This window comes from Podarcis tiliguerta, assembly GCF_965153285.1.
Source record: "Podarcis tiliguerta genome assembly, chromosome: 14".
Classification (NCBI taxonomy): Eukaryota; Metazoa; Chordata; class Lepidosauria; order Squamata; family Lacertidae; genus Podarcis; species Podarcis tiliguerta.
In genome coordinates, this window is record NC_139547.1 from 48,032,792 (window position 1) to 48,241,808 (window position 209,017).

Sequence of the window (209,017 nt, forward strand, 5' to 3'; positions counted from 1 at the left end):
GGCCTGCTTGACACTGCTGGACTACAACTCCCATCGTCCTTGTCCATTGGCCCTCCTGCTGCTGCTGGACTACAACTCCCATCACCCCCTAGCATTGGCTTCCCTGCTGCTCCTGCTGTACTACAAATCCCATCATTCCTGACAATTGGTCATGCCAGCTGAGGCTGATAGGATTTGGAGTCCAACAGCCTCTAGAGCTCAGTTCCTGGTCAAAGTCATCAATAAGGGACAAGGAGCAGAAATCTGAGCAGTGCCTTTGCTCCTTAGATAAGTTACATGGACCTAGGAAGAAACTCAGGTGATGAGTAAACCCCTCCTGAGACCCCCAGAGAGTGGCTGCCAGTCAGAGGAGACAACACTAGTCTGGATAGACCAATGGTTTGACTCAGGACAAGACAACTTCCAATACTCCATCACCAACCTAAAGGGTTTGGGGAGAGTTCAGCCCAGGCGACATAGCCGTTGGTGTCGGATTTCAGCCAGAAAAACAGATATTTGTTTGCCTGAATGTGTCTCCCACCGTTTCTCGCTGCGGGACCTTTGCCCAGTCACTTTCTCAGAGCCTGGTCCACCTCGCAGGATTGCCGCGAGGATAAAATAGAATCATAGAATCATAGAGTTGGAAGAGACCACAAGGGCCATCGAGTCCAACCCCCTGCCAAGCAGGAAACACCATCAGAGCACTCCTGACATATGGTTGTCAAGCCTCTGCTTAAAGACCTCCAAAGAAGGAGACTCCACCACACTCCTTGGCAGCAAATTCCACTGTCAAACAGCTCTTACTGTCAGGAAGTTCTTCCTAATGTTTAGGTGGAATCTTCTTTCTTGTAGTTTGGATCCATTGCTCCGTGTCCGCTTCTCTGGAGCAGCAGAAAACAACCTTTCTCCCTCCTCTATTTGACATCCTTTTATATATTTGAACATGGCTATCATATCACCCCTTAACCTCCTCTTCTCCAGGCTAAACATGCCCAGCTCCCTTAGCCGTTCCTCATAAGGCATCGTTTCCAGGCCTTTGACCCTTTTGGTTGCCCTCCTCTGCACACGTTCCAGTTTGTCAGTGTCCTTCTTGAACTGTGGTGCACAGAACTGGACACAGTACTCCAGGTGAGGTCTGACCAGAGCAGAATACAGTGGCACTATTACTTCCCTTTATCTAGATGGTATACTCCTAGATCCTAGAGTGGGGAGAGAGAAAGAATTGCATGCGCTGCGCTGCCCTGAGCTGATGGGAGAAAGAGGCAGGAGAGAAACACGATTAATAAATGAAGTTTCCTGGCAAGATCTCTTTCTGTTCCCGTTTCGCTGGCATCATGGAAAGCAAAGGAACCCCAGGTGGCGTGAGTCGCCAAGATTGATTCCAGAATTGCTCACAAGACTCCTTGTTGCTGGTGCCCTTAATAAGCGCATAGCCATGGCGTGGTGGGGGCAGTGACCCAGAAAAAACCCAAACAGTGAAATTAAAGGAGAGGTTGCTGGGTTTTTGCTGTGGATAAGGGATGGTGGTAAAGGTTTTCAAAACGATTGATAGGAAAGAAAGGACCTTTCCAGGGCATTTCAAGCCCATGGCTTGAACCTTGGGAACTGTAGTTTATCCTCCACAGCGCTATAAGTCCCAGCACCCGGAACATACCAAAGTTCCCAGGATTCTTAGGGGGAAGGCATTTGCTTTAAATGAATGGGGTGAATGCAACCAGAGAGAGAGATGGATCGGGTTCCCCCTCTTTTTAAAGGAGAATTCAGAGTCACCTGGCAGAGCCGATTGGCATCGGGTTCACAGCCGACGAAAGAAAGGGCAGATTTCACATTAAAAACACTCCGATGCCACTTTGAGAGTCATGGAGAATGCTGGGGCCTGTAGTTTGTTAAAGTGGCTGGGAACTGTAGTTTAGGGAGCTACAGTTTAGGGAAGTTTTTAATGTTTGATGTTTTATCGCATTTTTAATATTTTATTGGGAGCCGTCCAGAGTGGCTGGGGAAACCCAGCCGGATGGGTGGGGTATAAATAATAAATTATTATTGTTATGTACTGAGTTGAATAGGATTCAGAATGCAGCAGTCAGATTGGTCCTAGAACAATAGGACCCAGAATGCAGTAGTCTGATTGGTCCACAGGAGCCACCCAATCCAGCTCCAGGTGGAAGTGAATCCACAACCGGATTGGCCTACAGGAGAATCCCGGAATTAGCCAATCACGTGGGGCCCATTGTGTAAATAATGTATATAAAGCAGACATTCTGGGGGAACTTACATTCCTCCTCACCACTATGAGCTGAATAAAGAGCACGAAATCCACTCTCAACTCCGAGTATATTTCTATTATTATTTTATTCTGTGAGGACAGTTCCCTTTACAAATCTGTTCCCTGGGATTCTTTGGAAGAAACCATGGCTGTTAAAGTACAATGGTGCGAATGTGGGTAGAATCAAAATGTACTGAAATTGCAGCTGTAAGTTGCATTGATGGCCACCAGTTTATGGGATGCCTTTTAAAAAATGGAGGAAAGGCTAGAATATCGTGGAAAAGTTCTTTTCTTTCACTAATTCAACTTCAAAGGTGAAACTAATATATGACTCATGACATGCAAAGCGAGATATGTCAAGCCTTGATTTGTTCTACAGGTGAAACTCGAAAAATTAGAATATTGTGGAAAAGTTCCTTGATTTCAGGAATTCAACTTAAAAGGTGACACTCATATATGAGATAGACTCGTGACATGCAAAGCGAGATATGTCAAGCCTTGATTTGTTGTTTGTGATGATCACTGCACACAACTGACGAAAACCCCAAATTAACAATCTCAGAAAATTAGAATATTCAAGAAATCAGCCAAACAAGGATTGCAAATGGAGCAGGATTGGACCTTTGAGAAGTAGAAGCATATCTTGCTTTGCATGTCATGAGTCGATCCCATATATTAGTTTCACCTTTTAGGTTGAATTACTGAAATAAAGGAACTTTCCTACGATATTCTAATTTTTCGAGTTTCACCTGTATACATAATTCTGGCACTGCCTGAGAGGTTAGCGAGGCTTCGAGCAGGAGACTAGGGGCATCATGGCAGGGTGGGGATTTGAACCGCTGCGCCCCCTTTTTCCCGAAGCAACTGCAAATGTCTCACCGGAGCGAATGGATCTGTCACCCTGTCCCGGCTGCACTGGTAGCAGGTCAGCGACCTCAGCATGCTCTGGAGGAGAAGAAAGGTCATTCAGGTTTGCCAGGCGCCGCGTGCGAGTCTCCAGCTCCCAATCAGCCCACTTTGAACCACTCTCTGCCTGTGTACAGTACAAAGTCCAGGCCTGCCAGGAACCAGCTTAAATGAATTAGCCAGTCTTTTTCGAGTTTCCACCAGCCCAAGAACGAACAATCTTGCAAAGGTCAGTGTCAGAATTCTAATATCTGTCTCTCTCTCTCTCTGTTGGAACTCTTTCATACGTCCCATACGCTCCGACCATTTACAGAGCCTGTTTTTATTTCTCTATAAGATTTACAGGCATACAAATCGCAAACACACAAATCACATGCATTTCCAATACAGTACTCATATATGTTTGACTTCCCTTCTTCCTTTTTAAATTTATTTTTTTTAAGGCTGCATTTTCCACATTTTTAAGCCATTCTTTAATTTCTTTTGATCATGTTTAACTGCTTGGTTTACGTTAACCCTGCTAATTAACTTACTTGCATACAAGAATTTTTCAGATATTCCACAATTTCCCCCCTATGTTTAATAATTTCTTCTTCTTCTTGGTTTCTTATTACACCTGTTAAACAGACGCTGTTTTCTGCTAAATCACCATCTCACTTGCCCTGATTTTTGTCTTTACTGTCTTGTTTTTTAATCTTTATTTGTAACTTTTTTCGTGTTTACTGTGTTTCATTTGGCTCGAAATGCTTATAAAACCACTTGACAAATGTTTCTGAAATGTGAAGCTGTATATAAATTTGCTTTTTAAAAAAGCATGTGATGAAAAGATAACCGCCTCATCTTGTAAATCGGGACACGGTGCAGAGGAAGCTTACAACATTGTCAGTCAAGCCGCTGTTGCAAAAAAAAAAAAAAAAAAAAGCAGCTAATAAATTTAATAAATAAAATAATAATAATAATAATAATAATAATAATAATAATAATAATTAATAATAAAATCCTAATAATGTCTACTCGGAAGTAAGTCCTGTTGAACTCACTGGGACTTACTCCCAGGCTAGTGGGTTTAGGACTGGAATCTCCCCAACCCCTAATTTATTTTTACGTATACCCTTTTAAAAACCCTGTAACGTGTGCATGCCAAGACACGTGTTTACCGCTGCACCAAGGAGCGGGGCTTTTATTCTGTCAGGAATTGGAGGCGTCATGCGTGAAGCTGCCGAGACCCTCCCCTTGCACACGTGCACGGAGGCGGACCCGAAGCTGTTTCGATTCATTCCCAAAGAAGCCCATTTTCTGCCCGAGGATCCCGGTCCCGCGCGGATTGCTGGGTTTTGCAGTTCTCCTCGAACAGCTGCTGCCGGCGAAGCCTGGAGGGCGTTGGTGGAAGGCAACTACATTTCCCAGCGTGCTTTGCGAGACGCTTGGCGCGACCGGGCAACCAGGAAGCTCCCTCTTTTGCAAATGGCATCAGGGTGCTCAACCCAACCTCCCTCTCTCTCCAGCTCTATCCTTCGGGAATTCCTGTGCGAATTGTATAAAGGTGCAATCATTTCAGCTGCAGTCCTGAATGCATCTCTCGCTGTGTTCTTTGGATTGCTGTGAAGGGCTGAGTAATGTGGATTATAGCCAGGTATCTCTCAATATATGTATGCATATTTTGGAAAAAATGATTGTATTTTGATTTGCAAAAAGAGGCGTTTCCCAAAGGAGAGGCGGCTTGGGGGAGAGACAGACACCCCCCCCCCCGGCCCCGTGGATGCAGCCAGCAGGGCTTCAGCAGAAAGCAGCAGCACACGCTATTTCCTTTTGCAGGGCTCCCTCGCAAGAAGTTTGGCATTCAGTGGCTTTTAATGTCTTAGAGAAAGAAAGAAAGAAAACTAGAACTCTCCCAGGCAGAGATACCCAACAAGAGTCTGGCAGCAGGCATAAGAAGCTGCCTTAAAACTGAGTCAGAGCATTGGTCCATGTAGCTCAGGACTGCCAACACTGGCAGGCAGCAGCTCTCCAGAGTTTTCGAATATGGCTGGGGTTGAATCCGGAGCTCTTTTTGCATGCAGAGCAGCAGGCGATATACTCCTGTCCTGCTGACAATTTCAGCATTGGGTGAAAGCCATTTGGGGGAAGACACGGTGGGGCGCGGGTGGCGCTGTGGTCTAAACCACTGAGCCTAGGGCTTGCCGATCAGAAGGTCAGTGATTCGAATCCCTGTAATGGGGTGGGCACCTGTTGTTTGGTCCCAGCTCCTGCCAACCTAGCAGTTTGAAAGCACAAAGTGCAAGTAGATAAATAGGTACCACTCCGGTGGGAAGGTAAATGGCATTTCTGTGCGCTGCTCTGGTTCGCCAGAAGTGGCTTAGTCACGCTGGCCACATGACCCGGAAGCTGTCTGTGGACAAATGCCAGCTCCCTCGGCCTATAGTGCGAGATGAGCGTGCAACCCCAAAGTCGTCCGCGACTGGACCTTACTGATAGGGGTACCTTTACCTTTACCGAGGCTCCTCACGGGGTCTCTGCCATGGGAGCATATTCACCCAGTGCTTTTCAAGCTGCACTGGCTCCCGGTGGAGTACAGGGTCAGATTTAAGGTGCTGCTTTTGACCTTTAAAGCCCTTCACGGCCTAGGACTCTCATACCTACGAGACCGCCTCTCCTGGTATGCCCCACGGAGAGCCTCAAGGTCCATAAATAACAACACCCTAGTGGTCCCAGGCCCTAAGGAAGTTAGATTAGCTTCAACCAGAGCCAGGGCCTTTTCAGCACTGGCTCCGGCCTGGTGGAAGGCTCTGCCTCATGAGACCAGGGCCCTGCAGGATCTGATTTCTTTCCGCAGGGCCTGTAAGACAGAGTTGTTCCGCCTGGCCTTTGGCTTGGAGCCAATTTGATTCCCTCACTCCCTCTCTTTCTTTTTTCTTTTCCTTCTCCTCCTGCGATGAGGCTACATTTTAATATTTTAATGTTCCATTATTTTAATGTTGTATTTTACTTTTGTTTTTAAGTTGTAATCATTCATCTTGTTTTTATTATTGCTTGTAAGCCGCTCTGAGCCCGGCCTTGGCTGGGGAGGGCGGGGTATAAATAAAAAATTATTATTATTATTATTATTATTATTATTATTATTATTATTATTACCTTTTATGGCTGAGGTACAGTCTGTACCTGAGGTACAGTCATACCTCAGGTTACAGACGCTTCAGGTTGCATTTTTTCGTGTTGCGGACCACCAAAACCCGGAAGTACTGGAACGGGTTACCTCTGGGTTTTGGAGGTGGCGCATGCGCAGAAAAGCTAAATTGTGCTTTGCGCATGTGCAGAAGCGCCGAATCACAACCTGTGCATGTGCAGACGTGCAGCTGCGGGTTGCGGGCGCTGCGGGTTGTGAAAGTGCACCCTGCATGGATCACATTCACAACCTGAGCGTCCACTGCACTATAGGAATGGTGCGAATGTGGGTAGAATAAAAATGTACTGAATTTGCAGCTGTAAGTTGCATTGCTGGCCACCAGTTTTGGGGATGCCTTTTAAAAAATGGAGGAAAGGCAATCAGGCACCGAAGCTTCATTAAGCAGAACCTCAATGTTCAGAGGCAGCAGTATACCACAAAATATTAGCTGATAAAGAGGATTGCAATGCAGAGAAGATTTTTGGTTTCTTGGAGGTAGCTGGGGGATCTCTGTTGTGTTGGAAACAAATAGGTTTCTTGGTGGTCTTTTTGCATGCAGAGCCAATGATATCCCCTAGTCCTGCCGATCAGCCGCAATTTCAGCATTTCCCAGTCTGCAAAGGGTGCTGTGTCTCGTTGCAACATCCTGTAACTTTCCCCCTCCTGCTGCGCCCTTTGTGTTGCCTTCATCAGTTATCTTTTCAGGCAACTCTACACTCCGCCCCCACCCCAAGCCTTTCTGAGGCTATCTGGGAAAACATGTACCGTATTTCAAAGTTGGGGAGGAAAACCCACGTGGGTTAGACTCGCCTACTGCTGCCTGGTGCCGAAATTCTCATCTGGGAGAAAGCAGCGCCCCGTAAGTTTAACAAATTTGTGCTTTGCTGGCTTCAGAGCTGTGGGTGCTTCTTATTTACAGAGCATTCACCCCGATTTGCTTTCAGAGGGAGACGAATCTGGCAACCTTACAGTATTTTCCCCACAGTGCAGTTCTGTGCAAATTTATTTGGAAGCTAAATCTTGTTGTTTTCAGTGACGGTCGTCGCCTAGATAAACCTGTTCTCCTCCAGATGTTGTTCTGCTCCATAGAATCAGAGAATTGTACAGGTGGGAGCGACCCCCAAATGCCATCTAGTCTAACCCCCTGCAATGCAGGAATCTCAGCTAAAGCATCCATGGCAGATGGCCGTCCAAGCTCTGCTTAAAAACCTCCGAGGAGAGAGAGTCCATCACCTCCTGAGGGAATCCGTCCCGCTGTCAGACAGCTCTTCCTGTCAGAAAGTTCTTCCTGATGTTTCATCGGAATCTCCTTTCTTGGAACCGGAAGCCGTGGGTTCGAGTCCTGCCCGCCCCACCATCCCTTGCTCAAGCTGATAGGAGCTGGCATCCAATGACATCCGTAGGACCACAAATTACCCCTGAAAGTGTGTTGTTTAGGCCTGCAGTCTTAGAGTGCTTCCAATTGACCTTTCAATTGAGCGTTCACCCCCATTTGTTTACAAGGAAATTAATGGCATTACATCAGAGGAAGTGTTACTCACACTTTCCAGTTCATTTTCGCATAACCTAATGCAAAAAAATTCTGATCTTTTGGAGATGTGTTGTCCCAGACCTCCCAACCAATTATAAGTCTGCGTGTGATTGAATCCCACCTGAGAATAGCGAAGGACGTGCATTTTGTTCTCTGAAGTTTCTCTTAAGGATGGCACATTTGGTGAAATATGAAAGTATGAGTGAAATACAGTGGTGCCTCGCAAGACGAAAAGAATCCGTTCCGCAAGTCTTTTCGTCTTGCGGTTTTTTCATCTTGCGAAGCAAGCCCATTAGTGGATTAGCGCTATTAGTGCTATTAGCAGTTTAAGGGCTATTAACGGCTATTAAAGGCTTAAGGGATTAGCGGATTAGCTGCTAAAAGGCTATTAGCAGCTTAGCGCTTCAGAAAAAGGGGTTGGGGAGCGAAAAAAAATCGCAAGAATCGCAAGACATTTTCGTCTTGCGAAGCAAACCCATAGGGAAATTCGTCCTGTGAAGCACGTCTGAAAATGGAAAACCCTTTCGTCTAGCGGGTTTTCCGTCTTGCGAGGCATTCGTCTTGCGGGGCACCACTGTAACAACCAGCTTTTGGTTTGTGTTTGGAAAGGAGGTTTAGGCTTCTCTGACGGAACCTTCTGCCATTGTTTCTCCCCACCTCTATCTCTCCAGAACTGAAAGATTGCTATTTTTTCTAAGAATTAATGGAGGTTGTTCTGCTGGGGACTGGGTGCCTTTTGGGTTTCTCTCTGAGAACAAGGGCCTTGGGAGATAATTGTGAAAATTTGGCAATGGACTTTGGAGCAAAAAGAATCTGAAGTCTTACAGCATTCACAGGGAGCATGAGTTGTTGTTGTTTTTAGCTACACTGCGGACAAAGAACTGAAGAAAGAATGAATACCTATTGCTGACTTTTTCTTAAGCTAATGCTTGGCTTGGTGGAAGAAGGTGGACAGAGAAAAGTACCCCCCCCCCCAACACCATAGCACTAGAACTGAATGTTGGAAGGTTCAGGACAGGCAAAAGAATGGATTTCTACAAACAGTGCATAGTTAAACTGTGGAACTCACTGCCACATGAAGCAGTGATGGCCTGGGTGAAAATAAGGTTAGACAAATTCATGGAGGATGAGGCTGTCAATGGCAACTAGTTTATGATGCCCGGCTCTGCCTCCACGGTTTGAGAGCATGGAGGTCTTGCGCCCTTCTGGTTGGTCACTGTGCTGTTGAATTTTCATGAGACCGTAAGAAGAAGTTTGCAAATGGATGTGGAAAAGTGATTAAGAGTGGAAAACGAGAAGCTGAAATCGACCAGGTCACCCATCCCTGCTTGAACCTCAAGCACATTTCCCTCTGGGCATATTACAGTGGCAGATGTCCAGATTTCACTGGCAATGTGCTTTGGATTGTAAGCAAAGGGTTTATCTTTTAAAAAAGTTGTAGCTTGGGAAAAAGGAAGCTAGGAGCAGGGGCCCCAGAACCCTTTGCAGAAGACTCCATGGACTGCCACGCAACAGGGCTCTTGCATTCATCAGCACATAACACTACAGGTATTTTTGGATCAAATTATCACAAAATTGCAAGTATAACTGGCATGGAATATCATTCGTAATTGCCTTGTGGATATCTAAAGGAACTTGGTACCAAGGACGGAAGGAAGTTAATTTCTCCTCTGCTGCTTGCAGACCCTTAATAGTTTTATACCTAGGTAAGCATAATACATCTCAACATAACTGTTGGGTTAATATCAGCTGTTTAAAATTAGCTCCACCGCTCAAGAGATGGTCGGATAAAATATGCTAAAAATGATGGGGTGAAATAAAATATAACAGGTTGTTTTTTCCAGAACCGCGGCATAAGCACATCCTGTTGCCAATGGCCTGTCTAGGCCAGCATCCTGTTCACAGGGACCAAAAGGATGTTCCAGAGGTCCTCCAGGATCATAGAGGTGTTACTAGAAGGCCCCCCCCTTCTGCTTGGTTGTGAGTTGTCATTGAATACAACCTGGGATGGGCTGTGCAAGACAAAAATTGCCAGCGTCTTGCATGTTCTTACAAGAAGAGGAGCCTTGGGCAGGGAGGGATATACATAATTATAATAAATCAGGGCCTCCTCAGAAGTAGAGCATCTGCTTTGCATGCAGAAGACCCCTGGTTTAATCCACAACATCTCCAGGTGGGATTGGCAATGTCTTATATTCTGAAACCCTAGACAGCGACTGTCCACCTCTGTGGACAATGGAGAGTTAGGACTGACTCAATATAAGACCGCCGCTTGTGTTCCAGAATGCGGCAGCTAGACTGGTGACTGGGAGTGGCTGCCGAGACCACATAACACCAGTCTTGAAAGACCTACGTTGGCTCCCAGTACGTTTCTGAGTGCAATTCAAAGTGCTGGTGTTGACATGGACCTAAACGGCCTTGGTCCAGTATACCTGAAGGAACGTCTCCACCCCCATCATTCTGCCCAGGCACTGAGGTCCAGCTCCGAGGGCCTTCTGGCAGTTCCCTCACTGCGAGAAGCCAAGTTACAGGGAACCAGGCAGAGGGCCTTCTTGGTGGTGGCACCCACCCTGTGGAACGCCCTCCCACCAGATGTCAAAGAGAAGAACAACTACCGGACTTTTAGAATACATCTGAAGGCAGCCCTCTTTAGGGAAGCTTTTAATGTTTAACAGACTACTGTATTTTAATACTTTGTTGGAAGCCGCACAGAGTGGCTGGGGAGACCCAGCCAGATGGGTGGGGTATAAATAATAAATTATTATTATTATTCCTTACCCACAATATTGATATGTATGGGTAAGCCATGGTTAGCATCCCAGACATTCAGACCAACCATAGTTTGTGCCCCTTCTCTGCTTCCACCCCCCGTTTCCTGAGAACCCTAAGATGTTTTCCAAACAGCGGTTTCCAATGGTAGATCAGTGTCCCAAACCATGGTTTCGTTGGTACATCTGGAATGCAAAGTATAGTTCAGAGTCTCAAGTATGATTAGCACAAACCACGCGGTTTGTGTTTCATCTGAAGCAACCCTGTGTGGAAGCTCTTGCTGGGCGCTACACATACTTGACCCAACTAATTTCCTCTGTCCTTTGCAGGTTGATCTCTCGGCCATGTCTCTGCTCCTTGATTTCGTGGATGTGACCGACCCCAGCTTTGGGATAGCTGTCCTCTGCATCGCCTTTAACCCGCTTTTCTGGAATCTGGTATGTTTTGTCTATTTTGCCGATTCACTGACCGGGAGTTGTATTTTTAGGTTTTCTGCCTATCGGAGGCAGTCCCCATGGTTTGGCCTAGTTCTCCATCAGCGCCTTCCTCTCTTAGTGAACATTTTCAATGAGTGATGGGTTTTCTTTGTTTCCTCCTCCAGTGCTTGAATGCCCTTGACTCTTTGAACTCTTCCTTTGCTTTCTCCCGTTATGATTTTTTTATTATTATTACTGTTCCGAGGAGACTGCAATCAATTGCTTTTACTCTGCCATGATTGCACGGCGTGGGGATTGAAAAGCCAATCAATTGGAAAGCGGTGAGCTCAGGATAGTGCTGGCAAGCCACAGTTGATGAGCTCTGCAGAGGGAAACAGGAATGCACAAGTAAATCTTTGTCCAAGACCTGCAAATCTTAAGACTGCCTCTTTCCCAAGTCCCTCCCTTGACTTGGTCTTTGTCATGTACTCTGGCCACGATCCTCTGTCTAGCTCAGAGGCAGACACCCACCCCTCACAGGACCAGCAGACCCTTTTCTTTTTGGATGGCAGCCCTGCAGTCATCCCTCACTGTCTTTTATGCTGTAGGAGCCAGTGGTTGCAAACTTTGTCTGTTTAAAGGAACAGACAGCTGCTCATATGGGGTGGGGCTAAGAGGACCAGGCCATCCAGCCTTCAGCAGATCTCAGAAGAGTTCAGCATGCAGCTGAGGCAACAGATCTCCCAGAGGGAGTCCTAGCAAGCTCTCTCTGCTGGGAGCTCTCCAGGGTGCTGACAAGATACATTTTTTTGCTCCACTGTGCATGCTGCCACCCTGGTCAGGATCTGGCAGTTCCGACTACATATGACTGGACTGCCTGACTTCCCTTGACCCTGCTGTCTGGGCTGCCCTATAGGTGAGTGTCATGGTGCTGACACAGCTGTCCTGGAAGTAGGTGTGACATCCTTGCTCCATTTGCCTTTGTGTGTGTGTGTGTGTGTGTGTGTGTGTTTGAAGTCCACTCAGCAGCAGTGAGGGTGTAGAGCAGCCTTTCTCAACCTGTGGGTCCCCAGGTGTTGCTGAACTACAACTCCCATCACCCCCTAGCTAGCAAGGCCAGAGTTCAGGGATGATGGGAGTTGTAGTCCAACAACATCTGGGGACCCACAGATTGGGAACCACTGGTGTAGAGTCTTCACTGCAGCTGCCCCTAGGCTCTAGAATGACCTGGTGGTGGATGCCAGGAGTAACTCCGCCTTTTCACGCTACGAGACCCACCCTATTTTGGGCTTCTCTTGGTAGCCAATCTTGGAGAAGGACGGTGCTGGGTTTATTTATTTATTTTTCACTAGGTGCTAGATTTTTCCTTTGCTGCCTAGTTTTTGCTGTCTAGCAACCAAGAGAGCTACATCCCTTTCCCCCAAACTGAATAGGAAGGTAGGAAGGTGCCTTGTCTACTGATCCATGTGGCTCAGTGTTGCCTGCACTGACTTCCAGCAGTTCACCAGGGCTCCCAACCCTACATGGAAATGCCAGGGGGTGAACCTTCTTCGTGAAAAGCTCATGCACTACCACTGAGCTTGGGCCCTTCCCACCAGCCTTCTAGAAACTTCTATTTCTGCCAGTCCCAAAATTCGACGGATGTTTAACCTGGGCAGGAGCCTCTGCAGCTACCCCTGAAGTTTCACTTTGTGTAAGTGCTGGCGACCGCTCAAAGTGATAGCTACAGGGGCAGCCAGAAGCTCAAGGCAAGAAGGGGCATTAAAGTTCCAATTTAGCAGCAGCAAGATGACTAAGAGGAAATGAGCTTCGCTAATTTTCTGGAGCCCCTCTAGTCTCATTGGCGGGGCATTAAGAAGTACGAACAAACAACTAGAGCCTGAGCAGGATATGCCACCCACCATGCCGAGATATTAGATGAATTACCCGCAGCGGCTATCAGGAGAAGGCATTGACAACAGAGTTATCGGAACAAAGGGAGGGAGGGAGGGAGCAAGTGCTGAGGGAGGAATCGAAGCTGAGTAAACAGTTGGAGTCAGATGACTTCTGGGATAGGGCAATGTTTTGCTTTTTTCTTTTTACCTTTGGTCAGTCTTTATTGAGTTAAAATGAATACATCCATACAGTATTTGCCATTACATGCTTAGACAGCATAAGAAAGAAAGAAAAGAAAAACGCGAAATAAGGACAAGTGTATAAAAATCAAGGGAAAAAAAGAAGAGAAAAAACAGGAAGATCATTTTGGGATGTTCGTCTTCACCACCGAGATTCTACCCCATAGCAAGAGATGTAATTTATTCCAGGTTTCCATTTTTTTCTTAATCTCCTTCCACATTTTGACATAATTATCCTCATATAGGTTGATACTTTTTCTTGAAACCCAGACCCCTAGATATTTTAATTTATTCTTTATCTCTAAGCCCGTCATTTCTTGAAGTACTTTGTTCTCTTCTGTACTTTTTAGTTAGCATTTTAGTTTTTGAGTAGTTTACTTTTAGGCCTGCCGTTTTTCCATATACCGTATTTTCCGCCCTATAAGACGCATCAGACAACAAGATGCACCTAGTTTTTGGAGGAGGAAAACAAGAAAAAAAATATTCTGAATCTCAGAAGCCAGAACAGCAAGAGGGATTGCTGCGCAGTGAAAGCAGCAATCCCTCTTGCTGTTCTGGCTTCTGGGATAGCTGTGCAGCCTGCATTCGCTCCATAAGACGCACACACATTTCCCCTTACTTTTTAGGAGGGAAAAAGTGAGTCTTATAGAGCAAAAAATACAGTATTTTAATTAATTCCAATGCCACAGGAATACTTTGTTCCTGTGTTGTTATTATTAAGCCATCTGCGAATGCCCTGACTTTATAGGATCCCCCCCCCCCCCATTACAACTCCTCTGTCATGGATGCTTTATGGTCCTTGACCACTGGCTATGCTGGCAGGCAGGGTGACAGGAGCGAACCAGCAGCAGAAGGCATGAAGTAAGTGGAGTTCCCCCTTTATTAGAAAGAAGAAGAGAAAAAACCCAGGATCTGCGCAGGTGTGTCAGGCCTAATGAGCACAGCCACTCTTTTTTGGTAGCTCTTGCCTATATGGAGCAGTTGCTGAGACTGAAGGTTCCCACAGATGCCTAGGTCTTCTCCAAGGCTTTTCACCAGCAATTGGAGACTGCGCCTGTGTGACGCCTATCGCTGCCCATTTCAGCCCTCTCCTGGTTCTGGGAGACGAGGGTGGGGAGGGGACGGGGAGACACCCAGGCCTCTCCACCAGCCAGATTCATTTCTGCCTCTTGGCCTCCCTCCAACCGTTCACCTGCTTCAGCTTCCGCCTCTAATTCTGGACTGCTCTCTGCCACAGTCTCTCCCTGCTCACAAAGCCCTGTTCCCTCTTGAGCTTTCCACACTTCCTCTTCCTGATCTTCTCCCTCTTCCCACCCATCATTGCCCCACCACTACGCCCCGGGCTCTGAGCCTTCTTCCCTTCGTGGTTCCCCATCTGGTTCCTCTCACCACTCTTCGGTGTCCAATCAGTCCAGGACACAGGGTCTGATGGGAGCTGGGAGTCCAGCCATGTCTAGAGGGCCTCAGGTTCCTTCTCCCTGAGTGAGGAGGAGCTTGGTTGGGTAGGAGGGTTTGGAGAAGACATCTGTCTGGAGCTCTGGTGAGCGAGTGTCCACTGAAGAGCACAAGAAGAGCCTCCTAGATCTTGCCACTGGCCCATCCTGTTCTTAGATGCTTGTGGGGAACCTGGAAGCAGGATTTAAGGACAAGAACAACTCTCCCCTCCTGTGGCTTCCAGCAGCTGGTACTCAGAAGCATTACTGCCACTAAGCATGGAGGCAGAGCACAGCTGTCATGGCTAGCAGTGGCTTAGCGTGGGTTGTCAGCACCCGGGGCAAGGCAAGTAATTAGCGCCCCCTAACCCGGGGCAAGGCAAGTAATTTGTGCCCCCCGCTGCACTGTCCCTCCCCCAGATAGTCCCTCGCTCTCTCTCCGCACCGCACCGCACGCCTGGCACCCTCCCCTCCACAGTGGGCGGCGACCCGGCGGCTCGGATCGGATTCGCACAGCCAGCACTGCAGTGAGAGAGAGTGAGTGAGCCAGGTAGGGGCAGAGAGCTGCGAGTGCGAGCGTGCCCCCCCCAGATGTTGCGCCTGGTGCGGCCGCCCCCCCTGCACCCCCCACGTTACACCACTGATGGCTAGTAGCCATTTATAGCTTTCTGCTCCTCCAGTTGTCTTGTAAAGCTATCTAAGATGGTGGCCATCACTGCCTCCTTGGAAGAAATGGTTGTAATAATAATAGTAATAAATTTTTATTTATACCCCGCCCTTCCTGGTTCAAAAACCGGGCTCAGGGCTGCTAACAACAAATTAAAAACACTTAATTGTAAAAGCAGCATATAATACAGTATAAAAACATGAAAAACAATAAAATTCAAAATTCAGAAATCAATTTAGGGGGAAATAAGCATTAGATAATCCCCAGGGCTAGCTGGTTGAATTGGTCCTACTTGGGCCAGCGTGGAGGCCAGGGGAGAATTAGCTGTGGGGTCTCAGAGCGGGTGATCTTCATAAAAGGGAAGGGGAGGGGAAGGGAAATAAAAAATCAGGTTGAATTCAAATTAAAGGCCAGGCAAAATAGCTCTGTCTTACAGGCCCGACGGAAGGAGGTTAAATCCTGCAGGACCCTGGGCTCATGGGACAGAGCATTCCACCAGGTTGGAGCCATCACTGAGAAGGCCCTGGCCCTGGTGGAGGATAGTCTGACTTCCTTAGGCCCCCGGACCTCTAAACTATGGTTATTCATGGACCTTAAGGTCCTCTGCGGGGCAGACCAGGAGAGGCGGTCCCGTAAATACAAAGATGGTCCACTCCGGAGACTGGATGACGTTCCAGAGTGCCTGAAGTATCTTCATAACTTAACCCAGCGGCGTTGTTCTGTTCCTAACCTGACACCCCCCCCCCCCCATTTCATCCTTGCAGTTTTGGAAAGAAGAATTGAGTACGGAATGTGGAAAGATGTCACACGGAACATGTACCCATGCCTTCTTCCTTACCAGTTCCAGCTGGGCAAGGTGCATGTGGCTAGGAACGGGAACAGGAGAAGGAGGCTCACATTCTAGAAGGGCAGTGTGGTGTAGTGGTTAGAGTGTGTTGGACTAAGACCTGGGAGGCTAGGGTTCAAATCCCCACTTGGCCACACACACACACACACACACACACAGAAAACTCACTGGGTGCCTCTCAGCCTAACCTATCTCTCAGGGTTGTTGTGCAAATTAAATGAGGAGGGAGAAAACACAGCACCTTGTGGCCCTTTAGAAAAAAAATGGGATGTAAATGCAATTGAAATTCATTTACTCACTTCCTGATCAGAAATAGTCAGCTGTTATCAGTTGCCTGCAGGGAGTAAGGCCATTTTGGAAACTGTTCTTCAAAGCCATTTTGATGTTGATGTCTAACTGTCACTGCTCACCTTTTTCGGGGAGCGATTGTCCCCACACCAGACAGCGAGTTAAAAGGGAGGCTTGTTCATCCCATTCCTTCTGGCCTTTTGATTTCAGAAATAGAGGTGACCTTTCTCATACCCCCTTTTTTGAATAATGACATTTCCAGAGGGTGGTGGTGGTTTGAGGCTCCTGAATCTGCCTGGGAGAGAGAGAGAGAGAGATGCTGGCGGTTGAGATTTTCTCTCCCAGGCTGAAAGGCATTGATCATCGACGCTTTGTCAACCCTGCAGCTGTAAAGCGAGCAAGGTTCTAAGTAGGCTAACTCATAACTCCGACACCTGGGGATGCTGGACAAAAGCTTTGTCGGCTGCTAAATATAGTTTTCCAATGACTCGGCATGTCTGAGTTATACACAAAGGCGTGACAAACTGGGTCATTCAACTGGAGATATTTGATGCATCCGTGGATAGGATTCTGCCCCAGTCGCAGACATCAAAACTGTGAGTGGGGTGAGGCAATACACTCTTATTTTGTGGGGGCCATCTTCCCCCCTTCTTAAGCCCCCCTCAAGCAGGTGTCATTTTGCGGTGAAGGTCAACCGCAGCCGAGGAGAAGCGCTGCTGCGTCTGACAAATAAAAGGCAGAATGGAAAAACCATGTGTTACATCCTTGGTGAAAGCAGGGAGAAAGATGAATGGCATACTTAAGATTATTAGGAAAGGGATAATCCTTTTTTGGGGGGTGAAGGGGGGTTTCCAGGAGGCATCTAGTTGGTCCTCTTGAGAAGCAGGATACTGGACTAGGTGGACCTTTGGGTAAGGTAAAAAGGTAAAGGATGGTGGAAGTCCAGTCAAAGGCGACTATGGGGTTTCAACGCTCATCTTGCTTTCAGGCCGAGGGAGCCAGCGTTTGTCCACAGACAACTTTCTGGGTCATGTGGCCAGCAGGACTAAACCACTATTGGCGCAACGGGACACCATGATGGAAACCCGAGCGCGCGGAAATGCCGTTTACCTTCCTGCCACAGTGGTACCTATTTATCTACTTGCACTGGTGTGCTTTCGAACTGCGAGGTAGGAAGGAGCTGGGACCGAGCAACGGGAGCTCACTCCATTGCGGGGATTTGAACCGCCGACCTTCTGACTGGCAAGCCCAAGAGGCTCAGTGGTTTAGACTACAGCGCCACCCGCATCCCTTGGGTACCTGTCTCTTGGTCACTCTTTCTTGTTTGCTCGCCATGTCATTCTTGTCATCTGCCAGCAGGGGGCACTGGAGGAGCAACATACTTTCTCCTCCCATCAGCTTTGAACGAACCCAGTTGATATTATTCCCCTCCCACCCGCTTGGACGCCTCTTCTAATGACATTTTACGACCAAGCACTTGAGGTTTGTGGAGAGAGAGAGAGAGAGAGAGAACAGAAACATATTTATCTTTTACCTCTCAGTTTCCTTTTCTTATTTACCTTTGATGAAATAAATGACTGGGCACCACTTGGAGTGTATATTGTGTTCTGTGTTATTTTGTGTGTGAAAGTGGAAAGCAGGAATCCGCACTTTAGATAATGGCTTTGTCTGTTGGGACCAGATTCCTGGAACTCATTAGGCACTCCAGTTCCTGCTGGGTGTTTGCAAATGGCTTTGGAAAGGTTCCTGACAACCTCGCTCGCGCTCTCGTTAAAAGGCCCGAGCCATTACCTGAGGACGTGGGTGCATGCCAGGGCAGGTGGCTGAGCAGTGCTGAGATGACTCTTGGGGCAGCCTTATTCTTTGTGCACCCAGTAGATCACTGCAATGTAGGGGAGAGTATCTCCTGCAAATTCCAAAGAACTCAGAAGCTTGTTTTGTAGTACAGTCATACCTCGGGTTACAGATGCTTCAGGTTGTGCTTTTTTGGGTTACGGACCCGCCGAAACCCAGAAGTACTGGAATGGGTTACTTCCGGGTTTCGGGGACCGCGCATGCGCAGAAGCGCTATATCGTGCTTTGCGCATGCGTAGAAGCACCGAAGCGCAACCCGCACATGTGCGGACACGCTGCTGCGGGTTGCGAACGTGCATCCCGCACAGATCACGTTTGCAACCCGAGTGTCCATTGTACAGTAGTACCTTGGTTCTCAAACGCCTTGGTTCTCAAACTCTGAACACCTGGAAGTAAGTGTTCTGGTTTTTGAACAATTTTCGGAAGCCGAACGTCCGGTGCGGCTGTTGGCTATTGTTTCTGGGGCGCCTGCACCAATCAGAAGCTGCGCCTTGGTTTTTGAACACTTTGGAAGTCAAACAGACTTCTGGAACGGATTAAGTTTGGTGCTTTTGATTTTGGTATTTATTTTGCGTTTTTGTTTTTGAGGCTTTTTCGGTTCATTTGTTTTTGTGACTGTGTGGAACCCAGTTCAGCTACTGATTGATTGTGTGACTGTGGAAATGGATAAAAGCTCCCCATCCAAACAATGACTATCATCAGTGCAGGGAAGAAAAATAAATAAATTTTCATTTTTATCATCTACAATACTGTCTTATTTATTTTATAGTACAGTACATTGATTCTTTCTTTCATTTTATGGATCAATGGTCTCGTTAGATAGTAAAATTCATTTTAAATTGCTGTTTTAGGGGTTGTTTTTAAAAGTCTGGAACGGATTAATCCATTTTGCATTACTTTCTTTGGGGAAGCGCACCTTGGTTTTGGAACGCTTTGGTATTGGAACGGACTTCCGGAATGGATTAAGTCCGAGAACCAAGGTACCACTGTATTGCCAGGTCAAAAATTATGAAACCAATGTCACAATGTGGGCTTCAGTTTGTGTGGCCCCTCCCTAGGACCCAACTCCTTTGTCCCCTTCCTGCTTATTTCCTCTTCTGGCTACAGTGTTTAATGGGGTCTGGTAGAAGAAGAAGAAGAGTTTGGATTTGATATCCCGCTTTATCACTACCCGAAGGAGTCTCAAAGTGGCTAACATTCTCCTTTCCCTTCCTCCCCCACAACAAACACTCTGTGAGGTGAGTGAGGCTGAGAGACTTCAGAGAAGTGTGACTGGCCCAAGGTCACCCAGCAGCTGCATGTGGAGGAGCGGAGACGCGAACCCGGTTCACCAGATTACGAGTCCACTGCTCTTAACCACTACACCACACTGGCACCCCTGGTCTTCTGAGCCTTCTCAGATCCTTCCCTGGGGCATTTGACTCTGTCTTCCTGTCCTCCTCCCATTCCTCCTTCTGATCTGGCCACCCACTCCCTGACACCTCTGCAGGTCCACCTAGTCCACTACGATGCCTCCAGCAGTGGCCAACGAGAGGTCTCTGAGAAACTCCTAAGGACGGCAAGAGAGGATGCAGCCATAATAATAATAATAATAATAATAATAATAATAATTTTTATTTATACCCCGCCCTCCCCAGCCAAGACCGGCGGCTCAGGGCGGCTAACAACCGATATAAAAACAAATTGATTGAATTACAGCTTAAAAAACAAGATTAAAATGCAGCATTAAAACATTAAAATGCGGCCTCATTTCAGTGGAAACTCAAATAAAAAACGTCTCACATTGCCCAGCCCCCAGCCCCTGGTTTTCAAGGCATGCTGACTCTGAACATGAGAGTTGCAGCCAGATGTGATGGCTAGTAAAAGCAGACCAACTTTTCAGGATTTTACCTTTCCCCTTTTGCAACGGTCTCTGAGCTGGAGGTCACTGCCCAGCCTTGCAAATAAGCCAATGAAAACTACTAGCCTGCCTTTGTTTTCCACTAGCCTGCAAAGAGGCTAGAAAGTCTGTGTTTCTCTGTTGGCTGCGACCCCGTACTTCACAGCAGAATTTGAGTGATACTTGTAAACACAACAAATACCGTTTGTAGAGTTGTTGTTGTTGTTTAGTCGTTTAGTCGTGTCCGACTCTTCGTGACCCCCTGGACCAGAGAACGCCAGGCCCTCCTGTCTTCCACTGCCTCCCACAGTTTGGTCAAACTCATGCTGGTAGCTTCAAGAACACTGTCCCACCATCTCGTCCTCTGTCGTCCCCTTCTCCTTGTGCCCTCCATCTTTCCCAGCATCAGGGTCTTTTCCAGGGAGTCTTCTTGTCTCATGAGGTAGCCAAAGTATTTGAGTCTCAGCTTCAGGATCTGTCCTTCCAGTGAGCACTCAGGGCTGATTTCCTTCAGAATGGATAGGTTTGATCTTCTTGCAGTCCATGGGACTCTCAAGAGTCTCCTCCAGCACCATAATTCAAAAGCATAAATTCTCCGGCGATCAGCCTTCTTGTGGAGAATATTGTTTGTGGAGTAGACAGGAACAATATTAAAGAATATAAAACTGTGTGGGGAAAACAATGACAGTTTAAACAGTACAATGAGAATGATTGGAAGACTCGTTTTGTCAGAAGTCTTTTTTATTTAAGTGTTTAAGTGTTAATTAGGAAGATTAAGGGTTTTTTTATATACGGTACATAAATTTCCTTATTCTTTTTTCTGTATTTTCTTCTTTTCTTTTTTCTTAATTCTTTTTTCTTTCATTTTCTTTTTGTAGTATGGGATTGTAAATTCTTTGTATAAGTGTGTAATTTAAATTAAGAAAGATTATTATTTTTAAAAAGGGAAATACAGGCCAGTAATCTCTTTGCAGAATCATAGCATAGCACTGTAGAGTTGGAAGGGACCCTGAGGATCATCTAGTCCAACCCCCTGCAGTGCAGGAATATGCAGCTGGTCCATAACAGGGATCAAACCTGCAACCTTGGCGTTATCAGCACCATGGTCTAACCAACTGAGCTATCCAGGCTCATTGCAAATCACTTCTCTCTCTTTTTTTAACTATGCATCTTAGTGGAAGAGTGATACACAGCCCCAGTGTAGGCAGCCAGCCCAGAAGTCAAGCCGATGAACCAGCGGAAGGGAAATGAAGTGAGGTATCTCTCTTTTAGGGACGCGGGTGGCACTGTGGGTAAAAGCCTCAGCGCCTAGGGCTTGCCGATTGAAAGGTCGGCAGTTCAAATCCCCGCAGCGGGGTGCGCTCCTGTTGTTTGGTCCCAGCGCCTGCCAACCTAGCAGTTCGAAAGCACCCCTGGGTGCAAGTAGATAAATAGGGACCGCCTACTAGCGGAAAGGTAAACGTGACCCGGAAGTGTCTCCGGACAGCGCTGGCCCCCGGCCTCTTGAGTGAGATGGGCGCACAACCCTAGAGTCTGTCAAGACTGGCCCGTACGGGCAGGGGTACCTTTACCTTTTTATCTCTCTTTTGCCAGTCCCATTTATTTCATGCGATTTCATGGGATTCTAGGCACTCACCTGTATGGAATTCCTGGTCACCTATGGCGACCAGTCTGGTTGCTAAATGCCAGGGTGTCACTCTTATAGCAATACCATCTTTCAGGCAAAGCAAGCAACCCCCCTCTTCTGCAACAATATAAAATAATGCGTCCCTCTTTTGTTACGTGCAGGCTTGTGGCTGTCGTTACAGGGGAAGGCTGAACACGATTTGGTTTAAAAAAACCCCACCACCAGTCACATGGTTTCACTCCGTTCTGACGTACGTAGCTCAGTTTTGTTTTGTTGTTAATGCCATTGATTTTAGAGCGCTTGCCAAATTGGAGGGGCACCGGTGAGGGCAAGCACATTCTGGCAGATGGGCTTAGCCGTTTGCAGGCGAGGTGTGCTCCCTGCTGAGAGCGGTGTTCTGTTTGGTAAAACATTAACTCTAAAATGTGATTTCTGCTTACAGCATGGCACTTTTTTTATATATAAGCGATGGGAAGCAGGATCAAGGAGGTTGTGTCTGCAGGGGAATTCCAGCTGGAGAATGGAGGGAAGAATCTGGGATCCTTCTGTGTTTTAGCTGTAGCTGGAATGTCCCCATGCCCGACATCATGGATGATGTCAGGATCAGGAAAGGTGGGCGTGGTGAGCCCAAAACAGGTTGCAGGGTTGACTCAGGGCTGGATTTAGGTTTGATGAGGCCCTAAGCCAGCGGTTCTCAACCTGTGGGTCCCCAGATGTTGTTGGACTACAACTCCCATCGTCCCTGAGCTCTGGCCTTGCTAGCTAGGGGTGATGGGAGTTGTAGTTCAACAACATCTTGGGACCCACAGGTTGAGAAAGGCTGCCCTAAGCTACTGAAGGTAATGGGGCCCTTTCTATGTCCAGTTGTCCTTTGTCAACAACAAATGGTTGCTGTTTTTGTGTTGAATACATGCTGTATGGTAATTTATGTACCTAATACAGTGATGGCCAAACTTGGCCCTCCAGCTGTTTTGGGTCTACAACTCCCATCATCCCTAGCTAACAGGACCAGTGGTCAGGGGTGATGGGAATTGTAGTCCCCAAACAGCTGGCGGGCCAGGTTTGGCCATCACTGACCTAACAGGTATGTATCTATAGCCATTTGCACATGTTGCCATGCAACCAGTCCATGCAGAATGTAGACACCCTATATATAGAAAGGAGCAAACCAGTGATATTTTAGGGAGCAGGCTAGCAGGCGGGGCCCATGACTTAGATCATAGGAGCCTACACAACACAAAACACTGTTGCTATATGTAGGTTTTATTTTATTTGTTTTTTTAATCTTATATTTTGGAAATGTACATCCAGTTTTTTCTTTCTTCAAATTTTTTGGGGGCCCTCAAGAGAGTGGGGCCCTAAGAGGGAGCAAATTGAGCAGGGGCATTAACCCCAAGTGCGTATTTGTGGAAATCATATATGTCTGTAAGTATTCTCCACCTGGGAGTTCCTTCATGATTGAGAATGAAGGTTCTCTATAGTCTCAAATGAGCCAGACTTTTGCATATTCTCGTTGTGCTGAGCAGGCGCGTGCCTCAATATTTGTATATGAAATACAATCAATACAACCATGCTGCGTGCAAAATCAACATCGCCATCATTTGAGAGATATTTTTAAGCAAATCGCCACATACCCCCCAAAATGTGTGTGTGTTGATATTTAGCATCCCTTGAATATTTAAATTGGTGCTATTTCTCTAGAAAAAGAGGTGCCGGAACTCAGCACGGACGCCTCATTTGTTCTTTTATAACGGCAATGGCACCTACTGGAGAGGGGCCGGAACTGAGTTCCAGTGAGTTCCAGCTGGGGAAAAAACCCTGCTTTAAATACAGTGGTACCTTGGGTTACAGACACTTCAGGTTACAGACTCCACTAACCCAGAAATAGTACCTAGGTTAAGAACTTTGCTTCAGGATGAAAACAGAAATCACGCGGCAGCAGTGGGAGGCCCCATTAGCTAAAGTGGTGCTTCAGGTTAAGAACAGTTTCAGGTTAAGAATGGACCTCCGGAACGAATTACCGTATTTTTTGCTCTATAAGACTCACTTTTTCCCTCCTAAAAAGTAAGGAGAAATGTGTGTGCGTCTTATGGAGCGAATGTAGGCTGTGCAGCTATCCCAGAAGCCAGAACAGCAAGAGGGATTGCTGCTTTCACTGTGCAGCGATCCCTCTTGCTGTTCTGGCTTCTGAGATTCAGAATATTTTTTTTCTTGTTTTTCTCCTCCAAAAACTAGGTGCGTCTTGTGGTCTGGTGCGTCTTACAGAGCGAAAAATACGGTAAGTTCTTAACCCGAGGTACCACTGTACTTATTTGGGCTTGTTTAAATTGCAGATTAAGGCAGAAATGAATGGGTAGAAACACGCGAAACATGCATGGATTGGGAACAGGTAGATTTCAGTCTATCAGTGAACTAATTGACTGATTGGAAATATGCAGATTTCTCCAGCCCAGTTTCTCCCTCTCCTCTCTGTTCCATCTCTGCTTGCCTCCCTTTCTTCGGCCCACAGGTGGCTAGGTAAACAGGGACTTGTAGGTTTTCCTTTTTGCTGACGCGGTTCTGTATGCCATTAATGCAGGGTAGTTGGCGTGGGGTCTGCACGATTTGCATTGTGCTATAAATCATGATAATGCTTGGCTTCCCCCGTAATGAGAATCATTTAAAACCGACGTCAAACACTTTGATCTTCTCAAATTGGAAACGTCACATTTCAGGTGTATTAAAGCAGTGCCCTCTGTTACGGTGTTGTTGTTGTGGTGGTGGTGTTGTTGTTGCTGCTGCTGCTGCTCCTAATTGGGTGCAGCTGTGGGACACCGTGGCAGGAGCACAAAGGTTGCTAATGGGGGAACATTAGGTACCCTGCGAAGGGTGGATGAGCTGAACTCATTCCCTGGGGTGCTTGGCATTCCAGATGATGCTGGCTAATCACCGTGTTGCTGCCTCTGGCTGGTCATTTTAATGGCCTATAATGCTTTATTTTCGTCCTGTATTCAGGATTTCATTAAGGGTGCCTTAATCAACGTCTACCGCACTGGCTTCAGAGAGGTGAGCAGGGAAGCAAAACAACCTCAGCGTGGTTTTGATTTGCAACTGGCAGGCATTAACAGTGGGGGTGATCTAGATTTAGTATCCTAATCGGCCGTGCGGCTAATGAGTGGAGCAGAGCTAGAATCCAAGCGAGGCAATTATGGAGGGCGGAACCATGTTGTCTGGGGAGGGGTATGGTGGTTTGGGGGGGTACCACCACCATACTATGGATGGGGAAGAAATTTGGTTTGCACCTAACTTGCCACGGCTAAGGTGGCATGCAAACAGCTGCCCTGTGACATTCATGCTTCTTTGAGTTTTGGGAAGCTGTTCTGCAAAGATGTAAGGTAAAGGACCCCTGACCATTATGTCCGGTCATGACCAACCCTGGGGTTGCGGCACTCATCTCACTTTATTGGCAGAGGGAGCCGGTGTACAGCTTCTGGGTCATGTGGCCAGCATGACTAAGCCGCTTCTGGCAAACCAGAGCAGCGCACGGAAACGCCATTGACCTTCCCGCTGGAGCGGTACCTATTTATCTACTTGCACTTTGATGTGCTTTCGAACTGCTAGGTTGACAGGAGCAGGGACTGAGCAATGGGAGCTCACCCTGTTGCAGGGATTCGAACCGCCGACCTTCTGATCGGCAAGCCCTAGGCTCTGTGGTTTAACCCACAGCGCCACCCACATCCCTTACCTGCAAAGATGAGATGTGTACAAAATTCATATGGGAAAGGGTGCATAACGAGGCATGCGCATACCTGGATTTCAGGAGCCCAAATGCTGCTTCTGTGCAGCCTGCAGCAGGAGCAGTGATCGTTTCAGAGAATTGTTGCAGCTTGCCTTCATGTCCCCCACGCCAGTGCCCTGCTCACAGTTGTGAAGAATATTACAGTCCTAAGAATGGTCCGTTTCAGCATTAAGAAAAATAAATATATATATTTGGAGTGTCCCTGGATCAAGCGACTTTTCTTCTTTAAGTTCTCAAAGTTCTCGAGCTCTAGCTCAAGGTGGTCATCTGAACTAGCCAGATGTTTAACTGAGCATCAATCACCGTCAGTCCATCACTTGCAAAATAAGGTCTTGCCTGTGGGATGTAACATGTGCAGTCAAATACAACATTTCCTGTTTGCTTAGAGCAGACATGCAGGGGAGTGTTGGTCCAGCCAGTTGAACTTCCTCTTACACCTGGTCTGGAGCATCCTTCCTTTGCATGTGACCAGGTAGGTGGGCGTGACCCTTACAGACCTAACGAAAGGTCCAGTCACGCGGCCACCTTCCTCTTTTGATGCCCTTTCTTCTCTCAGCCAGCAGCATGTGGGATGAGTTCCCATATAGGATGAACTCAAACCCTCTTCTGTAACTCTAAGCTAAAGCCTGCCTTCAGGGATCCAGCTGTGAACTGAATGTGAGCAAACTTCTTATTACTTTCAAAAGAAGACTGTTGTGTCTTTATTCTTTTAGGAGGGAATCAAAGGGGTCTCACCAGGAATAATAGAACTTCAGAGATTCTAACTCAGGCATAGGCAAACCCGGCCCACCAGATGTTTTGAGACTATAGTTCCCATGATCCCTGACCACTGGTCCTGTTAGCTAGGGATGATGGGAGTTGTAGTCCCAAAACATTTGGAGGGCTGAGTTTGCCTATGCCTGTTCTAACGAATCTGCAACTAGCTTCCTGCTGTGTAAAGAGGGGAATGTACTCTGCTGCATGAATAAGCTCACTAGCGTGAGTTAGGAAGGATAATATTTAATCAATATGTCCTCTCCTGCTACCCACAACATTCTCACATTGCCCCAAAATGGCTACTGCAACCTTGGTTTAGGGAGCTGCTTAGTGCCTAATTTTTGTATATATCCGAGTTTCTAACCCTGAGAAAAGGAACAGTAGAGGGGGAAGCACATTGCCAGAGTTGGTACCGTTGTGTTATTGCTCATCGGATTATGCTTCCAGCCGCACGCATCCTGTCCCCCTTCCTCCCAAACTCTCAGAGGCCTCCTGATCGATTCAAAACTCTATAGCTATAGCTTCTCGGCTCCATTGGGAAGGTGTTTCCTGTGAGTTGTGTTCTTGCTGAACATTATTTAATTACTTCCTGCATTTGACGGTTTTGCATGTGTGCAGGTGACAGTTCCCGGGTGCTGCCTTGCCTTATGCGAGGGCAGGTCGCTGTTTGACAGGAGACAGAAACGAAATCTTCAGGAAGTCCTCCTGAAATAATAACACTCTCCAGGCCCTTCCATCTCCAGCTCATTGATTGATGAAGCCCCTTGGGCTCCTGTCTCACGTGCTTTTAGCATGGAACAGGTAAGAGAGATTTCACCTGACGCAATAGCTCCCTAAGACGCTGAAATGAGGAATGGATCCTCTGTCTGAAATTCAGCAATTAGCCAGCAACCCTCGAAGATTGGGCACCTTCACGTGGCAGAAGCCGCTCCGTCTAGTTAGAGCGCTCTCCTGGAACCTATTAGGCACAAACGTGCAGCTCCCACAGTCTTCGAAAAAGTCAATTTATACGATTGTGGGAGGTGTGGCAGGGAGATTGAATTGCTGATAAACAGGCCTGGGTGGGGGCAAGTTGCAATTCCCTGGGCGTGCAAAGAAAAAAAAACCATGGAGGTGGTTTTGGGTACAAATTCGGTCTCCACTATCTTTTTACTAAGGGCAAGTTTCTGTCCCTTATGACGGTATGCTTGAAAGTGCGTAGGCAATGACAGACGCCAGAACAGCAGTAAAACAAGGTTTGCAAGAGGTGCCGTTCCTTGCCCCCACCCCAAGGTGAGCAATGCTGGAATGAAGAAATAGGTGACTCTCAGTAGGGGGGCAAGGCAGGGACCTGGTGAGGTGCAGCCTGACCCAAAACTACAAATATGAGGCGAGGTGGGGATGCCTCACTCATCCCTATATGTGGTGAGCCGAAATTCCTCAGAAAGATGTTTCTTAAAACTTCCTGAAATTTCTCTCTCTTTTTTCCTCACAGCCCCCAGAATAGGAAGAATTTTCTCTGCCATGTTTTGTGCGTGAGAGACAGAGAGAGACAGTGATGGTTCCCCCCCCCCCAAGCAATCAGAGACTGTGTTGGCGTGCGACCGATCTCTGCCCTTTTCATTTCTCTGAGAGTTCTGGCAAACCAGGGCAAAGAAGAGCAGCAGGAAGGGGAGACTCCCTGGCTTCTTCAGAAACCTGCCTCTTCTCTGTCTCCTGGGCCCCCTCCTCTCCTGCCTCTGAGTCTGAACTGCTCTCTGCCACATACTCTTCTTGCTCACTAAACCCTGTTGCCTCTTCCAGCTTCTAACTTCTCCTCCCAGTCTTCTCACTGTCGTCTCACCACCACTTCCTGGGCTCTGAGCCTTCTTCCCTTGGGGGGGGGGAGTTTATGGACCTTAGTGCAACAGCAACTAGTATTCAGAAGCATTTTCTGCCCCCCAGCAGTGGAGGCGAAGCATTGTGGCTAGTGGCCAGTGACAGCCATCGCTGTCTAATCCTCTTTCAAAAGCTATCTAAGTTGGTGGCCATTACAGCCTCCTGCAGCGGTAAATTCCACAATTCAACTGTGCGCTCCGCAAAGAAGCGCTTTCTTTTATCTGACCCCATGCTTTTCGCAGAAAGGAAGGAAGGAGAAAAAGCAGGTTTTGAACCCAAGTTTCCTTATCTCTTCCTTGCATCCGTGGTCCTTGCAGGCACTGGCAGCCTGACCATTGCTAGATGCCCGTCCGTATTTAACCAGCTTATTATTTTACGATTGAGACTATCAGTGACCACAGAGAGCCCAGAGTTCACTTTGGGTCACTTTTCTCCCTTGTTGGCAGCTTGGCTGTTTTGTTCATATCGAAAGGAGCTTTGTTTTCGCTTTTGAAAATTCAACAATATGAGGCTTTGGCTTATCAGTCCATGAATGAATATAGCCTAAAAAGTTGTGCCGGGGGAAATCAATTAGACTGGATTGACTTCACTGTCCTCAGCCTGTTGTGGATCTGACCTAGGGAAACGAGGCACTCAGAAAGTAAACAGATATAGGTTTCATGAGGTCTAGGATGTTGTTTTGCTTTTGCACCTGTCCCTGAGATTATTTCTCAATGAGCCCACTCTTTAAATCCACACATGATGTAATGGCTTGATAAGGTTTCAATCTCTCTAATAGTCTTCAATGTGATTTGCTAAAAGGCCCGTCTCATTACCTAGCTTAAAGGCCCCCCTTTTTGGCACATGCTCCCATGCAGCAGAAGCTGGTAGTAAATGTTCCCCAGCGGTTTAGAAAGATTCAGGTCTCCCCCACCCCCCTTAAAGCAAAAGGTTGTTTGGGCCAATTCGTGGCGAATCGGCTTCTGTGGTCCAGCCCCTCAGTTTGTTGGGGACATGATTCAGCCGATTCCTGTGGCTTCTGAGATTTTGCTGGGTGTAAGCATGCTCTTTTTCAGACATAATTCCATATTCATAAGGACTAGAAACTTCCTTAAAAAAAATAGGGGGGAGTGAGAACTTCTAAGGACTGTGGCCCAGTGGCGTAGTGAGGGTTGCCAGTGCCCGGGGCAAGTCAAGTATTGTGCCTCCTAACCCATTGTTCCTGTTAGGGCCAGGTGACAGCAGAGATGGGGGAGGAAGGGTGTCCCCAGCAGGGAGACGAAAGCTGGAGAGGGGACAGTGACAGCAGCCGTTTATTTTATTTTATTATTGATTTCACAATTTTTTTACACCACTTGATGGTTTTTTTAAAAAACCAAACAAACCTCAAAGTGGTTTGTTTTTCTTTTGGGATTTTGCGCCCCTCAAATTTTGCATCTGGGGCAACAGCCCCTCTGCCCCCGCACGACACTATGGCACTGTTGTGGTCCCCTTCCTCTCCTGAGAGCCATGGTGTGTTTCCGCGAACGTGCAATATTTTGGCATCGCCTTTATTCCATGCCGCCAGAAGGAGACATCTCCGAAAAGACTGTAGGGTGGAAACAATTAACTCAGAAACAAGGCTCACGATCACGTATTCTCCCCGTTCAGAAGGAATGTGATTGCGGCATATAATCTTGGGTAATTGTTAGTAGCGAGTTGAGTACTGTTTAAGCAGCCTAATTAACGTCGCTTAATTGGCTCTTGGTTTGATGAAGATTGCTTGGTGTTCCCTCGCCGGCAGAGACACCTTGAACGTTCCTATACGATAGGACTACACGTAGGACATATTTTAAAGAGGCTCATTAGAGATTTCATGCAAATATCATCTTCTCTTAATTGCCAGCTTGTACAAATTAATTAGTACATGTTTTCCTTTTTTCTCCCTCCCCCCCTTTTGTTCTGTTCCCCGGTCTGCCCTCCTCCTGCTATTTTTACTAGCGATTAAAATTATATTCTCTCTCTCTTTCTCATTGACAATGAAACGTGGTTCTAAATGGTAGTACAATGAGCGCAATGGAGGAAAGGGTCTGTTGAGTTTTGGCGGTGGCTGGATTTGCGGCCAACTCTGTCCTTAACTCCTTGCGGATTCTATTTTGCAGGCGACAGTCATGGCAGCTTTCCCACTTTTCACAAGAAGGCATAATTGGGGGCCGTCTTCTCAATAAGTCAGGTTGTTGTTGTTGTTGTTTAGTCGTTTAGTCGTGTCCGACTCTTCGTGACCCCATGGACCAGAGCACACCAGGCACTCCTGTCTTCCACTGCCTCCTGCAGTTTGGTCAAACTCATGCTGGTAGCTTCGAGAACACTATCCAACCATCTCGTCCTCTGTCGTCCCCTTCTCCTTGTGCCCTCCATCTTTCCCAGCATCAGGGTCTTTTCCAGGGAGTCTTCTCTTCTCATGAGGTAGCCAAAGTATTGGAGCCTCAGCTTCAGGATCTGTCCTTCCAGTGAGCACTCAGGGCTGATTTCCTTCAGAATGGAGAGTTTTGATCTTCTTGCAGTCCATGGGACTCTCAAGAGTCTCCTCCAGCACCATAATTCAAAAGCATCCATTCTTCGGCGACCAGCCTTCTTTATGGTCCAGCTCTCACTTCCATACATCACTACTGGGAAAACCATAGCTTTAACTATACGGACCTTTGTTGGCAAGGTGATGGCTCTGCTTTTTACTTTTTACTATAAGTCAGGTTGCTTGTTCCATTTCCTTGGCTCTTAACTTCCATGTTTCATTTGAGTGTCAAGGCTTCAGGGAATTACAATCCCTCCCCCTGTGGCGGTCAAAAAGCAGATAACCAAAAAGAATTATTACCACGTTATTTATTCAGTATTCACATGGTGGTGTTGCCCCAAGTAAAGTCCCGCCCCCTCAGTCCCTCCTAATCTATGTCATTCCTGCAACCAGCTGGTTAGTGCTTTTCGGCTTCTGTGTTGTCCAGTGATACCCATTGTTGCAGCAGTTCTCAACCTGTGGGTCCCCAGAGGTTTGTTGAACTACAACTCCCATCACCCCTAGCTAGCAAGGCCAGAACTCAGGGATGATGGAAGTTGTAGTCCAACAACATCTGGGGACCCACAGGTTGAGAACCGCTGCATTGTTGTGTCACACCACAATCACTGGTGTGAATGAAATTTAGCGCAGCCTGCTGGTATATCGTTCGAAACCTCACAGCTCCGTGATGCAACGGGGACTGCAGAGTCTAAAGAACGTGTGCTGCAAACAAGAAAAGTCACTCAATATTCACCATGTCCAGATGCTCCCTTCATCTGACCTTGAGCTGTTGTGGAATTTATTGACTGATTGGTTTTAGACATTTGCATCCCGACTTCTTGTGGCAAACTTTGCTAAAAGCAGCCTCTGGGAAAGAAATGACAGACTCTGGGGTTGCGGCGCTCATCTCGCTTTATTGGCTGAAGGAGCCAGCATACAGCTTCCGGGTCATGTGGCCAGCGTGACTAAGCCGCTTCTGGCGAACCAGAGCAGCACACGGAAACGCTGTTTACCTTCCCGCCGGAGCGGTACCTATTTATCTACTTGCACTTTGACGTGCTTTCGAACTGCTAGGTTGGCAGGAGTTCATGCTTCTTAATTGTTCCTTTCTCGAAAGCATTGCACCCGGACTGCGGACTGCCTTTTAAAAATGCACAAATACCTTCTTTCTGACACTCGCACCTCTCAATGGATGCCTTGTTTGTCTCCGATTGCACCAGCCCTGAAGAACTCAGAAAAGTGCCCCATGCAAGCGAAACTTCAATGCATCCTCTTCCCTGCAAACGAATCATCTCTGCTTGGATGCACTTTTATCATTACTGCTTTCAGACTCAGAATCTTAGCAGAATCCATTTCCTCCACGTCAGAGCGTAGAGACGAGCAGCTTTCTAGGAAAGAGCAGGCTGGAAGGCTGTCAGGGACTGTTTGTTCGAGTTCTTCTGCCTTGGGATGCAGTTGGCTATACTTAATTTGGTTCTGCAAATGACACTTATTTGTGCAGACTTTTCATCTTCGCACTGTTTTCCCCTTGCAAACTTCAGACAAAAGCAGAGGGGTGTGAAGAAGACAAAGAAGACAGTGGTACCTTGGTTCTCAAACTTAATCCGTTCCAGAAGTCCATTCCAAAACCAAAGCGTTCCAAAAACCAAGGCGCGCTTTCCCAGAGAAAGTAATGCAAAACAGATGAACTCTCTTGGGCTTGCTGATCAGAAGGTCGGTGGTTCGAATCCCCACGACGGGGTGAGCTCCCGTTGCTTGGTCCCAGCTCTTGCCAACCTAGCAGTTCGAAAGCACGCCCCCCCCCCAGTAGATAAAGCACGCCCCCCCTAGCAGTTTGAAAGCACGTCCCCCCAAAAGTAGATAAATAGGTACCGCTCCAGTGGGAAGGTAAAAGGCGTTTCCGTGCGCTGCTCTGGTTTCGGTGTTCCATTGCGCCAGAAGCGGCTTAGTCATGCTGACCACATGACCTGGAAAAACTGTCTGCGGACAAATGCTAGGTCCCTCGGCCTATAAAGCAAGATGAGTGCCGCAACCCCAGAGTCGTCTGCAACTGGACCTAATTGTCAGGGGTCCTTTACCTTTTAAAACAGCAATTTAACATGCATTTTACTATCTAACCAGACAATCAATCAATCAATCAATCATTAGCTGAACTGGGTTCCACACAGTCACAAAAACAAAAACAAAAGGGCCACAAAAATGCAAAATAAATAGCCAAAACAGACAGACCTCAGCGTAACACTCAAAACGGAAGTCAAATCAGAATCATAACTCTCAAAATGGAGCATGTTCACTTTCTGAAAAAAGTTCACAAACCAGAACACTTCCAGGTTTGCAGTGTTTGGGTTTCAAGTTGTTTGAGTATGGGGGGCCACAAGGTGGCGCATTGGAAGATGGCCGACAATAACATCTCTCCGACCCACACGAGGTAATTAAGAGGCTGCTATGGGAAGTATGCAGCCTTCCCCCCCCCCCCAAGGAGATGGGGGGACAGCCTTGCCAGCGGTGTCCATAATGCACCCCCGGATTCGAAAGAAGGGGGTGCCGGTCACTTGGCACAAGCCCTCTCCGGCTCTTCCTGACGCTGTCTCCAACCAGCGCCCAGGTTCGCTTTAGCTTGAAAATATAATTGGAAACATATAATTGGAAAGAAGCTAAAGCACATACATCAAGCGAAGTTCGGGAGATAAGACTGCTGATTAATGGATCTCTGTGACCAGAGCGTCGGACGGGACAAATAAATAAAGTGATGAACCACCATTAAGAGATTGGTATGTTTGGAGCGAAACAGAAGGGGGGGTGGAGGAAAAAACTTTTATTTTCTTTGCCTTATGTGAGTATTAATAACCCTCCACCCCAGAAAGAAGATCGTTGCATGTTATTAATCACAAGCAGGAATTCAAGAACTGTGTGGAGTGAATTATTGATCAAAGAGAGGATTGGTAAACATCGGAGTACGGAGGAAAATTTTATGACGCAGTTTTAAATGGCGTCTCGCTAAAACAGGCTTGTCTAAGATAGACGGGGGGGAGGGACCAGGATCATCGGAATGTGAATGATGATTGAATTGTGATCTAAACCTGGCAGAGCCCTCTGTGATATACTTGGCAAGCCTGGGAAAATTAAAGGACAGGCCGAGGATAAATTCTTTACGGAAGTGTGGAATGGCGTCTGTCCCTATGTGATATGATTTTTGGAGAGTGTAAAACCCACACAGAGGATGTTTGTTTCCAACCCGCTTGTGAAGATTATCAGAGATCGCAAAGAAAGGAATACATGATAACAAGAAGAAGATGCAGAAAGTAATAAAGAGACTATCTGGACAGAACTGGATAGAACTGTCTAATTAAAGCAGCAATATAAGTGATGCTTGGACCCCCGTCCGGAGCTTAAAGTATGGGTACCCCCAACAAAATTTAAAAATCTGGCTGTATAATTTGGAACTAATGTGATTTGGAAATAATGTGATTTGATTGGCCTGTTAATAAAAAATATTTTTTTTAAAAAAAAAGTTGCTTGAGTATGAAGGTGTTTGAAAACCAGGTTACCGCTGTAAGCATAAAGAAACACACAGATTTGTGGTTCTGGATTAAGGCTGATGAACCCTTAATTCAGGGAAAACTAGAACTCGTAGACATCCAGAGAAGCTGAATGTTGGAAGTTGCTGGGTATCAGAAGTGGAGAGAGTGAGAGCAGGATCAGGGCCATGGTTCTCAAATCTTCCAGTGTCTGCATGCAAGGGGTGGACCTCTGGAGCCAGTGGCGTAGCGTGGGGGGTGCAGGGGGGCCGACCACACCGGGTGCAACATCTGGGGGGGCGGGGCGCTCGCACTCGCAGTGCTAAAATCAGTGCTAAAATCCACGGGTTAGGGGTGCAAATTACTTGCCTTGCCCCGGGTGCTGACAACCCACGCTACGCCACTGTCTGGAGCTCCTGTAGTTTGCATCCTGCAGAGCTCCAGAGTGCAGTTTGCTTTTCTAGTAACGATAAAGGGGAGTTGTGTTTAAGGAGCCTCCTTCCTCCTCCTAGGTTTTCCTGCTACTGAGACACAACACCCCATTCCCAGTCTCTCCTTCTGCTACGCCAAGTGCCTGTGCGATTTGTTGCAGCATAAGCAAAAGAAACACAGATATTTCCCTGCCTGGAGCTGCTTTCAGAGCTGCTTTGTGGCGGAGTGAAGAAGCCAAATGAAGGCTTAGGATGCGCTGTATGTGGGGCTGCCTTTGAAGGTGACCCGGAAACTACAAATAATCCAGAATGCGGCAGCTAGACTGGTGACTGGGGGCGGCCACCGAGACCACATAACGCTGAGACCTGAAAGACCTACATTAGCTCCCAGTATGTTTCCGAGCATAATTCAAAGTGTTGGTACTGACCTTGGAAGCCCTAAACGGCCTCGGCCCAGTAGACCTGAAGGAGCGTCTCTACCCCCATCGTTCATCCCGAACACTGAGGTCCAGCTCTGAGGCCCTTCTGGCAGTTCCCTCACTGTGAGAAGTGAAGCTGCAGGGAACCAGGCAGAGGGCCTTCTCAGTGGTGGTGCCCGCCCTGTGGAACGCCCTCCCATCAGATGTCAAAGAGATAAACAACTATCTGACTTTTAGAAGACATCTGAAGGCAGCCCTGTTTAAAGGTAAAGGTACCCCTGCCCGTACGGGCCAGTCGTGTCCGACTCTAGGGTTGTGTGCCCATCTCACTTAAGAGGCCGGGGGCCAGCGCTGTCCGGAGACACTTCCGGGTCACGTGGCCAGCGTGACGAAGCTGCTCTGGCGAGCCGGCACCAGCGCAGCACACGGAAACACCGTTTACCTTCCCGCTATAACGCGGTACCTATTTATCTACTTGCACTTAGGGGTGCTTTCGAACTGCTAGGTGGGCAGGAGCTGGGACCGAAAGACGGGAGCTCACCCCGCTGCGGGGATTTGAACCGCTGACCATACGATCAGCAAGTCCTAGGCACTGAGGTTTTACCCACAGCGCCACCCGCGTCCCAGCCCTGTTTAGGGAAGTTTTTAATGTTTGATGTTTTATCATGTTTTTAATATTCTGTTGGGAGCCACCCAGAGTGGCTGAGGATACCCAGCCAGATGGGCGGGGGTATAAATAAATTATTGTTATTATTTATTACAAATGCTTGCAGGGTGCACATGAGCAAATATGGTTGTGGAAGGTTTTTTGTTGTGATGATGCATGAAAGACGGTAGGGAACAGTGACCCTTGAGCATACGGCTCGTTCCTGGATTTCTTGAGGTGTGTTTGCCTGAGGAGTGATCCGGTTTTCATTCCAGATCTCTGCGCCTTCGCCTTCTGTGCTCTGAGTTGGCAGCATTCCCAACTGCGTCTTCCCTAATTCCTTCATCTGTTTTGTTGAGCACGGGGGCTGCATCCCAGCATACTCCTCCCTTTTGCCTTCAGTGATGCACCTGCTCATTCCGTGAGCCTTTCATTCCTTATTTCCTGCCTCCATTAGTCAACGGCATCCTTGAAGGCTGCTTGGGGCCTTTGGACATCATCAAGGCTCGTCCTGCTACCTTCCACTGCTGTCTGCTTGCCATAAGAACCCGGCTGCAATGCAGCTGCAATTCTTCAATAAAGAATGGGAATTTTAAAAATAATTTATCTAGGAGGCCACTGTAAGCAGATGAAAACATTAGCAGGATTTGAATAACACTTGTAGTTATTATGGACAACATGGAGAGATATAAAATATGGATTATGAAATAATTTGCAGTTGAGACGGTGGACAGTAGGACCCATGGAGGGGAAGGTGAAAAGTCCAGAGATTTGGAGAAATCTCTGAAAATATGGATATGTAATTTGTATTGTTATAATTATATATTTGTAAAATCAAATAAAAATTACTTTGGAAAAAATAGAGAAATTCCCTACCAAAACAGAGAACTCGGCTGCATCCCTGGAATCAGTGATGTACGCAGAAAGACAGCTGTTGTTGTTGTTGTCCTCTATATACCCTCCCACCCAACAGCTCAGGGATCGATGCTGTTTTGATGGGGTTGTTCTTCTTTGGCAGCTTCCAGATAATATTAGCACCTGTCTCTCCTTGTGTTGCCCTTCAAATTTCAAAGCCTTCCTCTTCCCTTTTTATGTCATACAGTGCTACCTCTGGCTACGAGCTCTGCTAACCCGGAAGTAGCTGCTCCTGGTTGCAAACTTTGGTTTTGTTTTTTTTAAATAATGTTTATTTCAATTTTCACAAATACAAAAAATTGAAAAAGACAAAATACAATAGAGTAAGAGAAAAAAAACAGAAATAAAAATTAAAAATACATAAAAAACCTCCCCCCCCACCCCACCAACAAGAAAAAAAACAAAAAGCAAAGACATTTAAAAGAAGAAAACACTTCCATTTTTCAAAATTCCTCCTCCCACCTCCCTTTTTGTATTCCAATTATTAATTAAGTCAGCAAATTCTTTCCATCTTTCATTGCTTACTCACTTATTTATCTTAATCCGTTTAAACCTTATCTTCCCATCAACATCTAGAATATTGTCAATACTCCAATCTAATAAGAAAGGGGGGGGAAACCCTTAAATCTTATACCCTTAAATCCTAATGTGTCAAGTCCTTATCATATTTCCACTAAAGTCAAATAAATTCATTCCACCATCTCCCAACATTCCTTAATTATGCCTGGTTGCGAACTTTGCCCCAGGATGTGAACGGAAATCGCACACCGGAGGCCCCATTAGCGAAAGCGCCCCTCAGGATAAGAACGGTTTCAGCTTAAGAATGGACCTCCGGAACGAACTAAGTTCGTAACCAGAGGTACCACTGTAGTAGGGATTTTTATATAAATGGATAGATACTGGTGGATAGCTCAGCTGTTTAAAGCATGGTGCTGATATCCCCAAGGTCAAAGGTTCAGTCCCCAAAAGGGACAGTTGCCTATTCCTGCATTGCAGAGGATTGGAGGAGATGATCCTCAGCTTCCCTTCCAGCGCTATGATTCTATGAGAACAAGATGCTGAACAAGATATGTTGTTGTTGTGGTTGTTTAGCCGTGTCCGACTCTTCGTGACCCCCTCGACCAGAGCACGCCAGGCACTCCTGTCTTCCACGGCCTCCCGCAGTTTGGTCAAACTCATGCTGGTAGCTTTGAGAACACTCTCCAACCATCTCGTCCTCTGTCATCCCCTTCTCCTTGTGCCCTCCATCTTTCCCAACATCAGGGTCTTTTCCAGGGAGTCTTCTCTTCTCCTGAGGTGGCCAAAGTCTTGGAGCCTCAGCTTCAAGATCTGTCCTTCCAGTCAGCACTCAGGGCAGATTTCCTTAAGAATGGATACGTTTGATCTTCTTGCAGTCCATGGGACTCTCAAGAGTCTCCTCCAGCACCATAATTCAAAAGCATCCATTCTTCGGCAATCAGCCTTCTTGATGGTCCAGCTCTCACTTCCATACATCACTACTGGAAAAACCATGGCTTTAACTATACGGACCTTTGTTGGCAAGGTGATGCCTCTGATTTTTAAGATGCTGTCTAGGTTTGTCATCGCTTTTCTCCCAAGAAGCAGGCGTCTCTTAATTTCATGACTGCTGTCACCATCTGCAGTGATCATGGAGCCCAAGAAAGTAAAATCTCTCACTCCCTCCATTTCTTCCCCTTCTATTTGCCAGGAGGTGATGGGACCAGTGGCTATGATCTTACTCTTTTTGATGTTGAGCTTCAGACCATATTTTGCACTCTCCTCTTTCACCCTCATTAAAAGGTTCTTTAATTCCTCGTCACTTTCTGCCATCGAGGTTGTGTCATCTGCATATCTGAGGTTGTTGATATTTCTTCCGGCAATCTTAATTCCGGCAAGATATATTGGACTCCAACTCCCACCAGCCCCTGCCTGCATGGCCAACAGACAGGAATGATGGGAGTTCAGGTCCAACGATATCTGGTGGACACCAGATTGGGGGTGGCTGGTCTAGATGTTACTTGGTGTCCTGTTGGCTTTCTTGGCTGATAGTTGGGTGTTTTCTGGAGTTGTTGCTTTTCATCGGATCCCTCCATCTCTTTAACTGCGGGGGCCCATATGAGAAATCCATGTGCCAGATCAGAGAATTCCTTTGTCGCTGGAGGGGTGCGTGTGTGAAAATCAATCTCATTTCAAGGAAGTTCATCATGCAAAAATCAATGCCTGTCAATCTTGTCATGTGGCCTGGGAACGTGTCCTTTGCGTCTCCTGTCGTTACAGTGGACGATGAACACCAGACTTAGATGTTCTGGGTCTTCAGTTCTAAAGACGCAGCAACGGATCTGCTAACGAGACCCAATTATATGCAGAAATGTGCATTGGGGTTCTCATTCATACACACAACAAGATACCCAAAATCTCAGCCAAGCTTTTGCCTGGCTGAAGGTCCCAGAAATGCAGTTCTGCTTTGCACATAATTGTTTTATTTTTTGTTTTATCTTTTAGAGCTGTGTTCTCTCGTGCCTACCAGTGGTGTACATTCCAGCCAGGCAAAAGTCTGGATGGTGATAGCCTGGCATAAGTAGCCTATGATCATGTAAGCGCATGGCTGTTGTTTAGTCGTTTAGTCGTGTCCAACTCTTCATGACACCATGGACCAGAGCACGCCAGGCACTCTTGCCTTCCACTGCTGCCCACAGTTTGGTCAAACTTATGTTAGTCACTTCGAGAACACTGTCCAACCATCTCTTCCTCTATCATCCCCTTCTCCTTGTGCCCTCCAGCTTGAGAAGATTTTCCTGGGTTAAAAAGTCGTCTTATACGCCAGAACATACGGTAATAGCAGATTTGAATTCCCCACACCCAAAAAACCCTATTTTTAAGACCCCTCGCTGAAGAAGTTTGTAAAAATTACGTTTCACTCCCTAAAATGACACGATATACGCCACACACAGAGTTGTGCCGAACAGCTATAAACAATTATACGATGTGCACAGGTTTGTCCAGAATCGACCTGGTCACAAGGGCCGTCATAGCTGCTGTTGTTTTCGCTCATGGCCTGGGGTCATTGCGATGGAGGCCACGTAAGGACCTAGACAGGTAGATTAGCGCAGAGCAGGAGAAATCAAAACCTCCCCTCGTTTGTATTTGGCGTTGGAGTGTACGTTTGCAGTAAGCCGGAGATAAAAATGGAACGGCATAAAATAGAACGGTGGCTGAGTTTGAAAGCCGAGATGGCATAAAATTAAAATGCAACGTGTTTCAAAGCCGGGACCGCTTGGCTGATGGAGAAATCGTATATCTATGTCCCCGGAACAAATACTAAATATGAATGAATGGCAAGGATATATGGTCTGCGGAGCACGGAAAAGCGATCTGGGCTATTTCCAGCTGATTAAATTGGAGAGGCTGAGCAGCTTTCCAATTAAAAAAAGGAAGAAAATGGAGCTGGGGTTGTGGAGAAGCCACCACACTCATTGCAGCCAGGATGTTAAATATTTGATATGATTTTTTGGGGTGGGGTGGGGGAGCCATTTTATTTTCTAAATGTCATCATTTAATGTTTATTTATTGCATTTATAATTCCCCTTTCGCTCCACGGAGTTCAAGGGGGTGAACGTGGTTCTTCACCCCTCATCCTCCTTGTATCCGCACAGCAACCCTGTGAGGTAGTTCAGGCCGAGAGGCAACGACGGGCCAGCAAGGTCACCCAGCGAGCTTCAGGTCGAGGGAGTGGAATTTGAACCCTGGTCTCTCCCGGGTCCTAGTCTGACACACTAACCCAGGCATAGGCAACCTTCGGCCCTCCAGATGTTTTGGACTACAATTCCCATCATCCCTGACCACTGGTCCTGTTAGCTAGGGATCATGGGAGTTGTAGGCCAAAACATCTGGAGGGCCGAAGGTTGCCTATGCCTGCTCTAACCATTAGGCCGCAGTTGCTCCTAGTATCTAAATAACAGCAATGGAATCATCCCGTGAATCTGTTTTGGGAAGTGGCATCTGCTTGTCTGCTGTGGGAAATTATTCTGGATTAGATGAGCCTTTGGTCTGGTTCAGCAGTAGGTTTCTTTCTCCTGTGCTGCTCCACATCCTCCTTTATGGCTTTGGCCTGACTGCAATGTGTCCATTTGCTAGGATGGTGCCTCTGACATAGAATCATAGAACTGTTGAGATGCAAGGGACCCCAAGGGCCATCTAGTCCAACCCCTTGCAGTGCAGGAATCATTCCTAAATAATCCCTGGCAGATGGCCATCCAACCTCTGCTTAAATACCTCCAAGGCTTGTGGCCCTTGGGTGAGGAGGCCCTCCAGATATGGGGCCTCAACAAGTGCCCGGAGGCCTTACCTGGTCAGAGTGAGGCACCTGGAATATGAGGATAAGGTGCTGAAGCCCAAGGCTTCGTTGATGCACAGGAAACTGAGGCAGTGCCAGAGAAACCTGCCAATGGGCAGGAAACCACAAGAAGAAAGCAGCTGGAGGGAATGATTCATTGTTTCAGTTGTCTCTATACTGATGCACAGAATATGGGAAACAAACAAGATGAATTTGAGTTCTTAATACAGGATGCCAAATATGATATAACAGGCATTACTGGAACCTGTGGTGAGATAGAATCATAGAGCTGCAGAGCTGGAAGGGACCCTGAGAGTCATCTAGTCCAATCCCCTGCGATGCGGCAATCTCAACTAAAGCATCCGTGGCAGATGGCTACCCAACCTTTGCTTAAAAATCTCCAAGGAAGGAGAGTCCACAACCTCCCAGGGGAGACCGTTCCACTGTTGACCAGCTCTTACTGTCAGAAAGTTTCCTGATGTTTAGTCAGAATCTCATTTCTTTTAATTTGAAGTCATTGGTTCGCATCCTACTCTCTGGAGCAGCAAAAAGCAAGCTCGCTCCATCATCTTCCATGTGACAGCGCTTCAGATATTTGAAGATGGCTACCCTATCGCCTCTCGGTCTTTTCCTCTCCAGGCCAAACATATCCCACTCCCTCAACCGTTTCTGAGCACACGTTTCCAAGCACAATTCAAAGTGTTGGTGCTGACCTTTAAAGCCCTAAACGGCCCCGGTCCAGTATATCTGAAGGAGCTTCTCCACCCACATCGTTTTATGGGTCCACCTCCGAGGGCCTTCTGGCGGTTCCCTAACTGCGAGAAGCCAAGTTACAGGGAACCAGGCAGAGGGCCTTCTCGGTAGTGGCGCCCTCCCTGTGGAATGCCCTCCCACCAGATGTCAAAGAGAAGAACAACTACCAGACTTTTAGAAGACATCTGAAGGCAGCCCTGTTTAGGGAAGCTTTTAATGTTTGATGTATTATAGTATTTTAATTTTTTTTAGAAGCTGCCCAGAGTGGCTGGGGAAGCCCAGCCAGATGGGCAGGGTATAAATAATAAAATTATTATTATTATTATTATTATTATTATTATTAGCAACCGTTCCTTGTAAGGCTTGGTTTCCAGACCATTTATTCTCTTGGTCACCCTCCTCTGTGCATGTTGTTGTTGTTGTTTAGTCGTTCAGTCGTGTCCGACTCTTCGTGACCCCATGGACCAGAGCACGCCAGGCACTCCTGTCTTCCACTGCCACCCGCAGTTTGGTCAGATTCATGTTTGTAGCTTCGAGAACACTGTCTAACCATCTCGTCCTCTGTCGTCCCCTTCTCCTTGTGCCCTCCATCTTTCCCAACATCAAGTGAGTCTTCTCTTCTCATGAGGTGGCCAAAGTATTGGAGCCTCAGCTTCAGGATCTGTCCTTCCAGTGAGCACTCAGGGCTGACTTCCTTAAGAATGGATGCGTTTGATCTTCTTGCAGTCCATGGGACTCTCAAGAGTCTCCTCCAGCATCATAATTCAAAAGCGTCAATTCTTCAGCGATCAGCCTTCTTTATGGTCCAGCTCTCACTTCCTCTGTGCATATCCTTCTTAATAGGGTGCATGCAACTCCCACCCCACCCAAAGGCAGCTCTAGAACTAGTGCCGGTGTTGTTTCTGCGCCCCTAGATTACAGCATCGGAACCAGCAAACAGGGTTTGCAGATTTGTACTTGGTTTTCTAACCTTGTCCCGTAGCATCGTTCGTTCCAAGCGACACTTTTGACAAGCAAAATGATTTCCCATCCGAGGCATCAATAACTGGCTGCGCATTCTTTTTCTGTTTTTGCCTGCCTGTCTGTCGGATGATGTGGCGCCATTTCTCCCCGTGAGTCAGCAGCCTGTTGTTGGTGCAAAAAAAGCATCAACTCACCTTACCCTCATCCCTTTACAGCCAACCCTTGCCCGGAGCTCCAGTTATAGCAGCGTTGGTGACGCACGCCTCCTGCGCCTCCTGCGCCCCCCGTCCCCCCTTTCCCTTTTAAATTGAATTTACAGCTACAAACTATTTACACCGGCAGAAAGGAGGAATGGTACATCTGCACTTGATCACTCTGCCATCGCAGAGCCGTCCGTTGCAATTGCGGAGCCGTACGTTTGCATGAGTAATCGAATCAGCTTGCAGGCTCTGGGTCTGTTGCCTCGCAAAGCCTGCAGCAAATCTAACTGGTGGCTGGTTTTGCCCTCTGGCAGAAAAGATAACCTGCCCTGATGCTTTATTCCTCCCAGGGCAGAATGCAGTAACGTTGTGGATATTTACATTTTTCTCCACCCCCCTTTTTATAGCCCGAGGGCCCACATTATCACACTTCAAGGACAGAGATGTCAGGATGCTCAGCACCCTAAACGGACTACAGTTCCCAGAATCCTTTGGGAGAAGCCATGATTGTTCAAAGTGGTTATTATCATGGTGCTTTCGATCTATACTGCAGATGGAGCTGTGTGGGTCACGCCGCCAACACAGCTGCTCCTGGTGCCATTTGCAGAATCAGCCCTCAGTGTACACCGCCCGCCCGCCCCCCCCAAAAAAAACCCATAGAGGAAAGAAGCTGAGCTTACTTGTCATTGCATAGAGTGATTCTGTCCCTGCAATAAAATTGTATAGATTTTCTCTTCTCCAAGAGAAACTCTTGTTTGTTTGTTAAATGTCTGCTCTGCCCTTCCTCCCAGAGGAGTCTAGGGCAGGAAACAACAAGGTGCAGCAATGCAATTAAAACGAAACATTAAAAAAAGAAAACATTACGAACCTCTAAAACTCCTTGGCCCAATATACTTGAAGGAGCGTCTCCACCCCCATCGTTCTGCCCGGACGCTGAGGTCCAGCACCAAGGGCCTTCTGGTGGTTCCCTCACTGCAAGAAGTGAGGTTACAGGGAACCAGGCAGAGGGCCTTCTTGGTAATGGCTCCTGCCCTGTGGAATGCCCTCCCACCAGATGTCAGGGAAATAAACAACTATCAGAAGGCAACCCTGTTTAGGGAAGTTTTTAATGTTTGTTGTTTTACTGTGCTTTTAATATTCTGTTGGGAGCCGCCCAGAGTGGCTGGGGAAACCCAGCCAGATGGGCGGGGTATAAATAATAAACAATAACTATTACAGTGGTACCTCAGGTTAAGAACTTAATTCGTTCTGGAGGTCCGTTCTTAACCTGAAACTGTTCTTAACCTGAGGTCCCACTTTAGGTAATGGGGCCGCCCACTGTCGCCGCCGCACGATTTCTGTTCTCATCCTGAAGCAAAGTTTTTAGCCCGAGGTACTATTTCTGGGTTAGCGGAGTCTGTAACCTGTAACCCGAGTTACCACTGTATTATTATTATTATTATTAATAATAATAATAATAATAATAGTTACTTAAATTGTTCCCCCTGAAACCTTAGTTTCTCTGCCCACAAACAAGAGTGGAGACCTTTGGGAGTTCATTTGCACCCAGCTCTGTTTCCAGGCGACAAAATTGGGAAGTTGACTATCTGGTCAGCTTGCGCCCTTAAGCATTCCTGTCTCTGATGCACCTTGTTTTTTGTTTGTCCAATCAGGTAGCGAGATGGGAGTACAGGACCCGGTCGCTCACGCGTCTCTTCCGTTCTCCGTACCTGGCCTGTTACTGCCTGGGAGCTGTCATCATGTCCCTTAATTTTCTGCGGAGCCACTGGTAAGGAGTGTTGCTTTGAGCTAAATCCGGCCGATATTGGCCGCTAGACACCGGAAGCCGTGGCCGCAAGGGGCGTTGGCCACATTCACACCATATATTTAAAGTGCTGTGGTAGCACTTTAAACAACCACGGCATCCCCCAAAGAATTCTGGGAGCTGTAGTTTTTTTAAGGGTGCTGAGAGTTGTTAGAAGACTCCCCATTCCCCTCAAAGAACTACATTTCCCAAGTGGACCAACATCAAGTGTACTTCTGTCAAGATGGCCATCTGTCATGGATGCTTTAGTTGAGCTACCTGAATTGCAAGGGGTTGGGCTGGATGACCCTCAGGGTCCCTTCCAACTCAACGATTCTATGATTCTATAAATTTATTTTTCCTCTTGGTTTTAATGTATCTATGTGGGGTTCTTTTGTTTGCTTGTTTCATTGTAAGTCACTTTGCGTTTCCCTGGGCAAAATAATTACCATATTTTTCGTCCCATAGGACGCTCCGTCCCATAGGATGCACCTAGTTTTTTTGGGGGGGGGGAAATAAAGGAATTCCCCCCCCTTTATTTCCCCCCCCAAAACCAGGTCGGGGAACAGCGGTATGGCAGCGCTCCGCCTCCCCGCTGTCCCCCGAGCTTGTGGGCTGGCGGTGGGGAGAAGCACACTTCTCCCCAGCGCCAGCCTCCAAACCAGGTCGAGGAACAGCGGGATGGCAGCGCTGTGCCTCTCCGCTGTCCCCCAAGCTTGTGGGGTTGGCCGATGTCTGCCCGGCGCGTGGGGCGCACTGCTTCAGGGCACCTCGTGCGCCGGGTGGCAGGCTGTTATCTTCAGCGTGGGGAGCCCTGCGGGAGCTCCTGCGGACTCCCCAGGCTTGCTGATAGCTTCCTGAAGCCTGGAGAGCGAGAGGGGTCAGTGCGCACCGATGCCTCTCACTCTCCAAGCTTCAGCGAAAGCCTGTATTTGCCCCATAGGACACACACACATTTCCCCTTCATTTTTGGAGGGGGAAAAGTGCGTCCTATAGGGCGAAAAATACGGTAATATAATGATAATAATAATAATAATGTCACCATTTAAATCACTTCAATATATTTTTAAACACTCATGGCTTCCCCCAAAGAATCCTGGGAGTTGCAGTTTGTTAAAGCTGCCGAGAATTGTTAGGAGACCCCCCTATTCCCGTCCCAGTGCTACAATTCCCAGAGTTCTCTGTGAAGAGAGATGGATAAAACCACTCTGAGAACTGTAACTGTGGGAGGGGAATTAGGGTCTCCTAACTGCTACGATTCCCAGCCTAAGGAATGCGCACGGCAAAGGGTTAACTCATTATTGTCAAAGATAACCCTTACAGCCACTTCTACAGCTCTAGACACCTATGCATATCAATTTAGCTATTTCCAGGTCCGCAGCTGCAACAACAGGGGACCACTCTCCCTCCACCCGTTTAGGTACTTTCCTCTGATGGACTGTGTGCCTGCAGCCGGAGACTCTGCCTGCGTGGCAGCTGCCTCTGCTCTGCCCTTTTCACTCCCCTCCTGGTTCTGGTGTCTATAGGCAGGGGGTTCCAAAGTTTGGTTGCTGCCACACTAAAAGGTCTATGTCTTACAAATTTTCCAAAGATAGGTATTTACAACACTGCCTGTTGTTGTTAAAGCATTTCACTACTGCCATTTTAATAATTAACTTTTTTCCAAAAAATAATCATTAGTGTTTCTTTTAGTATAGTTTCTGTAGTTAGGAGGGATCGTTGTAAATTTTTGCAATAAAGGAAAGAGAGGAGAAATATATCGTTTTGCAGCGATTGTTCTTGCTGCCTTTTTCTCCTGCGGGAAGCAAAACATATCTCTAGCGTGCTATTTGAGTGTTTACAGAATTCCCTGTTTGGAGAAGCATTGAGGATTATCTGTGCACTTAGCTGGCAGGTCAATTCAACTCCCCTCTCTGCGATATGACAAGATAACGCCTCCCACACCGCCCCAGCTCTCTCGTAATCCAGTATGAATGATGTACTGTACATTATGGTAATGTGTCCTCAGGTGTTCTCGGTGCAACAAAGGTAACTGAAGAGGCAGAAGCCGGCTTTCGAGCGGCTTTGCCGAAATCCGCAGTGATTTCAGGGAGCTTTTCTCTCTCCTTGTTTGGAACTGGTTCTGCGGGTGTCCGAGGTGGGATCAGTGCACAAGGGCAAGGCTGGATCCGACCAAGAGCTTAGGAACTGTGGGGTCCGGCCAACGCCCATCTTGGACCTTCTGCCACCCCCTGCCTGAAAAGCCACGCGCTCTGGCACCAAGGTTGGAGCAGAGGGATAGAGGAAAGTTCTTTTTCCTCTCCCATAGCACCTTCTTCGCGCGGTTAAACTGTGGAACTCAGTGCTGCAGGAAGCTGCCAACTTGGATGGCTTTAAAAGAGGACTGAGCAAATTCTTGGAGGGGAAGGCTAATAATAATAATAATAATGGGACGCGGGTGGCGCTGTGGGTTAAACCACAGAGCCTAGGACTTGCCGATCAGAAGGTCGGCGGTTCGAATCCCCGCGACGGGGTGAGCTCCCGTTGCTCAGTCCCTGCTCCTGCCACCCCAGCAGTCCGAAAGCACATCAACGTGCAAGTAGATAAATAGGTACCACTCCAGTGGTAAGGTAAACAGTGTTTCCATGCACTGCTCTGGTTCGCCAGAAGCGGCTTAGTCATTCTGGCCACATGACCCGGAAGCTGTACGCCGGCTCCCTCGGCCAATAAAGCGAGATGAGCGCCGCAATCCCAGAGTCGGTCACGACTGGACCTAATGGTCAGGGGTCCCTTTACCTTTACCTTAATAATAATAATAAATTTTATTTACCCTATTTTTCACTTTATAAGACACACTTTTCCGCTCCTAAAAAGGGAACTGTGTGTGTGTCTTAGGGAGCGAATGCAGGCTGCGCAGCTGTCCCTGAAGCCAGGAGAGCAAGAGGGATCAGTGTGCACTGATCCCTCTTGCTCTCCTGGCTTCAGCGAAAGCAACGCAAAGCCTCCTGAGCAAAGAGGGAAGAGCACTTTCTTATTTCTTGTTTTCCTCCCCTAAAAACTAGGTGCGTCTTATGGTCGGGTGCGTCTTATAGAGCGAAAAATACGGTATGCCCCACCCTCCCTGGCCAGAGTCAGGCTCAGGGCGGCTAACACCAATAAAATCAAATCACAGTAAAAGCATAATAGGGGGGAAAGAGATGGAGGGGAAAAAACCCAATTTAAAATACAGGTTAAAATGGAATTTAAAATGCAGCCTCATTTTAAAATAGCTGATAAATCAAGACCATAAGGGGAGGGAAACATAAGGGTCAGAATGAGTCCAAACCAAGGGCCAGGCGGAACAGCTCTGTCTTGCAGGCCCTGCGGAAAGATGTCAAGTCCAACAGGGCCCTAGTCTCTTGTGACAGAGCGTTCCACCAAGTCGGGGCCAGAGCTGAAAAGGCCCTGGCCTTAGTTGAGACCAATCTAACCTCCTTGAGGCTCGGGTCCACCAAAGTGTTGTTATTTGTGGCCCTTAAGGGCCTCCATGGGGCATACCAGGAGAGGCAGTCCCGTAGGTACGTGGGTCCTAGGCTGGGATGGAGGCAGCAAATCTTCATACAAGCTACAGCCCCCTCCATAAGGCAGACCTCAAACAACCCCCCGAAACCAATTCCTAGTATTTGTGGGTGAACGGGGTCAGGCCACAGAGCTCTTGCAAACTGCTGAGATAATTCCCAAAGCTCAATGGCCTCAGTTCATTACAGCGCAGACCACCAGCCGTTTTTATTGGCAACGCAGCATTTTCCTGGAACTCTTCTGCAATAGGATGCAATTGGATCATAATTGATTCCAAGGTAATGGTAGGTTAAGGGCCCACTCGGCTTATGTAACAGGCAGATAAGCATGTTTGAGTTCCTCCCAGCAGAGTGAGTTCCTGCTAGGTCAGTTTCGCTGGAGGAAATCTTGCTGCTGTTTGCTTTTTACTTTTTCTGGGACTCTCCATAAACCGTGCTATCAGCTTCCGGACATAAACAACACCTGGTAGTAAAAGGAGGACTACTCTGTGTGTACAGAGGCTCGTTGCTGGGCTGCCAGCTAACTCAGCTGGTGGCTTTCATAAACGGCTGAAGGCTTGCGAGCCAATATATCAATGGAAGCGTGTAATCAATGGAAGCGAGTGGGCAGAGAATTGGCATCCTGGTGCCAGTCTGATCTCACCTTCCAAGCAAGGGATCTGTGGACTCAGCACAGCGAACCTTCCTTCCTAATGAATCTTGGCCTACTCCATTGCTTTTAAGGCACGTATTTGCATACATGGGCATAGCGGGGGGGGGGGGGCAGTCAATAAAAATCCATTAAAAAATCCTTAGCAAACTGAGGTCCCCACTCAACCCCATGCTCATGTTTGCATACCCTCCAATGAAAGTGTTGTTGTTGTTGTTTAGTCGTTTAGTCGTGTCCGACTCTTCGTGACCCCATGGACCAGAGCACGCCAGGCACTTCTGTCCTCCACTGCCTCCGGCAGTTTGATCAAACTCATGCTGGTAGCTTCAAGAACACCATCCAACCATCTCATCCTCTGTCGTCCTCTGCTCCTTGTGCCCTCAATCTTTCCCAACATCAGGGTCTTTTCCAGGGAGTCTTCTCTTCTCATGAGGTGGCCAAAGTATTGGAGCCTCAGCTTCAGGATCTGTCCTTCCAGGGAGCACTCAGGGCTGATTTCCTTCAGAATGGAGAGGTTTGATCTTCTTGCAGTCCATGGGACTCTCAAGAGTCTCCTCCAGCACCATAATTCAAAAGCATCCATTCTTCGGCAATCAGCCTTCTTGATGGTCCAGCTCTCACTTCCATACATCACTACTGGGAAAACCATGGCTTTTACTATACGGACCTTTGTTGGCAAAACAAGAAAGTAGGGATAGCCTAATAATAATAATAATAACAATAATAATAATGTACTCTTTATACCCCAACCATCTGATTGGGTTGCCCCAGCCACTTTGGATGGCTTCTGACATATATAAAAACATAATAAAACATTAATAATAAAACAAACAAACAAATAAATAAATAAACCTTCCTTATACAGGGCTGCCTTCAGATGACTTGGGGGGTCAAATAAATCCATCCCTTCCAACATTTCCCCGATGGAAATAGGGACATCCTAAGGAAATGTGAGGACAAGGGTGGTGCTGTGGGTGAAACCACAGAGCCTAGGACTTGCCGATCAGAAGGTCGGCGGTTCGAATCCCCACGACGGGGTGAGCTCCCGTTGCTCGGTCCCTGCTCCTGCCAACCTAGCATTTCGAAAGCCCGTCAAAGTGCAAGTAGATAAATAGGTACCGCTCCGGCGGGAAGGTAAACAGCATTTCCGTGCGCTGCTCTGGTTCACCAGAAGCGACTTAGTCATGCTGGCCACATGACCCGGAAGCTGCACGCCAGCTCCCTCGGCCAATAAAGCGAGATGAGCGCCGCAACCCCAGAGTCGGCCACGACTGGACCTAACGGTCAGGGGTCCCTTTACCTTTAAGGAAAAGTGAGACATACCGGGATCAAATCAGAAACTGGCGGTTTCTGTAAATCCAGGATTCTTTGGAAAATAGGGACACTCAGAGGATCTCGTAATATGCTTATTTGCTTGCATAAGAGGCTGGATTTGTGTTGTTATGGGAATGCTGGCCTCATGGTAATCTATAATCTCCTGAGTAGGGCAGGGGGTCCTATTTGGTTTATTGTTCTGTGATTATCTGTAACATGAGAAAATACCGTACTTTTTGCACCATAGGACGCACCGGACAATAGGACGCACCTTGTTTTAGAGGGGGGAGAACAAGAAAAAAAAATCTCCCCCTCTCTGCCCAGCGCCCCTTCAGCGAAGCGGCAGGAGGTGCTGCACAGAGAGGGGGAGAATTTCCCCCCTCTTGTTTTCCCCCTCTAAAACAAGGTGCCGTTTAAGGTGCGTTCAGTCGCCTTCAGGCGGCTACCTTGGAAGCCTGGAGAGCGAGAGGGGTCGGTGCGCACCGACCGCTCTCGCTCTCCAGGCTTCAGGTTCCTTTCGACCTGCTCTTTGGGGCTGGTGGGGGAAGCCCACCACCAGCCCCAAAGAGCAGGTCGGGGAGCAGCGGAAAGCTTCTATGGCTTCTTTAGCCCCACACATGCTCTCCCAGCTGGAGAGGTGGCGCGCGGCTAAAGGGGCTCCTCCATAGCCGCTTGTCACCTCTCCAGCCGGGAGAGGGTCGCGGGGCTATGGCGTCTTCACTCCATAGGACGCACACACATTTCCCCTTCATTTTTGAAGGGGAAAAAGTGTGTCCTATAGAGCGAAAAATACGGTAACGTATGCAGGTACAGGAGCCCTAGATGGTTAAGTCCATTTGAATTTGACTATGGGGTGCAGCACTCATCTCACTTTTAAGGTCAAGGGAGCTGGCATTTGTCCACAGACAGCTTTCCTAGTCATGTGGCCAGTATGAATAAACCGCTTCTGGCACAACGGGACACTGTGCTGAGTTCCAGAGCGCACAGAAACTCCATTTACCTTCCCGCCGCAGCGATGCCTATTTATCTACTTGCACTGGTGTGCTTTCAAACTGCTAGGTTGGCAGGAGCTGGGACAGAGCAACGAGAGCTCACCCTGTCGCTGGGATTCGAACCACACACGTTCCGATCGGCAAGCCCAAGAGGCTCGGTGGTTTACACTACAGCGCCACCCATGTCCCAAATCATATATATATATTGTTAAAAGGGACGCAGGTGCTGCTGTGGTGTCAACCACTGAGCCTTGGAGTTGCCGATCAGAATGTCGGTGGTTCGAATCCCTGCAATGGGGTGAGCTCCTGTTGCTCGGTCCCTGCTCCTGCCAACCTAGCAGTTCAACAGCATGCCAAAAAGTGCAAGTAGATAAACAGGTACCCCTCCGGCGGGAAGGTAAACGGCGTTTCTGTGCACTGCTATGGTTTGCCAGAAGTGGCTTAGTCAGTAAAGCGAGATGAGCGCCGCAACCCCAAAGTTGTTCGCGACTGGACTTAACTGTCAAGGGCCCTTTACTTTACCTAAGAATATAGACTACTATACAACGGTAAAATTCTCATTCCCTGCTCTGCCCACTTCTCGTCTCTGAGCCCGACCACCAATTCTATGTGGACCCCGGAAGGTTGCCCGGGGGGGGGGGAGGAATGTGGCCATTGGACTGCAGATATGCCCCCATCCCGGCCACGGACAGTCAGACGAGATCTGGAAGGCACCAGGCTTGGCGAATCCCACTTTAGATAACAGGAGTGAGGGACGAATTCTTGAGCAACGTTTGATGAGCGCCAACTCTGGGCATGACACACGTTTGTGCTCTTTGTAGGAACATACGCAGAGGCGGAGGGAGGCCGAGGCAAAGGGCAGACAAAATGGAAGGTCTGCGTTGTAAGTGGCACCCGCTTGGCTAACGCAGGCCCTGTAATCCGAGCGTCTGGTTACGTCAGAAGAGCAAAGCTGCCTTTCTGTGTCATTCCTTTGATTCCTGCCCCCACCTTTTTATTTTATTTTCTGACTCACCAAATGCCTTTCCCAATAGATGCACATCTGCCCAATCGAATAAAGCCGGGCTGCGCATTAAATAAAATTGCTGCTTTACATTCATCTGCCCTTTCCAAAATCTTGCCCTTTTCGGTGAGCTGAGTGACGGCTACAGATCGGCTCGCACTTCCTTTGACATGAAAGCGTTTTCATATTTAGTGGGATGGGCCTGGTTATGTTCTTCCACTAGAGTAAGAATGAACAAGGCTGGTTGTGGTTGGGTTTCTAAAGAGATATTTTTTATTGATTTTCACAAGTTTTTCAAATTTACTTGTATTTCAGTATATGTCTTTTCTTGAATTTTGACTTCCCACCTTATTTCCCTGATGTTCTTATTCCTACCCGGTGTTTAGGGGTACTCCCATTTTCCTACTCATATTGAAATACTGCCCCTCGATGAGGCCAAACCTAGATTCACAAAATGTTTAGGGGTATGTGTCCCCCTGCGTCCCCCCCAGAAAAAAGCACTGCTCCTACTTTATACCTACTGCTTTATGAGAGCACTTTAATCCAGTGCTTTTTCTTTGGGGGATGCATACCCCTGAACATTTTGTGAATCTAACAGGAGAAGAAACTAAAAATGTTCAAAAAAGTATTTTTTTTCTCTAGCATGGTGGCAAGCTGCCCCGGTACCCTCATTCCCAACCCCCCAATGCCAAGTGACCCCAGCTAAACCTGAGACGCAACCCAACAACTTCGGGCCAAAAATGACCCAACACTGCCTTTTCCAATTGACGTTTTGCTGGAATCGCTGCTTACCGCATTAACCGGAAAGCTGAGACCCGCCAGGGTGGCGTAAACCCCCTCGAAAAGGTGTAAATTGGACCAAGAGGGAGAGTTCTCATTGACTGGAAGACTATTGTGTCTTGACTGCTTTCCACCTGCTTCCCGTCAGTAGGTGTCAGAGCCAAGCCTTTCATAGGTCCAATTCCTGGCGCTTTCCTTAAGAAAACCAGCCTCTCCTGCGGGCCTCGCTGCCAGACTGTTCTTTTCCATGGCTGATAATGACTCTGCTTTTCTAACAAGCCCAGCCTGGGTGTTACGTGTTATTTGGGTCAGTATGTAACTGTTATCACAACAAGCGCCCTTTTCTTGGCATCGATTTCTCCTCTGCCCGTATATTCCCTTTCTAAAATTATCTCTCCCCTCTCCTCGTTGCAGTTCGGGTCAACCCCGTCCAGCCCCTCACTGGCATCCACTTCGGCTTGGAGCTCCTGAACTTTAAGCCAGGCTCGAGAGGGAAGGTTCTGCAGGAGGGTGTGGGGTGTAGTGGTTAGAGCAAGGGCCGCCAGCATGGTGCCCTGTATGGTGGATCCCATCTGCCATTAGCCCCAGCCAATAGGGACAATGGTCAGTGATAATGGAGGCCGGGGTCCAAACAGCATCCGGCAGGGCGCCATGGTGACGGCCTCATCAGTTTGGCTCTTCCTGTGATTGGTTCCAATTCTGCCTGTACTTTCCAAGCACAATTTAAAGGGTTGGTGCTGACCTTTCAAGCCCTAAATGGCCTTGGCCCTGAATACCTGAAAGAGCGTCTCCACTCCCAGCGTTCTGCCCGGACACTGAGGTCCAGCTCCGAGGGCCTTCTGGTGGTTCCCTCTCTGCGAGAAGTGAGGTTACAGGGAACCAGGTAGAAGGCCTTCTCGGTGGTGGCACCCACCCTGTGGAACGCCCTCCCGTCAGATGTCAAGGAAATAAGCAACTATCTGACTTGTAGAAGACATCTGAAGGCAGCCTTGTACAGGGAAGTTTTAATGTTTGATATTTTATCACTTTAAAAAATAATAAAAAACTGTTGGGAGCCGCCCAGAGTGGCTGGGGAAACCTAGCCAGATGGACAGAGTATGAATATATTATTATTATTGTTATTATTATTACTACTACTACTACTACGACTACAGTCCCAGAGCTGTACCATGTTGCATGATAATATCCAGAAATCCCTTATGTTGGCTTGTGTTAACCGTAAAGCAAAGGCGGTTGGTTGATGGCTTCAGCTGAATTTTTAACAGATGTCACCAGCAAGATTGACTACGGATGCCAGACTGATTCCATCCGCCGAGAAAGTCGGTGTTTGTTGTTATAGCGCAGAGCTGCAAAGTTTATTTACCAGTTCTGAGGGGACGTGGGTGGGGGAGGCAGGAAGAGAAAGAGACCTGAGTTCGAGCGCTGTGCAAATAAAAACTATTATTCAGAAGCCACAAATCATTACTCCGGGAGAAAATGGCCCATTACCCTTTGCAAACAATTTCCCTCTTCTCCGTAGTCAAAACACCAGGTGGCCTCATACAAGATTCGGAAGGATGGGACCGCTTGTTTGCCTAAGTCGGTGTTTCTTACACTGGGGTCTCTGTCTGTTGTTGGACTGCAACTCCCATCGTCCATAGTTGGCAGGACCAGTGGTCAGGGATGATGGGAGTTGTAGTCCAACCACAGACGGAGGTGTGAGTTCAAGAAGCACTGGCCTAAGCATTGAAGCCTGAGCAAAGGGGGCGTGGGGGTGTGGGCTTGAAGGGGTGTCTCCAGCGGCTCATCTGTCAAGCCTTGAGCCCAGAGGGGAATGCCTTGGGTCTGCCCTCAGGCACCAGCTATCTACCCTATTTTTTGCTCCATAAGACACACTTTTTCCCTCCTAAAAGGTAAGGGGAAATGTGTGTGCGTCTTATGGAGCGAATGCAGGCGGGAGGCTCTGCTCAGAGCTCCCTTTAAAGAGCCGCGCGGAGCATGTGTGCAGCTCTTGGGGGCTTTTCTGCGAGGTGGGAGAAGGGACTGATGGGCTGCCCTGTGTCCCTTCCCCCACCTCCCAGAAAAGCTAGCAAGAGCCGCTGCCAGGCTCTGCTCAGCGCTCCCTTGCAAGGGCTCCCTTTCGTTCCTCATCCCGCTTTGCTGGGAAGCCAGCAGAACAAGAGGCGCTGCGCAGCTATCGCTCTGCTGGCTTCAGTGAGAGCTGCGCAGCTTGCTCTGCTGGCTTCTCAGTGAAGCGGGAGGAGGGATGGAAGGGTTTAAAGCAAGAAAAGCGAGAGCCGCTCTGTTCTCCCGCTGTGCTCCGGAGGCTTCGTGTTGCTTTCGCTGAAGCCAGGAGAGCAAGAGGGATCGGTATGCACCAATCCCTCTTGTTCTCCTGGCTTTACTTCACTGGAGAGGCGCTGCACAGCTTTCTCTCTGTGCGCAGCGCCCTTTCAGCGAAATGGCAGGAGAAATGGAAGGGGCTCCGTTTCTCCTCCCGCTTTGCTGGAGAGGTGCTGAGCAGAGAGGGAGAGAATATATTTTTTCTTGTTCTCCTCTAAAACTAGGTGCGTCTTATGGTCAGGTGCGTCTTATGATCAGGTGCGTCTTATGGGGCGAAAAATACAAATGCCTAATGGTAGAGCCGGTCCTCTTGCCCAGAGCCGAGTGAGACTGTAAGAAAAGACTGCTGCCTCAGACCAAAGGCCTGTCTGCTCCTCCACCCTGATCTCACATGGCCAACCAGAGGCATCTGAGAAACCCACATGCAGGATCTGACCTCAGCAGCCCCTCTCCCTGCTTGCGATTCCCAACAGTGTGGAAATCATAGAATCAAAGAGTTGGAAAAGACCACAAGGGCCATCGAGTCCAACCCCCTGCCAAGCAGGAAACACCACCAGAGCACTCCTGACATATGGTTGTCAAGCCTCTGCTTAAAGACCTCAAAGAAGGAGACTCCACCACACTCCTTGGCAGCAAATTCCACTGTCGAACAGCTCTTACTGTCAGGAAGTTCTTCCTAATGTTGAGGTGGAATCTTCTTTCTTGTAGTTTGGATCCATTGCTCCGTGTCCGCTTCTCTGGAGCAGCAGAAAACAAGCTTTCTCCCTCCTCTATGTGACATCCTTTTATATATTTGAACATGGCTATCATATCACCCCTTAACCTCCTCTTCTCCAGGCTAAACATGCCCAGCTCCCTTAGCCGTTCCTCATAAGGCATCGTTTCCAGGCCTTTGACCATTTTGGTTGCCCTCCTCTGGACACGTTCCAGTTTGTCAGTGTCCTTCTTGAACTGTGGTGCCCAGAACTGGACACAGTACTCCAGGTGAGGTCTGACCAGAGCAGAATACAGTGGCACTGTATACCTAGGGTTGCTGTCCTGGTCTGATCCCACTTCAGACCTGACGCTTGCACTGTTTTAGTTTAAAAATAAATACTGGAAGTTTTCCAGAAGGGACTTTCCGTTGTTTACCACCACCTTTCCCCAAATATCTAATTTTAGGCTCCAGCTGTGGGAAATGTGTTGATTCTGTGCCCGAAATATGTGAGCTATGTGAGCTATGCGATATTTTGGAAGTGTGTGTGTGGGGGGGAAGGACCAGATAACAGAGCAAACCTTTCTCAACTCCGGTCTGAGATGGATGTTTTTGATCGGGACTCAGTTGCCCAAGATCACAGGTGGGACCAAACTATCCTGCCACCCTCAGGGAGTTGTGGACAGTGAAACTTTCCACTCATACGGCAACCCAGGGCACTACCATATTTTTGTTTTCTGAGAAACAGGAAGAGCTCTGTTGGCCAAGGATGATGCGGGGCCAGGAAGGAACCCTATGACCTTCTCGCATATATTCCTGGTCTCCAGCTGCCATCGTCCCTAACCATTGGTCATGCTGGCTGCGGCTTATAGGAGTTGAAGTCCAACAGCATCTGGAGGTTTCTCATCTCTGCTGACAAGCTCAAAGCACCATGGAGTTTTCTTGGGATAATTTCAGGAATCTCTGTGGGGCTGACTCAACATTGTGCTCCAGCTGGCAAAAGAAAGTCAAATATTTGGCAAAGATATGAAGCACTAATATCACATGAAGCTAGAGCTGAAAATGCTTCCCATCTTGGTTTTTTAAAAAATAATATTTATTGGTTTTCTATTTAGTAATACAATATACATTCACATTATTATTATCTACTTTACCGCTCTGGCTCCTTAGAGCCTATCAACTTCCTTCCCTCTCGCTTCATGGCTTTCAAAATTAACCTTTGTATCATTGCGTTTTGTACATTTTCCAGTTCTAATTACACTCATATATAGAATTACACTCATAAATATAGAAGGCGAGAAAATTTCTCTTTACAAGATTTGGGACAACCTTGCTGGTGATGTTAATTGCTTACAATAATCTTTCAAATATCGTATAAATTTACATCAATCTTTTTGGGATACTTGATCGTGCTGGTTTTGAATTTTCCCTGTCAGCTTCGCCAGTTCTGCAAAGTCCATCATCTTCATTTGCCACTCTTCTTTCGTTGGTACTTCTTGTTGTTTCCATTTTGGGGCTAAAAGGGTTCTTCCCATATATAAACAGTCTTTTCTCTTCCCTTGGTACCTCAAAACCCACTATGCCCAATAAAAAGGCTTCTGGTTTTTTAACAAAGGTATTTTTGAACAATTTCTTTAACTCTTTACATATCATTTCCCAGAAAGCCTTTACCTCTTTGCAAGTGGAAGAAGATACCTTCCTTTTCTTTACATTTCCAGCATTCATTCGTTCTTATATAAAAAATGCTTCCCATCTTGTAATCAGTACAACCACCCTGTAAAGTAGAGCAATATTATTAGTGGTTTGGAATATTCCTTATTTGATGCATATTGCTAACGTTGTTTGCTCCTGTTTATGGGGCTAGTGTGACGTTTTTGTTTCTCCGTAAGTTGCATGTCACATGAAATATTCAAGTATTACATCATCTCACTCTCATTTTACCCCACTATGGTATTACGTTAATAATAATAATAATAATAATAATAATTTATTATTTATACCTCACCCATCTGACTGAGTTTCCCCAGCCACTCTGGGCGGCTCCCAATCAAGTGTTAAAAACAACACAGCATTAAATATTAAAAACTTCCCTAAACAGGGCTGCCTTCAGATGTCTTTTAAAAAGAAGATAGCTGCTTATTTCCTTCACATCTGAAGGGAGGGTATTCCACAGGGTGGGCGCCACTACCAAGAAGGAATATAGGTACATATATTTTTCCTTTAATATAAGCCGCTTGGAGACTTGTGGGCGACAAGCAACTAATAAGATAGATACAGTTGCAATCGAAGTTATTCAACCCCCATGGCAAATCAGGTTTCTTATCAAAATTTACAGACTTTCAGCTGCTTGCAATGAGCAACAAGAGCAATTGAAATAGCTCAACACAACGGACGCTTTAAGTGGTTCCCCCAAATTCAGCTGAAAATGCAACTTGGGGGGTATGTGACTAATTTCCATTGCAATTGTAAATATCCCCATTTTTGCAGAAAGGGAAAACTGAGGCTGAGAGAGACTTGCCCAAGGCAGTCTGAGGAGTTTGTGGCAGAGGCGAGAGTCAAATGGGGAATTTTGCACTTTGTGTGTTTATCTCCAGCTAGTATGCTGCAGTGACCATGCTGTCAGGTCTACGGACCCAGAAGGGGGGGCCCCAAACCGCAACCATACTATGCTATAAGACCCACTATCCTGTAATATTACATATGAGCCTGTACAAAAGCCTAGGATGGCGAAACAAGACTAATATTCCTGAAATCCTTGTCTTAGACTCTGTGAAAGGATTCTGTGGAACTGTAACAACCCTTCATGTGGATTATTGGACTCTATAAACAGACAGGTGGAATAGACACTTATACATGTATGGACCTTATGCATGAACTGACTAGAGAATGAACTGATCCACTGGGTCTTCTGTATTTTCCGTTGAACTTTATGAGACTTCCGTTGAAATCGACAATTTGATACAATGAATAGTAAGGTAAAGGTAAAGGTACCCCTGCCCGTACGGGCCAGTCGTGTCCGACTCTAGGGTTGTGTGCCCATCTCACTTAAGAGGCCGGGGGCCAGCACTGTCCGGAGACACTTCCGGGTCACGTGGCCAGCGTGACAAAGCTGCTCTGGCAAGCCGGCACCAGCGCAGCACACGGAAACACCGTTTACCTTCCCGCTATAAAGCAGTACCTATTTATCTACTTGCACTTAAGGGTGCTTTCGAACTGCTAGGTGGGCAGGAGTTGGGACCGAAAGACGGGAGCTCACCCCGCCGCGGGGATTCGAACTGCCAACCATGCGATCGGCAAGTCCTAGGCACTGAGGTTTTACCCACCGCGCCACCCGCGTCCCTGCACATGAATAGTATACCTTATTTATTTAAAGGTACAGCCGGTTACGTCTTGTGTGTTTATTCAATATGCCTTGGTAAGCAGACAGAGAGCAGAGAATGAGACTAGATAACAGGAACCGCTGGTCTTCCTCTCCCTTCCTTGCAGTTTCACAGAAGCCATGAAGAGCCAGCCCAAGCTGAAGGCCCTGGATTCCCTCTTGGCGCACTACACCAGTGTAGCCCTGATGTCTGTAGGCATCGTGTTTGTCACTTCCAGCTTCCTGGCCCTGGGATTCATTGGAACATTCTTGGGTAAGGCTAAAGGTCGCTTTGCTAGACTGCGTGTTTATGTATTTGTTGCTTGTTTGTTCCATATAAACGTTTCCATTCCAAACTGGGATGCAAGGCAGCACCTACGACATTTTTAATTTTTATATTTGAGCCTACGGCATTTTAAACCATCCGTTATCAAATACAGAACGATGAAAACAAACGAATTGGAAGCAATACAGTGGTACCTCAGGTTAAGTACTTAATTCGTTCCAGAGGTCCATTCTTAACCTGAAACTGTTCTTAACCTGAGGCACCACTTTAGCTAATGGGGCCTCTGCTGCCGCCGCGCCGCCAGAGCACGATTTCTGTTCTCATCCTGAAGCAAAGTTCTTAACCTGAAGCACTATTTCTGGGTTAGTGGAGTCTGCAACCTGAAGCGTCTGTAACCTGAACCGTATGTAACCCGAGGTACCACTGTAATTAAAATACATCCTGGTGCAAACATCAGCAGACATAAATCTGACACCGTTAAGTTAGAGATGCGTTAACAAAAGGCCAGCATTTAAGCTCAGTTGGTAAGAGTGTGAGACTCTTAGACTCAGGGCCGTGGCTTCAAGCCTCACGTTGGGCAAAAGATTCCTGCATTGCAAGGGGGTTGGACTAGGTGGTGCCTTCTAACTCTGCAATTCTATTCTTGTTCCCAAAAGCCTGTTGGATTATGAATGTCTTCACCTGTCAGTGGAAGGACAGCAAGGAGGGAGCCAAGCTGGCTTCTGTAGCAAGGGAGATCCAAAGTTGTCAGGGGGCAGCCACCGAGAAGGCCCTCTCCTGTGTCCCCATCAAACGTTCCTTTGAGGGTAGCAGGACCGTGAGAAAGCCTCCCCAGAAGATCTTGAAACCCAGACAGGTTCATGTGCGGGAATATGGTCTTTCAGAAAACCTGGACCTAAGCTGTGTAGGTACCTTTAGGTAGCACTTTCTCCAGTGACTAATCCCTTAATTTAGAGATCACTTCCAAACAGTGGAACTAGACTTTGACTGTGATCTAGCACTCCACAGGTAAAGGGTAAAGGGACCCCTGACCATCAGGTCCAGTCATGACCGACTCTGGGGTTGCGCGCTCATCTCACTCTATAGGCCGAGGGAGCTGGCGTTTGTCCGCAGATAGCTTCCGAGTCATGTGGCCAGCATGACTAAGCCACTTCTGGCGAACCAGAGCAGCGCACGGAAATGCCGTTTACCTTCCCGCCAGAGCGGTACCTATTTATCTACTTGCACTTTGATGTGCTTTCGAACTGCTAGGTTGGCAGGAGCAGGGACCGAGCAACGGGAGCTCACCCTGTCACGGGGATTTGAACTGCCGACCTTCTGATCGGCAAGTCCTAGGCTCTGTGGTTTAACCCACAGCGCCACCCACATCCTTACTCCACAGGTAAAATGACACAATTACAAGGGAAGTATATGGCTTGTTGTTTTGTTTCACATGGTGTTTGTGATGGTCATCTTATTAACTTGATTTGTAATCCACCTTCCAATGCAGGGATTCTCAGGGTGAAAAACAACAGCAAAAGGACTGGTGGGAGGGAGAGACAAAAAAAATAAACACAAGAGTATTGATAAATCCAAGCACAGTTAACAGCAAAGGAAGAAGTAATGGTAGAATGTCCCTTTGCACCTTGTAATAAACGAAAATCTGCCCTTATTCTCTTATGGGGGACACAAGAGCCCTTACAGAGTCCTTTGTAGGTTCTCTATTGTTCAGAGAAAAGAACAGAGGCCAACCAGAGAATGTTGAGAAGCAAAGCAGCTAGTAAGCCTGATCTTTATTGAACTGTTGCAACAAGGTGCTCCCCTTTCACGGAGGAAAGGAGGAGGACCCAGAACAAAGGTGTGTCCGCCCTTATGTAGACATTTTAAATTGGAGTCCAAGACCACCCCCAGACACATCATACCTACATCATAGAAAAGGCAGTCTACAGCAGAAATCTGAGTGTGTTGTTTACCTCCTGTCATTGTTTACCTCCTGTCTGGCAAGTTAACTGTTAATTCTTACTTGGCTGGATACCCTGGGGAGCCTAGCCAGTCTTTTGTAATGATAAATACTTAGTTCCTGAGCCAGGTCCCAGGCTCACCCTATTCATACACAGATATACCCTTAAGACAGGATTTGTGAAGGCTAAGTCAATGGGGAGGCTTTTCCATTTTCCTTTGACTCTGCAGAGAAAACATTTGGTCAGTTTGGGAGTCAAAATGGTTCGAGGGCTGTTTTCCTGTGCTGCTTCAGACATGTGGTTTATATATTTATGTACACGTTTGCTTGGTACATTTATGAACATTTATTATATATATATAAGACCTTAATTTTTTTATTTCAGTCTCAACAAGCTTAAATGTGAAAGTAGAGCAAACTGTGTGTCTCTCTCTTCTTATTTCCAAGTGTTCAGCGGTGCCAGTTTCAGACTACTTTGTGGACTCTGGGGGAATCTGTGGGCTTTGTTAGACATTAAGTTAGAGGGAATGATAGAACGCCCATTAACAACTATTACCGTGGTGGGTGATTTCAGTGCCAGAATGGGAGGTAGTAATATTGTTATGGCGGAAATAATTGGTTTGTTGAATGAGGACTTGGAGGAGATATCTCCCAGGCTATCAGAAGGTAAGACTACTTCAGCAGTGATTAAGCCAATAATCAGCAAAGTTAAGTGGGGACGTTGCAGAAAACCAAAACAAAGCCAACTTCATTTTTTGCATGTTGTTAGAGCAGAAATACAAGGATAGAATCATAGAATTGTAGAGTTGGAAGGGTCTGCAATCTTGTCCAACCCCCTGCAATGCAGGAATCTCAACTAAAGCATCCATGGCAGACAGCCATCCAAACTCTGCTTAAAAACCTTCAAGGAAGGTGTTATGTACTGAGTTGAATAGGATCCAAAAGGCAGCAGTCTGGTTGGTCCTAGAACAATAGGGTCCAGAATGCAGCAGTCTGATTGGTCCACAGGAGCCATCCAATCCAGCTCCAGGTGGAAGGGAATCCGCAACCTGATTGGCCTACAGGAGAATCCCAGAAGTAGCCAGTCACGTGGGGCCCATTGTGTAAATAATGTATATAAGGCAGACATTCTGGGGGAACTTCCATTCCTCCTCACCACTATGAGCATGAAATCCACTCTCGACTCCAAGTATATTTCAGAAGGAAAGTCCACAACCGGGGAGACCATTCCACTGTCGAACAACTCTTACCACCAGAAAGTTCTTCCTGACTTTTAGTCGGAATCTCCTTTTTTGTAACTTGAAGCCATTGGTTCAAGTCTTCCCCACCACCTCCTAACCATTTTGAGTGGTCCCCTCACCCCATCCCCCAGTAAAGCTCCTAATCTAATAGTGGGCTGGAGTGAGGGAGGAGGAGCGTAGGTGCATATGCAAATTAAAATAACATGGGATTGAGCACCCTTGCCTTCCACTGGCTGGCTGTTCCCTACACCTACAAAGGCCTCTATTCTGATCCTATTCATTCCTCTGGAGAAGTGATACCGCAAGCAAGGGGAGATCGAGACTTCCTTGTTCCCCCTTATCTGTGGGATGGCGAGGCAAAAGTCAGCACTTAGGAGGGAGATCTGGGTTTGGGTTCAGGACCATGGATAGTTCTCCTGCAACTGCGACCAAGAGAGGACCATTGTTGTCTTCTGGGTCCTCGATGGTGATGAGGTTTTGAGCTTCGTGTGTCTGCCTCGATCCTCCGAGAAGTCTGGACTAAATGTCAGAGCCGGCTGGCAGAGGTATCTCCTTGGGGTTCACAGGTGAGTAGGTGGGCTCTGATGCCCACACACTTTCACAGCAGGGAGAGCAGGGCATGAATCTCTCCTTGAGGAGGTATAGCAGCTCTCGGGGCTCATGTCATCCTGTCGTGCAGTGGTTGGAGTGCCAGTCTAGGACCTGGGAGACCAGGGTTCACATCCCCTACTCAGCCATGAAGTTCACCAGGTGACTTTGGAAGCCAGTCCTAACCTCTCAGCCTAGGGTTGTTGTGGGGATTCAATGAAGGTGAACCATGCATGTCACCTTGGAGAAAAGGTGTGATATAAATGAAATTAATATAAATCATCATCATCATACTAAGCACCACCACCATGGATTTGGGAGCCCATAATTGTCAGAAAACATGCATTTCCTCCCCCAAGCTGTGCTGCAGACCCTATGTCCTCAGCCCACCCCCGTCCTCTTACCAGTGGGCTTCATTTTGCATTGCACTCTCTCAATAGAAACAAAAAAAATCCTCATCTCCCTTGTTGCTGGGACAGGAGATGCCGCAATACGATCCTTGATCTGGTACAGTGGTATCTTGGTTTAAGAACAGCTTAGTTTATGAACAACTTGGATTAAGAACCCTGCAGACCCGGAAGTTGTGAACTTTGCCTTGGAAGCAGAACATGTTTCGCTTCCTGTCGAGTGTGTTCCATTTGTAAAGTGAGTCCCCCGCTGCTATGGGAAAGCACACCTTGGTTTAAGAACGCTTTGGTTTAAGAATGGACTTCTGGAATGGATTAAGTTTGTAAACCAAGGTGCCACTGTACTTTATTTGAAGCCACCGGGGCTAGAACCAGGCGACCTTTGGTTCTGTGCACAGCTGCCTAAAGTTGGGGTCAACCAGGGCTGCAAATTGGGACTCCTCCCTAGTAGGTAAAGCTGAGTTTGGGAGCCTGTGGCCCTCCAGATGTTGTTGGGCTTCAACTTCCATAAGCCCCGGCTATCATGGCCAGTGGTCAGGGCTGGTGGGATTTGAGTCTTAGGAGCCACAGGTACCCCATCCCTACAGCAAAGAGGTCTCCGCGATGGGACTGGCTCTGCCCATCTGAGCTGGCCATTGGCTCTCCTAAACAGGAAGTGGTGCTAACAGTTTCCTGTTCAAGAGGTGGGACTTTGCCTGGGAAATGATTCTCTTGGCTTTGCCTCTTGGCTTGCTTTCTAGCTCCTGCTTCTCTCTGTCGCTGCCTTTGAGGCATCCCTCCTTCTGCCCCACAACATGTGGGGTGGGGATTGGGGTCCCCCTCCTAGATACCATGCTGTGCTCCTTTGTAGCAGAGATCAACAAAGGCTTTCCTGCCACTCAGCATCCAAGAACCCCTCGGTTCCATCTGAAATCTTTCTCAGATAAATCGGTTCCATCTGAAATCTTTCTTCAGTCTTGGAAAGGAGGTCATAAGTTTTTTAACCCCCTTTGAAAAACATCCTTTCTTTCAAGCACGCAGATTTATGTAAGTCCGGTTGCATAAATTCCCATCTTTTCCATTAAGTCTCTGGCAGGTTTAACCCCTTTGCCCCCGTCCCCAGCTGAAATGGAGTGCTTTGCAGATCAGCTTTTGTATATTGTCAGCTTCTGTTTATCCTTTTGCCTTCCTTCCCACCCCACACCCTGAAACCCCCTGCTCATCTCTTCTACCACCAACATTCAGATTGTAAGCTTCCTGGGGCAGAGACCTGTCATTGTGGAATGGGGATTCCTTGCATTATTCCTTAAAGTGCCGCACGCCCTGACAGCTCTACATTAATGGAAACGGAGGCTTGGACCTTTTAAATGAACCCACCTGCAGGCAAGCATTTCAAATCGTGAAGATGCGTTTTCCATTTATTTTAATACACAACGGGGGGCCGTGACAAACAGGAGAGGAATCACCTTTCTTACCTCCTCCCCTCCCACCTTGCTGGGCGAAAAATTGGGGTCGGCGCCATCTTAAGTGAGCATAGCGGGGTCTCCAGCTTGCTTGCAGAAGGTCTGATTCATCGCAGCCGGGATGACTTAACTTGGGTGTCATTTCCGCTGAAACGCAACAACAGGTGAGTCAGGATGAGCTGAAGGTGTGACCTCACCTTCTCTCGGGGCTTTTTCTTGACGCCGAAGATGCTCATAAGCACAGCCTTGGCAGACAGGGAGAGGTGGGGAGAGGCATGTTCTCTGCCCGCAACAGCCGCATGGCACCCAGTTTGCAGGGCGTGTCAGTGGCGTAGCTGGATTTGGAAGTGGGAGGGAGTTATCCTGCTATGCCTCGTTCCCGGACAATTAAGCATGTGCGGAAGCAGCCCAGAGGAAGATGCTCAGGAACGTAGGAAAGCTGTCTTTTGTGAATTCGGAGCCTTGGTCCTTGTAGCTCAGTATTGCACTGACAGGCAGTAGATTTTCAGGGTTTTAGGCAAGGATCATGCGCACTCCTGCCCAGGGATTGAACCTGCGTCCTTCTTGCAAAGCACATACTCTACCACTGAGCTGCCTTTAAAATATATCAAAGCCCTTCTCCTGTTAGGCAAAGATCGGAAGACAACCCGGATGGTCGCCAGATTCTGTGTACAGATCTGTAGGCACAGACCATCTCCCGACTCAAACTAGTTCATTAAGAAAATCCCCAAACTCGGTTCCATGGCTCAGCTCCTCTGTGGTAGTTTATCTTAAAGCTTTAAGTGTCTACATGCTTATTGCCTTTATGAATTTTAAATTTATTGTTGTGCGTTGTTTTAATTGTTTGTTTTCCTTCTGGGACTGTACCCCCAAGTGTGTTTTATAAGCTGGTCTCCGACCATAATAAATGATCTATCTATATCAAAGCCCATAAACCAGCTCATGTCAAAAGCCTTTCAGAGGACATGGGGTTAATGAGGGGCACCAGAGTGGGCAGGGAGGGGACCTGAGTTCCACATGTGGGTCTGTGTCGGGGTGCAGGTCAGCACCAGGGTCCGTTGTCAGTGAAGTTAGCTCTTTCTTCAAGGAAACGGCATTCAAATCGGCAACACTTCCCAGTAGGTCTTGCCCAGTGTTTTGTTTTTTTCCTGGGGGGGATAAAGGGGTGCACATACCCCTAAACGTTTTGTGAATCTTAACGAGAGAAGAAACTAAAAATAAAAACAAAAATTAGTTTCTTCTCCAGCACGGTGAATTGTCAGTGTGTGAAGCAGTGTGGAATGTGTGGAGTTAATACAGGGGTAGGCAACCTAAGGTCCATGGGCTGGATGCGGCCCAATCGCCTTCTCAATCCGGCCTACGGACGGTTCGGGAATCAGCGTGTTTTTACATGAGTAGAATGTGTACTTTTATTTAAAATGCAACTCTGGGTTATTTGTGGGCCTGCCTGGTGATTTTAAATCTGTGCTTTTATTTAAAATGCATCTCTGGGTTATTTGTTGCTCATAGGAATTCGTTCATTCCCCCCCCCCCCATATAGTCCGGCCCCCCACAAGATCTGAGGGGCGGTGGACTGGCCCATGGCTGAAAAAGGTTGCTGACCCCTGAGCCAATACATGTTCTTTGTACTTTTGTCCACTTACTGTATTTTTTTTTCCTGATTCGAAATATAAAATGGTGATTTTCTTGAGACTACCCCTAAACTTTTTTTAGGGAAAAAAGCACTGGTCTTGCCCCTATAGAGCAGTTGCCAGGATTGACGGTCCCTGCCTTCCATGCTTTCTAAGGCTCCTCTTCACCCAGATGTTTCACCTGCGCACCTCTGGTCTCTGTTCTGCTCTCCTTATTCTGCATGTTCTTGGGGAGAAGGGAGCTTTTTGCAGCCACAGAGGGAGACCCCCCCAGGATTCCTCAGCTGCCTCTTGACCTGAGCAGTGAGTGTTTGATCTATGGAACTCGCTGCCACCGGAGGCAGCAACGGCCACCGACTTACATGGCCTTGATGAGAGGGCTGTTGATGGCAACCAGCCCCAGCAATTACCTTCTCCCCTTCGCAGTTGGAGGCAGCAATGCTTCTGAATACCAGTTGCCTGAAACCCCAGGAAGGAAGAATGAGCTTGTGCTCAGAGCCTGCTTGTGGGTTTCCGGGTTGGCCACTGTGAGAACAGGATGCTGGACTTGAAGGGCCACTGCCCTCACCTGGCAGGCTCTCCTTGCGTTCTTAAAATGTGTCCCTCTCATCTCCTCAAGAAAAGTGAACCAGAGCCCTACTCACACATTACTCACATGTAGGGTAACAAAAAAAAAAGGTAAGGTAAAGGACCCCTGGATGGTTAAGTCCAGTCAAAGGCAACTATGGGGTTGCAGCGCTCATCTCACTTTCAGGCTGAGGAACCTGGTGTTTGTCCACAGACAGCTTTCCGGGTTATGTGGCCAGCATGACTAAACTGCACAGAAACACTGTTTACCTTCCCTCTGGAGCGGTACCTATTTATCTACTTGCACTGGTGTGCTTTCGAACTGCTAGGTTGGCAGGAGCTGGGACAGAGCAACGGGAGCTCACTCCGTTGTGGGGATTCGAACCGCCGACCTTCCATGAGGTCACCTTTTTTGACTTATCCCAGACTGGTGACCCCCCCCCCCTTGCGCAGAGACCCCTGGTTGTGCATTGAGCTCCCTTTGGCGACAACCACACTGGAGGATGGAGGAAGGAGAGTTGACGACATGGAGCGAGTCTCAAGGGACAGCCTCCCTCCCAACGCAGAGAGGCCCTACTTAATGGATGGGCAGCACTCGAGTCTTTGGGATAGGACGGCAGCAGAGACTGCGCAAACACCTGGCTAGAATAATACATGCAATGATGGGGTTTCTGTGCCCGCCACATGTTTCTGGAAAGACGCTCCCATCCCCTCTGTCCATTGGCGATGATGGATGGGGCTGGTGGTAGTTCCCTCACCTGAAGGGCGCCATGTTGGCTACTGCTGTTTCCTAATGAGGCAATTAGAGCTGTCTCTTATATATCTTAGGATTAAAGCACTTAGCAACCGCTAGGCACCAAGGGCTCTTTAATGTAGGCTGAAAGGTTGGAGAGGCACATCGTGAATCACTCTTACTAAACCACTTCTCTGTGGCTTCCCAATTTCCTTCACAGTAGGGGTAGCTGAAGGCCTCAATTTTGCAACAGTTGGGGATCTTCATTTTGACCTCATGTGGGCCCATTTTCTTTCTTGAGTGCTGGCTAATTTTGTGTGCGTGCTTGAGCCAGTCAGTAGGGCAGCTCACCATCACTTTTCTCCTCATTGTTCCTCCACAATTGGGCCCATTGTGACCGGGGCTGGCACTCCCTGGAATCCTACTTTCCAACGCCTAGTTTTCGCCCAGATGCTTGCCCTATTTTCTGCAGTTCCTCTTGGTTAATGTGTTCTTGGAGGGGAGTAATGAGGTTTTCGTGGCAAAGGAGAGTGTGCTTATGAGTCGCAACCATCTCAGCTCTGTGTTAATAGTATTTATTCCCGCTGTAAACACATTTAAAAAACCACAACTGACAAAGATTTTGTGGCACTGTGACCGGAGCAAAACCATCGTGTTCTCTCCTTTTCCCTTGTTAAGTTATTAGTAAGAGAGATCGGGAATCAGCTAAGACTCAGCCGGCAGCTTAACAGAAAGGTGGAAGGTGCCTCAGATTTCCTGACTAAAAAAGTGGTACCAATCTTGTGTGGTCGTTTGCATTAGTACCAAAATGGAGAGACCATCACAACCCTTTAGAGACAAGTAACCTGTATTTCTGGGCCTGAAGAAGGCTTAAATCGGGGTGGGGGATTGCATGCCTGGAGACCAAATGTGGCCCTCCAGACCTTTCTATGTGGTCCTTGAAACCCTCCCCAGAGCATCTCCCTGACTGGCTCCGCTTCGTAGCTTGAGTGCCTTTTGTTGGATGACAAACTCTGATGAATGTGGTGTGTAGAAACTAGCCTTTTGTACAAACGAAACATTGGTTGCTGTGCTCAGTTTTGCCTCTGGCATGCGGCCCTCAAAAGGTTTCCCAGATGGGAATGTGGGAGCCAATTTGGTGTAGTGGTTAAGAGTGGTAGACTCGTAATCTGGTGAACCGGGTTCGCGTCTCTGCTCCTCCACATGCAGCTGCTGGGTGACCTTGGGCCAGTCACACTTCCTTGAAGTCTCTCAGCCCCACTCGCCTCACAGAGTGTTTGTTGTGGGGAAGGAAGGGAAAGGAGATTGTTAGCCGCTTTGAGACTCCTTCGGGTAGTGATAAAGCGGGATATCAAATCCAAACTCTTCTTCTTTGCTTGAGAAGGATTCCCACCCCTGACTTAATTGGTCTGTCAAAGACATTATTCTCTTATTCATTCTCCCTCTCTTGCTCTCTCTAAATGACTTGGATGGGATGAATGGAGGGGATGCTCATCAAATTTGCAGATGACACCAAACTGGGAAGGGGTATCTAATGCTGCAGAAGACAGCATTTAGATTCAAAATGACCTTAGCGGAATGGAGAACTGGGCGCAAGCTAACAAAATGAGTTTCAACAGGACAAATGCAAGGTTCCACACAGGAAGAACCAGATGCACAAATATAGGATAGGGGTCACCCTGCTTACTAGCAGTACATGTGAAAAGGATCTAGCGGTCTTGGTGGACCACAAGCTGAACATGAGTCAACAGTGTGATGCAGCAGCAAATCTAATACTCTCCTAGGCTGCATCAACAGAAGTATAGTGTCCAGATTAAGGGAAGTAATAAAAAGGTAAAGGACCCCTGACCGTTAAGTCCAGTTGCGAACGACTCTGGGGTTGCGGCGCTCATCTTGCTTCACTGGCCGAGGGAGTCAATGTTTGTCCGCAGACAGTTATTCTGGGTCATGTGGCCAGCATGACTAAGCCGCTTCTGGCAAAACCAGAGCAGTGCACGGAAACGCCGTTTACCTTCCCGCCAGAGCGGTACCTATTTATCTACTTGCTTTTGAACTGCTAGGTTGGCAGAAGCTGGGACTGAGCAATGGGAGCTCACCCCATCGCGGGGATTTGAACTACTGACCTTCCAATCGGCAAGCCCTAGGCTCAGTGGTTTAGACCACAGCGCCACTCTATTCTGCCTTGGTCAGATCACACCTGGAGTACTGTGTCCAATTCTGGGCACCAGAATATAAGAAGGTTGTTGACAAGCTGAAAGGTGTGCAGAGGAAACCGAGCCTTTTGAGGAATGGCTGATGGTATGTTTAGCCTGGTAAGGAGGAGACAAAGAGGAGATGTAATAGTCATCTTCAAATATCTCAAGGGCTGTCACATGGAAGAGGGAGCAAGCTTGTTTTCTCCTGCTCCGGAGGGTAGGACTCGAACCAATGGCTTTGAAATATACTCAGAGTCGCAAAGTGATTTCATGCTCTTTATTCAGCTCATAGTGGTGAGGAGGAATGAATGAAAGTCCCCTCACAGTATCTGCCTTATATACATTATTTACACAATGGGCTGCACATGATTGGCTAATTCCGGAATTCTACTGTAAGCCAATCAGGTTGTGGATTCACTTCTATCTGGAGCATGATTGGGTGGTTCCTGCCAACCAATCATGCTGCTGCATTGTTCTAGGACCAATCAGAGTGCAGCATTCTGAATCCTATTGTTCTAGGACCAATCAGACTGCTGCCTTTTGGATCCTATTGTTCTAGGACCAATCAGACTGCTGCAGTTTGGATCCTATTCAACTCAGTACATAACAGGCTTCAAATTACAAGAAAGGAGATTCTGACTAAACATCAGGAAGAACTTTTTGTTGGTAAGAGCTGTTTGACATGGGAACATTCTCCCTCAGGAGGTGGTAGACTCTCCTTCCTTAGAGGTTTTAAGCAGAGATTGTCAGGAGTGCGTGCAGGAGCCAGGCCCTGTGACCAGTAGGGCTTTGCAGGACTGGGGCCTTCCTAAGTTTGTTCTGGTGAGGCAAGGTGCGGCCGCACAGGTGAGGGCACTTGGTAACTCACTGCACCTGGTGGCAGGAGCCAGGAAGGGATATAAGGTCAGCATTTCCCTTCGGCTCTTTGCCACAGCAGCACGTTTCCTGCCTTGCTGCGTTTGGCTTCTTGCTTCCTGATCCTCGGACCTTGGCTCCTTGACTCCTTGCTTCTTGACCCTTTGACTTCGTGATTCCTTGCTTCTCGACCCTCGGACCCTTGACTTCATGACTCCCTGCTTCTTGACCCTTGGGCCCTTGATTTTGTGACTCCTTGCTTCTCGACCCTCGGACCCTTGACTTCATGACTCCCTGCTTCTCGACCCTTGGACCCTTGATTTCATGACTCCTTGCTTCTCGACCCTCGGACCCTTGACTTCATGACTCCCTGCTTCTCGACCCTTGGACCCTTGATTTCGTGACTCCTTGCTTCTTGACCCTCGGACCCTTGACTTCATGACTCCCTGCTTCTCGACCCTCGGACCCTTGATTTCATGACTCCTTGCTTCTCGACCCTCGGACCCTTGACTTCATGACTCCCTGCTTCTCGACCCTTGGACCCTTGATTTCGTGACTCCTTGCTTCTCGACCCTCGGACCCTTGACTTCATGACTCCCTGCTTCTTGACCCTTGGGCCCTTGATTTTGTGACTCCTTGCTTCTCGACCCTCGGACCCTTGACTTCATGACTCCCTGCTTCTCGACCCTTGGACCCTTGATTTCGTGACTCTTTGCTTCTTGACCCTCGGACCCTTGACTTCATGACTCCCTGCTTCTCGACCCTCGGACCCTTGACTTCATGACTCCCTGCTTCTCAACCCTTGGACCCTTGATTTCGTGACTCCTTGCTTCTCGACCCTCGGACCCTTGACTTCATGCCTCCCTGCTTCTCGACCCTTGGACCCTTGATTTTGTGACTCCTTGCTTCTCGACCCTTGGACCCTTGACTTCATGCCTCCCTGCTTCTCGACCCTTGGACCCTTGATTTCGTGACTCCTTGCTTCTCGACCCTCGGACCCCTGGCTTCTGGACCCTCATTCCTGCTCCCACCCCGCCATCTTGTCCCCGGTCCCGACGTCCTCAGCCGGGACCTCGATCGCCCGTAGACCGGACCGTGACAGAGGTTGGGTGGCCATCTGTCAGGGATGCTTTAGCTGAGATTCCTGAATTGCAGGGGGTTAGACTGGATTACCCTTGGGGTCCCTTCTATGATTTTATGATCCCCCCTTTAAATGAAGGCTTTTCCAGTAGATCAAAACCAGAAACCTTGGACCAAAGTTGGCACCTCATGTGGTGTAGCAACAAATGATCTGACAAGCCATTTCTCTCAATCCTTACTGGCTGCGTATCTCAAGAGAAGGCCTCAAGCATTCTCACAAAACGACCAAGCATATATTCACAGGAGGAGCCCAACAGCCCACTCCCGGTGTTGGCACACAGAGACATAAGGCCTCCAATAGCCATCTTGGCTACCAGCCATTGATATCACCATATCCTCCTTCGAATCTGCCTAATCGTCTTTCAAAGCCATCCAAATTGGTGACAGTCTCTGCCCCCAGTGGGAGTTCTGCAGTTGAATGCTGTGCCGTGGGAATAAGTCCTTTCTTTTTCCTGTCCCAAATCTTCCAGCAGTTTAGCTTCATTGGGTCCCCACAAGTTCTAGTGGGAGAGGGAGCACAATGGCTTGTCTTTCCACTTTCTTTTTCAAAACATACAGAAATGGGGCAACTTCTTCATGGGTCTTCAACATCTTCTCTAATGTGTGCGGAGAGGGTAACAACGTTCAGATTTTTGGGCATTGAATTACAAGAGGATCTGTCCTGGAGTGTCAACACAAGGGAGCTTGTGAAAAAGGCGCAGCAGAGACTGTACTTTTTGAGAATACTAAGGAAAAACCATCTTCCGCAGAAACTGCTGCTTGCCTTCTATCACTGTGCCATTGAGAGCGTGCTCACTTATGGCTTATGTGTGTGGTACGGAAGCTGTACTACCCAGGACAGGATGGGGTTGTGCAGGGTTGTTAAGGCAGCAGAGAGCATTGTTGGCTGCCCACTCTCCACCTTAGAGCAGATTTATGCCACAAGGTGCCATAGGAAGGCACTGGACATAGTAAAAGATCCATCGCATCCTGGTCACTGTCTCTTCAAGCTCTTGCCGTCGGGACGGAGATACAGAGCGATGAAGACAAGAACGAGCCGTCTTAAGAACAGCTTCTTCTCCAGAGCGATCTCGGCCCTGAATGGGAAGCCCGGACTTTGAAAGTCATCTAATCTCCTTTTCTGTATTATACTGTATTGTTTAATTAGTGTTTTTATGGAGCAGTCAAGTAATTTCGTTGTTCCCGAAGGGGGCAATGACAATAAAGATATTATTATTATTATTATTATTATTATTATTATTATTATTATTATTATTATTATTAATTTGGCTCCAAGAACTCGTGCAAAAACGCAGGCGTGGACTTCTCATCGTACGCAGGAGTTTGTTTCTCCCTCCTTCCCACAACCCCTCTCCCCAAACTCACATCTTGATGGACAACACGGACACACTCAAAAGCTTTTTCCCTTCCTTGTGACATATTTCCACTTAAGGCACTGTTGGTTTTGGTCCAGCACAGCTGCCTGCAATTTTTTGAGAGCACAAAGCTTAGCAACTGCTTTCTCCTTACCCGTACTTTCCTCTCCCCCCCCCACCCCCGCCCACCCCCAATAATACTTTGTTCCCTTTGTCCTGTTGTTTCCTCCTGCCTGACTTCAAAAGATGTGTACATTACCGGAATTATGTTCTGGAATTCTGCAGAGATAAGAGGCTGAGGATGTGCAACCCATGTCAGGAAGCAAAACCTCTCTGAAGCATCCGTACCCACCGAAGAAGCTGATATTACAGGGAGGAAAAGAGCAATTTTCTTGCAGGAAAACAGAATAATGATCCCTCTGTTGAGAGCATCAGATGTGTTGCCAGCCTGCTCTTCAGGCTCCAGCAATCAGCAGGTTTGGCGTCAGTAAATCTATAAGATTTGCATTGGGTTATTTCTCCCCACCTTGGGAATTGGATAAATATTCCCTCTCTCCCTCCCACCCATTCTTAAGGCTTAATGAATTGAAACTGAGGGAGTTTGGCTTCCCCCAAAGAACCCTAGGAACTGTAGTTTGCTTGTTTTTTTCAGATATATTTTATGAAATTGCCAGACATATACATTCCAATACATAATGTTGTTGTTTAGTCATTTAGTCGTGTCCGACTCTTCATGACCCCCTGGACCAGAGCACGCCAGGCACTCCTGTCTTCCGCTGCCTCCCACAGTTGGGTCAGACTCATGCTGGTAGCTTCGAGAACACTGTCCAACCATCTCGTGCCCTTCTCCTTGCGCCCTCCATCTTTCCCATCATCAGGGTCTCTTCCAGGGAGTCTTCTCTTGGAGCCTCAGCTTCAGGATCTGTCCTTCCAGTGAGCACTCAGGGCTGATTTCCTTCAGAATGGAGAGGTTTGATCTTCTTGCAGTCCATGGGACTCTCAAGAGTCTCCTCCAGCACCATAATTCAAAAGCATCAATTCTGTGGCGATCAGCCTTCTTTATGGTCCAGCTCTCACTTCCATACATCACTACTGGGAAAACCATAGCTTTAACTATACGGACCTTTGTTGGCAAGGTGATGTCTCTGCTTTTTAAGATGCTGTCTAGGTTTGTCATTGCTTTTCTCCCAAGAAGCAGGCGTCATTTAATTTCGTGACTGCTGTCACCATCTGCAGTGATCATGGAGCCCAAGAAAGTAAAATCTCTCACTGCCTCCATTTCTTCCCCTTCTATTTGCCAGGAGAAGAAATGGAGGCAGATATTTATTTTACTCTGTCGACTTCCCATCCCATTTTCCATGGAGCTTTTTTTTTTGTTTCTCCCCCTTGCAGCAGCCTGTCTTCTCTTTCTTATATTATAACAATAACCTCTGATTCCTTCTGTTGCTCACAGTTCAAATCCTGATTGTGAATTCCATCACACCGTAATATTTAAATAGTCTGGGACAAAGGCTTCCATTCTTCCATAAAGCAATCATCCTTAAGGTCTCGTATTTTTAGCTGTTAACTTTTGCCGATTCAGCATCAGTTTACTTACTCATCGTTCCTTGGCGGGGACTTCTTCATCCTTCAGTAACTGTAGTTTCTTACGGGTCCTGGGAATTGTAGTTCCCTGAGGGCTGAACTACCATTCCCAGGATTCTTTGGGGCTAGAGGTATCCCTGTTGAAGTGGTACAAACGTACAGTGGACCCTCTGGATACGAACTTAAGTCGTTCCGGGGGTCCGTTTGCACCCCAAAAATAATGTAAATAGAGGTGCACTTCTGCACACACACGCGGCGCGATTGAGTGCTTCTGCGCATGTGCAAGGCACGCAGAGCGCTTCTGGGCATGTGCGTGCTGCGAAACCTGGAAGAATACACTTCCTGGTTTGCCGTGGCCATAACATGAAGATTTCGTATCCAGAGGGATACATAAGTAGAGGTACTTTAAATCTATGGTACAGATATGACTGATAGATTATTATTTTTTAAGCTGCAGTCCATTTCGAGCAAAGCCTCAATCCTTTTCAAAGGCAGCCCACGTATTGCACATCACAGTAATTTGAGGGGATGTAGCTTGAGACATAGGTCACTGTGGCCAGATAGGATATCTACTCAGCATCTGCTCTTGGCATTCAGATCATTGCAGTTCAAGGGTCCTTGAAACCACCCACAGACCCTGTTCATCTGCCTGAACCTTCTGAGCGCTGTGCCTGGACATGGGTTTCTGTTATAGGCCCCTTGAATGTTTCCAAGAAAAGTGAGATGTCGAAAGGTTGTGCCCGGCTAACCGGGGGAGGGAAAGAATGCTGGAATCTTAATGAGTTTTCTCTCTCTCTCTCAACAAATCAAGGATTCTAAAGTGCACTGGATATCAAAAGTGCTTTCGAAAAGTAGAAATTATGGCCTTGGAGTGAGTCACGTAAAACACGACCCGGTTCGTTTTGCCCCCCTCTCGCTACGAAGTTGACACTTCTTTTCAAATCTGTGCTTAATTGACATTAGCAAAGTGTTTCCAGATAGCGGGCTAAAAGGCAGCCACCGAGAGAACAAAGCGCTGTAATTTGTTACTATTACTACCTGGGTCAAATTGTCAATTTCCCTGGCCTCATGCCGTGTAAGAAAGACATTTCAACTTCCAAGAATGAATGGCCTCCTGTCCGATTAAACACACACACACACAAACACAGGGTCGTTGCTATAGGCTGCTAAGTGGGCTAATGACATAGCAGGGGGGGAAAGTTTTACCCGCCAGAGACAATTGCTTTCTGTTGCCTGGCAGTCAGAGCCTCAGCCTGCTGAGTCATACTTTAGATGGGCTTGGCTGGTATTGTGTGTTTCCACTCGGAATGCTGAAAAAGCCACCCAAATGCTTGTTTCACGGTTTTGGGGCAGGTGGTTTTTGCTTGCCATTTTGGGGGGGTCAGTTTGTAGCAGGAAGGGATCTGCAGGTCTCGATCTGACCTGGGAAGCACAGAGTCCCTTGTGATCAAACGCCCGGAGCCCAGGCTGATGGTTTGGCTACCATCTCGTCCCATCAGCATCTCCCTCTAAGTTAGGAAATAATTGTTTCCTCTCCTGTGCCTTTATCGCCGCTGTGGATTAGTCTGCAAATTATGGGTCACCTAAGAGAATTTCTAAAATTTAATTTTGGAACACTCAGTTTGCAGTTTTCATATCCCCTTTAGTTCATTTTGCATCTCTTCCCAGAGTTACCAAAAGGGAGTGGTCAGGTTTGTAAGTTTCAGCTTCTCATTTTTCCCGGCTTCCATTTCATTTCTCTGCATTTGCACATCAGTTTGCAATAAATATAATAATAACGATAAAATACTTTTGGAAACCTATCAGGATTTTCTTGCGATATGCACCTTCTTGCAATATGCAAGCTCCCCCAATCAACACAGTTTTGCAAAGTCCGTTTTTACTAATATAACACATTTTAGTTTGTTATTTTTGCTGGTGTATGCACACTTTACCAAACTGTATGCATTAATATACGTATATATTAACTGACTGGAGAACAGCACTGCAAAATTCAAAGAACTGCAAATTCCAAAGGGTGGCTGTATTTCGGTTTACATTTCATTTCTGAAAGTGTGGGTAGGTTTGTCTTTAAATGCAAACTTAATTGAATACCTGTATACTTGAAAGAATGTCTCCATCCCCATCGTTCAGCCTGGACACTGAGGTCCAGCTCCGAGGGCCTTCTGGTGGTTCCCTCACTGTGAGCAGCGAGGTTACAGGGAACCAGGCAGAGAGCCTTCTTGGTGGTGGCACCCGCCCTGTGGAAAGCCCTCCCATCAGATGTCAAGGAGATAAAGAACTATCTGGCTTTTAGAAGACATCTGAAGGCAGCCCTGAATTGGGGAGTTTTTAATGTCTGATGTTTTATTTTGTTTTTAATATTTTGTTGGGAGCTGCCCAGAGTGGCTGGGGCAACCCAATCAGAAGGGTGGGATATAAATTTATTGTTGTTGTTGTTGTTTGTTACTCCCGCTTATTTCCAGCATTCAGGATGTGAGTGCATTGCTTATATGTCCAAAACTGGCTCATCCACAAACACAGGGAAGATATCAACAGACTGAGTGGCGACCCCAAAGTTTGCAGAAGAAGGGAAATTGGGGGGAACCTTTAAGGTGGGGGAAGCTCACATGTTCAGTGGCTGCAGAACCTTGGCTGACTGTGCTGTGTGTGTTGAAAACTGTAGGGAGGAATGTAATGAAATAACTAACTGTGATCCTGAACAGAAGCACTTTGTACTGCAACATCTTGTTGCAGGTTCCACTTTTCCTTACATTTTTATATTATTGTTCTCCACGTTCCTTTTATCATCACTCCCCCTTCACCTTTGGGGATCGGACGGGCGATAAATCTAAATCCCAACTAAGTACATAAACATCTCCCGGGCTCTCTCGCTCCTTTAGCAGCTACCCACATTCCCAGTAATTTTCCTTTCTGCCCTTATCTGCCTTCTCTTCCGAAACGGATGTCTCGCAACCCTATCTTGCTGGCAACGGGCTCTCTGTTATGTCCAAAGGTGGAGGGGAGGCAGAAGAAGACGATGAGAAGTTGCTTTGCAGGAGGTCGGTGGTGCATTTTGAGAAACGCAGTGCAGCCGGAGCCCCAGTCAGCTTAGCGGAAGCGAGAACCCGTTCCCGGAATTACATACCCTACAACATTTCTCTGAGGAAAATAGGGACATCTTATTCTACATCAGGAAACTTCTCTCACGTTAGATCTCACCAGACACCGACATCCTATACACATTGACGCCGGTCACCCTGAGCCAATGGCAACCTCTCCACTGAACCTACCTCACAGGATTGTTGTATAGAAAGAATGTGTGAGGGAAGAGACCACATACAACACCTTCAACAGAAAAATGTAATGAGTCCCTGTCGGGGAAAAGGCAGGAAATACCGTATTTTTCGCTCTATAGGACACACTTTCCCCCCTCCAAAATTAAGGGGAAATGTGTCTGCGTCCTGTAGAGCGAATGCAGGCTGCGCGGCTAAGCCCAAAGCCAGAACAGGGAGACGGAGTGCTGCACAGTGCTCCGTCTCGCTGTTCTAATCCCCTCTATTCAAGATTGGATCCAAAAGCTGACAAAATATGCTGAATTAGATGGTTTATCAGAAAAAATAAAGAATAAATCAAAACAGGAATTTGTTTCTAAATGGGAGGTTTTCAAAGAATATCTGAAAAATAAATATAGTAGTTTAAATTCTGTTGCAGCATTCGAGGAACTTCAGTAATAGTTGTAAGGTACATATAAGAAATTAGATTTAATGAGAATAAGTTTAATTATTAAAAAAATGTGTATCGGCAATAAGTAATATGAATTTGAAGTATGGAATAGACGGGAGGTTGGGTCTTTAGTGTTAAGACCAATAGATGTTTTATTGTTTGCTAAGAATATTATGTGTCTATGGTTATTTTTGTAATTTGTGTATAATTTGGTATTTGTGTTTTTTGTTTGTTTGTCTTTCTTGTTGTATAAATAAAAAACTTTAAATAATAATAATAATAATTTGGGGTTAGCTGCGCAAAGCCTCCACAGGGCAGCGGGGTGCCCTTACCCCGCTGCCCTGCGGAGGCCACAGAGGCTGTCCCCGCAGCCAGAACAGTTTACCCAGTTACCTGAGAGTAGGCTCCATTGATTACAGTGGGACTTACTTCTGAGTAGGCAGTGTAAGGCTCCATTTACAATAAAGGAATAAACGCTCCCCGCATTCCTTTAAAAATGACTGGCTGCTGAAGCGTTGCAATTAAATAAAGTGGACTGGTGACATTTTCCTTCAAAATTATAGGAAGTGGCTTCATATGCCAGCTTCACCATTTTCTTCACTCGGTGCAGGAATAAACAGGACTCAGGATAAACAGGACTCTGGTTTTGCACCTGCAAACACACGCACATCACTTTTAATTGAATGAATTTTATTATTACGGTCACAGACCAGTTCCGGCTCACTTACAGTATCAGGAAAATCATAAAACACAACAGGAATACATTGAATTGCAATTGGGTGTAACAGAAACAATTCAGATATAGCGGCAGTAAAAAATATATATTAAATCTTTATCACTAAAATATAACCTAAAATTGTCATTTTGGTAGTACAGCTTGTTCCCTAAGTTTCATGGCAGTCACACAGAATTTGGCCACCCTTAGCATGATCTCTAGATCCTTGTCCTCTACCAGGAGTTTTAGACATTGAAGTTCGAACCCATTTGGAGATTTTTTTATAACAGGAGTGATAAATAATGAGCGTATATCCCCATAGAAACGGCAGTGTAACAAGACATGAGAAACAGTTTCTACCTCCATCAAGTCGCAGGGGCAGACTCGTTCCCCCGTATGGTTTACCCTCGAATCTGCCCTACCATCACTTTTAATTGTTCTCTGGGACATGGAGGGGAGGGAAAAAGGAAACCGGGACCTTCCGGGATCAAATCGGAAACTGGGACGGCTACTGTAATTCCATGGTGTCCCTCTGAAAAGGAGGGAGAAAGGAGGGAGGAGGGAGAAAGGTTGTTTTCTGCTGCTCCAGAGAAGCGGACACGGAGCAATGGATCCAAACTACAAGAAAGAAGATTCCACCTAAACATTAGGAAGAACTTCCTGACAGTAAGAGCTGTTCGACAGTGGAATTTGCTGCCAAGGAGTGTGGTGGAGTCTCCTTCTTTGGAGGTCTTTAAGCAGAGGCTTGACAACCATATGTCAGGAGTGCTCTGATGGTGTTTCCTGCTTGGCAGGGGGTTGGACTCGATGGCCCTTGTGGCCTCTTCCAACTCTATGATTCTATGAAATTGGGACGGTTGAGCCGTGTGGAATTAAATCAGAAGTAGCAGGCTGTCTCCTTGTGCATTATGGATCTTGAAGGGAGCGTCTACTGAATCCTTTGTCCGGCACCTAAAGGAGACATGGGTACCATGTTGGCAAGCCCCGCCTTAATCCTCGTGTCTGTTTCTTTTCCAGGGGATTACTTCGGCATCCTCATGGAGGCAAAGGTGACGTCTTTTCCCTTCAGCGTGTTGGACAATCCCATGTATTGGGGCAGCACCATGATCTACCTGGGCTGGTCTGTCATGTGAGTCCATCATGTTTCTACTCTTTTCAAACTTATTTATTTATTACATTTGCAGTGGTACCTTGGTTTACATATTGAAGGGTAAACCAAGGGTAAACACCTCTAAAGCAGTGTCCCCCAACCTTGGGCCTCCAGCTGTTTTTGGACTACAACTCCCATCATCCCTCGCTAGCAAGACCAGTGGTCAAGGATGATGGGAATTGTAGTCCAAAAACAGGTCGAGGCCCAAGGTTGGGGAACACTGCTCTAAAGGATTCCAGGGGGTGTGGCCCTGTCTGAAGCCTGGGGAGGTGAGGGCCTAAGGCACACCCCCTATTGGAAGAACTCCCTAGGGAGTTCCTAGTTGATGTGCATCAGCAGGACTCCCCCTACTGGTGGTTAACCCTTCCCGGATTTCAAGCGGATGGGCTGAAGGCGGATATAGTCAGTTAGGACCAATGCCTAAGCCAATACCGCTCATCACCTGTAACCAATAAAGTTGTGGCCTTATTTAGCCCATTAACCTTAATAATTGTGTCATGTGTCTTTATTTCCACTGAGGTGGGGACGGGAACTCACCACGCAAATGTTGACCAACTTCGTAGAATGCACCTAGAGCCAAATGATCACAGTGCATGTGATCTCCAGAGCTGGAAAGGTGAAATGTCCACTTCCTGGTCTCCTCTAGAACCGTGTCCTTAGCAGGAAGGATGCAGCAGGGGATGGGGGGGTGGAATCGACAGCGCAGGCCCAGTGTATCCTCCAAGTCACTCGGATGACGCCAGAGGAGACTGCGGTAAATAGATCAGCAATTTCACTAAATAGGAAGGTCGACTGAAGGGGCTTGGGGAACTGTCGGTACAGTGTAGAGACAGGCTGCTCAGAATAACAAAAAAGCTTTTAAACCGGCCGATTCTGAGGAAAATGCAAAACACGTTCCTCAGCAGCGCATGGCCAGCATGCACCCCATTCTCCGAAGTTTGAGGGGGTTCATTGCATGCCCTGAGTTGGTTTCCTTGAAATGAAGGACTGCTCTCTATCAAGCTGGTGTGGCGTAGTGGTTAGAGCATCAGGCTAGGACCTGGGAGGTCAGGGTTCTAATCCCGTCCCCGCCACAAAGGAAAGGTGGGTTAGAAATGTAAAAATGAACAAAATGAAATATATAAAGTACATTAACTGTGCAAGTTGTAAGGGACGCGGGTGGCGCTGTGGGTTAAAGCCTCAGTGCCTAGGGCTTGCCGATCAAAAGGTCGGCAGTTTGAATCCCCGCAGCGGGGTGCGCTCCCGCTGTTCGGTCACAGCGCCTGCCAACCTAGCAGTTCGAAAGCACCCCTGGGTGCAAGCAGATAAATAGGGACCGCTTACTAGCGGGAAGGTAAACGGCGTTTCCGTGTGCGGCTCTGGCTCGCCAGAGCAACGATGTCACGCTGGCCACGTGACCCGGAAGTGTCTGCGGACAGCGCTGGCCCTTGGCCTCTTTGAGTGAGATGGGCGCACAACCCTAGAGTCTGTCAAGACTGGCCCGTACGGGCAGGGGTACCTTTACCTTTTAACTGTGCAAGTTGGCTGCGGTGAGTATTTTTGCTTGCAGGTGCCAAGAGTTTGGATGTTTTCCCATTTTTGAATCCTGAAGCAAAAGGCTTTTAGCTGCTGGGTCTCTGTTCTGGTGTTTGGCCTGTCCCTATTTTAGGATTATCTGTTGTTATTAGTATTACTACCACTACTTGAGCATACCTATTAAAGCAAAGAGCACTTTCCCCATTACATGAATGTTCTCTACCGATTTGTGTCCTGCGTTAATGTGTTCCCCGCGGATAATATTAACTACGAGAGTCTTTTGTTCGTTGTTCTCTGACTGCTACACACAGGGTGTCAAATGGATGTCCCCGTTTTCATGGTGGTAGAATGCATCATCCGTGGTCAGTCGGTAGTAACCACAGGGAACAGAACAGACAGTACTTGCTTTCATTCTCTCTAGGGCAAAAGTACCCACTCCATTTTGATGTGTTCATTTTTGAGCCCCAAACAAGCACAAAATAGTTTTGTGTATTCATCAAGCCTTTATTTCCCCCCACCTTTCAACCCAGAATCCTAGGGTGCTTTAAGAGCTGGGATGACCTTGCTGTTTATGAATTGGTGAACAGAACATATGAACCATGTGTCCATCTATCGTGGTATTGTCTGCACACTGAACTGGAATCTACTCTCCTACATTTCAATTCCCAACATTACCCAGGTGCTCTACCTGGGAATTGCAGCTCTTGGACCACGAGGGATGGTTTGCACCTGAGCAACGGAGCCAAGAGAGCAAAATGTATACCTGTATACCTGAAGGAGCATCTCCACCCCCATCATTCAGCCCGGACACTGAGGTCCAGCGCCGAGGGCCTTCTGGCAGTACCCTCACTGTGAGAAGTGAGGTTACAGGGAACCAGGCACAGGGCCTTCTCGGTGGTGGCACCCGCCCTATGGAACGCCCTCCCAGCAGATGTCAAGGCAATAAACAACTATTTTACTCTTAAAAGACAACTGTTTAGGGAGGTTTTTAATGTCTGACGCTGTATTGTTTTTAATATTCAGTTGGAAGCCACCCAGAGTGCCTGGGGAAACCCAGCCAGATGGGTGGGGTATAAATAATAAAATATTATTATATTATTATTATATAAAATGCAGGAGTGGTGAACTTGTTGCCTTTGGATGGACTACAAGTCCCATCATCCTCAGCCGCCGTGGCCAACAGTCAAGGATAACAGGAGCTGTAGTCTAGCAACATTCGGAGGGCCCTGGATTCAGCAGCCCTGCTTCATATATTTCATAACTCCTTCAACCCAGTCGCTTACTCTGCCTCTTCTCTGTGTCTGTTTTTAACAAGCCTCTTTCTCTGGTTTTGAAGCATCCCTTTCTACATGTTTAAATCAGGGAGTGTCCACAGAGAGGCCCAGCGATGAATGATTGCATGCACATCTGCGGGTGCCACTGAGACCGTAAGTCGACGAGGTGGTGTTGGCGGCAGATCCGGCTCGTGTGACGCACTGACTCTCTCGCACACATCTCTGGCGTTTTAATTGGCTGCTAAATGAGCCCTGCGACGAGCTGGCAATGCTAGTAAATGACCCTCCGTGAAATGAAAGCAAAGCTCATGGGGATGGAGATGATGAAGTCAGAGAGGGCTGGAGTAGTGGAAGAAGACAGATCCAAGAGGACCGGTTCCTGAAACCACCTTGAAAGCTTGTTGTTGTTTAGTCATTTAGTCGTGTCCGACTCTTCGTGACCCCCTGGACCAGAGCACGCCAGGCACTCCTGTCTTCCACTGCCTCCCGCAGTTTGGTCAAACTCATGTTGGTAGCTTCGAGAACACTGTCCAACCATCTCGTCCTCTGTCATCCCCTTCTCCTTGGGACCTCCATCTTTCCCAACATCAGGGTCTTTTTCAGGGAGTCTTCTCTTCTCATGAGGTTGCCAAAGTATTGGAGCCTCAGCTTCAGGATCTGTCCTTCCAGTGAGCACTCAGGGCTGATTTCCTTCAGAATTGATAGGTTTGATATTCTTGCAGTCCATGGGACTCTCAAGAGTCTCCTCCAGCACCATCATTCAAAAGCATCCATTCTTCGGCGACCAGCCTTCTTTATGGTCCAGCTCTCACTTCCATACATCACTACTGGGAAAACCATAGCTTTAACAACACGGACCTTTGTCGGCAAGGTGATGTCTCTGCTTTTTAAGATGCTGACTTAAGACGCTGCAGAAAAGCTGGACAAGTGCAAATCCCTCTCAGAAGAAATTGGCAACAAGGAAACCCAAAATTCTGTGATTGGCCTAAATTCTCCTCAGGAGGCTCCAAATGCTGCTCCCCTTTGCTCCGAAGGCCCTGTGTGGGCATCCATATGACTGGCACCATGGCCACATTCACAACGTACATTTAAAGCATTATGGCGCCACTTTTAAGTTTCCCACAAAGAATTCTGTAATTTGTTAGGGGTGCTGATAGTTGTTAGGTGCTCACAGAGCTAAAATTTTTGAGAGTGAGCTGTGAAGTACAGACCCTCCCAAGTGCCCCTATTTTCCAGGGACAGTCCTGGATTTACAGAAGCCATCCCAGTCTCTGATTTGATCCCAGAATGTCCCTCTGCCCCTATTTTCATCAGAGAAATGTTGGAGGGCATGGAGTTATCACCACCCCCGAGCCAAGGAGAAAGGTATCTATGCAACCTTTAGAAGACATCTGAACAGAGCCCTGGATAAGGAAGTGTTTGTTTTTTTTAATGCTTCATGTTTTATTGTGTTTTTATTTTTATTGTGTTTTTCTCGCTGTGAGAAGCCAAGGTACAGGGAACCAGGCAGAGGGCCTTCTTGCTAGTGGCACCTGTCCTGTGAAACACCCTCCCACCAGATGTCAAAGAGAAAAACAACTATCTGACTTTTAGAAGACATCTGAAGGCAGCCCTGTTTAGGGAAGCTTTTAATGTTTAATAGACTATTGTATTTTAATATTCTGTTGGAAGCCGTCCAGAGTGGGTGGGGTATAAGTAATATATTATTATTATTATTATTATCATCATCATCATTATTTATTAATTAATGTAGGAAGCCGCCCAGAGTGGCTGGGGCAGCCCAGTCAGATGTGTGGTGTACAGTATAAATAATAAAATAACAGTAATGACAACAACAACAACAATGGAATAGGAAATCCCTATTTTCATCAGAGAAATGTTGGAGGGTACATATTAAGCCACTCTGGGAGTTGTGACTCTGCCCAGTGTCTCTTCAACCTGCATCCTGCAGCGGAGACATTTCTGGGTGGGTTGGCAGGCACAGCCCCCTGTTTTCACAGAAGTCCCACAAGCAACTTACAGCTGTGGCATCAGGCCCAGAGCTGTAACGATCACGGGTGACTTGCCCTCTGCTTTTCAACGCAAGTGGGAATGCTGTGATTCTGTTAGGAATCAGGACAGGCAACTGCCGTGCCCCATCTTGGCCGCTGCTTGTCTCATCGCCGTCGCCATGACGCCCGAACACCAAGGCTGTTTCCTTCCACTCTGTGAGAACATCTTCTGTATGACTTCAATAGAGGGATGGATCCAGTTTCCCAGGCTTTAGCTCAGCATCCTCAGAACAATGTTTCAAACACTCAAGAGGTGTAATCCTTCTCTCTGCAGGATGTTGCAAACAGAACTCATTTGGCTGTTTTATTCCTCCCGCTATTACCTGCTTTTGCAAGTAAACAGTCGCAGCATGTAATAGGGGTGGCACTTTTTAAAACAGCCACAGGTTGTTTGCTGTTGTATTATTTATTTACTTGTTTGTTTGTTTGTTTATTACCCACCCCTTCACCCTAAGGTGAAGCCGTTTGAAACAACTTCCAATCACAAAAATATAAAGAAGGTGGGTGCAAAACAATACACACCCCAAGTACCAAAAGCCAGGGTAAAGCTTTCGCCAGAAGCTGTGCAGTGAAAGTGCCAGGCACACCTCTGTAGGGAGGGAGTTTCACAGTTTAGGGGCCACCATAGAGAAGGCCCTGTCCCCAAGTCTCTGGGTGGAGTAACTACCAAGAGTGCCCCTGTCAATCTCAGCCCGCGGTCTTTCGGATATTTGGGGCATGAGTCATTTATGGCTTTAAACACTGATGTGAGCCTGGAAATGAACCAGCAATCAGTGCAGTTGTTTTAAAATGGGTTATATGAGATCTAAATGGAACCCCAGCCAGTATTCTACTCTACAGTATTGGCACATTTGCAAAGCTAAGCAGGGTCCGGTATGGTTTCAAATTGGATGGGGAACCGCGTGTAGAGATTCCTGCATTGCAGAGGGTTCGACTAGATGATCCTTCGGGTACCTTCCAACTCTCCAATTTCTGTGATCTTATAAGTTGCTTCTCCACAAACCAACTGAGGCAAGTGAAGAGAAAGAACTAAGAGCAACCAGGAGATAAAAGATAAAGGACCCATTTGAGAAAATATGGAAAGCCTTAATTGATTATACAATTGTAAAAGGATAATGTCTGCTTCCTGCCCTTGATATAATCTAGACTAAATTACCTTTCGACTTCTCTTTTTATCTTGAAGCCCTGTAGGGAAGAATTTTATAAATAAAACCCCATAAAGAAAATACAAAGGAGAGAGAAAGTATTAAAATTATCACTATATATAGTACTGAGCTGCCTTAAGCCTGTTATGTCAATAATTCACCCTTTGCAAAGAAAAGGCATCTCTGAGGAAAACAGGATAAGCAACATTTTGAAAGAGCCAGAAATCCAATGCAGTAGAATACTCATTTAAAATTAAATCCTGCTTGTGCTACCTGCTATGTTTTTTCCACGCTTGATTTCAAAAGCCTTCCTGAATAAAACATGTTTTCAACCAGGGATGGGCCAAGTGCAGCTCTCTGGCCCTCGGGACACGCTGTGATTGTTTTTGCACAATGGAATGTGCCCTTACAGTCTGATAATGCCTCTTATTTCCTAGAGGGAGGAAGTTCCACAGTACAGGTGCCACAACTATGAAGGCTCTGCTTCGTGTGCTCACGGATGTAACTTTAGCGAAGGAAGGCCCAGTCCCCAACCTGAGGGAACAGGAAATGTGGAGCTCCAGAAAGATCTTGGTCTGCCAGTTACCTTAACTGTGCAAGGTGGCCTCTGTGCGAAAATAACTGGACCTTGTGAAAGGCAACTTCCTATGATCAATGGACTGGGAATCATAGAATCATAGAGTTGGAAGAGACCACAAGGGCCATCAAGTCCAACCCCCTGCCAAGCAGGAAACACCATCAGAGCATTCCTGACATATGGTTGTCAAGCCTCTGCTTAAAGACCTCCAAAGAAGGAGACTCCACCACACTCCTTGGCAGCAAATTCCACTGTTGAACAGCTCTTACTGTCAGGAAGTTCTTCCTAATGTTCAGGAAGAATGTTTAGACCCCCTTATCCCTGCGTCCACTGGATCTGGAAGCTGAAGGAGGATGAGGAATAGTTTTCAAGAAGAGGTCTGAATCAGGCTGCCTCCCACCCAGCGCAGCTCAACCTCCCCTAAGGCGAAAGGAACAGTCTGAGGCCTTTCAGTACCAACACTGACCCTAATGACCCCAAGCCAGGGTGACCCCCCCCTTTCCATTTCCTGAAACTCCACTTCAGAAGTGAGACTCTGGTGGTCATGAAGTCCCTGCTTGCTGTTAAAGCCACGTTGAGCTTTGGGCTGTTACCAGAACAACGCCTGTCTTCAACAGGAGCTGTCCAAAGTCCTGTAAGGCCTATTCCAACCTCCTGAAGCATCCAGCCGCCTCTTGTTTCCTGTGTCGCCCAGCCTGGCTGAAATAGGGCAGCATTAAAGCAGAAGGGAGGGACGCGGGTGGCGCTGTGGGTTAAACCGATCAGAAGGTCAGCGGTTCGAATCCCCGCGACGGGGTGAGCTCCCGTTGCTCGTTCCCTGCTCCTGCCAACTTAGCAGTTCAAGAGCACGTCAAAGTGCAAGGAGATAAATAGGTACCGCTCCAGCGGGAAGGTAAACGGCGTTTCCGTGCGCTGCTCTGGTTCGCCAGAAGCGGCTTAGTCATGCTGGCCACATGACCTGGAAGCTGTACGCCAGCTCCCTCAGCCAATAAAGCGAGATGAGCGGCACAACCCCAGAGTCGGCCACGACTGGACCTAATGGTCAGGGGTCCCTTTACCTTTAAAGCAGAAAGGGGGACCTGTTGGAGTCTTCAACCCCTTCCCACTGGCCCATCTTAGTCCTCCCAGGGGGAGGAGAGTGAGTCTATTTGTGCTCTTTTCCCTGTTTGCAGCGAATATTTTCCCTTGAAGAAAAAGAAACTGTGTTTACTGAGGAGGCCTGGAAATGAGATTGCAAAAAAGGGGAGAGAAACGTGATCAAGGACTAATCACTCGTATTTATGATGGTTCTCTCTGAAAATAGTTGCTTCTAGAATAGCCGAAGAAGTCAATCCAGCTATTCTTCCACTCAGCCCCTTATTGATCGTTTTCTTCTTGTGCGCCAGCAAAACAAGGTCAGCCGCTGGTTTGGGACCCTGAAGCAAATAAATGTTTTGAAGTAAGAACCCAACAGGCTCTCATTGCTCTCATCTCACTGCCTGCCCAGAGCATCACTCAGTGGCTCAGAGATGGGATGTAATGACTTCTGCTCAATGCAAGGGGCAGGTCAGGTTGATTACTGACTGGTCATGTCAGTTGTTGACTGCTGCAAGGAAGCCAGAAACTTGAGTCTGAGTGTCCGCAAAATGCCACCTCCTTTTCTCGAGGTCCCCTTTGCAGCCCCAAGAAAGCAGGTGGCGGCATTTTGGTTTATTTCAGAGGGAGGGGTGGAATTTAGAGGGTGGGGGGTTCAAAGCTCACTGGGAATCTTTGTGGCTCCTTGGAGTTGCTAGTCGCTGTTTTGCTGCCATCAGACTGCTGTTCCGGAACAATGTCATACCAAAATCCTGCTGGGGCATTCTCAGACTAGAGTCAGGGGAGATGTAGATGAGTTTAACTTACTCTGCCCTCAATATTCATTTCTTGACCCCCCCCCCCCAAAAAAATCTGGATGTATTTTTACCCCCTTTTTTGGCATATGAGCCTGTCCCCAACGCGGGTGGCACTGTGGGTTAAACCACAGAGCCTAGGACTTGCTGATCAGAAGGTCGGCGGTTCGAATCCCCGCAATGACAGGGTGAGCTCCCGTTGCTTGGTCCCTGCTCCTACCCACCTAGCAGTTCAAAAGCACACCAGTGCAAGTAGATCAATAGGTACCGCTCCGGCGGGAAGGTAAACGGCGTTTCTGTGTGCTGCTCTGGTTCGCTAGAAGCGGCTCAGTCATGCTGGCCACATGACCCGGAAGCTGAACGCCTGCTCCCTCGGCCAATAAAACAAGATGAGCGCCGCAACCCCAGAGTCGGTCACGACTGGACCTAATGGTCAGGGGCCCCTTTACCTTTACCTGTCCCCAAATTTGGGTCAAACTATGTCCTCAGCCCAAAGATTTGGTCCAACACTAGCAGTGCTTTTCTTCTTGGTCCACATAGAACATAGGTAGCAACCAGACCATTGACTCACCTAGCTGAGAATGGTCTACACCAGCAGCACTCTAGGGGGGTTTCTCTCCCAGACCTCCTTGGAGGTGCCAGGGAATGAACCTGGGACCTTCTGCTTGCAAAGCAGTTGTTCTGCCATTGAGCTACAGCCCTTGCAGTTGTCAGATGGCAGCTGCTCCCAGAAAGCTCCAAACGTTGGGGTCCACCTGGCCTGGTTTAACAGACCAGCAGAAACCAGATATTGTATGGGGTTGATTGGCAGCTGCCTGTTGTGACACTAACCCCTGGAGCACTTCCGCAACTCTTTTTATGTTGACTTTGTTGTTGTTTTTAAAGCGGCAAATGGAAGTTCAAATAAATATCCACGATCCACCAGATTTTAATCCCAGTTGTTCAGTGCACAGCTCAGTTTGCATTACTTGAGTTACCCAAGTATAGTTGCTGTCGAAACATGATCAAATAGTTCTTTATTCTAGTTAGGGGAATGGTTTGCTGTGCCCTTCCTTCTACGATGGTGCTTGCCGTCACAGATACACGCACCACCTATTTTAAAAAAAATGTTTCCCTTACATTTAACCTACTTCTGGGATGCAGCTGCCTTGCGTCGTGGTCTGTATGATACGCATTTCTGCTCTTCGGTATATCAAATCAAAACTCATGTGGGCCAATTGTTTACCTGGCAGTTTCTACATCTGTCACTTAACCTTATCATCAGACTCCAGCGTCTAAATGTCCTTCCTTTTCCCACATTGTTAGTGTGTCTCGCTCGCCTGCCATCCTCCTCTCAGCAGCAAAATTGCCAATCACCAAGCGCTACCTAGATACTGTTTTTTGGTCATTCTCATTCATTTGTCCTCTCCGCTGTGACCCATTTCTGAAGTGGCTAACTCAGCTCGATCTGAGGAGAAGAACTTGATCGGGGCTTTCATCAGAACAAAACAATCCTCTAAGTGGGCTTAGACACAAGCTCTACAGGCCCCGGATTGATCAAAGGATGACACACGTCACGTCGAGACGAATCCGTCGCTGGCTAATGAGGAACTGCTTTCTCCAAAACCCTGGCAGGGAAGTGACCAGCTTTCCTATGATGCTAACTTAACATCAAGTCAGGCTACGTGCCCGTTGAGCCAGGGGTTGCTAGCTCTTTTTGGAACTGGATTTCGGGAGTTAGTGCTGTGGGCGACACCTCCCCTAGTCACTTCTCCACCCCCCCTGCCCCCCAGCATCAGGCACACTGTCCACAAAGAGACAGGAAAAGGTCAGATTCACACTGTACATTTAAAGCTCTGCAATCCCTCTTCTTCTTCTTCTTCGAAATAATTTTTATTTGATTTTACAAGTGCAAAGTAATACAAAATAGATTATCCCTATTTAGAGATTTCTCTGAATCTCAAGATTTCCCCCATCCCTATTGTCCACCTTTTCAACTGCATAGTATTTCATAATCCATATTATAAATCTCCCCATCTCATCCATGTTATTTGCTACATTACAAGTGTTATTAAAAAAATTCTGCTAATGTTTTCATCTGCTTACAGTGGTCTCCTAAATAAATCCGCCCCACCCCTTCTTTATTAAAGTTTTTGTCTTCTTGGTTCCTGAGCTTTCCGGTCATTTTTTTTCCCATTTTGGCGTATTCCAGGCATAGGCAAACTCTGCCCTCCAGATGTTTTGGGACTACAACTCCCATCACCCCTGGCCACTGGTCCTGTTAGCTAGGGATGATGGGAGTTGTAGTACCAAAAACATCTAGAGGGCCGAGTTTGCCTACGCCTGGCGTATTCCAACAACCTGACTTTCAATTCCTCTCTGATTACTGTGGTACCACTTTAAACTAGTTAAGAAAGGTAAAAGGTGTGGGACGCAGAAGGTTAGAAGGCTCAGGGGCCAGGAAGTGGTGGTGGGAGAATGATGAGTGGTCAGGTGAGAGGGAGGTGTCAGAAGCTGAAGAGGTCACGGGGCTTAGTGAGCGGGGAGAGTCTGTGGCAGAGAGAAGTCCAGAATCAGAGGAAGAAGCTGAAGCAGGAGAGGAGGGAGGCCAAGAAGCAGAGTGGAGTCAGGCTGGGGAAGAGTCCTAGGTGTCTCCCTGTACTACTGCAACAAGCTTCCCATTCCCCTCTGGTCTCCCAGAACCAGTAGAGGCATGAAATGGGCAGAGGAGAAATTGATGATGTGCAGACACAGTCTCTGATTGGTAAAATCCCCTGGAGAGGAGGGGACTTAGATGATTACAGGGAGACGGCTATGGGGAGGCCTCAGCCCAGTATACCTCCATCATCCAGCCCGGACACTGAGGTCCAGCTCCGAGGGCCTTCTGGCAGTTCCCTCACTGCGAGAAGGGAACCAGGCAGAGGGTCTTCTCGGTGGTGGCACCCGCCCTGTGGAGCACCCTCCCTTCAGCTGTCAAGGAAATAAGCAACTATCTGACTTTTAGAAGACATCTGAAGACGGCCCTGTTTAGGGAAATTTTAATGTCTGATGTTTTACTGTATTTTTAATATTTTGTTGGAAGCCGCCCAGAATAGCTGGGGAAACCTAACCAGATGGGCAGCGTATAAATATTATTATTATTATTATTATTATTATTATTATTATTATTAATAATAATTTCAGCCTCAGCAACTGATCTGTGAGGCAATACCTACTGGGGATGAACTACTATGCTTATTAGGCCTGATACTCAACCCAGTCTGAGGGGGCCGTGTTTTTGCTATTAAAGAGTTAACTCCATCTTGCACAGTGTGAATTACTGCCAGCTCACTGCTGCCGGAGAACCACAAATGAATGGCACCCTAAGTCCCCGTCCCCCCCATGTGTCCTAGAGTGGGTTACAACATGATAAAGGTTACAAATATAAATAAATGCAAAGCATTCAGAATCAGAAGAATAGGGTGGACCGTGAAACACGTTTAATTATTACATGTCATTTTAATGATTTTTGGTACTATTTTTATGCTGTTGCATTGGACGTATAGTTACACACCTCCTTATTATATTCTAAGAGTTGGTGGTATTTACGTAAATACTTTTATAAATAAATATGGGGCACATTCAGCTGAGTCTTCCTGACAGCAACTGCACGTTGGCACTTTTGAGTCGCCCTTTTACCTCCTTCTTTCTAACCTCCTTGGCCTACATTTCTGAGCTAGGGGTCGGGAGTCGTTCCTCATCCGATTTTGCTGACTCCTTTCCGTGGGCTTATATAACCACCTTAAGCAGCCTCCCTAATCTCAGGAGTTAGCCTCATCATTCCAGCTCCCGAAAGCAAAATCACACTGTTTAACTTAGCAAAGAGAGAGGGAACCCAATTAGGTCAAGAGGCAGTTTTCGGCAAGGAGAGATTGGCCGTTTTTTTGCCAACGGACAGAGTGGGGAGAGTTTGCCACCCGATGGCAAATTTGAAACTTTGGGCCTCCTCCTTTGGAGGGCCAGCGCAACAGCTTCCCGGCCCCCTGACTCAACTGCCTCTTACATAAGGCCGTTCTAGAATATTGGCCGTAAGAAACCACTTACCCGTTTCTCACCTCTTTGTCTCCTTCCGCCTTTTCAAACTCAGGCATGCGAGCCCAGCTGGTCTCATCCTGACGGCAGTGGTGGCGCTGTGCTACACAATTGCTTTGCGGTACGAAGGGTGAGTCTCTTTGGTGCTTGCTGATCGGAATAACCAGAAGCAATTTCGTTTCAGAGAATTGTGTAGAGGGAAGAGATACTCTCATTCTCCCCCCTCTCCCAGTTAACTTACTGTGTGTGTGTGTGTGTGTGTGTGTGTGTGTGTGTGTGTGTGTGTGTTTTCTCCCCTTTGCAATATGAAACCGCTTTGCACTGAGTCAGACTAAGGATCCCACAAGCTCAAAAATGGATTGACCAATTTGCTTACAGCATCCATTCCCCAACTTTCCTCTGAGGAGCTGGAGGGAGCGTATGTAGCTCTCCCCTCCCCCTTTCACCCCCACAACAACCCAGTGAGGTAGCTTAGGCTGGGAGACAGTGACTTGGCCCAAGTCATGGCCAAGCTGGAATTTGAACCTAGTCTGACGCTCCTAAACCAGTGTTTCTCAAGCTTGGGTCTCCTCCAGCTGTTGCTGGACTACAATTCCCATCATCCCTGATCACTAGGGATGATTGGGGTTGCAGTCCAACAACAGCTGAAGACCCAAGTTGGAGAAACACTGCTCTAACCACTACACCACACTGCCTCTGCTCCCAACTGACCATGGAGTCTCTAGGCCGCAGCGGTTCTCAGCCTGTGGGTCCCCAGGTGTCGTTGGACTACAACTCCCATCATCCCTGACCACTGGTCATGCTGGCTAGGAAGGATGGGAGTTGTAGTCCAACAACATCTGGGGACCCACAGGTTGAGAAACACTGGGCTAGGGCCTAAGGCAGGAGTCTTTCTGACCACCTGCTAACCGAAGACCTGGGATCCAGTGGCTCTCCACGTGCTGTTGGACTGCATCTCCCATCAGCCCCAGCCAGAGTTGCCAGTAGCAAAGGGTGATGGGGGTTGTAGTTCAGCGCATTTGGAGGGATACCCCATACCTAGGTAAAACCAAAGGCTTTAAAGGAGAGGTAGCATTTGAGTTTGGGTTGGCCAGGGCAAGGAGAGATGTGAGACTCTGCCGCTGTCCTGAGAAGACCTTCCAGGCATTAGGGGCAGGAAGGGAGTCATTTAGAGAACATTATTATTATTATTATTATTATTATTATTATTACTACCCCACCCATCTGGCCAGGTCTCCCCAGCCACTCTGGGCGGCTCCCAACAGAATATTAAAAACATGATAAAACATCAAACATTAAAAACTTCCCTAAACAGGGCTGCCTTCAGATGTCTTCTAAAAGTCAGATAGTTGTCTATTTCCTTGACATCTGACAGGAGGGCATTCCACAGGGCGGGTGCCACTACCAAGAAGGACCTTTGCCTGGTTCCCTGTAACCTCACTTCTCACAGGGAGGGAACCACCAGAAGGCCTTCGGAGCCTCAATGTCCAGGCTGAACGATGGGAGGGAAACGCTCTTTCAGGTATACTGGGCCGAGGCCATTTAGGGCTTTAAAGGTCAATACCAACACTTTGAATTGTGTTCGGAAATGTACTGGGAGCCAATGTAGGTCTTTCAGGACTGGTGTTATATGGTCTCGGCGGCCACTCCCAGTCACCAGCCTAGCTGCCGCATTCTGCCAGATAGTCAGGCATGGGAGACCTGCGACCTCCTGATGTTAGACTAGAATTCCTTCTGAATCCCAGTTGCTGGAAGCTACAAGAGGGGAGGGACGCAGGTGGCGCTGTGGGTTAAACCACAGAGTCTAGGACTTACCGATCAGAAGGTCGGCGGTTCAAATCCCCGCGACGGGATGAGCTCCCGTTGCTCGGTCCCTGCTCCTGCACACCTAGCAGTTCGGAAGCACGTCAAAGTGCAAGTAGATAAATAGATACCGCTCCGGCGGGAAGGTAAACGGCGTTTCCGTGCGCTGCTCTGGTTTGCCAGAAGCGGCTTAGTCATGCTGGCCACATGACCCGGAAGCTGTACGCCGGCTCCCTCAGCCAATAAAGCGAGATGAGTGCCGCAACCCCAGAGTCGGTCAAGACTGGACCTAATGGTCAGGGGTCCCTTTACCTTTACAAGAGGGGAGAGTGCTGTTGTGCTCAAGTCCTGCGTTCAAATTTCCCACAGGCTTCCGATTGGCCACTGTGAGATCAGGATGCTGAAATGGACAGGCCATTGGCCCGATTCAGCAGGCATTTCTTACAGCTTTTGCTCTGAACCAGCAAAGAACTTTCGGCCAATACCCGACCCGATCAAACGGCTGGCCTCCCAAACCGGCAAGAAACATTTTGTACTCCTCCGGTTGCCATGCATGATTTTCCCTCTCTCAAACCCACACACTCGTTGAAAAAGCGTCTCCTGCTGCATTAATTATACGCTGGCAACTCCCGATATTTCCAGTTTGTTCATTCAAATGTGATCTGAGAAAGGAAGGGGGAGGTCTAACTGACGGAGAAACCCCTAGGTGGTGACTAGAAGTGGAGTTTGATTACCTTTTATTTAGGCGTGAGGAGGAGACAACATCCCATAACCCTGGCCTGGAGGAAGAGGAAATGTGTAGCACCCATTGTACCCTCTCCCACAACGTTCTTGTCAACCACATTCAATTTACCATGAAACTGTGGACTATGGAACTCACTGCCACAGGACACAGCGATGGCCACCAATTCAGATGGCTTTGAAAGAGGGCTGGACAATTTCACGAAAGCTACCAGTTGCTTGGGACGAGGGTGGCGCTGTGAGTCTAGGACTTGCCGATCAGAAGGTCGGCGGTTTGAATCCCCACGACGGGGTGAGCTCCCGTTGCTCGGTCCCTGCTCCTGCCAACCTAGCAGTTCGAAAGCACAAAGTGCAAGGAGATAAATAGGTACCGCTCCGGCGGGAAGGTAAACGGCATTTCCGTGCACTGCTCTGGTTTGCCAGAAGCGGCTTAGTCATGCTGGCCACATGACCCGGAAGCTGTACACCGGCTCCCACGGCCAATAAAGCGAGATGAGCGCTGCAACCCCAGAGTCGGTCACGACTGGACCTAATAGTTAGGGGTCCCTTTACCTTACCAGTTGCTTACTGGCCATGACGGCTGTGCCATGCCGCCACAGTTGGAGGCAGTTAATGCTTCTGAATACCAGTCGCTGGAAGCTGCAGGAGGGGATAACTCCCTTGTTTTCGAATTCTGCTTTCTGGTTTCCCGTGATGGGCATCCAGTTGGCCAATATGAGGACAGGACACCAGGCTATGTAGGCCATTGGCTTCATCCAGCAGGAACTCCTCCTACGTTCTTATTTAAGTTTAGAAACAGAAAGCTGTCTTGTACTAAGTCAGTCCATTGTGCCATATAACTCAATGTTGTCTGCACAGACTGGCAGCAGCTCTCCAGAGACTCAGGTCTTGCTGTGCCCTACCTGGAGATCCCTGGGCCTGAACCTGAGACCTTATTTGTGCAAAGGATGTGCTCTGCTATTGAACCGCATCCCTTCAACAGGAAGCTATAGGAGCCACTAACATTAAATCCGCTCCTATACACTTAGCTCCAGCTTGGGTTCCATCTGTTGGTCATGCTAAGCTGTGACACACAGAACTGACTTACTTAGCAATAGTCAGAGACCAGGCTTGTTGGGGAAAGGGGCAAAGGTCGGGGGCCGAGGGCATGCTACGGACTTGCCCGTTCTGCCACCCCAGCCATTTAACGGTATATTCAGCCTGCATGTATAGGCAAGGCTTTATGGTTCTGTTTTGGCAGTAGGGGCTCATATACATGGCTTCCCCTGGGAACTGCAGTTTACTTCTTACGAAGCTACAACTCCCAGCACCCTCCCCCCTGGTTTTCATCATTTCTTATTGCTTGTTAGCCGCCCTGAGCCCAGCCTTGGCTGGGGAGGGCGGGGTATAAATAAAAATTATTATTATTATTAACAGAAAAAGGAGGGGGTGAATACAAACTAAATAGAATTAATAACAATAGATCCCAGCACCCCTAAACTACAGTTCCCATGATTCTTTGGGGGAAACCATGTGCGCTTTACAGTGGCGTAGCGTGGGTTGTCAGCACCCGGGGCAAGGCAAGTAATTTGCGCCCCTAACCCGTGGATTTGCGCCCCCTAGCCCTAACCCCCAGATGTTGCGCCCGGTGCGGCCGGCCCCCCCTGCACCCCCCACGCTACGCCACTGGCGCTTTAAATGTTTCGGTTTGGCGCAGGAGAAGACGGGGGCAAAGGGGTTGTCTCATGTTAATCAGCTCCTTCTTCTCCTTCTTCTTGTCTCCCTGTCAAACTCGTATGCCGCTCCTGATTCCCTCTGCCAGGCCTTTCACAGAAGAAATCTATCGCCAGAAAGCAGCCAAGAGGAAATAGGCCACAGAAGCCTGAGAAGAATGTCTTGGTTTGGAAGCTGGAAGCTGGCCTGCCGCTGCCGCCACTAGCTAATGGGTGCAAGATAATTTGACGGGGTGTGAAACGTACAGCCTGACTTCTAATCATGCTTTCCACGGACTCTTCAGAAACCTCCTTTCGAGATGGAGTTGGGAGGGAGTGGTTGTGGAAGGAAAGCCCCCCCCCCCAATCCTTCACAAAGCCTCTCACCAGCCCCAGGCGGGGAGGGGGCTTTTGACGAAGACCCCTGCCCCACCCCTGCCTTTCAGCAGCTTCCATTAAGTGTGCCAAGTCTGAATGCCTTGATTATATACCGGAGAGCGTCGAGAAAAGTGGAGCAGGCAGGAGGCCTGATTATTTTATGTAACCACACATCCCCAAAAGATGATTAATGTACATTCCTCTTTGGGGGGCGGGGGGGAGAGAAGCCATAATTGCACAGGCCCGTTGAACGCACACGAGAGCTTTGCCCCTGCTGGCATAGAGGAGATGGCGTTAACCTTTTGGAAAGGGAAGCGGGGTTTGGAGCTGGTTCCCTGCGCGGGAACGCCCAGCGCCGCAATTTCTCACGCCTTCTTCTCATGTCCACGCAAAGGTTTAGAGGTCCTTCTTCTGCTACCCCTCTTCTCGCGGAGCTTTGCAGCCAGAGCATCGCACTCGGAAGCTTGGCAGGTGTTTTTTCGTGGGGCACCCCAGAGCTCGCAGCTGAACCACACAATCAGAACAGTTTTATGGTGTGCCTTTTGCTGGGCTGAACCATTCCATACTGCAGCTGGAGAACTGACAGGTTTTGAGCGAGGAGAGTCAAGCCCCTCTCCCCATAAAAAACAAGCACGTCAGGGGAAAGACTCAGCTAAACATTCTTCCTGATAAGCTAGAATTCCGTGCAGGGAGGTTCTTGCTGTTGTTGTTTTTAAATGTGACAGATTTTAAAGAAGCATTTCTCCCTTCCTGCCGTCTGAAATGGTACTTCCTGCCCAAGCCGCATCACGTGACGCTCCTTCGCGAGTATTTCAGTTCTCTACCTGCCTGTTCTGGTTGTTCACATTTGCACATTACTTAATTAGGACGTGTTGCGCACTCAACTTTTTTGCCCTGTGAGGTCTTTTGATACTTTCAGCAGACTCCTTGCCCTCTCTTTCTGCCCTCGATGTCATTAGCTGACCTGCTCTGACATCACGCAGTTAGAATTTAGGTTCCGAAATACGCGAGCAGCTTTTCCGAGATTAAGCCTCAGAAGTATTATCTTTGGGCTCTTGCGAGTCTCGCTCCAGCCAGACCCAGATCAAATCCCTCTGGGGATGTCAAAGGGGCAGTGGGAGCCACAATATGACGAGTCACATGACATAAGCATCACAAATCTTCTCTGAGCACTTGCCCAAAATACAAAGCCGATTGCCCCTTTGGTTTGGGAAAAGCTGAAATGTTTTTGATGACATTTACCGCGGCTGAGGTCACATTGATGATGGCATGCTTAAACGGGTTTCCCTAGCAGGGCTTTCCTGCAGAGGTGTGTCCCTCCTCTGACTCTGGGCTGCATCAATAGGAGTATAGCATCTAGATCAAGGGAAGTTATAGTGCCACTGTATTCTGCTCTGGTCAGACCTCACCTGGAGTACTGTGTCCAGTTCTGGACACCACAGTTCAAGAAGGACACTGGCAAGCTGGAACATGTCCAGAGGAGGGCAACCAAAATGGTCAAAGGCCTGGAAACGATGCCTTATGAGGAACGGCTAAGGGAGCTGGGCATGTTTAGCCTGGAGAAGAGGAGGTTAAGGGGTGATATGATAGCCATGTTCAAATATATAAAAGGATGTCACATAGAGGAGGGAGAAAGGTTGTTTTCTGCTGCTCCAGAGAAGCAGACACGGAGCAATGGATCCAAACTACAAGAAAGAAGATTCCCCCTAAACATTAGCAAGAACTTCCTGACAGTAAGAGCTGTTTGACAGTGGAATTTGCTGCCAAGGAGTGTGGTGGAGTCTCCTTCTTTGGAGGTCTTTAAGCAGAGGCTTGACAACCATATGTCAGGAGTGCTCTGATGGTGTTTCCTGCTTGGCAGGGGGTTGGACTCGATGGCCCTTGTGGTCTCTTCCAACTCTATGATTCTATGACTCTCAAACACCACTGCCCATATTTTCAGGCCAGGCCGAAAAGATGAGAGAGACTGGAAGCCTTTTGGAGCTCAAGGGATGGAAAAGCTATCAGGTGCCCTTATCAATATGAGGAATCTGGTGCCTTTTTTGCTGTGTGTACAGTTGGTGCTATAAATTCCTTTCCCTTTCTTTTCTCTCCTTACTGGTGTTCATTTATGGCTCTACCACTTTCCATCAGCCTGCCATGAAAATATGTCATCCCACTGCTCTCCCATTGTTTCCAAGATCTCCCAGAAAATCCCCAGTATCGGCTTCTGGGGCTTATCCAAATTCCTTCCACTGCTGCCCTAACCTTCTGTGCCCCATACATTTTAGCTTTCTGAACCAGCTCCAGTCACCCGAACTATACTCACAAAATACCAAAAGGAGACAGGAGCTCAGGAGGCTGCCTTATACAGAGTCAGGCCAGTGGGCCATTTTGCTCAATACTGTTTGCACTGACTGGCAGCAGCTGTCCAGGGTTGCAGGAAAGAGTCTGTTCCAACACTACATGGAGTTGCCAGGAATTGACCTTCTGTCAGATGCTGTATGCAGCGGCACAACAGCCCGCCCTCTCGCTGCGCCATGCCTCTGTTTCCCTTTCCCTCGGGTAAAATCCCCAATGGAGAATGGGTTTTCCTTTTGGGAAAACAGGTTGCAAACAAACTTTATTATAACGGGTGTAAACAAGGAGTTTTGGTTCTTCTTCCACAGACATAACAAACAGTGCTGTTGCTTTTTAGTAAAATGTATACCTGTCATGAGGGACAAGGGTGGCGCTGTGGGTAAAACCTCAGCGCCTAGGACTTGCCGATCGCATGGTCGGCGGTTCGAATCCCCGCGGCGGGGTGCGCTCCCATCGTTCGGTCCCAGCACCTGCCAACCTAGCAGTTAAAAAGCACCTTCGGGTGCACGTAGATAAATAGGGACCGCTTACCAGTGGGAAGGTAAACGGCGTTCCGTGTGCTGCGCTGGCTCGCCAGATGCAGCTTGTCACGCTGGCCACGTGACCCGGAAGTGTCTGCAGACAGCGCTGGCTCCCGGCCTATAGAGTGAGATGAGCGCACAACCCTAGAGTCTGGCAAGACTGGCCCGTACGGGCAGGGGTACCTTTACCTTTACCTTATACCTGTCTTAAGTTATAGTTTGTATGCTATTCAGGCTTAAGGTTACTTCCTTTTACACATCTTCCCTAGATCAGACTTCTGATCAGGAATTGTTGCTAGTTAACTGTTTGCTGGCAAGGGGGAAAAATCACTCAGCAACTCAACCTGCTTAGCAAACAAACTTTTCCGTCACACTGTACCAGTGAGCTCTGGCCCTTCTTCGTGCTATATTAAGCAAGCTATAGCAAGGAAGCCCATGTCAAATTTGGGCTTTATATCTTGATAGCATTACCCTGTCCCCACCCCGCTTTGTCCACAGCAGTTGGACCTCAAGGTGCTAAGTGCTAAATACCCCCGTTTGAAAAAATAAAATACAGAAGTCCAGGGTTATTTGTGTGTGTTCCTTGTTCTGCCAGACGCATCGTATGCTATGTTCCCTATTGCTTTTCGATCAGCCTTGTTCACGACTTCTTTCAAAGGATAGTATATTTAGATATTTCCCCCCCCACACACACACAGCCTCTTCATGTTGGCGAGGGGGCACTAGTCCCCCTAACAACTGAGAAGGCAAAGATGCATTGCATTATTCAGATAACGTATGTCAGGTTTCACCGGTTTGGCTTATAGTTAATGGGTCTAAATTAGCTCTCGCTTGTCGAAGGGCAAATTGAGGGTTTTTTCCAGAAGAAGGCAGCTGCTTCCATGCACTCCAGTTGTCCTTATTTCCTAGGTCCTGCCTGGTAAAATCACTGTCATGGTATGGTTCTGCATTTTTGTGTGAGCTGTTGGCATTTGCAGACCTCAGAGTTCAGCCCCTAGTCTGATATCTTTAGAAATATCTGAGTGAATAATGGTTCTAGTCCTCAACGATATATCCATCTGTCTCCTGCTCTGGCACCCTTAATGGTGTGAGGCAGAGCCCCAAAACCCGCCCTCTCAACACCAGGGTTACTGCAGTTTAGATGGCCCTGGGGTGGCATGTCAAAATTGCACAGATGCTACGATTGAGCCAATTGGGTGCTCCCAGCAGGGGGTTCCTACACCCATCCAACCTCGTTGCTGCTCAGCACCCACCCAAACTCTGTCCCACCAACTTGGCCTGCAGATTTCACATTGCAGAGCCCACCTCCCCCCCCCAACTTTGCTTGACACTAATGTCAACAGCTACTCCTTTATACTCTCCCCTTGCATAATCCATAAATCTGCTAAGCCAGTGATGAAAGGAGGTGTTAAACAACAACAGATTCTGGGTCTGTCCTGTTCTTTGCAGTCAGAGGCTCGGATTTTGCTGGCTGTCTCTTCTTACAAAACGAGAAGTTTAGAATATTGGTTGTGCTTGCAGCGAGTTTTGTTCTGCTTTTTTTTATATTCAAAAACAACAACACAACACCTCTGTTCCCAAGCTGCCGCCTTTGGCTTCTTGGCAGCGTTTGTTGCGGAAGATTAAACGCCCTTTGCTCCCCATTTCTAAAGAAATGTTAATGTCGTCATGGATCGCTCGGGAAATTTCTAAGAATCGGGGCAGATCTGTCTGGCAACATCTCCACACCCACCACAAGGGTTGCAGTCCAGTTGAATCCAGGGAGAAGCACACCGTCTGTCAATCAGCTCATCACATTGACAGCAGGCCTTTACCAAGGTGGTTGCAACCTCCAGCAGTTGCTCTCGGTTCAAGGCAGTTTGCCACCCGAGGCAGAGGTGGCATCTTTTCCCAATTCCACTTACAGAGCCCAACCACACTGGCAAATTCATCTTCCTTCGACGTTGATGATGAGGTAGCTATCTCCACCACACATGAGACAGCTGGCCAGGCTGCGAGAAGCCGTGTGGGAACAGACAGCAATGTATGGTAGGTGCTCAGAAGGAGTATAGGAAGTGCTGTCCCTGGATATCTGCCGCCTGAGGCAGTTGCCTTGCGCTGCCTAATGGTAGGGCCGGCCTTGCTCAGGAATCCACATGCAATTCGTGCCATCTTGGAGGCACGACGACAGGAGTAGGGTCAGCAATTGCTAGGTGGGTGAATCTGGCAATTTCAGGTTCTAACCAGTCTTAAGTTCAGTACTCTGCATTTTCCGAATCAAATTGGGTTGGTTTCAACTGAGCCCTGCTGAAAGTATTGATAGTATTTTATTTTTTTATTAATTCATTTGGTTTTTCAAATTACAGTATTACAATCACATTTTCAACATACAACATAAAGACAAGATTCCATAGAATCTCCTGGACTTCCCTCCTGCCCTTTATGGATCCTATTGTTAATCATTTCCTACTGCATCTTTTATAATAATTCAAATCTTTTACTTCATTGTGTCCACAATTCACCATTAAACTACAAGTGTTATTCCAATCCTACTAACAATGTTACATGTTTACAATGGTTTTTAAGATAAATTATAAATTTTGCCCATTCTTTATTAAAATTTTGGTCTTCCTGATTTCTGATTCTTCCGGTCATTTTTACCAGTTCGGCATAATCCATCAACTTAATCTGCCATTCCTCTCTGGTTGGGACTGAAAGTATTAATAGTATTAAACCTAAGTCAGTCATCAAAGAATCGTAGAGCTGGAAGGGACCCTAAGGATCATCTAGTCCAACCCCCTGCAATGCAGGAATACGCAACTGGCCCACACGGGGATCGAACCTGCAACCTTGGCATTATCCCCATTATGCTCTAACCAACTGAGCTATCCAGGCTGTAGGACTGTTGTCTGTGCCCAGTTCTTTGGCTTCCTGGAGCCATCTGGCCACTACTCCATGCTGGACCAGATGGAGTTTTTCTGTTTGATCCAGCAGGGTCTTCATAAAAAAACCCACCAGAATAATAATAATAATAATAATAATAATAATAATAATAATAATAATATATTATTTATACCCTGCCCATCTGGCAGGGTTTCCCCAGCCACTCTGGGCGGCTTCTAGCAAAATATTAAAATACAAGTTTCTAGGCTTGAACCCTGGCTAAAGATTTCATCCAAGCCTTCCTTCAGCCTAACGCTCTCACAGTTTCACGCATCTTCCATCGCTAGCTTTCCCTTCTCAATTTCAAGCTTCTAATACCGGTGGGGTCATTTCCTTGAGCTTTGTAACCAATCCTTTGGGGACTTCATTGTGTATCACAACGACACTTACGAATGGAGCGTTGATGGAGATCTCTGCGATCCTGCCAGGCCTTCGGTCTCTGCTCTGTTGCTATTTATTCAAGGGATAATTATTTTGGGTCGAGATTAATTGGGGCTGTGTTGGCTGGAGCCGGTTCATACCTGTCTCTGTTAATCACAAGGCAGAACCGCTACTCAACGGCGGAAGCGGCCTCCTCACCCATGCCTTGCTGTTCTGAGAAAATGAGAGTAAATAAAAGCACTCGTGGGGCAAGCGGTGAGAGATTATTATTATCTGGTTGCTTGGTAAACGCTCTCAGAGTGAAAGATGCACAGACTCTAAGCTGGCACCAAGAAGGAGCGTTTTTCAATCTGATCTGAATTCCGCAGCAGGGAGAACCCGCGACCAACTTCGTTTCCTTCCATGCGGATGAGGAAAAGCAACTTCAAATTATCAAAAGAAGAAACAGGAAGGGAAGATGGCGTTTGAGAGGGGAGAAATTCAATTCAGCTCACAGTTAAAGGATATAAACTGACATTAGGCGAGAACTGGAATGCAGACTTCCAAATTTGCACTTCTCAGAATTTTGCGGTGCGGTTTCTGCAGCCAGTGGCAGACCTTGGGCTCTCAATTTTCAGTGGCACCCTGTGCGATGCTAAAATTCGCCTCCCCCCACCTCTCACACTTTGTTCCACCATGTTGTTGTGCAGCTGCATTGGTTGCGCTACCCTAAAACCACCGCTGCTCCCATCAGCATAAGGCCAAGTAATATGTGCAAAAACTCTATATATTGGGGTATCATCTGGCCACAGATTCCCTGCCCTGATGTAAAATACATGCCAATCCACCATTTAAACAGCCTCGAAGATGCTCCCTGCCTTAGTTGTGCTCACAGCTTCCTGAGCCCCACACCTGCTAGATTCACGTGCAGCAAAAGTGTTTGGCTTTCTCCAGTCAGGTGAGCAGTATGCCATCATTTACCAGATAGTGATGGAGAGGTTATCATGTGCCATCTTAAACAAACATCAGGATCCACCTGCAGAGCTTTGTGGGATTAGAAGCAAGGGGGAAAGATTGCAGAGCAAACTGCTTGCAATGGAGTGGAAAGAGGTACATAAGGTGTCAGGGAAGAAGTGTGAACTCTGCACTCTCTCTTCAGAGCGCTGGTCCATTGACTGCAGCATCAGTCAAACAGATGCCTTTGGAAGCCACAAAGCTGGTGTTACAGTGATGGTGGTGGTGGTGATGATAATAATAATACAGTGGATGCTCAGGTTGTGAACGTGATCCGTGCAGGACGCACATTCGCAACCGGCAGTGCCACATCTGCACATACACAGCTTGCGATTCAGCACTTCTTTGTTGTTGTTTAGTCGTTTAGTCGTGTCCAACTCTTTGTGACCCCCTGGACCAGAGCACGCCAGGCACTCTTGTCTTCCACTGCCTCCCACAGCTTGGTCAAATTCATGATAGTAACTTCAAGAACACTGTCCAACCATCTCGTCCTCTGTCGCCCCCTTCTCCTTGCGCCCTCTATCCTTCCCAACATCAGGGTCTTTTCCAGGGAGTCTTCTCTTCTCATGAGGTGGCCAAAGTATTGGAGCCTCAGCTTCAGGATCTGTCCTTCCAGTGAGCACTCAGGGCTGATTTCCTTCAGAATGGATGCGTTTGATCTTCTTGCAGTCCATGGGACTCTCAAGAGTCTCCTCCAGCACCAGAATTCAAAAGCATCCATTCTTCAGCGATCAGCCTTCTTTATGGTCCAGCTCTCACTTCCATACATCACTATTGGGAAAACCATGGCTTTAACTATACAGACCTTTGTTGGCAAGGTGATGTCTCTGCTTTTTAAGATGCTATTTTGCGCTTCTGCGCATGTGCAACCGCCGAAACCATGAAGTAACCTGTTCCGGTACTTCCGGGTTTCGGCGGGTCCGTAACCCAAAAAAACACAACCTGAAGCGTCTGTAACCCGAGGTATGAGTGTAATAATAATAATATTTATTATTTATACTCTATCTGACTGGGTGACTCCCAACAGAATATTAAAAACACGATAAAGCATCAAACATTAAAAACTTCCCTAAACAGGGCTGCCTTCAGATGTCCTATAAAAGTCAGATAGTTGTTTATTTCCTTGACATCTGATGGGAGGGCATTCCACAGGGCGGGCGCCACCACCAAGAAGGCCCTCTGCCTGGTTCCCTGTAGCCTCACTTCTCACATTGAGGGAGTCCGGACTGAAGGATGGGGGTGGAAATTCTCCTTCAGGTATACTGGGCCGAGGCATCCCTTGCTCTTCGTCTCCCTACCAAATGCTCCAAGATATACTGCCACTGCACCTGGAGGCTCCTTCATCACAACAAACCATCATCTATGGTTTGAATGTGGGGAAAGCGCACTATGGTGCCTGGGACTCAGCTGCATACTAGATTTGCTAGTAGGACTGCAAGAAGTTCTGTAAGGAGGACTTTGTGAAATATTGCAAGGAAGACTTTGAGAAGAATTATGAGTCAAGGACAATTAAAATTAATAGAGAAATTAAGAAATGCAGAACAAGAGATAAAGAACGGAAAATCTTCAGAGGTTGTTGACGGAAGTCCAAAACATTGTATAAGATAAGAAGTTATGTTAGATGATTGTTGGAACCTGTGTGTGTGTGTGTGTGTGTGTGTATAGATAGATAGATATAGATATAGATATGAATGAAAGACGTGAGCTGAGCTTGGGGAAGAGGTCACCCATTCAAAAAAGGGGGAACCAAACTAACAATGTAAAAAGATGAAGCCTTGTTGATGTTATTGGAATATGATGCAGAGATGAGCCGGCCGACAGCATGTGGCACGTGATGGCGCTGAGGGCATGGGCTGGTACCCAGCCCTGTGGCTGAGGCTTCACATGGATCCAGATGGCTTTCTTTGAGCCTCTGCTTTTGTTCTGCGTTCCTCAACGCCTTCCACCGAAGCCCAGCCTCTCCCTCCTCTTGGTTACAAAGTGATGCACTGGATGTTCCCAGCCGGGCCTCGGTTCGAATTATCGTCACCTAGTTAGCCATCTGGGACGCCAGTCCTGCAGAACATTGTGTGTTTGAAGATCTCTGAGGGGAGGGAGGGGAGGCGAAAGGCCAGCCGTTCATCTGCCTTTCTGGGGTGAGAAGCATTAACATGTCCTGGCGCTGTACTCAGCGAGACAGCACCATTCTCACACCTCCGGCGGGCTTTAAAAGGGGCCGGGATTAGGAAGAAAATGTCAACGGTAACCGGAGACAGCCCCCCCGCCCTGCACACATTGCCGCGAAATATAGGCCATGGGCAGCAGTTCGGGAGGAAAGACACCCCTACCGTTGAGGGCCGAGCAGAGGCCACCAGCTGTTCCCGTCCTAAATCTTGGCACTGTTCCATGTATACCGCTCCGTGTACACTTGTTCCTGCCAGCCATGATCTGCCACACAGAAAATGTCTCCTTGCTAGGCCTGGTGCTGCTGGCTTGAACAAGGCCATACCTACAGTTTGGCAGAGTGAGGTGGGTGCCTCAGGTAGGGTTGCTGGATCGCACCATCCCTGACTCCAGGGCTGACCTGAAGTTTTTGGATTTGCCTGTCTGCTCCCAGAAGGCATCCTATAAAAGGGAAACTGCAAGCAAAAATGAATGAATTGTGCAGAATTGTAGAAATGTGTATAATAGTAGAAATGTGGTGGGAAATCCATGCAGTTTTTCAAGTGCGTGCTTTGTCGTTATCTTAGTGCAGAAATTAGGCAAACTGATTTAAGGTTGGGAAGATGAGAAAATGACTGGGACTAAAATGGATGGATCCATTCATCGCTCACTGAGATCCGACTGCCAATTCAGTTGACTTCTTTATGCAAAGTGTTGACTTCTCCATTGCCTCGGGCGGCAAAATGTTTTGAACCGGTCCCGGGCTCGTCTGAAGCAATAATAGGGGTAACAACGTTCAGATTTTTGGGCATTGAATTACAAGAGGATCTGTCCTGGAGTGTCAACACAAGGGGGCTTGTGAAGAAGGCGCAGCAGAGACTGTATTTTTTGAGAATACTAAGGAAAAACCATCTTCCGCAGAAACTGCTGCTTGCCTTCTATCACTGTGCCATTGAGAGCGTGCTTACTTATGGCTTATGTGTGTGGTACGGAAGCTGTACTACCCAGGACAGGATGGGGTTGTGCAGGGTTGTTAAGGCAGCAGAGAGCATTGTTGGCTGCCCACTCTCCACCTTAGAGCAGATTTATGCCACAAGGTGCCATAGGAAGGCACTGGACATAGTAAAAGATCCATCGCATCCTGGTCACTGTCTCTTCGAGCTCTTGCCGTCGGGACGGAGATACAGGACGATGAAGACAAGAACGAGCTGTCTTATGAACAGCTTCTTCTCCAGAGCAATCTCGGCCCTGAATGGGAAGCCCGGACTTTGAAAGTCATCTAATCTCCCTTGCTGTATTATACTGTATTGTTTAATTAGTGTTTTTATGGAGCAGTCAAGTAATTTCGTTGTCCCCGAAGGGGGCAATGACAATAAAGATATTATTATTAATAATAATAATAATAATAATAATAATAATAATACAGTGGTACCTCTGGTTACGAATGGGATCCATTCCGGAGGCCCGTTCACAACAGGAAAAGAGCGCAACCCGTAGCAGTGCATCTGCGCATGCGCGGTTTGCAATTCGTCGCTTCTGCGCATGCACATGACGTCATTTTGTGTGCATGCGTGAGCGGTGAAACCCAGAAGTAACTCTTTCCGGTACTTCCGGGTCTCCGCGGGACGTAACCTGAAAGAACGTAACATGAAGCAAACATAACATGAGGTATGACTGTAATAATAATAGGCGGCTTCCAACAAAATATTTAAAATACATTAAAACATCAGTCATTAAAAACTTTCCTAAACAGGGCTGCCTTCAGGGCAATTGAGTAGGATTCGAACTCTACTCCAGCCCAGAATTTCCAATCCACTGCTCCATAGAGCTCTCTTTCCCATCTGTTAGGTTGGGGCAAGGGGCGCTATTCCCCCCACGTGCTTGTTTGTCGTGCCTGGGAGAAAGGGTTTGGATTTCCATGGACCAAAATGAACATATCAGGCAGGAGATAGCGAAGGGCAGGCATTTCCAGGTAGCTCTCAGTTTATGCAGAAAAGCAAACACATTTGAAGTTCAGGCAGGGCCAGACAAACATTGTATTGTGAGAGAGTGAAATGCAAGTAAACACAGCCCATCTGCAAAAGGAGAGTTTGGTGGCAATGTCAGCAAAACAAGAAGGAAGCGAGAAAATAAAAACATGCAAGGTATTGCCACATAGTATTATTATTATTATTATTATTATTATTTTCTAATAAAAGCCTTGTCATGAGGACTAGGAGCGTGAGCATGGAGAGCGTGTCAGAGAAAGATGCGATACAATACGATAATCTTTATTGTCATTCTCATTGAAAAAATCTACAAAAACCAACAAGCCTGCTATCCCAGCTATCCCAGCCTGGTTAGCCCCCTAAAAACTCTGATACCCCATAACTAAATACAATCTACTCCCACAGAGACTACCTTACACTGTGTTTAAAACCAAAATCGCATTTGGATAAAAACTGTTTCTCAGGCGGCTAGTCCTAGTCTTTATAACCCTGGACCTTCTTCCAGAAGGCAGAAGCTGAAAGAGATCATTTCTGGGGTGCGCACTATCCTGTGCTATCTCTGCAGCTTTCTTATGGCACCTGGAAGCATAGATTTGATCCAAGGTGGGAAGAGTGCGCCCAATTATTCTCTCCGCAGTCTTTACAACCCTGGACAGCATTGTTTTTCCCCTGACCGTGCAGCTCCCAAACCCCACACAGAGACCATAAGTTAATACACTATCAACAGTACAATGGTAAAATGCCATCAACAGGTCCTTTGAGAGATTATTTTTCCGGAGGATTCTCAGAAAATATAACCTCTGCTCTTCATCAGGTCTTTACTGTTTTCTCCCCAGGTTTGGTCATCTCTCAGCTCCATTCCTAGAAATCGAAAGACCGAGACCTGTTCCACGCACTTCCCCTCAATAATGAGTGGCTGAATATTCAATTTACATTTCCTAAAGTCCACAATAATCTCTTTTGCTTTCTTTAAGTTAAGATAAGTGCTCTTGCGCTCGGATCCTGCTTGCGACTTCCCACAGGCATCTGGTTGGCCACTGTGAGAACAGGATGCTGGATCAGATTGGCCCTTGGCCTGATCCAGCTGCAGGCTCTTCTTCTGTGTGTGCTGCAGTGAACCAAGGGCTACAATGCTGACTGGTTGGACACAGAAGAACGTTGGTCAGAAGCAGCTGGGGAACCCCCAAGGGAAGAAGGCCCGGAGCCTGGGGACTGGCGGTGGGACGACAATGAGCAGTCAGAGGGAGACGACTGGGAGGAGATGTCAGAAGCTGAGGAGAGGACAGGGCTTCGTGAGCGGGGCGAGTCTGTGGCAGAGAGAAGTGCAGGATCAGAAGCAGAGGCAGCCAAGAAGCAAAAATGAGGCAGACTGCTGTAGAAGCCAGGGTGTCTCCCCCTCCTGCTGCAACAAACTCCCCTCATTTTTTAATATTTAATTTTCCAACAGTATTCTTACACAATTAAAACATTTTTAGTTTTTCATATATCTGGGATTACTTGAATCCCCGGACTTCCCCCACGCCCTGGTTTCCAATATTTATCTATTCTTCCTACTGCATCTAATTACATTTTTCAACTTTATTTTATATAGCCACTTCCGAGCTAGGGCTCCAGCCCCCGCCATAACAGGGAATCCTTGGACGCGTCATTCCTGGGCCAGCCAATTGGCTGAGCCGGGAGGCGTGGCCTCGCTGCATTTAGGTCTGGCGCAGCCGAGGGTCTCCCGCGCTGCAACCAGCCAGGTTTTTTCCCTTCCCGCCCACCCATTAGGTTAGGTTAGGCTCTCTGACGTTGCTATGGGCTTTGGTTGGTAGCCGTCGAGGGGCCTGGTAGGAATTTTTCCATTTGGCAGATTGGCTCCAGCCACTTGGTTTTCGCCTACCTCGTAGCAATCCATCACAACTCCTCAGTATTGGCGGTAAGGCATTGGTAGGGGTCTTGTTCTATTGTTATGCAGATGAAGGGGGGGAAGGAAGCACCATACCTTCCCCCAATCATAAGGGTAGTGCGGTAAAGGATTCCGGGGGGCGTGGCCTTGTCCTAAGCCTATGGAGGTGTGGGCCCATGGCACGCCCCCAAGCAGTAACTCTGGGGGGAGCTCCTAGTTGACGTGCCTCAGCAGGACTCCCCCTACTGGTGGTTAACCCTCACCAGTCTTCAAGCAAGCGGGCTGAAGCCAGTTAGTTTTCAGGACCAATGCCTAAGCTAATACCACTCAATTCCTGTAATCAATAAAGTAGTGGCCTAATTTGACCCATTAACTTGAATTCTTGTGTCTCGTGTCTTTATTTCTGAGGGGGAAGGCGTGAACTCGCCACACAACCATTTTTTTAACCTTTTAAAGCCTTATTACAAGTGTTATAACAATCCTGTTAACGTTTTTTTAAATATCTACAGTGGTATTTCAGATACTCTATACATTTCCCCCACTCTTTACTGAATTTCTTATCGTCTTCACAGTCATTTTTGCCATTTCGGCATAGTCGGCATAGTCGGCATAGTCTTGGTGGTCCATCCTTCCTTAGCTGGGACTTTCACCTCCCCCTGGTCTCCTAGAACCAGAAGAGGAATGAAGCGGGAGGAGCAAAGGCAGGCACACAGGCGTCATCTCAGATCGTTTGAGAAAAACCCAGGAGGCAGTGGTGGCCACCAGCCTTTGAAAGAGGGTTGGCGAAATTCCTGGAGGAGAGGGCTATCGATGTCTGTGAGTCAAGATGGTGATGTCATGCATCCACTCTCAGAGGCAGCATACATCTGGGTACCAGCGGCTGGAGGTGCTGAACTGAAAAACGGCTATTGCACTCATGTGCTGCTTGTTGGCTTATTTTGTAATTTATTGAAACGACTACAGTGGTACTTAATCCATTCCGGAAGTTCATTCCAAAACCAAAGCATTCCAAAACCAAGGCATGCTTTCCCATAGAAAGTAATGCAAAATGGATTAATCCGTTCCAGATTTTTAAAAACAACCCCTGAAACAGCAATTTAACATGAATTTTACTATCTAACAAGACCATTGATCCATAAAATAAAAGCAATAAACAATGTACTACAGTCACACATTCAATCAGCAACTGAAGTGGGTTCCACACCGTCACAAGAAGAGTTTGGATTTGATATCCCGCCTTTCACTCCCTTTAAGGAGTCTCAAAGCGGCTAACATTCTCCTTTCCCTTCCTCCCCCACAACAAACACTCTGTGAGGTGAGTGGGGCTGAGAGACTGTGACTGGCCCAAGGTCACCCAGCAGCTGCATGTGGAGGAGCGGAGACGCGAACCCGGTTACCCAGATTACGTGACTACCGCTCTTAACCACTACACCACACTGGCTCTCAAAAACAAAACAAAAAGAGCCACAAAAACAAAAACGCAAAATTAATAGCAAAACCAGACAGACCTCAGTGGAACACTCAAAAGGGAGCATGTTCAGCTTCCGAAAAAGGTTTGCAAAGCCAAACACTTACTTCTGGGTTTGCAGAGTTTGGGTTCCAAGTTGCTTGAGTACCAAGGCGTTTGAGATAAGGTTACCAGATTTTTTTTAATTAATCCAGGGACACTTTTCAACTTCAATGGATTTTGTATGGGGACTGATTTGTAAATCCGAGGACTGTCTCCGGGAAATGGGGAGGTCTGGTAACCTTAGTTTGAGAACCAAGGTACCACCGTATTTATGTATGCAACGACAGCAGTGCGGCTACTACTGGCCCAGAGATGGAAAGAAGATAAAGTCCTGACCAGAGACGAATGGTTGGTGAAGATGATGGATTATGCCGAAATGGCGAGAATGACCGGGAGAATCAGAAAACAGGGAGAGAAGAACTCTAAGAAGGAATGGGAAAATTTTATAATGCGTTTAAGAGAACACTGCAAGCAGCTAAAAACTTTGGCAGGATTTGAGTAATGCTTGTACTAGACAACTAAGGGGGGAAATGGATTATTTTAAAAAGATAGAGAAAATAAGTAAAGCAGTTGAAAAAAGATTGGTAATTCTGGTTTTGTTTAATGTTTGAATTTAAATTTGCAATGTAAAACTTAATTAAAAAAAATTATTAAAAAAAAAATTATTTATTGCATTTATATCCTACCTTTTCCACCAAGGAGCTCAAGGTGAAGCTTGTGGTTATCCCAGTGGCGTAGCGTGGGGGGTGTAGGGGGGGCCGGCCGCACCGGGCGCAACATCGGGGGGGGGGGCGCTTGCACTCGCAGCTCTCTGCCCCTACCTGGCTCACTCACTCTCTCTCACTGCAGTGCTGGCTGTGCGAATCCGATCCGAGTGGCCGGGTCGCCGCCCACTGTGGAGGGGAGGGTGCCAGGCGTGCGGTGCGGTGAGAGAGCGAGGGACTATCTGGGGGAGGGACAGTGCAGCGGGGGGGGGCGCAAATTACTTGCCTTGCCCCGGGTGCTGACAACCCACGCTACGCCACTGGGTTCTCCCCCTCCTCATTTCATCCCAACACCCCTGTGAGGTAGGTTGAGAGGCAGGGACTGGTTTCCAAGGCCGCCCAGCAAGCCTCATCTCTGAATGGGGATTTGAACCCAGATCCCTCCCGGCTCCTCGTCCTGCGCTCTAACCACAACACCATCACAGGCTTGTCAGAGGAAGCCAGCCGACTGTTTTGAGAACAGATGCAGGCCTTGGGTCTGTTCCAGCTACTTCTCACGCTCCGGAGTTTGCCCTTTTTTTTGCCAAGTTGGCGATAATTTGGCAGGTGTTTCCCCTCGGAAATTCCCAGGTGTGCCGTTTTGATGCCATGCCGTGTTCCAGCGCTGAGATTGCGGGAGTCATTGCCAGTGTCCTTGTCCTCATATTCAGTGCGTCCTCTCCAAGGCCAGTGGTAATGCAGGGAAATCCTTCTGCTACTAAGCTCAGCTGTGGAGAGCTGGGAACATCATTGCCTCGCTGGCTTGAGCCCCTGAAATAGTGGAAGAGCTATGCGCAGAGGAGCCGGTGGGCCGGTTTGAAGCATATCAGACGTACAAGAGGGATTACTGAATGGAACAGGAAATCTCTTTGACAAAACTGAGCGCCGGCAATGTGACCTGACCCAGGAGCTCAACCTCAAAGCTTTTCCTCAGGTCAAATGCAATGAGTCACTCTTCCTACACACATGCGCAGGTTGTGGGTTGAAACTGCCACCGCTGGGTCGGAGAGGAGAGGCTCCGAGCGCTGCTCCCGGGTGTCGCTGAACTACAACTCCCATCTCCCCTGCAAGCATGGCCAATAGGCCCAAGGGTGTTGGGAGCTGTAGCTCAGCAACAACTGGAGGGCTGAAGGCACAAAAGCAACGGGAAACAGGAGAAGGAATTGATCTTTTGGCGTGGCGGCAACCAGACTCCCTGCCTATTGACATCAGGGTCACTTTGGGCTGCCTGGGAAAAAAATTGTTGATTTGGCCAGCCTACTCAGGTAGGTGAAATGGGTGGCGCTGTGGGTTAAACCACAGAGCCTAGGACTTGCTGATCGAAAGGTCGGCGGTTCGAATCCCCGCGGCGGGGTGAGCTCCTGTCGTTCGGTCCCAGCTCCTGCCCACCTAGCAGTTCGAAAGCACGCCAGTGCAAATAGATAAATAGGTACCGCTTTCTAGCGGGAAGGTAAACGACGTTTCCGTGTGCGGCGCTGGTGCTGGCTCGCCAGATGCAGCTTCGTCACGCTGGCCACGTGACCCGGAAGTGTCTGAGGACAGCGCTGGCTCCCGGCCTCTTGAGCGAGATGAGCGCACAACCCTAGAGTAGGTCACGACTAGCCCGTACGGGCAGGGGTACCGTTTTACTCAGGTAGGTGAAATGTTGACATGGGTTTTCATCTCGTTTATATATAGCTAGGGCAGCCCCCGGCACAGAAGAGGATACAATTTTTTGCATAAAATTTGCCTAGGCTACTTTGGCTGCATAGCTGCAACCCTAGAGAGACTCACAGGTGTGTGAGATGTTGTCTCTCCTCCAGGAAACAGAGATTCCTTTCTCTGATCACTTTTTGCTCTGTTCCTCAAGCCCAGGATCCTTCAGCGCCTGCAGATTCAAAGCAGATCACACTCAGCCATCCTGCAGGGGTTAACAAGGGGGAGCCTTGTATGCTCACTTGTCTCATTAAGGAAATTAAACAGCCCGAGGCTATTGATTGTTCTGCACGTGACACTCCCTAGTCCTGGTGCTTTGGCCTGACCCAACCTGTTTGTGGGTGATAAAAATCAATATACCGTAATTTCATGGGGTGGTAAAAAAAACAACACACACAATGACAACCAGAACTCAGGATAATCAAGCGTCAAAGCCTACAGCTGCTCATGAGAACCAGGCAGTGTTCTCCAACCATGTACCCTCTGGGATGCCCTTGACTATAACTTCCATCAGACCCAGCCAACAATGTCACATCTCTGAAGGAGCGTCTCCATCCCCATCGTTCTACCCGGACACTGAGGTCCAGTGCCGAAGAGCTTCTGGCGGTTCCCTCGATGCAAGAAGCCAAGTTACAGGGAACCAGGCAGAGGGCCTTCTTGGCGGTGGCACCCGCCCTGTGGAACGCCCTCCCGTCAGATGTCAAAGAGAACAGCAACTACCAGACTTTTAGAAGACATCTGAAGGCAGCCAGTTTAGGGAAGCTTTTAATGTTTGATGTACAGTGGTACTTTGGGTTAAGTACTTAATTCGTTCCAGAGGTCCATTCTTAACCTGAAACTGTTCTTAACCTGAAGCACCACTTTAGCTAATGGAGCCTCCTGCTGCTGCTGGAGCACGATTTCTGTTCTCAACCTGAAGCAAAGTTCTTAACCCCAGGTACTATTTCTGGGTTAGCGGAGTCTGTAACCTGAAGCGTCTGTAACCCGAGGTACCACTGTATTACGTTTTTTTAATATTTCGTTGGAAGCCGCCCAGAGTGGCTGGGGAGGCCCAGCCGGATGGGCGGGGTATAAATAATAAAATAATAATGATAATGATAATGATGATAATAATAATAATAATAATAATAATACATCAGGCTCATGCGGGCGGTTAAGAATGCCTCTTTTCATAACAGCTGGTTTCTTAATTGAATTTTTTTTATATGCAGGTTTTTTATGGTACGGTTTTATGTACTAATTGGGGATCTGCTGGTGAAGGGGAAGTAATAAATTTAGTAAAATGATTGTTATCATTCTTCAGCGGACAGAGTTAATCACAAGGCAGTGGCATTCCTACCCGCTTCTCAGAAGAACGCAGAGTGCTGTGACTGGAGTCTAAGGAATAGCCTATTCTTGAGAAGGCTCAGTGGACCCATAAGAGCTCAGCAACAGGATCCAAACTAACGTCAGCAGTGTGCAGAGGAGGCAGCCGAGAAATAATAGTTACAAGCCATTTCCCCCCATCTTTCTCTGTCTCAGCAGCAGGGAGAGGAAACAGAATCGGAATCGTAGCAGAAGGGACCACAAATATCATCTAGCCCAGGGGTCAGCAAACTTTTTCAGCAGGGGGCCTGTCCACTGTCCCTCAGACCTTGTGGGGGTCCGGACCATAGTTTGGAAAAAAATAATGAACGAATTCCTATGCCCCACAAATAACCCAGAGATGCATTTTAAATAAAAGGACACATTCTACTCATGTAAAAACACACTGATTCCTGGACCATCCGCAGACTGGCTTTAGAAGGCGATTGGGCCGGATCTGGTCCCCGGGCCTTAGTTTGCCTACCCATGATCTAGCCCAACCCCTTGCGAAATATACTCAGGGTCGAGAGTGGATTTCATGCTCTTTATTCAGCTCATAGTGGGAGGAGGAATGAATGTTCCCCCAAAGTATCTGCTTTATATACATTATTTACACAATGGGCTGCACGTGATTGGCTAATTCCGGAATTCTCCTGTAGGCCAATCAGGTTGTGGATTCACTTCCATCTGGAGCTGGATTGGGTGGCTCCCGCAAACCAATCATACTGCTGCATTGTTCTAGGACCAATCAGACTGCTGCATTTTGGACCCTATTCAACTCAGTACATAACACCTTGCAAGGCTGGAATCTTTTGCCCACCATGAAGCTTGAACCCACATCCCTGAAATTAAGAGTCTAATACTCTGCCAACTGAGTAATCCATCAGTTATAGAGATTCAGAGGAGGAGAGAGGGGGGCTGGGAAGGTGAGTCCTGGTGCAATGGCACTCCTTTGGAATTACTGGAATGAGATTTCGCAGGGTGATCCTGGCCAGGAGCAGGCATGAAACAGAAACATAGGAGACTGCCTTGCATGGAGTCAAACCACCGGCCCATCTAGATCAATAGAAAGTAAAATAGAATGATCTTTTAGATTTTTCTTTGCTTTCTTTTACACCAGTTTTAATGAATGCGTTTTTATTATAAATCACTTAGAGTTGTCTTGGTAAAAAAAAAAAGTGACAAATAGATTTTACAGATACAGTGGTACCTCAGGTTAAGAACTTAATTCGTTCTGGAGGTCCGTTCTTAACCTGAAACTGTTCTTAGCCTGAGGTACCACTTTAGCTAATGGGGCCTCCCGCTGCCGCCGCGCAATTTCTGTTCTCATCCTGAAGCAAAGTTCTTAACCCGAGGTACTATTTCTGGGTTAGCAGAGTCTGTAACCTGAAGTGTATGTAACCCGAGGTACCACTGTACTAATAGTATTAAAAAAAGAAAACCTGTGTTGTGTACACTTATCCAATTTACACTTCTGGTCAAACAGGATTCGTAGGCTTTTTGTACTGCTTCAAAATATTGCAAAACTTGCTTGGCTGCAGGCAACAGTGGGACAAAAAGAGAAATGTGTGTGCCGGGCAAAACCCAGGGCAATGACATCCTTGTCGTACCTCATCCAGCTCACCTACGCAAGTCACCTTCTCCTGTGTCCAGCCACGGGTCAATACCCTGCAGGGAGCCTCTCCAACTGGCTAGATCATTTCATCTCTTTTTCCTCCGACTGAAGTAGCATTGCCATATTTCAAAAAGTGAAAATCCGGACACCAAAGTTGGTTCATATATATGTGTGTGTGTGTGTGTGTTTAACATATCATTTTCGACAGCAATTATACTTTTACATCTTATTCAAATTTTTGACTTCCATCAATCCTGTCTGAAAATTTTCCAACCTAATCTCTCAGTATGCATTTCTTATCTTCCCTATTACATTTCAAACTCATAACCGATATCTCTATCTTTTTCTACTTCGTATATTTCTCCTTATAAAACTTCTTGTAGTCCCACTAGTGTAATTTGTTGATTACAGTTGCTCTTCAAATAATTCATATACTTCTTCCAATCTTCTGTAAATCTCTGATCCCGCAGGTTTCAAATCCTTCCTGTCATTTTGTCCAATTCTGCACCAAAGTTGTTGATCTTTTTCTCTCCTCCATCCACCCCAAATAAATGAGTTTTTGAGCTATTTTTAATGAAATTTGTAAAATCTACACTGTCAACACGGGCTGCCATACGTCCGAATTTTCCCAGACATTTCAGCGATTTCCGCCCAGGCGCTGTTTATGAGGATTGAATACCCGCTATGTCCGTATGGCAACCCTAAACTGAAACATCACCTGGAGCGAAAATAAATTTATGGCAAAAGCTTCCTATGTTTAATTTGTCTTCTCTTGTTAAAGGCACAGGGTGGGAAATAGAGGCGGTGATAATAGTCCAAACTGACAAAATGATTGGCCAAAGAATTTATCGGAATATCCTCCTTCCACCCCCCACCCCCCACTGAATTGCAAACAGAACGCTCATTTCCTTTTCCTTGCTGATCTTTTATGATGTCGACAGCCTGGGCAAGGCAAAGCAATAATAGGGCATCATATGACGGATTGAGCTGTACTAGACAGTCTGTCCCCTACAGATGAGCTGCCTGCAGACATTGCCCATTCCTGATACCAATACGGGGCAATCTGGGAATTGTACCACTGCTAGAGGAACAGGGGTCACCTAACCAGTAGGGTTGCTAGTTTCAGGGCCCAAACCTGAGACCTAGGGGCAGCCTCTGGTGATGACATAGAGCAGAGGCCCCTGGTGATATCACTGGGTGACCTCAGTGATGATACAGGGGCGGGCCCTGGAGACGGAGGTTAATTGGGAGAAGGGAGGGGGAGGAGGGCAGACTCCCCCCCCCCAGTTCAGTGGTGCCCCGCAAGACGAATGCCTCGCAAGACAGAAAACCCGCTAGACGAAAGGGTTTTCCGTTTTTCGATGCGCTTCGCAGGACGAATTTCCCTATGGGCTTGCTTCGCAAGACGAAAATGTCTTGCGAGTCTTGAGATTTTTTTTCGCTCCCCATCCCCTTTTTCTAAGCCGCTAAACCGCTAATAGCCTTTTAGCAGCTAATCCGCTAATCCCTTAAGCCTTTAATAACCGCTAATAGCCACTAATAGCCGCTAAACCGCTAATAGCGCTAATCCGCTAAGCCGCTAATAGGGTTGCTTCGCAAGACGAAAAAAACGCTAGACGAAGAGACTTGCAGAACGAATTAATTTCGTCTTGCGAGGCACCACTGTACAGTGGTTCTGAGCATTCTTCTGAGCGCAGTGCTCGCCTGCCCGCCCGCCTGCTGCTGCCACCACCATGGGAGCCAGATCCGGCCTTTGCCGTGGCCGCGCAGGGCTTGGCTCGACTCGCAAGCGCCATGAAGAGCCTTCTGTATTTCTGCCGCGGCGAGGTGGTGCCAAGGCTCCAAGGAGCTGGGCATCCCCACAGGTGAGGGCAGCGGAGACCGAGGCGGGAGGGAGAAAGGGAGGGAGCCAGGTTTCGTTCCACCCATCAAACCTCTCCCCGGGCTGCTGCTGCGGCAGCGGCAGAGGCAGCAGAGGGGTGCATGCTCTGCCCCTGGTGGGGCTTGGCGGGCGGCTAAACTCTATAATTTAACAGGAAAAGTTGGGGGTCGTCCTATACGCCCAGTCATCTAATACACCGGAATATACGGTATATCATAGAATCATAGAGTTGGAAGAGACGACAAGGGCCATCGAGTCCAACCGCCTGCCAAGCAGGAAACACCATCAGAGCACTCCTGACTTATGGTTGTCAAGCCTCTGCTTAAAGACCTCCAAAGAAGGAGACTCCACCACACTCCTTGGCAGCAAAGTCCACTGTCAAACAGCTCTTACTGTCAGGAAGTTCTTCCTAATGTTTAGGTGGAATCTTCTTTCTTGTAGTTTGGATCCATTGCTCCGTGTCCGCTTCTCTGGAGCAGCAGAAAACAACCTTTCTCCCTCCTCTATGTGACATCCTTTTATATATTTGAACATGGCTATCATATCACCCCTTAACCTCCTCTTCTCCAGGCTAAACATGCCCAGCTCCCTTAGCCGTTCCTCATAAGGCATCGTTTCCAGGCCTTTGACCATTTTGGTTGCCCTCCTCTATATGATGGGGCCCGGCCCTACCATAAGGCAGAGTGCAAGGGCTGCCTTAGGCGGCAGATGCCGAGGAGGTGGGGATCAAAGGCGAGGGCTGAGCTGCGAAAGGACAGAAGGAAAGGATATCAGAAGAGCCCACGCCAAAGGCCCACCTGACCCAGCATCCTGTTCTCACAGAGGCCCCCCAGTGGCTCATGGGAGGCCCACAAGCACCAATCCTAGCCTGTAGTTCTCTTGTGCCATGGAGGACTCAGGATGGCCCTGGTTGTTCCCGTGGTCTTGTGTTTTCCTCCCAGCTGATTTATGCTTATTCAGCCTCCTTACACAATGTCTACCTGCCTTCGCTGCCAAGTCAACAGAGTGGGCCTCACTGAGGAGCGCAAGCGAGGATTTTGTTGCTCTGAGAAGCTGGCTATTTTTAAACCACACCCACACACCCCAAGCTATTAATAGCCCACGTCATTAGCGATAGACGCTAATCAATATCCAATTTGTCTGTTCCCAAAAGAACAGCCGTTCTCCAGATCTCTTGTTGCCAGTTAACCGCATGAACGAAGATTACGGATCGGGCCGGGATGCTTGTGTGAGATGTGTCTGGCTAATAAACCTCCTGTCAGAGTCACTCAGGCAGGAAAAACATTGCGGTCTAGGTAATTAGATTTCATTTCCTTGGTTTCAAGTGCCAATTGGAGAGATGCTTGCCTATCAGTCCCCACCCAACGCCAGGTTTCTGCTTTTGAAGCAAGGCCCTGAGGAGCGAAGGGGTTTGTTGGGACTGGTAGGCTGGAAGGCGGGGAGGTCAACAGTAGGGGGCGCCAGAGCCAACGACAGGTGGAGACATTGAATTATGACTTTGTTGTTGTTGCTGTTGCTGCTGCTGTTGCTATTGTTGTTGCATGGTGATGCACAGGGTGTTAGGGATGAGGTAAAACCTCTGGTGGGGGACACATCGTGCTCCTTCTGCGGTAGTTTGTCCATTCTCGGTCTCCACCGGGTGCATCTTGCCCATTGTGGCGCGGGGCACCGGGGTGCCAAGTTACATATCCACATGACCACTGCTCCTTTTGCATTTTTCTAATCTATGGGTTGTGCTGAAGAAGATTCCAGCGAAACAGTCAGATTATCCAGGATCACTGTCCTACGTTGTTATTCACTTACTACATTGGCACCATGAACGCCTAAAGAAAAGTTTTACCGCTTAGCCCACAGGGTAGCATCTATTGCTTTGTTTCAACCATAGACTTATTATACTTCTACGGACTTTCAAAGGTTGATAGATGTGTGTTCAATTGATTTCAAATATATTTGAGGATTTACAAGAGCACACGTTTTGTTTTTGTTACTAAATCATGTATATTATGCAATAAGAATTACAGTGCTATCTAGTATGCTGGTCTGCGTGTTGCTTGTATTGTTTGTTTTGTTTTATTAAGTTCTGGAGGGTGCCAGGGAAGAGGTGGAGGCTGGGCACGGAGCTCACAGCCCTCGCCCAACTCGCTTAAGCAGCGCCACGCCCCCCAGCCGCTGCCCGCCTCCTCCAGCCCCGCAAAGCTGCCAAAAAGGTCGGCAACTCTAGCAAACGGGGGGGGGGGACAGCCGGAGGGATATTTGCACCATGGTGCTGGATGTACTTTTAAAAATATATAAATCTATATTATTAGTTGAATATAAGAACAACATATAATCAAGTACAAGCAATAAAATACAGTTTCCCATACCCCCCCCAAAAAAACAACCCCAACTACATCCAGGTAATTACATTAGTAATATAATCAAATGAAAAATTATTTCTACAGTTGCTGGTTTAAAAAAATATCATTCCACATGCTCCCATGTGTCTTAGGTGGTTTAAATGCATGTTCTTTCTTTGATGCATATGTAATAAAGGAGGACCACGTTATGTAAAAGTTATGTAGCTTCTCACATTGTTTTCTTTCATGTACCCTTTCTGTTAACTTTTCCATCAAAATTAACTCCCAGACATAAGCCTACCAAACTTCATACAGGTTCACGTTTAATGTCCTCCAGTGTCTACCAACAGCAAGACGTGCTGCAGTTATAAGATGCACAGTTAAGTCTTTGTCTCTAAGATTTTGTGCTTCATCTGCAAATATAGAAAGCAATGCTATTTTGGAATCTAAATTGATTGATTGAGATGTAATTTGTTCCATTTGCCGGATGTACTTAAGATGGCCCTGGTCCCCATCCAGCACTCAGCTCTCACCTGCGGCTCATAGAAGCTGTTGGCATGAGACAGCAACCGCATCCTGCAAACGGCTTCGACTGGTCAGCTAAACCAGGTAGCTGATGGGCCTCAAGCCCTTGGTGAGTTGGGGACTTGTCCTGCATACGAAGACAGGCTCTGGAAGATTGAGTGGACAAGACCAAGAGTGGGTCCAACAGTCAAGAAGGCGGTTTCAGCACGTTCTGTAGAGGGAAGGGAGGGCCACAGGGGGCTTGTCCATCTGGGAAGGTAGCCAGGGCCAGATTGAGGTTTGACGAGGCTCTAAACTACTGAAGGTAATGGGGCCCATTATATGTCCAGCTGTCCTTTGTCAACAACAAATTGTCGCTGTTTTTTATGTTGAATATATGCTATACAGTAATTTATGGACCTAATAGGTATCTTAGGGACGCGGGTGGCGCTGTGGGTTAAACCACAGATCCTAGGACCTTCCGATCAGAAGGTCAGCGGTTTGAATCCCCATGTTGGGGTGAGCTCCCGTTGCTCGGTCCCTGCTCCTGCCAACCTAGCAGTTTGAAAGCACCTCAAAGTGCAAGTAGATAAATAGGCACCGCTCCGGCGGGAAGGTAAACGGCGTTTCCGTGCACTGCTCTGGTTCGCCAGAAGCGGCATAGTCATGCTGGTCACATGACCCAGAAGCTGTACGCCGCAACCCCAGAGTCGGTCACGACTGGACCTAATGGTCAGGGGTCCCTTTACCTTTACCTTTAATAGGTATCTTAAGCCATTTGCACATAACAAAATATCAAAATAATTGTTCAACTGAATTGTTGAATTGGGGGGCAAGAGAGTGGGGCCCTAAGCTATAGCTCAGGGGTCCCCAAACTAAGGCCCGTGGGCCGGATAAGGCCCGAGGGACTCGTTTATCCAGCCCACGGCAACCCCCACCGCCTGTTCTTGCTGGCGCTGCGCTGCGCGGCTGCCCACTTCCGGGTCGGAGGAGCACCGGAAATAGTTTTTGCGCATGCGCGTTATTTCCAGTTCACATCCGGGTCGGAGGAGGCTTGTGCACATGCGCAAAAGCAATTTCCGGTGCTCCTCCGACCCAGATGTGTGCTGGAAATAGCGTGTGCTCATGCATATGGGCACGTCCTCCCCCACCCTCCAGCCCACTGCGCGATCGGCGCTGGAGACACCAGCCCAAGGCGCAGTCAGTTTGCTGACCCCTGCTATAGATTGTTTAGCTTATACGTAAATCCAGCACTGATAGCCCATCTAGGGGAAGGAAAACTCTGAGCCTAAACCTCCATTGCCTTGTGGGTATCTTTGGGAGAAGAACAGGCTAAGGAGTAAACCCTACACAAATATAAGGTGAGGTCCATAAAATGGTTGGGTGGCACCTTGTACGCCTACTTCTGGCAACTCCTGCTGCCCAGCTGGTGCCAAAGGTCTTGCTCTGCTTTTCTTTGAACCAGTGAGGCCAAGAGGCTGGGGGGGTCTTGTTGTCTGGGTAGCCCAAGGCCCCCAGACACGCTGCCCAGGATTGTGCCCCGAGGAAGTCACCTGAGTGATGCTAACGCAGCGTTTTGACTTCACCCCTGGAGGCTGACTCCATTGTCTCTTAGGGCAAACGGATGCCAACAGCAACACAATTATATGCACCTGTTTGCTTGTCTGGCTATTTAAAAGGATAAGTTTTCCTTCTTGTACCCTGGGGCTCAGCGTTGGCTCCGGGGACATGTGGGTCTTCCTGCTTAATTCTCTTGCCTTGTTTATTTTGGCACCTGTGCCACCCAAACCAACTGTTCCCCAGCTCCCACGTGCACTTTACCATGTGCTTTAGTAAATCTGCACTCCCCCCCCCCCCAATTCTCCCCACCCCAATGAACAGAAACGTTTTTGTTTGGTTGGTTTTGCAAACATTTCAGGAGAGAAATAAAAGTTTCTCCGGCCTTAGAAAGCTGAGCAGCAACAATGCAAAACTGTGCCCTTTATCTCCCTGCGGTGGACAAACTAGGTATTGCAGCGCATGGACCAAGCCAAGCTTTTGCCAACCTGGCAATGTCGCGAGTTGTAATCCAAGACGTCTGGAAGCTGCCAGGTTGGAAAAGCCTGTCCTGAATGATATCTCTTCTCAGGATATAGTCCTTGTCATCATCTTTCCTTAGCATGCACCAGATACTGTGGGGATAAATTTCTCAAACCGTACAGACATCATCCTCTCTGCCTTGCCATTTTCTTTCAGCAAGCTGTAAAAAATTATACCTGAAGGAAAGCAGCACTTTACCTTGGGGCTAAAATTAATAATAAATAAAATTGCCATTAACGTAAGCATTCTTTTAAAATGTGTGGAAGTGCATTTTTAGTATTGTTATTATTAATTGCATTTTTATCCCTCTTCCTCCAAAAGAAGTACAACAACCCTGCGAGGCAGGTCAGGCAGAGAAACACTGTCTGGCCTGAGATTGGTGAAGGAGTGGATGATTTGAACTCGGCTCTCTTTGCTGATCAGAAGGTCGGTGGTTCAAATCCCCGCGATGGGGTGACCTCCTATTGCTCAGTCCCTGCTCCTGCCAACCTAGCAGTTCGAAAGCACGTCAAAGTGCAAGTAGATAAATAGGTACCACTGTGGCGGGAAGGTAAATGGCGTTTCCGTGCACTGCTCTGGTTCGCCAGAAGCGGCTTAGTCATGCTGGCCACATGACCTGGAAGCTGTACGCCGGCTCCCTCGGCCAGTAAAGCGAGATGAGCGCCGCAACCCCAGAGTTGTCCACGACTGGACCTAATGGTCAGGGGTCCCTTTACCTTTACCTCCCCACTTCAGCACATTGCCTTGGTTTCTTCCTTACGAAGACATTTTCATGAAATGAGGGAGGGAGGAGGCAGGAAAACACCCCCCAACCTTTCTGTTCACACATACATTTTCAGGTGACTGCTAAGGGGGTGACCTTGGTTTGCGAATGGCCCCATAACAAATAAATCGGCGTGCCCTGAAACTTTCAGCATTGCTTCCTGCAATGTCTCACCAGGGGTAGGCGCTGCTCCTAATTCTAGATTACAAGTGTCAAGGAGAAAATGGATGGAGAGGAGCCTTTCTGAAAGGTAGCCCCGTACAGAGAGGCTTTTAATATCTGATATTTCATTACGCTTTTCTATTTGTTGGAAGCCATCCAGAGTGACTGGGGTAATCCAGTCAGATGGGTAGGGTACTATTTATATTATTATTATTTCTCCCATGCTAGGACCTAGTGGGGTCCTGCAACGGAACCAAAAAGTGGGAGGTTCAGAACAGGCAAAAGAGATTTTCTGCACCTAGCTGACCCCCCACTGGTGCAGAAGATGCAGAGATGGCCATTAACTTAGAAGGCTGATTTATTGTCCAAGGTTGTTCCGAAGGATCAACACTATACCTATGTACAGAAACTGGGTTTGTACTGAGATTGTACTGACACACTGCCCAGTGGTGTTCACAGAAAGGGGGAGGATGTTAGCTTCTGTGTGTTGCCACTGTGCAGTGCTCTGGAGTCACAAGACTCTGTTTTGCATTCCAGAGATTCCAGGCTGTTGGAAGTCTCACGGAAGACAGGAGAAGGATGTGACGTTACTAATTTCCTGCTCCTTTGTTTTTTTCAGTTGCTCTCTGCTTTCACAGAGAGAGCATGCTTGTTTCTTTTCTGTCTGTGTAGCTAGAAAATAAAACCTTGCGATGTAGCTCATAAATCTCATCACTTCTGCTGCTTTGAAACTCTGCTGAATGGGAACGTGCTTGGAGCCTTATCAGAGGCTCAGGTTGTTAATTATCATCGGAGGACTCACCGGAGGAGTCGCTCGGTCGTAGCGGAGATTCTGACAGCGGGGAGCGGAGGAGCTATCAATGGCTACTAGCCACGAGGGCCGTATTGCCTATAGGGTCAGAAGTGGCATATCTCTGGGTGCCGGTTGCTGCGAGTCACGAGTGGGGACGGGGCTATTTGCACTCACATCCTGCTTGCAGCCTTCCCAAAGGTCCCTGGTTGGCTAGAGGATGTTGCCTTTGGCCTGATTCGGCCGCCAGGCTCTCCTGATATTCTTAAACAAAGTGGTGTACGCAGGAGCAGGAATGGTTTGCTCCCAGAGGGAGTTTGAAAGGAGTGTGTTTAAGACATGGGTAGGCAAACTAAGGCCCGGGGGCCGAATCTGGCCCAATCGCCTTCTCAATCCGGCCCGCAGACGGTCCAGGAACCAGCGTGTTTTTACATGAGTAGAATATGTCCTTTTATTTAAAATGCATCTCTGGGTTATTTGTGGGGCATAGGAATTCATTCATATTTTTTCCCCAAAATATATTCCGGGCCCCCACAAGGTCCTTGGGACAGCGGACCGGCCCCTTGCTGAAAAGGTTTGCTGACCCCTGGTTTAAGAGGTGGAACTGGAATTGATTCTAACCAGCAACAATGCTGATTATGACAGCAGTTTCTTCATCCCCGTCCGCCCCACTCATTCCAACACACACACATATCCTAATGCTGATCAAGACTTTTTTTCTCTCCACTCCGTCAAGTGCTTTGGAACAGCACCTCTTATTTTGCAAATGAGAAGGAGAGAGAACAAGTCTTATTTATTACTGCAGAGAGCAAGTGTCAGCCAGCTGGCAGCCAATGAGCGAGTTGATGACTTAGAAGATGCCCTTCTGGAATTTGCCAGCTTTATAACAGCCTCTTAGCTGCTTTTAGACCACCTGTTACCTGCAATTTTAAAAATAAATAAATCCACAGGGACTTGTAGGATGCAGTGCACCCCCTCAAAAAAGAAAAAGACTTCTTTAAAGTTGTTATTCTTTTTTGCATCAGGAATGCAACAGCAGCAATAAAAAGTCAACTTCTACTCCCATTTTCCAGACAGGAAAACTGAGTTCAAGAGATAGTGTTTTGCCCAAAGTCATCCAGGACTAGGGTGAGATTTAAACCCTGAACTCGCAAAGCCATCTAAACCTATCGTTGCAGGTTTACAGCTGTGGTTATCCACTCTGCACATGCTCAAGGGATGCTTTTCACTTGTTCTGGGGCTGCTTCTAAAATTCATGGTTCAAAAAAACCCACACCCTTTGAGCAAACATCCACACTATACATTTAAAGCACCATTGTGCCTCTTTAACCACCATAGAGACTGTAGCTTTTATAGAGTGCTAGGGATTGTATCTCTGTGAGGTCTGCACCCTCAACAAACTACATTTCCCAGGATTCTCCATGTGTGTTTGGCTGTGCACACATGACCGGCATAAAACACACATAAGTCATTCTTTTTCTCAATCTAGATGGAAACTGTTGTTTTTTTAAAGCCACCTAGCTCAGCATCCAGCCCGTGGAAAGACTTCCGTTCCCAGCGGAGGCAAAGCATGGCACATATCGTGGTTAGTGGCCATAGACAGCTTTAACATTCATGTGTTTGTCCAATCCTGTTTTAAAGCCGTCCAAACTGGTGCCCATCCCTGCCTCCAGTGGAAGTGAGTTCCATAGGTTAACTCAACTCTGCATGAAGAAATACTTCGGAATCTGCCAGTGTTCTGATTCCTTGGATGTGCCTCCACAGCCTTCCAGCGGTATGGCAGAGCTTTAAATGTATGGGGTGGATGTTCCAGGGATGTTTTACCCCTTGCAGTTGGGGGGGGGGAGCCCTCCTGGAAGTTCCCCCTGCTGGGGAGGTTTGCCAAGGGTTGCAGCTTTTGAGAAGTCAAGGAAGGAAAATGTAGGTGCCAAGCTTGGAGAGTTTGCAGGCTTGCAAACAGTGCAGGAAAAAATGACGCTGTCTCTCTCCAACTGAAAGACAGCCGAAATTAGGCTGCCCCCCTGTGGATGCTTACTTGGGAGGAAACATCGCTGTCCCCAGCAGGGCTTACTTCTGAGTAAACGCACTCTGCATTAGGCGTAAATGGCATTTGTTCGCTCTTGCGCCTAGGCGTGTTGTGGACCCTCGCCTCTCCCTTCCTCCTTATGTGCGTGCCCCGGTTTGAGACTGGAAGCTCCTCGGGGCGAAGACCCTCCCTGACCCTCTTCTTCTTCCTCCTCCTCCTCCTGCCTGTCTGGCTCTTTCAATTATGTAGCCCGCTCGCTGGCAAGCCACCGACCTCGCTCTCCCATATATCACACGCCCGAGCTCAGGGGGAGAGCCTTTGCTTGGCACGCCGAGCGCTCCAGGTTCAACCCGCAGGGCAGACCCCCGCCTGATACCCTACAGAGCTTCTGCCAGCCCGTGTCTGCTATAGATGGACCCAGTGGTCCGACTCCGCAGAAGCCACCTTCCCATGCTCCCCCTGAGCAAACCTATCTGAAACCCTGGACAGCCGTTGCCAGCCCGTGTCGACAATATTGAGCAGGATGGACCTGGCAGGTCCCTTTCCTATGTTCCCCCGAGCAATCCTATCTGAAACCCCGGGGAGCCTCTGCCAGCCAGTGTCGACAACACTGGTCTCGACCAGCCCAGTGTTCTGACTCAGCAGAAGCCTCCGTCCTCTGCCTCTGCCCAGAGCCGTCCAAAACCGGTCCCGACTTCTCCCTGCGGAGCCGCTTTGCGCACCCGGGCGAAGCCCAGCCCCTCTCTCGGCGCGCCCTCCCTCCTCTCCCCCGAAGGGGCGGGCTGGCCGCGCTCCGCGGCTATATAAGCAGGCGCGGCGCTTGAGTTCACTCCAACTGATCCCAGCCTCTCCGTGCGCTCTTTGCTGGACCTGGGAAGCCGCTGCCAGCCTGCCGTCTCCGCCGCCTCTCGCCTCTCCGCCGCGGCTCCCGCTCCTCGCTTCCCGATGCGCCTGGCCGAGATGATCAAGAAAATGGGTCCCAGCGATTCGGAGCTCAATATCCCGGCCAAGAACTGCTACCGGATGGTCATTCTGGGCTCGTCCAAAGTGGGCAAGACGGCCATCGTCTCCCGCTTCCTCACCGGCCGCTTCGAGGACCAATACACGCCCACCATCGAGGACTTCCACCGCAAGTTCTACAGCATCCGCGGGGAAGTTTACCAACTCGACATCCTCGACACGTCGGGGAACCACCCGTTCCCGGCCATGAGACGCCTCTCCATCCTCACAGGTGAGAGGCAGGAACGGGGAACACGCGCGCCGAAGGGGGCGAGAGGGGTTTGGGGTTGGCTGCAGCAGGCGAAGCGCAAGAGCGCATCTCAGAAAAATCAATACCCCCCATTGTTACTCTTAATCTTAGAATTAGTAATAGCTCTTCTCTCGGTTTGCCGGCTGTTTTCCAAATTCTGCAAATCCTTTAGCTGACGGCATTGCCTTGCGAGCCATCCATCCCCAAAATACGACGCTGCTCATGTTTTGGAAATGGTTTGAGAGTTTGCTACTCCTGGTCTGTAAACTCATGTACCAGGCTCAGCGGATTTGCTGGTGTTTCAAACACCTGTTGGTAGAGGCTGAAGTGCGGAGAGAAAGAGAAAAGAAACTAGCGTGGGAAGCAAAAGCGTCCCTCTTACTCCCTTTTGCAGTCGGAATGGCATTTCAGTGCTGCTGGTGCCCTTTGGAATCAATGTGCATGCAGCCGAAATGCTTACTTGGAAGTAAAAGTCGCAATGCGTTCAGTGGGGCTTACTCCTGGGTAAATGTGCATGAAGATTGCAGCCACCCAAGTGCTTTGCTTTAGTCCTATCATCGCCTCTCATTTAATGAACGGGGCAGTTTGCAAAACCAAAACCCAAAACCTTTGCAATTTTGCAACAACAATATGCGAAACCCTTTGCAACGCCCCAGTTCCTTTAAAATTGAGCAATGCAAGTTTGAGCTCTTAGCTTTTATTATCTGCACAGGTTACATTGCAACTTACTACTGGCTTTTGCAAGCATTGTTATCAACAATGCCAGAGCGATCTTTTGAAAGAGAGCAAAGGAAAGGGGAAGGGAATTCATCTGCCAAAAGGAGAGGTTTTGCTCTCTCGTGTACAATTTGAAAATCCTTGCAGGTTTCCTGCAAGGCTGTAGGTTGGCTTGCCACCTTTCCAGCGAAAGGCACACTTCCAAAATAAAGACACTTGCACAGGTAGATGGAAAAACATAAGGCTTAGAGGGCTTCCAGGCAGAAAGCAGTTCTTCCAAACACCCAACCACTCCCCCTGCTGGCTTGCTTTGGTTTCTCTGGGGCTAGATGTAGTACAGGGAATGCTTTCAAAAACCTACCGAGATCCTAACCTTGTTTCCCATCTTCTTCCTTTTCTGCAGGAGACGTTTTTATTCTGGTGTTCAGCCTGGACAACCGAGACTCCTTCGAAGAGGTGCAACGCCTAAAGCACCAGATCTTGGAGACCAAGTCTTGCCTGAAGAACAAAACCAAGGAGAACATCGATGTTCCCCTGGTCATCTGCGGGAACAAAGGCGACCGCGACTTCTACCGCGAGGTCGGCCCCCGAGAGATCGAGCAGCTGGTCGGGCAGGACCCAAAAAAATGTGCCTACTTCGAGATCTCTGCCAAGAAGAATAGCAGCTTGGATCAGATGTTTCAGGCTCTCTTCACCATGGCCAAACTGCCGAGCGAAATGAGCCCTGACCTCCACCGGAAAGTGTCCATTCAGTACTGTGACCTCTTGCACAAGAAAACTCTCAAAAGCAAAAAGTTTTTGAAGGAAGGATCAGGAGATAGTGCCGGAGACGCCTATGGCATCGTGGCTCCCTTTGCCCGCCGGCCAAGCGTCCACAGCGACCTCATGTATATTCGCGAGAAGACCACCCGGGGAGGGCAGTCGAAGGACAAAGAGCGCTGTGTGATCAGCTAAGCGCCACTCTTGCCTTAAAGACCTTCCCAGCGGAGATGGGAAGCCTCTTGTTTACTACCAAAAAACTCTTGCCAGCGCTTACGGCAGCGGCAGAAGAGGCAGCATGCGCCTTCTCTGCCAAGGGCGGCGCCGCGGCTCCCATGCCAAAGGCCACAATCCCTCCAAGCTCATTTCAGGGGACTCTTTTTCCAACGGCTCCCCGCGATTTCGTTTTTTTAGATTTTGGAGGTGAGCTGCCTTGGGATTTGCCAGCGGGAGTTCCCTGGCCGATAGATGGACTTAAGAACTTGAACGTGGAGAAGAGAGAGACATTTGCAAGAAAGGGAAAGAAAGAAAAACTTTGTGGGAAGGAGAAATGTTTCCCTTCCTGTCTTTCTGCATTGTATTTTGTCTTTAAAGTACTGGGGGGGGGGTTCGAGGGGGGGAGGGGGAAAACAGCCATTATTGAACTGTGAAGTTACTCTCAAGGCTGTCTCTTTGTGATGTTTTCTGTGGAGCAACTCCAGAATTTAACCATTGTTGCTGCTGAAAATAACCTGCCAAAACTCTCTATTGTGCCCCTCAGCCCCAATGTTTGGGACTATGAGGGGCTTGTTTTGGGGAGGGGGGGAGTTGGCTGTTGAAAAGCCGCTCCTTGTTTACATTCGCCTTTCTCTGTCTTGATTTTTTCTCTCTCAGAACGAGAAAATTGCATTCAAGCAAACAGGCACTTTATATGTCGAGCTTTTTCTGGTCCATGGACTTGAACAAAATCGCAGCTCAGTGTTTCTTGCGACGAGCTTTGTTAATATTTTTTTTTCTACAAAAATAAAACTTTTGAAAATAATGAGAAATCGCTTTGTCCGGCTTTTGGTGTTTCCGAAAAGGGAGGTTGCAGCAGGTGGGCTATTTAAACAAGGATGGGGTGGGCGGGGGGGAGCCAGGGTGAGGGGTCGGGGCATCCCCACAATCTCTCCTCTCCAATCCAGAAGTCTGGATTTTTATGCATCCCCCAAGAGTGTAGCTTGGTGGATTTAACGGCATGGGGGGGGGGGCAATGGGAAGCTGATGAATCCAGCATAACATGGGGAGGGGTGGGGGAGCTTTGATGAATTCAGACTTGGGGAATACAAAAGGACCACATCAACAGACAAGACCAGAAACTGTCTTCTGAGTGACATGTGGTCACCACGCTGTGAAAACAAAAGAAGTTTCCTACAAGCAAACAACTACTGTTATGTCACAGTTTCCTCTCACCTTTGGCACAACCCCAAAGTTTCTTTTACGAGGTAGGGTGGGTTCTAAGGCTGCAGGTGAATCTCCGCAACCCAAACAGCCTTCCCAACCCAATTGTCAAACAAGACCGTTTCGCTGAAGAGCGACATCTATTGGCGACTTATGGCAAACCCCCCCCCCATCTGTTAATATCAGTTTTTAGCAGTCCTGTTAATAGGAAACTGGGAGTTTATACTTCTCTAGGAAATGTAAACCCCCCCCCTTCCACTCTCCAATGCCCTGCTGGGTTCTACATCCCCATCTATAGTGTCTTGCACAAAATGGCGGCTGGAAGGTACTACACGTTTTGAGCATTTTGACACTTAAGAGCTACACTTCTGAACATTGAGGATCCATTTAACTATCCTGGCTAATGACCAACCCACTGTCCTCCATAAATCCTTTCACAGATATCTCAAATAGCGATAGACACCGGGCGGCAATCCTAATCACACTTACTTAGAGCGTGTAAGCTCTATTGAACACACAAGGATTTACTTCTGAGTAAACATAGATAAGCTCCATCAGCAAGATGTACCAAATTGGACACTTTTTGTGGGGGGGATGCATCTTAGCTGGATTCATACAACCGATAATGCAGGGATGCTTACACTAAAGTAGACACACTGCAATCCAGGTTTAAGCTATCCATAAAAAGGACGTCAAACATGACAGGGGCAAGTTGGGGGTGGGTGGAATTGGATGGTTTATAAAGGGGAATGCGGGTGGAAAACTCAATGAACAGGAAGCCAGATGGTTGCGTTATTAAAATACATATTCCCTTCTCCCCACACTGCCCCAATTTATGAAACATGATATCAATATATTGGCAAAAGCGATTGAAGTGGAATACCCACACTGGACCATCTGCTGTAGTGTCAATAGTTAAGAATGTTGAACAAGGAATAGGGAGACCTAGGTGCAAATTCTGCCTTGGCCATGCAGAAGAATATCTTGGCCATTTCTCTCTCTCAGCCAACCTACCTCACAGGGTTGTTAGGAGCAGAAAGCAACTGGTCCAGGGATAATAATAATAATTTATTATTTGTACCCCGCCCATCTGGCTGGGTTTCCCCAGCCACTCTGGGCGGCTTCCATAGAAACAAAAAATACAGTAAAATATCACAGATTAAAAACTTCCCTGAACAGGGCTGCCTTAAGATGTCTTCTAAATGTCAGGTAGTTATTTATCGCTTTGACATCTGATGGGAGGGCGTTCCACAGGGCGGGTGCCACTACCAAGAAGGCCCTCTGCCTGATTCCCTGTAGCTTTGCTTCTCGCAATGAGGGAACCGCCAGAAGGCCCTCGGAGCTGGACCTCAGTGTCCGGGCAGAACGATGGGGGTGGAGACGCTCCTTCAGGTATACTGGGCCGAGGCCGTTTAGGGCTTTAAAGGTCAACACCAGCACTTTGAATTGTGCTCGGAAATGTACTGGGAGCCAATGTAGGTCTTTCAAGACCGGTGTTATATGGTCTCGGCGGCCGCCCCCAGTCACCAGTCTAGCTGCCGCAGAGGAGTATAGAGGAGACCCTCTATATTCTTTTTGGCTGCTTGGAGGAATGGGGATGGTAGCTTGTTTTTTGGGGAGCGGGGGAATTGTAATAAGAAAATGCAAGGCTTAGGAAAAAAACACCACCACCACCCCTTCATTGATTGGGACGAGTCAAAGAGTTCATGTCACAGAAAATCTTCCATCTGACGGGATGTTAAACATTAAGAGATGTTTCTGAATGCAGATGCCTCTCGCACATTCTGTTCCCACTCCCTGTTTTATATACGGAAAAAGTCAAAGTGAGCGGGACGGTTTGGTTTGGTCCTCAGCCAGAACAAAAGCCAGCCAGATTTATGAGCCCAATTCTTCTTCACACCTGGTCCAACCCCTTTATACTTTAGTCTACTTTAACCCCAGAGGCCACCTTATACTGAAGTACTTCAGTACTGTCTACACCGCACAGAGGTCCCACGCCACCTAAGTGCGTATAAACACAGAGCCCTTTCTTGTGTGTTTTCTGCTAAGATTTCTAGGCCACCTTTTGGGGGCACAGCAACCCTCACAGATTCCGGAATCAGCACAACATAGGTGGCTGACAAATCTTAAGCCCTTAAGAATAAACAGTACACCTTGTCTCCGAACACCGCCAGTTAACAAAATGCAGGTTACAATAGAGGCACACAATTGTCTGGAGGCCATTGGGAGAACCCTGGTTTAGGGTTGCCAGACCTCCAGGTCTGCTCCAGCCAGGTGGAGAATTTGAATCTCCAGGTGGGGGAGAGTGCCTTTAATTAAACAAAAATTAAGAAGGCTCTTGGTGCAGCTTGCAAGCTTCAGCAGGAGCTGGCTGCAAATGATAGCACAGACACTGGGGGTGGGGTCTGCCTTCCGCCATTCCCAATTAACCTCCGTCTCCAAGGTCCACCTCTTGGTCTCAGGTTTGGGCCCTGAAATCTCACGTTCTGTGATGCTCCTGACCTGACAACTCTAGCGCGGCCAAATGCAGCCTCGCAGGATTCTCCTTCTGACCCTCAGGGCTTTCACTACGAAATGCCACTCCCCAAGCCATGTCCCGCTCCCCAACTCTTCTCTGTGTCCTCTTTTGAGTGTTTCCACTTGGCTTGGAATGGGTCGTTTGCCTGGAGAGGTTAGCTGGAAAGAAAAGCATTGCAGCTGCCAACTTTTGCCTCTGACCAGCGCCCTGCCTGCCACTGCCATGTGGCCTCTGGAAGATTCTCCATGAGGGAAGGTGGCCCTCAGACTGAAAATGGTTTCACACTACTAGGGGGGAGTTTCACTGGCGCACTGAATGCATGGGCATGTCGGGGGACGACGATGGAGGGACTAGGCCAGGGGACTGTGCTGTCAGGAGCTGGAGTCAGGGGCTGGTCAGCAATCAAACACCTGGTATCAGTGAAGGTAACTGTTTTCTCACAGAAATATAGTTCATTCCTTCTCTTTCCAGGGAAGGCGGCTCAGAGATGGGGAGCGTTGGTGAGACAACGATGAATGGTCATAGGGAGAAGAGGAAGGAAGGATGGGAGGAAGAGGTGCCGGAAACTGAAGAGGTAACAGGACTTAGTGAGTGGGGGGAATCTGTGGCAGAGAGCAGTCCAGACTCAGAGGAAGAAGCTGAAGCAGGAAAGGAGGGAGACCAAGAGGCAGAGATGAGTCCAGCTGGTGAAGTATCACAGGTGTCCCCCGACTTTGCTGCCACTACAAGCTCCCCTTCCCCCTGGTCTCCCAGAACCAGAAGAGGCATGAAAAGGGTGGAGCAAAGACAGGCACAGGCACAGTCTCCGCCTGCTTAGAAGCAGCCTTGGAGAGGAGGGGATCTAGACGGCTGTGGGGAGGCAGAGACTTTCAGTCTCAATAAAAATGATTTATTAAAAGAAAGAGAGAGAGGCTTTCACTCTCAGCACTTTATTTCATGGAGCAGAACCTACAGGGCATGAGCTGCTGTGCTCAATAGACAACACGTACCCGGTATCCATCCTGTTTTAGCACCTCAATATCTAGAAATGTGCAAGAATTAGTACTATGATGTCCTGAAAAAAATTAAGACGGGTATATTGAATTAATCCAAGTTGAGAACTGTAGAAAACCATATTCATTACTCAACAGAAAAAATAAATCATCAATGTACCTGTAGTAGAGATGCAGAGTATGGATTATTGTTCAAAATGTGAGACTTTGATTCTTATTAGTTTATGACTCCATGCACATATTAAATGTCTTCGGTTTATGTATTTTGAAACTGTATAGGGTTATAAAAATAGTCAGTATATTATTAGCCAAGCTGTTGCTTTTGTTGTTCTGAGTGTTCTGTTTTGCGGCACAGGATTTTCTTTGCTGTGCTCAATAGGGCTGAGACAGGTCTGTGAAGATCTGTGTTTTTGCTAATAGTTAACTCCGGCTCAGAACTGTGTGATTTTCTGACCGGCTCACCGTGACACTAGCAGACTGGAAGTGGGTCTTTCAGTAAGAATCTACTCCCAGCCCTACCTGGAAATGTCAGGGATTGAATCTGGAACCTTCTGCATGCACAGGCGATGGCGATGCTCCTAGGAACCCAAGAGGAATGGGTTTGGGTTTTATTTTATTTTTGCACCAGGGGAAAGGTTCACATGCAAACGTCCCTTGAAAAGTATTTAACATGGGTGCGCTCCAACACCTCGCCCCCTCTGGCATGTGCCAAGTGTGTCTGCAGAGAGGAGACCCTTAGCATCGCAGGAAGCAATTTAATAACAAGTCTACCGTTCACATCCGGATAATTACACACACACACACCCAACGGCAGCATTAATGCTCCCAGCCTGAAAAGGGAGAAAGAGGGAAATGGGAATTAAACTGCATATTTCCATTTCCTTGTTGGCCTCCCTTCCTGGCATTTACAAGACGCGAGGGGCAAAGATTCTGAAAAGCTCTTTGTATCCATTTTTTCTTCTGCAAAACTAGTTGGGTTTTTTTTTACTTTGTGTGTGTGTGTGTGTGTGTGTGTGAGAGAGAGAGAGAGAGAGAGAGAGAGAGAGAGAGAGAGAGAGAGAGAATAATAGAATTGTAGAGTCATCTAGTTCAACCTCATGCAATGCAGGAAAGGACTTGCTGGAGCATTGAAGTACAGTCCTTCCATTGGAAATAAATAAGGTTCCAGACCTCATGACTCTGAGTAAAGGGGTGAATTAAACAGGGACGTCAGAAGCTTCCTTCCATCACACCAGGCCATTGGCATACCTAGTTCAGCCTTGGCTATAATGGCTGGCAGTGGCTCTCCAGCAAATCATTTTTCCTCAGCCTTGCCTACAGAGGTCAAAAGCTGATGTACGCAGACCAAATCTTCAACCCGAGCTATAGCCCTGTCCGAGGATTCCCTCCTCTGAGGGTAGGTTAAAGGTAAAGGTAAACCATTAGGTCCAGTCGTGGACAACTCTGGGGTTGCGGCGCTCATCTCGCTTTACTGGCCGAGGGAGCCAGCGTACAGCTTCCGGGTCATGTGGCCAGCATGACTAAGCCGCTTCTGGCGAACCAGAGCAGCGCACGGAAATGCCGTTTACCTTCCCGCTGGAGCGGTACCTATTTATCTACTTGCACTTTGAGGTGCTTTCTAACTGCTAGGTGGGCAGGAGCAGGGACCGAGCAACGGGAGCTCACCCCGTCGTGGGGATTTGAACCGCCAACCTTCTGATCGGCAAGTCCTAGGCACTGTGGTTTAACCCACAGCGCCACCCACGTCCCCTGAGGGTAGGTTACACATACACATTTCGGTGAAAATACTATCGAGTGCAGGGAGTGAGGTTCGAAACAGCCGTTTTGGAAGCAGTTAGATGGAAACCTATTTCTGATTGGAAACCTAAGAAGCTGGATCAGGCCAGCACTCCAATGGGTCCATCCAGCACCCTGTTTTCAGATGCCCACGGAAAGCCTGCAAGCAGCCCCTGACGTCAAGTTCTTTAATCTCTCTGCATTTTTCTCCCTGTGCATCAATACTTGGCTCTGAATAAGTCTTCAGGTATGTGCCTTACATCTTGCCCCCGCCTGAATCACCGCCTGAATCAAAAGGGAAGTTTGCAGGTCCTTCAAATGTCAACAGCGGGCAGGGCAATTTTCGTTAAATGTACCAAGGGTGAGCTGTGGGAAGGCAGCCCTCAATGACCCCGTTAGCGGCCTCCTCGAACACACCCTCTGTAATGTACCCGCATTGTCCTCTGCAGCTTGAGTACAAAACAACAATGGGAACTCGCCCCGCGTGACTTTGGGTGGGGGCCAATGTACTGTACTCGCACACCTGAAACGGCACAAACAGCAGCTCCGGCGACGCAACGCCCCCATCTCCCCCCGGCGAGCCGACAATGCCTTTTGCCTCTGTAAATGACAGGTCAGAGGATTCAGACATCAGCCACGGCCCCCTTCCCCTTCCTTGCGGCAGGCTGCCTGTTTTTCAGGACTCTGATTGGACATGAGAACCAGCGCCGGTAGGAATTAATAATCCTGACCCACGCTTGCTGATGCTGAAATTGCAGAGTTCCCATGGATTCAGAGGCAGGGTAGTGTTATTTCAAGTTGGCAAGCAGGAAAGAGATCAGATAGCTCAGGTCGTATTGCCCCACGCACGTCCTGCGTTTCAGAAGCTTTGTCCTGACACTTTTAGCAAAGGCGCCTTGTCCCAATGCCCTACTGCAAATATTACAATTAAGACTAAGTGTGTGCATGGAAAACGACTCCATATTCTCGCCGTCTGCCCCCACCTCCATTTCTGTTCTTCCGTAGTCGTCATAAATGGATGCATTTTTCTAGTGGTGCAGCGGTTAGGGAGCTAGACTAAGGCCTGGAAGACCAGGGTTCAAATCACGCTCCTCACAGCCACAAATCTCTCTGGGGCAGCAGAAGAAGACGTTCTCGTCCTCATTTACGAAACAGCCCTTCGGGGATTTGGAGCATTGTGCTCCCTTTCCTTCTCCTGGCAAAACACTGCAATGCAAAGTTGAGATTCCGGCATCGCAGGGGGTTGGACTAGATGACAGACTAGAGGGCAGTGGCGTAGCGTGGGTTGTCAGCACCCGGGGCAAAGCATGTAATTTGCGCCCCCCCGCTGCACTGTCCCTCCCCCAGATAGTCCCTCGCTCTCTCTCCGCACTGCACCGCACGCCTGGCACCCTCCCCTCCACAGTGGGCGGCGACCCGGCGGCTCGGATCAGATTCGCACAGCCAGCACTGCAGTGAGAGTGAGTGAGTGAGCCAGGTAGGGGCAGAGAGCTGCGAGTGTGAGCGCGCCCCCCCCCAGATGTTGCGCCCGGTGCGGCCGGCCCCCCCCTGCACCCCTCCCACACGCTACGCCACTGCCCTCGGGGTCCCCTTCTACGATTCTGAGAAAACATACGCCAATCGTTCAGTTTGCACCTGTATTGGAATTATTTTTAAATGTTTGGTTGCTTGTGCATTTGCCATATAAATTTAGCAAGTAAGACAGACAGAAAACAGACAAGCAGTATCTCCCGATTGGGGAAAAGGCTACAGACTCTCTACTACATTGGCCACAGCAAGCCAGCGAGGTTTTAGAAGTCAGAATAGTTCTGCAGTGGAATCTCCCATGACTGTCACTGGATTATTGCTGCACCAAATGCGACTATCAGCTTCTTAAACAAACAAACAATTGCACGAGCAAACCGGGAAGAACTACACAAATAATATAATTATTCCATGCAAGGAATCTAGTTACAGGTTGACTTAGCTAAGAGGCAGTGTCTGCAGCACGGTCCCAGATTTATTTTTCAGGGTTTCCCCCCAAAAACAGACATATAAGCAAATTATTAAAAGTATCATTTTTCTAAAGAAGGCTTAACCCACCAAAAAGAATCTATAAACAAATATACACAAATTTGTAAACTGAGGCTGCCTTGTCAAACTGTTTCCTTCCCCAGAAACAGGAGCAGACTTCACCCGCTCTTAAGTCTCCAGGAATACTAAAGGAGTCATGCTTTTGTCATTTTGTCTGTCTCCTGATTTCTCTCCTGCTGCTTCCTGATGCCCTCAGCGAAAGAAAGCAGGTAATTGCCTTCTAGGTGCTGGGTGATGAAGGGCAATACTAACAGCCTGCCCTAGCATCCTCTTGGACCCAGTTTATACATTTCAAACAAGGGCCTCCACCAGGCTACTGGTGGAAAGGTGTTGCTTGCATTAAATGTATGTCCACTGAAGAGGAAAAGCAAACAAAACACCAGCTCCTTGCTTCTGGAAAATCAGCAAGTCAGGGTATCTTTCTCCCTGACATTCTAGTTTTCCATGTGCAGGGTTGTTTATTTTTTTTTTACAGTTTTAGTTATTTTTAAGACTGAGGAGCATACAAAATGTGCAACTCCCACCCGCCTGCAAAATGCAGAAGGCACATTCCCAGTTCTGCTGAAACTGGGCCTCTAAACCAAAACACCAATGTGCACACCAGGACGGTGTGTTACAGCTTATGAGCTGCTGCAAGAAAGTTGTTTTTCCCTTTGCACTGCAGTTCCCTCGGACTGCTTCCAGAACTAGCGGAGTCTCTTTGCAGAGCCTCCCGGGTCTCTTCCTGCCTAATCCTTGGGGATCTCAAACATGCAGAGGCTTTTGTACTTCTGTAGCAATTCGCTCTTGGTCTTGACTTGCTCCCGGAGGCTTTGAAGCTGCAGCTGTTGCTGCTCAGGACTCACGGAGATCCCCTGCATGGTCTGGACCACCTTCCGCACCTCCACGAATTTGGTCCTCAGCTCGTTCAAAACCTGGTGGACGTCTTGGCTGTCTTTATCCATGCTGAAGGGGGAGAGAGAGAGAGAGAGCAGCTAAGATGACATTTGCAAGCCATTTATGGTAGCAGGGCGCCACGGGTTCAGGAATGGGAATTCGACAGGGAATTGGGAGGAAGCAGGCGCCCACGGAAGCATCGTGAGCCACAATGTTCCCGGGACAGCATGCAGAACACAGAGGCCTTTAATTCTCGGAAACGTTCATGACCTTCTTTGTAGCTACTTTAAAAAATGTTTAAAGACCTTTAGAGCCCCAAACGGCCTCGGTCCTGTATACCTGAAGGAGCGTCTCCACCCCCATCGTTCAGCCCGGACACTGAGGTCCAGCTCCGAGGGCCTTCTGGCGGTTCCCTCGTTGCGAGAAGTGAAGGTACAGGGAACCAGGCAGAGGGCCTTCTTGGCGGTGGCACCTGCCCTGTGGAACACCCTCCCACCAGATGTCAAGGAGACAAAATTATCTTGACTTTAAGAGGACAACTGAAGGCAGCCCTGTTTAGGGAAGTTTTTAATGTCTGATGCTGTATTGTTTTTAATATTCGGTTGGAAGCCACCCAGAGTGGCTGGGGAAACCCAGCCAGATGGGCGGGGTATAAATAATAAATTATTATGATTATTTAAGAACATAAGAATACAGTACGAGGACTGCCTGCACGACCAATGGCCCATCTAGTCCAGCATCCAGTTCTCACCTGTAGGGAGCGAGCAAGCAGGAGTGCGAATGTACTCTAGCTTCCTGTGGTTTACAGCAACTGGTTTTCAGAAGCATTCCTTCCTCCAACCATGCAGGCAAAGCACAGCTGTCATGCCTAGTTGCCATTGAGAGCCTTGCCCTCCATTCTTCATCCTCCGGGAGACCAGGGTTCAGATGGATGGCCATCTGTCATGGATGCTTTGGCTGAGATTCCTGCATTGTAGGGGGCTGGACTAGACTCACAGCTGTCCATGGAGGTGCAGGTCAATTTTGTGCCCAGGGCAGCTGTCTACCAGCTCCACCTGGTACGCAGGCTGAGACCCTACCTGCCCACGGACTGTCTTGCCAGAGTGGTGAATGCTCTAGTTATCTCCCGCTTGGACTACTGCAATGCGCTCTACGTGGGGCTACCTTTGAAGGTGACCCGGAAACTGCAACTAATCCAGAATGTGGCAGCTAAATTGGTGACTGGGAGCGGCCGCCGAGACCATATGACACCGGTCCTGAAAGACCTGCATTGGCTCCCAGTATGTTTCCGAGCACAATTCAAAGTGTTGGGGCTGATCTTGAAAGCCCAAAATGGCCTCAGTCCAGTATACCTGAAGGAACGTCTCCACCCCCATTGTTCAGCCCAGACATGGAGGTCCAGCTCCGAGGGTCTTCTGGCGGTTCCCTCATTGCGAGAAGTGAAGGTACAGGGAACCAGGCAGAGAGGGCCTTCTTGGTGGTGGCACCTGCCCTGTGGATCGCCCTCCCACCAGATGTCAAGGAGACAAAACTATCTGACTTTAAGAAGACAACTGAAGGCATCCCTGATAGGGAAGTTTTTAATGTTTGATTGTGTTTTTAATACTCTGTTGGGAGCCGCCCAGAGTGGCTGGGGAAACCCAGCCAGATGGGCAGGGTATAAGTAATAAATTCTTCTTGTTGTTGTTATTATAGAGGGCTCTTGGGGTCCCTTCCCACTTTACAATCCTTACAATTCTATGATTCCAAATCTCTGCTCAGCCACCAGACTCACTGAGTGACCTCGGGCCAGTCACACTCTCTCTGCCTCATAGGGCCATTGTGAGGCTAAAATAGGGAAGAGGTGAACCCTGAACCCCTTTCCGTAACCCCATGGGTCAGTGTGTCTGGCTCTTAACCATAAGGTTGATTCAAACCCACCCAGGGACAGCTGTGAGCAGGATTCCTGAATTGCAGGTTGGATCAGACCAGGCAGAGGCAAACTCGGCCCTTCAGACATTTTGGGACTACAACTCCCATCATCCCTAGTTAACAGGACCATTGGTCAGGGATGATGGGAGTTGTAGTCCCAAAACATCTGGAGGGCCGAGTTTGCCTATGCCTGGAGTAGATGATCCTTGGATTCTCTTCCAACTCTACAATTTTATGATTCTAATATTCACTCTGTGGTGCAAGCCTGGGCTGGGGGTATGGGGGTCCTGGGCTACCCAGGCGAAAGGACCCCGTTCTCGGCCTCGTTGATGCGGTCCGAAGGAAACAAGACGTTTGGCACCAGCTTGGCCGCAGGAGTTGCTGGAAGGAATCATACAAGGCGCCATCCAACTGTCTTAGCGACCCCACTCCAGATTTGTGTAGGGTTTATTCCTTAGGCTTTTCTTCCCCCAAAGATACCCCACAAGGCAGAAGAGATGCCTTGTGATACACAAGATGCATCAGAGCTTCTGCCTTCGATGTAGACAAGATCCATCCATCCCTCTCTTCTCTCTACAGCAGCGGTTCTCAACCTGTGGGTCCCCAGATGTTGCCGGACTACAACTCCCATCATCCCTGAGCTCGGTGGCCTGGCTAGCTGGGGTTGAGGGTGTTGTAGTTCAACAACATCTGGGGACCCACAGGTTGAGAAAGGCTGCTCTATAGCATGTGCAGAAACTGCCTCCTTGACCATTGGTTCCACTCTTGGTTTCACCCAGAGCTCATTGGGCAGAGCATGAGATTCTCAATCTCAGGGCCGTGGGTCTGAGCCCCACATTGGGCAAAAGATTCCTGCATTGCTGGGGTTGGAATAGAGGACCTTTCGTGGTCCCTTCCAACTGCACAAGTCTCTGACTCTATGAGTCTTCACATGCTGGAGGAGTCCTTAATCCCCTCACCTGGTTTAGCCAGCCAGTCAAAGCCATTCTCGGGTTGTGGCCACTGTTATAATATAATAATATAATGACTGACAGCTTCTAGGAGCCACAGGTGGGAGCCAAGTGCAAGGTGGGGAACCAAAGGTGGGCAAACTACCCCAGACGGAGCACGGCGTGTCCCCCACCAGAGGAACGACCTCTCCCCCTAACGCCCCATACACCCCTACAAACAATTACAATACAAACAGCACTGCTCCAGCTCTTTCCTTAAAAGCAGTCCAAAGGCCTGTCGGAATAAGGCAATCTTCACCTGCCCATGGGAAGGAGCCAGCCTACCTTCTTGAGGCAGGGAGTTACAAAGTTGCCTGGGGGAGGCCATCACTGAGAAGGCCCCGTCCCTCAACCCTACCAAGAGTGCCCATGAGGGTGGCAGGAGAAACGGCCTCTCCAGAAAGGGACTCAAGAGCCCGGGGCAGGTTTGTGCAGTCTATTTCGGGTAGCCTGGACCTAAGAGCTTTCTAAGGCCATAACCAGCCCTGATGAATTGTTCCCCGAAAACTGTTCCCCACTGTTCCCCTTCAGCGGTAGACTGCCCCTGTCCCTGGAGGCTCTCCACCCTCGACCCACCCGCCTCCCTCGGGGGCCATTTACCATTTGATGATGTCGTGCACCAGGGGGAGGAAAGAGTAGTCCTCCTGGCCCGGGTGGGCGCCGGGCGCCTGCGGGGGTCCCTGCTGCTGCTGCTGCCCCGGGGGCGGAGGCGCCTGCCCGGCGGGAGACTGGAACTTCTGCTCGGCCGGCGAGGGCTGCTGCTGGGGCGGAGGCGGCGCCTGCTGCTCCCCCGCCGGGGCCGCGGCCTGGGGGGCTCCGGGGGGCGCCGAGGGCTGCTCGTCGGGGCGAGAACCCCCGACAGCCGAGGCTCCTCCAGGCGTCGCCATGGCCTCTGGATGCCTCCTCTGTGCTCGCTTGCTCCTGTTTCCTTATTGATTTGATTGCATGCGTATTTTTTAATTTTTCCTCTCCTCTTTGCTCGCTCGCTCCTGATTCCTTTTTTTATTTAATTAATTGCATGCATATTTTTTTAAAAAAATTCCTTCTCTTCTTTGCTTGCTTGCTCCTGTTTCCTTATTTACTGAATTGCATGCATATATTTAAAAAAAAAATTCTTCCTCTCCTGCTAGCTTGCTCCTGTTTCGTTATTCATTTAATTGCATGCATTATTTAAAAAGAAAAATCCTTTTATTTAGTGCTTGCCCTTAATTTTTTGCACGCTGCTATTTTTAAGCTTTGCACTCGTGCACTCTCTCTCTCTTTCCCTTTCCTCTTCCCCCCTCCCCCACGTTTCCGGGCGTCGCGACAAAAGCACGAAAAGCCTCTCGCCCTTGCAAAACTGGTCTCAGAGTTTGCGCGTCAGCTTGGCTGCTCCTCCTCCTTTGCACATGAGATGCTGCCGCCGCCGCAGCGTTAGCTGCCCGGGAGGTATCTTATCCTGCAGCCCAGTGCAAACTTACCTAGGTGAAAATTGCCATTGGAATCCCCTACATAAACTCATCTTGGGAATGAGGTTTTGCTGGGATGCAAGGTTCTTACGCACGATTAAGCCTACACACACATTTTAATATCATTATTACTGCAAGTTCATTTAACACTGTTTTATTTTTTATTATTATCACTCGTGCGGCTGTGATGCTTTTGAATTATGGTACTGGAGGAGACTCTTGAGAGTCCCATGGACTGCAAGAAGATCCAACCTACCCATTCTGAAGGAAATCAGCCCTGAGTGCTCACTGGAAGGACAGATCCTGAAGCTGAGGCTCCAAGATTTTGGCCACCTCCTGAGAAGAGAAGACTCCCTGGAAAAGACCCTGATATTAGGAAAGATGGAGGGCACAAGGAGAAGGGGACGACAGAGGACGAGATGGTTGGACAGTGTTCTTGAAGCTACAAACATGAGTTTGACCAAACTGCGGGAGGCAGTGGAAGACAGGAGTGCCTGGCGTGCTCTGGTCCATGGGGTTATGAAGAGTCAGACACGACTAAATGACAAAGTGCTGCTGTTCTCCAGCATCACAGAAAACAATCAAATTCAAATTGATTTGCAGCTATGTTTACTCAAAAATAAACCTAAATGGTTGCTATTAATTAAATTTGTATACTGCCCTATACCCTTGGATCTCAGGGTGGTTCACAACATAAAATTGCAATAAAAAACCCACAAAATAAATAATAAAAACAATATTCATTTTTACATTTATAACCTCCAAGGACATATAGTTATCCCCATTTTATCCTCACAACAGCCCTGAGGGGTAGGGTAGGCTGAGAGAGGGGCTGGCCCAAGGTCACCCAGCGAGTTTTTGTAGCTGAGTGGGGATTTGAACCCTGTTCTCGCGGTTGTTAGTCCCAACACACTTAACTGCTGCACTAAACTGGCAAACACAACCTGTGCAAACCTGTTTACAAGTCCTGAAATATTGCTCTAATTGACTGCTCACCAGTCTTGATGTGATCAACTTTTGCTTTCCCTGGCTCCTGGGGTCACGCCGTCCCTGGCTGGCCGTTGTTTCCCCCATAATTCCTGTCTTCTCTTCTCTGCCTCAGTCCCCAATCAGGGTCTGAGAGGAATATATGCCCAATGCCTAAACCATCTGAAATTTAATAAAGTTGTGGCCTAATACCATAACTATGCTGTGTTGTGTCTAATTCAACTGGGCCTGAGTTCCTGGGATCTGCGACTGAGCTTGCAAGTGCATTTTGCTTTGACTTTTTATATACCGGTAAGTAACAATTGCCATGCGAGTTAACAGACTACGAGTCTCAAGTTGCTTCCAGACAAGTTTTTAATTCAGGCATGGAGTTTTACAGGGAGGTTGTACAACGTTTGCTGTTTTACCAAGGATTAAACCACAGAGCCTAGGACTTTGCCAATCAGAAGGTCGGCGGTTCGAATCCCTGCGACGGGGTGAGCTCCCGTTGCTCGGTCCCTGCTCCTGCCAACCTAGCAGTTCGAAAGCACCTCAAAGTGCAAGTAGATAAATAGGTGCCGCTCCGGCGGGACGGTAAACTGCGTTTCTGTGCGCTGCTCTGGTTTGCCAGAAGCGGCTTTGTCATGCTGGCCACATGACCCGAAAGCTGTATGCCGGCTCCCTCTGCCAATAAAGCGAGATGAGCGCCGCAACCCCAGAGTCGGCCACGACTGGACCTAATGGTCAGGGGTCCCTTTACCTTTAGTAATAGTCATTCAGGGAAGGTTATACAACATCATTGTTATTCCACACCTTCCACTGTTTTTTCCTGGTATCTGCCCTGCATTTCCCCCTGTGAAGACAGATGCAAAAAATTACTTTGGCATCTCTGCAATCTCTGTATCCTCCTTTAGTCGACTTTAGACTCGCTTGTCCTCTAGGGTCCAGCATCTTATCAGGTCTCCTGCTGCTAAAGCAAAGAATTTTTCATTGTTAATATTTCTGGTTTTTATCAATGGGGTCCTCCAATTCCTTCGCAGTGAACCTTGCAGTCTCCTCACGTTTCCTTTGAATTCCACCTGCAAAACCGTGGAAAGTCTGGAAGGAGACGATGTCATTGCAAGGATGAAACTGGCGGATGTGAATAATGTAATGACTACAGATGCTTTCGTCATTTTTAAAGATAGAAAGCACATTGCTTTGGGAAGGGGAAACGAATAGGTCAACCACACAATCCCATCGCCCTCCCTCCTTGTCCACTTTGTGATTTAATCCCAGACAGACCCTTGTGATGGCCAATTAATGGCAACTGACCAGCAGCGTCAGGAAATCTGCTCCTCGTTTTGTACAAATAAATATTAACAAGTGCTATTTATACCCTGAAAGGCTACGATGAGTGTTGTGAGTTTGGTGCATTGGGCAGTGAAATGCTAAAAATAGCCAATGTAATCAGCGACAGATTTCCTACGGGTGGAAAAAGAAGCTAGCAGAAGCCGTGGATGAAGACATTGTTGATAAATGGGGGCTTTGATATTAAAGTAAGGGCATCAATTCCACATGAGAAGAACAATTGTTGAAGAAGGAAAAACACTGCTAGTGCTTTTGAATTAATAGCTAATGCTGTTCTAGGCTGCATCAACTGAAGTATAGTATCCATATCAAGGGACCGTCTAACACCAAGTTCTAAAATACCTACCCTGTACGTTTCCGGGCACAATTCAAAGTGTTGGTGCTGACCTTGAAAGCCCTAAATGGCTTCAGCCCAGTATAGCTGAAGGAGCGTCTCCACCCCCATCGTTCTACCCGAACACTGAGGTCCAGCGCCAAGGGCCTTCTGGCGGTTCCCTCACTGCGAGAAGCCAAGTTACAGGGAACCAGGTGGAGGGCCTTCTCAGTGGTGGCGCCCGCCCTGTGGAACACCCTCCCATCAGATGTCAAGGAAATAAACAACTACAGTGGTACCTTGGGTTAAGTACTTAATTCGTTCTGGAGGTCCATTCTTAACCTGAAACTGTTCTTAACCTGAAGCACCACTTTAGCTAATGGGGCCTCCTCCTGCTGCTGTGCCGCCAGAGCATGATTTCTGTTCTTATCCTGAAGCAAAGTTCTTAACCTGAAGCACTATTTCTGGGTTAGTGGAGTGTGTAACCTGAAGCGTATGTAACCTGAAGCGTATGTAACCTGAGGCACCACTGTATCTGACTTTTAGAAAACATCTGAAGGCAGCCCTGTTTAGGGAAGTTGTTAATGTTTGATGTCTTACTGTGGTTTTATATTGGTTGGAATCATAAGAGACAACTCCATAGGGCCAAGGGGGCTTTGCCCCCCCCCCCAATAAAATATTTGAGGAGTCTGGGCCCCCCCAAAGTTGACAGGCATTGCAATGCAAATGGTGTCCGTGCACCGTGTCATGTGATCGATTATTCAGGGCAGGGCTTACTTGCCCCCTCCCCAATATTTTATTTAAGTTGGTACCCCTGTTTGGAAACCGCTCAGAATAGCTGGGGCATCCCATTGCGAGGCGCAACGTATAAATAATAAATTGTTGTTGTTGTTCCTCTTCTTAGATTGTACCGTATTTCATTGTGTTGCAACTTTAGTTCCATGGAGTTCAAGACATAGTATGATGGAAGACAAGTTTGAAGAGGCAGAAAGCCCCTTGAGTTATTATCGGCTGGGGAGCAACGAGGGAAAAGGAACATTGCTTTTTGCGTCCTCTTTGCGGGATTCCCAGTGCCACATGGCTGATCTCTGTGAGAAACAGGATGTTAGACTAGATGGACCTTTGCCCTGAGACAGCATCCGGGCTCTCCTAAAATCTTCACAGGACTCTTCATGCCCATTCAAGAACTTGCCAAAACATATCTCGGCAGTGCCACCAATTTCTTAGTCCCCCCCCCCCTTAACATGTGCCTCCCTCTCGTCTCTGAAATTTATCGTGGCTTTGTTATGCCTTAGCCACAAAGCAATCGTGAGTGTGCTCACATCCACACCTTGCATTTAAAAGCAATATTTTGCCACTTCAACAGGAACAGAGGGTCCTGGGAAACTCTTTGTTCAGAGTTACGATCCCTGGTGCTCTTAACTGTCCCAGAAACTCCAGCGGGTGCAGAATGCTGCAGCGAGGCTCCTAACGGGGTCTCTGCTATGGGAGCATATTCACCCAGTGCTTTTCAAGCTGCACTGGCTCCCGGTGGAGTACAGGGTCAGATTTAAGGTGCTGCTTTTGACCTTTAAAGCCCTTCACGGCCTAGGACCCTCGTACCTACGGGACCGCCTCTCCTGGCATGCCCCACGGAGAGCCTCAAGGTCCATAAATAACAACACCCTAGTGGTCCCAGGCCCTAAGGAAGTTAGATTGGCTTCAACCAGTGCCAGGGCCTTTTCAACTCTGGCTCCGGTCTGGTGGAACGCTCTGCCTCATGAGACCAGGGCCCTGCAGAATTTCTGATTTCTTTCCGCAGGGCCTGTAAGACAGAGTTGTTCCGCCTGGCCTTTGGCTTGGAGCCAATTTGATTCCCTCCCTCCCTCTCTTTCTTTTTTCTTTTCCTTCTCCTCCTGCGATGAGGCTACATTTTAATATTTTAATGTTCCATTATTTTAATGTTGTATTTTACTTTTGTTTTTAAGTTGTAATCATTCATCTTGTTTTTATTATTGCTTGTAAGCTGCTCTGAGCCCAGCCTTGGCTGGGGAGGGCAGGGTATAAATAAAAAATTATTATTATTATTATTATTATTATTATTAACAAATGACAGCTCCCAGAATTCTTAGCAGGAAGCCATGACTGTTCGAAGCAGAGGTTTAAAGCAGAGGTTTTGGGTCCACGGCTCCCTTAACCAACTACCTTCTTTCTGCAGCGCCCTTGTGGGGCTCAGGAGCCCAGTTGTGTCACCCCTTGCCTGCAGAGCTGGCAGCCCCCACCTCTTTTTGAACCCCCTCCCTTGTAAAGTGTTCCCTCAGCCTCCTCTCCTCTCTCCTTGAGAGTCCTCTGGGCAGCCACAGCTGCTCCCCCTCTGAGCTGCCCCCTTCCGCCCCAAAGAGAGATGCCTCCTCACATTGCCCCACAAGGGCCTGGGAAGCACCCTCTGGCCAGCGCCAGTGGCACCATTTGCCAGCAGAGCTTGTAGCCAGGGCTGCTGCAACAAACATGTTAAATAGTGGGAAAGATGGATGAAGGACACAGAAAACTTCTGAGCCACAGACAGTGAGGAAAAGAGCTCTCTTCCGATTGCCTATCAAATCAGTGAAAGCGTTTGCCTCAAGGTAGCATTTGAAATGAGCGAGATAAGACTGCCGGGACGCGGTTGCTGGCGAATACGGAGGTAGAGGCAGTAGCGACGCCATGTTTTCCCAGTGTGGGTTGAATGGTGAGGGATGGTCGCTAGCCTTGGCAATATCTCAGCTCTTGAGTGTTCAGCTCAGCAGTTCCGCTCCAGCTGTGTCTTGTTTCATCCGATCCCACCTTCATCGCCAGTGTTAAATGGTGGGAAAGATGGCTGAAGGACACAGCTCTGTTAGATTCACAGCTCTTTATTACAGCAGTTAGAACTGCTCCTGGAGTCTGACACACTGCAGCCTAGTGGCTGCATTATATAATACTAAGTAACTTGTAACAGTAACAACTTCCAACTAACCAACCAATCAGTGAGCAACAGTTCTCAGTCCTTCATTTGCATACTGGTGGCCCTGAGTGAGAACTGCAGTTCATCTTAATACATAACAAAACAGCTGTGCAAGCCCTTGGGAGGCAAAGACACAAGAGGGCATCAGAGGAGGCAGAGAAGGAAAGAAGGCAGCGGCCAGTGTAGCCTGTGGCACCCCTGACCATCCTTCAAGGCACCCCAGGGTGTCACAGCACACTGGTTTAATACCACTGCTTTAAAGGAGTAGTGTGAATGTAGCCCAAGTCTCTCCCCCTCCTCTGGATGTTTGCTGGGTTAAGACCTCATTTTCAGCTCGTAATTGCCATCTCTGGCTTGCTTGCTCCCATGGGTAGGCAACCTAAGGCCCGGGGCCCGGATCCGGCCCAATCGCCTTCTCAATCTGGCCCGCGGACGGTCTGGGAATCAGCATGTTTTTACATGAGTAGAATGTGTCCTTTTATTTAAAATGCACCTCTGGGTTATTTGTGGGGCCTGCATGGTGTTTTTACATGAGTAGAATGTGTCCTTTTATTTAAAATGCACCTCTGGGTTATTTGTGGGGCCTGCATGGTGTTTTTACATGAGTAGAATGTGTCCTTTTATTTAAAATGCATCTCTGGGTTATTTGTGGGGCATAGGCATTTGTTCACCCCCCCCCCAAAAAAAATCTAGTCCAGCCCCCCACAAGGTCTGAGGGACGGTGGACGGGCCCACGGCTGAAAAAGTTTGCTGACTCCTGCTGTAGCCTCTGTGCAGGTGCTGGTCATGGTCAGGTGAGGAGAGAAGAGGAGGACTGAAGACTGGCCGATCAGGAACAAGGAAAAATCAACACAGACTGGGACACAGTCCTTCCTGTTATTTGCAGCTCACTGGTTCCCAAAAGCAAACAGACTTGTTGTGAAGTCTCCGCCTGAATGTATATCATTCAGCAGCACATTACCAACGTCCAAAGTTTTGAGACTTCTGCTTTATTTAGTAGATTGGTCCCTCAGAGGATAAGGAACAACAAGCAGAACTTTCTGGGTGTAACCTGGACACAGGTGCCAAATGGGCCTTAAGGGACAGACAATAGGTGCACATTGTCCAGAAAATGTTCAATTTGCCACCAGGCCTGATATCCAGTCAGTAGCTGGCCGTCTGGTGGGTGCTGGGAGACTTGGGGCCAGCTAAATTTCCCACCATTAATCGTCTTTTAAAAAGTTTGAGGAAAAAGCAGTTGTGGGAGCACTGTCCGGAATAGCCTGCCATTTTCCTCTTGAAAATCTCCTGTTGCCAGGCTGTTATTTGCCCCTGAAGGCAGGAGGAGGGAGAGCGGGAAGGGAGGAGAGAGAAAGAATTTTCTCTTTTTCTCTCTCTCTACCCCTGCCTCACACACATACTGTACAGTGGTACCTTGGTTCCCAAACGGCTTATTTGTCGAACGCCGCAAACCTGGAAGTAAGTGTTCTGGTTTGCGAACGTTTTTCGGAAGCCAAACGCCCAACACGGCTTCCGCTTGAAGCTCCTGCAGCCAATCATAAGCCGCACCTTGGTTTTTGAATGGTTTCGGGAGTCGAACAGACTCCCGGAATGGATTAAGTTCAAGAACCAAGGTAGAAGAAGAAGAAGAAGAGTTTGGATTTGATATCCCGCTTTATCGCTACCCGAAGGAGTCTCAAAGCGGCTAACCATCACCTTTCCCTTCCTTCCCCACAACAAACACTCTGTGAGGTGAGTGAGGCTGAGAGACTTCAGAGAAGTGTGACTAGCCCAAGGTCACCCAGCAGCTGCATGTGGAGGAGAGGGAATCGAACCCGGTTCACCAGATTACGAGTCCACTGCTCTTAACCACTACACCAAACTGGCTCTACCACTGTAGACAGAGAAGGGGGGGGGGGGTGGCAGGAAGGGTTAAGACGCAAATGGACCCACCCATTTGACTTTGGCCCCGCCCACACTGACATGTGGCCCTTAAATCAGTGTAGGGGATGCTGAGCTACGGGGAACAAAGGACTGACTCTGTGCTAAAAGGCAGCTGCCCACCTTCCTAATCTGGGAACTGGCAATGGGCATAGGCCTTTCCCCACACCTGAGGGGAGCAGGGCAGGCTGTATGGGGCGTTAATTCACACTTCACTGCCATACTCCACAAGGGATGTGTTACGGCAAAATCTGGGTGCGAGGCTGCTCTGCCACCCAGCTCGTTGGACTAAGTCCGCGGGTCCCTGCGGAGGAAAATGAGCTCAGCCGGAGACAGGAGCAAACTGCAGAAGATCCAAGTTTATTGCGCAACAGGTTCAAGGCGAGATTGAACAGCGAGAAAGGGGTGACATGAACTTTTGAAACTTCCCTCCATGTCCCAGAATACATCCCAGTTACATCATGAATACATAAGAAGAGGTTGGGTTACACAGATTACATCATGAATACATTAAGAAGAGGTTGGGTTACACAGGATAAACATATGGAGGAGGGAGGGGGGAATATGCAGAGCTGGAGATATGCGCAGATAAGCACATCCTGAGTACCGGTGATGAGAAGACAATGGTCCATGTATGCATAGTCTGCCACCTGGCATTGCCCAGAGGAAAGGCTTGGCAGAGTGATTTGACAGGATTAGGGTCTTGACACCTTGCTTGAGGGATTATGGAGGACAGGGAAGGTGTCATGGAGTCCTAGAGAAATTGAGCAAATTGGCACGTTGATTTTCTATGAATTTTATAGATTTTAGTCCCTTTTGACATTGACAATTGGAAATAAATGGATATATTGTAGCGAAGAAGGAGGTGAAGAAGACATGCCCCCCCTTTCTGTATCAGTTGTGAGGATCTGCCAATGTTCGATTTTCTCGGTTTCTCACTTCTCGGTTTCTCATCCTGAAATTCCATTCTCCGCATTTTGCTTTACTTTTAATCCTCATGAAAATCCACCAGCATTTCGCTGCAAATAAACAAATTCTAAAGGGATATTTTCGCAAAGCAATCTCCCCTCACACAATGCGTTCTTCCGTGCGCTGCTCTGGTTCGCCAGAAGCGGCTTAGTCATGCTGGCCGCATGACCCGGAATCTGTACGCTGGCTCCCTCGGCCAATAAAGCAAGATGAGCGCCGCAACCCCAGAGTCGGCCACGGCTGGACCTAACGGTCGGGGTCCCTTTACCTTTAAAGCTCCCTAATTAGCTCTAACTGCATTAAGGAGAAAACTGCACCCACCCAAGAGAGGAGGGGTGGGGCTGGGACATCAAGGTGAGCTCCCATTGCTCGGTCCCTGATCCTGCCAACCTAGCAGTTCAAAAGCACACCAAAGTGCAAGTAGATAAATAGGTACCACTTCGGCGGGAAGCTAAACGGCGTTTCTGTGTGCTGCTCTGGTTCACCAGAAGCGGCTTAGTCATGCTGGCCACATGACCCGGAAGCTGTACTCAGCCAATAAAGCGAGATGAGCGCCGCAACCCCAGAGTCGGTCACGACTGGACCTAATGGTCAGGGGTCCATTTACCTTTTACTAGGAGTTCGAAATGTGGTGATGAGGGCCGGACTTTGACTGGACTCCGGCCCCTGTAGCATACTTAACCATACTGCTAAACCTGACGTCATCACCAACATCATTAATTCAATTTATATACCACTCTTTATCAAAAGCTCACAGTGACACTCTCCTTGATGAGGCATCTATTTCTTATGATTCAGAAAGAGACGTAACAGGAGACATTTTGACCCCATAAGCTTCCCTAGGCAGGCAACCTAGAAGGGAAGGGGGTGGGCCTGCTAATTACGGCAGTTAAGCAAACCTGAGTTTTTGTTTTGTGTTTTTTCAATGGGGAAATATACCACAAAGCAGCTGTTCTCTTCCAGCAGCTGGGAGCAGCACAATAGAGGAAGAGGCTGTTGTGTTGCCTGTTCAGGAGACATGTTGGAACTCTTTTTATTTTGAAACTGGGTCAGAAAGATAAGGTGTGAGTTTGTGTGCTCGTGTGGCGGAGAGAGAGAGAAAGAGAGTTTTCTTTTCAAGTGCCTAGGACAAAGCAATCTCAAAAACACACTGCATTTGATGAGAAACCTTTTCAAACGCAGATAGAAGGAGGGCAGAGAACATCCTTTGCTTGGTTATTCACCATCCCTGAGAGCTTTCAACCGTTGCTCGTCTCTAATTGACCCAATTGCTGAAAAATGTCAGCATCGATCCACAAGCCAAAGATACATCAGGCAACTCGCAGACAGCGCACGTCAAACTCCTCCTTGTGCTATACAAGAGGGGGGGGTATTAATGTTTGGGCAGTTGGATAGATAGATAAAATTAAACCCCCGTTGAAAAGTTCTGGAGGCACCTCATTGCCACAAAGAAGACCTAATAGGAGCTTACTGGGAGAGATTTTGCCCTTGGGTACAAGTGTAGCTAAATAGAACCTCCATGTTCAGCAACAGTATACCACAGGATGCCAGTTGCTGTGGAGCAACAGCAGGGAAAGGACTCTTGCTGCCATGCCCTGGATAACCACTGCGGCACTCAAGATATTGGACTTGACAGACCCTTGGTCTGTTCCATCAGGGCTCTTCTTACGACGGGGCCTTCTCGGTTGTGGCACCCTGGAATAGCCTTCCCTTGGGCCTATACAGCTCAGAAGCAGGTGACTGGAGAGACCGCCTCATCTCTCCACAGCAAAGCTCAATCAGTAGTACATGAAACCCTTAATCTCAGGGTCTTGGGTTCAAGCCCCACATTGGGCAAAAAGATTCCTGTGTTGCTGGGGGGTTGGACTAGATGACCCTTATGACCCAAGTCTACAATTCTATGATTCTTCTATATCTAGTGGCTCACTGCATCCTGCCAAGAATATTCTTCTTAGGGTCTCCCACAGTAACTCAGAGCAGGTCTTTTTGTGGAAGCATAGGTCACAATGGATGCATAATTCAAAGAAGGCCCTTCAAAGGCTAAATGAGTCATTTACGGCTAAATGGAAACTCCATTGTTGGAGGCAGTCTACCTCCAAATAACATACACAGGAGTTAAACAACCAGCCCTTCCCTTACTGGAGCTTTTTTGCGTCCCTGTGTGAAATGAGTTGCTAGGCTAGACAGGTCATTCATCTTGCCCAGTGGGAAACTTCTAGTTCCTTTATGTCTTTAATCCGCAGGGCCAGCTAGCAATTTCTCGATGGTGCAGAGTGGTGTAAATGTGTTTGAGCTACTTAAAAAGCTGAGATGCTCCATTGCCCATGTTACAAAGTTCTTTTTTTTTCCCCCTCCAGTGGGGGATTAATAATTAGCTGCTAATAAAAGAAAACATGTTTTGGAACAGAGAAGTTCAAGCATGCCTAGAAAGAGCTCCCCTAGCCTTGCCCTGTATCCTCGAAAAAACAGTTTCTTGGAATATGACCCTTGGCTTTCAAAGGACCTTGCTCAGATGTCTTTGGCCTGCTGGAGGGAAGCCATTGCCTTCAGCTTCAGAAAGAATCGCTAGCTGGTCACTGCTGGAGATGGCGAGCTGCCAATCTGGGTTTGATCTTCGAGCAAAGCACCATCTCAGTTTGTGTGAATGTAGTGTCGGATTTACATATAAGCTAAACAAGCTATAGCTTAGGGCCCCAAAAAATTAAGGCGGGAAAAAACCCTGGATGTGCATTTCCAAAATATAAGATAAAAACAAATAAAATAAAACCTACATACAGCAACAGTGTTTTGTGTTGTGTAGGCTCCTGTGATGTAAGTCATGGGCCCCGCCTGCTAGCCTGCTCCCTAAAATATCACTGGTTTGCTCATTTCTATATATAGGGCGCCTACATTCTGCATGGACTGGTTGTAACAATTACTTCGATAAAATACATATTTTGTTATGTGCAAATGGCTTTAGATACTTATCAGGTCCATAAATTACCATATAGCATATATTCAGCACAAAAAACAGCGATCATTTGTTGTTGACAAAGGACAGCTGGACATAGAAAGGGGCCCATTAGCGTCAGTAGCTTAGGGCCTCATCAAACCTAAATCCGGTCCTGTGTGAATGATTGGTTGATGCTCCTTTAATGATAGGGTAGCCATACATCTGGGAAATCCTTTTTTGGGGGGTGGGGGCTACATGCCTACACGCCTCTTTCCTCAACTCGGGCCGGCAGCAGCTCAGACTGTCGTCTTTTTTGCTCTTCAAGATATGGCAACCCTACTTAATGATCAGTAAGTGCCTAATTATAGGAGGGGGTTGTTAGAAGATTCACCGCCTAACCCCAGTCCCGTTTCCCCCTTCTCTCTCTTCTTCCTCCCCCACCTTATTCTGTATAATGTCTCACATCAAACGTGAAAAAGGACCTTAAAGGTAAAGGGACCCCTGACCATTAGGTCCAGTCGTGGCCGACTCTGGGGTTGCGGCGCTCATCTCGCTTTACTGGCCAAGGGAGCCGGCATACAGCTTCCAGGTCATGTGGCCAGCATGACTAAGCCGCTTCTGGCGAACCAAAGCAGTGCATGGAAATGCCGTTGACCTTCCCGCCGGAGCGATACCTATTTATCTACTTGCACTTTGACGTGCTTTCTAACTGCTAGGTTGGCAGGAGCAGGGACCGAGCAACGGGAGCTCACCCCATCGCGGGGATTCGAACCACCAACCTTCTGATCGGCAAGTCCTAAGCTCTGTGGTTTACACCACAGCGCCACCCGCGTCCCTAAAAGGACCTTACCAACTTGAAAAAAGACGGTGCATATTTTTGGTGAACATGAAAATCATTTTTAAAAATATAATAATAAAAAAAGATTCGCCGCCTAGCTCCACAACTCTCACACAATTTTCTGAATAGGGTCTGGGTTTGGTTCACCAGAAGTTTGAAGAAGACGATACGCTGTTCCGGAACTCCACCACTCCGAAATCCATAATTTGACCTGGAATCTATTGTCATGAAGGGTGCCGGCATATTAATATTATAAAGGAATAATATCCAGCTCAGCAAAAAATGGGAAAGAAGAGAGAGGGAGGAAGGAAATCAGAAAGTTCACTCCCTCCCCCCCCCCCCCCCAATCCTGCAGCTCTGGGAGAAAAGATTGTGGTGGTCAAATGGTACCTTTTTAATGATAAACACAGATCATACCAAAGCCAGGAACATTTGCTGTTCCATGCTCAGCCGGATTATACAAGGGCACTGGCTGGCCCGTACCAGAGTCTCTCAGGAGCTGCCAAGGTAATTGGCGGTGCTTAATTGTTCCTTCTGGATAATGAGCCTTTGGCTTGCTCATAGGCAGCTGGCAGAAGAACCACTTAAAGTTACTATTTTTGGGGCGCAGGCTCCAGGTTAGGAAAAAGGTGACCAAAGGCAGCCCTCATTAAAGGAAACGAAAACATGAAAACAGCCAATTGCTTCTTCTGAAGCACAGAAGAAGTCTTTTTCCCAGTCGACCGCCCCACGTCAGGAAAATCTCCTCTCCTCCCTTCCCATTTTCTTCTTCTTCCAAATGTTGTATGTGAGCCAATTTAAAACAAAGGCAAAATTCTCACATGGGCTGAGCTCCCACCAGCTGCTTAGGATGTAAGGTTGCCAGGTCAAGAGTATCCCAAATTCTGAGATTTCAGGGCTCAGACCTGAGACCTAGAGGTGGTCCTTGGTGATGTCATGTCGGGGAGGGCCCACTGATGTCACAGGGTGGTCCCTGGTCATGTCATGGGGCAGACCCTGGAAATGGAGGTTAATTGGGAGCAGAGGAAGGAAAAACCCCACCCAGAGTGTCTATGCTATAATTTGCAGCCAGCTCCTGCCAGGCTGAAGCTTGCAAGCTGCATGCATAGTCGTGGTCCTTCTTCTTCTTCTTCTTCTTCTTCTTCTTCTTCTTCTTCTTCTTCTTCGCCACCTGCAGATTCAAGCCCTCTCCCTGCCACCAGGAAGTGGAAACCTGTATTATTTATTGTATTAAACTAGATTATTAACTCCAGTTATAAACCGGAACTCTGTATTATTTATTGGAGAAGCAACTTTTGTATAACAGTAAGCTCTTGTGAAACGGTTTTATTAATGGAGAAGCACGTTTTGAAACACACAAAGCTCCTGAAAACATAACAAGATAAAACTTCTTTGGAACGAATCTCATTGCAGTCATTTATAAACTATTGCCTAAGTGAGACCTCGGCTTACTGTAAGTAAAGCATTTAAACTTACTTGAGGTTGTTGTCTATTCACTCCAACAGGGGTAGAGTACAACTGAAAGCGCTTAATACCAGGACATTTAAAGGTCTAACGATATATATTTCCCATAATTTGCTGGGGGGTATTTTGTCCAAGAGTGAGTCAAGCCCAGCATTTTTTAATTCAGGCTGTCAGCTGTTTTTCTTTTGTAGTTTCCCCCACATATGGGATTTCAGGATTAACTGGTATTCCCCAGTTATTTCCCAACGGATGCACGTAAACTTCAGACTGTCCCCTTGCCCAGGATACCAGCTACCTCCCTGCTGGCTTAGCAACCCATCTTGTTCCAGAACATTTGTATCTGAATGCATGGTATGTTGGGTATTTATTCAGCTGTTTTTGTTGTTGACCGAAGGAAAGCCGGTGAGAAGTGGCCTTTATAGCAGCTCTGGGAGATGAGTTAGCCAAGGTTCCTGCTCGGAAGGGAGTATGTTCCTTTTTTCTTGAGTCTTGCATGGCCCCAGGAATGTGAAAAACTTGGTACGTCAAGTCAATCCAGCATCGCAGGCCAGAGGCTCGGATGACGTCGTTCTTGGCTTGGCTTTTCAAACCCAGAGACAGGGACCTCTGTGAGTCTGGGACACAGTTTCCCACTGTCAACTAACCAGGGGCACAAACAAAGGGGATAAAAACAGACCGAGAGGAGGTGTCCTATTTTGATGCTGCCGATTTTAGAAACGAAGCAAGGCAGGGAATGGGAACATTTAAGGAAAGAAAGGCAGGCCGCAGCCCTCAGAATTTCCCCAGTGGTGCCGTAGCCGCAGCACACATCTAAAGCCCTTGGTACCCCCTGAAGAATCCAGGGAACTGCAGCTCACCCCTCACAAAGCTTCAATTCTCAGCACCCTTAAAAAGCTCCCTGGGAACTGGGAGGTCAGCATTCAAATCCCCACTCAGATTGCTGAGTGACCTTGGGCTAATTGCTCACTCTCAGCCAAACCTACCTCACAGGGCTACCTCACTACTACTACTACTACTACTACTACTACTACTACTACTACTAATATTTATACCCCACCCATCTGGCTGGGTTTTCCTAGCCACTCTGGGTGGATCCCAACAGAATTAATGATGATGATAAACAGATGTCTGGCTCTGTCGATTCCAATTTGTCTATCGCCTAAGGAAAAAATAAATAAACCAAGACTGCTTTCCCCCTTGGGAGTATTTCTAAAATTCATTTGCAAATTGGATCCATCGGTGAATTAAGATTTATGCAACCCAGCCTGCCTTTATGCTTCTGCTGAGATAGGCAGAAATGGCAAAATTTCTCCCAGTTGCATAGCAATTCTCAAGGAAGTGAGAGTAGGTGTTCCTCTTCCTCACCTCTTGAAGTCATGCGCACCCATTTCAAAAGCCTCTCATGCGCCCAGATATTGATCCCCTTCCCACGCTGTTCCGGAAGATCTTGTTCTGTTCTCTCCCTCTGGGATCTGTGGGCTGCGTTTAACCCATCCTCTTCCTTCTTCCTTCCGCTCAACATGATTCCCGAGTCGTCCTCGCTTCAGATTTAGCTGCATCATTTTTCATCACTCGCCACAGAGGGCTCTCATCTTTGGTCCCCCATAGGTTGCCCGTGGATCCTAGTTGCCAGAGGGCTGTCAGAGTCCTCCATCCAATGGGCTGCCCAGTCCAGTTAAAAGTTTCAGAACCGTCACGAGGGAGAGACGGGGTTCTGCCAGATTGAGCAGGTGCCTATTCAGACAATGAAAGCGCTACGATACCACTTTCTAACAGTCACGGCTTCCCCCATAGAATTCTGGGAGCTGTCACCTGTGAAGGGTGCTGGGAGTTGTTAGGAGAGAGATCCCTATTCCTTTCACAGAGCCCGTGGGGTCCCAGGCACACACGCACCGCCTGAGTCCCTTTGGACAAGAGACGACACAGCAGAGACTGTTGTGCTTTAAGAAATATGGTTTATTCGCCTATTTACACCTTCAGTCTGCATGGAGAAGAAGAAGAAGAAGAGTTTGGATTTGATATCCCGCTTTATCACTACCCGAAGGAGTCTCAAAGCAGCTAACATTCTCCTTTCCCTTCCTCCCCCACAACAAACACTCTGTGAGGTGAGTGAGGCTGAGAGACTTCAGAGAAGTGTGACTGGCCCAAGGTCACCCAGCAGCTGCATGTGGAAGAGCGGGGAATCGAACCAGGTTCACCAGATTACGAGTCCACCGCTCTTAACCACTACACCACACTGTAAGGTCTGGAGGGAGTCCAGACCTTACAGCATGGCCCACAGCAGTACAGGAAAACTTCTCCTTCTCCAAGATGGATCTCGGCCCTTCTTCCTTATTCTCTCTCCCAGAAAACCCTGCTTCAAAGCTACCTTTTCCTGTCCCCTCAATCACACACCCCATCACCTTTGATCTCACCCCGTAAGCTAACAGATGCCTCTCCTCAGTGGCCCATCCTTGTTCCCTTAATAGCGCAACTGGGCCAGGCTCGTTTGCATAAGCCAGCCCAGGAATTTTCTGAATCCCCTGCCTGGCAAAGAAGAAGAAGAAGAGGAGGAGGAGGAGGAGGAGTTTGGATTTGATATCCCGCTTTATCACTACCCTAAGGAGTCTCAAAAGGGACGCAGGTGGCGCTGTGGGTTAAACCACAGAGCCTAGGACTTGCCGATCAGAAGGTCGGCGGTTCGAATCCCCGCAATGGGGCGAGCTCCCGTTGCTCAGTCCCTGCTCCTGCCAACCTAGCAGTTCAAAAGCACGTCGAAGTGCAAGTCGATAAATAAGTACCGCTCCGGCGGGAAGGTAAACGGCGTTTCCATGCACTGCTCTGGTTTCGCCAGAAGTGGCTTAGTCATGTTGGCCACATGACCCAGAAGCTGTATGCCAGCTCCCTCAGCCAATAAAGCGAGATGAGCACCGCAACCCCAGAGTCGGTCATGACTGGACCTAATGATCAGGGGTCCCTTTACCTTTAAGGAGTCTCAAAGCGGCTAACATTCTCCTTTCCCTTCCTCCCCCACAACAAACACTCTGTGAGGTGAGTGAGGCTGAGAGACTTCAGAGAAGTGTGACTAGCCCAAGGTCACCCAGCAGCTGCATGTGGAGGAGCGGAGACACGAACCCGGTTCACCAGATTACGAGTCTACCGTTCTTAACCACTACACCACAGTGACCCTGCATTTCAATGCACATCCCCATTAACCAAAACCCCCAACGCTTATAACTTTTACCCAAATCTATAACGCCATGCTCCCGAAGTCGCAGCCATCGCAGGCCAATTTGGGCACATGGCTCAGCACACCGTTTGCTTTGCCCACAGGGCTCTGCTGGCGTTGCAAAGCTCTCTGGGCTCACGTGCAGAGCGCCGCTCTGCCAGGGGATGCAGTGCCGCGTGTTGTGATGGTGCAAATGTGCGCGCTGGTAGGGGATCGGCCTTAATCGCCGGGAAGCGATCCTGAGCATGCATCCTATGCTGGAGGCAAGGAGGGTGGGCGTCAGCGAGGAGCCAGACGGAGAACATTTCCATCCCACCGAGGACTTCCAGTCCCTTTCCGCAACGCTGGCAGATGTGTCTGTGCGTGTCCCCCCTTGTGAAAATGGAGGGGAGGCTGCTGGTACGATCCCATTAAGCAGCCATTAGCCAATGTTCTCTTGGCGACGGTGATTAAAGCCCATTGGGGAATTTGTATTTTCGCTGTGAATATCAGCTCCTTTGGCTCATGCATGGCTGAAGAATTGGGGAGGGGGGCAGCGGCTCAGGAACTCTGTTTAAGGAAGACAGCGGCAGAAGGGCCCAATCCTCCTTGCAGCTGCCTGGCATTTTTATCCCTGTATATATTGCTCCTTAATGGTAGTTCTCAGTGTTCTCTGGCGATGAGCTTTGCAACGAGGCAAAACGTAGCTCCAGGATTAGCGTTGTTGTTGGTTTCAAACTGGAAGCAAAAATATATATATATATATATAGTGGAAAGTGGAGGGTTCCCCTCTGCAAGAGAGTCTTCTTTCTCTTCTGCAGCCAGGAGAGCATTTCAGGTGAGCCCGATGGTGATGGGGTTCGAAGGAAACGAAAGCAAGACGTTTGGTACCAGCTGGGCTGCAGGAGTTGCTAGAAGGATCATAGAATCATAGAATCATAGAGTTGGAAGAGACCACAAGGGCCATCGAGTCCAACCCCCTGCCAAGCAGGAAACACCATCAGAGCACTCCTGACATATGGTTGTCAAGCCTCTGCTTAGAGACCTCCAAAGAAGGAGACTCCACCACACTCCTTGGCAGCAAATTCCACTGTTGAACAGCTCTTACCGTCAGGAAGTTCTTCCTAATGTTTAGGTGGAATCTTCTTTCTTGTAGTTTGGGTCCATTGCTCCGTGTCTGCTTCTCTGGAGCAGCAGAGAACAACCTTTCTCCCTCCTCTATATGACATCCTTTTATATATTTGAACAGGGCTATCATATCACCCCTTAACCTCCTCTTCTCCAGGCTAAACATGCCCAGCTCCCTTAGCCATTCCTCATAAGGCATCGTTTCCAGGCCTTTGACCATTTTGGTTGCCCTCCTCTGGACACGTTCCAGTTTGTCAGTGTCCTTGAACTGCGGTGCCCAGAACTGGACACAGTACTCCAGGTGAGGTCTGACCAGAGCAGAATACAGTGGCACTATTACTTCCCTTGATCTAGATGCTATACTCCTATTGATGCAGCCCAGAATTGCATTGGCTTTTTTCTCCTAACTCCATACCCTCCAACATTTCTCCAATGAAAACAGGGACGTCCTAAGGAAAAGTGGGACATTCCGGGATCAAATCAGAAACCGGGATGGCTTCTGTAAATTCGGGACTGTCCCTGGGAAATAGGGACACTTGGAGGGCCTGCTGGTTTAGCCCCCCCCCCCCCCATAAAATCACTGCACTGCCAGCATACTGCCCCAAATCTCCCGCAATTTTCGGTGTCAAGGGAGCTGCCAATGGACTTTTTTTCAAGCTCAACTATTTTGCGGAAACTAGCCATTAGGGAAACATCGTGGAAATGGGATAAACTGCCACCCAAATGCTTATTGGCACAAAAATGGAAGCAAGAAGAATTACCGATGAAAGAAGAATGGCAAATGAAATTAATGGACTATGCAGAATTAGATAAATTAACAGGAAGGATTCAAAACCTGCGGGACCAGAGATTCTGAGAAGACTGGAGTAAAAATTCGAACTATTTAAAAAGCAATTGTAATAAACAGATTACGCTAGTAGGACTGGCAAGAAGTTCTGTAAGGAGGACTGTGTGAAATACTGCGAGGAAGACTATGAAGAGAATTATTAGTTAATGATAATTAAAAGTAATAGAGAAATTAAGAAATGCAGAATAAGTGATAAAGAACAGAAAATCGTCAAAGGTTGTTGTCTAAAATAATGTATAAGATAAGAAGTTATGGTAAGAAGTTATGTTGGAAATGATATGTTAAAAAAACTAATAAAAATGTGTGTGTTTATACACACACACACACACACACACACACCCCTATAAACCTGTCACACAAATGCAGCCAAGGTAAACACACTCTCTCACAGCCTTTTTGCAAGAACTACACATTCTCTACGCATCCCACACACCCCAGGATATCAGTTCAGAGCTTCATCACAGAATGTCCCTCTAATGCCATTAGCTTGATTTGGTGGAAACAGAAGAGCTTTCTCCGTAAGCACTCGGGGTACTCAGGATTCCAGGCAAGTGATAAGGCAAGTGATAAGTGTATGTTCCATTCTGAGCCCACCCAAAGCCCACAGAGGCACTGAAGAGGTACATGAAGTACGGCGGAAACAGAGAAGGCCTGAATGCCAAACAGAATCCACCTCACTGAGATTGGGAGGCTGGGAGAGAGACGGGTCAGGTGGGTGTAAAAGGCCATGGCAGTACAAGTGGATGTGCAGGAAGGCACAATGGAAAACCAAGATACAGACTCACAGATGCGTTGATTCCAGAATTTTGCAGTGGGTGCAGTTTGGCACTCTGAGAACGCCAAGTTCAGGTTGCAAAATTCATAGAATTATAGAATTGCAGAGTTGGAAGGGACCTCGAAGGTCATCTAGTCCAACCCCCTGCAATGGAGGAATCTCAACTCAAGCATCCATGACAGATGGCCAGCCAACCTCTGCTTAAAAACCTCCAAGGAAGGAGAGTCCACAACCTCCTAGGGAGACCATTCCACCGTTGAACAGCTCTTACTGTCAGAAAGTTCTTCCTGATGTTAGAAAGAAGAATGGAGGATGAAGTTGATGGACTACGCAGAATTAGATAAATTAACCGGAAGGATTCGAAACCTGTGGGATCAGAGATTCTTAGAAGACTGGAGTAAATATATGAACTATTTGAAAAGCAATTGTGATGAACAGATTAAGCTAGTAGGACTGCAAGAAGTTTTGTAAGGTGGATTAATTGAAATACTGCAAGAAAGACTATGAAGAGAATTATCAGTTAAGGACAATGAAATGTAATATAGAAATTAAGAAATGCAGAATAAGTGATTTGTTGTTTAGTCGCTTAGTCATGTCCGACTCTTCGTGACCCCATGAACCAGAGCACGCCAGGCATTCCTGTCTTCCAGTGCCTCCCGCAGTTTGGTCAGACTCATGTTTGTCACTTCGAGAACACTATCCAACCATCTTGTCCTCTGTCGTCCCCTTCTCCTTGTGCCCTCCATCTTTCCCAACATCAGGGTCTTAGAATAAGTGATAAAGAACGGAAAATCATTAGAGGTGTTGACGGAAGTCTAAAATATTGTATAAGATGAGAAGATATGTTGTATGACTGTTTGAACGATATGTTTAAAAAAATCAATAAAAATGTATAAAAAAAGAAAAGAAAGTTCTTCCTGATGTTTAGTCGGAATCTCCTTTCTTGTAACTTCAAGCCACTGGTTTGAGTCCTACCCTCCAGAGCAGGAGAAAACAAGTCTGCTCCATCTTCCATGGGACAGCCTTTGAGATATTGGGAGGTGGCTGTCAAATAGCCTCTTTTCCACGCTAAACATACCCAACTCTTTCAACTGTTCCTCATTTGGCTTGGTTTCCAGACCTTGATCACCCTGGTTGCCCTCCTCTGCGCATGTTCCAGCTTGTCAACATCCTTCTTAAATTGTGGCGCTCAGAACTGGACACAGTGCTCCAGGTGTGGTCTGACCAAGGCAGAACAGAGCGGTACTATGGCTTCCCTTGATCCTGATGCTATGCTGCTGTTGATGCAGCCTAAAATAGCTGCCAATCATCTAGAAGAGTTATTTAACTGCACATTATCAAAATTTATCTATCTACCATACTTTCCCATCTATAAGACGCCCCCCATATATAATACGCCCATTTGGGGGAACTCAAATTTAAGAAAATGGGGGGAGATGGCACAGAGTTGTTGAGCTTCTTTGGGGGGGGGGGTTATGCAGGGTTGCTGACCTTTTTTTAGGGGGGATTGGCAGAAATCACTCACCCGCACGCATCCAAAAATCTGCCTCTTGTCTGTCCCCTCACGGCAAAAGCTGCCAATCGCCTGCCTAATTGCCGCAGCATCAGCCAATCAACACCAGCCATTGATGCAGCAACCAATAACATGCCCAATAGCCGCTGACAGCCACGGCAGCAACCAATCAAACGTCCACCCTATGCACTATCCATGTACAGTGATACCTCGGGTTACAGAGGCTTCAGGTTACAGACTGCGCTAACCCAGAAATAGAACCTCGGGTTAAGAACTTTGCTTCAGGATGAGAACAGAAATCGTGCTCCAGCAGCGCGCCAGCAGCGGGAGGCCCCATTAGCTAAAGTGGTGCTTCAGGTTAAGAACAGTTTCAGGTTAGGAACGGACCTCCAGAAGGAGGTCTTAACCCGAGGTACCACTGTATAAGACGACCCCCACTTTTTGGCATAATTTGTGAAGAAAAAAACCTAGTCTTATACACTGAAAAGTACGGTATCTATCCATGTATCTATCTATCATCTATCTATCTATCTATCTATCTATCTATCTATCTATCTATCATCTATCTATCTATCTATCTATCTATCTATCATCTATATCTATCCATCCACAACAGTGAGCTCTTCTTCCTGTCTCTCCCAGTGAGGCAGCCTGATGGAAAAAAATATGCTTTACTGACAAACCTAAAGACAGGGAAGAATCGGAGATGACATCATGCGTACTGCACCATCCCCCAAAGGCACCTCCATCGAGCACTCGAGGGCACATTGTCACCATGCAAGGTGTACACTCCTCGACTCGTTCCCCAGATGTTGGAGGTGTTCCCTGCTTCCACCACAGTCCTCATTTGCCCCAGCAGACAGGCTGTTGCTCTGGCACAGGTGCCAAAAATGTAAATGCGACTTTCCCCAAAGGAGGTTTTCTTCATCAGATCGCCATCTGGCCTGCAGAAGAGGCCTGGAGCTGGGCTCGGCAGTCTCGCGGCGTCCCCACATGCACTCTGGGCCATTGGGAAAGGATACAACTGGGGTGGGAACCTTGCTCAGCCCAAAGTCCGCATTCCTGGGGAGGGCAGCCTTCAGGGGTGGGGAGAACATGCCAGCTGTGGACAGGGCCAGACAAACACTAAGCTTGTTTTTGTTCAGCAGGGTAGTTTCTGCACATGATCGCTGCTTCTGTCCTTCGTCCAGGCAAGCAAGAAGCAGCATTATCAGAAGGCAGGGGCATATTCCAGCTGGGCAAAGACACTTCCAGAGAGGGCAAAGCAAGTTTATGAGAGGTGTGGGCAGGGAGGGTGAGGTGGGTTGGGTTCTGAGGGCCAGAGAGAGCCTTGGAGGGCCACATTCAGGGCCAGGAACTCAGGTTCCCCACCTGTTAGTGGGACAGCACAGGAAGTCATTTCCAGAATATCCACTCGCTCCGTTTTAGCAAAGTACATGCATGCATCCCTATGGCACAATGCATCAGTGGTAGGGCTGGGCGATATATCAATATATCGTCTAAAATCAATTTCAAGTCCATCTCGTGATATTGATTTCATCGTTGCTGACCTGGCGATATATTGTGAATCATGGTGTGTGTGTGTGTGTGTGTGTGTGTGTGTGTGTGTGTGTTATACAAAAATCACAATGCAGGAAAAACCCTGAAGCCAGCCAGCACCTCTACATCGTTCCATCCTTATTTCAGACATCATGATTTATTGGTATATCGTGATGTTTAGCTGGGAATATATCACGATGTCTGTTGTCTTTGTCCATGGAGTTTTCTTGGCAGGGATACTGAAGTGGCTTGCCGGTTCCTCCTCCAGGTGGATCACGTTTGGTCAAAAATCTCCACTATGACCTGTTCATCTTGGGTGCCCTGCTCGGCATAGTTCATAGCTTCTCTGAGTTCTTCAAGCCCCTTCGCCACGGCAAGGCAGTGATCCATGAAGGGGATCACTGATTGTGAAGCTGAGGCTCCAATACTTTGGCCACCTCATGAGAAGAGAAGACTCCCTGGAAAAGACCCTGATGTTGGGAAAGATGGAGGGCACAAGGAGAAGGGGACGGCAGAGGACGAGATGGTTGGATAGTGTCTTCGAAGCTACAAACATGAGTCTGACTAAACTGCGGGAGGCAGTGGAAGACAGGAGTGCCTGGTGTGCTCTGGTCCATGGGGTCACGAAGAATCGGACACAACTAAACGACTAAACAACAACAACAATATCACAATGTTGAAAGCCAGATATTGCCCAGCCCTAATCAGCGGGTTGAAGGCTGATTGCTACATCCGACTGCCTTTCGTGCATGAATGTTGATCCCCTTTGATCTGCACTCACAAAGGTTGCCAACCGCCTATAACTGAAACCAATATTGTTTTTAACAGGTGAGTTTTCATCTCATATAAAAAAAATATCAAAGCGCTTAGTGCAGGGTGCTGTGATGAAGACATGCTCCCTGCTTCTCATTCCTTATATTTTTTCCACCACACGGCTAGGGTGCAACAGGCTTCTTCAATCTGGTGCCTTCCAGAAGTTTCAAACTAAAAAAGAGAAAAGTTTCAGACTGGCAGCTCCCAGATGGGGGAAGCCCAGTGCCAGATTTACGTATAAGCTAAACAAGCTATAGCTTAGGGCCCCACTCTTTATATGTCCAGCTGTCCTTTGTCAACAACAAATTGTCACTGTTTTTTTGTCTTGAATATATGCTAAATGGTAATTTATGGACCTAATAGGTATCTAAAGCCATTTGCACATGTGGCCATGCAACCAGTCCGTGCAGAATGTAGGCACCCTATATATAGAAAGGAGCAAACCAGGGATATTTTAGGGAGCAGGCTAGCAGGAGGGGCCCATTATTTACATCATAGGAGCCTACACAACACAAAACACTGTATGTAGGTTTTATTTTATTTGTTTTTTATCTTATATTTTGGAAATGTACATCCAGTGGTTTTTTTTCCTTTAAATTTTTTGGGGGCCCCCAAGAGAGTGGGGCCCTCAGCTATAGCTTGTTTAGCTTATATGTAAATCCGGCACTGGGTTCTCTTCCTCCCCACTTCTCACAACAACCCTGTGAAGTAGGTTACACTAAGAGGTTGTGATTGGCCCAAAGTCTTCCAGGGAGCTTCATGACCGAGTGGAGATTTGAACCCCGTTCTCCTAGGGCAATCATTGTTGCATGCCACCCCAACCTCCAAGCAGTGCAAGATCCCACCGGTTCCAGGTGCTTGCCCAGGGTTTGTGTTTCCTTTGCAACAAGGTACAGCGTTGACTGGTGTCTTTGTGATATAATGTTCATTTACACATATATACAACCTGAGCCTACGATGGAGGGGTTCACAGCAGTCGCGCCCCCAGGGGGTCCCTTGGATTCAAACAGAAATCAAGCATTGCTCTGTCTCTCTGGCTTCCCAGCCTACTCCTTCCAGCTTCTACCTTCTAGAAGCTCACTTAACTCAAACCTCTCAACTCTGCCTTTGTTTTTCCAACAACTGGAGAGTTGAGCGAGGGGCCCCAGCCAGTTGGTATCTGGCACAAAGCCACTTCCTTTGTTATCTTAATGGCTCAGAATACTATTTTTTTGCACATACGTTTGCGGTGAATTTTTATTTTTATTTTGTCTCCCCTCCCACTTCTTTCCCCTTGGCAGCAGCTTTAAATTGAAGCGTGGCTGCTGTGAAAATAGCAGAGGGAAGAAACAGGGATGCTAATTGCTTCGGTTGGAGTGGAAGGGGAGAGGAAATGGGCTTTGCTCTTAAGTACCAAGGTACCTTGATGGAGAGAGAGAGAGGAGGTAGGCAGGCAGGCAGCAACGGCCTTTTCTTGAGGGAGATGCTTTTGTGCACCAATGTTTCCCAAACAACACGGGTATTATCAAAATTGCCAAATGCTTCTTTTAGCTCCTCTGACGGAATTGCAGATTTATTTTTTGTTATGGCCCTCTGCGATTGTTGCTGGGCGACGAAACAAAACGCAAAATGGTTTATTTCGATGTCGCCTGGCGGTTTTCAAAGGCGGCATGGAGACGAGGAGTGGGGGTGGGGTGCCTTTATGAACCTGGGGCCGGGAGGGGAGAAAGAACCGCATTTCCATGTTTAAAAGCAACCAGGTTTCCAAAAGGCAAGAGTCGAGAAAGAACCACATTTGCATGTTTAAAAGCAACCAGGTTTCCAAAAGGCAAGAGTCGAGAAAGAACCACATTTGCATGTTTAAAAGCAACCAGGTTTCCAAAAGGCGAGAGTTGTTTACAGTGGTGCCAACTGTCAGGTACGGCTGCCGTATCCAGAGCATCCCAGACCCTTGAGCTCTCGGCTATGAAGTTCACTGGGTGAGAGAGTTTGGATTTGATATCCCGCTTTATCACTACCCGAAGGAGTCTCAAAGCGGCTCACATTCTCCTTTCCCTTCCTCCCCCACAACAAACACTCTGTGAGGTGAGTGGGGCTGAGAGACTTCAGAGAAGTGTGACTAGCCCAAGGTCTCCCAGCAGCTGCATGTGGAGGAGCGGAGACGCGAACCCGGTTCACCAGATTACGAGTCTACCGCTCTTAACCACTACACCACGCTGGCTCTCACTGGGTGTTATCTCAAAAGCCAGTTGCTGCCTCTTGGTCTAACCTTCCTCACGGGGCTGTTGTGAGGAAGAGGAGGAGAAGGAGAACCATTAGACCACCTCGAGCTCATTGGAGAAAAAGGTGGGGGTGCAAATAAAAGGAATAAAATAAACAATAAGAATAATGCAGCCAACCAGCCTTGGTTGGTCCACATAGCAGTGGTCAGCAAACTTTTTCAGCAGGGGGCCGGTCCACTGTCCCTCAGACCTTGAGGGGGACCAAACTATATTTGTGGGGGGATGAACAAATTCCTATGCCCCACAAATAACCCAGAGATGCATTTTAAATAAAAGGACACATTCTACTCATGTAAAAACACACTGATTCCCGGACCATCCGCAGGCCAGATTTCTAAGGCGACTGGGCCAGATCTGGCCCCCAGGCCTTAGTTTGCCTACCCATGACATAGGATCTGCCTCGTTAGCAAGAGATCCCATAATCTACTGAACTGCCTTCACCCCCCCTTCTTTCCGCATTTTCTTGGCTTCACTAAGAAAATAACTTAATCCCAGCTTTACGGTCCATCTCATATCGTTACCCTTATCATTAAAACTCTCTCTTCTGTCCAGAATATCTATTCAGCTGCCTGGAAACTCATCCCTGGGCTGCCTCCCTCCCTCTAGATCCGACTCAGTTTGCCTTTAAAGGTGAACCTACTTAATTCACATTGGTCATAGACAAAATAAGAACTGAAACACAACCATCCTTTGAAATTTGCACATCTCGGAATTCTCCAATTCTCTACTTCAGTCAAGGAAATGTGCACAAAATTATATATACCATAGGAAAATGTGCTAAGAAATGCATATATATATAGATGCATAGCTGTGCATAGAAATGCATTGAAAATGTGCATTACACACACACATATGAAAATAACATTCAAAAGTACTTTATATTAGGGAAAATGGCATTGCAAAAATACGCATGGACCAGGCAAAACCACATCTAAAAATGTGATTACTTGGCTTGGTGTCCTGAGTTCCTACCGACCCTCACCATACATTGAAATCACTACTATACCAGTTGAAGCCATCATGGTTTCCCCCCAAAGAATCATGGGAAGTGTAGTTTTGTCCATGGTGCTGAAAGTGTCCCCCATCCCCCTCACAGAGCTACAGTTCCCAGAGTGGCTTCACAGTCAATCCTTCTTCCCAGGGAATTCTGGGAACCAGAGCTCTGTGAGGAGAAGGGGGGGCTCCTAACAACTCCCTTAAACTACATTTCCCAGAATTCTGTGGGGGAAGCCACACCTGTTTAAAGTGATATAGCTGTGCTTTAAGTGTACAGTGGTACCTCCGGTTGCAAACAGGATCCGTTCCGGAGCCCCGTTCGCATCCAGAAGCGAACGCAACCTGCGTCCGTGGGTCACAATTTGACGCTTCTGTGCATGCGCGTGACGTCATTTTGACCGTCTGTGCATGCATGAGCGGTGAAACCCGGAAGTAACACGCTCTGTTACTTCCGGGTTGCCGCAGCGCGCAACCCGAAAATACTTATCCCGAAGCTACTTCAACCCGAGGTATGACGGCACAGTGGTACCTCTGCTTGTGAATGGGATCCGTTCCAGAGGCCTGTTCACAACCTGAAAGGAACACAACCCGCGTCTGCGCATGTGTGGGTCGCGATCCGCCGCTTCTGCGCATGCGCATGACATCATTTTGCGCGTCTGTGTACGCACAAGCGGCAAAACCCGGAAGCAACCCTTTCCAGTACTTCCAGGTTGCCGCGGGACGTAACCTGAAAGAACGTAACATGAAGCAGATGTAACATGAGGTATGACTGTACTAGCGTAAATTATTTTTTTATTTAAATAGTCCCATTTAAAAAGAAGAAAAGATAGAGCCCTGCATTTGGTGGCTTTCTGATACAGTCATACTTCGGGTTAAAGTTGCTTCAGGTTGAGTGTTTTCAGGTTGCGCTCCGTGGTGACCCGGAAGTACAGTGGTACCTCGAGTTACATACGCTTCAGGTTACAGACTCCGCTAACCCAGAAATAGTACCTCAGGTTAAGAACTTTGCTTCAGGATGAGAACAGAGATCGTGCTCCGGCGGCGCAGCGGCACCAGGAGCCCCCATTAGCTAAAGTGGTGCTTCTGGTCACCACAGTTCAAGAAGGACACTGACAAACTGGAACGTGTCCAGAGGAGGGCAATGGTCAAAGGCCTGGAAACGATGCCTTCTGAGGAACGGCTAAGGGAGCTGGGCATGTTTAGCCTGGAGAAGAGGAGGTTAAGGGGTGATAGGATAGCCATGTTCAAATATATAAAAGGATGTCACATAGAGGAGGGAGAAAGGTTGTTTTCTGCTGCTCCAGAGAAGCGGACACGGAGCAATGGATCCAAACCACAAGAAAGAAGATTCCACCTAAACATTAGGAAGAACTTCCTGACAGTAAGAGCCTTTCGACAGTGGAATTTGCTGCCAAGGAGTGTGGTGGAGTCTCCTTCTTTGGAGGTCTTTAAGCAGAGGCTTGACAACCATATGTCAGGAGTGCTCTGATGGTGTTTCCTGCATGGCAGGGGGTTGGACTCGATGGCCCTTGTGGTCTCTTCCAACTCTATGATTCTATAATTCTAGGTTAAGAATAGTTTCAGGTTAAGAACGGACCTCCAGAATGAATTAAATATTTAACCCGAGGTACCACTGTAATAAGTTTACTCGCACTCAGTTCACAATATGATCCTGAAGTCAGGCTTAAGCTTGTAGCTACAGAAGAGAGTCTGGGTCTATCCCGTATGCGGATTCAGCCCAGGCGCTGCTGCGGGACACAACCTGAAAACGCTGAACCTGAAGCAAACATAACATGAGGTATGACTGTATGGTGCAAATGTGGCCCTAGACTCTGCTCATGTGAAGGGCACTCAAGAGTAAAAATATCTGACAGAACTTCCCATTAAGCATGGAGGGTGGCACAGCCTGCCTTCGCCTCCTTCCCTGGCATTCTTAGCACTTAACACGTACATCATTTTCCAATCTGCCGGCCAAACGGGTACCACGAGCTGGGCAGCTGGCAGTCTCCAAAAGGTGGATTTGCTGGGAGGAAAACTTCACCCCGGCCATTAGCAAAGTGTTTCCGACAGGTGAGTCAGTCAGACACTGGGGCACACTTCTTAATGAGTTCGTTTCTGGCGTCAGCTTTTAAGGGAAAAGGTTATGTAAGACGGAAAGAAGAAAGGGGCTTATCTGTCCTCCCCACACTTTGTTGCTCAAAATAGCAGCAGGTCATCCCCAGGGATGCTTCCAATTTTGGATTTGGCAGTCCCGTGATACGAAAGGTTTCCATGCCTGCCAAGGCAGGATTTAACCCGTCGAGCCAAAAACTGTTTTTTGCGCGTGGAATTCCCCCAGCGCTTCATGGACTTATTAGTAAAGAGTGCCTCTGAGAATGTGCAGCGGGCCTTTTCCTGCGGGCTATATGACTGCTGCCAGGTTCATCATATGCCAGCGGCTTTCAGAGGCAGAGAGTTTAGCTCATGGGTAGGCAAACTAAGGCCCGGGGGCTGGATCCGACCCAATCGCCTTCTAAATCTGGCCCGTGGATAGTCTGGGAATCAACGTGTTTTTACATGAGTAGAATATGTCCTTTTATTTAAAATGCATTTCTGGGTTATTTGTGGGGCCTGCCTGGTGTTTTTACATAGGTAGCATGTGTCTTTTTATTTAAAATGCATCTCTGGGATATTTGTGGGGTATAGGGATTCGTTCATCCCCGCCCAAAAAAAGTATAGTCCGGCCCCCCACAAGGTCTGAGGGACAGTGGACTGGCCCTCTGCTGAAAAAGTTTGCTGACCCCTGGTATAGCTTCTTAAAAGAAACACAGGTTCCTACTGTGGAGAACAAGCTGCTTCTTTTAAAAACTCAGATATGGATCAGGCTTCCCACATGTAAAGTCATTCGAATAAGTATGAGACAAATCTCCAGTCTTCTTTGTTGACGAATTGATCCTGTCTGCCAAGCTGCCTGCTTGCCTCTTAACCTGTTGTACAAGACTGCCACATCCCTTTATGAAACTGACCCTCTCAAGATATCCCTGGACTTCCCATAGTTTGTGGAGCACAGGAAATATAAGAACCTAAGAAGAAGAGGGGACGTGGGTGGCGCTGTGGGTTAAACCACAGAGCCTAGGGCTTGCCGATCAGAAGGTCGGAGGTTCAAATCCCCGTGACGGGGTGAGCTCCCGTTGCTCGGTCCTTGCTCCTGCCAACCTAGCAGTTCGAAAGCACGTCAAAGTGCAAGTAGATATATAGGTACCGCTCCGGCAGGAAGGTAAACGGCGTTTTTGTGTGCTGCTCTGGTTCGCAGAAGCGGCTTAGTCATGCTGGCAACATGATCCGGAAGCTGCACGCCGGCTTCCTCGGCCAATAAAGCAAGATGAGTGCCGCAACCCCAGAATCAGCCAAGACTGGACCTAATGGTCAGGGGTCCCTTTACCTTTGCCTTACTCATAAGATGATGATGATGATAGGAACTGTCTGGGAAACAGAGGGTGCTTTTGTATTAGAGTTTCTGAGTCTTGGGAAGTTTAGGGGGTCTGCTAGGGAAAAAATCAGTCTGCTTTGATCTTGGACAATGAAAAGGAAGCTGGAATCTAGCCTAGCTTTCCCCAGCAATTTGTGTGCAGGTCGGACCTAGGAGTGCTGGGTGCACTGGCTCAGAATAATTAAAACTGCACTTGTTTGTTAAGGCCTGCAGGAAGCTTTGAGATGTTCAAGCAAAATCCAGGGTGCCCCACAAAGACAGAGCTGGAACTATTCTTCTTTTCTGCACTTCAAGGGCTTCCCTTGAGAGCCAGTGTGGTGTAGTGGTTAAGAGCGGTAGTCTCGTAATCTGGGGAACCGGGTTCGCGTCTCCGCTCCTCCACATGCAGCTGCTGGGTGACCTTGGGCCAGTCACACTTCTCTGAAGTCTCTCAGCCCCACTCACCTCACAGAGTGTTTATTGTGGGGGAGGAAGGGAAAGGAGATGGTTAGCCGCTTTGAGACTCCTGAAGGGGAGTGATAAAGCGGGATATCAAATCCAAACTCTTCTTCTTCTTCTTCCTAACAGCCAACAAGAGCAGCCGAAGCAGCCCCCAGGTACTCCATGCCACCCAGATGAAGTCATCGCAGGCAGACCAGGTTGGCCAGAGCCCACAAAACGCCACCCTCACCTGCTGTGTTTGGATAGCAGAATGGGGACAAGGTGTGCTGGAGGAGCTTCCACTTCCCTGGCCAAAACAGAACAAAATGTGACTTTTTGAAACTGGGAGTTTGGCCAGTAAACATACTGTTACATGCTACCCTAATCTCCGCGAGGCGGGAGACTCCAGGGATTCCTGGTGCTGGCATGAAGCTCAATGGAGGCTGATGTCTTTAGAATCATAGAATTGTAGAGGGACCGCAAGGGTCATCTTGTCCAACCCCTACAATGCAGGAATCTTTGGCCCAATGTTGCATTCTGTGTCCGACTGACCCTGGAAACTGTTGAGAATTCCGTTCCACCTTAAGGAACAGGCATGGGATTGTTACGTGTCACATGTCTGTTTACATTCCAGCACAGTATGCTAGGAACTTCCGTAGTGTGTATAGCTTTTGCTTTTAGCTGTTCCCTCTGAGACGACATGAGAGAGAGACGACATGTTTCTTTGTCCTGATTTATGATTAATAAATCTATAGTTGTAGTATGCTTCCACAAGCCTCACGCCTATTCTGTGTGCGCAGTTCGATCTGCTGATAGTGTGCCCTGGCTGAGTAAGCCCTGGTCGCTGATTTCCGTCAGAGCAGAGGTGATGGTCTTTGCATTGGGCTGCTGGAAGGAGACGACTCAGCCAGGGCTAGCCAGCTGGCCTCCCGGCCCTCTGCATGTCGACAGAAACTTCTACATGCAGGGCAGCTGCTCTAGCACTGGGCTATGGCCCTTCCCCAAGCAAATGGAGCTGCCTTTTTCCAAGTCAGACCAGTGCTCCATTCTAGCTCAGTACTGCCTACCAGGCATGGTCAAAGTTGGCCCTTCAGCTGTTTTGGGACTACAACTCCCATCATCCCCAGCTATCAGGACCAGTGGTCAGGGATGATGGGAACTGTAGTACCAAAACAGCAGGAGGGCCAACTTTGGCCATGCCTGGTACACTGACTGGCAGCCAGGAGTCTTCCCCACACCTACCTGGAGATGTTGGAGGACCTTCTCCATGCAAGGCAGCTGCACTGCCACTCAGCTACAGCCCTTTCACTGTTGATATGATGTCATCAACATGCTCAGCATTGCCCAATCCCCAGCAGCCTGCTTGATTGGCAGCCGCTAGCGGGAAAGGCAGTGAAACTCTGAGTGCGGTGATGTCACTGGGCAGCTGCCAGAAAGGTTAAACAGAGAGAGAGAGATGGAAAGAGATTGTCAGGTGTTTGTCTGCTGTGGGGATGACCACACTTGCGCCATCACATGTTGCCTGAGCTTAATAATTCAAGGTTTATTTATTACCATAACGGTTGATTACTGTTTACTGTAGATGGGGTGAATGAGGTTGTTGGATGAACACGGGACCAGAGTCGTCTCAGGACTGGGCTTTCCGCCCTGAGACACAAGGCAGTGGACCGCGAGAGACCGTGCAAAGGTCGAGAGCGAGGCAGGCCGTGGTAGCACAAGTCAGGAGCACCCTTAAAACGGTCCCTGGCGCTTATCCCTGCTTCACCCCAATGAACTCTGGGACCCAGGACACTTTTTGCAAGAACTTCCAACTCCTGCCAAATGTAACCACAGGTTTTCAAGGAGGTGCGGAGTGCTTTTGTGTTTGTTTTTTCTTAACATTGAATTAAGAAATTCATTTATTTACCAGCTCCATCTGGTACGCAGGCTGAGACCCTATCTGCCCACAGGCTATCTCACCAGAGTGGTGCATGCTCTAGTTATCTCCCACTTGGACTACTGCAATGCGCTCTATGTGGGGCTAACTTTGAAGGTGACCAGGAAACTACAAGTAATCCAGAATGTGGCAGCTAGACTGGTGACTGGGAGCAGCTGCCGAGACTACGTAACACCGGTCCTGAAAGACCTTCATTGGCTCCCAGTACATTTTCGAGCACAATTCAAAGTGTTGGTGCTGACCTTTAAAGCCCTAAATGGCCTTTGCCCAGAATACCTGAAGGAGCGTCTCCACCCCCATCGTTCAGCCTGGACACTGAGGTCCAGCGCCCAGGGCCTTCTGGCGGTTCCCTCCCTGCAAGAAGCCAAGTTACAGGGAACCAGGCAGAGGGCCTTCTCGGTAGTGGCACCTGCCCTGTGGAACGCCCTCCCACCAGATGTCAAAGAGAAAAACAACTACCAGACTTTTAGAAGAGATCTAAAGGCAGCCCTGTTTAGGGAAGTATTTAACGTTTGACGGACTATTGTATTTTAATATTTTGTTGGAAGCCACCCAGAGTGGCTGGTGAAACCCAACCAGATGGGTGGGGTATAAATAATAAGTTGCTGTTGTTGTTGTTATCCTTACTTGCTATATATTTTAGAAAAATCATTTTTCTGTATTGTTACGGTAAAATCTGGGTGCGAGGCTGCTCTGCCACCCAGCTCGTCGGACTAAGTCCGCGGGTCCCTGCGGAGGAAAATGAGCTCAGCCGGAGACAGGAGCAAACTGCAGAAGATCCATGTTTATTGCGCAACAGGTTCAAGGCGAGATTGAACAGCGAGAAAGGGGTGACATGAACTTTTGAAACTTCCCTCCATGTCCCAGAATACAGTGCAAAATACATCCCAGTTACATCATGAATACATTAAGAAGAGGTTGGGTTACACAGATTACATCATGAATATATTAAGAAGAGTTTGGGTTACACAGGATTAACATATGGAGGAGGGAGGGGGGGATATGCAGAGCTGGAGATATGTGTAGATAAGCACATCCTGAGTACCGGTGATGAGAAGACAATGGTCCATGTATGCATGGTCTGCCACCTGGCATTGCCCAGAGGAAAGGCTTGGCAGAGTGATTTGACAGGATTAGGGTCTTGACACCTTGCTTGAGGGATTATGGAGGACAGGGAAGGTGTCATGGAGTCCTAGAGAAATTGAGCAAATTGGCACGTTGATTTTCTATGAATTTCATAGATTTTAGTGCCTTTTGTCATTGACAATTGGAAATAAATGGATATATTGTAGCGAAGAAGGAGGTGAAGAAGACATGCCCCCCCCTCCGTATCAGTATACATCCAGACACCGCTTAAGATACCTTCACCAGATTTGGCACAAATTGGGCAGGCTTTTGCCGAGGTTTGAGGGGCAAAATGGCGGACCTGGCCTTCCACAAATGAACTGATTTAGAAGCCTCTTCAGTTTCTTCCATCAAATTTGTCACAACGGCTCCTGAGATCAAGACGTATGCTTTGTCTGTGTTTAGATACCTGCCGTGACCTCCGGAATATAGCAGTTTCTCAGCCTGTAAGAATCCCACAAGTGGAACATGAGTCCAACATAAGAAAAGCCCACTAGATCAGGCCAAGGGCCCACCTAGTCCAGCATCCTGTTCTCGCAGTGGCCAACCAGATGCCTGTGAGAAACCCACAAGCAGAATTCGAACACAAGAGCACTCTGTGGGAAGAAAAGAACTGTGTGAACACATGGTCCGTCCTGTACCTGCCAAACTAGCCTTGAGGCCTGGAGGACACTATTCTATTGCCAATGCCGAAGTCATCTTCTGTATGGGGAATGGGAGGAAGGTGGGTTCGGGTACCATCTTGCAGGCCGCAAATTGCCTTGGGCCGGCCCTACCGTTGGACAGTGTTAGAGGGGGCACTATGGCCGTGTTTGCATGCCCCGCCCTCCACTTCCATGTGTTGATTGGCCGTAGGTGTGTGTGCGTTTCAAGCCTACCCATGTGGGAGCCTTACACATGCAGGCATTCTCTCCACGCGACGCGACACCCCGCGATTGATTTTCGCCCGGGGCATCAAAATAGCTGGAGCTGACCTAATCCTGCAAGCTGTGACCTGGAGCTAGGAAACCTCTCTCTTTCTCTCTCTACACACACACAATGTGTCGAAGTTTATCCTTTCCAATTTGGGCCCAATTGTTCCCACGTCTCCCATGCTTGCACACCTTTAAGTAGATTTTCCCAAAGAGACCGTCACAGCGAGGGATCTGAGCACCAGGAAGCCAAATAACAATACAAGCCAATATGATTTCCCGTGCCTTTTGGACAAACACTCCTCTATAAAAAGGGTTTTCAAGCTGTCTCGTTCCCTCCTCCAGCACCACCCCACCTTGCGGAGCCTGTTCACGTGGCTCTCGTTTCAGCCCGGCCAATTCTTCATTATCAATCCAACCGGCTTTGTAAATACACAGAGAATATCTCGATTGTTCCCGTATTAGAGACTGCGGAGCCCTGGCAGTGATGAGAAATTACAGGGGCAAGGGCGAAGCTATGCTGAAAGAAAATTGCTGTCTAAATAAAGGCCACGGATGCGCTCTTGTTTTCAAACATTGTGGGTAAACCTTCCGCCTGCTAGCTGATAAACTGGAACGGCTGTGCTGGCCTTTTTGAACGGGAGGGAGTGTGTGTGTGTGGGTTTGTGTGTGTTATTTTCAGGCATGTGATCGGAGGGGAACATTTAATCTTGTTCTCCAACAAATCCTTTTCACACCTGCAATAGGAGAACTGGAAATGACATCTGTATGCAGTGCTTTTTTCGGGGGGGGGGGGACGCAGGGGTACGCATACCCCTAAACATTTTGTGACTCTAACGGGAGAAGAAATTAAAATTTTAGTTTCTTCTCTAGCACGGTGAATTGTCAGTTCGGTTGCTACCCCCGATGGCGGCTTCATTTTCTTTCCCCTTATTTCCTGAGTCTCAGACGGAAGCGAGAGTACCCCTAAACATTTTTTTATAGGAAAAAAGGCACTGCTTATAGAAAAGCACTTTTTTATATAAAAAAAGCCCCAGCCAGCACAACCCAAAAAAGACTGGCCAGGCTCCCCAGGCAATCCAATCAAGTAACCTACCAGACAGGAGAAAAACAACATTCAAATTTCTGTTTTAGACCGCCTTTTCTGTGATGTAGGTTTGATGTATCTGAGGGATGGTCTTAGGTTACACTCTTTCTGTGATGTATGTATGATGTTTCTGGGGGTGGTCTTGATCTACAGGGTGGCAATTTCAAAAGTCTTTATAAGGCCTTGCACAGCATTTTTCTGGGTCCCTCCTCCTCTCCTGCGTGAGGGGAGCACCCTGTTGCAACAGTTCAATAAAGATCAAGCTTACTAGCTGCTTTGCTTCTCAATATTCTCTGGTTGGCCTCTGTTATTCTCTCTTGGATACCCCATAAGGGAAAAGGGCAGGTTTTTGTTTACAAGAGGCTGATGAGAATTGGAGTTCAACAACAACGGGACCACCAGTATTCCCCATCAGTTGTAGAAATCTGTGGGACGAGTAAGTACCTTTGATTTCGGTAGGTCTACTCTAAGCAATTCAAACCAGTGGCTCGTCGTACCAACAGGTGTTGCCAGCCAAGAGAAGGGGAAGGCAAGACGGAGCTTTTCATAGTAATTTTGGACAAGAGTGTAGGAAATTTACCAGACGTTGTACGCTATCTCTCCCTCGCTCCTACCCTTGTGGCTTTTGGAAGCCAGAGACAAAAGTTTCCCAGGAAGTTCTAGCAGGGGGTTCACAACAATGAATGGTGAGTTAAGCATTAATTACACGCTGAAGAAATTACAGTCATCCACCAGCTGATAAGGGTTTGCAAATATTTGGGCAAATGAAAGGCTGAGGAGTAGATATTACATAACCAAATAAAAGGAAGGTAGCGGTTCTCAGTTTATTTGTGTTCGAACAATTCAGAGATATCGGAACTCAGCGTGAGAAAAGCCTTGCCGTATCAGAGCAAGGTCAAAAGCCTTTCTTTCTCCCCAGAGCCATTCAGGTGCTTTTCGAGAGAAACGGAGAAGAGTAGAAAGGTGGCTTGTATATTTAGATTTCCTTTGTCTGTTACCGTTCCATTGAAAAAATGCCCAAGGTAGTTTGCAACCATAAAATCCGCAACAGAAAATAACCAATCCACATAACACAGTGTTATAAGAATTTTAAGGTCTCAAATATAGAATAAATATTCATAAATGCACACATATCTAAATATATGAACCACGTGTCTGAAACAGTATGGGAGATCGATCCTGAAGCCTTTTTGACTCTCCCAATGACCTCAAATGTTCCTCTGCAGTAAGGGAGGAAAATGAGGAAAACCTTCCTTCCTATTGTCTTTTTGCTTGCCCATGACCCCTCCTCGTTTCAGAGATTGTGGAATCTGCAGCACAAGAGAAAGTACAGAACATGAAGTTAGCTGTCTGCGTGTTTAAGAAATGGGATGATCTTAGAGGAAAGTTTTTCTCTGTTATTCTCTGTTGTCCATTGTAAAGGCCTTTGGCTATATATAATAAAATTGACCAGACAGAGGTTTGCTCCATTAAAAAAAAAAGGTTTTATATAAATTTGAAGCTGCCCAGAGTAGCTGGGGCAACCCAGCCAGATGAGTGGGGTATTACTGATTATTATTATGGAATAGGATGTCCCTATTTCCATTGGAGAAATATTGGATTTGTTATGTGGGCCCACCTGTGCGAGACGATGAACGTCCTTAAGTGGGGCTCATTTCGTCTAGCCAAGGCTGGAGCTTGTATGGAAGAATTTTGCTTTACGGGGCTCAGAATCGTCTGGTGGGAGGCTCTGGCCAAAGGAGTGATCTGTTTTCCCGGAGCTTATCTGGCCTGTTTTCTTGGCTGACCAGGCCAGCTGCTGCTCTCATCGGAAGGAGCTGATAGAGACGAGTTGTGACCATTATGTGCCGGTCAAAATGACTTTGGGGAGATTGCAGCCCATTGCAAAATCAGCTCAGGGCCAGCCAGATGTGGTTCTCTAAGCGCAAACAAGGGAAGGGGCAGTTAAAGGGAAAGATCCAGGACTAGGCTACAGGAGCAGGATCAGTGCTGGATTTACATATAAATAAATAAGCTATAGCTTAGGGCCCCATTCTTTTGGGGGCGCCCAAAAAAACTAAAGGAAAAAAACTGGATGTACATTTCCAAAATATAAGATAAAAAGACCATTACTTTGATAAAATACATATTTTGTTATGTGCAAATGGCTTTCGATACCTATTAGGTCCATAAATTACCGTATAGCATATATTCAACAGAAAAAACAGTGACAATTTGTTGTTGACAAAGGACAGCTGGACATATAAAGGGCCCCATTACCTTCAGTAGCTTAGGGCCTCATCAAACCTAAATCCGGTCCTGGCAAGGATAAATACCATTTAAGGACAGTGTCAATAGCAAGTTTAGGGGGCTAGGGCCAAGCAGGAGGCAGAGCTTGACGCAGAATGAGAAAGTAGCTAGAGGAGAGGAAGTGTGGTGTAGTGGTTAGTGTGTCGGACGAGGTTCTGGGAGACCCAGGTTCGAATCCCCACACAGCCAGTGCACTGGCTTTGCTTGGAAGCTAATCACTGCCCCTCACCTACCTCACAAGGTTGTTGTAGGGATTAAATGAGGAGGGGAAGAACCACGTGCAGAATCCCAGCCAGGCAACTAAGGAAGATTTGGAGCAGAAGTGGCAAAGGGTGTGGTTCGGGGAGAGTTTTGAGGGCCGGACTGAGAAGTCTGGAGGGCCACATTCAAGCTTGTGGAACCTGGTTTTAGAGCCACCAGACAAGTTTTTAAAAAATAAAAATAAAAAAATCAAGGTTATAGAGAAAGAGGGGAGAGGGGGAGCAATTTGTTTTCCTTTAAAGGCATAGCTATGCAATTTTCACTTTCCAAATCAACATGTGGACCGAAACTCAGCCATCCTTTGAAATTCATACTTCTCTGAATTCTGCAGCGCAGTTTTCCAGCCAAGGAAGTCTGCAAAAATGCACGTCGTGTGTAAAATCAGCATACAAATGCATATATTGGTGAAAAGGGCATGCAAAATGCATTATGTCAGGGGAAATTGCTGGACCCTGTTCGCATCCAGAGATACCACTGTATTATTATTATTATTATTATTATTATTATTATTATTATTATTATTATTATTTATTAGGATTGAAGTTGCTGAGCATTCTCCCGGATTTTACCCCAGGACATATCCTGCCGTGGGGGCCAGATTAAATCGACCGGTGGGCTGGATTAGGCCCCCAAAATGAACTTTGGACATGCCTGCCCTACAACCTGGTCTGCAGTCCCTAAAACAGTTGGATGGTGACTTGTACTCCTCCTTCCGGCAACATCCGCAGCCCAGCTGGCCCCAAATGTCTTGCTCTGCTTTCCTTTGGACCCCATCAGCGAGGGGGGGGTCTTGTCTCTGGGCAGCCTAGGACCTCCATACCCCCTGCCCAGACTTGTGCCCCGGAGTGCTGCAAACCCAGCAGTTTGACTTTACCCCAGAGGTGCACTCCATTGTCTGTCAAAACAGACAGGTGCCAGCAACAACAATGCCACTCAAAGCAACATGCCACTCAAAACAACATGCATTCTTCTTTCCTTCCTCAATTAAACCCCCCAAACATGTGAGGTAGGTTAGTCTGCCAGGCAGCAACTGCACCCTGGGTCATGCAGCAAGCTTTGTGGCGAAGTGGGAACCTGAACTCGGATCTCCCCAGCACTCTAACCACTACACCGCACTGCCTTGTCTCCCCACTGGCTACTTTCTGCCTCTTCTTCCAGCAGTCTCTCCCTCGTGTCTTCCCATCTGCTTCTCAGGGGCAATATGACTCCATCCTCTCCTTATCGGCCGCTGTGTTTTGCAACCCTGAAAAAAGACTGAACATCGATTGCCCATGACCCCTCGTCATTTGAGAGATTGTGGAATCTGCAGCACAAGAGAAAGTACAGAACATGAAGTTTGCTGTGTGTGTGTTTAAGAAACGGGAGATTAAATGTAATTGCAGTGGGTAAATTTGCTTAGCACTCAGAAGCAATTGCTGCCATTGTTTCGCTCTAACCTTTGGGCCACGCTGCCTCTGGGCTCCACTTTTTACCTGCAGAGGGAGAGGGATGGTTTGAAAGAAAGTTTTCGGCGTACTGCTGGCTTCTTCCCTGAGCACATTAATCCTGCCCTGAAGCCCAGGACGTTCTAACAGGTCACAAAACAAAACATTTTCAGAACAGGTAAAACTTCACACCTGACAAAGCTTGAATCCGGTTCAGACTGACCCAAAATTACTGTGTCTCATTGATGGCATCACCTGAGTTTCCCTTTTGGAGATGCCAAGGGGGGGAGAACAGAATGTTACGCCCCTGAATTATTATATTCGCGGAAGGGATTTAGCTTAGTGGTAGAACACCTGCTGTTTCATGCAGAAGGTGCCAGGATCAGTCCCTGGCATCTCTTGGTAGGGCTGAGATAGACCCCTGCCTAAAAGCCTGGAAAGCTGCTGCCAGCCTGCGCAGGTAATACTGAACTAAATGGACCCAGTGGTCTGAACCAGAACCAGGCATCTTCCTGTGTTCATATGATTGCATAGAAGCAAGGCAGGAATCTCAGCTAAAGGATCCATGATAGATGGCCATCCTCTCCAACATACAGCGGTACCTTGGTTCTCAAACTTAAGTCCGTTCCAAAACCAAAGCGTTCCAAAACTCAAGGCGCGCTTTCCCGAAGAAAGTACAGTCATACCTCGGGTTACAGACGCTTCAGGTTGCGTTTTTTCAGGTTACGGACGTGCCGAAACCCGGAAGTACCGGAACGGGTTACTTCCGGGTTTCGGCGGTCGCGCATGCGCAGAAGCGCTAAATTGCGCTTTGTGCATGTGCAGAGGCACTGAAATGCAAACCGTTCGTTCACAGACGCGCTGCTCCCGCACAGATCACGTTCGCAACCCGAGCGTCCACTGTACTGTAAAACAGATTACAATGGTACCTCAGGTTAAGTGTTTAATTCGTTCCGGAGGTCCATACTTAACCTGAAACTGTTCTTAACCTGAAGCACCACTTTAGCTAATGGGGCCTCCTGCTGCTGCCGCGCCACCGGAGCACAATTTCTGTTCTCATCCTGAAGCAAAGTTCTTAACCCAAGGTATTATTTCTGGGTTAGCAGAGTCTGTAACCTGAAGCGTATGTAACCCGAGGTACCACTGTACTGGCCCCAACTTGGTGGAACGCTCTGTCACAAGAGACCAGGGCCCTGCAGGACTTGACATCTTTCCGCAGGGCCTGCAAGACAGAGCTGTTCCACCTGGCCTTTGGTTTGGACTCAGTCTGACCCTTATGTTTCCCTCCCCTTAGGGTTTTGATCTATGGGCTACTTTTAAAATGAGGCTGCATTTTAAACTGCATTTTAACCTGTATTTTAAATTGGTCCCTCCCCATTATGTTTTTACTGTAATTTTTACTGTTGTTAGCCGCCCTGAGCCTGGCGGAATACATAGGCGGAATACAGCAGTTGGAAACACTGTCCGTGTGGGAATCGGCAAGATGTATCCATGTCAAGAATTTCCTTGTTTTGCATTCAGATTTTCACTTCTTGAAATAGGGCAACTCTATTACTTCCAGAAAGTTCTTCCTGAAGTTGAGTCAGAAACTCATTTCTTGTCATTTGAAGCCATCGGTTCGAGTCCGACCGCAGAGCAGCAGGAAAAAAAGCTCGCTCCATTTCCCATGCGACAGCCCTCCAGATATTGGAAGGTGGCCATTATATGACTTCTCAGTCTTCTCTTATCCAGGCTATAAATTCTTTGGAAGCTGCTGGCTGCCTGGTTGGGGACCAAATGGAGAAGTTAGAAATGCCATAAATGAATAATCAATAATAAGCAGAAAACATGTAATTCTTCTTCTTTTGTTTGGGGTGTTTTCCTGAACATAAAAGTTTGTCCCAGCTGATGAATTTTCATCAGCTGAAGGCAAAGGAAAAGAAGAGAAGAGAGATTAGCCTGAGGCGTTCAACTTTTGGAGGCACCTCAGGCACGAAGCAATTTGGTCCATTTTTCTCTGTAAGAGGATAAAAAACCCTAGCATTTATTATTTGACTTGGGGCCAAGCTGCTTCCATTGATGTAAACCCAGAATCATTCCACCTGTTTTTATTTTATCTTATGGGCGTCAGGATGTTTTGGATTGTTAAAAGAATTCTAAGGTCTCAAATATAAAATGAATGTTCCTAAGTGCCTAAGGTAAACACAAATACATAAGTATATAAACCACATGTCTGAAATAGTACAGAGAGCAATCCTGAAAATATCTTGGCTCTCCTAAAGACTACAGATGTTTCCTCTGCCCAAGGAAATACTTTGGGGAAACCTTTCCCAATGTAGTTCTTTCACTTACAAATCCTACAAATCCTGCCTTTTGTGTATGAATCGGGTAGGCCTGTGACCTGGATTCAAGAACTAAAGTATTTACTACTGTATTCTGCTCTGGTCAGACCTCACCTGGAGTACTGTGTCCAGTTCTGGGCACCACAGTTCAAGAAGGACACTGACAAACTGGAACGTGTCCAGAGGAGGGCAACCAAAATGGTCAAAGGCCTGGAAACGATGCCTTATGAGGAACGGCTAAGGAAGCTGGGCATGTTTAGCCTGGAGAAGAGGAGGTTAAGGGGTGATATGATAGCCATGTTCAAATATATAAAAGGGTGTCACCTAGAGGAGGGAGAAAGGTTGTTTTCTGCTGCTCCAGAGAAGTGGACACGGAGCAATGGATCCAAACGACAAGAAAGAAGATTCCACCCAAACATTAGGAAGAACTTCCTGACAGTAAGAGCTGTTTGACAGTGGAATTTGCTGCCAAGGAGTGTGGTGGAGTCTCCTTCTTTGGAGGTCTTTAAGCAGAGGCTTGACAACCATATGTCAGGAGTGCTCTGATGGTGTTTCCTGCTTGGCAGGGGGTTGGACTCGATGGCCCTTGTGGTCTCTTCCAACTCTATGATTCTATGATTCTATTCTATGATTCTACTATCTCAAAAGACTGGCCCAGACTCACCAGATAATGCAATCAGTTACCATTATCATATACCTTGGCAGACAGGAGAGAAGCCACTCTCTCAAATTTCTGTTGTAGACAGCCTCTTTCTGTGACATGTGTATGATGCCTTTTGGCTGGCCTTTGGCTAAGGGGTTGGGCAATTTCAGAAGTCTTTAAGCAGGGGTCAGCAAACTTTTTCAGCGGGGGGCCGGTCCACTGTCCCTCAACCCATGTGGGGGGCCGGAATATATGGGGGGGGGGGAATGAACGAATTCCTATGCCCCACAAATAACCCAGATGCATTTTAAATAAAAGCACACATTCTACTCATGTAAAAAACACCAGGCAGACCCCACAAATAACCCAGAGATGTATTTTAAATAAAAGGACACATTCTACTCGTGTAAAAAACTCTGATTCCTGCACTGTTCATGGTCCGGATTTAGAAGGCGATTGGGCTGGATCCGGCCCCCGGGCCTTAGTTTGCCTACCCATGCTTTAAACGTTCTTGCACACCTTCATTCTGGGTCCTCACCTCCTTGCAAGTGGTGGTGGGGGGGGTTCTGTTGCAACAGAAAAATAAAGATCTTGTCTCCACTCCATTTTCTCTGACTGATTGTGAATTTAGGGGGACGGAATCCCTGGATGGAAAGTTGGTTTGTAAAAGCCAACCCCGAATTTTTCTATAACGAGATGTTGTTGGTCCAGGGGGCTGTCTGAACCTTAGAAACAAAGTGAGTCCCTTGTCAGTCTCAGGCTGCCCTGCTATGCCAGGCTGGGGAGTTGAAACGCAGGTGGATGTGATGGGGAAACTAACCTGGGCGAACAGAGAAATGAAAAATGGATAATTGACAGATTCGTGCCTATTGGTCCTGCGCAACAGTTGGAACGCTGCAGATTTAGTTGTAACAGACCTGGGCCGATTTGATGTTTTCATCCATGGAAACCAGCCCGTCCTTTGTCCTGGAACCAGTTTGCATAACCCATGTTCCTTCCTTCTGGGAAAAGAAAGAGAATGCAACTACAGGTTAATTGGCAGGACCTATTAAGTCTAACTCTCTCTGGTTTTGCCCAGCTTTCGTTAAGTGTTTTCCCGCACTCTTCCTTTGGGCGATAGGAAGAAAATGCCAATTGCCGACTCGTTAATTAAGGAGGCAGCTTTTCTTCCAGGAGGTGTGTGTGTGTGTGTTTTCCCCAATAGTGGTTTTTCACTTCTTTTGCAGGAGTAAGAGAGAAAGATCAAGATTAATCCAGCCTGTGATGAAGCAAGATCCAGCACCCAGCCGGAGGATTCTTGCCTGGACCGGCTCTGGTGAGCTGGCGCAGGAGGGCTGGTGCTTGCTGAGTGCCCAAGAAGCTGAGACGACGCATCCTTGTTTTGATCCCTCGTCATCACATCTGGCAAAACTCGTCTTTGAGAAGCTTCTCTGTTTGAGCTTGCAGATCCAATATGGGTAGCAGCTGGGCCTCAGGGAGTATCCTAAGGTGGCAATAATAATAATTTTATTATTTGTACCCTGCCCATCTGACTGGGTCTGAAATGGCTGGCTGTCCTCTTTTTCAAGGGCGTAAGTCCAGTGTAAAGGAACCCTGAGAAAAGCCCTGATGCTAGAAAAAAGACCACTTTTTGTGTACAGAACAGTAGCAGCCAGGATCTTAATTGCAAGAAACTGGAAAAGTGACAAAACACCTACGATAAATGAGTGGCAGGTCCAAATGATAGAATATCTACAGAATATTCCCAATATCTATTTTTTCTTTTTCCCCTTCCCCTCATCCCCCCCTTCTTTTTCCTTTTCCTTTTTCCTTTTTCGTGTGTCTCCTTTCTTGGTCTTTCTCTTTTTGATATGTTAAGAAAGAGTTAAAGAGATAAAAGTGTAATATGAAAACTTCAGTAAGTTAAAAGCGCTTTTGTGTAATTTTTCTATTAAGATTTATATATTGTTAAAATTGGTTAATTGTAATGAATTGATGCAGCAACTACCGTGGTTTTCTTCCCTTTGTTATTGTTAAATTCTAAATTTTTGGGATTATTCCATTCCAAAAAAAAGAGAGAAAAGCCCTGATGCTATCATCATCATCATCATCATCCTTATCATCTTTTCTCCAAGGAGCTCATAGTGGCAAACACAGTTCTGTCTCTCTCCATTGTATCCTCAGAGCAGCCCTGCAACTGAGGGGCGATTTGAACTCTGGCCTCCGAGGTTCTAGTCCGATGCTCTAACCACTGCACCACACTGACTCTCAGTAGTGAGCCATCGCCATTGAGCACCTGGACAAAGGATTGGGAAGTCACCTTGTGGAGCAGAAAAGGCTGCTTATGTACACAACGGCAGCTGCCAGAATGCTTTTAGCCCAGAGATGGAACGATGATAAAGTCCCTACCAAAGAAGAACGACAGACCAAACTGATGGACTGTGCAGAGATGGCGAAATGACTGTTAGGTCCAGTCGTGGATGACTCTGGGGTTGCGGTGCTCATCTTGCTTTATTGGCCGAGGGAGCCGGCGTACAGCTTCTGGGTCATGTGGCCAGCATGTCTAAGCTGCTTCTGGCGAACCAGAGCAGCGCACGGAAACGCCGTTTACCTTCCCGCCAGAGCGGTACCTATTTATCTACTTGCACTTGACATGCTTTCGAACTGCTAGGTTGGCAGGAGCAGGGACTGAGCAACGGGAGCTCACCCCGTCACGGGGATTTGAACCGCCGACCTTCTGATCGGCAAGTCCTAGGCTCTGTGGTTTAACCCACAGTGCCACCCGCGTCCCCTAGGAAGGATATTAATAAGCACTATATCCTCTCCTGCCTCCCTGAACATTCCCACACTTGGGACCCCTTCCAACGTGACAATTCTATGATTCCGTGATTTTTACGTTCCTATGTACTACAGGAAAAGTATGGTGTGTTTCTAAAACAACAGAGCCATTCTTTCTAATTTTGCATTTAAATCAGCAAATGCAAATGCCATGCCAAATCTGTGTCCTCTTTTTTGACAATGCAGAAGTAGCCTTCCTGGAATAACCTTAACAAAAAGCCACAAAGACTGGGGAAAGAAGGAGTTGATTTATGCAGAGTCCATTGGAGCACATCTTGCCTGGGATCACTTGCTCTGATTGATTGCAGCTCTCCAGGGCTCCAGGTATTTACAACCTGCTAACTTAAACCCTTGTTGACCTGGAAATGCCAGGAACTGAACCTCAGACCAGTGCATGCTCAACCGCTGAGATACGGATCCTTCTCCATTTTGACAAATGCTCTGCTTGGACTTTGAATGGGGAAGAAAGCAGGAAACCCAAGAGGCATGGCTCGGATAGGAAGGCTGGAGCACAGAAAGCGACGGGAGGGCTGCTAGATCTCATGGACTTCAGAGAATGAGAAGAGATGGCTGCATCAGGCCAGGGGCCTATCTGGTCCAGCAGCCTGCTCTCACAGTGGCCAAACTCTGGGAAACCAGCAAGCAACATTTGAGGGCAAGAGCTCTCTCTTCTCCTGTGGTCTTCACCAACTGGTATTCAGAAACATCACCATGGATTTGCCTAATCCTCTTCCAAAGCCATCCAGGTTGGTGGCCATCACTTCCTCAAGTGGGAGAGAGTTCCACAGGTTAACCATGTACCACGTGATTAAGGACTTCCTTCTGCCTGTCCAGAATTGCCCAACACTCAGCTTCCTTGGACTAAAGAAGGCTGATCACCGAAGAATTGATGATTTTGAATTATGGTGCTGGAGGAGATTCTTGAGAGTCCCATGGACTGCAAGAAGATCAAACCTCTCCATTCTTAAGGAAATCAGCCCTGAGTGCTCACTAGAAGGACAGATCGTGAAGCTGAGGCTCCAAGACTTTGGCCACCTCATGAGAAGAGAAGACTCCCTAGAAAAGACCCTGATGTTGGGAAAGATGGAGGGCACAAGGAGAAGGGGACAACAGAGGACGAGATGGTGGGACAGTGTTATCGAAGCTACCAGCATGAGTTTGACCAAACTGCGGGAGGCAGTGGAAGACAGGAGTGCCTGGCGTGCTCTGGTCCAGGGGGTCACGAAGAGGCGGACACAACTAAATGACTAAACAACAACAACAACAGCTTCGTTGGACGTCCATGAGATTTGGTGTTATTACACAAGGGAAGCGGGGACTTTTCTCTATCTGCTTAACAGCTGAATGGAGCTTCCATGTTAAGAGGCAGTCTACCTCTGAATACCAGATGGTGGGAACAAACGAGAAGGGGCGGCATCGCTACATTCACAGCCTGCTTGTGGGTTTTCCCAGAAGGTTCTAGCTAGCCATTTCTTACATACAAGCAGCCTTTGTGCTTGGTTCTGAAATCTGCCTGGCTAGAGAACTCTCTCGAAGGGGTGAAGACGGAGAATCAGCCTGACCAAGAGGCGCAGAAAGGACTTGGGGAGGGTCTTCTCTCTTCCCTTCTGCCCTAGATTTGGTCTCCAAGGCACTCAGGCCACCCCAATTAAGGCCAAATATTTTCCTCTCCTCTTTTCTGGAAACGACGGTGCGTCAGGGTGTTATTTCATACATTCACACAGTGACCTACTTCTGCAAGAAGCATAGCGGTGACACAGCCTTACGATGACAGCGACTCTGTCGGGCCGAGAAAACTCAGCCCAATCAACGCTGAGAGCTTCTCCCCTCTCCATCGATCCACACCAAATCCAGAGATGCGGCTTCGTCCTCCTCGCTACCACCCAATTTTCTATCAATTTCAGCTTAAATGGATGAAAATGATGTGAAATATGGGCATTTGCTGTTTGTTTGGTTTTTTAAAAAGGCACAGCTGACTCAAGCTCTTAATGTGATGAGCAAAAAAATATATAGGAGTTTTCAGCTTCCCTCCACCCCTTTGGCCTTCTGAAGGAGGAAGGAAAAGCAGCTACATCTTCCATTTAGCCTCCTCGCTTTACAGATTGACAGGTTTCACCGCTTTAACTGAAGCCTGTCAGTTCTTGGGCAGAAAGGACTTGGCTGAAGCTTCCCCAAAGAAAATTGCAGCAGGAGGGAGAGTGTGCTTTTTGTCCAGGTAAAAGCAAAATTAAATAGTTCTTCTCACGCGTGAGACTCCTGGAGGAGAATGAAAAGAGAAGGCCGTGTTTTCGTTCGAAAAAGGCTGCTCCAGATTTCTCCAGAAAAGAATAGCGAATATTTATTATTCTTATTATTTCCCACAAAGCGCTCCCTGCTGTCTCGGCCTGCAGGTGTCCTGGGCTTTTTGTGTAGTACAATAAAATCATATAAACCCTGAACCAAAGCCGTTGTGAGTGTTTATAATGGGAGAAAGAAGGCATGAAGGGTAAGGACATTAAAGAGGGAACGCGAGGTGGATCCTCTGCAAAACAACCAGATAACAAAAACAGCTTTCTAATGGCTTTTTGAAAAGCGAAGAGGGAAAGATAAAGGGGGTTATGTGTAGAGGGAAGGTGAATGTCATATTGCGGTCTGGGCTGAGGGTGACAATCCCACTGTGCATTTAAAGCATTACAATACCATTTTAAACAGCCATGGCTTCCCCCAAAGAATTATGAGAGCTGTATCTTGTTAAGAGTGCTGAGAGTTGTTTGGAGACCCCTATTCTCCTCGCAGAGTTACCTGGTAAGAGGGATGGATTATTAAAGCACTCTGAGAAATATAGTTTTTTTTCTTTCCATATTCAGTTTTTTCAGCGAAATTGCTTCTATATGTTAGGGTTGCCATATTTCAAAAAATAAAAACCAGAACACCTCAAAAGTTGTTGAGCCAAAAAAAAAAAAGTGATTTTTCGATTTACTAGCCCAAGATCCAGGACAAAGTGCCGCCTTTTGGAAATTTCCCCCAGATGTCAATTCCACCGTTGAAATCCCTGTTATGCCCAGGAAAATCTAGATGTATGGCAGCTCTACTATAGGTGAAAGCCTTTCCAGCTTTCCAGTTTTCCTTTCCAGCAGGTTTTTATATTTCTCTCAAACTCTATATAAGTTTTTCCTAATTACACAGTTCAAAAACTTTTTATGTATTTTAGCTTTACCATACCACAAACATGCATGCCAGCCAAATTTGATACCATACCCCTCCAAGTCTAATAACTGAGTGTTCTCCGGCATTATCCAATCCTTTAACCAACACAGACATGCTGCCTCGTAATATAAATGAGTCATCTCAAAAGCTGCTCCACTTCAGGGGTGGCATAACCTTTGGCCCATTGTCCCTGGCCACTGGTCATGCTGGTTGTCACTGATGGAAGTTGGAGACCAACAACAGCTAGTGTCCCCCCACCCCAGGTGAAGGCAATGCTGAGGCAGCAGGTTCTCACTTAATCCCCATCTGCACCACACCACTAAAGCAGCATAGTACCGCTTTCGACAGTCATGGCTTCCTCCCTAAATAATCCTGGGAACTGTAGTTTGTTAAAGGTGCTGAGAGTTGCGAGGAGGCCCCTGTTCCCCTCACAGAGCTACAGTTCTCAGGGTGGCTTAAAAACCAATCCGTCTTTCCCAGGTAACTCTGGGAGGGGGACAGGGGTCTCCTAACAACTCTCTGCACCCTTAACAAACTACAGCTCCCAGAATTCCGTGGGGAAGCGGCAATTCCCAGAGTTCTCTGTGAAGAGGAATGGTTGCATCACTCTGTGAATTGTGGCTCTGGGAGGGGAAGAGAGGCTTGCTGTCAAACTCTCAGCACCCTGAACAGCTGCCAGGATCCTTTGCTGGAAGCCATGATTGTTTAAAGTGGTATCATCATCACCCCTCTTTTGACATGACTTTTTGAAGTCATCTGAAGGCAGCCCTGTATTGGGAAGTTTTTAATGTCTGGTGTTTAGTTGTGTTTTTATATTAGGTGGGAAGCTGTCCAGAGTGGCAGGGGCAGCCCATTCAGATGGATGGGGTATAGTAAATATCATCATCACCATCACAATCATGGCCTGAATGTGGCCCAGGATCCCGGCAGCTGCAGCTCAGGGCCCAGCCTCAGCATTTACCATTGACTTGAGATATTGCATGCTCCAACTGTCCTGACCAGCGCCGGCCCTACCATTAAACAGCATGAGGCAGTGGCCTCAGGCAGCAGATGCTGGGGGACAGAGGCCAGGAGTAGTAGGAAGTGTGGGAGAACATGGCTGCACATAGGAGCCAACTCCTAGAGGCTGAGAGGTCTTCAGCTCCCCCAATAAAATATTTGAGTGGCCTGGGAACACCTCCAATTCGATGGGCATTGCCATTCCAATGGTGTGTTTGTGCCGTGCCATGTGATCGATTATGCAGGGTGGGGCTTGCCTACCCACGCAGCAATATTTTGTTCAGGATGGTACTCCGGTAGCTGCGTGGGCCATGCGGTCTGTCCTGCAACCGCCTCCTTCCTTCAGGCACAGCAGAAAATGCTGTCCCAAGTTATAGAAGATTCAGTTGCCTTCTGTAGGTGGGCACCTCTGCAAAGCCCTTGGAGTTATCAGCTGGACAGCACACTGAGCAATGCCTGGGTCACAGTGGAGGCTGGTCTCAGCTTTGCCCCTTGTGGGAGAGAAAACTAGAACCAATTGCCTCTGCCTGGCTTTGGCTCTCTAGCGCCACCTACTGTCAGGCTCCCTTCTGCCCTAGCAGCTCCAATGGGCACCAGGCACCATTGCATAATTTTTGAAACAGTGACTAGGGCCATGCATAATGCCAGAGGGAGGTCTTTGATAGGGATTCCCCTTTCCTCCTGCTTCCCTTATGTATCTTATTTGTTGGCACCGATTGTGATGGACTCTGGCCATTTTTTATCAGCCTGGGATTTTACAGTCTCTTGCCACGGACCACAGCTGAACGGGGAGTGATCTTTGGCCCTGTGGGGCAGGTGATCACGGGATTACATTTATACCTGCCCTAGATTTATATCTCACCGTTACACAACCTGCAAGTCCCTTAGCTTCGGAAAGACCCTTAGCTCCAGATTTGGAAACTGGGTGTTTGTTTATCCACCTCCCAGTTAGGGGAAGGGGAGAAATTCGATTCAGGCAACTTGACCTAATTCTCCTTTTCCAGGACAATACAAGAAATGAAACACAGGCACCTGTTGAAATTTGCACTTCTTCGTATTTTGCACTCCTGTTCTCCAACTGTGTCCAAAAATGTATATACTGTAGAGACATATACTGGTGAAAAGAACATACAAAGATGCATTATATTAAGGGAAACGGCTTTGCAGAAATGTGTATCTTAGGAAATGTTTCTCATTCGCCTTCAGAATTTCACTGGCACAGCTGTGAGATATGGCAGCGTGTGGTTCTTTTCTGCCGAAGCATAATATCACTCAGAATTAAAATAGGGAGATTCACAAAAAGGACTTAAGGGGGAGGGGGGACGTGTCATAAGTGGAAGGTTTACAGGCCAATTCTTTTCTCAGTTTTGACAGAGTGCAGACCCAACAGCAGTTATCTCTCTCCAGACACCCCACAGATGGAATGGCAGCCTTGTGTACATGATGGCTTAGCAGGTTTGCTGTTCCCGTTCGCTCTGATTGATAACCCCAATCGAGTGTCCAGGACATAGTGTTATCATTCTCTGCTTATCAGGCATTGTGTGCGTTTCACAAGAGCTATAGGAACTGAGAATTGCCATTGATGCATTGCACGTTATGCTGAGGGAGCCATATTCAACGCGGGTGGCGCTGTGGTCTAAACCACTGAGCCTCTTGGGCTCGCCAATCGGAAGGTCGGAGGTTCGAATCCCCACAACAGGGTGAGCTCCTGTTGCTCTGTCCCAGCTCCTGCCAACCTAGCAGTTCGAAAGCATGCCAGTGCAAGTAGATAAATAGGTACCAATGTGGCAGGAAGGTAAACAGCATTTCCATGCGCTCTGGGTTTCTGTTACGGTGTTCCGTTCCGCCAGAAGTGGTTTAGTCCTGCTGGCCACATGACCCGGATGAACTGTCTGCAGACAAACACTGGCTCCCTCGGCCTAAAAGCGAGATGAGCACCGCTACCCCAGAGTCGCCTTTGACTGGACTTAACCATACAGGGGTCCTTTAACTTTTTGCCTTTACCTTACCTATTCAAGTGTGTGCAGCTCCCGCTTACCAAATGCAATGCCTTCCCTGAAAATCATTTCTTAGGCAAGTTTTCACATAGCGAATGCATGATTTCCATCAATTCCTATGGGAACATTTCTAATCTGGGGTTTCTCCCATCTCTCCTCCTCTCTTATTTGTCCAATTTTGCTCCTTCCCTGCATGGTTTCTACCTGAAAATAGCTGCCGCCGACCAGCAAGGAAGTAAGGAAGTGGGCAAACTTCGGCTGTTTGGATATCTGAATCTGTGGAGTGTATAGTGAAGTTTGGGCATAATTCTTACTTTTGGATAAGTGAATTTTCACATAGCAAGAGGCTGGATGGTGGTACATGCATGTATGCTTCCTATCAGGCTGATTTCACTGGAGCTGTCAGAAACATCCCTACTTTACATCCTTGCTTAGCAGTGGGAAGATTTCGGGCTTGTGGGTTCGACTTTGTTTTTTACCGGAACCCTAAGACCCACTGTCCAGGGCCAAGTGAAAAAAAGTGGCTGAACTGGGTGGACGTATATAAAGAATTAAGGAACATAATACAATATAAGAACATAAGAAGAAACTAGGAGTTGGTAGCTTTATGCACATGTGGTGGGACTGTGCAAAGTTAAGAGAATTCTGGGATATATTATACAATGAACTCAAAAGGATTATCGTTTCAAAAAAAAAAACCTGAAGCCTTTTTGTTAGGCATTATGTCCATTGATATACCAAAACAAAAACAAAAAAACACAGAACCCTCTTTATGTACACAACCACAGCGGTGAGGATTTTAATAGCAAAAAACTGGAAAGGTGATCTAATCCCCACAAAAACTGACTGGCAAGCAAAGATGATAGAATATTCAGAACTTGCAAGGATGACTGGGAGAATAAGAGGAAATTCTAACCAGAAATTTGGTAAAGATTGGACAATGTTCAGAGGATATCTTAAAAAGTACTGTAATAACACAAATCTCCTGACAGGCTTGGTTTTTGCAAGTCGCAGCTGGAGTCAGGGCCCTCGGTCTGCAGAGGCTGAACTCCATTGCTGCAGTGAAGGAGATCTCTGCCTTGTTGCTCTCGAACCCTTGGAGATGTTACGTTTCGTTGATAATCCTCGCCCAGCCAAACATGGTGAAGCCTTATTCCTAGAAGCTGCAGCCTTTGGGAAAGATGGTTCACTGACATAAAAATGTGGGTGGATGGTCCAGTCTCCGGTGGCCTTCAGGTGTCTATGGGGTCGATAAGGGCTGTATCCCGGGGGCAGAGACAGTCCCTTCCCATACCAAGGTCTCCTTGTCCCCTTCCAGGCTGAAGTTCAGCGGCTCCTCCAATGTGGCGCTGGTCCAGGGAGGGTTCTGCTTCCAGCTTCCCCCTTGGCAGGTGATATCCCTCCTGTTGTGGCCTTTGACATACTCTTCCCCTAAGAGAACAGATTGCTCTCACCTTTCCTCCTCTTCAAACACTGCAGGTTCCCCTTTGGCCCGTAAAAATACCTGCTCGGGGAGTCCGTGTCTGAGCAGAAAGCTTCTGCGCACTGTTATCGCTCTCCCCAGCCGAGTCCTTATCTTTGTTTCTGCTGCATTCAAAACATGCGTGAGAAATTACACCACAACAACACAATGAGGAGCTGAGCTGTGGACTTTGCTGAGCAGGCTCTGGCCTTGCCTCCGTTTTCCAAGGGAAGAGCTGTGAAATTAGGTCACTCCAATAATAACATTTATCAAGAGGAGACCATGGAGAAGCGGCCATTCTTTGAGTGAGACCATTCCTTTATCCGGCTCCTCAATGTGTACACAGACGACCTGCCACACTCCTGGGTTTTAGGCAGGAGTGTCTCCTGGAAAGGCTGTGAATTGAACTGGGGTTTTCTACGTTTTCTTTCATGGCAGCTTGACACATTTTAGAGGCTGCACATTTTATAATGCCATTATGCCTTCCCCTGCTAGAGCGTGCACAGTGGGACATTGTTATATGTATGTTTCCGAGCACAATTCAAAGTGTTGGTGCTGACTTTTAAAGCCCTAAACGGCCTTGGTCCAGTAGACCTGAAGGAGCGTCTCCACCCCCATCGTTCTGCCCAGATGCTGAGGTCCAGCTCCGAGGGCCTTCTGGCGGTTCCCTCATTGCGAGAAGCAAAGCTACAGGGAACCAGGCAGAGGGCCTTCTTCGTAGTGGCGCCCGCCCTGTGGAACGCCCTCCCATCAGATGTCAAAGCGATAAATAACTACCTGACATTTAGAAGACATCTTAAGGCAGCCCTGTTCAGGGAAGTTTTTAATCTGTGATATTTTACTGTATTTTTTGTTTCTATGGAAGCCGCCCAGAGTGGCTGGGGAAACCCAGCCAGATGGGCGGGGTACAAATAATAAATTATTATTATTATTATTATTATTATTATTATTATTATTATTATTTATTAAATTTTCTGTTTTACAATTTAGAATACTCATTTAAACATACTTGCATTATCAATGACTTCCCTTCTTCTCTTTCCATGGTTCATTTTGCATATCATAAATCCCTGCATGTTTTACATAAACTAAACCATTCAGTATTCCATTATTATATCCATCATAACTTATTTACACTGTTAAATTTATCTCAATGCTGCCAGCGTTTTCAAGTGTACACAATTCCACCCCCCCCATATATTCAATAAACATTTTCCAATCTTTTTTAAACGTATGTTCTTCTTGTTCTCTTATTCTATATGTTAAGTCTGCAAAGCTGCGCATATTCCATCAGCTTAAGTTGCCATTCTTCTTTAGTTGGTTTTCCATTTTGGGGCCAACAAAACAAAGGCCACAGTAGTGGCATACATAAATAACTTTTGTTGACACCTGGGAATTTCTGTCTGAATTATCCCCAACAAAAATGACCCCATTTTGGGAGAGTAGGGGAATTTCTTTTTGTTGAATGGTTTCTTTAAATATTAAGGTTCATTATTGTTTCACAAGATGTGTATCTCTTTAAAGGCCAGAGTAAATATCATGACCTAATTTTACAGCTGTGAAGCAGTACAGCAGGTGCTGTTAAGTTGTGTTAATTAAGCTGTGTCAGCAATTGGGTACAGTATATAAAGAGCAGCGTGTAGGTCTCTCAGTACCCTGGTGAATGGGTCGGGTCATACTTACAGATTTAATGTAAGAGGAGTGTTAAGTTGTGGGTGAACATATCAGACGACACAGCGATTCTTCATATTTTTTAAAAAATATTTTTTTGTTTTTACACAAATATCTCTCTTAACATATTTTCAGTTTTAGGACTTCCCTCAACTTCTCTGACAATCATCCGTATTTAAAATTTTGTCTACGCATTCCTCAAATTTAATATCACCTTTTTTTGTCTTAATGTCTTAATAATCTTATTTGCATTTTTGCAATATTCCTTATTTTTTACAAAGCTTCTTTAAAACCCACTAGCGTTGTTTGCTCGTCACATACACTCTTCAAATACTCCGAAAATTTTTCCCAGTCCTCAATGAACTTGTGGTCTCATTGGTATCTAATTTTCCCAGTTAATTTATCCAGTTCTGCATAGTCCGTTAGCTTCATTCTCCATTCCTCCAGAGTCGGTAATTCTTCCTGCTTCCATTTTTGGGCTATTAATATTCTCGCTGCTGTTATCGCGTACTGAAAGAGTTTACAGTCCTTTTTGTTAATTTCATTTCTCGTTATTCCTAGAAGGAAAGTTTCTGGTTTTTTTACAAAACTATATTTTAACATCTTCTTTACCTCATTATATATCGTCTCCCAGAACCCCTTCACTTTTTTGCATTCCCACCACATATGAATAAAAGTTCCTTCTTTCTCTTTACATTTCCAACACTTATTACTAGTTTTAAACATTTTTGCTAGTTTAACCGGTGTAATGTACCATCTGTATACCATTTTCATAACATTTTCCTCTAACGTAGTGCATGCTGTAAACTTCAAGTTATCATTCCATATTTTCACCCAGTCTTCAAAATATATATTGTACCCAAAATCCCTAGCCCAATGAATCATTACCGACTTGACTTCCTCATCCACCGTATGCCATTCCAATAACATTTTGTACATTTTTGAAATTGTCTTACAAACATTATTTACTATTTCCGTTTGAAATCTTGAGTCTTTTTCTATATAACCCTTCTCTTTCACATCTTTTTTAAACATGCCATTTATCTGGTAATAATGTAACCATCAAATACATATTCTTTTACTTGTTCATATGGCTTCAATCTCCATTTTTCTCCCTCTTTAACCACTAACTCTCCATAAGTAATCCAATTACTTCTCATATTGATTTTCTTAACACACATAACCTCTAGTGGGGACAACCAGTGTGGGACACCTGATTCCAACAGGTTTTTATATATCTCCCATACTTCAATTAGCGATTTCCAGAAGAGGTGGTTTTCAAAGGTTTTATGACCCTTCTTCTTCTCCAACCATAAATACGCATGCCACCCAAATCTGTTATCAAATCCTTCTAAATCCAACAGTTTTGTATTCTTTAGTTTTATCCATTCTTTTATCCAACAGAGACACGAGGCCTCATAGTATAATTTCAGATCTGGCAGCGATTCTTCGGCAGCGATTCTTCAAACAGCTCTTGTTTATTCACAGGCCAGGACAGAACTGAAACTGAAGGGCTCAGTCAGCCTGCTTATATAGCGCTCCAGTACCATGTTACTGTAACAACTTTCTAAAACTATCCAATCACTGAACGTCACTTTCGATCCTTCATTTGCATAACTATCTACAGTATCCCCTTGCTGGCCCAGGGTGAGAACTTCAGTACATAACAAGGAGTTTTTGTTTTTGTAATTAAAGCCAAGCAAAATATATTTTTGCGTTTCTTCATTGTTTCCTGAACGTGGGGTCTCCCCAGCACATTTTCTGCAGTGCAATTAATCTGCTAAATACGCAACACATTGAAACATTTTTTTTCAATTCATTACAGATTATTTCCCAGCACTCTTTTTACCCTTTTACAGGTCTACCATGCAATGGGATATTTTTAACTGGGCACCCCTAAAAGGCAAAATCAAGGTCTGGAACAGAGACCAGAAGAGTGGGCCTTTCCCTAAATAGGGACTGTTGGAGCATACAAAAGCTGGTTTTGACCATGTTGCCATCAGAGCAATAAATTCCCTTTTCCCTCTGGGGTTGCCACTTGAGTGAAATATTTACAAGGATGCGTTGGTTACCTTTCCCCCAGAGCAAACAGCAATAAATCAGAGGTTGGGAAGTTTTGCAGAAAAAGTCAACAACGGCGTTGGGCTACCAGCTTCCAGTTCAGAGCTCCAGGGGGGTTAAAAGTATGCAAACCCTTCCGTCACATTCTCTCCCCCTGCATCAGGTATTCTGGTAAATCAAGAGGTAGGATTTCTCCTCTCTTGGAAAAGCCGAAAATCCGGAAAGTCCCCTCGCTGTCCCCACTGCTAAACGCGCAAGCCACCGTCGTGTGCTGTGATCTTGTTGTTGCACAATAACTCACCTGGGGCTATTCTACGTAGAAAGTGTATTCGAGAGCAGCTTCTTTATGGTGGTTTCACGGTTGTGCCCTTTCATTATACTCATGTCAGATTTCTATACCCAAGGCTTTTCAGAAGACCCCAAAGATTCCCCACCCCCCCAATTGACCCGCCAGACATGGTGCTTATTAGCTGACGGATCGTCTGATTGAATTACTCTTTCTGGCTCTGTTTATTTATTTATTTTTCAAAAGTGGCGTGTTGCTAAATCCTAGTTTTATGTTTTACCATTTTGTATACACTACAAGTTTTATGGCAAGCTGCTTTGGATGGGCACTTTGCATAGAAAAGCAGCCTAAAAGCATTTTAAATAAAATAATATAAATAAAATAATATAAAATATTTGGGTAAAGCCATGATTTTTTTTACGTGATTATGATACTGCTGTAAATGTATGGGGACAGATGGGGACTAGGCCAGACGATCATATGGGGCAGATCTCAGTCAAAACCGCAGACCTTCCAACAAGACGTGGCCCAAATTCCAGACATCACCTTCTGCATCTGAAATCCCATGCAAGTCACGTGACCAGTGCAAGATTGTGGAGCCAAAAGAAGTAATTTTCCCTGTAATTTTTCCTTGGTTCTCAAACTTAATCCGTTCCGAAGTCCGTTCCAAAACCAAAGCGTTCCAAAACCAAGGCACAATTTACCATAGAAAGTAATGCAAAATGGATCAATCCACTCCAGTCTTTTAAAAACAACCCCTAAAACAGCAATATAACATGAATTTTGCTATCTAACAAACTATTGATCCATAAAATGAAAGCAATAAACAATGTACTACAGTCACACAATCAATCAACCAGTAGCTGAACTGGGTTCCACACAGTCACAAAAACTCAAAAAAAGCCGCAAAAACAAAAATGCAAAATAAATAGCAAAAACAGACAGACTCGGCGTAACACTCAAAACGGAACTGTGGCACTCAAACGGGAAGCGTAACACTCAAAATAGAGCATGTTCAGCTTCCGAAAAACGTTCACAAACCGGAACACTTACTTCTGGGTTTTGCAGTGTTTGGGTTCCAAGTTGTTTGAGAAACAAGGCGTTTGAAAACCATGGTTCCACTGTAATCCTCAGTCTGGTCTCTGACATCACCACACAAGATTACAGACCCAGAGGGGAAAAAGCTTTTTTGGGCACAGCACCCAAAATGTGTGTTTCAGAGTGCTGTGCAAGATCGTGGATCCCCCCCCCAAAAGCTGGGGGGCAGGATCTTGGCCCAATATCATGTGAGAGGAAGGCACCCCAAATTTTTGTCTTTCACTTGTGGGGCAAAATTGGATGTCCCAATTTATCCGGGACAGTTGACAGGGATGTAAGCAAATGTCAAAATACTTGGTGTTCACCCAAGAGTAAATCTGGTTGAGTTTACATGGTCTTTGTTTACAAAGCAATCTGGTGCTTAATTTCGAAAACGAGGCATGGCACCTCTCCAGGCCCCAGACCTGATTCCTGGCAGACCTGGCAGTCTAGGTTGCATCATCTACACATTTGTTTAAAAGAATTATAGCCAACTTGATGACCCAAAGAGACTCTCAAACAGGGGTTGCAAAACTTCCCCACAAATCGCACTAGCAACTGAAACATAAATTATGGTCCCAGGCACACCATATGTTCAAACCAGATTTAACGCATGTTTAAAGCACATGGCTTACTCCAAAGAATCCTGGGAACTCTAGTTTGCTAAGGCTGCTGGGAAATTGTAGCTCTGAGGGGGGTAAGCTACCATTCCCAGGATTTTTTTGAGCGGGGGAGCTATGGGTTTTAAATGTGGTTCCAATACATGGGGTGTATGTAACTCTCATGTTTGTCTGTTGGGATGGGAGAGAGAAATTTGGTCAGATCAGCTTTCCGGGTGAACATCCCTAATTCTTATCCAGATAGCAAATGAAGATCATTACCCTAAAAGATAAGTAAAAGTGTGATTATTATTTTTTTGTGAGACGAAAAGTTCTATTCCCAGCTTCATTTGTCATTACCAATACACCACGTTTAGAAACCTGTGAAAATAGATTTATTCCAGGGTCCAAAAATGCAAGAGGGAAGAAGCTTTAAGAATCTGCATGGCGTGGACAAGGGACAAGGCCCTAGAGAATCTCTGGGATGTTGGAGGAGATGTCTTTATAAACTCAAAGCCAGAGATGGAGAGCCTGTAGCCCTCTAGATACTGATGGACTTCAAGTCCCACCATCCCTGGTCTTTCAACACGCATGAGGGGAGGGGCTGATGGGAGCTGATCTATAGATTCCCCATTCTTGATCTAAACTTAAGGTTGTTGAGTTTGTTTAATACACCAGGCCTTTGATCTTAAGCACATCTTAAGCCTGTAGAAATCCCAGTGGTGATTCTTAGGCAGACAAATCCACTTGCTAAATACCTTGTTTTCACCCAGCTGTTATAAGCACCATAGCATCCATCTGTCTTGGCAGACAATGGAAGAGTGCATTTCTGGGGATGAAGTCAAACTGCTGGAGAGTTACAACACCTGCTGTGGCTGTAGAGACTGATATGGGAGATGCAGTGTAGGTGGGTTCCCATGAGGCAAGACACGGTGATAACAGCAAGAGCCTTTATTGAACTAACAGAACTTGACACCAGGGGCAAAGCAGCTGCTTATATACATTTCTGAAGGCCCGGGCCACTCCCACTCCCAACGTGATTGGCTGTCTAAACTTCCAAGCTGCGAATCATGACTCAGTTTAAGGGCCAATGGCAGAGGCCCAAATCCTGAAATGTTCTGTGATTGGATATTGTTAAGTTGTGGGCGAACATATCAGACAACACAGCGATTCTTCAGATAGCTCTTGTTTATTCACAGGCCAGAACAGAACTGAACTGAAGGGTTCAGCCAACCTGCTTATATAGAGCTCAACTAAAAAGCAACAGCAACAATTTTCTGCGACTATCCAATCACTGAACGTCACTTTCAATTCCTTATTTGCATATGCGGACCTGAGTGAAAACTATCTACAGTATTCCCCTGCTGGCCCAGGGTGAGAACTTCAGTACATAACAGATCATGTATCTGTGCACACGTGGGTTGTGATTCGGTGTTTCTGTGCATGCGCAAAGTGCCATTTAGCGCTTCTGCGCATGCGCAACCGCCAAAACACGGAAGTAACCCGTTCCGGTACTTCTGGATTTCGGCAGATCCGTAACCCCAAAAAATGCAACCTGAAGCATCTGTAACCCGAGGTATGACTGTACTGAATACATAACAGGAGAGACATGTTTTGTTGCAGCTGGGGCAGATGAAGACAACCAGGTGCGCTGCTGCAGATGCACCGTGGCATTTCTTCTGTCTGCAGTCCTCATTTCTGCTCGGGTCGCTGCTGTGGATGCACAACCTGACTGTATGTCTCCAGGCACTGCGATCGCCTGCAAGGAATTCCCAGATGGCGGGGTTGATGTCGCCAGCCTTCCTACCACGTTTCCAGGCATCTTTGTAACGCAGAGTTGATCTGCCAGCGGGGCCTGATGCCTGAAGCCAACTCCCCATAGAGCACGTCATTTGGGGACTCTGCCATCTTCCATTCTCTGGACATGACCAAGCCAGAGTAGTCATCACTGAGACAGGAGTGCGAGCGTGCTGGGAATGTGGGCTTGGGTGAACACATCATTGCCTGACACACTGTCCTGCCATGTGACGCCCAAACTCCAAATAAACATGAGAACCATTCCCAGAGAAAAATCTGGTTACCTGTCTTGCAGGTGGCATCTTCTCCCTAAAGCATAGCCTGCTCACAAGTTTGCCCCCGGAGCTCCTGATCTCATCTCATTTTCCCCAGGCTTATCTTAATTGACGTGAAGGAGCTCCTTCGGTGTACATTTATTTCCTTTACAGCTCAGCTCTTGCAAAGGTTATCTGCCTTATCTTAATTGCTGCGGGTAATACATTTGCTTAGCGAAAATTAATGATGAAATAAATACACTCTGACGAGAATGAAAGCACAATTCAAAAGGCTTTTTGTTTTAAAAACTCCCCAATAGGGAGTCATTGTGGGTTTAAGGCCCAAGGAGGTTGCGCTGGCAGCCTGCCCCAGATTTTTGCAGCCTAACTGTACCTTCAGGAGATTTGAACCCAGAGACCTCAGGAACCAGAAGCCAGCAAAGTGAAAGGTTAATTCTTGGAACATGGCATCTTCTTTGTATTGCTTTGCTTGCGGATTCAATGATTAACTGAAGAGGGCGGATGACGTGGAAAGTCCTTTTCGGACCGATTACTTCAGTGCCTTTACTGAGCGTGTTCTTATCGGTGGATCAGTGCAAGGCTGCCTGTCTCTGTGGGCATCAGGGAATGGGTTGCCAACAGGGATGGAGTCACACTCAATAGTCAGCTGTTGCCCCATATGCTCCAATTGTCCCAACCAGTGGAGGCCAATTCCCATTGAGACTGGTTGGGTGGGTTGGACATGGGGAAAAGCTAAGGGATTTTGGGAAATGATATATATTGAAACGAAGATGGTGATGTTAAAACTGTTCATTCCCCAAAACCTGAGGCTTTACTTCTAGGGATGCTCTCCGATGTCCTTGAGGTCTACAAAGAAGATGGCGCTTTGCATGCCTCTGCACCCGAGACACGCAGCCTCAGCTCTTCAATGTCTCTTGAAGTTGAGTAGGTGTATCTCATGGTGCATATTGTCTGCAGCACTCATACATGCAGACATCTTGTAAAACAACCAGAACCATGCATTGCGTAAAGAAACAATCAAACCCATGCTTGCCAAGGATAAGGACAGTCAAAAAAACAGAAGCCAGAATTTGGCTGCATGACAAATTGTCGTATCAGCAAAGTTTGGCAGATTATGTTAGCTGCGGGGGGCAAACCTCACTGGAGAGTTGTTTGATCAGAGAGGGTTAACTAAGAGAAGACATCTATCAGGATTCCTCAACCTCAGCCCTCCAGATGTTTTGAGACTACAATTCCCATCATCCCTGACCACTGGTCCTGCTAGCTAGGGAGCATGGGAGTTGTAGGCCAAAAACATCTGGAGGGCCGAGGTTGAGGAAGCCTGATCTACATTATCAGATTATCCTCCACCAGGGCCAGGGCCTTCTCAGTGATGGCTCCGACCTGGTGGAATGCTCTGTCCCATGAGAGCAGGGCCCTGCAGGATTTAACTTCCTTCTGCAGGGCCTGTAAGACAGAGCTATCAATTTGAACTTAGCCTGATCTTTTATTCCCCTTCCTTCCTTCCCTCCCCCTCCCCTTTTTATGAAGATTACCCGCTCTAGGATCTCACAACTGCTTCTCCCCTGGTCTCCTCACAGGCCCAAATAGAACTAATTTAGCCAACTAGCCCTGGTGATCATCTAATGTTTATTGGATGGATTTCCCCCCTAAATTGATTTTTGAATTCTGAATTTATTGTTATTCATGTTTTATACTATATTTTATGCTGTCTTTTTGTTGCATCAATTGTTTTAAATTTGTTGTCAGCCGTCCTGAGCCCAGTTTCCTAAACCGGGAAGGGCAGGGTATAAATAAAAAAATATTATTAAACCAAATTGCATAAGAGATATTTGCAAAACATCAGAAATAAAGGTTCAAGCACAAAGTTGGCTTGTAAGTAAAGCTTCTGTGGCTTTTTATCATTATTGTTTACTGTTCTTTCATTTTATGAGTGTATATTTATATATACAAAACATAGCTAAATCTGAAACAGGGGGATCTATTGTTCCTCTCTAGCTTTTAAATGAAGGAGCTTGGCTCACATGCTCAGCACTGTGAGAAGATCTTTGCGTCAGATGTCATTGGACTCCAACTCCCATTATTGCTGACTGTTGACTATGTGAGCTGGGGCTGATGGGAGTTGGAGTCTAACGACATCTGAGAGGTACCTGATTTGGGGAAGGCAGTGTTAAGAGTGTACATTATTCTATTTGTAAAAGTCTGTGTTTAAATTTCATTTTGCAAACTATCTCTCTTGCAAAGCACAACTCAAATGTAAAAGCTCTCTTGGGGGTTGCAAAATTGGATCTAGCTATACCAAGTTTCCCACAGCCTGGAGACTGCTGGTCCCCACCAGAAATTGGGAAGAAATTCATTTCTGTTCATATTGATAGGCAAACCTCTTTCTAATTTGCACTAGCTGGAGCAGCATGCAAACTAAAGCTAGCCTTCAGAATCTGCACTTCTCTGAATTCTCTGAAGGAATGTGTACGAAAATGCATATATTAAGGAAAGGTTTGCAATAAAACGAAGATAATAGTGAAGATAATGTACAAGAATGCATTACATTAAAGAATATTGCTTTGGGAACTTGCATGAAAGGGGTTTGTATACTGGACAATGTTTGCATGAAAAGGCTGCAGGATGCTCATGACGACTTGTTTTTAATAAATTCTCAAAAGGATTTAGAAATGTGGGGATCTGAACTTAACAAGTAGAAAACTGAGAAATCAAAACTGAAAGATTTGCCCATCTCAATCTGCCATCCTTACACACCACCCCTCCCTAAACTTAGAAAAACCCCAATGCTTTAGCCTGCCAAAATACAGTTGGCAATGCCATCATAAGAACATGCAGGCCAGTGGCCCATCTAGGGCAGCATTCTGTCCTCAGAGGGACCAAGCAGATGCCTGTGGGAAACGAGCAAG

At 47.5% G+C, this 209,017-nt stretch overlaps 3 protein-coding genes and 2 long non-coding RNA genes across 11 annotated transcripts; 2 read left to right on the forward strand and 3 right to left on the reverse strand.

The window, feature by feature from the left end:
• Positions 1-3,237: 3,237 nt before the first annotated feature.
• PEMT (phosphatidylethanolamine N-methyltransferase) lies at positions 3,238-98,092 on the forward strand. Of its 5 annotated transcripts, XM_083413722.1 has the most exons (9): positions 4,619-4,781; positions 10,941-11,048; positions 21,898-21,986; positions 23,972-24,014; positions 44,467-44,582; positions 59,374-59,519; positions 80,646-80,757; positions 93,314-93,388; positions 97,604-98,092. In XM_083413722.1, the coding sequence occupies exons 1-9, from the start codon at positions 4,719-4,721 to the stop codon at positions 97,650-97,652; spliced, it is 801 nt and encodes a 266-aa protein (XP_083269848.1). In that variant the 5' UTR covers positions 4,619-4,718; the 3' UTR covers positions 97,653-98,092. The 5 variants fall into 5 exon arrangements, with proteins under 5 accessions (XP_083269849.1, XP_083269851.1, XP_083269848.1 ...); XM_083413725.1 differs by lacking the exons at positions 21,898-21,986; positions 23,972-24,014 and having other exon boundaries at positions 4,599-4,781; XM_083413723.1 differs by lacking the exons at positions 4,619-4,781; positions 21,898-21,986; positions 23,972-24,014; positions 93,314-93,388; positions 97,604-98,092 and adding exons at positions 3,238-3,377; positions 82,824-83,224.
• Positions 56,486-113,284, reverse strand: LOC310664586. The gene is made up of 4 exons (XR_014504978.1): positions 113,243-113,284; positions 93,271-93,408; positions 65,161-65,295; positions 56,486-57,661 (listed from the first exon to the last, which is right to left on the reverse strand). It is a non-coding gene; the product is annotated as an uncharacterized lncRNA (long non-coding RNA).
• On the reverse strand, positions 98,581-104,079 carry LOC310664557. 3 transcript variants are annotated; one of them, XR_014504940.1, is made up of 4 exons: positions 104,045-104,079; positions 100,935-103,015; positions 99,796-100,560; positions 98,581-99,204 (listed from the first exon to the last, which is right to left on the reverse strand). It is a non-coding gene; the product is annotated as an uncharacterized lncRNA (long non-coding RNA). The 3 variants fall into 3 exon arrangements; XR_014504941.1 differs by lacking the exon at positions 104,045-104,079 and having other exon boundaries at positions 98,581-99,199; positions 99,786-100,560; positions 100,935-101,413; XR_014504942.1 differs by lacking the exon at positions 104,045-104,079 and having other exon boundaries at positions 98,581-99,199; positions 99,794-100,560; positions 100,935-101,412.
• Positions 113,285-129,333: 16,049 nt separating the features above from the next.
• On the forward strand, positions 129,334-132,248 carry RASD1 (ras related dexamethasone induced 1). The gene is made up of 2 exons (XM_083412600.1): positions 129,334-129,726; positions 130,865-132,248. The coding sequence occupies exons 1-2, from the start codon at positions 129,441-129,443 to the stop codon at positions 131,413-131,415; spliced, it is 837 nt and encodes a 278-aa protein (XP_083268726.1). The 5' UTR covers positions 129,334-129,440; the 3' UTR covers positions 131,416-132,248.
• Positions 132,249-139,548: 7,300 nt separating this feature from the next.
• Positions 139,549-145,077, reverse strand: MED9 (mediator complex subunit 9). Its single transcript, XM_083413830.1, has 2 exons — positions 144,375-145,077; positions 139,549-140,943 (listed from the first exon to the last, which is right to left on the reverse strand). The coding sequence occupies exons 1-2, from the start codon at positions 144,659-144,661 to the stop codon at positions 140,727-140,729; spliced, it is 504 nt and encodes a 167-aa protein (XP_083269956.1). The 5' UTR covers positions 144,662-145,077; the 3' UTR covers positions 139,549-140,726.
• Positions 145,078-209,017: the final 63,940 nt, after the last annotated feature.

What these genes read in the sequence shown, in the direction of transcription:
- PEMT (XM_083413721.1), top strand. Translation starts at nt 4,719, where the DNA reads ATGCATCTCTCGCTGTGTTCTTTGGATTGCTGTGAAGGGCTGAGTAAT. An exon ending in ATTCATTGGAACATTCTTGG is followed by an intron (nt 59,520 to 80,645) that starts GTAAGGCTAAAG and finishes TTTCTTTTCCAG; the next exon opens with GGGATTACTTCGGCATCCTC. An exon ending in TACCTGGGCTGGTCTGTCAT is followed by an intron (nt 80,758 to 82,823) that starts GTGAGTCCATCA and finishes CTTTCAACCCAG; the next exon opens with AATCCTAGGGTGCTTTAAGA.
- RASD1 (XM_083412600.1), top strand. Translation starts at nt 129,441, where the DNA reads ATGCGCCTGGCCGAGATGATCAAGAAAATGGGTCCCAGCGATTCGGAG. An exon ending in ACGCCTCTCCATCCTCACAG is followed by an intron (nt 129,727 to 130,864) that starts GTGAGAGGCAGG and finishes CCTTTTCTGCAG; the next exon opens with GAGACGTTTTTATTCTGGTG.
- MED9 (XM_083413830.1), bottom strand. Translation starts at nt 144,661, where the DNA reads ATGGCGACGCCTGGAGGAGCCTCGGCTGTCGGGGGTTCTCGCCCCGAC. An exon ending in GTGCACGACATCATCAAATG is followed by an intron (nt 140,944 to 144,374) that starts GTAAATGGCCCC and finishes CTCCCCCTTCAG; the next exon opens with CATGGATAAAGACAGCCAAG.